Consider the following 214658-nt stretch of genomic DNA (forward strand, 5'->3'; position numbering starts at 1 on the left):
ATCCCCCAAACCTGTCAACTTGATGTTTACAGGAGACACCCTGAAAACCTAGAGATGTGAGAGGGTTAAAAATGAAATAATGGAAAAGACAGATAAGGAAACTAGGTACAAAAAGAAAATCTGATATTTACATATGACAAAGTAGACCTTAAGACAAAAGCATTATTGGGGATGGAGAGTGTATCAGGGTCCCAAATGGAGGCAGATGGCACATTAAAATTAGGACCATTTAAGGAGAGTCCTTTTACAAAAGGATTAACTGCTGATATTAATGAGTTAGAAAACAAAAATACAAACAGGAAGCCCACTGCCAAAAGACAAGTGGGATTAATCATAAAAAAGAGAAGAAACCAGAATAGCGTTAGGAATTAAGGGGTCATCACCTTAGATCATGTAGAGTTTAAAAAGTTATAGGAATATATGAGAGGGGGTGGCTGGGGGGCTCAGTCTGTTGAGCGGCCAACACTTGATTTCGGCTCATGTCATGATCTCATGGGTCCTGAGATGGAGCCAATGTTGGGCTCCATGCTCATCGGGGAGTCTGCTTGAGGATTCTCTCCCTCTGCCCCTCCCCCCCCAATTGCTTACATGTGCATACTTTCTAAAATAAATAAATCTTTAAAAAAAAAGAATATATGACAATTTATACTGGTAGATTTGAAAACTGACAAAATTATAAAAAGTATAACTTAGTAAAATTGTGATTTAGGAAGAAACCAAAAGCCTGAATATTCCTATAACTGTTAAATCAGTAATTTAAAATCTTATGAAGGAAACATCTAATCTAGATAATTTTATAGGTATGTTCTACCAAACTTTTAAAGAATAGATAATTTCAACTTATGCAAATTCCTTCCAGTAAATAAAAAGGAGGGAGAACTCCAAGGCTAGTATAACCTTGAGGGCAAATTCAGAGAAAAAGGGGTCAAGAAAGGCCAACTACAGTCTAATCTCACCCATGAATGTAGTTGCAAAATTGTAAGCAATATATGAGCAAACTGTACCCCTGTGAAATATGTAAAAGATAGCAAGTTGAGTTTATTCCAGGAATGCAAGTTTCATTTAACAAATCTATTAATACAATTCATCTAAAATTTTAAAAAGTATATGATCATCTCAATAGATGCAGAAAATGATTTTGATAAAATGCAACACCCAATTAAAGAAGAAAAAAAGGCAATGTTTTTAGCGAATTGAGAGTAGAAAGGAACTTTCTCAACCTGGTAAGATGTATCTACTAAAAACCTACAACAAACATCATTTTAGTGGTAAAGAGAAAAATTCCCTTTGAATTCAGCGACTCGATTAAAATACCCATAATTCCTACTTTTATTAAATCATATGTGGGAAGTTCTAGCAGTGAAGTAAGAAAAAAAAAAGATTGGGAAACAACGAAAGGAATAGCCATTATCCACAGATAATATAACTTTATATAGAAAACAAATTAACCTAGTAGATTATTAGAAATAGTAAGTGCAACATGGATAGATGTATAATCACAGCTAAAAATCGGATGCAACGCTATTCACCAGGACTAAACAAAAATTAAATATCTTAAAAGGTACTAAAATGGCAAAAACATCAAGTTCCTAGCAATGAGGTGGTAAGCATTTATGCAGCACTGTTATGAAGAACTTCTTTTGTCTATCAGGATTTATGTAGAAAATAGAAGCCACATTATTATTTTAACAGAGATAAGTAAAATAAAGGGAGTCAGTGAACAGTTTTTTGGGGGAAAAAGGAAACCTGAGATAACCCAGAGTCCTTAACAGCAGGAACTCTACCCCCAGGTCTGAAGTAAACCTCGAACGAGGTTAGCGTTGCCAGAACCTAGAAGCATGAAAGAGGAGCCCTCCGGAGTCTGGAAGCTGACTGCTAAGGAGACAGCACCACTGAGCTGCTGTGGCTGTCCCAGGAGCTGGGAGGAGGTCCCCTGTGGTGCTGGGACTCGGATTTGAGGAAGGAGCACCGCCTGGCTGAGGGAGAGGAGCGGAAACTGGACTAATGTTGCCCGTGGTGTGGTAAGCAATTCAGTTTCCCTGTAACCAGAGTTACCTGGCCAGTGCAGTGACCCCCTTGGTTACCTGTTTTTTCAATGACATGAGAAGTCCAAGGTGGCCAGGTGGCAGTCTCAACTACTGGTTCGAAGGAAGCTTTGTTGTGCTCCCTGGAGGAAGCATTCCTCCCTGGGGAGCCTAAAATCTCCAGATGGAAAAGCAGAAATGCTGCAAATGGTTTATTAGTGTAGTCATGATGGGAGCCATGCCCATTTCCCCTCCTTGACTCCTGGGCCCTTGTGTTCTGAATATGGGAGACATGGCCCTGCGAGGTGATCATGGATTCAAAGTATTTAAGATACTAGAAGATAGGGCGCCTGGGTGGCTCAGTCGTTAAGCGTCTGCCTTCAGCTCAGGTCATGATCCCAGGGTCCTGGGATCGAGCCCCGCATCGGGCTCCCTGCTCGGCGGGGAGTCTGCTTCTCCCTCTCCCACTCCCCCTGCTTGTGTTCCCTCTCTCGCTGTGTCTCAGTCAAATGAATAAATAAAATCTTAAAAAAAAAAAAAAAAGACACCAGAAGATAGAAACCCCCAGGTGTGCACATGGAGAAGACCTACCCAGTGGGAGCTCTTGCAAACTGCTGGTGGGGTATAAATTGGAACAAGCTTTTTTGGAAAACGATTTGATACAAGCTTGCAAAGTTGTGCACTTACGTATCCTGAAATCCAGCAATTCTAGCCCTAAAAATCTCTTAGAAGGCAAGTAGCAGCATTGTTTATATTAATTTTAATAGCAAAAAAACGGTGCTGGTGGAAATAATCCAAAAATCAATAGAGGAATCAACAAATGATGTGTTGCATTCCCATGTCGACATACAGAAGTGAAAATGATTGAGCTATAACTATTAGTGCCCCTTTCCAATTATAACATCCATTTTATAGATGGATATAGTATGTCCTAGTATCACCATGAGGATATTAATTCTAGTTTTCTTTTGATATTTTCTTCTGCTCTCTGTCTTGTCTCTGTTTTTCTCAGAATTCCTTTTTTTTTTTTTTTTTTTTTTTTCCTCCTTGTGCTTCTGGAGGTTTTCCTGTAAAGACTGGCGATCATCTATGTAAGGGTGGGTATCCCCCAGAAGATCACTGGGACAGTTGTGTGCACAGGTGGGATTTGTTGGCTGGTGGGCACTGAAGGAGGAAGTTGCTTTTTACTAGGGTGCTTCCAACTGTCTGGATCTGCAGGTGTTTTCTCTGGGTCTGAACATTGTTGATTGTCAGTGATAATGGTGTGGTAGGGATAGTTGTGCTGTTTTTGGTTTAAGGAGAGGTTTCAGAGACTTCAAGTTGGAGGTGGAGTCAAGGTTTTATTAACCATTCTCTTCCGTCCTGTGCCTTATCCTGCCTGAGCCTTTCTGACTCAGTTTCTCCTTACATCCTAGCTGGATGAGGAAGAGGTGTGATTTGGGGGAGTCAGTGCTCTTTATAATGAACTCTATTTTCTGTTGGACTCCCCTTTATCTGCTCTGAAAAGCCACCTGCCCATCCCAACCATCTGCCTTCCATCTTCATGTGCTGTGGTCTGGTTATAAACCTCACTTCTTTTTGTCGGTGATTATGTTTCTCATTCTCCTTGTGGTTTTTAGCGGGTGGTTGCCAAGAGGAGAAGGGCAGAATGTTCTTTAACTTTTTAAAACCAGAAATTCTCCCAGCCTCATTATATTTTGTTTATTCCCTTAGGGTCAAGGAACTCCATCCTCATAGGAAACCACGGTGGTGGTGGGTGTATAATTTTTAGTATTTTAAAGGAGCCCTGAGACCAAAATGTTTGAGAGCTGCTGACCTCGACTATTCCAACTGTGACAACGATTAGGGATATACACATATTTTAAAATCACCATCAGCCATGGCCTATATAATTGTTTACAATTTTTATATTATTTTTAGGAAGCTTTCTAAGTCACAGTTTTTTTCCAATTAAGACACAATTCGCTTTTGCCATGATAAATTGGAAAATGCAGACAAAAATGAGGAAGACAATGTCAACCATAATTTCACTGCCCAGAGATAAACACTGGGAACTTTTTGGTGTGTTTCTTTGCTGCACTTTTTCCGACTTACTCAACACAGAAACACAGACACATGGGCATAGGTAAACACCTGGAACAATCAGGAACCACCCTCTACATGAAACCTGGTCTCTTGCTTTTTCTATTTCACATTACCTAGTTAGAATTTTTTTATCTACCAAATGTTTTCTGAAAATGTATACTTTTCATGCCAAAGTTTCCACATCGATATACAGCATCGTTAGTTAAGTAAATTGTCTCTTTTTAAAAAGATTTTATTTATTTATTTGAGAGAAAGAGAAAGAGAGGACATGAGGTGGGGAAGGGCAGGGGGAGAAGCAGATATCCCGCTGAGCAGGGAGCTGGATGCTGGGCTCAATCCCAGGACCCCAGGATAATGATCTGAGTCGAAGGCAGATGCTCAACGGACTAAGCCACCCAAGTGCCCCAGTTAAGTAAATTGTCTTAAAAAATCGTGAGGATTGGGGCGCCTGGGTGGCTCAGCTGGTTGAGCATCTACCTTCCGCTCAGATCATGATCCCAGGGTCTTGGGATCGAGCCCTATATTGGGCTCCCTGCTCAGTGGAGAGCCTGCTTCTCCCTCTCCCTCTGCCTGCTGCTCCCCCTGCTTGTGCTCTCTCTCTCCCTCTCTCTGTCAAATAAATAAATAAAATAAAATAAAAAATCATGAGGATCAAAAACCTAGGTGATTCCTTAAGGCCAACTGAATAAAATGAAAGTTACACTTATTTAAAATAAAGTCCACCAACGACTAGCCCATTTTCTCAATCCAAAAATCTCCCAATGAGAGCACAGTGAACGTCAGTCCTGAATAAATCCTAAGAGGCCCCTTCTTAGGCCCAAATTATCAAGAGTGTGATTTTTCTCTCTGTGTGGGAGGAAAAGGACAGAGCTTTGGAAAATGCCGAGTTGGCTCTAAACTGTTTTGGTGTTTTTGTATGTTTCACCCATGAGAGAAAACAACGGACACTTTCCACTCCCCAAGCAGACACCTGCTTCATCCCAGGCAGGATCGTCCGGCAGAAATTTGTCTTTAGACCATTCCTGCTGTCATTTGAGCAACAACACTGAAAATCCAGAATGCCCAAAGGGCACAGTTGCCCGATTAAACCTTTCTTTTAAAGTGATCTCTTGGTGATTTTCTTGCTGGTGTTTGCAAAGTCACTGTCCACGCTGCTGGAGTGCGGGCAAAGCACGGATAGTTCTGTTTAAAGCCCTTCAGCTGCTGGGGTCTGAATGGCTGGAGTAGCTCCAGTCCCCTCTGCAGGCTTTTCCCTTCCAGTGGGTGGCAGTGTTTCACTTTTTAATCCTCCTTGCTCTTCGGGAATTCTCAACTTGAGGACAGCACAGATTTTCTTTTCAGAAGAGTAAGTGGGAGCCGGTGATCGTCCCCCTCCTTTGCCCACCTCCCCAGTCCTGTGAACTGTTCTTCGCAGAAGTACTCTGAGCACGTCAGGTCTTACTACTCTAGGTTGATATGAATATATTTCCGAGGGAAAGTTCCTCGTGCTGGGGGTGTCTGTGTGTAGGATGACACAGAAACATTGCCAAAAAGCCACTGGACTCTATCTGGGTCGCCAAGGTCGAGGTGGGTGCCCATGGGCCCTTCTTCCTGACTTTGTTCTAGGAATCACCCCTTCCCCAGCAGGCCACGTAGGAGCATCTGATCCAGCCCGGCCTCACAGAAGGGCACAGAGGGTGGGTTCGCAGTGGAGGGATGTTATTGAGTCTGAAAAGCTGACCCTTGATCAATTTTTGCATTTAATGAAATGTTCCATGTGTGTTGGGTTTCCATGGCTGTGTAATAAACTACCACAAACTTAGTGGCTTAAAACAACATCCAGTTCTGCGGGTCTGAAGTCCGTGCACGGCCTAACTGGGTTCTCTCCTCAGAGTCCCCTAAGGCTCGAATCAAGGAGTCTGGAAGGCTGCTTCTCATCCAGAGCTCATAGGGTCGTGGCGGAACTCAGAATTCAGAGCCTTGTAGTCCTGGTTTCCCTGTTGACCATCTTGCCTGGAGCTCTTTTCGCTCCTAAAGATTGCCTGCATTCCCTGACACCTGTCCTCTTCTGTCTCCAGAGCCATGGAGGATCTTCCTGGTGTTGAATCCTCGCACAGTGACTCTCCCTGATTTCTCCATAGCTGATCTCTAGACTCAGCTGTAAGGGCTCGGGTGCTTAGGTCAGGCCCACCTGCACATACTCCTTATTTTACCTTAATTACATCTACAAAACCGCTTCACAGCAGCACCTAAGTAAGTGTTTGATCAAAGAACTAAGAGAATATATGTGACACCGGGGGCGGGGAATCTCGGGGGCCAGGAATTCTGTCACCACACCAGCTAACAGTTCAGGTGCCAGAAATAAGATATGCAAGCTCCCTGCTCTGACGGTGTTTCCATTCTTGACCAGGAAGTTGGGCTGGGGACATACAATAAAAGAAGAAAAGAAGCAACATGGTACCTTCAGGTGGTGATAAGTGCTTGTGAAGAAAGTTAACAGGGAGGTGTTGGAATGGCGGGCGGCTGAAACCCCTGACCCGGGCTCTTTAGCCAAGGCCTCTCTGGAGAGGGGACATGGAGCTGAGCTACAAAGGGATGAGGTGAACCAACGATGCAAAGAGCTGGAGGAAAAGTCTTCCAGGTGGACGGAAGGGTAAGTGCAAAGGTGGGATTTTGGAGAAAGGGAGAGCGAGGTGGCACGTGTGTGTCCCATTTTCTCGGGGGCTCTGTGCAGGTGGGTGGGCAGTGCAGTCTCCTCAGGCCAACCCAGGTGAGCCTCCCTGTTCTAGCGCCTCAGCGCCTGGTCTGCACATAACAGAGGGCTGGTTCTGTACAGGAGGCTGGTTGGTTTCATGGAGGAAGAAGCAGAGGGTTTCCCGAAGGCCCTTAAGGCCAGTGAGATCCTCGGCTCCACTGGACCAGGGAGTCTACGCTGCGGGGGGGAGGGGCGTGGTGGAGGGCCATGACCGTGTGCTTGCCCCGAAATCAATGAATGGCGCACGTTATGCTCACTGCTTGGACAGTTCGGAGTGCTTTTTCCCCCCAAAGAGAGCTTAGAGGAGTTTAAAAGGATTTGAGCAAGTCATGACCAATGTAGGAAACACCGGAGAAAAGAGACTTAATCTGCACCCCACACCCCTGTACCCCGGCTTCACCACACCCACAGGCTCCCCCAGTGGCACCCAGTGGCCCCGGGGTTAAGCATCAAGCATTGAGGGCTGCCTTTCCTTTTGTACTTGAACTTGTACATTTGTGTGAAGCCGAGTAGTAGTGACACCTCTATTGGATGTCTTGATTTGGGGCACAAATCAAAGGTTTGCTTCTGGGGGGAGTTACGTCAAAATGAGACAGATTTTTATGCAAATAGCCTGTATGAGAGTTGACCCCTGGAATCACATTGGGGGTGGGGGGAGGGAAGGGAGAAACGCCATTAAGGGTCTGTCAGTGAGAGGGTTAAGGCTCTCGACAATCAGGGTCCATTCCCAAGGGGACCCTGTGGGAAACTGGATGAGACACGTGAGCAATGTGCCCTGTGGGTCAAGCACTCTGGAGATTGCTTCTCTGACCCCGTCCCTCATTGGTTGAGGGCTGCCCCTGTGGGCGTTAACTTCCTGGCACCTTTGACCTGCCCAACCAGGGGGCTGAGCACACTTCGCAGGTCAGTGTGACCCTTTGGGGCAGAGAGACACCTGTATGGGGGGCAGGAAGGCAGCAACATACTCAGGAGCTGAAGCTGCAGGTGACCTCTGGCGTGGAGTGAGGGGATATGGGCGGGGCTCACGACCCTGGGTATGTTGCTGGGGAAAGTGAGCTGTAGTTTCGCTTGGCCCTTGCACGGAGCCCCCTTGGTGGAGAGCCGCATGAGAGGGCCGTATACTAGGCTCTGGCTGCAAGCTGGCTCTCTTCTTGGCAGCCCTGCAGGGCTCTCTCTGTGATACCAATCCAACCATTCCCTTACAGTGTGGCCGGGACAAGTTCCGCCACTTGTCGGAACTTTGACTTCCTTGTCTGTAAAGTGGGGATGGACCTCTCCCTCTCCGTGATGCATTAAAGATTTAAAGAAATAGTGTGAATAGAAAAGTCAGCCTGAAGATGCCTTGTAGGCTTCTTCCTTTCCTGCCTCCTTTGTGCTTTTATTCTTAGGAATATTCATTTACTCTTTACTGTGGGAGGAGATGAACAGTCCTCTCATTTTACAAAGGGTTGGAGTATTATAAGGACTCACAGAAGATAGTAAAGTTTCTTGTTCCATGGAGTGAATCAGACCTGGGGGTGTCCCACCGTTCATCTGACTTGGTGAAGCTGGTCAGCTCCGTGAGGTCTGCTTACTGTGGGGGTCAGTTACAGTTCCGTCTTCAGGCTGGAGTGTTTCCTTCTGTCTTGTGACAGTTCTGCAGGCTGGCCATCACCCATTCCTGATGGTCACACTGTGGATGATAGTCACAGAGGGGCAGTCCCCACCAGTCCCCACCAGCAGCCTAGGAGTGACAGTTCTCAGAGCTACGCTTTCTAAAAACCAGGCAAGAAATCGGTTTCGAGAATACTGGCTAAGTGACCTTGGGCAGGCTGCAGGATCATTCTGAACTCCACTTTCCTTATCAGGAAAATAAGGACAGATAAGACTTGAACCTTGCAGACTGAGGCAAGCATTAAATGATGTGAAGTGAGAGCTCCTGGTGCCTCATCACCCTCCGTGAGTCCTGCCAAACACGCTCGGCTTAACACCCTGGTAACATCAGCCCTGCAGTGGCAGGGTCACCTACCAAAGCATTCCCTTTTATGAACAAAATAGATCCACCAAGTTTCAGCCTTTCTGACCTCACCGCCCTGCAGGGGCATGAGTTGCTCACAGCCCCATCAGAGCCCCCACCAGGTTGCCAGCACCCAGCCAGCCACCGTCTTTGGTTTGAATATAAGTGGGATAACCGGTGGGACTCTCAGAAGAGTCTGGGGTCTGTGTAACCTGAAACCTGGGCAGATGGTTACACTCCCTCTCATGCTGCCCTTTCAATTAACTTGTGCCAAATGACATCATTCAATCCATCTCAAAGGTTAAGAAAAACAGTGAAATAGTTTCTCTTGGGATCAAAATAAAAATCTGTTTCTCATGAAAGGTTACAGAGAAGATAGACTAGAAGGATCCAGGCTGGTCACTCAGCCTATACTGTCCACCTTTACATCACTGTTCCCGCGGGGCTGTGTTTATGGAACTACCTCTCAGCCCTTCCTTCTCTCTGACCTCATTACAAAATTGGAGGACTCAGATATGGGTGTGTGTGTGTGTGTATGTGTGTGCACGTGCACTTACAGATATCTGAAAGGAGCATTTCCAACACTCCAGGAAACTCTCTTGTGCTCCTTCCTAACTCACGCCCCCTCCAGACGTCACTACTGTGCTGACCTCTAGCACCTTACTTTTGAACTTCATATACATGGGATCATACGGTTTGCATTGTTTTGTGTCTGGGCTTCTTTTGCTCATCAATATGTCTGTTAGACTGATTTATATTGTTGCTTGGAACAGGAAGCAAAAGTTTTGCTTGTGGCTAATAATGAGTGGTACAACTCTCGTTTCTGTTCCTTGAGCTTGGCTAAGGCAGAAACAGCGCCATATGTTGGATGCTGATTCGGACTATGTACAGCGCCCTGAAGAGCCTTGCCCCAGCCCTGCAAGGGATTGCCAGCCAGCTAACACTGTGACTTAGTCTTCCACTGTTCTGTGAAGCCAGCTTCTTCAGGATGGTGGTCAGACCGGTGAATTCCGTGATCCTGGCCCCACTGCGTGCTCTTTACTCGCCGTGTTCGTGAGGGCAGTGCTAGCCGCTGTAACAGAGCAGACCCACCCTGGAACCTCAGTGGCAAACATGCCAGATGCTTCTTTCCTGCTGACTTGCAGTTCAGTCACCAGTGGAGTGAGCTTGGGTCCCAGACTGATGGGCATGATGCCATCCTCAACACCTGCCAGCAGATGAGGGGACAGAGAGAGAGCAGAGAGAGAGAGAGAGAGAAGCTTGCAAGCATGGGAGCTGGCGTAGATCACTTCTCTTCGTGTACTTGGGCCACAACTCAGGTACATGCTCACAACCAACTGCAAGTGAGGATGGAAATACAACCAACCGTGTGCACGTCCAGGGGACGTGTGAGGTGGGCTGAGAAACAGCTGTCCCGTCTCTGTCACAGATTTGCACAGTAGACCTTCAGAGTTCAAGCTGTAGAACGCTGGCTCTGGAAGGGATCGTAGAGGTCATGTAGCCCATGGGTTTTCAACCAGGGCTGTGCCGCCCTCTTAGGGGCCACACGACTGGAAATGTGTGGTGCTGTCTTAATTGCGACAATCAGTGACAATCACTCACTACTGGCGGTGGCTAGGGGCCGGGAATGGTAGACTTCCTGCAACGTGTGGTGCGGTCCCAGGCAGGGAACAACGAGCTCAACCTGTTCATTTTACAGGGGAGGGAAAGCCCAAGGTGGGAAGATGCCTGTCTGTGGTCACAGTGTGACCTGGGACAACAATTCAGGTGCCCCACTCTGGATCCAGCATCTGCTCTCCTCTGACACAAGATGCAGTGGTTAACGGTGCAGGCTTGGGAGCCAGACAACCTGAATTCAGGTTGACTCCAGTATGTTCTATCTGTGTGACACTGGGCAGATGATTTACTAAGCTTCATTTTCTTCATCTGTAAAATGGGGATAACCTTAGTACTTGCCTCATAGACTAGTTTTTCCTTTTCTTTTTCTTTTTTTGAGAATAAAAATGAGTTAATTGTTAACTGAGCAAAGAGCTCAGAACAGTGCCTAGTACATGGGGACTGCTCCTTAAATGTTGGGTGTTAATATTTCCCACAGTATTTGCGTATAGTTGTTTTCATGAAGATGAATGGTATTTCCCTTCTTAAAAAGAGTTTTAATGAGGTATAATGTATTTATAGAAAAGTTGACATAAGTGTGCAAATTAATGAATTTCCACCAACTGGACCGACCCTCATAATCAGCATCCAGATCAGTATCAGAAGCATCACCAGTACCCCCAAAGCTCCCTTTTGCTCCCTACCAGTCACATTCCCCCCAAAGGGTAAATCATTATTCTAAATTCTAACAGTGTGGATTCTTTTATGCCAGCTTTTGTACTCTATATGCACGGAAACACATAGCATGCACTTGGTGTGTCTGACTTGTTTCGCTCAACATTATATTTGTGAGTTCCGTACCTCTCAACTCCTCCCCTCTCTCCTTGTTTATTGGGAGGGACTAAAGTGCTGGTACGGAGGACAATATATGGGTGGTGACTAAACAGGAAGGAAAACATGCTATTTAGATTAATTAAGAGGATTTGGTGAACTTTTCTGCCTTATTTAAAATCCTGACATTTAAGAATTCCAAGTGCGGTAAGAAGTTTTGAATTAGTGATTTGGGCTCTGTGGAAGGAATCGAAGAATGAGAGTAATGAAAACTAAAAAAACAAAAACAAAAACAAAAACAAAAAAACCCCAACCAAAAAACCAAACCATACTTAGCATCTTTTGTAGGCTGTCACTAGATAAGATGCTGGTTCAATAGAACTATTTCATCTCCTTCTACGACTTTTTCCTGATAATTCTATTTGTCATAACCAAAGGTTCATTTCTTTATATAATGAAAACACACTCTAAGTATAGCATGTTTTCCACTCCCAGAAAAATGATCTCTGCCGCCTGTACACTTTGTGAGGTGGCCCTAAGTGACCCCTCTGCTTCTTTCCCCTAGCATACCTCCCTGTAGGCCTGTTGGTATATATGTGTGAATAATAAATAAAAGTCTGTTGACTTGAATTGATATTCATCTTTATACTCCAGTAGGAGTCATTGTCTGCTTAATTTCAGGACGTAGATGTAATAATTTCTCTCTCTCTCACCAGAGCTGCAAAATCAATTCTGAGCTAATGCTTCAACAAGGCAGGAAGTCACCAAAGATTTGCCAGACATTTCAAGAGAGGTATAATATAAAGTAAAGAGCATAGTTCCCAGAGAGATCCATAAATAACTCAACAATTCAGCCAGGGAGGGAGAGTTGTGGGTTATAACCTGCAGCTACAACGGCATCCAGTTTGTGGCTGAATCTGGGATTGCTGCCAGGTGAGATTGAATCATTGTTCGAGGTGATTAAGACAGAGTAATGGGCAGGAATATTTTTCCTAAAGAGATAGTGAAGGAAGTTGCTGTTGGATGAGGAAGTGAAGTGGATAAGGTCTGAGGATAGAAAAAGCAAAGGATTGGACTAGTTTCTTTTCATCTTTGCAAGAATTAACTTTTGGGGTGCCTGGGTGGCTCAGTCGTTGGGCGTCTGCCTTCGGCTCAGGTCATGATCTCAGGGTCCTGGGATCGAGCCCCGCATCGGGCTCCCTGCTCAGTGGGAGGCCTGCTTCTCCCTCTCCCACTCCCCCTGCTTGTGTTCCTGCTGTTGCTGTCTCTCTTTCTCTGTCAAATAAGGAAATAAAAAAATCTTAAAAAAAAAAAAAAGAATTAACTTTTTACTTTCACATGTCATTGTAGAGTTGGACGTTTTGAGAATTCTTAATATTGCCCATATATGATCTCCCTGTTTCCTTGTACACCCCCATGGCTTCAATCATTACCTTGCACGGGTGACTCCCAAATCTGTATCTTGAGCACATCCCATCTCCTATGCTCTGAATCTATAGATCCAAATGCTGGCTGGGCATCTCTATCTGATGTCCTGTCATCATCTCCACAGGTAATATTCCCAGAGGTAAGCCCAGAATTTCTATCCCTTTCCTGTCGAATCCATTCCATACTGTGTTATGTGACTTGGTAAATGGCACTACCCACTTGCTCAAGCTACAGATCTGGAAGTCAACTTACTCTCCTCTCTCTATTTCTTCTCACATATTCCATTATTGCCAAATCTTCCAATTCCACCTTCTAAATACTGCTTAAGTCCAACTGGTCATTCTTTCAATTCTCATCACCTCTAGGGAATTTGATTCCTTTCTATTTCTTAACCAAATTATTCCAGTGGTCTTCCAAGTAGTCATCTGGTCTCTAGTCTGACCAGACAGGTCTTGTCAGTCTACCTTGAACACTGATGCCATAATGATCAATGTCAAAAGCGTATCTGAGTCTAACAATGTACACAAAAAGCTATACACAACAACAAAGTGACATTTATTCCAGGTATGCAAAATTGGCTCATGAATCAAACATCAGTCAATGTAATCTACCATATCAACAGGATAAAAGAAGAAAAATCATATGATCATATCAAATTGATGCAGAGGAAGAATTTGACAAAATTCAACACCCATTCATGACAAAAACTTAGAATAGAGGGTGACATCCTCTACTTGATACAGAACTTCTACAAAAACCTGACACCTAACAACATACTCGATGATGAGAGACTGGATGCTTCTAAGATTGACAGTGATGCAAGGAATGTCCTCTCTCCCCATTCTTATTCAACATCCTAGTGGAACTCATAGCCAGTGGAATACAAGAAAAAGGAATAAACCTATACAGTTTGGAAAACTTTATTTCATGTAATATGCAAAACTTCTAGAAGAAAACATAGAAGATATAGAAGAAAACCTATGTGACTTTGGCTTTGGTAATGAACTTTTAGATACAACAACAAAAGTGTGATCTGTGAAAGAAAAATTGATAGGTTGAACTTGATTAAAGTTAAAAACTTTTGTCCTGGGAAAGATACTGTTAAGAGAATAAAAATACATGCCACAGACTGGGGAAAATATTTGCAAAACATATCTGATAAAAGCCTTGCATCCAAATTATACAAAGAACTTTTACAACTCAGCAATAAGAAAACAAACAACCCAATTTAAAAACTGGGCAAAAGATCTGCACAGCGTCTCACCGAAGGAGACATGGATGGCAGGTAAGCCTAAGAAAAAATGCTCAAAGTCATTTTTCATTAGTGAAATGCAAGGTAAAACAAAAATGAGATTCCAGTAGGTATCTATTAGAATGGCTAAAATTGAAAAACTGACAAAACCAATTGCTGACAAAGATGTGGAGCAAAAGGGATTCTCATTCATTACTGGTGGGAATGCAAGATGGTACAGTCATTTTGGAAGACAGTGTGGCAATTTCTCACAAACTAAATATCATCTTCACAGGTCATCTAGCAATCATGCTTCTAGGTAGTTACTCAACAGATCTGAAAACTGATGTGCACACAAAAACCAGCACATGAATGTTTATAACAGTTTTACCAAATTATCAGAAACTATAAGCCTTCAATGTGTCCTTAAATAGGGGAATGGATAAACAAGGTGTGCTACATCCAAATAATGGAATATTATTCAGCACTAAGAAAGAATGAGCTATTAAGCTATGCAAAGACATGGATACATCTCAAATGCATTTTTCTAAGTAAAATAATAATAAAAACACATACTATATTATTCCATTGAGGTGACAGTCTAGAAAAAGCAAAACTATGAAGGTGATAAATCATTCAGGGCTGCCAGGGGTTTGGGTGGGGTAGCATTAACTAGATGAGACACAGGAATTGTTTTAAGGTGGTGAAACTATTCTGTATAGTACTTCAGTGCTGACTACATGAGAGTACATATTTGTCAAAACCCATAAAACTTCACAGCAGAGTGGACCTTAATATATGCAAGCATTAAAAAATTATGTAAGAGGTTGGAGGATCCCAGGATGGAATGCAGAACATGACAAAATAACTCACCTGTATTAAAATGTATAGAACCACCTCACTGAAAGGGTGGGGGTAAAGGTAGTGGCCTAAGTGACTTAGGAAATGAGTGGAGTCTGTAAGACTGAAGGCAAAAGCAGCTACATACACAGTGTACTTTAGTTGCTAATGTTGTTTCTCACAGCGTATGCATTAGTGGTTCTAAAACTACTATACGTGCATATGAGAATTTAGCAATTAAGGAAATGGATGGTTGGTGGTGGGGGCCGTTTTTTCTCACTTTTGGAGTAAACCTTGGTCATTGGAATCTCTCCCACTTGGATCTTTTTTCCTATTGACATACCCTTCAATAGTGTGGGTATTTTTTCTTTTTTTTTGGAGCACTTTCTAACTTTCTGGCACTACAAAGTGTTCCAGACTCATCTTGTACACTTTCTGCACCAGTCCTAGAATCTGCCATCTCCCCAAAGAACCCTGGCTCCTCTCATTGGAGGAGATGTGTTTGTCCCTACCAGGGTGTTATTGTTTCTAACAGGTCCTTTCTGCTGACAGAATATATTTATGTGTACTAATCCATGCATATACACTTATTTTAAAATATTTCTGTATGGATCCATCTGTATCTACATTAAGCTAAACATGAGTACGTTCTGATGTTTCCAGCTCTAATCCATTACCACATGAGCAACTATCACAGCCAAGAGGAGCCTAAGGAGACATGACAACTAAATGACACGCAGTATCCTGGATGGGATCCTGGGACAGAAGAAAGACACTTCAAAAAACCTAAGAAGATCTGAATAAAGTATGGATTTCAGTTGAAAATAATTATCAATATTGGTTCATTGATTGTGACAAGTGACAAGATGCAAATAAGAGATTTTGGGTATGGGAACTATAGGAACTCTCTGTACTATCTTTGCAAGTTTTCTATAAGTCTAAACTATTCTACAATTTAAAATTTTTAAAAATTAAAAAAAAGAGGGTGCCTGGGTGGCTCAGTTGGTTAAGCGACTGCCTTCGGCTCAGGTCATGATCCTGGAGTCCCTGGATCGAGTCCCGTATCGGGCTCCCTGCTCGGCAGGGAGTCTGCTTCTCCCTCTGACCCTCCCCCCTCTCATGTGCTCTCTCTCATTCTCTCTCTCTCAGATAAATAAATAAAATCTTTAAAAAAAAATTAAAAAAAAGAAAATTCTAATTCACAAAGCATATGTGATAGGGTCATTCCCCTGTTTGGTATCCTTCAATGGTTCCCCATATCTACCGGGTAGGATGAACTCCTTACATGGTGTACAAGGTGGCCCCTGATGAGAACCCTGTGTACCTTGTAACTCTTGTCTCTCAGTAGTGCCCATGTAAATTCTGTGCACCATCCATATCAACCCACACGGGGCTCCCCATACACGCTGTGCTTGTTCACACTTGCATGTTGTTGGACACGATGTTCTCTCTGCATAGAACTCATTTCCCTCATTGTCTTGCAGAGATCCACAACATCATGTGAAGAGCTCCTATTGCCTAGCTTTCATGCTGTTTTCATGAAGACATGACTTTAGAGCTTTGTGTGATCCTGGAAAAAAACACATCCCTCCCTTTTCTCCCCACTATCACTTACAACCTGAGAACCGTTATTTGTCTTGAGGGTGGTCAAGATCCACCGTGTCCTTCTCCCTGGCTCTATTGGCCACTTCCAGCAGATTGAGACACTCACATCCTTCCTCCTCACCGGCACTCTCCTCTCCTATGGCTCTACACTGCCTCTAATCTGACACTACCTCGCCTTCCTCCCAAATCCTAAAATCCATCCACCGTGCTCTTGGAACTCATCACAATCCCCTCCATCTTCACTCTCTTCTCTCAGGTTCCATGCCTGATGGGAACCTGTTTCACATTCAAGTCACTGTTTCTCCTACAGACCCCATTAGTGACAGCTTTTTCCTACCCATAATATCTTCCATAGCACTGGGCTATGAGATGGGCTATTCTCCTCTCTTCTCACCAATGTTCTATACCACTATTTCTCTCTCCTTCCTGAAATCTTCCGGCTTGAACCTTAGGTCATCAGATTTAAAGTACCTGCTAGCACTCTTTGTTGAAATAATTTACAGGCCACCTGAACTCCAGGACATTTCTCTTCATTCCTTGAAGATTTAGATCCTGGCTCACCACCGTTCTCTCCAACCCTGCTTCTCCTAATGTCTGGTGATATCAATGTCTGCATGGATGGCTCTGCAGAATCCTGAATTCTCAGCCTCTCACCCTTGTCTTGTCCAGTGACCTTGTCCCCTGCTCTACCTCAGCTTCCCATTCCCAAGGCCATACCCTGAACTCATCAATATCTGTACTTGCATCCCCTCTGTGTCTCATTCCATTCAGACCATAATCTCTGATCTTTATTTTTTTGTCCTCACGTGCCCTGACTCCAACAATTATTCAAGCCATGAGGACCTACAATACCTTGGCCTGATCATCTTTTCACTGCTCCTCTTGCCCCTCATATCATCACTTTCCTTTCCATCAGTTTCAGTTCTGTAGAGACCATCTTATCATTGCTACCTTGCATACACCCTTGGTTCTTTTCCTCTTATTTCTTTTTGTTGCATTCACCTGGCCAACTTTCAGCCATGGCTACTGACAACTTTCCATCTTTCTGCATACCATATCCAATCTATGAGCAAACCCTGCAGTCTCTTCCTTCCAAATATATCCAGAAGCTAACCATGTTCCCCACCTCTGTCACTACCATTCTGGCGTAAGCCACTCTTGTTCTTTGTATGTATTAATAGATTTCATGGCTGTCCCTATACTTTCTCCTCTACAGTCTATTCTCCATTCAGAATCTAGAGTGATCTTTGAAAAATGTAGGTCAAATCATATCACTCTGCTGAAAGCCCTCCAGCAGCTCTCTACTTTACTCAGAGTAAAAACCAAAATCTGTTCAATGGTCTACAAGGCCCTCCTCAGTCTGGCCCCCATCAGCTCTCTGACTCCATGTCATGCCACCCTTACCTCTCTCTCTGCATTTTAGCCACACTCCCCTCTTGCTGTTTATTGAACATACCAAGTAAGCTCCTACCTCAGGGCCTTTGCACTTACTGGTTCATCTTCCTGGGATATCTTTGTCCCTATTTCCTAGATATCTGTATGGCTTGCTTCTTCCCTTCCTCAGGTTTATTCAAATGTCACTCTTTCAGATAGCCTTTCCTTAAGCACCTTGCAGAAAATAATGACCATCACTCTCCAGTCCCTTTACCCTGATTTTCCCCATAGTGCTTATCAGCACCTGACATATGATACAGATGTGTGTTTTTTTTTTAAATTTTATTTTATAATGTTATGTTAATCACCATACATTACATCATTAGTTTTTGTTGTAGTGTTCCATGATTCATTGTTTGCGTATAACACCCAGTGCTCCATTCAGTACGTGCCCTCTTTAATACCCATCACCGGGCTAACCAATCCCCCCACCCCTCTCCCCTCTAGAACCCTCCGTTTTTTTCTCAGAGCCCATAGTCTCTCATGGTTCGTCTCCTCCTCTGATTTCCCCCCCTTCATTTTTCCCTTCCTACTATCTTCTTTTTCTTTGATACAGGTGTGTGTTTTTGCTATCTTTCCACCAATTAGAATATAAGCTGCATGAGGACAGGGATGTTATTTTTTTCACTAATATACCCTTAGAATCTAGAAGAGTCTTTGTCAATATTTGTATGGACAAAAGTTCTAGGTATCCTTCAAGACTTAGATTACTTCCTAAGGAAAGCCTTACCTGACTCTATGTGCCTTAGGACCCCAAGATAAGCTGGCCATTCCCTCCTCTGTGCTCCCCAGCACCCTGCACTTAGAGCTTTATAATTGCTTGTGGGTCTCTCTGTCCCAGCCCTCACCCCACACTGGTCTATAAGACTCTTAGACATGGACCAGGTCTTTCTTCTCCTCCTCAGAGCCCTGGTGCCAACCACAACACTTGGCACATAGAAATGGTTACTGATAGGCTGGCTCAGTTGGTGGAGCATGTGACTCTTGATCTTGGGGTTGTGAGTTCAAGCCCCACGTTGGGTGCAGAGATTACTTAAAAATAAAAAAATCTTAAAAAAATGGTTACTGATAGGACAAAATTATATAACTTATGTGAAAGCACTTGACAAACATCCACCTGAGTCATTCTTTTTTTTTTTTTTTAAAGATTTTATTTATTTATTTGACAGAGAGAGCAGGAACACAAGCAGGGGAAGCGGGAGAGGGAGAAGCAGGCTTCCTGCTGAGCAGGGAGCCCGATGTGGGACTCGATCCCAGGACCCTGGGATCATGACCTGAGCTGAAGGCAGACGCTTAACGACTGAGCCGCCCAGGCACCCCACCTGAGTCATTCTTTTATTTATTTTTTAATCATTTATTTTTAAAAATATTTTATTGGACTTGTCTGGAACTGGTCGCCTTCTTTTTATTCACCGTCATGGTTTTATCCAACCCTTGTCTATTTTGCATATTTTTTCACATCCCATTTCCTCTCTGCTCCCAAAATAGCAGTACAATTTTCTCTGATTGATGCTACTTCTCTGCACAAAATAGCAGAGGTTCTGAGCTCACACACCTGAGTTCTCTGGGCTCAGGTGGGGTTCACAAGGATACTTGGGAGCTCAGCTGCCAGCAGATGAATGTGCTTGGCATCAAATGAAGTGTGGGGAAATGGCAAAGCATTTTAGAATGGCAGGCATGATGAGGGCCATTTCCACTCTGCTGCTCTGATAAGCAGTTTCTGGACCTGTTCTGTGAGTAGCCTTACCAGCAACCTCATCTTGTTTGAACTTATATCTCTCAGGATTTGAATTAGCATTTTTATAAGATATCTCCAGTGACAGGAAACTCCATCACATAGTATGCAAATAATCCTCTAGAATACACATGTGAAATAAGCTTCCTTTAATTTTGTTTGCTCTACCTGCCCCTGCAAAGAAAATGAAATTATCTCCAATGAGATTGATTCTTTCCCAACAAAGCTTTTACCATTATGAAAAAGGATTACCAGGAGTAGTAGAAATTGACAAGTTATTTTGGTTCTTTGCTTAAGCAGATTTATCTAGGCAGAGACATTTTTCACCTCTTTTTTTTGGTCATATCTTATATTCTAGTAGGTGGAGAGTACAACAAAGGGAGAAAATAAGAGAGAGAGAGATCTACAGAAATCTTTTTGTATCATGAAGAATCTAACACTCTAGTTGTTTTAACATATTTTATTGTTATTATTTTTAGTAAAATGGAGGGAGTCCTTTAAGAAATCAGCCTTAAAATCCTTGAGCCATCTTGTGTCACTCTCTCAGGGAGAGCAAGTCTCCGAGAGAATTAAAAACAGCTGGGGGTGTGGGGGCACAGCCAGCTACATGGAATGTTCCAACACAGCAAAGAGGAGAGGCAGGAAGAGTGCTGAGAATTATAGCAAGGAACTTGGGGGATTCACCGGAAGCATTTTGCCCCTAAATATGCTTTTTAACCCTTTAATGGCCCAGCAGAAGCTGGAATTCATAGAGTCAAAGTCATAAGGACAGTCTGGATCCGTCTTTGGATGGGAGCAAGTTAAATGGAGGGCAATGATGGAGATCTGGATCTCATCATGATAACCCAAGCCTCAACCCAGCACCTCCCCACGGCCCCAGAGAGCTACTCCCACCCCCCCGCCCCCCCAGTGCCTGTTCCAGGCCCCGCCAGGCACCAGCTCTGTGGCCTTGAATAAATTTCATCATCCATCAGGTTTATCCCTAGGATAGACGAGTTAATGTTTGTGAAGAATTTGGAATAGTGCTTGGCACATGGCAAGAACTATGTGTACATTAAATGAAATGCTTGTTTTTTTGCCTTCTCCAAGAACTGTTTTTTCTATTCCTTTTCTATAAACCTTTCCATTTCACTTTATTTATCTTAGAAGAAAGCTTTATGTCATTCTTGAAAATGAAGAACCTTGTTATAAAAAGAAGGTACCTAAAAATAAAAACAAAGCGATGTTATTAAATTCTAGCTATAGTCTGTGCCCTGAGTCAGGCTCTGAGCTTGAGGCCTCCTTTTCTTTGTTAGAAGATGAGATTAGCTAATGCTTGGGCATTAAAGGTACAGTAGCACCAAAATGAAACTTGCCTTTGGTGTAATCACATGGACGAGGGAGACAGAGAGTTATGATAATTGTATTATAAGTTTTAATAATATTTAATCTCACCTAAAATAATCTCAGGATCATCAATATCTTGTGGGCATGTGTCTCTTACTATGGGAAACATTCTAACACACACACGCACATACATCTTGTTGCTCAGAAAGAGGAAATGGAATGTCAAGCACACAGCACTGTCTCTGTTTCTTTGCACTGGTTTGTTTAAAGACTTACTTACTTTGGAGATAGAGAGCGTGTAATTGAGGGGGGTGAGTTGGGGTATGGGGGAGAGGCAGAGGGGGAGAGAGAGAGAGAATCTCAAGCAGACTCCACGCTGAGCACCAAGTCCTCGTGGCCTGATCTCACGCCTCTGAGATCATGACCTGATCTGAAACCAAGAGTTGGACGCCTAGTGGACTGAGCCACCCCAGGCGTCTCTGTACTGGTTTGTTTAAAAGCAGGAGATGGTTCTGCTCCTGCTATTGAAATAGGAACCCTAGATTCCCTGCTTGACAAATCCGATGGTTAATTATGATACCGTTCTGGGGGCTTTGCCTAACACATGTAGAGGCCAGGGAGTTGGGGATAAAAGGCAGGAATGCAGAATTAGCCTGATTCACTTAGGGCCAAAACTGGGAACACGTTCTCTGTATTTTGATGTTACAAATCAACTAGTTCGCTTTTCTTTCAAGATTCTGAGTGTAGATTTACGTGATGTTGTCTACGTAAAGAGTAAGTTCCTATTTCCAAAGGTGAAACTCAGAAAAGATTCTCTCTGAAGAGTGGGTCTTTCATTCAGAGAACACAGACTTGCCAGGGATGCCTAAAAGGAAAGCGAGCATTCGTGACACCTCCCAGCCCCCCACGGCCGCGAGGGGCAAAGTAAAGGGCTATAGCTCTCAATGTCCCAGCCCCAGGGTGATCTTCCTTGACGGTGGGCCTTGAGGGTGTGAGGGTCCTGGGACGCTGGCTCAGCCTCATTCTGGGGAAAAGGTACAATTCCTCCCACAGGTCCTGCACCACTTGCCAGCAATGATGTGAACTATGTGTCACTACCTCAACTGCATATTAGAAGAGAGTCATCATGGAGGGCGCCTGGGTGGCTCAGTTGGTTAAGCGACTGCCTTCGGCTCAGGTCATGATCCTGGAGTCCCTGGATTGAGTCCCGCATCGGGCTCCCTGCTCAGCAAGGAGCCTGCTTCTCCCTCTGACCTTCCCCCCTCTCATATGCTCTCTCTCTCTCATTCTCTTTGTCTCAAATAAATAAATAAAATCTTTTTTTAAAAAAAAAAAAGAAGAGAGTCATCATGGGTCCCCTTCTCTGTGGGTCCTGTTGACCAAATTGGTGGATCTTCTCTGCAGCTGCCAGGCACTTTAGGGGCTGGGCTGCTCCAGTGTCACCAACCGGCCATTTCCTTTGCATCCTGTGCTAAAAGCCAATCATGTTTCACACCTTTTCAATCACTGCCTTTGTATTGAAATTCAAACAACTACATTATAACCAAATTGCATCATCCTTCTTTTAATTTAAGGCCTATAGATTTCAAGTAATTTAAGCAATCCTTTGAAGAGCAAAAGAAGACAATCTCCTACAAATGTGATATTTACTCAAAGGGCATTGGGTTCCTAATGGGATTGTCTTAAAACCCTGCCGAGAATAAACACACTCTGTATTTTTTTTCCAAAGCCAAGAGTGTTTTTTTTTTTTTAACTTTATTTTTGAGAGCAGTTTTAGGTTTATAACAAAATTGAACAAAAGGTGCAGAGTTCCCATATGCTTCCAGCCCCCACACATACACAGCCCCCCTCCCTATTATCAACATCCCCCACCCTAGTGGTCCATTTGTTACAACTGATGAACCAACAGAAACACATCATTATCACCCAGAGTCCATAGCTTACATTAGGGTTCACGTTTGGTGTTGTATGTTCAACGGGGTTTGGACAAATGACTAATGACATGAATCTCACATTATAGTATCTTACAGAGTAGTTTCACTGCCCTGAAAATCCTCTGTGCTCTGCCAAGAGTGTTTTGAAATATATTCTAGTAGATTTGTTTACTCTAGTTTAGAGCAAAGGAATGAGGCAAGAGACCCCACCTGCATGAGACCCCTCGGCTGCCTGTCTCCCCTGTGACTGCCTTGGAAGCCCTTGAGAGGACAAATGGGTGTGGTTAGTGAAGAATATGGACAGGGTGGGGACGGGCTGAAGATACACTTACAGGGCTGGGTGCAGAGGTTCTGATCTCTCCTTAGGAATAGTGTCGTGTCCGGTTCATTCATCCGTTCATGCATTCACTCCACAAATGTTTATGGAGCACTCACTACATGCTAGGTGAATGCAGTCATTAAACAAGACAGACAAAGTGTCTTCCCAGAGCTTATGACGTTGGGGTGGTGAGGGGACCAAACCATAAATACATAAATAAGGAAATTTCTGATGGTGCCAGGTGTTACAAATATGACAAAAATGACAGGGAGGGAGAAGAGGGCTCTTGGGGATAAGGGGATTAAAGAAGCACTCTCTAAAAAGATGTTCAAACTGGTCTAGGAGCAAAGAAAGTGCTTTCCTGGCCCAAGGATCCAGGATCAGCAAACACAGGAGCAAGGAGGTGGGAGCCGCCAGTCACATTTGCATGCCCGGGGTCCAGCTCAGGACTGGCTCTCAGGAGGTGCTCTGGGAATGCTGAACTCTATCACGCTTTTAGAGGCTGCCTCTGAGGAAGGAAACAGGGCAAACAAGCATTGTCCCGCAGGTGTGACAGGACCGATGGTGGGTGACCAGGGGATCAGCTGGAGCACATCGTGACTTTTAAGTGGTCTCTGAGGCATACAGGCACGAGACATAGAAATACCCGATGGTATTTGTTGACTAAAAGAAGGCCAGCCAGAGATTTGGCGACAGTTGATGGCACAAAATGATGGTGATTCAGATTCAGGTTGATGTCTTTTCAGGTCCTTTTACACATCAAGTAGTGTTTTGAACACACAGTTATTGAGCTCCCATGAGATACCTGCTGTGGGCAAGACCAGTGCCTGCCCTGGGAGCCCGTGGAGAAGCCCCGGGGAGAGCTGTGTGATTTACTTGACCTCGAATCACGACAGCACGTTCTGAGCGTTATGATGCCCGCCTGGGGGCTCCGGGTCACAGAGAACACGCGTGTGCTCAGGAGGTCAGCAGGGCTGTGCCCCTTGGGGGGTGTCTCAGGGAGGGCAAGACTTCTCATCCCTTAAATGGTCCTCCAATCTTGGGATGGAGGTATGATTATCCACACTGCAGATTAGGAAATGGAGGTGGTAAGTGACCATGAAGGTAGCAGGGACACATGCAAGATGCACACGCAGGCCCTCTGCCCCAAGGCCAGAGCCCCTCCCTGGGCCACGCAACTTGTCTGGGGTGGTGGCCAGGAAAGGACAGAGAGAAGGAAATGGCTGGGATCCACAGCGTGGGCTGTTCCAGCTCTGTGGAGGGTTCTGGAATTCCTCCACAGCAGTTTGCTTTGGTTTTTCTTGACCAGAGGATCCTTGATGTTGCAATTACTTATGTGTGTATCAGTCAGGGTCCCAGTACGAATAGATGGTACGCTCAGAATGAAGAGAAGTTCAGTGGAGGGACTATTTGTAAAGATGCAGGCAGGGTATAGGGAAACTCCGAGAGTTAGCTCACACCTTCTCGTGCTAGTGAGGGCTCTGGACAGATTTGGGGAGGGAGCCATAACCACTTAGAGACGGAGAGGGGCTCCTGACTGGAGCTGTGGCCCTTGGAACAAGGACAGGGCAGCATCTGCTGACCACCCCCCAGGGAGGCAGCTGGGGAAATACGTGCCCTGGCCTTTCTGTCCTTCTCGCCCACATCTTCTGCTCCCCTGTCCCAACTGCTGTGCCCACGTTCCCTGAGTCCCAAGTTTGGGCAGTGCAGCAGATTGAATAGCATCCTCCAAAAATTCATGTCCCCTGGAAGCTCAGGATATGACTTTATTTGAAAATAGTCTTGCAGATGTAATGAGTTAGGGTTAGGGTATCCCCTAAATCCTCTGAGAATCTCCTTATAAGAGACAGAAAAGAACAGAGAGACCCAGAGGAGAAGGCCAGGTAGAGATGGAGGCAGAGATTGGAGTGACGCATCCCTAAGCCAAGGACCGACAAGGACTGTCAGATCGTCAGGAGCTAAGAAGAGGCAAGGAAGGATTCTGCCCTTGAACCCTTTGGAGAGGGCAGGGCCCTGCTGACACCCTGATTTTAGGCTTCAGCCTCCAGAACCGTGAGAGAATACATTTCTGTTGTTTTAAGCTATCAGCTTAAAACATTTTGCTATCAGCTGATATGGCAGCCCTGGGAAACAAGCACAAAGCAGTACCGTTTTCTCCTTTTTGCTCTCCTCTTGATCCTCTGTTCCTTCTCTAATAATAACAAGCAACATTTTATATAGTTTGGATCTAGTGATAGACACAGTTATAATTACTCCACATGTGGACTAACTCATTGCTATTCTCACAACAACTCTATGAGGTAAGTCCTACCATTATAGCCTATTTCTGGCCAAGGTACTAAGACACAGAGTGGTTAAGGAACTTGTCCAAGGTCACACAGCAAGTAAGAGGCAGTAATGGGATGAATCGAATTGTATGCCACCTGATAAGATCAAATGAGATTATGTTATCCCTTCTGTGATATTTCTGCCAAAGATGCATGACCCTAATCGAATAGGAGGAAATGTCAGACGAACCAAAACCGAGGGGCTTTCTACAACATAGGTGACCCATAATCTTAGAAAATGTCTGGAAACCCTGACAGTCAAAGACAGAACAAGGAACTGTCCTGACTGAAGGAGAATTGAGAGACTTGACAAGAAAATGCAGAATGTGACTCTGGCCCGGGTCCTTTGGCTGTCAAGGACAAGAGTGGTACTGTTGGTGAAACTTGAATAGGGTCTAAGGATTAGGTGATGGAGATTCCCTTTCTGTATGTCTTACACATATTAACTCTTTTAATCTTCACACCCACCCCATGAGGTTTTGATTTACAGATGAGACAGCTGAGGCCCAGAGAGGTTAAATAACTTGCCCAAGATCACACAGCTAGGGGTAGCAGAGCTGGGATTGCCCAGACAGAGGTGGGATCCTATCACTGCTCTCAACTGCCTCTCAATATGGGAACAAGCAATAAACACTCAAATAAGCTAAACAAATTGTGAACCAGAGGGTGAACTGATGCTAACGGGGAAGACAAAAGCAGGGAGAGCTGGGTGCTGACTTCCAACTGAAACATGGTGGTCAGGGATGACCTAACTGAGCAAGAGAGGGTTAGAGCAGAGACCTGAGGGGCTGGGAGAGGAGCCTTAAAAAACCATTGAGCTGCTCATCAATTCAACCTTAGAGAAATTATAGGATGCATTAGCTCTGATGCATGAGCCCATTGCTGAGCTCAATGTAATAAGATGCAGAGTCAAGTTACAAAGAACATACTGATGCTGAGTGCTGGGAAATGGAAATGAGAAAATCAAGACAAACAGGATGAAGAATAAGGGAGGCCCCTTAGCCTTCTCGATGCCTAGTTCCAAGTGAGGGCAGGATCCCAGCACACACAGCCCAGGCTGCCTGCAGGGACAGCTCACGGATGGGCTTCCTGGGGCCCAATAGAAAGAGGGCTTGATCTGGAAGAGCAGCTCTAGGAAGACCAAGTGCTGTCCTGGAAGGAGGAGGCAAGGAGGGCCTGCGGGAGGTGGCGGCCAGTGAAGCCAACAAGCAGAGGTGTGACAAACAGCCTTGGGGGCTGTGGGTGGTGGAGGAGAGCCCACTCAGCTCAAAGGCTTCCACATTCCAGTGCTAACAACACACTCACCTTCACGCACTGTTCACTGCAAGTAGAACTGTAAGTCCTCCCCTGAGGAAGGGCACCTACGTGTCCTATTTGCAACTAGTTTGTACATCGAAGAAAGCCTGGCTTCCTCCTTGCTTCTGCTCGGACAGCACAATAAAATCAGGCCGAGCACATGGAATTTGTTTTCATTATAGTGTTTCATTATGCGCTGTTAGGGGAAACCTGAAACTGTTCTGATTTGGCTCTTTTGCAAGGACTCTGCCTCTCCGCTTTGAATCTAGAAAGATTTTCGGAAGGATGTGTCTTGGCAGTGCTTTGTTTCTTTTCTTTTTGCCTGAAAAGTTATGAGTCTCTCATTTTTTTCTTTCATCTTGATGTTCCCTCCACTGCTCCAGTTTTGCTTTTGAGTGTTGCCCTATTTGTTTATTCGTCTTTCTTAAAGACTCATACACCATGTTTGTGGTTCTTCTCACTGTGTAAAAATAGTATCTGTTCTAGGTAGAAAACCATGGTTTTAAACACCCGCTGTACGTTGACAACCCCATTGCACCCTCTGCCTGAACTCCGTGCTCATATATCCACGTGGCTGCTCTACCAAGGGGTCCTCCGTCTTGGAGACTGGCATCTCCATTCAGTCCATTACTCAGACCGAAAATCCACCTGAGCATCCTCGATTGGACTCTGTCTCCACATCTCACAGGGGATCCATTAACAAATTCCACCCCTTCCCACCACCTTCACTGCCGCCACACGGTCCAGGTGCCTTTCGTCTCTTACCTGGAACAACGCAGTAGCCTCCCTCCCCGTCCTTTGTTCTGTCCTTATCCTCTTCAAATACCAACCAGAATGTTCTTTCAAAACATGAGTTCAATCACGCCACCTTCTGACAGTCTAAAGCTCCCAAACATTTATTTCTTTTCTCTTCAGACTGTTGGAGTTTCCCCATCTGTAAAATGGGGCCAATCTTGTTCGCCTCATGGGTCTGTTAATGAAATGAGACACTTTGGAAAGTTCTAGACCTGCCGGTAATATATGTGGGGTCTGGGATCAGTTGGCAAATGGACACCTGCATCCCACATGTCTCAAGATTTAAGAGTTACAAATCAAGCCATCAGCTGTTTAGTGAAACATATGAAATCTTTATATCTTGACACATTTGCTTTCATCACGATCACAGCAAAATATATGGGTAAAACAGTTGTTTTTGTAGTACTGAAACTGGTACAATATCAAGGATGGCTGAATTTAATGATGATTTTACATGTTTAGCAGGCCAGCCACATTAGGGTAAGTAATCTATGTAAGAATATATAACTTATAGCAAACAATTTATTTGTTCAATAACAGTTGGTTTTCTTGACTTTGTGTCAGCAACTCACTAGCTTTATTGTTATAATCAAGATTTTCACCTAACTTGTGTTCTATTGGCAGTAAAGTGGGAATTGGTAAACTTTCTATAAAGGATCAGACAATAAATGTTTTAGACTATGTGTTTCTGTCTCAACTATCCAACTCTGCTATAGGAGCAAGAAAGGAGCATGGGCAAAACATAAACAAATAGATGGACTCTGTTCTAATAAAACTTTATTTATAAAAACAGGCAGGAGGAGCACCTGGGTGGCTCAGTGGGTTAAACATCTGCCTTTAGCTCAGGTCCTGGGAGCAAGCCTCGTATTGGGCTCCCTGCTCATTGGAGAGCCTGCTTCTCCCCTCCTTCTGCTACTCCCCCTGCTTATGCTCTCTCTCTCTGTCAAATAAATAAATAAAATCTTTTTAAAAATTGTTTAAAAAACAGGCAGGAGGCTGATTTGGCCTGCAGGTTGTAAGTTGTGCTGCCTGACCTAAAAGATTAAAAAAACAAAATGCAGTTGTATTCAAAATATACAAATCTGAATATATTTTAATCAAAATGTAGTTTAAAGTAAATGTAAAAATTTAAAAAACTTGTTTTCTATATGTTTTAATAGTAATTTTCTTATAAAATATCCTAAACTATCAAAATTACAAAGCAGAACACAAGTATAATTGACTATCCAAATTTTAAGTCAAAACTATTTAAATAAAGTTGAAAATTTTAATTTAGTTTTTTGAGACTATAATTATGTCTCATTATTAAATATTTGTATAAGAAGGGAACTGTTGGCAATTTTCGCATTCAGTGTCCATCTGGTTGCCAGTGTAAAGAATTAGCATAATGTGTCGGGTATATTGACTCTACACTTAGATATATACACATTTAAGGGCATTTGGATTATTTCATGTTGCAGAATGTTCTCTAGGAGCCATGTGCTGCTGTAGGTAATATTGCACTAATCAGCAAGTACTTCTGACTGAGGATGCTGGGTATCGCTGGGAAAAGATACTGATTGATGCAAGAACCTCATGTTCTCTGGGGGCAGGGATTTGACAACTTATTAATTTACCTTTTCTCTTACCTAAGCACTTCTGCCACTCAAATGCTCTCCACACTCCAAAGCAGTGGATGCGGTCACCTTTGGTTTCAAGAATGTAGGTAGTAGATGTGAAGAAGTGTTGCCCCGAGGCCTGAAATGATGCGAGTGGCATGAGAAAGGGTATGGTATTTGAGAATATGTGTCTCGTTGTGCCAGCACTGGGTGCTGGTCTTGAATGACAGAGGCATTCATATAATCTTTAAAACTCTGTGTGTGTGTGTGTTCGTGCACATGCATGTGTGTTTGAGGTGTGTGGGGCTAAGCACACGTCCTTTCTTTCTTGAGTCTCCAGGCAAGGTGGGAAAACACTTAGTACCTGTGTGAAATATAATCCTCTCACAGTAGATCCAGCCTACACTGCATGCCCATGAGCTTCCACACCTGAAACCCCTTCCACTACGGTGCAGGAGAGTGGAGCCGGGGCCAGCGACTGCTTACAGGAGCCATATTCAGCAGGTGGTGTGGATCAAGCACTCCTAGGTAGAGAGGGAAAGCCTACCTCTAAAATGTGGAGTGCAGCAGGTGCTTCATGAAACTAGGGCTGTTGTTTGGAGAAACAATGATGGTTTCAACATAAAACAAGGAACCCTGGAAGCTGGGGAGCTCCCAGACACCACAGTGTTGAGCCGAAGATGGATACCAAGGTAGGGATGGCTTGGAGGGGTCTTCCATGGGTATGTGGTGACTCTAAACACCTTCTGAGATCTCACCCCACTCTGAGATTCCAAGAGAATAAGATTAAGTGTTTGGGGTAGCAAACAATAAGCAGAAAGAAGAAACACACAGGAAATAGGTATAATGGTGTGTTAGAGCCTGCTCCTCTTGGTTTGCAAGAGCCAACTGTTAGGTATTCAGGAAGTTTGAGAAGAGATGGTTAAACCATTGCAATCAGCCATGGTGGGAGTATGTACACCATGGAAATTAGCAGACACTTTAATTCAGGGCTTTCTTTTTCTCTGAGTGTTGGTTTACTGGTACACTCCTTAACACATTATTGGTCCAGCCATTAAATTTTATTTTATCTGGGATCTATAAAACTAACACAGCATCACTTCTTCTAGCAGAAGAATACAGTAACATGGAGGATTCGAGTGGTTAAGCCCCCTGGCTTTGTGCACAGACAGACCTGGTACTAACCAGCTGTGTGGCTTTGGACAAATTACTTGGCCTCTCTAAGCCTTGGTTTCTTCATCTATAAAATGGGGATAATAATGGTATTTAATAGGACTGTTGTGAGAATTACATGTGATAATTCATAAACATGGTTAACATGGTTCCTGGCACATTATGATCTCAACAAATTAATGAGCTGTTACGATCATTTTTCTAAGTTGTACATTGTTAAAAGCTGCAGTGTTGGGTTTAAACAGCAGAAATGATTCCTAAAACTATTCCTGTTTACATGAAGCAATAGGGGCGATTGAGAAGGTGTTGCATTACATGACGGATGGAAATGAAGAAGAACCAGGATCAGATAATAAGCAGGAACCGAGAGAAGTGAGGAGGCTGGAAATTCAGGCAGGATTGTGTCACAGGGACAGTCCTGGGTGACTGGCCTCACTGCTGGCCCTGTGGTTACCAATACTGAGTGTTTCTGCTTTTCCCAAGCCCAACCATTGGAATGCATTATCTGTCCCTGTTTCTTTGTAGTCTAAGTATCAGATTCACAGCCATGGGCAGATATGTTCAATTGGTCAATCCTTATCAGGTACCAGCCCCTTAATTTGAGCAAGCATCTGATGTTTTCGGGATCTGTTCTAGGGGATGGGCTCTATCTCCCACCAAAACCCACATTGTGGATTATTTCCAAACATAGGAAAAATCTGGGCAAGTGACCCATGTCCAGTATGGTGTTCCATTTAGATGCCCTACCTTCTTCCCCCCGTATTTAGTGTTCAAAAATAACAACAAACCAAAAACAAATATAAAACGTGGTTCCATTTAATGTAATAAGACAATCCCTGGCACATCTGAAAACACTTTAACTCCCTCTGCAACCCGTCTTCTGAGCTAATGTCCTGCTCCAAGTTTTGGAGCTCTGATTCAGGCTAATTCTTCCTTTCATTTTTGGGGATCCCGACTAATACTCTGTAGCCTGTGCACTAGACCAGGGGCTGGCAAACTTTTCCATAAAGGATCATATAATACACATTTTAGGCTTTGCTCTTGTGATACAGTGATTTATAATAAGAAATATGTATTTGATCTTTGTCCCTGTTCCTGGCACAGAGCCTCTAAAATCCTTGGAATGTCCTAAGTGATGGGAGAGATGAAGGTGTCTTTTGTTGTGTTAACGAGGTGACTAGGGAGGGGGGACCCCCTGATTGCCAGGGGAACCAACTGTGGGACTTGAGGTTTGGAACTTTCATTTCCCCATACCCCAACCTCCAGGGAGGGGAGACGGGCTGGAGATTTTCAATCATCTATAGCCTATGATTTAATCCATCATGCCTATGTAACGAAGCCTCCATAAAATCCCAAAAGGAGGGGGTTTGAAGAGCCTACAGGTTGGTGAACAAGTGGAGATTCAGGGAGAGTGGCATGCCTGCAGAAGGCATGAAGTTCTGTGCCCTTTCCCCATACCTTGCCCTGTGCATCTCTTCCATTTGGATATCCAGCTGTATCCTTTATCATATCCTTTAACTATATCCTGGTAAGCAGTAAGTAAACTGTTTTTCTGAGTTCTGTGAGCGGCTCTAGTAAATTAATGGAACCCAAGGAGGAGGTCATGGGAACCTCTGATTTACATCCAGTCTGTCAGAAGCTCAGGGAACAACCTGGACCTGCAACTGACATCTGATGGGGGGCAGGGTTCAGTCTTATAGGACTAAGCCCTTAACCGGTGGGATCGGGTGCTCTTTCCAGGAGATAGTGTCAGAGTTGAATTGTGGGACATCTAGCTGGTGTCGGAAACTTGCTTGGTGGTGCAGAAAAAACAGACACAGAGGAATTGGTGTCAGAATTGTAGCGATCCACAGTGTTTGTCTAGGTTATTCTCTGCCACCGTGGCATGACAGCAGCCTTGGCAGATATGTAAATGAGTGGGTGTGGCTGTGTGCCAAGAAAACTTTATTCATGAAAATCCGCAGTGGGCTGGATTTGGCCTGCCGTCTGAAGTTTGCTGGCCCCTGGATTAGATTATAAAGTTTGCTATCACCACTACACTCTGTGTATAATGGGCAGGCCACATAAGGGGGACGGGGCTGTTTCTGTATACACATACTCACACACATAGTACGTAATGCAGGAAGGAAGGACGTAGAGGTGCAGGGAAGGGCTATGGGCCTCACTTCATCAAGAGACCACAAGGTCATAGGTGCTGGTATCTCTTCCCTCCTTTAGGGCCCATGCTGTGTCCCCTTGGCAGTCAGCAACTCAACTGGTTGTGGCTCATGATCTGATGGGGTGGCCCAAGTCTGTATTGTGCATGAACTTTCCATCATTCTGCCTGTGTGGGGCTGGAGTGGTCATCCAGTGACTTTCTCACAGGGCATGATTATAGGAGAGGCAGTCAAAGGAGTTCCCGAGTCTTAAGCATGCTCTTCCTACTCTGTCTGGGAAGCGGCAGCCCCTATTTCTTCTTGATAATCAAAGCTTAGGGAAGAAGTTCAGGTTGTTGTCGGGTGAACTGAGGAGACCTTGGGCCATGGGGCCTAGACCCAGCCAGGCCAGAAGGTTCTTGGTCTTGGCATGAGGATGAATTCAAGGACAGACACACAGCACAGAGGATGAGTGACACAAGCAGGAATGTTTATTAAATCGGAAAGTGCACTCTGGAGATATGAGAGGGGGGCGAGCAGGAGGGTGAGAGCTGCACTCTCTGGGGGTTGGATTTCTATATTTTATTGATAGTTGTTAACTAGGGGGTGGAATATTGATTACTTAAGGAGGTGAAGCAGTTTTCCCACTTTTTCTTACTAATTGGGCCAGGGGTTTCCTGGCCATCTTGGGCCTGTTTCGACCTGGCTGGCTTCTTATCGTGTGCTGCCAGGACAGGCTTCTGACCTTCCTAATAGCTGGCCATGAGTTCCTCGTTGCTGACCTCCTGGTCTCCTGTTAGAACCTAAGTAACTGCCTCCTCTAACAAGACTGCAGGCAGAGAAATCAGTTATAAATGTTCACTATGTGAGCTGAATGTCAGAACAGCAGTATGCACGCAAAGACTGCACCACACAAACACATCATACACAACAAATGTGGTGGCAAGGATCTGCTCTTGCTCTGTTCATGTATAGCTCTTGATAAAATGTCCCTAAATGATTTGTTTGTTTCCCCCACGAAGCTGTGAGCCTCCCAGGAGCAGAGAACAAAACATACGTGTTTTTGTCAGAACAGGGTATAACTGTTTTGTCCAGAACCAAGCACAGTGCCTGATAAATTGTTAGATGCTTGGTTGAATGAAAGGGTAAAGTTATTTAAAAAGTCAACATCCAAAAATAAGAGGAATTAGCTCCTAAGAATGTAACTTGGATGAAATAAGAGGACAGTAGGTTCTCATGGGCAAATGTGTGTAAGAAATGTATGTACTATTTGAGGAAACTGAAGTTTGTGGTTTCTGTTTCGTTTGGTTTTTTAAGATTTTATTTTTAAGGAATCTCTACACCCAACGTGGGGCTCAAACTCATGACCCTGAGATCAAGAGCCACATGCTCCACTGACTGAGCCAGCCAGGCACCCCTGAAGTTTGCGAGTAGAACATGATACAGGGTGATTGCCGTGCTCACCTGAGGGTAGAGATTGGGTATTTCTCTCTTCTCTTGCGAAGACCTTGCAAAATACTCTGCAGTGGGGAGTAGTACTGGGGCTCAAGGCGAAAGCAAATTTCCCACTCTTGCTTTTCCTTAGAAGATGATTTATTTAAGAGCTTAAACTTTTAAATCAATAGAACTTTGAAAAATAGTTTCCTCAGTAGATAAGACGTGTGGTGAGAAGCAGGTGTTATTGGCACTAATAAAAGAAATCTAGATGAGGAATGGGAAAATATGATCACAGAAGACTTGACTTCTACTACTGGAAAGTTTAAATGCCAATTGAACTAAATTAAACTAAGTTCAAGTCAACAGATATTTTTTGAACATTTATAAAGAGTAAGATACAGTATAAGGCAGCATGAGGGTACATGATAAATAAGAATTAGTTCTTGCCCCCAAATCTGTTATAATCTAGTGAAGTTCTTTAGGTGCTGGAGGTATCAATTAACACCTTTAAGGAGGAAGAGATTAATTCCCACTCAGAGCATCAATATAAACTTCATGGAAGAATTACTTGAGAGATTACTAATATTTTGATAGAAGTGTATGGGGAAGAACGTTTCTGGTGGTGAGCACATATAGTAAAGGTTGCAAACTGAAATATCTAAGGGGTGAAGCACATCACAATCATGAGTGAAGCCAGTTGGGTGTAAGACAATAGGGATTGTGGCCAGTTGGAGAGGGTGTGCCCCATTTGAAGTGATTAACCACTTCTCAGGTTCAGTTGCCTGTTACCTTGACCTATTACTTTTCCAAGAGAAGCTGGGAATTTTCTTGATGTTGCCAATGGATTAGATAAAACAACAACCACTACAACATCATGTGATCCAAATGCATCTAAATCCAGTGTGTGGACAGTGATTTACATAAAGATGCAGAGGGGGAGATTTGCAAGCCATGCTTGGGAACTAGCACTGCTGGATGTGTGTGAACCTGAGTGGTGATGAGCAGGGGCAGTAAGACCAAGAGGTAGAAGAGCTGGACCTCCCAAGACACTGAATTCACTTTGAGGGAATCCAGATCTTATTCTGTGGGCAGCAAGGAGCCTGTCATCCTGGAGGTGATTTGTTGAACACTCTCGTTTAGAAAGACTTCTCTGGCTGCCTGTGGAGGAATGAATTGAAAAGGTTGTTGATGAGGGCAGGGAGATGGGTTAAAAGAATGCTGCAGGAATCCAGCATGAGAATGGATGAGCTTCTGAATGTAGACCAAAGGAGACCAGTGAGACACAGTAACCATCAAAACCTAATCATGACTAGCTAAAAATAAAGGTTGTTTTCTATTTCTTCAGAGGTTGATTTAGGAAACTGAGGTCTAAGTTCCAGATAAACCATGAGCTGGTTTTACAGCCTAAGGTCTATCATTTCTCTTAAACTTTAGCTTTTCTTCCAGCAGACAGTGACAATAATAACTGTCCTATCAACTCGGGATGCTGTAGCAATCAAGAGAAGCAGAGCACATGAAAGAACAGCCACCTCTATAAAGGACTGTATCCACAGAGGTGATTTTTATTGGTGTTATTATAGTCAGCTCTGGGATTCCTCATCAGTTAGGGCTTTGTAAACATATGGAGGCATGAAAAGTTATTCTCTGAAAGTGACAATTTGTTTTAAGATTTATATGAAACCAGGGCATCTGGAGAGGGAAATTTTACTCTGTTGATATTAGCAGTGGTAATCATGGCACCTGCTGTGCCTTACAGCCCCTTCTAAGTAAAATGGATCCAACCACTACCCAAGCTGAGGGCCCAACCCAAGGCAGCCATGTTTGACACCTCAAGCCATGCCTGACCCAAGGGCGGTAGATTCATTTGTTGATTAATGGTCTAAGATGTGCCCTTGTGTCAAAAAACCTCTTCCAAATGGGAGTAATGGTAATTAGTTGAGCCAGGAATATAATTTTTGTAGGGAATTTCAGTGGGGGAACTAAAGAGTAAGGCACCCAGTCTATGGTGTTAGAACAATGGGATAGATGAGTAATAGGCCAGACCACTCCACAGTAAGATAGTAGATGGAAGATGGTAAGATGGTAAGACGGAAGATCACTGGAGAGAAGATCCAGTGCCTTTTGCATGCAGCACTGCTGGGGTTTCCTTAGGTCAAGAACCACCTTTTAGTCCCAGCCTCCCTGAGGCCATGCCAGTTTTTATTATTTTGTTCAATAGAATTCCATTCAGTGGGGATCCCTAAAATAATCTTCACCCCCCACTTGAGTTAGTTCTTTCTTGCAACCAAAAGACTCTCCCAAAACACTGTTCCTATTCACCAAAAATAAGAATAACATTTTCTGAGGTGTTTGAATTTAAGAAAAAAGGTCATCTAAATTTTGCTTTATGTCTTCTAGTGGGAAAAAACAGAAGTGGTTAAATTAGATGGTATGTGACTGGGTAAATTCAGGATTTAGTGTCAATCAAACACTTAAGAAATGCAGAAGGACCGCTGCTTTAAAAAAGGAAGATGTCCTACCACTAGTCCAAGCAATGACTGGGGGGAAAGTTGAATTAATTCATAAAGTTGATGGAGTGGAATAATCATGGACTTTAGAGTTAGGAGCCTTACCTGGAAGTCTAAGCCCAGTGACTTCCTGGCTGGGTGGGCATTGAGATCTCAGGTAAGTTGCTCAGCCCTGCAGGTCCCCAGGTGTTGATGAATGGAGATGTCATGGTTATGGTGGAAATGATGATGGTGGTGCAGGAATCCATGAGAAAATGCATGTGAAATTCCTCATGAACTAAGCTATATGGTTTGTTGTTATTAAGGAACTAAAGTTAAAGGGTTGAAAATGAAAAGGGTTAAGGTGACAACATTGAAAAGCAATAGCAGTTATACACTGGAGAAGGAAATGGACTAATTTCAGACAAATTACTAGTGAAGAGTTGATATTCCTATCGGACTCCACACGATGGTTATGCAGTAAGATGTTTTCGGGCCTTCGCCTTTTATTTTATTTTATTTTTTATTTTTTTTAAAGATTTTATTTATTTATTTGACAGAGAGAGACACAGCGAGAGAGGGAACACAAGCAGGGCGAGTGGGAGAGGGAGGAGCAGGCTTCCCGCTGAGCAGGGAGCCCGATGCGGGGTTCCATCCCAGGACCCCAAGATCATGACCTGAGCCGAAGGCAGACGCTTAACGACGACTGAGCCACCCAGGCACCCCATGGGCCTTCACCTTTTAAAAGAAAGGTAGTATTAATAATGATGATGACCACGATAATGATGCTAATAATAATCACAGCAGCCAGCACTTCCTGAATATTTCCAATGGCCCAGTACTTGATATTCACTATCTCCAACCCTCCAACAGCCAGGTTATTATCCCCATTCTACCCATGAGAAAACCAAGGTCAGAGAGATTAAGAAGCTTGATCAGAGTCAACCAGCTAGGGGTTTGAACCTGGTCTTTCTGGCTCTGCATTCTGTGTTCATCTTGCTAATTAGCTCATTTTAGAACAGCAAAACAGAGGGGCTGCAGTGATCCGTGGAGAATGCCTAGTGTAGGCCCTTCTTTTGAGACAAAGGGAAAGAGGCCCAGAGCAGCGAAATGGCCCGTCCAAGGGTACACAGCTAGTTACTGGTGAGATCAGATTCTCAGACTCAGGTCTTCGGACTCTCAGATCAGTAGCCTGATGTCTGCACTAGGCTGCCTCTCTGGTGTGCAGTTATTTTGAATAACCGTGCACCCTGGCAAACAGACTATTGGTTTTATTCCAGAGAATTGCAGGTCAAATGTCCCCTTCCTGGGGGAACAGCTGGTATGTGTGCCGTGATGTCTGTTATTGCAAACACCCTGGGTTTATGGTGGCTTGCCTCTGGCTTCTATTGGCAGTGGGGAAGCTCTTTGTCATGGAGTGAGCAAATAAGGGAGTTCACTGAAAATCACTCCCTAGGTCCTTGTTTATTAGCTACCTCTAGCATAAGTGTTACATGGTGCCTTCCTTAGGTGGGAGCAGGGATGACACATGAATATCCTGAAAAGATCCGGCCTTTATGAGTGTTCATTACCTCCCAGGGTCCTTTAATTCTCACGATTAAGCTACAAGTTAATGGATTAAGCCCATTTAACAGATGAGAAAATTGAGACCCAGAGATATCAAGAAACTTGTCAATGTTAAAAACAAAATGAATCGTGGGTCACTACATCAAAAACTAATGGTGTATTGTATGGTGACTAACATAACATAATAAAATGTAATTAAATAAAAGAAAAACAACCCAGTAAGTCCCGGAGCCAGGTTAGAGCCTTCCTTCCCGGGGAAGTTTGATGCCAAAGCTGATATTTGTAACAAACACACACACCTCCACACGCACACCTGCACTGCACCTTAGAGCTTTGCACCTATGGGGGTTGGGGGTGGCTGGGAAATAAAGGCAAAGTCTTTACCTTCTCAAAGTTTATAGTCTAACATGGGACACAAGCATGATTAATTCTAATACTCTGTCTCAGAGAGAGCATTGACTTTTTTCGGCCAGGCACTCTGCTAAGAAATGTATGAGCATCATCTTTAATTAATTAATTAGAGAGAGAGAGAGCATGCATGAGTGGGGGTGGGGTGGGGAGGGGCAGAGAGAGAGGGAGAGAGAGAATCTTAAGCAAGTTCCACGCCCAGCACGAGCCCGACACAGGGCTCTATCTCAGAACCCTGAGATCATGACCTGAGTCAAAATCAAGAGTTGGACGCTTAACTGACTGAGCCACTCAGGTGCTCTGAGAATCATCTTTAATTTCTCAGCATGACTATGCAATGAATTTTTATCCCCATTTTACAGATAAGAAAACTGAGAGTAAGAGACGTGCCACAAATTACAAAGCTCTCTGTAGTTAATAAGGATTAGAGTCTTGATTCAGTCCAGGGTCTTAGTCACTGTGGTCAAGTTTAAAATAAATAAATAAATAAATAAAATGCTATGGGACTCCAAAGAGAGAAGGCTGTAAAGTTGAGAGCTAATTACACTAAATCCTTAGAACTGACTTCAATAAACTTTCCTGCCAGCCCCAGTGATCCTGAAAAACAGGGCAGTGCGTGAAATTGGAGACAGCATGGTGTAATTAAAATAGAGAATGGGAGTCAGAGTTCTGGGTTTGAGACCCTCTCTTCCTCCCAGTGAACTTGGTAGCCACTGTAACTGAAGAGAACTCCTTGGCTCTTTCTTCTGCGCCATGCTTGCCGTCACCGAAAGGGGCTTTCAAACATGGTTTATTTTTAAGAGGTGATTTTTGTTTTATTGCTTATCTCTGGAAGGATGCCCACAGATGCTAACAAAGACTGGGGAAGCTATAAAAGATTCAGAAAAATCTCAAAGTTATTGAATTTCACCGAAATAAAAAGGGCTAATTCTGTTTCCCTCACAGCTCCTTCATAGGCATATTTACGTAATTATTCATCAGTAAATTTATTTTTGATATTGCAAAAGTCTGCTCCTTCTAGTCTTCCAAGTTCTCAAGAGAAAGAAGAGCAGAGAGGTATTTTCAATTTAGCCAGCTGTGTGTTCCTTATGAGTTTCCAGCTCTGTTTCTTTTCTTTGAGCTTTGTGGCAGAGTGAAAAGAGCATAGACTGGGCTCTCAGGCTGACTCTACTCTTTCTTAGCTATGTGATTTGGACAGGTCTTCTCCTTTCCTGGGCTCCGTTTTCTCTCTCAAACCAGGGGGTTGAACTTAGCCATTGGTTTTCACATCGAGCTGTGCATTCTTGGAAATGGCAGTGAGGGGCTGTGAGTTATTGGAGAGAAACTAAGAACAGTATGTTGGACAAATCTCAGGGCTGGACAAAATCATACCTCATACACATCCATTACATATGTATATGAGGATGCTGTTGTAAGTAATGAAATGTAATTTAAAGTGTTGTTGAATTTTTACTAATTTTGGTCACTATGCTTTTCTTAATTAAAATGCAATTAAAACTGTTTTTGAATCACTAATTTTGATTTTCATGATTTTCTTAATTAAAATGTAACTTAAAATGTTAGTGAAGTTTTGCTAATTTTGGTCATTATGATGTTCTTAATCAACAGATACTGAATGTTCTGTTAATATGAGAAAGGTCTGAATATGTCTTTGATATTAAGAATGGGTCTTATAATTGTAAAGTTTGAGAATTACAGGTCCAGTTGATTTCTTGGGTTCTTTCTAGGTCTGACATTTTGGGATTCTAAACTAAAGCGTCCCAAACAGTAGCCATTAGTCACATGTGGTTAAAAAAAATCCATTCAGTTGCACTAACTACATTTCAAAGGTTCAGTAGTAGTTACATGGGTTAGTGGCTAAATATTGATCAGTGTAGATCATGGAACATTTCATCATCACAGAAAGTTCTGTTAGACAGCCAAACGAACTAAATGATTTTATTAATGTGTTTTCCTTGAGATGAGATAGTCTTACCATATAATTCTCAGAAGAACAGGAGTTTGAAGCTTGAAGGCATTTAGCCCTTAGTCCTGTCACTGAAGGGAGCGGGAGGGGGCGTGGCTAGGAACGCTGACAGATTGATCTCTCTTCTTGGGACAGTTTGCCTTTGCACCTTTGATTGTAATAGGTAACATGATGCTCAGAACAGTGGTGCACACCAATGAGTGTTGATTCAGCCACACCCCCAAATAGTCTCACATCAGATCACTCTGAAACTCAGAAGCTTATATCCAGGATCTAGATACAGCCAGACACCAGGATTTTGCTGGGTCCCAGCCCAGACAAGCCACTAAGAAGAGGAAGAATGGAGAAACCATCCAAAGCCAAGTAACATATTTCCTTCTCCTAATAGGAAGGCTTCTCTGGGTGTGGCTAGAGCCAAAGGGCTGAGAGCTGGGGACGAGGGTCTCCCTTCAAAAATCCTCAAGGGTTGTTAACTAAGACTTAAGGTTTAGTAGGCGAAGGTCATGGGCCAGGAGGGATGGTGTGTTTAAAAGAAATACTTTCCCCTTCTGATGAGAAAATATATTATTCATTGTAGAGAATTTAGAAAATACAGAAGCTATGAGGATTTAAAGAATCCCTCATAATACAACTGGAAATAACCATTGTTAACATTAAGACAATTTCCTTAATTCCTCGAGCTGGACTATAAGGGGTTAATATTAAATGCTTTCATTTTCTGAAACCAGGGCCTTTCCTTACTTAATTGCACTAACCTATTAAGCCAGCTGAAGTCTGGTTTCATTTTTCTCTCTGGCCATCTCCTTCTGCTTCAGACGCTCTTCTCTTGGTTTGTAAACTACGGACAAGGTCTTTCCAGTTGTTTTGCAAGAATGACGTCCATTGGCCTCATTCATAGACTTGCTGAGGGAGCTCCTCTGGGGCTCAAATTGTACCCTTGTGACCATGGTGGCCTTGGAGGTTAGTCGTGTGGTTCAGAGCAGACCTTGGCTTTTCATTTTGTTTGGGGCTGGATAAATGGGGTCTGGGCACATTTGTATTTTTCATCTGCAAAGTGATTTGGTAGAATTACATGGGTATGTCATCAGCTCAGACTGGGGATGGGTTTGGGGTTCTGGTACAGGATTGCTGCTGAATCATTTTTAAAAATTCAATCATTGGATAACTATTTCTGAGGATAGTGCTTTATTAGGCACTGGGCTCACAAAAATGCATCTAAACAGATTATTTTCTCAGTGTGCTTACAGATAAGTATTGATCAATAACAACATAGGTGATTATGATTTGGGTGTTATAGGTATTGGGATAGGGGTCTGCTCAGGGTACTGGGAGAGCCCAGGTAGCGAGAGATATTTCATCCACATTTGGGGAGATCAAGGAAGGCTTCTTAGAAAAAGTATGTCTAAGCTGAGAAATGAAGGATGAATAGGAAAGAACATGCTTGAATGTGGAAGTAGAAGTGAAGGTGAGGGAGAATCTTCCAGATAAAAGGAACAGCTCAAGTAAAGGCCGGGACGTGAGAAAGCATGACGCATTTGGAAATGACATAGTCAGTAAAGTGTCTACAATGTCCATTTTGCATATTTTGCAAGCAAATGTCTTGGACAATAATGTTTGCTTCAAGACTGACCTGTGTTGATCTCTGGTGGCACATTTCCCTTCCTCCCCAAGTACAAGTGCCACTGGTATTCTGAAGAGGATCAGGATCAAGGCCACCTTTCTCAGGAAGTCTTCCTGGATTTCCTCTGGTGGATATAAACTCTGCTTCCTCTGAATTCCACAGAATTCTTGTCCTCTCTGAACTTTACACTTTATATAACAGCTCCTTACAGATGCTTCTCCTGCCTTAACTATGAACAGATTGAAGCCAGGGACAGTCTTCTTGCCTTTCAGAATCTTACCTAGTGCCGAGAGCAAAAATGCACTTAAAACAACATGTGTATATTCAGAGAATTCTGGGTTCATGACTAGAACTGGTCTTTTGTGTTGTGTTATTGTGTCTCATGCATTTTTTTTTTTGTTGAGATTTTAGCACATTTTTTTTCCCTCGTTGCAATTATCTTTTTTTCCCTCCAGATGTCTGCCCTGATATCCTACCACAGTTAGGCTCAGGATAATTTTCAGAAGAAAAGAGTAGCATTTGATTTTGTTAATTCATGTAGATTGGATTCATTAGGATGAAGGTTTTAAGTGGCAGTACAAACAGTGCCCGGAGTGGGGGCTCTGCTAGGAGCGGACAGAGAGCAGAATTTCTCACATGGGTAGCAACCCATCTAGTGTTGCGGAGGGTCTATAGCAAGGCTTATAGCCAACCATTATGCACTTGTATGACTGCATTCATTGTTAAAATAATGAAATAGTTTCATACCTATAGTTGAGGAGCTCTTATCCTGAGCCCACCGAGTGCCCTTCTGACACCTGGGATCCACTCACATCCAGTGATTAATGGGTTACTGCCTGGCAGAGTGGGAGGTCTCCAGGATCCTACACCAGTGCCATGATGGATGGTATTTGAAAGGTCAATTCCCAAGCCATCGATATTTTGACTATAACTCCTGATGATCAAGTATATATCAGTGATTTTGGAGTATTTCCTCCTGAAGAAAACAGGGTTTAGGGTGCATTTTGGATAAAAGAAAGCTGATGAGGAAACCATACAGGGTCCAACCACTGACTTCATCGTTCACCCACTATATCACATTAGGCACGTCACTTCACGTCTGCTTCTCTGTTTTCTTGTCTGTAAAAGAGGGAAAAGAATATATTCTTATATCCATCCACCCATCCATCCATCCACTCACTTATCTATCCAACAAACAATGGTGCCAACCCTAACCAGGAAGTGTTGCCTAATGGGGACCAGACAGACATTTGGGGAGTTCTGTTTGGGAGACTAGTCACACGTCTAGTTTTGAAGGCCAAACAAGACACTGAAAGTGAAAGCCTTTAGAAACTGTACAGGACTTCACTAATGTGTATTGTTACATCAGTAGCAGCATCAATTCCTTGGTGTGTACTCAGAGAACAGGCTAGAGCATTTTTGTGCAATATAACATTTAGTAAGGCCTGTTGGCTCTTCCTTTATTCATGGCATTTGTATAAATCCTGCAGAGTTCAAAAAGGACTGTGCATCAGTTTCCATTTACTGGTATTTGTTGAGAGCCTCTTTGTTCCACATGCTAGTTTTTTCCAAAACAAAAAGAGCTTTACAGTTTGGGCTGAATGAAAAATAATATACAGCCTTTATAAAAATGTAAATCAATATAGGAAAGGATATAAACAAAAGTAAAATTAATGCCAAATCCCACCTGACTATCTTTTTGATGAAAAATTCCTTTGGGAATCTTTCTGTGCATTTTTTTTTTACATAAACTGCATCATATTATACTTGCTGTTCTGCATCCTACTTCGCTATGAACATTACCAGCATACACGGAAAGCGCTCTTATCAGGTGTGATTGAAAAGAAGTATTTAGCATTAAAAAGTGCTGTGGTCCCTGAGGTTTGTTTCATCACAGCATTCTAGAATCCTGTGTGTTGAATTCTTTTCTTGCTTTTTCTCCCTGACCTACTAAAGTTTATGTTTAGGTCTTGTCTGGTGGTATTTTCTCAATTCAATAAGTGCATACTTGCACTGTCGTTGTTGATGAGCACATGGGATCCCATTGTATGCATACAATTTATTTGTTTAGTTAGTTCCCAGTTAATGGATTTTTGAGTTATTTCCCATTTTTGACTAAAAATTCCATAATAAACATCCTTTTACATTCAACTTTGCCCGTTTGCAAACTTTTGCAATCCCACCTTAGGATAAATTCCTAGAAATGCGAAGGCTGAGGTCAAATCTCTCTAAGTTTTAATTCATATTTGTTTCGGGGGCTATTAAGGGACAAGAGGAGTGTTTGTTGTGGAAGCTGGAGGTTCAGCTGGGGTGGTGGCATTTAAAACTCATGGCATAACCCAAGAACAGAGCAGAAAGTGTTTAGCAGAGAGCTGAAGAGTGAACACTGTTGAGTGAAGGGGTCACTTACTATTGGAAGCAGTTTCTGAGAAAGTGAAGTGACCTTGCTTTGGAGTCCCTGAAAATAGCCTATACCCTCATCAACGAGTGTATCTCTTAGAGAGAGCCCAGCCTAAAAGCAGAGTGGGGGACTAGCTTCTTTTCAGTTCAATAGATATTTCATGAGTACCCCTTGGGTGCCAGGCATGGGATAAGGCTCGGGCATCAAGGGGCTCTCATTCAGGGAGAGACACACGGTGACCAACAGGAGTGGCAGTTCAGAGTGGATGTGCTCTTGTGGAATTCCGCTCAAGAGGTGGCACAATGACCCTGGCTGGACCGAGGGGGTGTGCAGGTGGAGAGAACACTTCTCATGAGGTGGTGGTTGAAACATGAGGACGCAACTAGGGAGCAGCCCTGGAAGCCTCAGCTATACAGAGGCTGGGGGCTGGGAGAGTGGGGCGCTGTGGTCCAGCCCGACAGGAGCACAAAGCACAGAAAGGGAGGTTGGTCCTTAGAGGCTATTTCCCACACCTGGCACCATCTACCTTGTCTTATCCTCTGGACTTCCTTCCTTCCTTTGCTGGGCCAGGCTGGGCTTCCTTGTGGAGAGGATTTGTTTTGCATCTACTCTTCATGTAAAATAAAAATGTCCAGGCAGCATATGGTAACTGTCAATTGTAGAACCTGGTTTGCTTCAAGAGCAGTTGAGCAGTTGCCATTTGAATAGGTCAAATACAATTGAATACAGGCAACTTCATATGCTTCAGCTTAATACCAGGCTTCCCTAAGGTCTGGCAAAATTCTGAAAGTACTCCTCAGTGCAGAAAAAGATGAATTATGATTAGGAGAAGCCTAATCTACTATTTTATATTCTTTTTACAATCAGATATCCAGGCATAGTGATGATGATGGTGGTGGTGATAATGATGTTGGTGGTGATGGTGATGATGATGATGGTGGTGATGATGATGGTGGTGATGATGATGATGGTGGTGATGATGGTGGTGATGATGATGATGGTGGTGGTGGTGATGATGATGGTGGTGGTGATGATGGTGGTGATGATGGTGGTGATGGTGGTGGTGATGATGATGGTGGTGGTGGTGATGATGGTGGTGATGATGATGGTGGTGTGGTGATGATGATGGTGGTGATGATGGTGGTGGTGATGATGGTGATGATGATGGTGGTGATGGTGGTGGTGGTGGTGATGATGATGATGAGAGCTTAACTCTTGTGGAACACTTAACACATGCCAGATCCTATGCTAAGCACTGCCCATGCATTATTTCATTTAATCCTCCCAACTATAAGGTACGAACTAGTATGATCCCCATTTTACAGATTAGAAAACTTAAATTTGAGATTAAGAAAATGAAAACATTCAGTTAATCAAAATGTTAAGTTAATCAAGACACTCAACCAGACTACCATGAAAGGATGAAGTCCTGGTGCTCAGAGGCAGCCATCATGTATGAAGTAATTTTTTTGCTAGGCAACTAAAATGGTACTAGTTATATACCACTCCTGGGAGAATTGGGAAAGTCGCACAGGTCATTTTATGTGTCTCATGGTTTTGATGAGGAACACTGGACAAGAAAGGCAGCTAGATCATGCAGGCACCTGTTCTTTCCTCTCACTTCCGTGTCCCATTCTTCTAACTGTTCTCTCACAGCCATTGTCAAAACTGAATGACTGTGTGATATGGTGCTTTTTAGTTGTTTTTTTTTTTTTTTGTATGCCTATTTGTTTATATAAGATAAACTTTTGACTTTGATCTAAAATTCAGTGGAATGTCTAAGGTTCAATTCTCTAGAAGTGAAATCTTTAGGTTGTTTTAGTTATATGCTCCATTGCTGTTATTTGTTATTAATAAGTTATATTCCTCTTTTAAGGTATTAATATATTTGTTAGGATATTGGTTTGGCTGTATGTAATAGACACTAAGAATGGTGGCTTATACAGATAGAAATGGACTTCTCTTTCATGGAATAGTTAGGAGAGAGGCAGTGCAGGGCTGGGATGGCAGCTCTGCTCCATGAGGGTGCCCAGGGACCCTGTTTCTGTCTCCCTTGGAGCTCTGACATCCTGACAGTGTTTCACTCATCTGCAGGGTCTGCTGAATTATTCATGTTCCAAGTGCAGAATGGGGGAAAAGACCCTTGTCTTTAAGGATGGAGCTGGGTTACAACATTACATTCATGACCCTCCTTTTGACTAAAGTTAATACATAGCCACACTCAGCTTCAAGGCACCAGGCTGCCAGGGGTGCTGGGAAATGTAATTTTGTAATATCTGTGGCTATAAGCCTAGCTAAAAATTGATTCTATCACTATGAAATAGAAGGAAAAAAGGATAGCAGGGACAGTATTCAAAAATAAAGCTGAACAATGATGAGAAAAAAATATATAAATAGAAGTTTTAGTATTTCTTTCTGCACTGCAATGGATGGTTTTGCCCAAACCCTGGAGTGTATGTCTTCTTCCTTGGAAAACATTGCCCTGTAGGGTTGTCTGATTTTCCAACACATTGGAACGCCCCCTCTGAAAATAATAGAATGCTGTTCTTAGAAACATAAACTCCAGGACCGGGTACATTATTTGTGGGGTCTAGTGCAAAAGAAAATATAGGATCCCTTGTTCAAAAATGATTAAGAATTTCAAGATGGCAAAACCAGAGCAAAGAAGTCAGCATGGGACTTATCTAAGAGTGTGGCGCCCAGTGCAACTACATAGGTCACATATCCGTGATAAAGCTGGCTCTGGTCAGTAACTACTGAGGGGTGGCAGGAAAGGTGTTAAAGTTCCCACTGACTTCTTGCCATTGCTACGTAAGTTCTAGCAGTCAGCAGTTATAACACACAATACAGTGTAAATCAACACCTGAAGTAGGACTTCAACAGCTAAGTGTTAGAGTTTGCTGGAGTGGTGGGTGACCAGTGGTGGAGGCTTTGGGAATGTTCTCAGACTTGGGATACCAGTCATATATTTCTGCAAGTTAGAATCTGTCCCGTGACTTCATTAAATGTTCTTTGCATGACTTCCCCCTGAAGGTAGGTTAGGACTATGTTTAGTAATCTGGATGACCTACTTTCCTCTGGGTTCTGGGACAAAGGCTATGTCCATATGTCTTGGAAATTGTCAGCCCATTCATTTTGCCTGCTTCTGTGCATGGTGACCAGAGTGTACACTGCAGGAATGTTGAGCTGGGGCCAGCTCTGGGAGGTCATCACAAGGAGGGCTAGACTGGTGGGATGTAAGTTCAGGTTATGATTGGGGAGGGAAATCTTGCCAACTATTAGGTCAAGGCTGTAAATAGGCAATATGGGGTTGGATCAGAAACCCAAGAGATCTGGATGACTGTAGGCAGCAGAACAGAAATGGAATAAGACAAATTGTACAGAATATAAGCTGTAAATAGTCACAACCTGGCCCACAATCCTGTATTCACAATTCCTAAATCCATACAGCTCTGAAATCTGACAGTTTTCTCTAGGTTTGGCACAGAATCTTTTGTTGTAGAAGCTGACACGAGTCTGCTTATTGTCTTTATCCCAGTTAATATGAACAGTGACAAGTTTTGCTATAGAAATATTAATACATTTGATTATGGAATGCTGGCCCAGACTCTCATGGGAAATTATTTAACACTTTCTCTCCTTCTAAAATCAGAAATATTTTGAATTTATGGGGGATAAATCCCCCCACACTGGGATCCCAAGATTTGGGGCTTATAATATATAACATTTGTTGAACATATTTTAAGTGCCAGACACTATTCTGAGCACTTTATCTGTCTTAATTTCTTTAATCCTCATGGTGCTCTATGAGATAGATACCAATATTTCCCCTTTTGATTGGTAAGAAATTTGGAACCCAGAGAAGTTTTGTAATTTGCCTATGGTCATAGATAATTGGCAAATGGCAGGCAGTGAAAAAGGTGAGTGTCTGGGGGGCCTAGTTCTATATCATGGAGGGGAGTCAGCTCAAGAGGCATCAAAAACCAATCTCATTTTGGGGCACAATGGCTTGGCTGAATGATTGGGCAAATCAGTCCCAATAATGAATCTATTTGTTGGGTGAGGTGTGAGGCCTAATGAAAAAGTGTTCTTTCTACTATCTCAGCGACAGTCAGAACTGTACTAATCCTTTGGGAAAATCAAGTGACCTTTGAGTGATAAGGCTTCATTAATAGAAATAAAACTTCTTTATTTAAATATCCAAAGGGCAACAGAAGTTTTATTTGTTAAATTGGATTTTTGGCTTTGATTGTAATAGATATACTGTATTTAAAAAATCTTTACATTGGCTTTTGTGAAAGCACTATTTGTCTTAGTAGAATGTACTTTAATCCTTTTCTCAAAAATTGTACTTCTGGTTAAGAGCTGGGTGGGCTGACTGATAGTATCTTACTTTACCGATGCCCACATTATTCAAAGCAGAATCCCAAACCCTGACAAAATAAAGATAGATGACATTTATTGCTTCTTCTAGATGTTCCACACTTGTCTTGGTAAGAGAGCTGAATTAGATTCATTTGACAGGATTTGTTCGTTATGTAGCTTTACTGACTGTTGTCTTATACCTCTATACATCATTGTGTTTCTACCCAAAGTTTTTGTCTGATAATTTCTTTTCACTGTTTTTTTTTTTAATCTGGAAATAGATGCAATGTGTGTATCATGAATAATGAATGGTTTTATTTATATAATTGCTACAAATGGTGAAAGGGGTTAGACAGGAGTATTAATTCCTCCATCAACACTTGAATATGAATCAAGGATTTTGTTGATTTGTAAATTACCTTTTAATGAAATTTGGAAAAAAATTCTCTCATCATAGTTTCTCAACAGATTCTTAATAAATGCTTACTTTTGCATACAAAAGCATGAATATTCCAAAATGTTTAATTTTTTGGAGCAAAAATGATTCTTGGATCAACTAATACCAGAGAAGCCTGGTGGTGATTCATCGAAGTTTTTTTATTGCTGGTAGAATGAACTTTGTTTTTCTTTTTGACTGCTCTGCATCTTTAAACTTCCTTTCCCATCTGTAAATTCTTCCCAAGTAAAAACTGTAAACTTGTCTTTCCAGCTTCTCTTGCAGCAAGGATGCAGGCATGTGCCCAAGCTGCACCAGTCAGATGCTTGTATTTGAGGTTCTGAATTGAAGGTCAGTGATACAATTAAGCAGGTGCAGCACAGAACCATTTTGGTGAGGAAAAGGGCAAACAGACCTGCTTTCTTAGGGAGGGCAGTGTTAGAAGTTCTGGCCGTGTTCTCTTGTTTCCAGTGTGGTGGATAAGCTAAAGTGTCTGTGTCTAGAAGCAGGGTCTCTTAGGGGCTCTCTGTGGTGTAAGATAAGCATAGCTCCTTGCTTTCTTCTCTTCAAATCTGGTCCTCTGGGCATCCCTGAAAATCTGGAAACTGTCGTTCCTTTTCTGTTTAATCTGTAATTTGCAACTAAGAAATGTAATTTGATATAGCTGGGATATGAGGGTAATGACAAGGAAATGGGATTCTTTTATGTGTATCTCCTTTCACCTATTGAACAAGACTGTTTGCTGGGTCATTCTTACCGCAGTCATCATTCACTTGAACTGACTCACCGTTGAGAACAGCAAGCTGGAGAGAGTGACGCATATGCAGGCAGGGTGTTTCTGAGGAAAATGGAGGATGACTCAATGCCAGTGCAATGACTGGCTATGAGTTCGGAATTTACCGGTGACCTTAGGAAAGGGAGTTAAAAGATGAGCCATGAAGAAATCCTGGATAGAGATCTTCTGGAAGGTTCCAGGGTCTTGGCTTGAGAAGCATTAAGAGCTGGTTGAAACAAATAACACACTTGACTAGAGGCCCATTATTTAATTCTTCCATTCACTTATTCAACACAGATTTAATAAGTACTCTGCACCATGTACATGCAAAGTACTGGGGAGACAGTGGTGAACTGGGCAGGGCCGGACAGATCTTTGTTTGGTGCGCTGGGGGTTCCATGTTCTCCCACACAGACATGAGGAAGGATAACAAGTTTTATCATTATTTGTAACTGAAGACACTGGACACTGGAGAGCTTAAGGGATTTATCTACAACCACACACAGCGAGTAGTGGAACTAAGAATTGAACTCAATTCTTCTGGTTCCAGATCCTGTGATGCCAGGTACTTCCTACCTGCCAGAGCTCATATCAACTCTGAGAGACAGGTGTCAAAAGATGACTATTTCTTCCCATTTCTAGAAAGGAAGCCTGAGTCAAAGAGGGCTTAAACTAGTAAATAAAAAGGGCTTGTAGTCCCTTTACTGTCCCTCATTTCTACTGCCCCAGGCTGCCTCTGTCATTTATATGTGGATTGGGAACATGGTATTGAGAGCTGCACTTGTTGGATGATATGCAGGGAAGGGAATATATCAAGAGTACATCATACATCTGAGACAGAGAGTCGGGTACCATCTTGAGATGAGGCTTGGGTACCATCTTGAGATGGGGGGTCAGGTACCATAGAATATAGTCAAGTGTGAGAACTGGGGAGCAGGGATACAAGAAAAGGAACTCTACCTACTTGGCCAGTTTTTCCCTACAGCTGTGGTATTATAAAAGACACGGTTCCCACCCCTACCTGATACCACAATCTAGTGGGCAAGATAAGTATGTACACAGCTGAGTCATCTCTACCATTAGACCTGTACCTCTTCTATTACATTTATCCTACTAGATGGCATGAGTTTCTTTCCTTTTTTAATTGAATATTTTGAGATAATTGTAGACTGTGGAGAAATGTAGAGAACACACAGTTGTAAGAGATAATACAGAGATCTCCTGTACCTTTTGCCCAGTTTCCCCTGATGGCAACATTTTGCAAAACCACAGTATAATATCACAACCAGAGTATGGACATGGATACAATCCATTGATCTTATTCAGATTCCCCAAGTTTTACTTGCACTCATTGTAGGTGTGCGTATGTGTATATGTACATGTGTGTATTTAGTTCTATAAAGTCTTATCACCAGTGTTGGTTTGTGAACCCAACATCACTGTCAAGATACATACAGAACCCAAGGATCCCATGTGTTGTCCTTTTATGTTTTTATGACCACACCTCCATCCCTCCCTGGTTTTATTTATTTTTGTCTCATGTGCCCTTGGTATCTGTAAAGTCACTTAATAAATTTGTATTATATGAATAAATCAACTAACAGTACCATAAGAGATTAACATATATAAATAAAGCCCCCTGGAGGGCAGGGGAAGGAGCCATTCATTTGACCTGGGCCTTAGAGGTAAAGAGGAGAGGCAGAGCGTAACAGTGAGTGGGAACTTTTGACGTGGGCTGGACAGCACTGTGACTAATCTCGAGAGGGACTGACTGGGTTGGAATGTCCCTTCCACCACTTACTGTCCCACATAAGCCTCCTCAGTTTTCTTATCTTTTTTTTTTTTTTTAAGAGAGGGAGGTGGGGGAAGAGCAGAGGGAGAGAGAGAATCTTAAGCAGTCTCCACACCCAGCATGGAGCCCAATGCCAGACTCAATCTCACGACCCTGAGATCATGACCTGAGCTGAAATCAAGTGTCAGACGCTTAACCGACTGAGCCACCCAGGCGCCCCAATTTTCTTATCTTTAAAATAGGGATGCCACCTGCCCACTTCAGGGGTTGCCTTGGGATGAAGGCAGTGGTGGTTGTACCATCCTTGCCAGGGTCTGGCACATGGTGAGACCTACCTCAGTAAACATGCTGCTTTGAACAGTCTTGGTTCTAGTTGCTTGAGAGGGGTCTCCAAATACCTAGAGGGGAAGTCCTGTCAAACTCCGCCTTTGTGAGGAGGCAGGGACTGAACCTTCTCCTTGAGGCTTCTATGGCAGAGGGGTCACTCAGTTGATGGTTGAGCATGGCTGATATCCAGCCACCACCCCACTGTGGTTCTGTCATCCTTGCCCTGCTGGTCGTTCCCATGGAGGCTCCAGAGACACTTCTTGCACTTTTCACATCCTTTATTATGTTCTGTGGGCAAAATGATAGGTCAACTGGCCTTTATGAATCGGGGGATTAGTGAAGGTTCTGGGAGGCTGCTCTCCTGAATAACCAGAGTCTTGTGTACCACAAGCCCCATGAAAACTTTGCACAGTTAGTGGATGAGTTTTACCGCAGCCTGAGCTCTTCCTAAGAGGCGTGTAGGAAATCATTTACAAGAGCTAGCTCCCCTTTCCCACAACTTCCTCTTTGTGAGATTGAGGAGGGGTGTTTACTGTGGGTCAGATTTGCATTGTGTTTGGACCTCCCTTGGTTCCACTGAAATTCCCTCACTCTGTACACACCTGTTGTGAGAAAATAAATCCCTGGGGGTTACAAGGACGAAGGCAGTTAGAGCAGGATCCAAGTTAAGAAACCCTCACAAATTCCCCTGCCAACCATCAGACCCCCTGCAATAGGGCCACCACAGCAAAGACCTGTCGAGAGAGCTGCAGAGACTATATAGTCTTTTCTTTTTTAAGGCTGAGGTTGAGCAGAGCCTGGCAAAATTCCTTCTATCCACAGATTCCTTTTCAAGTAGTGTCATCATCAGAATTTATTGTGTGCCATCAATTATTACTATCGCCGTCTTTCTTTGGAGCCTTTTACTAATCTCAACAGTCTAGAGATTTAACACATTAAGTATGGGGAGTGCAGGGTCGGGTGGATAGTGAACTGTTTCCCAATTAGTGGACTCAAGTCTTAACACTGCTGTTCGCATCGGCGATGATTTTACAGGGCATGGGGACAAGACACTAAATAATACTGGGTCATGAAGAAGGCTGTTCTCTTTAAAATTATCTTCCATTTCCACTTTTGTCAAAGAAAATGTCTTTGACAGCTCTCTAAAGTTTTCCAAGTCTTTTTTTGAATAAGAATAAGCCTCATACTCAGAATCAGTTACAGCTATGGTTTAACAATAGTGTTCCAATTTATTTTTTATTTTATTTATTTATTATTTATTTTAATTTTTATAACATATACTGTGTTATTGGTTTCAGAGATAGAATTTAGTGATTCACCAGTTGCAGATGACACCCAGTGCTCATTACTTCAAGTGCCCTTCTTAATGTCCCCATCCACCTCCCCTCCAGCAATCCTCAGTTTGTTTGCTAGAGTCTCTTGTGGTTTGCCTCCTTCTCTGTTTTCATCTTATTTCATTTTTCCTTCCCTTCCCTTATGTTCATCTGTAGAAATTATCAAACTTAACACCCCAAAACCAAAAAATGCAGTCAAGAAATTGGCAGAAGACATGAACAGACATTTTTCCAAAGAAGACATCCAAATGGCCAACAGGCGCATGAGAAAATGCTCAACATCACTTGGCATCAGGGAAATACAAATCAAAACCACAGTGAGATACCACCTTACACCAGTCAGAGTGACTAAAATCAACAACTCAGGAAACAACGGATGTTGGCAAAGATATGGAGAAAGGGGAGCCCTCTTATACTGTTGGTGGGAATGCCAGCTGGTGCAGCCACTCTGGAAAACAGTATGGAGGGTCCTCAAAAAGTTAAAAATAGAGGTACCCTATGACCCAGCAATTGCACTACTAGGTATTTATTCAAAGGATGCAAACATAGTGATTCCAAGGGGCATCTGCACCCCAATGTTTATAAAAGCAATGCCCACAATAGCCAAAATAATGGAAAGAGCCCACCCAGTTTATTTTTAAAATTACTTTCTGTGAAGTCATCTGTTACTAGTTTACCATTTAAAATAAAACATACAATTGCTTCTCGGACTTTTGGCTAAGATCAAGTGTAGTAAAATAAAACATACAGTTTTATTTATTTATTTATTAAAGATTTTACTTATTTTATTTATTTGATAGAGACACAGCGAGAGAGGGAACACAAGCAGGGGGCGTGGGAGAGGGAGAAGTAGACTCCCTGCTGAGCAGGGAGACTGACTCGGGGCTCGATCCCAGGACCCTGGTATCATGACCTGAGCCGAAGGCAAACACTTAACGACTGAGCTACCCAGGCACCTCACAGTTTTATTTTATTATAAATTTATTTGACTAATAAATGGTGAGCTAATTTTAAAAAACTCAGTTAATGATAAAGGAGAGATGTGGTTTTGGCATTGTCTGAAGGTGGTATTCAAATAGCTAAAGTGGGAAAGCATTGGTGTAATGGAAGCACTAGGGTGAGAGGAGAACTGGCTTTTAGAATTAGATCCTTCAGCAGGTATAATAGGACCCTGGGCAATTTAGAGCTTCACTGGGCTTCCATTCCTTTATCTGTAAAATCAGTGGGTTAGAGTCTCTGAAACATTCCTCAAACACCTGTTGTCTGCAAAATGTTGTGCTTATGAGTGTGAAGCTACTATGATGAAAATGGGATGAATCTTGCCCCCAAGAAGTTTACAGACTAAAACAAAACACAAGTTGATTTATTAGTGGAGGAAGCAAAGAGCCAACTACCAAAGAAAGAGGGATATGGCTGAGTTCTGGCCCTGGATCTGTCACTTATGACCTGATTTTCACCCATCATTCAACTTCTCTGAGCCCCCGGTTCTCACTCAGTTGGGTGCAAGTGTATGAGATGTCACAGTATTCTTATTTTGCCTTAAAGAACTCACTGCTGTTTATTTGAAAGGTCAGTCTGAAACCATCTTTTATCTAAAAATATCAATGCACTTCCCAGACTCAGAGGGCAATGTCTTAATTAACTCAGTAAAAAATACTGAAGGACCTGGAAAATCTATGGTGAAAAAGTAGGGCAACGCACTGTGGGATGGAAATCAGCTGCTCCTCGTATCTTCCCCAGGATGTGGCCTTCTCATTGAACTTGCCCTGTAAGGAGTGTGGGCTCTCTTCTGGGGTTCTGTACTTAAAACAACTGGGTGAGTGCAGAGCAATTTTAAAGCATGAGGACCATTCACTGGGGACATCCCTAATGGCATTTATCCTACTGTGATATCAGGTTCCTGGTGGCACGGCCAGTGGCCACCTCTGACCAAGAGGTTATTTTTTTCCCCATCCTAATACACAGGTATATTTATTTCTTTTCACATACTCATCTGGCATTGCACAGTTGTTTGAGGGACACTTGCCAAGTGAAATGCGAACTATCTAGACGTCCCTGACCCTAAGTGTCTGCTTTGGTGGATCATTTTCACATTTGACTTTTTTTTTTTTTTGCAACAACCAATTTGGGGGATTTTTAACCTCATGATCTTCTCTGTTTGACTTTTATTGGCCCCTTTTGCTGAGCACCCTCATGCTCAGCGGATGAGAGGGCAGGTGAAATTAAAATTGATGCAGAGCAAATAGATAATTTCATAATTGGTTTGCTGCTCTCATATTGTTCATGAAGCAAGAGTTAAAATTACTTGTGGTTTTAATTACCATATGCTTCTTATCTTCCATTACCATGGATACACTCAAGGAGACGTGTTGACCGGGGTGTTAATGAAACTACACTTGGCTGAGCCTGTGGGCCTGCCCATGACCAGCAGGGTCTGTTCCCAGCAGCCTCTCACAGACAACTGCCTTTCCCATAACCTATTTCTGGGGCTTCAAAGATCAGTAAGACCAATATAGAACCTACTGATCTTTGTCAAAATTCAGGGCTGTATTTGCCAGTGTTGAGATTGAGCACTGATTTTCACCTTCCTGTTTTTTCTAACATTATAATTATAAGATGTTAGATAGGCATCTTATAATAATAATACAAAAAAGATGTTAGGCCATTCAATTCCTCTCTTATAATGAACCTGGAAAGCCTTACTATGCCAGAAAGGAAGAAAGTATTTAAAAGCTGATGGGGATGTGTCAAAGGGACACAGGAGCCTACCCGAAGGGGCTCCCTCCAGCAAAATATGGGACAATTTGAGTATCAAAATAAATAACCCAGGAATGGATTATAACCAATTAAATAAGTAACCCATAAACCCATACTGATGCTAAAGAGGGGGAGGGGGTTGGAAGAGAAAAAGAAGAAGGAAATCTCTTTTTTATACACAGAGGTAATAATAGAAAAAAAGAACATAAATCATCATTTTGCAATCCTTATAGTGATCATTAATTAGCTAAGAATCATCCATGGAGGCTAAAACCATTGGATGAGAGGCTGTTGGGAGGAATCGTAGATACCACTTAACCAACCAATTGCACTTACCAACAATAATGAGCCAATGGATATCACATGCCTTCCCCAGTGATGCACTGAAGCCACATCATCTGTGTGCCTCTCTGAAAAAAGAAAGTTCAGCCCGCATCTAATCATGAAGAAGTAATCAAACAAGTATAAACTGAGAAAAATATGTAAAATAATTGGTCTTTAAGAATATCAATTTCATAAAGACAAAACAAAAAGGTCAGGAAACCACCCAATACTAGAGGAGATTGGAAATTTCATGACTAAGTGCAATGTGTGAGACTCCCTGCTTGGATTCTGGGCCCCCCAAAAGGCTTTTAATAGATATAAAGGGCATTGTTGGGACAACTGGAGAAATCTGAACTTGTGCCATATTGGATAATAGTATTATTTCAATAGTATTAATAGTACTGTATCAATTTCCTGAGTGTAGTGGTTGTATTGTGGTTGAATAAAAGAGTACCTTTGATCTTAAGAAACTATGAATGATAAATTATTTGATGGTTATGTATCATGATGTCCATGACTAACTCCCAAATGGTTCCACGGGGAAAAAGGCGGAAACTACAACAACAAAAAAAGATAAAGATAGAGAAAACAGATGGCAAAATGTCAACTACCCTATCAAGGTAAAGTGTCTGTGTTTATTACATTGTTCTTGAAACTCTTCTGTAGAGTTGAAAATTTTTGAAATAAAAATTCACAGGAAAAAAAAACTGAAAAAAAGAAGAAGTGAAGAAAGCAGGTTCTTTGGACAAGATTGAGAGAAAGGGAGGTGTGCAGAGCACACAATGTTCTAGCTCTAGATCTGAGTGGTGTTTACATGACTTTGTGATCATTTATTGGGTTGCTATTTTTGTTTTGTGTACTTTTCCTCATGTTGTTCTATAAAAAGTTGATTTAAAAAACTTCTTTATTCAACTATCTTCCAAATTTTATGACTCTCTTTCTTACCACCAACACATTCATGCACACACACACACATGCACACACACAAATATGATACAATGTGATGTAATATGACATGACATGTTATGATAGAGTGATCAAGTAATCAGAATAAACACAGAGGAGAAAGCACGCTTCTCCAAGGTCATGGAAATTCATATCATTTTCTGGTCTCCTGCTTGCTAAGAGAAGAGGGTGACTAATAATAAAACAGATATGTAGTATTCAAGCTTTAAAAAGTCAACTTCTAGGGGATAGTCAGGCGTTGAGTCAGTAAATACACACACCACTGTTCTCTACCTTGCCTGTTGCAGGTAATCTACCACAGCTTCAAAACCTTCTGAACCGCTTCTCCAGGGAGCCACTGCAATTGATGAGAGCTTACATTTATTGTAACCCAGATCAGAGATCAACTCCAATGTACTCTCTTACCCTTTCTTATATCTGCTCATTGTTGGTTAAAATGATGACCCTGGCACAAGATACTTAACTGTCAAAGAACATTTGATAATATTCACTCTATCCTAATGGACTGAACCAAGAAGTAGTCTAATCCAAATAATTCTTTTTTTAATCACTGTTCCATTCAAGAAGACAGGCCACATGTTTAGGTAGATGCAGAGCTAGATTGACAGGCAGAAGTCTCGGGTTCCACTCCAAATCTGACCTAAGTTTGATCTGTGTGACCGGGGGCTGATCTGGCCCTCAGTTTTCCTGCAGAAGGAAGGCATTGGACTGAATTAATAATAAGCTTTCTTCAGTGTACGTTGTGCATTTTAAAAATTTTTGAGTGCATGCTGTATATTATTAACTGGATACCTACACCGAATGGGATGCTGAGGGCAAGAAGAGTGAACTGTATCTTGTCTGTCTCCAGGAGCTTTCTGGGTGCCTGGGAAAACATTGAGGGTGGTGGTGATGGTAATCACTTTCAGATGTGCCCTCAGTCTGTCAGAATATTATAGCCACGTGGAATCAAAATCATCCACTTTTTACTGTGCAGCAATAGTTGCATGAGGATGTCCTGTTTCTCCTGGATCTTTCACAAGATGATAGTACTTTCCAGAAAGAAACTTGTCCTATAGCCAGTTTTGGTGATGATTCCCCTGTGTGGTTCAGTGTTAGTATGATTTGGGTTCCTTGAGATTGCACAGAACAAAATAACATGCAGGTTACCCCTAGTAAGGGAAGCTTGTTCTACGGATACATTGAATATGGGAGAATGAAACAAGGAAGTATAGAAGTTAAGAGTGAAGGTGTCGGAGGCACATCTTGGCTGCACCACCCATAGGGCCGTTGATTCTGGACCAATCACTTAACTTCTCTGTATCTGTTTCCTTGTCTGTAAAATAGGGATAACAGTAGCTACCTTACAGAGTTGTTTTGAGGTTGAAATGAGATAAGAATATAAAAGTGTTGCAGTTCCTGGCATGTCATTAATGCTCAAATTAATAATTGTCATTATGGGGCGCCTGGGTGACTCAGTTGGTTAAGCGTCTGCCTTAGGCTCAGGTCATGATCTCAGGGTCCTGGGATCGAGCCCCGCATCGGGCTCCCTGCTCTGCGGGAAGCCTGCTTCTCCCTCTCCCACTCCCCCTGCTTGTGTTCCCTCTCTCGCTGTGTCTCTCTCTGTCAAATAAATAAATAAAATCTTTAAAAAAAAATAATTGTCATTATGATTATGATTATAATTATTGTTATACATGGAACGGATTCCGGCAGGCAGCCTTATGGATGAGCAGAAACCTCAGTATAGCCCCCCTCTTAGAGATGGGAGCATCGCTCAGGAACTGGCATTACTGTTCTGGGTTCACATCAGCTCAGGAGATCTGATTATCCCAGAATCCCCCTGGGCACCAGGCTTCCTTTGACTCTTTCTTGTTTGATCGTAGGCAGACTCACCCCCTCTGTCTCTGCATCAACTGCTGCTACCACCACCAATTGATTTCTTTCTACTCCTTCTCTACATCGTGACTTCTGTTGACTCAGAGCTTTTGAAACCCAGTTGCTGTTCCCTCCTTGGGGCCTCAGCAGGCTGTCTTTCCCTGTGTGAGTTTGGGCTTCTGCCTCTGCTACCAGCATCTCAACTCTGTCCGACTTGAATTTAAATCCTTCCATCTATCACTTTTATGATGGCCACCTCCCAGACTGCTGAGCGACCAATGATTGAGGTCACATAGTTCCAGAATGGCCTCCTGACCTCTGAGAAGGGGCCTGTGAGGGTCACAGGGAAGCTCAGCCCAGTCTTTCCAATCCTGTGAGCACAAGGATGAGCAGAGACCACCAAAGCTCACAGTGTCCTTGACACCCAAGTTGGGAAAGAGATAGGAGGCAGTATTATATATGTGAATAGGTGTTAATAATGTTATACTTATTAACATATATAATATTGTATATAATATAATGTAGCTTTATTAATGCTTTTCATTTTCCCTTCTAGAATATTAGCAACTTTAGGAAAGGAATTTAATTCTTTCTGGTTCTTTTGTGTCTGTTTGTGGCCGAATACAGATAACTGGTCAGTAATACAAGACTAATATAACTGCTCTTTCAACAAATATTTAGTAAAAACAAATTTGTCTCACTTTTACTATTGTAGAAAAATATTTTTCTACTATCATAGTAATTTAACGGTCTTGTTGAAATGTTACAAAGAAGTATGGAAAAGAAGAAAAGAACCAAGAGATGACAGAGGACAGAAGCAAACATAATTCTAAGAGATGTTAAGAAATGTCACTTGCAATGTCTACGATCTTGTGCCAGTAGCTTGCCTTCTCTGGGCCTCTGTTTCTTCATCTAAAAAGAAATTAGGGTGATAGTCCTACTTACCTCCCAGATTAGGAGGGCTAAATGACACATTCGTAAGGTGCTTGCTACGGTATTTGCCTATTACCTAGCGGGTGACCAAAAAGCAACTGGTTCCTCCCATTGCATCTTACCAAGAACATCTTCTCTTCATTACTGTACCTCTCAAGGAGGGAGAAGAAGGAAAACTGGTGAAGTTTAAGAAGGCTGAATCCCATATAGATTTATCTGTAGGTCTCTTGCCCCCGAAATGACCCGGATTTACTCTTTCAGGTGACTCTCACCTAACTGTTTACACAAGGAACACCTCCTTGGTACACAGAAAAGCATTTTCCCACTAAGCTCCAAACACGCTGAGCTTTGGCTTTGCCAGGAATTTTGCCAAAAAGCTATAGAACAATTTGTGTCACGGATTGTTCCCTTTCCATTCAAGTGTTGAATCACGAAGAGTTGTTGAGGTCCAATCCTTGACTTTTGACATTGAGTGGAACCCTTTTTAATGTGAATTCACTGAGAAATGCCTGCAGGAATAACAGGTCCAATATTAAAACCTGTAGACAATTTAGGATCCATTGCTTATGTTTGAAAGCTTTTCAGTTTACCCATCTCTTGAAGATGACCCTATTTTAAATAATTAAAATCAAACCATTTTCTAAAAATAGGAATAAAGCTTTAATGTAAAGGATAATTAATTTCCTATTCTTCCAGGGAAGATTACATTGTTTGAGGGTTGCCTGGCTTGCTTGCTTTTTCTGCCTATTTTTTCAATATTATTGCACATATATTTGAGAATAGCAAAAGAAGAGAGTATCAAACCATCTTTTTGAGGCTCTTTAGCAATGCCAAACAAAGAATAGGTATTTATTTGTTGGAGAGTGGAGCTTTACAGCATTCCCCAAATTGTGGTCTGTGGAAAGCCAACATTCTAGTCTTGAATTCGGGAGAACTGAATAAAAGTTCTTATTGTCAACTCAATTTGGGAGCCACTAGATTCTGTGGTAGTTTTATACTTTTGAGGAATCAGTTATGCATTAGCATCTTGTTGAATCTAGAAAGTCCGGTAACACTGGATTTACCCCAGCACTTTTCAAATGTATTTTAAAATGGCATCTCTTTATTGGTGGAAGATCCCTTTGTGAATGACAAGGTCTGGATTCTAGTTCTGTTAGGGTGGGTCCTCCAGAAAGCAGATTCCAAGCTGGCATTGATCTGTTCAAGATTTATTTGGAGGAATACCTGGGAAGGATCAAGAGGTAGGAGCAGGAGGAAGCAAGGAGAGTCTTTAGACCATGATGCAGGACAGACATCTGTGACAGAGAGCAGAAAGGAAGGGGAATTGGGTTGGGAGAGTCTTCTAAGAAAGCCTCCTCCAAGTCGACAAGGATTCTTGTGGCCCACGCCATCCACTGGAGGAGTTCTGAGTCTTGCAGGAAGGGCCTGAATTAGTTTTCTGGCTGTGAGTAGTCATTAGCTGGGAGAAGTCCATGGGCAGAGTGGGCTTAGTGAGGTATGGTAGTGGGTAGGGAGGTGTAACAGCTGGGGCTGTCAGTTACCAGTGCTTTCTGCATCTGGAGATCTGAGTGGCACTTTTCATGACTGCCACAATTTCTAGTTGTGTCCTTTGTTAGCCAAGCAACCTTGAGTAAGTCAGTCAAGGCTTCTGGGACCTAAGCATTTAATTTACTACTAATTTACTAAACGAGAGTGGGGCAGATCTGTCCCTTCTGCCTCACATAGCTTCTGTGATGCAAAGCCACATAGGAAAGCTGTTTGTATTCTATGAAGCTTTCTAGAAATAGAGAAGATTTTTATTACGGGGTAGCTGTAGGCTTTTCAAGTGTATTAGTTGCTAGAATGCTGTTGTCTGGCCATCACAGCTCTGAATTTCCCACAAGCCTACTACTGTGCTGGGCATCTAATAGGTACTGAGTAAATGTTTGTTGAAGCATGATAACGAGTGTTGTGAGTTCTCCAAGGAAACAGTCCATGACTCTGGCTGTACGTGGGATAATGATTGCAGACGCTGTGATATATTTCCTCTGGCAGGAGACCACATGGCAGAAGGCAGAGCATGTGGGAGGGTGGGGGATGATTCCTGTTGATCTGATCTGTATTTGTATCTGGAACCAATGTAGCAGCTTCCTGGTAAGGGGACTATTCTTCCCAGAGTGGAGAGGGCTGGAGGAGAGTTGCTAAACCCTCTCACTTGGCAACATATTCTTCCTTTTGCATTTCTAAAATAATTCTGAGGCTAATTGAATTGTAAAGACAATTCCCAAATTTCATTCTAGATAATTGTACAGCATCACTCCCCTTAAGTTCATTTTCCAGAGTTGTTTACCAGTTACATTTGTGACTGCTTTGAGTTTTTGCCAGTTCAACCTTGGGGAAATACTGGTCAGGGCTAAAAGGGTTCAGAGGCAAGTGCAGGAAAGAGGGTAAGTGAGGTAGCAAAGGTGATTTCTTGCTGGGTAATTTCTTAGAGTCGACCATAGCTCATCTATTTGACTTTCCTCTCCCGAGGGGTGGTGGTTTTGTCTATTCCTTCTTTGTACATTTCTTTTCCCCGGCTCAGCATTTTGTTCAATAAATGTTTGCAAAATGAACCAATGAATGAATTACATGTGTGGTCTACGTACTGGGTCCTGGGGAGACAATGATGAGTCAGCTAGACTGAGTTCCTACCTTAATGGAACTTTTTGTTTAATGCAGTGGTGAACACTAATGAAAAAAATCACATAAAAATAAAATTACGAACTAGGATCAGCAATGAAAAGAAAAAGCACTGAGGATCTGGGGGATCTGCTTGAACCTGGGGAAAGCCTCTGACAAAATGATATTGTGACCCTGGAGGAGAGGACAGCATGAACTCGGCAGAGGTGTGTGAAGGCATGTGGATTCCAGGCACAGAGAGGAGCCGGTGCAGAGACCTGGAGGAAGGGACATGGTCCCATCAAGTCACTGAAGGAAGGTGGTGTGGCCGGGGCAGACAGCAAGCAGCAGGAGATGCACAGAGAAACGAGGCTGTGAGCGGGGTCGTTCATGGGGGGCTTCCCTGCAACGAGCAAGCAGCCGACATGTGCTGTGGAGTGTCTACCGTACAGCCAGATGCTGTCTGCTCTCAGGATGTGTACTGGTATCTGAGTCAGACTCAGCAGGCTCGTGGGGAGGGTATCACTCTGCAAACAAGGGGAAAGAAGTTTAAATTTTAGGAGGAGGGATGGGAACTTCAGCTGGAGAATGCTTTGGGCTCAGGGCTGCTCAGCGCTGATAAGGGTTACCGCAGGATCTCTGTGAAGAGGAGATCAGATGAGGGGAGGAGGTTTGGTTCCTTTGAAAGGATCAGGGGTCTGGAGACGGGTTCCAGCTCTGACGCGGCCGTGACGAGCTGTGCCACCTCGGACGATGTTAGCTGTGCGGTCATGACTTTCCCCACCTGTGACACGTGAGGCTGGGACTCACTGGCTTCTGACAACCTCTGCTTCTGATGGGGAGCAAATCTCCCACGATCCAGAATGGAAGGAGGGATGCACCGGAGACCTGCTCTCTGCCTGTGAATCCCTGAGCTGAGGCTCCTTTCTCTGGGGACAATGAGCACTCAGCTGCAGATTTTGAGTGAGGCTGCTTTGGGAAACTCCTGTTTAACTTGCTCAGTCCTTACCTGCAAAACCTGCCTCCCAGCCGTCTGCCCCACACTGGGGACTGACTGCCTTCCTCCCTCGCTGTCTGCACCACGGAGGCTCTTACACTACCAGCGGGCCGACGGGCACTAACCTCCCAGCCTCCCCCATGACGTGCTCAGTGGAGTGAAGCCAACATTCCTTCCTTTCCCGCGGTGCCGAATGTGCAAGAGGAAGTGACCGAGAGCAGGGTGCCGGGGTCCTGGGGCTGCCTTAACAAATGGCCACAAACTTGGAGGCCAAAAGCTACAGAAATCTATCCTCTCACGGTTCTGGAGGCCAGAGGTCCAAAATCAAGGAGCTGACAGGACCGTGCTCCCTCTGAAGGCTCCAGGGGAGGATCCTTCCTTGTCTCTCTGGCTTCTGGTGGCTCCAGGTGCTCCTTGGCCCGTGTCCACAGGGTTCCAATCTCCGCCTCAGTTTCCACATGGTCTTGTCCGGGTCTTCTTCTTTTCTGCTCCTTGTGAGGACAGTTATTGGATTTAGGGACCACTCAGATAATCCAAAATGATCTCCTCTTGAGATCTTTTTTTTTTTTTTTTAAGATTTTATTTATTTATTTGACAGAGAGAGACACAGCGAGAGAGGGAACACAAGCAGGGGGAGCAGGAGAGGGAGAAGCAGGCTTCCCGCCGAGCAGGGAGCCCGACGCGGGGCTTGATCCCAGGACCCCGGGATCATGACCTGAGCCGAAGGCAGTCGCTCAACCGACTGAGCCACCCAGGCGCCCTCCTCTTGAGATCTTTAACTTAATTTACATCTGCAGAGATTCTTTTTTTGCAAATAAGGGCATATTCACATTTTCCACCACGTGGACATATCTTTTGGGGCGCCACCATTCAACCCACTGTAGGGAGAGTTTCTGAGGCATTTGACACCAAAATGTCCTCTTTTATGTTTTATTCATTTTTCTCCTTATAAACTTGACCTCTCTGAGACAGCATCAGGATAAAAGCCACAGAGGCAGCAGGCCAGAGGGCCTGAGAGGGCAGCCTCTGAGATCGGGTGGCTTCAGTCCAAATCCCAGCACCTACCAAGCACTCCGTGGCTCAGTTTTGCCATCCATACATTGGGTACAATAACAGTTCCTACCTCTGAGGGCTGTTGTGGGTCTTAAATAGGTTAATATTTGTAAAGGAATCTAGAACTGGCCCTAAGTAAATAAGTGAGCAGGGGATGGTGTGAAGGATTAAAAGGCCAGGCTGGATGGCTGGATAGTGGCTGGAAAGCACCCAGGGCTTTGGCACTGTCTGGAGCTAGGGTTCTTCCGAGTCCTGATCTACCCAGGGCTACCTGACTTGGAGAGAAACCCGTCAATGGCCCTTCCTCTCAGGACCTTCTCTGAGCTGCTGCGTTTGCTGATCAGAGTCTTGGGCTCTGGCAGCCAAGCCATGAGGAGGGCCTGAAGTTCAAACAGAGATAGGGTGTTGGCGGCAGACATACATGGAAAGGCATTTCCTGGGAGGCACCTGCCGCTCGCGATGGAGCAGCCTTATGCCTGACACCTACTCCGCTGGGCCACTGCGTTCTAGAGAGAAGCTTCCCTCTTCCCAAGACCAGTGCTGGACGCTGTCCCTCCTGCCCCGCTGAGCTGCCTCCGGTCCAAGAAGTTAGCGAGTGCGATTGCGTCTGGGCACTGTTAGGAGCCCCCACTGGTCAAGGTGAGGCTCGGGTTCTTATTGCTGAGCTTCACTGCACCGTCTGCTTGAGTCAGGGAGCTGGAAGCCCACAGGGCTGCTGCAGCGGTTATCGCTCCTTTACTTGTTCTTAGACAGCTGAGCCGCTGGGGGCGGGGGGCAAACAGAGCACAGAGCCTAGGCTTCGGTGACAGACTGCTGTGTGGCTATAGGCAAGTTACCAAACCTCTCTGAGCTGCAGTGTTCAGCATCTGGGAAGTGAGGATTGCACAATATTTGGCTTCTCTAGGTGCTTAAAAAACTGTGGCTCTGACTGATATTTGGGAGGTAGCGTAGAGTAGAGGTCTGCCAGGCCAGAATTAGGTTGCAGCTTATGGCTGTGGGATCTAAGGCAGGTTACTTAACCTTTTAGACTTCAATCTCTACATCCCGAAGGGAGATTGAACCCTTCTATCAGATGGTTGTTGGGATGACTAAATTTTAAAAAAACTATGGAGAACCTTAACCCAGTGTCTGGCTTATCCTACATGTCTAAGGGACTGTGGCTATTAAGACTGTTCCAGAACACTTGGAATAATGATAATAAAGGGGATGAATATATTGAATAAATTATACACTGTACAATGGATAACCAAATTTTGGCTCAATCCCAGTGTGGTCTGGAAAGAAAAGCATTCAGCTAGCCATGAGGAGACAGTCTTGGAATGGCCTTAACTCCTTTCTGTTCAATGTGATACATTTTTGAAGACAGCCAAAGAACTGCCGGTGAAATCTTGTGGAGCTTTCTATGCGTAGGCTCTCTCGGTCCATCTGTCCATCCGTGTGTCCAATAGTCATTGAGCCCTACTCTGTACCAGGCATTGTGCCAGACACTGAAAGTACAGACATAAACCTGACATGGTTACTGGCCTCAAAACCTCAGCATGTAATAAAAGAGAATGACCTTTTCAAGTAACTATTATGACCCATGTGATAAAGGCTATAATAAGGATAAGAACAAAGTGCTAGGAATCTGGAGCACTGAGTGACTTGTTCCTCCTTGCAAAACTGGAGAACCCAGAAATAATATTATTTATTACAATAAATAATAATCTCCAAATCAAGTTGGAAAAGTTTGACATCTTTCCAGTATTGCATTTTCCAATCCATGGGCATGGGCTATCCTTCAATTTATCTTTTTTTTTGGTAATTTTCAGTGTAGAGGTCAATTTTTTATTTTATTAAAAAAAATTTTAACTTTATTTTATTTTTAATTTTTTTAACATACACTATTTGTTTCAGGTTTACAATATAGTGATTCAACAATTCCACACAGAGGTCAAGTTTTTAGAATGATTCCTAAGTTTTAAATTTTTGATCTTATTATCGTATTTTTTATTTATAGTTTTAGCTTATAATTCTTTGTTTTTGGTACAGAGAGGTACACTTGATTTTTGTATATTGGCCTTGTTTCTAGATACCCTGCTAAATTCACTTAGTGATTGAAATAGTCAAACTTTATGGACCTGGTAAGGGCCTCCAGGACAGTGCTGAATAGAAGGGGTGTTCATAAACATCCTTGTCTCATTTTTCAAAAAATCTTAGGGAGAAGTTTTTCAATATTTACCATTGAAGGGTATGAACTCTAGGGAGTTTTATAGATATTCTTTATCATGTTAAGAAAGCTCTCTGCTCTTCTATTTTGTGAAGGTGGCTACAGGATGGAGACTAGTTTGCAGGAAGGAAAGCGAATGGAGAGGCAGGAAGACCGGTTAGGTGCTTCTCTGCAACAGGATCAGCATGGATGGATGCAGAAAAGGGATGTGCTGGGCTCTCTGTTTCCTCAGTGGTTCTTACTTAATCACCGCTCCCCTCATAAAAGTTTCAAAAGAAGAAAGAGCACCAAAAGTTGCCAGGACTGTTTCTCTGGGTGTCCCACGCAGTGTTCTTTAAGACATTATCAGGTGTTTTGTGATAAGGGTGTGGTCAAGTCAATTTAGAAAAATCTGAATGCTGTGTTATCCCCTTGGAGAATTACAATACATCAGCATTATTAAAGGCTCTGAGGCTCTACAGCAGAGATAGCTATTTAATTTAATTTAGCACCCATCCTTCTGTCTTCAATGTCCATGACACCAAAAAATGAGGTTCAGAAGGAACTTCTTAGGTCCTTTCTTTACCCATCATGGAATTAATGACTCTCACTTACGACAATATTTTTATATGTTAGTGTATTTGCATCCCTGATGTTATAACCAAGCCCTTCTGTTTCTCCGTTATGTTCAAAACCCACTGAAACATAGACCTACTCATCAAATAGGGATCAAAATATCACATCTATTGCTGGTAAAGCTAGGTTGGAGGAAGCTATATGGATTGGAGTCCAAATTGGTTTTCAGATCTTTTCCTGAGAATTGGGTGAGGTCAGTGCCCAGCTGCAGGGAGGAGAAGCCCTGCCTCAGTGACTTCTTCTACCTGACATGAGGTGGAATAAAATATTCTGGGACAAGGTAGACCCAAAGAAGGGAAGACCACATGGGAGTAAGAGCCTCAGACTTTAACCCAACCCAAGGGAGGAAAACTCAAACAATGGATGCCATACTCTTGCCATTCTGCCGCCAAAAGGTAATCAAGGAATATATGGGAAGAGGAAGGTTCTGGAAGTAAAGAAAAGGAGAAAGCCTGGAAAAGGTAGGAGTTTGAAGACTCCTTTATGCTGAGACGCAGGGAGGGAGAGCTCCTGTTCCAAATGTTGGGAAGCTGCCTGGAGTCTATTTTTGGATGAGAGCTTGATTCTTTTGTCTTTAGGAGAACAGAGATCAGGGCTCCAGTTAGTCTGGATATAAAGAGGATGGAATAAGAAAAATGAACATTTTTGTAGGGGCTTAAGCAAGAGAAGGTTTGGGGCTAGGAAGAATTTCACAGCCCTAACTCTACCCCCTGCCCATATGTATTTCTGTATCTTCCTTGAACTCTAATCAAGCCGTCATATGCTGATCTCAGCTATAGATGAGGAGCAAGAGAGGTTGGAGGCCAGTGCCATAGGTTGAAAAGATGTCAGTAGTTGGCCCATCAGCATGCTGCAGGGTGGGCGAGATGCATGTGAGGGGAAAGTCCCCCTTTTCCTGGGGCAGTCCTACAGCACCAGCCTTCTACCACCTTGTCCTTGAACATTGGCAAAGTCTCTGAAGGGCTGTCAGAGGCTGGCTGAAACAGGCCGGCTCTACATGATGTGGCTCCGAAGTATTTCTGAGTCATCCTTGGTTCAGAGAAACCACAGGAGGAGGGATTCATTAGCATCCTCGGAGGTGCATTTCCTTGACTCAGCTGACTCTTGCAGGTGCAATATCGAGGTTCTCAGTGACTGTCTGTGAAGTTGATGTCTGAATCTGCTTATGATGGCCACTGAGCTGGAATGAACAAAATGAGAGCCTAACAGGGAAACATTCCTTTACTGCTGCAATGAGGGAGGAGATGGCAAATCGTAGTAGCCCGGAGCGAACTGGTTCTCATGAAATTGGGAGTCAGTGCTCAGTCTATTCAGGCCATTGTCTGGGACACTTTGGACCCAAATAGAGGATTGATCCTGCTCTTTCAAATTGGAGGAGTCAGGTCCTCCAAGGTTGGGTTGATCCTGTGCATAGTAGAGAAGGTGACCAATTCTGTGGGCTAATTGCCAGGATGGGGGTTGAGTGGAAGAGGAACTGGGGTAGGATGATAAAGTCCAGCCTACAAATATATTCACCAAGTGCTCCGAATTTCCTAAATTTCACAGCCCCCCACTTTGGTTGAAAATTTGTCTTTGAATTTCCCTTAAAAACCATACACCTTCTCTTTGGGAAGAGAGCTCTCTGGCACTAATTACTTATTCACAGGGATTTGCAACACTGCTGCACATTAGAACAACCTTGGGAATCTGAAAAGTACTGAGCATTGGCCTCACTGCTGATCAGGGACATCAGACTCTCTGGGATGGGATCTGGCTGCAGTGTGGGAGACTGTTTAGAAAGTGCCCCATATGAGTCCAATGCATAACCAAAGTTGGGCATCATTGCCTAAAGAAATAGGATATAGAGCAGGCAAGCTGTTATAGGAAGATGATGGGGAGAGAGGAAGAAACATTTCAGTCTTGGCAAGGCAGGAGGTCCCATGGATTTATATTTTAACTATCTTTTTTTTTTAAATATTTATTTATTTGACAGAGAGAGACACAGCGAGAGAGGGAACACAAGCAGGGGGAGTGGGAGAGGCAGAAGCAGGCTTCCTGCAGAGCAGAGAGCCCAAGGCGGGGCTCAATCCCAGGATCCTGGAACCATGACCTGAGCCGAAGGCAGACGCTTAATGACTGAGCCACCCAGGCGCCCCTATTTTAACTATCTTTAGTCAAAATCCACATTATGGCTATTTCTATATTTGGTGGTTTTCCTTTAATGAATATAACCCAGTTTTAAAAGTAAGATGAGTACACAGAGCAGATTCCTCAGTAGGCAGCAGGGAATCTATCCAAGGCTCTCTGGATAACCTCAGAATGGTGGTAGATCTTGGTTTTGCTTTATTTTTAAGGTAGTCCTGATTACATAAAAATCCCTTCTTTTAATAAGGAATTTTAAAGTTTATAAGTGTTTACCATATAAATAAATCCACAAATCAAAGTGGGTTTTTTTTGTTTTTGTTTTTGTTTTTTTTCACACTGGATGTTGTGACTCTGGGTTTGGAGGGTCAGGTGCACAGATGACCTGCAATCTGCATCCTCTTAGCTGGGAGGAGAACAGCAGGGGCTAGTCCTGGTCACACCCATTGACTCAATTAGCTTAGTGTTTGGCTGCTTGGCCTGAGCTGCTTCTACTCCATATTGAAGGTAGAAAAGGTGATTCCAGAAGGGGAATTTTGTAAGGCAAGTGGAAAACCACATGGAGACCCTAATTGTGAGCCATTTCCCGATCCTGGCTCCAGTGAGCCATGGATATGAGTTGACATTAATTATTTGTAGAGCTCCTAACAATGCAGCATGAGCACTCAGTGAGGTCATATACATAATATCCCATGAGAAGAGCAGAGTTAACTTTATTGCCACTTCCTGCAGAAGTGGAACCTGAAGCTCAAAGAGGTCCCGTGGCCAGCCCCACCGGCATAGTTAGAAATGGTAGAGATGAGACCCAAACTCTGGTTGTCGAGCCCCTCTTTCTGTGTGCCAGGTTGGCTGCCTTCCCTATGGGGCCACCTGGAGTGACATCACCTGGAACAGAGGTGCTGAAGGGAGCCTAACACGCACACTGTTTAACACTCTCATTGTTTGGATACAGATATTGGAGTCATGGTAGCTTTCACCCTGAGGAGACCAGGTTGGTACGGGGGTTTCTGTGTGTCTTGACTTACCTTGGGGTGGCCCTGGGAGGGAATTCAGTAGATGTGAAGCCAGAGAGCCCCATCCTTTTTTGTGAAGTGGGAGGGTTCCCATGCTGGAATCCGTGGCACACTGAGAAGGAGAAAGGGGTTTGATGGCTCCTGCCCTGGGGACTTGCTTCCTGACTTACTGGCTGACCCCAGTACACTGGCTGGAAACCCCTGACAGCCTCTCATTTGTAAAAATGGGAAATAATAGCATCTGTCTTGCGATCTGTTGTGAGAGTACTAGGAGATAGTGTGTGTCAGATGGTGCTCCTGGCCCAAAGTGAGTGTTAATACATGTTTCAAAAATATTGGACTCACTCAGGGGAGTATTGTAGCACATTTCCTTGTCATCAGTGTTGTAACACAGCATTTTGTAGCACGTTGTACACTTTACCAGCCTTGTTTCCTGTTTTTTTTTTTCTTTTTTTCTTTTTTTTTTTTAAAGATTTTATTTATTTATTTGAGACAGAGAGAATGAGAGAGAGAGAGCACATGAGAGGGGGCAGGGTCAGAGGGAGAAGCAGGCTCCCTGCCGAGCAGGGAGCCCGATGCGGGACTCGATCCAGGGACTCCAGGATCATGACCTGAGCCGAAGGCAGTCGCTTAACCAACTGAGCCACCCAGGTGCCCCTTGTTTCCTGTTTTGATGCCCCTGTATGAACTGGGTAAGAAATGCCCCGTGGGAATGAAGCGTGCTCATCTGGGTTAAGTGTCTGGTCCTACATTGGAGAGCTAACAGGTGATGCAAGCAGGCCCGTGAGCTGTATTCTGTCTCCAGTTTGCTTTCTGCTGCCCAGTCTCCCAGCAGCCTGATTATTCTGGGCTGGTGAGCCATGCCTTCTCTCTACTGCAGATGTCATGGGGCTGAGGAGGAAAAAATCAATTTTCATCAAGAAGCCTTTCGTGCTGGGAGTCTCGCTGGGAGTGCCCTTGATGACTGACTCAGGGTTTCAGGCAAACAACCTTGTGTGTTTGCGGACCCAATATCAACCCATCCAGGAGAGCTGAGCTGGTTGTAAATCCATTGGGCGTTACTGCGAAAGGCTCTCTGGCTTCCTCGGTAGCTGGGTCTGAGCTGTGCCAGGGCTTCTCAGCACTCGTTTTTCTCCAAAGCAATTACAGATCTCTGAAAATGGTTCCAAACATTGGTATCCTTTAAACGTCCTGAGGTGCCCCTAATGGTCAACAGGGCCAAGAGCTCCTGGTTTCAGAGGGACAGGGGTACCCATTTTTCTCTCTGCCTCTGCCTCTGCCCTCGCCAGTCACCTCAGGCATGCTTCAATGCCTCAGTCACCGGCTGCCCGACGGGACATTCAGAATGCTGAAGCCATCTGTGATGAGGATGTCAGCTTCCTCCAGGAGCATCGAGTCTCCCTGTGGTAGATACTGTCATTTATTAGTAAGTAGTGACTTCCTGTTTGTTGATGGAAGAAACTCAGCCTTTTCAAATCGTCTGCAGAACCCATTGGCCAAGTTCCAAGGGACATCAGATTCTGCCTCCATGAAATGATCATGGCATTGAGCCCTTGGAGACCACAATGGCAAGTCAGGGTTTGGAAGATACTGACCTTGGCCCTCTGCTTGGTAACTCTCTTTTGAAAACAGAAAAGTTATTGGAAGTTGCCTTCAAGAAATTTCAGAGGAGGAAAATCCTCCTTGTGTATGTTCTCCTGAGATTCTTGGGAGACTTTAGAATGATTTGCATCACAGATGATGGCAAATCAAAGAGGGGAAAATGCTACCTCCAAAAAGGGCACATCCCAGCACTTTCTATATACCAGGAACTGCCCTCAGTACTTTGCTTACTTCACCTCATTTTATTCTCACAATTCTGTAAAGTTAGGTACCTTATTATTTGTTTCCATAAATTTGTACCCACAGGGAAACTGAGGCTCAGAGATGTACCGTGGTTTGCCCAATCCATCCATGTCTGGGGGCTTCCAGAGCCCATTTTTTCCATTCTACTGTATCTCAAGGTCTTAAAGGACCCCCAGAATCCCATAGGCCAGTCCCCCTCTTCTGATGTTTGTCCTCTCTACAACATCCTTTTCCAGTGGTTGCTGGCCTTTGTTTGTACACCTCCAGGAACAGGGAACTCACTCCCACTCAATGCAGTCCATTTCACTGTTCAGACAACACCAATGTGGAGGGCTCCTTAATTCCTCAGTTGAATTAAGGCAGGATATAAAAAGAAAGTAAACAAATAAGTAAGTAAGTAAGTAAATGAATACATAAATAAATGGAGTGAACTTCTTCACCTAGTAGCTTCCACTCATTGGTCCTAATCTTACCCATTACAATAATAACAAGCATAACTAACATTTATTGAGCAACAGGTATGTTCCAGGCACTGTGCTAAACGCTTTACATTTCTCATCTCATCTTATGCATGAAGACCCTAAAGTGCAGAGAGGCTCAGTCCGCCCATAGTTCTGGGACCAGAACCCAGACAGCCTGATGTGGAGTCCCTGGTCTTAGCCCCTCATGAGTCCTATATTCCCAAGCACACCAGACAACTTTGATGGCCCTCCACTTCCCTCACATCGCTCTGGGACCGCAGGGTGTTCCTGGGAGGGTTTGCTGCTCTCTCCTCCTTCTCCTCTGTTCTGTCTTTGTTATTCCTTCTCCAGCCTCCAAGGGTCAGCTCACCAGCCTGCCTGACTCAAGGCCAGGACTTTCTTCTGAACTGGGTCCATCCATCCTTCCATCCAGTGTTCAGTCCCTCAACTCTAGAAAAGGATTCTCTCAGGAGTGTGTGGAATGCTTCTGTTGTCGGTTAAGACAGAGGAGCAAGCCCTTTCCTGGGATAGAAGGAGACCCCAAGTGGCTTCTGCTCACAGCTAATAATTACAAAAATAATAGTAGCTGATATTCCAGGCACAGACCATGCACTAGTGGTGGGACCCCAGTGAGTCCCAGGGTCTCTTGACCTTGAAATGGCCTGGGACCCTGGCTCTGGAAAGGGTGTTCACTCTGCACAGGGTAACCTGCTCAGGTCATCCAACGGTTAGAACCTGGCTTCCTGTGGTCCTGATGCTCAGAGCTGTGTGACCTCAGAAACACTACCTACCCTCTCTGGGCCTTGCCTTCTCATCTATAAGATGGGCAAGAGAGGGTTGCCATGATGATTAAATGATGTCATTTATTTTTAGTACCTGGTACAAGTAAGTGAGGAGAAACAGCAAAATACTGGCTGGGGCTCTTTGTATTCATATTCTGCCCATTTAAGTTCTAGGTGGAACCCATAATTTCTGGGGGGCTTCATGGTTTCTGCAAATGTAGAGCTGTCTGAAGAGCTTGTTGGGTCATCCTGACACTGGTCTTTTGATCCCCATCCAGGGTGGAAGAGGAGGCTGGTCAGCTTCCAGGAGAACTCAGTGTGTGTGTGTGTGTGTATTTCCTCCTTATATGTCTGGATTCCTCGAAGTTACTATTACAGTGTTATTTAGTTTTTCTTCTTCTTTTCAGAAAGGGGATGTTTGGGCTCAAGCTGAAGAAGAAGAAGAAGAAAGCAGAAAAGGGGTTAATCCTAGCCAATAAGGCTGCCCAAGGTGAGGCTTTTGGGGGTGGGGAAAATGCACTACCCTGGTGCCTACAGGTCTCACAGAGCTGAGCCCTCCTTGGCTGAGAATGGAGCTCTCCCTCCGTGGGAGTGAGGTGGGAAGTGTGGTGCCTGCTGGGTCTTCGGGCCCTGCCGGTCACAGGTATGGTGTCCGCCCCAGTGCTGCTGGTCATCTGGTCACTGGACCCAACAGGGGTGGGGCGGACACCTGCTGGGCTGTGGAAGGGGACCCCAGGGGGCGAGAGTAGCAAGGTTCAAGCTCCTGTTTCTGTCCTGATTTGCTCCGTGGTCCAGGAATCACAACACAGCTGTGATTCTCGGCTTTTCCCTCTGGCAAGTGGGCACGATGGGGGTTGCTGGGCCGACCTCACACGCCTTGGGGAGGATCCAGTGAGATTTTAAAAATACGAGTGAGGACAGCAGCTGCTACAGGGGAAGCTTTACATTTATTGTCTCATTCGACCCCGCCATCATCCGACCAGTGGGTGTTGCTATCCCAGGAGGTTGTAGAGATGCAGAGAGAGTAAGTCAAGTGTGGGAAGGACAGCTACTGAATTTGCAGGGCACCATGGAAAACGAAAATGCAAAGCCATAGTTAAGAAATTATTAAGTTTCTGGATGGCAATAGCAGAGTATTGAGCCAAGTGCGATGAGATCCTTCAGATCACAGGACCCTGTGTGGCTGCACGAAGCTCAGAATCGGCCTTGAGACCCAGAGCACAGGCCAGGAAGCAGTGAGCAGCACTGGGATGTCAGTCCCGGCTGTCTGACTTTGTGTCCTCAGAATGGGCTACTTGCATCTTCAAAAGAGCAAATGAATCCCCAAGTTACAGTGTGAACTGTGCCAGTGGGGATGGGCCTGGCGTCAGGTAGACACACATGTTTGTTGAGTCAGATAGGATTAACCACTTCCGATGGACAGTTCTGCGGTGGTCTCCTAGAGTCCACTGCCCAGCGGCCCTGACAACAGCGAATTCAAGGCCAGCTCTCTGGACCATTTCTAAACCAAAATGGTGCAGTGGGTCTGCTTTATCTTCACCCCTCTTGTCTCCTTGGGGGGCCTCCCTCACCCTTCACTGCTGCCCCCTGCGGGTGCTCTGTCGCTTCATGTCCCTCTCTCCCAACTCCATTTCCTGCCCTCACATATAACCTATAGTGGAAATCTATGGACCCTTATTCATACTAAAGTGTTGGTAATAACGATAAAGTCATCCTTGGATGGGATGAGAGAGGCATTTTAAGTGGAGACAGGGCTTAAAGCTACCTACTCAGGGAAAAAGGCTTTTAGGTCCTATCTGGTGTCCTTGAAATTAGGACCCTGCAGTGGGTCCCGGGGCATAAGGTTGAATGAGACAGTCCTTTACTTTCAGGACCTTATGAAAAACAATATTTAGGACACATTTAGTAAGTCCCTGCTGCTTTTTAGTTGACATGCATCATTCATGACTCTGAAATGTAGGTTCCTTTGCTCCTGTACAATAGAGGTACAGAGAGGTTGAGTGCTTACCCAAAGTTGCACAGCTAAGAAGTAGAGAAGCTGGCTTCTGAGCAGAGGTCAATCTCATACAAGAGCCTGGGTTTCCCTACTCCATGGGTCAGCCTCCAGTTAGGAGCCTCTACTGACTGCACCAGGGAGGAAAGAACAAGCTGGTGGAGATTTAGGGCAGTCAACCTGAGGCATTTCAGAGAAGCTGACTCCCCAGGCTCATTCTAATTAGAGTCTTTAGCCCACAAAGCAAACAGGGCAGAGTGGAATCAGGCCCCTCCTAGAAAGTAAATAGCATTTATGCTGATGGCCAGGGGCTTGCCCCGTAGGAGACTGACAAAACAAAGTCCATAGTACGCTCTCTCCTTTTTGGCCTGGCCTGGGAAGTTAGGGTTTTACTGGATGAAGTATTTGGAGATTCTCAAAGTCAGTGGCTCTCATATCCGTGTATTTGAGGCATAGTGGCTATGTCTTAAATTTCATAAAATTCCAATGATCCTAACCCATCCATTAATTAGTTACCCAAAGTTATTGAGTCCCTCCCATGATCAGCCATTCATTCATTTACTCAACAAATGCTAATGGACTGTAAACTGAGTGCTGGGTTCTGCGCTAGATTCTGGTATAGAACAGTGCCCTCGGGTAGTTTAGAGGGAGGATCACCCTGTGTAGGACTTTTCTGTTTGCCTTTCCCAAATCAATTCTCCACCCTTTTCCACCTGTTCTCGGTCCCAGGAGGCTGACCTGTATTGATGCAGAACCCAGGTCCCTTCCCCAGTGGGGTGCCTCAGCAGGAAGGATGAGGGAGGGAGGAGCATGAGCTCAGATCCAGTGATTGGATGTGTCCCTCAACTGAAGGGTTGTAGGGAGCTGACTGGACCTGACTTCCTCTCCTTCCAGGTTCTGGTAACTGCTCTCTTGCCTCATTTTTGGGGCCTCCAAACAGAAACAGCTTGGCAACTGTGAGCCCCAGATAGCTGCACAACTCTTTGTGATTTTCCTGTACCCACACCTTTGTATAAAGTCCTCAAATCATCCTGTTCTGGGGGGGGGATGGGGAGCCTCTTTTATCTATTGAGACTTGAGTAGGTAACTGCATTACAGGTTGAGAAGAGTACTATAAAGAAAATAGACAATAAAAAATAACACCTCTGTGAGGTAGGTAACATTGGCCTTGCCTGGCTTTATAGATGAGGATGACAGGGCTGAGAGAAGTGAAGTAACTTGCCCCAAAACATAAAGTTAGAACCTTTGGAGTCAGGGTTTTGAACTTCACCATGCAGTCTCTTAGTGCCTGAGAGAATTCCACACACTCTTTGGTTTTTGTCAAAAATCTGTCTGAGAAGTGGTTCCTAAGCTTTGCTATACATTAGAATCACCTGGGGGGATTAAAAAAAAATGGACATCTGGGCGACATCCCAGATCAATTAAATCAGAAGCCCTCAGTGGGGGAAGAGGAGGTCTAAAGAATATGTTTACTATCCATTCATTTAAATTTTCTAGGCACTCGTGCATTCATTTCCTGTGGCCGTTGTAACAAATGACCACAGACTGGGTGGCTTAAAATAACCCACATTAATTTTCTCATAGTAACGGAGGCGGGAAATTCACAATCAGTATCATGGGGCCGAAATCACAATATTGGCAGGGCCTCACCCCCTCGGGAGTATCTGATTCCTCCCTCTTCCATCTTCCAATGGCTAGGGTGGCAGTGTCTGGCCCATCTCTGCCTTGTGATCACATTGCATTCTTCTGTTCTCCCTCTGCCTCCCTCTTGTAACGATACATATGATTGCAACTAGGACCCACCTGTATAGTCCTGGATAATCTCCCCATTGGAAAATCCTTAATTGAATCAAAGACCCTTTTTCCAAGTAACATTTACAGGTTCTGGGGACTAGGACTTGAGGTCTTTGGGAAATATAATTCAACCTAGGACACCTTTCTACTCAAAATTGGCCCTCAGACAGCAGGAACAGACTTACATGGACCATTGTTGTTAGAAATGCAGAATCTTGGCCTCCACCCCAGCCCTACTGAATCAGAATCTGCATTTCAACAGTTTCCCAGGTGATTCTTACGCACATTACCTTTTACTGAGGAGGTTCAGAGGGAATAAATGACTTGTCTGAAGGTCCACTGTGGCAAGGTCATGACTTGAAAGCATGTCTTTAAGTTCATAATCCAGTTGTCTTTCCACAATACCATGCATATACATCTACTCTTTTTTTTGGAAACAGAAGATGAATATTTTTTTTAGAAAAATTAAGGTACATGCCTTTCTTTTCTGCCAGTGAGATATTAAGTTTCATGCTGGCAGGGAATGTCTTATAGGCTCCTTGTACTCCTTATGATGATTGGCATAGTGCTGGACAGTTGAGGCTCAGGTCACCTCTGTGTATATCATAACTGACAGTTTTCTTCCTTTGTTTGCTCCTCTAGATGGCCAGAGTGAAGCAGAGGCACCACAGGAGGGGTCTTCTCATCAGGAAGGACCAGGAGGAGATTTTATTTATGATCATGAATCTGTCACTCCTATCCCTTCAACTCCTCCAAAGAGAAGGTACAGTGTTGGTGCAGGCAGTCGGCACACATTACTGGGTACCTCCCATGTGGAGGCACCTCTGCAGGTTCTGGGGAATAGAGAATAATACCTGATCACTGTCTGCAAGGAGCCGGATGTCTAAGACAGGAAGACAGACGTCTGTATCTACTTCATATCCTCTATGGCAGTGCTGGCCTCTTGATACCGGTCAGCCTTCAGCAGGCCAGGGGCCCAGCTCTACCAGCTTCTGGTCTTCAGTCCCCTGAGTTAAGGTCCTGCTGTGCCTCATAATTCAGGAATGACAGGAACAACAGGAGACAGACTCAGGACCTGAGTCCCTCACCTGCTCTTTAATTCATCAAGGTGCCAGATATCTTAGCTTTGTGTTTGTCCCAAGTGTTTATCCTACCCAACAAAAAGTCAGAACAAACTGTCCTTTTGCATGTGATTTGCTATTATCAGTTAGCACTTCATGTGTAACAACCCCAAGCTCAGAGGCTTAATACAAGAATTTATTATTGCTTATGAATCTATGAATTAGTTGGTTAGCTTTACTGGTTCCAGATAGTTATACATCCATCACTCATGTGTGTGTGGTCATTGATAACTCTGCTGATTTTAGTTTGAGCGTTGGCTGGTGGTAGGCTGGTCTAGGACTGTTTCACCCAGGACCACTGAGCTCTCCTCCATATGGTGTTAGATCCTCTAGCAGGCTAGTCCAAGCTTATTCCAATAGTGGTGATGGCAGAGTTTCAAGAGAAGGAAGGCAGAGTGGAAGTACACAAAGTTTCTTGAGTCTAGGCTTGGAATTAGCAAAAATCATTTCTGCTGCATTCTATTGGCTAATGCAAGTCACAAGTCCAGCCCATGTCAGAATGAGAGACTACAAGTTATAAGGCAAAGAGCATAGATCCAAGGTAACTAATACTTGGGGCTATTGATGTCTTCAGTCTACCGTATTTGTTTATGTCATTTTCTTACTCATGGTAATTCCTCACGCCCTCCCTTCTATTTCTGCTCAGAATTCTTACTATCAATAAAGCATATTAGTCCTTCCCTGTGTGGCAGAACCTGAATTGTAACTGGGCCATAGCAGGATAGCACATAGTAGATATGTGTAAGAGGTAGAGGGTTGTTGGGAAAGAGCTAGAAATCTGAGATGGTGAGAGCTGAAAGGTTGACTCTTAAAAGGAGACATGAAATTTGTATGCATATACTCACTGCAGTATCTCCTTCTCCCTATATGGCACCATGACAATCATGGCCCCCCAAGTCCCCTGAATCAGGATTGCAATTATTTTTAAATATCCTTGAAGGGATCCCTTGTGATTTACTTCACCAGAATAACAATACTGAATGAGGAAGGCAGGGGGAAAAGAAGTAAGGAGGAGAAGACTTTTTCGTTTTCCCTGGTTAGTGCATTCTGCATCAATCAAAATTCTACCCACCAACTAATGCTCAAGTGACATCTGATCTCTGCAGTAAAGTCTTTGTTTCTCACCTGGACTCTCAGGAATGTCTCTCTTCTTTGAACTTGTATCACATTTTTTTTTCCCTACAACACATTTTACACTTACTAGTTCTTTCTTGATATGCTTTGGTCCTCTCTCCCTGGGATAGATTGCTAGCTCTGCAAGGGCCAGGTTGCTAGCTCATTCACCTGTTTATCCTCTGAGACCAGGAAAGCACTTTCGCACAGTAAATGGTCAGTATGAATTTGCCATTTTATGAATGAACGTATATACCTTTTGATATCTACCCTTCCCTACATGCATTATCTCCTTTAATCCTTAGAGCAACCCTATGTGGTCAGAATTATTATTTCCACTTTCAGATGAGGAAATTAAGCGTAACATCACAAAATTGGGAAAAACAAATATTTTAATTCAGATCAGTCTGACTCCAAAGCTTTGAGATTTTTTACTAGCTTACTCTGTTCTCTATTAGACTCAATTATAATCAGCAGAAAAGGGATGAAGTCAAATGCAAGATGGTATTTTCAGAAGGCAAGAGAATAAAATTCAATAGGAACTCAAACTCATTCATTTCCCACTCATTGCTGCCTTGGTGACGACAGGGATTCTTCACCTCTTTCTACTATTATCAGTTTCTAAATACCCAGGTGTTGCACATCTGTTTCCAATTACTTATGATAGTCCAGATAAATGAAATCCCCTGGAATGTGAAATCTCACTGAGATGGCATCTAGGTTGTTCCTTCCAATTTTCTCTTTTACTAATTCTTTCAAAAGCAATCACAAAACTCCGGGTTGTTATATTTACTAGAAATGGCAAAGGGGCGCCTGGGTGGCTCAGTCGGTTAAGCGACTGCGTTTGGCTCAGGTCATGATCCCAGAGTCCTGGGATCGAGTCCCACATCGGGCCCCCTGCTCATCGGGGGCTTCTCCCTCTGACCCTCTCCCCGTCATGCTATTTCTCTCTCTCTCAAATAAATAAATAAAATCTTAAAGAAAAAAAAAAGAAATGGCAAAGAAGTCTTGTGGATAGGATCAGACAGGAGATAAGGGAGATCTTTATGTAGACCCAGCTCTGCCACTGACTTGCTAGGCATCTCAGTTTCTCATTCTGTATAAAAAATAAATGATACTGATAATCATACTCACAATAAGAGATGACATTTATTCTTGCCAAGCACTGGGTTAAACCTTTACATGCATTATATCATTCACTTGTAACAATTACCTCATGTGGTAAGTGCTATTATTAGTTCCACTTTTAGGATGGAGAAACTGAGTCATAGAGAGGTTAAGTCACTTGTTTATTTACATTTATCTCCTCCAGAGATGGAGAGAGAATATGTGATACAGTATTAATAAAACTACTTAGATATACCTGGGAAAATGTTATCATGGCTTATGGATCTAAAGTATGTTCTTACTTAAACAAATACATTAAACTTTCTTTTAATAGATCAAAACTGTTGACTAAGATACATGATGGGGAGGTCAGGTCCCAAAACTATCAAGTAAGTGAATGACTCCTCCTGCCCAGCCTCCCCCAGTTCTTCTTGTGTGAACAAACAGCAAGGTCCAAAGTGCATACATGATGCTTTGTGTTGTAGATTGCCATCACCATCACTGAGGCCCGCCAGCTGGTGGGTGAGAACATTGATCCAGTTGTGATCATTGAAGTCGGGGACGAGAAGAAGCAAAGCACAGTGAAGGAAGGAACCAACAGCCCATTTTACAATGAAGTAAGTCGTGGAGGTCACCAACATCTTCCCCACCAATTCTCCCTCCACTCCCATCTGTGGGAAAGCTGTGCCCCTCCTCACTGCTTCCCACGACTCGTCTAAGCCTTGGCAAACCCTCTGAGCCTCCTTACAAACAACCCCGTAGAGTTTCACAAAAAGATGATGAAAAGGAGAGGGGAGGAATTCCTACTGATTTTAAATTCATTGCTGTTTTCAATATACCCATTTTCTTATTTCTCATATGCTCATCTTCACCCATTATAAGCTCTGGTTTTAAGTTCAATAAATGTATTGAGTGTTGGTGATGAAGAAGATAAACATCTTTTTCATGAAAGAGACACTAGAAATTTAATTATTAATTTTGAAATAGGCATGTTGCTTTGGAAAGTAAAGCAGACGGGTTTTTCTAAGCAGTGTAAAAATTGTGAACATCAAAGAGAAAAACATCAGAGAGAGACAGGAAGCTTCTAAATGTTATACAAAAAATGCAGCAAACTCTTAACTATTTCCCTAATGGGAGTAGTAATTGAAAAGGGAGACCATGGAAAATGAAATCAACAGAAAATAACCAAATCCCACTTGAGCTGTTAACTCCTTTCCTCGTTATCCATCACTCCTGCCTCTGAGCTTTCACCATGAGGTTTTTCCTTCCCATCCTACCTTCACCTCCATAACAACTTTGGCATGGATGAGACATGAAATAATGTGTATGAAGATGCTTTAAAACTGCAAAGCTCTACAGATTTGTTAAATGTTATAATTAGTATTTTCTTTATGCATACAAGTCCTGGATCTAAATGACATGAAACTGGGCCTACATGTCATCAGTAGACATACAAGTAGAAACATAGAAGTTGAACTGAAAACCTTAATTACAGCTTTTGACCCTAATTTTCAAGCCCAAGGGCCATCAGATGTTGAAGGAACCAATTAATAGGGGCTGGGGAATATTTTCCAGCTAGAAAAATGTGTGTGGCTCAAAGGTCTAGGGAACCTGTGTGAGGCAATTGAGTTTGAAATGTGAAACTCAGCAGAAAACAATAAACATTGGAACTAATTTATTGGTCCAAGGAACTCACAACGTTTCATATATCCGAACGAGGAATTTCATGTGAGTTTTCCACATAAAAGAAATTCTGAACAACACAACTCTTTAAAAGTTTGAACATATATATGAAAAGCTTCCTGAAATATCATGTGTATTTTCCCATTTTCTTAAACAGAGGTCATTGAATGTAATGTGGCCTGTCATTGATATCTAGGGACTGCCATTTTGAAGGTTTCTTATTATGATGTATAATGGCATCTTTCAATTTCCACATTTTGGTTTTTCTGTTCTGCCCTTTAAAACCAGGCTGTGAGCAGTCAGTTCTCCCTTTCCTACTGCTGTCCTGTTCATCTCTAAGGTCCTTGCATTATTCCTCCACCCTAAAGGTCAAAAACAACAACCCACGAAGCAACTTCCTGGTCCTGCCTCCCCCACCCCTACCAGTCCCCAAAAGACGCAACCTACAACAAAACACCACCCCAGTGTTCTACATCTTAGGAGAATATTACCTCACATTTGGGAGGTACTGGGTAAAGTTCAAAGGGTGAAACATCTATACTTGAATGCTTGTGTGATAATTTCTGGAGAACTGAGCCGTGCTCTCAGGCTCAGCAATAACCAGCTGTCTGAATCCAGATATGTCTTTTAAATCCTTTGGTCTTCAGTCCTCTTATCTGTAGAATAGAGAGACTGGTCTAGAGAATTTCTTCAACTCTAAAATTCAATCACTTTCTTAAAATTAGAAGTCCTCCTTGTCCATAATTTCTTTTCATTCTCTTCCTGGTCAATCTTGGGAATGGCCACAAAGATGTTTGAAACTGAAAAATCCTGAGACAATTAGATTTTAATCAAATTCACCCCAAATTAAAACCACACTCTGATTTTCACCCATCATTATTTATAGGCCAACAAATTAAGAGAATTGACAATATCAAGGGTTGGCAGGGGATGGGGAAATGGCTTTTTCGTATGCTGCCAGTGAGCATGTAAAATGGCTTGGCCCCTTTGGAAAGAAATTTCATATTATCTATTAGATATTTACATGCACATAAGCCATGACCCAATAATTGCACATTTTATGTCCATTTTAGAGGAAAATTCACGTATATCCTGTGCAAAGATGGAGGTGACAGCATTTTTTTTTTGCATTTGAAAAAAAAATTGGAAAGAATTTAGGTGACCCTAAATAGGGGATGGCCAGTTGATTTATGGTGTATCCATGCTACTGAGGACCATGCAGCAAGTGGTTAAAATGGTAGAAATCTACGACTAGTCCAGTAATAAAGTTCTTAAATGCAAGCCCTGAATTTATGGTCAGAATGAACTTTATGTTTTTTAGTACTTTGTCTTTGACCTCATTGGACCCCAACTGCATCTTTTTGACAAGATCATCAAAATCTCAGTAAGTATATCATTGGTGATGGAAGTGGGAGGGTGATGGGAGAGATTCTAGGTATTGGGAACTCTCTAGAACAGCTCAGCCTGCTTAGGGGTGAATAGGTTTGGGAGGGTGAGTGTGGGATGGTAAGTGCAAAACCAACAGAATGGAACATGAAATAACTAATGTGGAGGAATTTGAGAAGGAAAACCTCCTCAAGGAAATCTGTGCTTCTTGGAAACAAGTTATAAGCTACTCTCAAGCGATCATGAATTGAATTGTGGAGTTTACTAATGTGGGAATTTGCAACACATGCTTCAAATGTCATCTTGACAGATTGCCATTTTGAGTCAATTTCTTTCTTTCTTTTTTTTTTTTTTAAAGATTTTATTTATTTATCTGACAGAGAGACACAGCAAGAGAGGGAACACAAGCAGGGGGAGTGGGAGAGGGAGAAGCAGGCTCCCCGCAGAGCAGGGAGCCCGATGCGGGACTCGATCCCAGGACCCTGGGATCATGACCTGAGCTGAAGGCAGCCGCCCAACCAACTGAGCCACCCAGGCGCCCCAATTTATTTCTTTTTATGAGATGAAATGTTAGTGTTTCTCTCTTGGGATGATATCCACACTAATGATAATTAATCACACTGCTCCCCCCTCCTAGTTGGTAATAAATAGAGAAGTAGGAAAAGGCATCAGGAAGGAACCAAATATATCAGTAATGCTGGATCAGAGGACATGATTTGGAGCAAGTGGTTGCCATTTGGCCTCTTCCTAGCTGCCTCTGAGTGTAGACCTTAGGACCTGTTCATGGGGGGTTGTGTCTGCTGCACATACCCTTCTTCAGCTCCGTGGGTGAATTCCTGTCTCCACAGATCATGTCTGAACAGTAGAGACAGAGAAGCTTCTTGGTCTAGCCAGGTACCTTATCCAGGTGGTCCACCACGTGGAGGACAGGAACGGGAAGGGAGAGTGCCCATGCTGAAGGGCTAGTACTTCAGAGAAAATGGGGGCCAGACAAGATTGATACCAACCTCACATCACTCAGCAAAGGGACAGAGAGACCAGTGGGTGACAGACTGCATTTATCTCACCAGTCTGGGAAATCACTGCTTCTCCCATGAAGAGGTTAGCATGGCTATGCATGCCTGAGAGAGGCGGAGTGGGTCATGGAAGGGTAAGTGCTCTCCTCCTAATGGTTCTGAAAGGACAGACTCCATACTTTATGTACCAGTGCAAGACATATAGAGAGTGAGGAAATGTTTTCCTCCACAGTGACAGCAACTCTAGTTAGAATTTTGAAGATGGCAAAACTTGTCTTGGAGACTTCCTTGCCTGTCCTTATCATCCACCCATCTCTGTAATTTATATTATATTATATTTATTATGTATTTTATATATGCACATAGTCTTATATATATATATATAAACATATATAACATATATAGGTCCTGCTTTAAGTCTTAGGTAATAGTGGAATTATTATATTCTCTTTCTCAGGGACACTTGAAGAATGTGACTCTTGAAGAATGAAAAGTTATCAAGAATCAAACATTCTTAAAAAATAAGAGCCAAACATTACTTATTTATTTTAATTTTTTAAGAGAGGGAGAGCATGAGCGGGGAGGGGCAGCAGGAGAGGGAGGGAATCTTAAGTAGACTCCACACTCAATGTGGAGCCCATTGCGGGGCTCGATCTCACAACCCTGAGATCATGACCTGAGCCGAAATCAAGAGTTGGATGCTTGACCGAGGGAGCCACCCAGGCGCCCAAGCCAAATATTCTTAATTTGAATTTTAGGCATGATGACAAGTGGTACAGAATATATTTTGGGACCTGGGGCATTGCCTCAGACTTTGTTACATTGCATAGCTCTGGCAACCACCTGTTTGTGAGATTGGCAGTGTAGCTGGGCCCTAAGGAACTGTCTAGATTTCAGACAAACAATTAATAGCTAGATTTTTATACCATAGCATAGACAAGGGTCATGGCTTTCTGTGGGACCGTGGATTTTTAGACTGAGGACCAAAGCTGGTATTGCCTTTCTTTCTTTCCCTAACTTGGAAGAAGAGAATACTTTGGGATCCCCAAATGACCCTTAGGGAAAGAGACCAAAGATTTTAAAGGGAAAACTCCCCTTGGAGGGGAGTATTTAATACAAGTTTTCTGGTAGTTCATGAACTAAAAGTCAACATGCCCAAAATAAATTCAACATGGGACAAGAAGGGGGTGGAGTGCAGTAGGCAGATACTATTGGGATAGACAGGCTGTAGCAGACCATGGTGATGTCAAAGACCATCTTCCTTTGACAGCGACCACAGGCATGCAGGGCCCCCAGCACTCTGTGTGTGATACTCCCTGAAGTCCCTGCAATCTCATGCTTGCCCACACCTTGCGCTCAGACTGGGTGGATGGATAATTTGAGGAGGCCTCCTGTGTTATTTAAAGACCCATGTGGGCTCTTATGTCCCATTGTGCCCACAGGGACCCAGATGCCTTGGGCCTAAGAGAGCCTGAATCAGGCTTATGTTCTTGCTGGGGCCTTTGGGAAGCCAGATTAGCAACTGCAAGCATGGGGAGGTTTGGAGTGAGCTTTATATATGTGGCCCTAAATAACTCCTCCCCTCGAGCCAAGCTGTCCTTACTTGCCCTCAGTTCTCTTAACTCCCCTACAGAGTTTGGGCAAGGTAGTAAGGGTAGAAAGGGAGATTGGAAGGGCTGTCATTTCTTCATTTCCTAAAGTCAATTGAATTTATTTTTATTAGTTGCCTCCACCAAAAGGAGCTGTTTAGAAACCACATAAGTCTTCCACTCATCCATCATTCGATCAGTCAATCATTCATGAATTCAGTGAATGTTTACTGAACACCTATTCTGAACAAGGCCATGCATGTGGTGGGTGGAAGAAAGTAGGAAACTGTTTCTGATTCAAGGAACTCATAGAATGTCATAGAAGGGAGCCCAGAGACCCTCTAGTCTAACACAGCTGGTGCAGGAACCCCTGTCACCACCTTTCTGACATGGGGTTTTGGCACACTGCTTGGTTATATCCAGTGATGGACGGGTCACTATCTCTAGAAAAGCCTGTTCATTACTGGGAAGTTCCATTATAAAACCTATCCTTACAGTGAGCTGAGTCTCTCTATGTGTGACTTGGATCCACATGGGGAACCTACTCCTTCTTGTACATGGCAGTGTTTCCAAGATTGGAAAACACTTCAGTTACCATTACCCCACCTCCACACCCCCAGTTTTCTTTTTTCTGAGTTAAAGGTTAAACTACTCCTGTTTCTTCAGCAGTCTCTTATGCAGTGTGCCTTCTGGACCCCGTGCCAGGTCTGCTGCTTTCCTTTAGAGCTTCCTCATCCTGATAGCACTGCATTAAAGTGTGTTGCTTTCACCAGCCAGGCAATCTGCTGCTGACTTCTGATCAGACAAAACATTGAGGATGACCACTTCCTTTGTTCTTACTATTGTACATGTCCCAAACTTCTCAAAGCAATATGCGATGAGTTCTCTGAGTAAGTTGTGAGCAGAGTGTGGTGGAAGTTTAGGAGAGAAAGGGGACTTTCAGCTGTGGGGGATCAGGGAAGGCTGCTTGGAGGAGGCAACATTTGCTCTAGGCATTGAAGGATAGGTAGAGTTTCAATAGGGAGAGATGGCTGTTGAAGGGTGGGCTGTACCAGAGCTCACTTTGGTTTAAAAAGATACTTTTCAGAGAGTGAGATTTGTTAGGTGTCCTTCAATAGCTGAAAACCTGCTAGGAGGAAGAGGTCCAGGTGAGATACTTCTGGATGCCCTTTTCACTTGATGACCAAATGTCACTGTGCTCCAGACAAGAGTGAAGGCCAGACAAGCGTCATGGTCTAGAATCCTTGCTGAGGGGTCATGAACCCATTTCACAGATTTATCCTCAAAAAGAAATCTAGTGCAGCCAACTCACTGCTCCATCTCTCCTCAGGTGTTTCACCACAAGCTGATAGGCAGCATATTGATCGGCTCCTTCAAAGTAGACCTGGGGACTGTGTACAACCAGCCTGGTAAGGAAGCATCACTTCCCAATCTCTCCCTTACTCATCTCCAGTTTGCCACACCTGGAGGTCAACTCATTCATGTACCCATCCACTGACCCACTCATTCAATCAGATGAGCACCAATTACACAATTGGAGCAAACCCGGCTCTTTTCCTCAACATGGACCATCTAATGACAACATTATCTTTCATGTCCATACTCCTGAGCAGTTTTCTTCCCCCAACAAATTCCGTCTGTAAGTTCGTGCTGTGATGCTGTGTGACACGGCAGAAACGGTGGCATAGGAGTTACACATATGGACTCCAGAGCCAGATTGCCTGGCTTCACATTCCACCCTGCTCTTCCATGGTTGTGCAACTGACTTGACTTCTCTGCACCTCAGCTTCTTCATCTGAGAAAATGAAGATAAGATAGTACCTCCTTTCCAGGGTTGTTGGAAGATTAAGTTGATACATAAAGTGCTTCATATAGAACCTAGCTCAGAGTAATGGCTGTGGATGCCATATAAGGGTTTGCTATGATAATTCTTATTATCTCTGATTTATAGGAAAGTGAAACTCAGAGAAGGCAGGTAATTTGTCCAAGGTCAGGAGCTGATAAGTGAGAGGGCCATCAACAAATCTAGATCTTCTCATGAAAGCTCCCTTCTCTTCAAAGCAATTCCAACTCTCATGAGTTGGGGGCCAGGAGTGCAGTGGTTGGGGTTAATACCTTAAGGGGTGCTACAGACTGTGGGGAACAGGAGAGCTCACAACCCACATGAAAGGAGCAGTGGCTTCTTAGCTCCCTTACCACCTGCGAACACGTGGAACTGTACATTCTGTATTGGCAGATCTAACAATTTTTTTTAGATAAGCCAGAGGTCTAGATTTTGTAAGAGCTTTTAAAGTTTGGACTGACAGTGTAGGCCAAACAAAAAGATCCATGAGCCCCATTTACAGCCTGTGAAAGAGTATGTGACTTCTTTACCCCATTGATGTCCTCCTAGCCTGTCCAAGCTAGGAACCTATCTAGGTGATTAGCGCTGGGTGGAAGGCTTTCCAAATACCTGTGGCAGGTTGGAGAAGAGAGAGAAGAGGGTGGGAACAAAAGGAGAGGAGGGAAGGAGGGGAGGGAGGCAGCACGAGGCTGGGGATACTGACAAGAGCTGCTGCCTCCCAGGGAGCAGATCCAGGGAGGCCTGGGGTGTGGGACAGACCTGCTGGGTCCAGCTGTGTGGGGAATCAGAGCTGTCAGGACGCTTTTACAGGTCATCAGTTCTGTGACAAGTGGGCCCTGCTCACAGACCCTGGCGACATCAGGACTGGCACGAAGGGGTACCTGAAGTGTGACATCAGTGTGACTGGGAAAGGCGACGTCTTGAAGACCAACCCCAAAACCTCTGATGCCGAGGAGCAAATAGAAAAGTGAGACAGGCCCATCCAGGGTCATGCAAGAGAAATGATATGTCCCAGGTTCCATCTCTCTTTCCTCCCTCTCCCTCCCTTTCCTTGTGGGCACATGAGAACTGCCAAGTTCATGGCTTGTCTACCTGGGATTCTGCTCTATCAGAGGCACCAAGATGTGTCTTATCAAAGGTGTCACTAGTCTTTGGGAGGTCAGCTTCTAGGACAAGGACTGCCTGTCTCCCTATAATAACCCAAAATAGATAAGCTGTTCCTGAGCTTATCCTATTTATCTGAATTTGGCTGATTTTTCTTTGAAGGAATTACCATTTCATCCAGTGGTTTGTGAAATGGGAGGACTTAATGCACTTCTTTTAAGATGCAGAGTGGGAGACGGTGTTTATGCTATAATTCAAGGATTTGAAGGAGTTTGCATTCACTCTATTCATACCCTTCGCTGCCAAGTACACCACAAAAAAAACTCATTTCATTTTTTTAAATTTTATTTTATTATGTTATGTTAGTCACCATACAGTACATTATTAAGAAAACTCATTTTAGCGATGAATCCTGATCTTTTCAGTTTTTTCTCCTATATCAGGATCCTTCTTTCTGTCTCCAAATTGCTTCTACCTTTTCTCTCTTCTTCCAAGTGAGAGAGCTTTTTTTATTTTTTGTTTTTTGTTCCCCCTCAAGGAACCTTTTGATCCCTCAAGGGTTTCCATCAGAGAGACCCTGGGCCAGATTCTATGTGAGACTCTTCAAAGCAGAGGGCTTGCCCAAAATGAACTCCAGCATCATGGCGAATGTCACTAAAGCATTTGTGGGTGACAATAAGGACCTCGTGGACCCCTTTGTGGAGGTCTCCTTTGCTGGGCAGATGGTAAGGAATGTTGTCACCACCAACAGCAAACCAGGGCCAGAACTCTGCTCTTTACCTAGGACATTACTAATCAAATGAAATCAAGTTAAAATAAAAATTAGGAAGTGCCTTAAGAGAGAAAGCTTTCACAAAAGGCGTTGAGTCACATGGCAGGAAAGTGGGGGTGGTGGTGACCCACTCACTGTCCATTTGAGATCATGGAGAGGGGATGTGGAGTATTGCAATTTAGGACCCAGGCAGACAGGCCTCCTTCCTTACCTCTGGCTACTTCTCTGAGCTGTTACTCAGTCCCCAGGCTCCATAGCCTCGCCACCTGCCTCCCAACCTACTCCCCAGGCTCTCCAGGTAGTCCTCGTCCTGTGTAAGCCTGGACATCTCTGTTTCCTGTTATTCCCTGCTCAAGAGCCATTGGAAGTACCAGCACCTGGGCACGTGGTCACAGCTCAATCCTGGTTGGTTGGACTTTGAAGCTTCAGCTGACACACATGTTGTCTCTGCCCTTACAATATATGCTACTCTAACCCCTCATCTTGGCAGGGTGAACATTGGAGTATTTTTTACTTGGATCCCTTGAGTCATATAGGACATCATCTCCATTTTATGACAAGGAAACTGAGGTCCAGAAGGGGGAAGTGACTTGCACAAGGCCTTACTTTTATAAGACACAAACTCAGGGTCTAACTATATCTGCTGCATGGAACAGATGCATGGAACAATTCATGTTCAGAACATGCATGTTGGCCTTTTTCCAGCCCCCATGTGATTATGAGAACTTTCTGAGGGCAGGACCCATCAATTACTCCCTTTGTTCCTGATGCCTGGCATGGTGTCTGGTGCAGAGTAGGATGTTAATACAGTATTCCTCCCTTATCTGTGGTTTTGCTTGCCATGGTTTCAGTTACTCATGGTCTTCATGGCCTGAAATTATTAAATGGGAAATTCCAGAAAGAAATAATCAATGAGTTCTAAATTGCACGCCGTTCCAAATAGCGGGATAAAATCTCACGCTATCCTGCTCCATCCTACCCAGATGTAAATCATCCCTTTATCCAGCAAGTCAGCCCTGCCTACAGTTAGTCACTCAGCCACCTCGGTTATCGGGTACACTGTGGCGCTATGGCAGTGCTTATGTTCAAATCACCCTTATTTTACTTAATAATGTCCCCTAGATGCAGGAGGAGTGGTCCTGGCAATTCAGATACACCAAAGAGAAGCTATAAGAGCTTCCTTTAAGTGAAAAGGTGATAGTTCTCAATAAGAAAGGGAAAGAAATTGTACGCTGAGGTTGCTAAGATCTATGATAATGTTTATTACAATATATTGTTTTAATTGTTCTATTTTATTATTAGTTATTTTTGGTAATCTCTTACTGTGCCTTATTTATAAATTACACTTTATCATAGGTATGTATGTATAGGAAAAAAACTTAGTATATATAAGGTTCAGCATTATCTACGGGTTCAGGCATCCACTAGTGTCTTGGGATGCGTTCCCTGTGGATAAGGGGGGGCCACTGTAATGTTCCTGGGTGCAACGGATTTCCATGGGTGTTGGGTGGAAGCAGGTTCATTATTTCTGGCAACTTACTTTATATTTCCTGCTGGTTTGAAGAGTTTTCTTTAGTCAGTTCAGGGGGCCTCTTTCCTTTCTTTTGACGGCTTACATCTTGCTGGCTTTGTTTTTAGGGGCGAACCACAGTGCAGAAGAGCTGTGCCAATCCTGTGTGGCACGAACAGGTGGTCTTCAAGGAAATGTTCCCTCCTTTGTGTCGGAGGGTGAAAATCCAGGTGTGGGACGAAGGCAGTGTGAATGATGTAGCCCTGGCCACCCATTTCATCGACCTGAAGAAAATCTCCAACGAACAGGATGGAGATAAAGGTAAATCTTCATCTGTCTCACTTGGGAATGGGGTCACAAAATGATTGATTTTAAGCCCTCATTTTCATAATGAGAGGATTGGAGCAGGCAGTGTGTTAGGCATTTCCATGCTCTGTGTGGTTTCTGGTTTGGGTTGATTCAGGGCAATAGGTGGAGCCTGGCTGTGGGATCCAGGAGGCTTGATCGTGGTCCCAGGTCTTCCATGAACATTGCTGTGTGTCCTTGAGGTAGTCATTCCCCCTCTCTGGGCCTTGGGTTTCTTAAATGAAAAATGAAGAGTTTAGATTAGATCAGACATTGATAGGCTATGGCCCATGGGCTACATCCAGCTGGCCAAATACGTTTGTATGGTTCATAAGCTAAGAATGATTTTTACATGTTTAGCCCAGAAGATACTGTGCCCCCAGCTCACTGTTAGGAGCACATGGTCCTGAGTGTTGCAGGAAGGTGCTGTGACTGCACACTCAGAGAGCCAGAGAGGGAATGAGGAGGCGCAGCTAATCCACCAGTCAGGGGAAAGAGCTTTTACTCTTTCTTTATTTGCAAAACCTAAATTAGCAGGTGATAACTTTCTAAATATCCCAACAAACTCTCCCTCCTTAAAATCCCAAGGCAATCTTTCTCTGCACTACAAATTGGTGTTAATTGATGAATATATTTATGCATATATATATGTGTGTGTACATATAACGTATATACCAAAGGCTTCACTTAAGCAGAGGACAAGATTTACATATTTTTATACCTCTCACAGCGTGACACCACAGAAAGACCTCGATAAACACCTACTGTTTAAGTCTTCCTATCTTGGAAGGGTTTGCCACAGGATTGCTTTACGCAGAATGCGCACCACCCTCAGAATATCTCAACTTGGTGTAAACATGTTTTATCCCAAATTTTCAGGAACATCTTGATGGTGTTCAAAGAAATGTATAAAATAGTTTTAAAAATTAGACATCAGGGGCCATAAAATCTTTTTATCCCCTTTACCACAGTATCTCTGCTCCTTAAAATCGACCCTCCTTTGGGACAGAATCTCTCTCTTTCTGCCTGACCCCTCTCCATGCCTCTTCAGCCTGTTATTTGTTCTTGCTGCATAAGGCAAATCTCCTGCTTAGCACTTATAATGTAAATATTTACTTGTTTAATGTTCGTTTCTGCTTCATTCTCCACTGGGCTCTGTGTTTAGTATCTAGCGTGGTGCCCGGCACATGTCAGGACTCAATAAACATGAGTTGAATGAATGAACAGACAAGGGATGCACGTCAGCACTGGTAGTAACATTCCAGCTGTGAAGAAGTGTACACGTGTGCATGCAAGGAGGACTAGAAAGAAAGAAATACAGCAAATATATCAAAGTGGCAATGGTGGCTCTTTGGGGGATGGGATATTCTGTAAATATTTTCTCTTGTCTTTTCTGTATATTTTACATTTTAAATGAATGTGCACAATTTTTATAAAGCAAGAAATAATCAACTTGGAAACATTACCGGGCAACTAAAGCTTGGGGCTTTTGCAGGCTTTCTACCAACTTTCGGACCTGCCTGGATTAACCTGTATGGTTCACCCAGGAACCACAGCCTGATGGATGACTACCAGGAACTGAATGAAGGTTTTGGAGAAGGCGTGTCATTCAGGGGCAGAATCTTGGTGGAAATTGCTGTGGAGATCCTCTCGGGAGGGGCGCAGGAATCTAAATTTTCCAAGGCACTCAAGGAGCTCAAGGTGTCTTCAAAGGACAAGGACTCCAAAGCTTCCAAAGTCTCCAGTAAAGACAAGGGTGACAAAACCAATGATGGAAAGTCCCAGCAGGTGTCAGACAAGACCAACTCAACAGAGGTAGAGGTGGAATCTTTAGATGTGCCCCCCCAGGTAGGTCTGAGCACTGCTCCACTGCCCCTGCGAGGTGAGCCCAGAGTGGAGGCAGCACCTGCCACCCCAGCTCCCACAGGTTCCCAAAGGCATGCACAGGTCTCACTCCTCCTGCTAAATGTGTTTTGGCCCAGCCTTGTATTCTGCGCCAATCCGCTGCCTCTTCCTGACACATTACAGCCATCTGCTCATGATAAATCCCTCCAGTGTTCCCCCAAAACATGGAATCCCATGAGAACCAAAGTGAAAGGGAAATAAAAGTGTTCTGGGAGAGCTGGTGAAAGCAGGTTGGTGGGGGGATGGACTGAGCTCTATCTGTGGGCTAATTTTGTTTAGCTTTGTTAGCCTAGCCTATGCTCTGGATGTGAGGTAATGTGGGATGAGGGATGAAGAGGAAGAAGAGTGAGTGACACGCTAGGATGAAAGAATTTGAGAAACCTATTCCCCTGGCTAAGACTGGGGGGAAATCACAATTCAAAGGAATGCCCATTACGCAACATAAAACACATTAGCATTTTTTCTGTATCATGGGAAAGAGATCTGGGTCTCCAAGATGCATACAAACTGTGAATATCCCCTAACTGTTTGTTAGTTTGTTTGTTTATTTGAGAGAGAGAGAGAGAGAGAGCAAGAGAGCAAGTAAGTTTAAGTGGGGGAGGGGCGGAGAGAGAGGGAGAGAGAATTCCAAGCAGGTTTCATGCTCAGTGCCCGATGTGGGACTTGATCTCATGACTCCGAGATCATGACCTGAGCCGAAATCAGGAGTTAGAAGCTCAACTGACTGAGCCACCCAAACACCCCCCATCAACTGTTTAGATTAGCAAGACTGCTCTGTAGTTAAGCAAATGAAGGAACTTGTGTTTTGTTAGTAGCAGAGGTGAGTGGACTCCAGCTCTCAACTTGGATGATTCTGCCTCTGGGAGTATGTTTCTCAGGTCAACCAGACAATCATTTTGGGTGGGGAAGGAAGGTAATGGCTGGTCTGGGTCACCTTGGCTTTGGTAGAGCCACTTATTTTTACTGCTGGGACCTAATACATCTTAAGAATCAGTGTGGGGGAGAGGTTGGAGCCCAGGGTTGGTTCTATTCATGGCTCTGATAGTAACACCTCTCCATGTTTTAGTTTACTCATTAACAAAATGAGGTAGTAATAATCTCTTTGTCATAGGCATCTCCTGGGGGTAAATGAGGGAATGCCTGTACGACAGTTGACAGTGTTCTTTACATGCTTATGGTAGGCTGGCAGTACATTTACCATTGCTGTGACCGGTGTTTATGATTTGTTCAGAGCTCTCCACCCTGTTTTTTGGACCTATTTTGGATATTTTGTGGACCTCCCCAGCTCTCCCCTATGGACTTGTATATTGGGAAATATTCTCTGGAAATGTGTACTGTCAGTTTCTTGTGGTTAGAATTGACATTGCTTTGATGTGATTGTATTTATGTATATTTTTTCAGAATATATGCCGACTTTGGAAATGACATTTTTTGGACTTTGCCAGAAACTGCGGGTACCTTAAGTAGCCACCTATGCTGATACCTGACTGTATCTGATTCTGCAGCAATCTTTCCTACTGTTGAGACTGGCCATTCTCTTCTAGACAGGAATTACCGAGTAGAAAGGGCCTAATAGAAGATTTTCTTAACCCATGTCAGTATCTTCAAGATATTTTGCTAAGGCCATCTAAAAAAAAATTTCTAGCAGAAAGCAAGTGTAGCTGGGAATTTACATAGAGTGTACATTTTCTACAAGGCCAATAGCCCATCTTGGCTCTTGGATAGAAGGTGGTAGGAGAGGGGAAATTCAGGTCTCATTCAAACCCTTATTTCTCCTTCTTTCTCTCTTCATCTTGGCTTCTTGTTTGTGGTCAGTTTCCTGCTGGGCTTATTAGTTATCTATTGCTATATAACTATTATCCCCAAGTTTAGCAACTTAAAACAACAAACATTTATTTTTTCTGTGGATGAGGAATTTGGGAATACCTAGCTTGGTGGTTCTGGCTCGAAATTTTTGACTGGAACTGTGGGATCCACTTCCAAGATGGCACACTCTCATGGCTGTTGGCAGGACTTGGTTCCTCACCACATGGACCCTTCCATAGGCTTCTTAGTATCTTCATGGCAGTAGGCCTCCCCCCTGAGTGGAGTGGGTGATCCAAGAGAGAACAAGGCAAAAATGTCAATGTCTTTTATGACCAAACCCATAGAAGTCACACACTGGTATTTAGGCCACGTTCTACTTGTTAGAAATGAGTCACTAAGTCCAGTCCACACCAAAAGGGGGGAGGAATTAGGCTTCATCTTTTGAGTGGGGGGTTTCCAAGGATGTGTGGACATATTTTCTACCTTCCCCAGAGCCTCAACAGCCTCAGAGCTCACCCTTACCAACATGGTGATATTCCTTCTTGAAGCAGTTTGTTTTTTAGCTGTCCAGGGTCCTGAGCTCCTATCTCCCTTGCTGCAGCCATGCTCTCATTGCATACCTGGACAAATGAGATCCCATGATGCTGGCTTTTCCAGTTCACCCTCATCACCACCATCAAAGGTTATCTCCCTATGCCAAGCTTTCACAGAGCATAGCTAATCTAATAGATATGTTCATTTTCAAATTCTGTGAACATGTACTGACTAGTTTCTTTTTTTAGACATCATCCTCAATATTGGTAGGAATACAAAGAGAGTTTGACTCCATGGAAATTATGATATAGAAGGGGAGGTAAGACATACAAAATAAGTGTACAGGAAGTAGAAGGTGATACATGCAATAAGGAGCTACAGATAAAGTGCTAATATTTCCTGGAGTAAGTGAAGTATGATAATTAAAATGTTGGGCTCTCAAGTAAGAGAGCTGGATTTCAGATGTGGCAGTGGTTATTGCCCAGCCTCTGGAGAAACATTGCCTCTGAATCTTTGGGCAAGTGATTTAAGCTCCTTATGCTTATTTCCAATAATAATCTCTACTTCATGGGCTCACAGTGAGGATTTAATGAATTAACACATACAAAGTGCTAAGAATAGAGCCTGGCACATAGTAAGTGCTCAATAAATATTAGGCATGTTTAATAATTTTGGACAGATATTTTAATCTTTCACAAGCTGCATTGTCTTCATCTTTAAACAGGTAGAATAAAAGCATCTTCCTCCTAGGGTGGTTATGAGAATTACATGAGATAATGTAGGTAAAATTCTTAATACTACATCTGACACATTATAAGAACTCAGTAAACATTGCCATCATCATTTCTCAAACTCAGGAAGTCAAAGGATGCTTCCAAAAGAATGGGCCATTTGAGTTAGACCTGAAGGATGGGAGGATTAAGAGATGAATTCTATCTGTTGAAATACTTGCCAAGACTACCATTCTTGTGGCATTTGTATGTGTAGGCTTTATACAAGATGCTCTGTGTAGATGATCTCATTATTCCCCCCTGTAGGCCCTATGACAATGTTTATTTCACAGACAGGGAAAGTGACACGCAGGGAGTAGATATGACTTGCCTAAAGTCAACCAGCTAGGAAGTAGCAGAGCTGGGATTTGAAGAAGGGCTGATCTGGTTAAGGAGTCCGTCATCCCTCTTCTAGGCTACATGGCCTATAGTCCCATCAGGTCTTCAGATACTTTTTAACCTCCTCCCCGAGAGTAAACTTGGCCCCAGAAAGGCAAGATAAGTGGCTCATTTGCAGCTGGTGTATACAGTGGCAGCAGGTGGGAGGGGTGTGTGCTCTGTGACTAAGATCCAGCACTGGGCCCCCACCCTGTCCAACTTTTTCTGGTCGATAGAAACATTTCCTGCTGAGGCCAACAGCAAGGAGGCTCCTGTGTAAAGGAAAGGTCACTTTTTTGAGACCTGTTGGCTCTCAGAGGGACAGGGTTCAGGGCTCTTGATTGAATGGGGCTCTTCAGCTCTAAAGCCATAACTGTTTATTTTCCTTAGATGAACCTTATTGCTTTTTCCATGTAATGCAATCAATCCAACTCTGATTGCTCCAGGAAACACGGACTGTATGGCAACTCATTCAGCCTCTTCACTCAGAAATGTGATGCTGTGTTGGTGTCTCAGCTACATCTGCTCCCTGAACCATCAACCTGTTCCACATCAATAGGAGTCATCTACAAACAGTTATGGTTACCTCGGGATGGCTCCTGTCTTGTGACCTCTCAGGGTCCTGTGTTCCACAATGTAGGATTCCTTGAGAGGGAAGGCTTGGTGGAGCCCAAGCTTCAAATCTTGGCTGACTTTAACTTGCTGTGTGACCTGGGGAAGCCCCTTAGTCTCTCTGAGCTTTAGTTTATTCAGATAGGAGGAAGCTGGAGCAGATGAACTCCAAGGCCCTTTTCAGTATAAAAGCCGATGTGATCCTGAGACCCTCCGCATGCTTATAGCTTGTCCTGGATGCATTGGATTGGCTGATGCTCATGCAAGTGCTTAGCCTTCCTGTCTCTTTTATCCAGGCTTATGTTATTTCGGGGAGTAAGGTCTGTCTTTGAACAGCACCAAAGTGTTGGGTTAGCACATGATAGAGCTCAAAGAGCACTGGTCTGTGGTCAGAATACTTGGGAAAGTTACTAAGCTCAACCTTAAGTTTAGTTTCCTCAACTTCTTCGCCTGTAAAATGGGAATGATCCAGATTTTGACCTCTTGAGGTTGTTGAGAAACAAACGTAATGTATGTGATCTCCTATATAATCTATAAAACAATGCTCCAATGTAAGGGTTTGATTCTGTTACTGTCTGTTTTCTAAATGGCTGCTCACCCGAAGGTGATTCCAGACCTGTGTTTTACCAATAGCACTGACTGTAGAAAGATACACATGCCAACCTTTGTCTTTAAAAAAAAAAAAAAAAAAGATTTTAATTGCAGGGCAGAAGCTCAGAAGGTTGAGATTATATCATTCTAGATAGATGGCTGAATTTGGATTTGTAATTTGTAGGTCCTGGTTCCTGCCCTGCCTGCTTAGCAGAGAAATGATGTGCCCTTTCAGGCTGACACTGAAATTCAAATGCCTACAAATCACTCTGGACACATTAACATCACTAATTCAACTTCCGGGTAATAAAAAAAAATAAAGCCAGACCTGTCTAAATTTTTTTTCTTTCTACAGATTATACCAGAAAAATATGAGAAATTTTTACTTTTTGGAGCATTTTTTGAAGCTACCATGATTGACCGGAAGATTGGAGATAAGCCCATTAGCTTTGAAGTTTCTATCGGTAAGTGCAAACAAGCACAGTGCTTGGCACGTGGCACTGGCTTTATGCTTGTTTCTTGAATGAGTGAGTTAGTGTCTTACATAGAAATGATAGCATTCTGGCAGAGGTTTGCACCTCAGAAAGAAATGAATAATTCTTTGTTCACCCTAGTGTCGATATGTAAGGGATAGATTTATTTTCATATTTAAAAAAAGGATTAAGAGTATCATTTGGATTCAGGACTTGGATTACTAATCCTAGTTCTATTACTCCTAGGCTCACTTAATTTCTCTGGGTCTCAGTTTCTTCATCTATGAAATGGGAATAGCGATAACTCTTCATAAAGCTATTGCAAGAGTGTAATGAGTTAATGCTTGTGAAGTCCTGTGCATATTGTAGGTGCAGTTATTATAACTCCCAGTGATCTTCCTGGGCTGATGTACAGCTGGGAAAATCTTTCCAAGGAAGAGCATTCCATTAGAGAAGGTCTTGATTCCCATCAGGAGGGTGCCCTTCCAAGGAGCAGAAGGAAGTGGAGATGGAATCCAGTTAATTTGTGACTTAAGTAGTTTTTACAAAAGAGAACATGAGATGGATGCAGATGATGACTCACCATCACTGTCAATCTTATTTCTTTGGTCTGACCATCACACTTCCCACCTTCATACTGAGATCTTATTTCTCTGTCCTGGTAGGATATGACCTTGGTAGCCTGATTCTGCTTGTTGACACCTGACCTCTCTCCCCTTGCTGCTGTCTCTATAGGTAATTTTGGGAATCTGCTTGATGGAGGGTCTCATCATGGGAGTAAGAAGCCAGCTGAATCAGCTGAAGAAGACAGCCTCCCACTCCTTCATGAAGGAGAAGGGGATGCAGCCCACAATGTTGCCATCCCTATGGTCTCCACCACTCACCCAGAGAAGCCACTCGTGACAGAAGGAAACAGGTAGGAGACACAGTAAGGGAGAACAGCCAGGGTTCTGACAATAGGAGTCTGACCTGTTTCTGGGACTGTTTGATTCAGTTCTTCCCTAAAACCAGAAACATCATTTTTTAATCTTAGTCATGGGAGCAAGGCATGAACAGGGGCAACATGGTCATTGCCACTCTACTGAATCTTTAGTGAAATGTTGACAACTCTCCAAATGTCACATCCAGGTAATTCATCTAAGGGCAGGACAATGATGACGGCTCTTGTTACCATATCTATAACTTCGAAGCATAACAAGGTGGGAAGGTCAGAATTTAACATTTCAATCCAAACCCTATTAATAGTACTATGTTCATCTGAGTTCTGTGCTATTATGTAAATAGGATTATTGGATACATCATTTCTTATCTTGTTTTTGCCACAGTCAGACTAAAGAACTCAAAAACAAAAACTGTCAGCCACCAGAAAAGACCATTTCAGAAAACATCTGGGGTACCTCCATGCATACTCACTGATCTTAAACCCACATAACCTTTCAACATGCAAAGAGAAGTAAAATTCTAGAATTTTGTTGTAAGAAAGTGGTGTTGAGCATCAACCACATGATTTACAAGAAGGGAAAGCCATATCCAGCAAGAGTCTTCTGAGTTCTGAGGCTTGTGCCCTGAGAAAAGCTTTATCCTCTCATTGGGTTCTCATAAGAGAACATAGTTTTCCCCCTTTGTATGTGAGGAGATTGGAACCACATTGCTGGTGCTCTTCACTTTCTCTGCTCTTCCCAATCTAGACACTCTCTGGGCACAGACCCATGGCTTACTGAGCATTGTCAGGATAACAAGGACTCCCAAAAGCATTTCCCCAGACAGCCCTCTTCCCTGAGCAGCAAATCCAAACACCCCCACTTGGGTGTCCCAAAGTTGTAGCGGGTTCATTGTCTCCATACACAACATTGTTCCTCTTCCTGTCTTTCCCATCTCATGGACTAGTCCTACCATTCCCTGTGTCCTCTGAACCACAAATCAAAAAGCTGTCAGCTGCCCTCTGTTCCCTTCCTTCCCACATCCAGTCAGCAATGAAGTCTGGTCAATTCTGGTTCTCAAGAATTTCTCATATAGATGGTCATTTCTTTAATTCTGGCCATTGGCATCTTTGTCCTGGATTATTCTAGAAACTTCCTACCTGGCTCGGATCTTCAGGAAATTCACCAAACTATCTATCAGACCCAGTTACTCTGACAGCATTCATTGGCTGCTTTTGGCTTTCAGGATTATTTTCAGAAGCCACACCTTGTTATTTCCATCCCTATCTACTTCTCTACCATCATCTCTAGTCCGTAAACTCTGCCATTCCTCCAGCCATGCAGTGTCTCTGATGGTTCTTCAAATGTGTCCTGCTATTTGCTGCTTCTGGGCCTTTGAGTATGCTCTGCCCTCTGCCAGGCAACAAGCCCCCTTGTCACAACTGCTGGTTCCCATTACCCTTCAAGGCTAAGCCCACATTCCCTTCCCTAAATCCCAAGTCTGATGTCTCCACCAAGCACCAATCATACTTGATTAAGATGTTTTTACTTGTTTGCCTCCCTATGAGACTGTGAGCACTCTGAGGACATGGACCATGTCTTATTCACCTGTGTATCTGCTCCTCTCTAAGCCTGGAATGTAGTAGATCCTCATAAATGTTTCTGAATGAGTTAAGGAATTACCATAACTGAGTTGCGCACAGGGTACTAAGGGGGCAGAGAGAGGAGGCGGATAACTTACTTTCCCTGGGGAGGAGGTGAGGAGTTGATAAAGGTCACAGAAAAGGCAACATCTTAAAGAATGGGAAGGGCCTTAAGCAGTGGAAAGAGAGTGTTTGGGACAAAGTATGAAGGAGTGAGTGAAAATAATCTGAGCTGCTTATCTGCTCATTTTTTAGTGTTTCCTATACTTTCTAAATCCTGTCCCTCCCATGGACCACCTACCTTGGCATGTTTTTTTGGCTCCCTGGCAGCCATAGTTGTTGGTTTCCACATACCCAACAAGGAACCCAAACTTCCCAGTCCTTTGATGGCTTCTCTGTCTATTCTCAGAACTGAGTTGATCAATAAGTGGATCCTATGCCTGGATCTGCAACTCAGGGAGACTTTTCTGAGACTACTCAGAGGTACTGTGCATCCTTTCATGGGGACCAGGCAGTAAAAACCTCTCCACTTGTTGGACTAGCCCCATTGTTGACAATGGGTGAGAATGTCAGGAGGTCTAGTGTGGGAACGGTTTGGGAGGAAGAGAAGTCTCAAAGCACCCTTGGATGGATCTCATATTAGTGCTGGCCAACTGGCTCAAGGAGACCCAAACGAATCATGCTATGTTTCTTGGACTTTCTGTCTCTCAGAAATATTCCTCAGTCACTGTATTGAGGCTCTGTCCACATAGTGGAAAACTGGGGTGGCAGCAGCTGAATTGGAAGATCCTATGTCTATAATAGGCACACATGTGCACGCACACAGGCACAGACACATGGTCACTTGATTTGTGTGTTACCTTCATTAAAATACCTCCTTGCGTTTCTTCTGGGCTTTCCTGTTTTACAAAGCACATGCATTTACATATGATTTCTGTACTGGACTGGAGTTCAGGAATGAGATCAGAGCACAGGACATCCCGTGGCAGTTCATCATTTCCTTCTCAGGACTCTAGGGCTACCCTTACCCAAAGTCACAAGGCTGGTCTTGTGTCAGGGCAGCCATTCCAACTGGCAGGCTTCTCTTCCCACTTGGCTTTATGGTGCCCTTGTGGTGTCCTCCCATCCGCCATGCTCCATCTGTACTGAGTTTGCCTGAGACCCACAGCATCGCAGTCCCAGGCCCAGTGAGACTAGGAGGACTCTGGGAATCCAAGAGACAAAGGCCCCGAACATCATTAGCCCAAAATAATCTGAACCATAGAAACCTTGGAACAAAGGACAATATTGGGTGAGAATGTATCTTTTTTTTTTTTTAAGATTTTATTTATTTATTCATGAGAGACAGAGAGAGAGAGAGAGGCAGAGGGAGAAGCAGGCTCCCAAGGAGCAGGAAGCCCGATGCGGGACTCGATCCCAGGACCCTGAGATCATGACCTGAGCCGAAGGCAGACGCTTAACCATCTGAGCCACCCAGGCGCCCCGGGTGAGAATGTATCTTATAGGATTCTTGGCGCAATAGTTTTAAAAGAAGTGAAAGAACAGTTTGATTTCTAACTTATTTATTTATTTATTTTTTGTTCTCCTGTTACAATAACAATCTCAGGCTCTGCCAAGAATTTATTTGGCTTCTCTTCTAAATTGATGCCTGCTGATTTATTTTCTGCAGAACAGACTGTAGGACACCTTTGCTAATTTTATGGTATCCAGAAGAAATTTGGTTTGTAGATCTAAAAAGAACAGCCATCCATTCTTTCAGGACGAAGTTCTCTTCAGTTTTTTGGAATGGAAACAAAGCCTTCTCTCCCTCTGTGTCTCCTCTCTCAGCCTTTGTAGGTGTGTGACTCCAAAGACTGCCCATGTTTATAGGGCCATATGTCTCACCCTGCCCATTCCAAGAACTTTGCCTTGCCCTTCCTTCCACGTTTGTCTTCTCATAGTCCCAGCTGTTAGTGGGAAAATTACAGGGGCTTTGGGGAAAACTTAGTCAAGGATATAGCTGTCATTAGACAGGAACTTCAACTTTTTGCCACAATTCTCCCACCTTACCTGCCTCACCCCATCCCTTTCTTTCCTGGGGACCCAAACTGACAAGTTAGTTCCTTCTTTTGTGTCTTCAGTCTCACCCTGTTAACTGTCTTTTTCTCATCAGCATTTAAACATATCCAACCATCATCCTCAAAAATTTCCTTTGGCTCCACATCTCCCCTTCTAGCTATGTTGCACCCTCTTGTCCCTTCTTAACCAAGCAGGTTACCTGCATTATCAACACCAATGCCTGGCAGCAATAAATATTGGATGCATGGAGAGATGGATGGATGGAGAGATGGATGGATGGATGGATAGATGCATGGATGGACAGATGAATGAACGGATGGATGGATGGATGGATGGATGGATGGGTGGATGGACGAGTGGATGGATGCATGGATGCCTAGATGGATGGATGGATGCATGGATGGTGACATGGTTGCTGCAGTTTAGATTGAGGCACATGCTTCATCCTCATTAATAATATATTACGCTCTTACAGTTCTCTAGCAATTTCATTCACATCTGTTATCTTGGTTGATTTTCACATAGTGCGTAGCTTATAGACATTAAAGGGAACATGTAAGTTTTTCTCCCTTCTTTCCTCTCTCAACTGGAAAGGAAAGTTTCTCCTTGCAGAAGGCTTGCCTGATAAACCCCGCCCCCTGGTGCTCAGCTCTAGGCTTTGCCCTGGGTCTGATGGCTGTAGCTGTTAGTACCTCTCCATTGTCTCCACATATCTCTTCACTGTTTATTGTTCATGGGTCCCCGATCAGAATAGAGTTAATTGTTGGATTGTTTTGTCACCACTCCTCCCCACCCCACTCAGAATGTATAAAACATGAATATGTGGCTGGAATTGCCTGAATAATACCGATTGCCAACTAACATCCAGACCTAACTTGTTTTCACAGGAATTACAACTATTTGCCTTTTGAGGCCAAGAAGCCCTGTGTCTATTTCATCAGTTCTTGGGAAGACCAGACATTTAGGCTGCACTGGTCCAACATGCTGGAGAAAATGGCGGACCTGCTGGTAGGTGACATTCACAGGTGATGGATTTGAACATTGGGCAGCTGGAGGCAAAAGGAATCTTTTTATTCATCCAGGAGAGGGTCTTGACCTCAATTTAAATACAAATAAATTGCAGCCGCTGCTTTGGAGGGCACGTAGTTCCTACCATGTGGATCCAGGGGAATGAGAATACATTTTGACTTTAAATAGAACTACCTGGATTAGAATCCTCGCTCTGCTTCTTAATGTTACAGGATCTAGGGATAGGCTGTTTTCCTAATCTCCAAAGGGCAGGAGATTGACAACTTTCTCACAAAATTGATAGATTCTGGCTTCAACTCATATAAAATTCTAAGTCCTTAACATGGTAGAGAATCCTACAAGATGAAGTCCTGCCACCTCTCCAGTCCTGCCTCTCACATGCTTTCTCCTTTGTTCCAAGCACACTGGACTTCTGGTTTTTTGAAGAAACAAAGCTTCTTTAATGCCTCATAGCCACCTCTGGGCTGTTCCCTCATCCTGAGCTACTTCTCCCCTCCACGCTTCTCCTGTGTCACGCATCAACTTCCACAGCTCAGTTTCAACTACTTCTCAGAGAAGCCTTCTGGCTTCTCCCCATTATCCTCTCTCGTAATACCCTGTGCTTTACCTTCAGAGCTTTCTGCATTTTACAATTGATTTGTGTGCTTATTTATTCAATAACCATTTCCCACTGTTCTGTGGCATCTGGCGTAAGACCTGGCCCCTGAAAGGGGCCAAGAGTTATTTGAGGGATTGAACATGTGGAAGTACTTATGACTGTGCCAATATGCAGTGACTGCTGGCTTGCTCCACCCAACCCTGGGGAGGAAGGCAGCCCTGGGATCTCTGCTTCTTTGGGCTCCTGAGCCTGCCCTTTGATGTCTGTGCCTGCTCTTTTTTTTTTTTTTAAGATTTTCTTTATTTATTTGACAGAGAGAAAGACAGTGAGAGAGGGAACACAAGCAGGGAGAGTGGGAGAGGGAGAAACAGGCTTCCTGCTGAGCAGAGAGCCCGATGCGGGGCTTGATCCCAGGACCCTGGGATCATGACCTGAGCCAAATGCAGACGCTTAACAACTGAGCCACCCAGGCGCCCCTGTGCCTGCTCTTATATTTCTCTTCACGCCCTCTACTTTCTGTCCCACCATGCCTCACCAGGTGACCCTCTCATTCCATGAAAACCTATGTTAGGGAAAGAACAAATTTCTCTCTCTCTCTCGTTTGCTTTATCATTCGGTCTCTAGTTGTGTGAAACAAAGTTTCCCCTCTGGCCTTGGGGATTCCAGGCATCATGGAGGTAGAGTCTGAAGGTGGTAGAGGATGCTTGGTCTGATGTCACAGTATGTGGAAGCCATAGACTCGCTTTGTAAGGCTGGTGTTGCTTCTCCTTCAGGCCAAAGAGATAGTTTATTTCTAAAAGGCTTGACAAATAAGAATGTTTCCCTAGAGGCCATAGCTGCCTTTACCATTCATCTCTAATTCCTTTCTCAGTGCCAGGATCCCTGCCATGCTTGGCATATCACAGCTAACATGATTGAATATTTACTAAGCACTAAGCTGTGTTTGAAGAAGTCCACACCTCCCTATGGTGCTATAGGTGGGCACTTTTATTACCTGATTTTATAGGAAACTGGGCATAAGGGGGTTAGTTCACTTATAAGGATAGAGGCTGGATTTGAACAGAGGTAGTTTGACCCTATGCCTAAATTTTTAACCACTCCACAATTTGCCTGTTCTTACAGTGAAGGGGAAAGAGGGAAACATATGTCTCCAGACATCAAACTTTGATGTGTAGTAGAGAATGTAGTTTTTGTAAGTTCCAGCAAAGCAGTGATAACATGTATATTTTGAGTGCTGTATCCCTCCAAGCCACTGAATGGAATACTAGAATTTAGATCTAAAAAGAAAAGTATGATTATTAAATATACAAGCATATAGCCATTGTCATATGCAACCTGTCCTCCCCCATATAACACCTCACCCCCTGCCCAAACCCCTATAATCAGAAGAATTGATAACCCTTGAAATTTAGGATTATTCAGTATTACTGTATTCCCATATAACAAAATGACTTTAACATTGCTTTTGAAGTTTTAAAAAATTATATCTTATTTACTCTACTTTGTTAGGTATTTCTTGACGTTAGGTTTCCCCACAGCGTAGACTCTAAATAAATGGTTCCCCATTCAGAAATGGTTTGGGATAGAAATGATGAGTTTGAACAATGCAGGAGAAGATTTGTATTTAGACTGAGTCCAGTTAAGAAAAACAAGGTTCAAAGTTAGAATGCAGTAGCATTTCCCAGATCAGACACAAGAAAATGGAGGAAATCTTCCTTCATTTCTAAAACACAAAATCAGCAAAATATGATATCTGAGATATCAGTGTCTCCACTACAGTGTCTCCTTCCCCTCATGCCTCCACCTCTGTGGTTTGTTTCCAGGAAGAAAGTATAGAAGAAGTGAGAGAATTGATCAAGATTTCAGAGAAAGCATCAGAAGATAAAATAAAGACGGTGCTCAGTGACTTCATCAGTCAAAGCAGGTACTGGGAGAGACAGCTGGTATATGGGTTACTGAGCTATATGGAATCAGCTTTTAATTACCTTAGAAAATAGTTAATTTTCCATGAATTCAGATGGGCATTTTATAGTGTTCTATCCACTTTTATTTTGTTCAGTAACTGAGCTGGCACTTCTGGGCTCACTGTTGCTTCCTGACACTTAACTAAAGCATAAAGCAAAGGGGAAAAAAAGAAAGAGAAGAAAGGAAAGACTCACTGCAGAGACTTTTAAATGAAACAAGAAAAATGCTAGTAACATTAAGCCCAGCACACTTCTTTGCATTTGGTAGCTACTCAACAACTATTTAACAATTAGATGGATAAGTTATATCAAATACCATTTAATGGAATTTTTTATATAACACAATAAGCACCAACTAAGGACTCTGATTCCAGGTAGCAAAAAATATAATGGAAGATTTAAAAATAGAGTATACTAGTTGCTTATTATGGAGTAACAAATGACTTCCCAATTTAGTGGCTTAACACAGTATTGATGATCTCAGTTTATGTGGGTCAGGAGTCCAGGTGTGGTTTAGTCAGGTCTTTTGCCAAGAGCCTCTCAGAGACTACGGTCAAGGCATTGACTGAGGCTGCAGTTACCTTGAGGCTCCCAGTCGGCAGGATTCACTGCCAAGACCACTCACGTGGTTATTTGTGGAACTCAGTTCTTCACGGGCTGTTGGATTGAGGACTTTCAGTTCCCTGCTGGCTCTTGGTTGGAAGTCAGCCTCAATTCTTTACCATGTGGGCTACCTCTCACGACATGGCAGCTGACTTCATCAGAATGAGCAAGCTAGAAGAGTCAGAGAGAACATGCCAGCAAGGTGGAAGTCATGGTCTTTTATAATCTAATCTTGGAAGTGATATTCCATCACTCTTTCTTTTTTTCCATTATGTTATGTTATCCACCATACAGTACACCATTAGTTTTTGATGTAGTGTTCCATGATTCAGTGTTTGCATCACTCTTGACATACTCTACTATGAGCAAGTTACTAGGTCTACTGTACATTCAAAGGGAGGGAATTACCCAATGGCAAGAAGAGCAGGAGAAGGAGGTCACTGGGGGCCATTGTAGGGGCTGCCTATCACATAAGGAAGTAACCTGGACTAATGCTTGAAATTAATTAGTTCAAGACTTGAACAAAAATGAGAATTTGTCATAAAGGAAGCAATGATGAAGGGGCAGAGATTTATTTGATGTAAGGCAAAAATTAGACAGGGGTAGCTAAGTAGCTAAATTCTGGTGTTCTGCTTTGTAAGTTCTCTTTCCTAATCTCTCAATTACCCCACATTTTTGCTTTAAAAAAGGGAAGCAAACAAATAAATATATATATTTATTTCTATCTTTCTTTCTCATTTCTCATTATAGAAGCAGTATGTGTCAGTGCCACTCTTGCTGCGAGCTAAGTGCCACCTGCAATTTTCTTTAAGCATCTTTGAAAAGCTTCATGATCTCATATTTTTAGAAACTGTTTGTGGGCAAATTATAGCTCAGTAATATTTTATATTAGGGGGTTACTTGGAGTGATAATCATTCCCCTTTCTCTTCAAGTTACAAGCAACTGAGCACATATTTATGAGGGTCAGATGGAGTTCAAATTGTTAGTTTTATATTTGGTAATCTTGCATTTGAGAAAGCACCTGAGGTCAAGGTGGGCTTCCTGTTTCCCCCACACACACCCATTTGTGGTTAAGCAGCTGGACTTCCGGGTCTCCCCTGCTCCCCTGGAGAAGAGACAGGCCACTTGCCACGTTAAGGTGAGGAGGCCATCCACAGGCCACAGCAGGTTGGGTCTGAAAGATGAAGAATGAACAGAAACAGGTGCCATGGTAATTTACTCTGATTCTGATGAGGAAATTAATGGTTTCTCCTGCTGTGAGAAAGGGAGAGAGAACTCAGAAGTCAGAAGTGTCCATCATGTCTCCTTGAGCTGGTCCGTCCTGGGAGTGGAATGGAATTTCTTGTGGCTCGCAGAAAGGTAGACATGTAGCAACAAGATGCCTTCCTCAAAACAGAATCCTTTTTAAAACTTAAGAGAACATTTAACTTGACTAGCACGTCCACAGAGAATTTCTGGTGAGGTTTCTAATTGCGCTGACATAGGACCCCTCACTGAGAGGTGTGGCATCTTAGACTTCCCCTTTTGTTTCCTTGTTTCCTTTTGTTTCTCCTTGATTTTCTAAATCATAGTGTTACTGCTCATCTTACCAAAAAAAGTATAGAAATGTATGAAGAAAAAGTGTTCTCAATTCTCTCTCCAATCCCACTCTCCAGAGACAAGTGTGATTTGTCCTCCTAGATTTTTTTCCTGTGCGTTTGCAAACCCACACGTTCCTAAAAATACTGTATTTTTTCACAAATGATGCACACTTTGTTTAGCACATTGTTTTTTTCACTCTACAACCGATTGCTGGCATATTTCTATAGTAGTATTACGATAGTCCTCAATATTTAACTGTGTGATATATATCACATATTTCATTGGTCCCTGATATATTAGTTGTTTCTACTTATTTTCCTGCTATAAACAATGTTATGATAAGCATTACTGTGTGAACATCTTGCACAATTTTTTAGTTGTTTTTGAAGAACAGAATTCTAGTTTAATTTTTGGATCAAATTATACGGACATTTCAATTTTGACAAGTGCTATCAAATTTTCTCTTAAACATTATAACAATTATTGGAGAAGAGTGACTACTTCCCCCACCATCCTGGAATATTATCCAATTTTTAGTAAGTGAAGATGGTATTGATTTTCATTTGCATTTGTTATCGCTAATGAGGACAATATCTTATTTCCCCAAGTTTTAAAGCCATTTTATTTCTTCTTCAATTGCATTTATAACCTCTACCATTTTATTGAGCACATTTTTAACATCATCCCTCAAAATGTTACTATTCAGTCTTTTGTATAGTTTTTAACATGTGAGGACATATCCCAGTATTGAGTCTAAAATATTTTTTACATACAACTTTTCAGGAAACTCTTGGTATGTGTTAAATGTGTAAGATGATGGAAAACGGCATTATTTTGTGTTTGTTATGACCTTGGATAGCAATCATAATGGATATATACATGAAAGAAAGTAGGAAAACAAGCATCTATTCCCCCAAACTAATGTGAGGTCTGGGCATCATTTCCAATCCTCATTTTGTCTCTTAGAAAAGTTAGCATACCACTGCTTAATTCTAAATGAGAAATCTTGGGTCTGTGCCTTCATCAACTTTCCTATTGTATTGCAGAAAGTATTTTTGCAAATCTCTGGAATTACATAAATGGATTTTCACTAAGTAGGTTTCAAAATTGTTATTCTTCTCTTATAGTGTCTTTATCTCTGAAGCAGAGAAGAAACCCAAGATGTTGAACCAAACCACCTTAGATAAGAAACGACTTACGCTCTGTTGGCAGGAGCTGGTATGTGAAAATCTATACTTTGAACAGAATTAAAACATGTGCTTTAAAAATAAACCTCACAGATGAGGCATAGGTCGTAGACCAGATGAGGATAAGGTTCTAAAGGTTATACATTTGCATGATGTAGAAGCATGAGTGAGAAGTGCATAAGTTGGAAGGGAACTAGCATTTATTGACCATTTATAAGAATGATTTAGAAGCCCACCAGTCCTACATCCTATTCTGATGGATTTCTCCCTTGCCTTGACATCTGTATTTTGTCAAAGGCTCTTTGACTTGACCTTTTGTCTTACAAATGGAGGAAACCCCTCCCACCCACCCCCAAAAAACCTGTTCTTCCCCTCTTCGGTTTCCTTCCATTAAGAATCATGTGAAGAGTTGTAAGCCTTCTTGACAACAGGGCAGGAGCGCTATGTCCGTAATGCTGCATGCCTCACAGATCCTCAGTCCCTGTCGCATGAGTGATGGCTGAGAAATGCCAGACCAAGTCAGACCCTGGATTATCTCACCTTGAAACTTCAGTTCCAGCAGTGGTACCAAGGGGCGTTTTGAACGAGGCCATGATAATCCTGTAAAGAAAAATTACTCAGTGTTTGACTGGTCAGGGACATATATAAGATGTGAGGGGGTCCCAGAGAGATTAAATGATTTTTTAAAGGTCACAGCTAATTAATCGTAGTCTATACACTAAAACCCAAGTCTCTAAATTGGTTTACCTTTCTTTCCAGAATAATAAACAAAGGTTTGTGTACTCCTCCTCTGGACTCCAAGGGAGGCCAAATTTTCACTATATAGAAGATCTTCCTCCTACCCCATTTCTTCTTTAGCACCTCTGACTGCTCTTCCCTGTCTCTGCAATGTCCATCCTCTACACATACTGCCCACAGAGCTCTATTTTCTTCTTATCATCCAATAGTCCTTGGCCTGAACGAGTCCATGAGTTTGATATCTTGTAGTGGCCCACCTCTCCCTCCTCATCTCTGGACCTCTATTTCCACCTTCCTAGGGGACACATCACCTGCTTGTCTCAAAGCACCTCCAACTCAACCCATCCTATTAAACCCATCAGCTTCCAATCTAACCTTGTCCCACATTCTGTATTAGCACCACCAGCTACACTTGTTGCTCCAACCAGAAGCCTGGACTCAACTTTGAATCTTTATTCCTAACCCTCGACAATCAATTCGACTGTAGGCCCATTGATTCCTCCCCTTAAAGACTCTGGAACATGCTCCACCTCTTCATCTGCAGAATCGCTGTCTAAACTGACTTCCTTAGCCCAGTCTATTGCAGTAGGCTTTCTTCAACCCATCTTCCATACCACAACCAGAATGGTCTTTCTAAAACACAAACCTGATTAAATTGCCATTGCTTCAAAAATCGCTGACATCTGTCAGTCCTACATACCCTGCATCTGCAATTGGTTCCTTTGTCTGGACTATCCTTTTTCTTCTTCTTCTTCTTCTTCTTCTTCTTCTTCTTCTTCTTCTTTCTTCTTTCTTCTTTCTTCTTTCTTCTTTCTTTCTTCTTCTTCTTCCTCTTCCTCCTCCTCCTCTTCTTCTTTTTTAAGATTTTATTTATTTTATTTTATTTTTCAAACTCAATTAGCCAAGGTATAGTACATCATTAGTTTTTGATATAATGTTCAATGATTGATTAGTTGAGTATATCACCTAGTGCTCAACATATCACATGCCTTCTTTAATGCCCATCACCCAGTTACCCCATCCCCCCACCCACCTCCCTTTCTGCAACCCTCAGTTTGTTTCCCGGAGTCAAGAGTCTCATATGGTTTGTCTCCCTCTCTGATTTCTTCCCATTCAGTTTCCACCCCCAACCCCTAGTGTCCTCTGCACTATTCCTTATGTTCCACATATGAGTGAAACCATATGACATCACCTGATGAATTCTGTTCATTGTTTAAAACTCAGCTCAAATGTCATATCATCTGTAAAACCTAGCTCTGTCTCTCTCTGGCCCCCTGATATTTTGCACATATATTGCTTTCAGCTCACCAAACTGTCAGAGTCTCAGGAAGAGGAAGCCTGTGTTTTCTTCCCCTGTCCTAGGCCTTGGCTCCTAGAATAGTACCTGGTCCATAGCAGGTATTCAGTCCCCCCTGTCAGCACGAACATAAGGCTTTCTATGGCCCAGGCCCTGTGCTAGGTGCTGGGAACACAAAGCTATAAGGACTTGGTACCCGCCCCTGAGGAATTTATTGATTGACTGGCTTATTCATTCTACAAACATTTATTTATTTATTTTTTTAAAGATTTTATTTATTTATTTGACAGACATAGCGAGAGAGGGAACACAAGCAGGGGGAGTAGGAGAGGGAGAAGCAGGCTTCCCCGCAATGCAGGGAGCCCGATGTGGGGCTCGATCCCAGGACCCTGGGATCACAACCTGAGCCGAAGGCAGACGCTTAACGACTGAGCCACCCAGGCGCCCCTCTACAAACATTTATTTAACACCTGCTATGTGCCAGGAACTCTGCCAGACACTGAGAATAAGTAAGAACAAAGTAAAAACAAGCCAGAGGAGGTCCCTGACCAGTGGAAGTTTATATTTTAGTGCAGTAGACAGAAGATAGAAAGGTAAACAACAAATAAACAAAAATGATTATAGGTTATGATTATGAAGGAAACTTTGTAAGGCCACGGTGATCAGGAGAACGTGGGGGACATGAGGCAGTGGTGATGTTTAAGCTGAGGCTTCAGAAGAAATGAGCCATGCAGAGTCCAAGAAGGACATTTGAGCAAGAGGAAAGCCCCCCCACACTGGTCTTGAGGATGGACTGAGCATGGCGTATTTTGGACCCCCTTGAGGACCCGTGTGCAGGGGGCCCAGCGTATGAAGCAATACAAGATGAAACAGAGAAGAGGCCAGGCGCACTTAGGCAGTGTCTCAGAAATCACTGGAAAGTGTTTGGGGATTTCCTGAGCACAAAAATGTGGCTGAATGAATGAATTCAAATAAACAGTTTTGGATGTTCCAAACACTCAGGCTGAGCTCCCTGGCAGCATTTCTCAAATAATGCTGGTTTGGTCTGGAAGCATCCCCCAAGCCTCTAGGAGAGGTAGTGAGAGCAGTGACGAAGGACGTGGGTTCTGGACTCCACTGGGGCTCCGCTCCAGCTCGGCCTCTCTGTCCAGCATTACTCTCCCTCCTCGGCTATGGTACCCACCCTGTAAAGCTGCTGTGAGGAGCAATGAGGACTCATTCCACAGCTAGAATGTTGCCTGGCACAGAGTAAGAACTCAATGCATTTTAGTTACTTTTGTATGAGAGGGCCTGGATTTGGGTCCTGGCTAATAGAGTTCTGGGACCTTGACAGACCTCTGACTTCTCTGGGCCTTGACTTCTCTTCTGTCAAACAAAGGTGAGATGATATTCGCTGCCTCCATATGCCTATGAAACTTTTATTAAATGGGCAGCATGCACACTGGCAGGCCCTGAACCAGCCTCATGACTGGCTCAGTGTGGAACTTACAAGCACCTTCAGGATTCTCCAGCAACAGGATAGTACTTGTTGTCCAGATATCTAGAAAGATCTACACTGACTCTTGTCTTGTTTCAGGAAGCAATGGCCAGGGAGGCCAAGGGGATCATTCAGCAGCAGAAGAAAAAGTTATCTCTTGATGAAATGATCCATGAAGCAGAAAACTTTGTGGAAAAAATCCGCTTCCTTGTCGATGAGGTAATAACTCTAAAGGCAAACTTCCTTTGGGAGATTAGACCAATTGTATTCCTAGTGAGGTTTGAATGTTTGGTGAGGATGCAAGATGGAGACCAGTGCTTTCTTCCAAGCCCTGCTGAGCTGAGCAGGCACAATTAGTTTAGGGGTGAGAACAGAGATTTTTATACTAAGCCAAAAATGTACAGCTTCATTGATTTTTAAATGAAGCCTGGGTATTCAGCAGAAATAAAAAGCATGTTCCTTAATGGAATCAAGAAAAGTCAAAAGAAGTATGGGACCTTTGATAAGTTTTCAACTGTAAGAGGGTTTAAACTCATATCCAGCAAAAGTCAAAACAGCATCTCATTTTAAAGTTGAAATCTTTTGTGACTTCTAGAATGATCTAAAAAGCTCCTCATATTTGCTTTGGTCAGATACCAGGTTTTGTGAGTGAAGATTTCAAGGAGAGGTACAGACCTACTCCTTCTGTCAATCTCAAAAGTTGTATTTCTTGTTGCAAATCTATCATTCCCTGGGGACAAAATAAGCAGTGAGACAGGAAGTTAGGTTAGTAAATGCAGGAATTTTATTAAGCACCCAGAAGGTTTAAACCAAGCATCAGGACTTCAGGTCTGTGACTGACTGACCCTCTGGCTAGGAAAACCTCCTTACTGATACTTCTGTTTCCATATCAAGAGAGAGGGGATGCTCTCTTTGGGAACAAATGACACCAGAGGATTATAGGGTTGGAAAGACAGAACACCGAGCCCAAGAAAGCCAAAGCATAGTTTATGACAGTGTACCTCCCTTTTGATTTGGTAGCTACTTTGGCTCAGAAATGTGCATTTCAAACACTCACAACATAATGGGCCTCTTGGCAGGGAATTCTGCAATTCCTATCTCGATGAGCTCAATTTTAAAGTAAAATTTTATGTGCAATTTAGTCGAGTTTCTCCTGAGAAACCACCTAAAATGGAGCTAAAATACTTAGCAACCATATTTTAGGTCAAAAGTCCCTTGTAGAATTGTTTTTCCTTCCTTAAGAGCAAATAGAAAGACTTTCAAAGACATTCATGGATTTTTGTTTTTGCTTTTTCATTTGAATATTCTGGAATGTTACCTGGCTTTTAGGGGGACCAATGATTGAGGATGAATTGTTATTACATGATTACAAAAAAGCAAAAACAAAGGGGAAGATGTTTTATTCCTTAGACGTAGATAAGTAGACCACCAGAGATGCCAAATCATGGGTCCAACTTGCACATCCTTAAAGCACAAGAGCACAGTTGGGCATATGGGGTTTACCTGTACTTGTAAGTCAGGACATAGGTTTTCTCAAAGAAGCTGCACTTAACTTGCTTGCTTGCATAGATGTTTAAGTGGCTAGACGGTTTAAGTCACAGAATTTGTTTTACAGAGGGGGACTGTTTCAGGATAGGAGAACTCTGGAAGGGTATCTGTTAAGCACCAACCCACCAAAGCCATTCCCCTCCATTCCCACAGCCACAGCATACCATCCCCGACGTCTTCATCTGGATGCTTAGCAACAACAGGAAAGTGGCATATGTCCGCATTGCCTCCAAAGACCTGCTCTATTCCCCCATCAGGGAGCAGATGGGCAAACACTGTGGGAAGATCAAAACTCATTTCCTCAAAGTAAGTCTGCACTATTTGTGACTCAAACACAGGACACCTCTGTTTTTCCCGAGTCTCTCAGCATTTCTAGCATGTGTCCATATCTCTGACTCTTCCCCAAAACTTTCAAAGATCTGAGGACAGGCAGCTGAAACACCTAGCCCCCTCTTGATTCAAACTGTGATTTGGTAGACCATCCTGAGGCTGAATATTTTCCAGTTTTCCAATTGCTATGTCAACAGACACATAATCTAGGGGGTGTACCTCAAGATTGCTTTAATTTTTATTTCTTTGATTACTAGGAGAAAGAAACATTTTTCTATTAGTTTTCTCTCTACCTTTTCTCTTGTGTAATTTGTTCATGGCACTTTTTCATGTGAGTTCATCCATATTTTAAAAATAAATTACAAGAGAAAAGGTTTGTATTTCACAGAACTGGTAGCTTAGGATTCCCTGGTGGCCTTCAACTGTGAAATTTCATCTTGGGTCCATGGACCCTTCATGAGGACAGGTCACCTGATGCCTCCCCTAATGCCTCACGAATGGACAATCATAGATACAATCTCCAGATGGATGCTGCTGCTGACTCTAAATCAAAATTTGAGCCTTTCTTGGAGACCCTGGGTATTTTACCTCTACTACAAATTTGTATCTCAGAAGTAGACTCGAGCAAATCTGGAGAAGGAGTGGTCCAGAAGCTCACCACTCACCAGTACCTGACAAGAAAGTGTAATTTGACTGATTAACTCTTCCCAACTCATTGTCGACTTTCCTGGCAATTGTAGTTCTGATTTCTTGCTGTAACATAATTATGTTCTACTGCCTCAGGGTGGGGTGCGGTGAGAAGCCGCATTAACCATGCCATATGAAGAATGGGTGAAGAGATAACAATGCTTAACTGAGAAGGCTTGACAGCATGATAGAGATTTTAAGTGTTTGTAGGGCTAACACATGGATGATGAGTGTGTGTGTGTGTGTGTGTGTGTGTGTTTCCAGAGGATAGAACCAGGCTCCATGATAGCTATGACAGGGAAATAGCTCCCTATATGGAGGTCCATATTTGTTCTCTGTCCCCTTGATATAAATATGGCAGTGGGCAGCTAGATTAGATAGCCTCTAAGTGCCATCCAAATATTAGAGTCTACATTAGATGTGATCACTAAATGTTGGACACAGAAGAGGCAGTAGGGGATATTGGTTTAATGCTTGGGCTTTGAAACGAGGTGAATCTGGGTGGGAATTTGTATTGGTTTATCAGGGCTGCTATAACAAAGGGCCACCAAGTGGCTTAAACAACAGAAATGTATTATCTTATAATTCTGAGATTAAGGTATTGGCAGAGCCACTCTCTCTCGAAGGTGCTAGGGAAGCACCTGTTCTAGCTTCTGGTAGTTCCTTGGCTTGTGGGAGCATAACTCCAAACTCTACACTGTGTTCTCCCTAGGGTGTGTCTCTTCACATGAAGTCCTTTTTGTAAGAACCATACTCCAGTTTGACTTCATGTTAACTGTATCTGCCATGACCCTATTTCCAAACAAGGTCATATTCTAAGGTAGTGGGGGTTAGGACTTCAATGTGTGAATTTTAGGGGAACACAGTTTAACCTATTACAGAATTCTGGGACTAATATTTACAAGCTGTGTGACCTTGGGCAAGTTACTTAACATCTCTGTGTTTCCTATTCTTCCTCCATCAAATGGCGATGATGCTGAGGGTTAAGCGCGTAACTGCCCATAAAGCAAACAGAGCGGACATCATCCAGAGTAATCACTCAATAAATATTGGTATTCAAACAAATGGGCATCCAACATCTAGAGGCCATTTCTGGAATTGTGTGCCCCTTCATATCTGGTGAAGTGTCTGTGGCTCTGTCTATTGTTTTCTACCATGTGTGTAATGTGATTCTTAAACTGATCCCTGTAAAGCTGTAACTGAAAAGAAAAAAAAGGAAAAAAATTCCCTCTAGCTATTTACCACAAATGTCAGGGTTTCTCTTCAGCTTTCTCCATCCAAGGAATTCTGGGGTCACGAGAAATATTTGTCTTAAAAATGGCAAATCATTTCAGAAGGCTCTGCACTAAAAATACTAGAAACTCAGTGTAAAGTTCCTCTCTGCTAAATATTTGGATGTATGCTGACTTTATTTAAAATTAGAACAAAGAACAGCTGTAACGTGAAGCCCGAGGACGGACATAACTGAGAATTCAGGACCTCTGCCCCTGGCCTTGGCTTATGTCTGTCTGTATTTTCCTTTTGCCATCAGGATTACTTTGGGTGATAGCTTTTTAAATTTTGTTGAATTCAATTGCACTGACTTGATGAAACATCTTAATTAGATGATTCAGCAAAACTGTTTTCAGTCCAGTTTTGATTGTTACCCTTGCTTTTCCTTCCCTCTCTCCACCTCTCTTTATGTCCCTTTCCCTTCACTGAAATGGTGAGTCTGAAAAAAGCAGGAGTGGCACCGGGGAGACAAAATGTTCACCCACCTACCACTCGCTCTGGTTTCTTAGCTGAAAATTAAAAGTGCAGGAAGACAGAGCAGAGAATGCAAACCTCCCAAATCTCCAGGCTGGAGTTTCCTCAAAGTTTATGCTGTGGGACAGCTGGGCTTTCAGTGGCCCTGTGAGCTTCCATGTTCAAACCCATCTGGGAGGTTGCAGGTGCCCCCTCCCGCAGGGTCTCAAGGTGCCCATTAGCCAGTAGAGGGCTCCCAGAAGTTCTGCAGTCAGGAAACATCTCCAACCTTTACAAACCACGCTTGCCAACGTTATTCATCTAGAATAGTTATTTACAAATTTAGGAAACTCCTTTTACTAGGGGCCCGGTTTGGGGAATATTAATCTAGAGGAAATCAAAGTGCCTCATCTGAAGCCACATGGCCAAATAAATAGTAAATTGTAATAGTAAATCATGGTCCCTGGTTCCATGATCTTTCTTGTTTTCTAATTTTAATATACTCATAATGCTAGAGTGAACAGGAAGGAATCACTGGAACAAAATTTGCTGAGCTCAGCCCAGTCCACCCTCCAAAAGAACAGAGCTCTCCTGCTTGGGTCTCATCCCCACCATATCCTTAGTGGCCATAGGGTGGGAAAGGACATTCATGGCCAAAAGGAAAGTATGTGTGGAAGGAGCTGGATGCACTCAGAGCCCAGCGGGGAGGTGGTACTCCACCTTCATTTCTCTCCACTCCTGTGAAGTCCCCCACTCAGCTCCCTGTGAGTCCACCCCAGCTGGACTCCAGGGAGCCCCTCCTCTTGAGTCCAGTCACTTCTCTGGACCCCAACTTTCAATCCAGCTTTCCCTAGGATGCAGCACAAAGTGGTGGCTGGGTCCCGCCACAGACTGAAACCTCTACAAGGCAAGCACATCCTCTCTTTCTAGTACCTGCTGACCAAGTTCAGCACAGTATGTGTGAATTACCATCTCTTGTCCACATAATGAGCAGGATTCCTCATCCTTGTCTGTGTCATTCTCTTTCTTCTCTGAAAGCTTTTGGCAAATCCCTTCGTGGCACGGAATAAGCACTCACTCAGTGTGAGTCTCTGTTAGCACTGTTAGTTCCTGCCCCTGTGTCTCCGTTCAAGCCTTCCCTCTTCCTGGGATGCCTTCTCCACTGGTCCAACTCTTGAAGTGCCCATTTAAAGCCCAGCGAAATATTTGACTCATAAAGAAAAGATGGAAACCCCTGCTACTACTTCTCTGCTCCCTTAGCCTTTTCTCTCTTACCCTTGACTTTGCACTTGAATAAATGAATTAAAGTCAGCCTCCTTGTCTAGATGTGAGCTAATGAAGGGGGTAATGCCCTCCTGACCCCACTGCCTCAGTAAGGCCTAATGGCACTTCAGGCAGGTGCTGAACTGAGTGGCTGAAAATCCATTTAAAGGACCCACAGTGCAAGATAGAAAGGTAAATAACCATGCTCAATTTTGGATTTAGATGCTCTCCACGGGTGCCTTGGGAAGCATCAGAGCAAGCTGTAGCCTTTCATGTAGGATTTTGTGATTCTCTCTGGAAAAGAAGGGGCGTGGAAGGAAGGGGAAAATATTGACGGGAAATCCGTAAAAAAACACTAAGAGACACTTAGCCGCGTCAACAAATTCTGGAGAGGTAACTATTCTCAGAATGAAGGTCTTGCCAGCAATCCTGAACACAGCCAAGTCTGGGGTTTGGGATTCCTTAGCTGGGGGAAGGAGTCCTCTAATCCTGGTGACTAAGAAATAAAGAAGCCACACTGCATTGAGTTATATCGTCCGTATCTTGAGAACGCTTGCATCTATATATGCACACACTCATACCACTTACACTAAGACGTACATAAACACACCGATTCTAACAAACATAAATAGAAATCCAAATCCAAATACATTCAAAGGAGAGAATGGGGGCGGCCTGGGTGGCTCAGTCATTAAGCGTCTGTCTTCAGCTCAGGTCATGATCCTGGGGTCCTGGGATCGAGCCCCGCATCAGGAGCCTGCTTCTCCCTCTGCCCTGCAGGTCATGATCCTGGGGTCCTGGGATCGAGCCCCGCATCAGGCTCCCAGCTCAGCAAGGAGTCTGCTTCTCCCTCTGCCTGCTGCTACGCGTGCTTGTGCTCTCTCTCTCTCTCACACACACACTTTCTCTCTCTCTCTCAAATAAATAAATAAAATCTGTAAAGAAAACAAAACCAAAAAATCAAAGGAGAGGAGGCAGGGTAGAAAGGGAACTTGAAACCATGCTGCGTGAGGAAGGGATGAAGGGACTAGAGATGCTTAGCCAGGAGGGAAGGGCACAGTAGGGCAGGTGGGTCCCTTCAAGCACATGGAGGCCTGACCTATGGAAGAAGCACTCGAGTCCTTCTGAATGAAGCAAAGAGGTGGGAGCTGTGGTTGGGCTTCCAGGTGCTTGGCAGTTCTGGAAAGGGAGGTTTAACTCAGCGTGGGAAGAGGCAGGCTGTGGGGGTACAGAGCCCGGCATCTAGCTCTGCAACTATCTCCCCTGGGTTTTGGTGCCGGCTCTGTCACTTGAAAGCTGAGTGATCTTAGGGAACTTCTTGAACCCCTCTGAGCCTGAGTTTCCTCTACATAAAACAGGGGCAATAATCATACCTTTCCGGTAGATTTAAATGATCCAGGGCTCAGAATTGCCTATTTAAGCTTCAGGCCCCGCTAAACCTGGATACTCCTCTGGAATGGTGCAGGGTGGCAAGTGGGGGGTCGTTAGTCTCATTTTGATATAAGATTAGGTCCTGAGAGCTGTTCCCCGAATACCTGCCCTGGATGTGTCCCCAGATCCGCAGAGGACCTCTTTTCTCAAAGAGTGAGGCTCCTACTAATGAAGTGGTCTTCCTTGTAACCTTTCCCCAGCTTCCTGGAAAACAGCCGGCTGGTTGGTCAGTGCAAGCGAAAGTTGATGTGTACCTGTGGCTGGGCTCCACCAGACACTCCAGTGCCATGTTGGACAACTTGCCAGTAGGCTATGAAGCAGAAATGTCCTCCGAAGTGGCCTGCGCCGATCAACCCCCAGCCAACCTGCTCTACCAAGGTATGAGGCCCACTGGGCAAAGAGGGTCATTAGGTGTCTCCAGTGGACTTCTGATAAAACAGTGAGGAGGGTGGCATGCATGAGTTGTTTGCACATTATTTTAGGATCAACTTATAAGCCTTTTAAAAATATAGTTTCTTGGGGCGCCTGGGTGGCTCAGTCATTAAGCGTCTGCCTTTGGCTCAGGTCATGATCCCAGGGTCCTGGGATTGAGCCCCGCATCGGGCTCCTGTTCAGTGGGAAGCCTGCTTCTCCCTCTCCCAGTCCCCCTGCTTGTGTTCCCTCTCTTGCTGTCTCTCTCTCTGTCAAATAAATACATAAAATCTTTAAAAAAAATACATATAGTTTTCTAAATTTTCTTCCTTACTTTCCAATGTCCCATCTCAACAAAACAAAGTGAAATTGTTAAATACATTTGGAGTAAAGGTTTATATTTTTCTGCTAATGGAGAGGATGCAGTTTGAGTTTCTTTGTAGGCAGATTATATAGACTGAGTTTGCATTAGAAGCAGAAGATGCTTTTTAAAAACACATCAGTAAGTTCTTGCTCTGATATGACATGTGGCGCTAGGGTTTTGACCTGTACATGGCAGGCATTTACATTTACCAGTAACGACCCAGTGGGAACTGGGTATCGTTGGGGTCACTTGTGTTTCCTCAGCTTGGTTCTTGACATGGTCGCTTTTAGGAATTCAGCATGCATTATGTAATCCTCTCTTCTATATAGATATTTTCTCTGAGTGCCATTATTGACATGTTCATATAACTTAGGATTTTATTAAAAATATTAATGGCTTACGGTTGCAATTTGCATTCTGTTTCCAAATGGCTTCAATTTGCAGGATCTTCGCTGCCGAATTCAGACAGACTGCAGTTTTACCTTTGTTTCAGCTGAAGATAAGTTTTGCACTGAGCCAGTGTTAGAAGCACAGGAGAACTGTCCACAAATCCAGGTTTTCTGTGTTACACAACGCTCCTCTGATGTGGGTTAACCTTGACTACCAGTGGAATCTAAGTGGCTCAATAGTTAGAGAAGACAAGGTTCTGGGGATATTTATCCAGTGGTTCAGCTCATGGTTGCTGTGCCCAGTGGTAATGCACAAGAGTGAGGAAAGTTCAGCCCTGTCTTTTTGGAAAATGCATAGCCCCTACCAGGAGCCAAGCATGGTGCCCTCTACTTTAAACATTAGATTGTATTTATATTGTCACATCAGCCCCGGGTAGTTTCTTCATTTTACAGAGGGAGAAAGGATGTATCAGAAATGCTTAGAAATTTCCCAAGATCCCATAGCTAGTGAACGCTGAAGTCAACTTCTCCAAACCCTGCTTTATTTTCCCAGCTTTCCATCCTGCCTTTAAAGAGTTTTCATCTTTGAGTGAAAGACACCCACATCGAGTTATCTTGTTATTTCTGTAGATACTATCTCTAGAGATCTGAGATACCTGGACATATTTGCTGGCCCAGCTACTAACAATTCAAAGGAGAGGGAAGATTTTTTCCCAAAGCTTTCTGATCCTCTGCAGTGTGTTATTTTCATGGAATGACCTAATAAACTTTCTCTGCTATGCACTGACTTTGATGGCTTTGGCTGCCTTCCACACCCACTGGAAAATTTTGTTTCTTCACCCATTTTGTGCTTCAGAAAATATCCATCCAACCAGTAATGAATTTGCACCTACATATGGCAGGCATGGTGGGAAAACTAGTGGGGGATGCAGAGATGAGAGAGGGGTCATCTGGCTCTCCAGTGGGGGCAATCAGACTTGTCTCTACTAACCACAAGTGGAAAGTGATCTTTAGCACAAGAGGTGGGCCACCAAATTGTGAGAGCGAAGAGGAAGCTGACTTTATTAGTCTAGGGACGGAGCTGCTAAGGGGTTTCAGAAAAAGAAAAACCTTGACTAAATAAATGGCGCCCCCTAGAGTTGTGTGGTGTACTGCCTACACGGCCGTAGTTAGGGGCTCTAAGGGATGCCCAGGTGGCCCCCAGCTGCCACCATCACAGGTCACATTACAATGAGCAGTAGTAACAGCCACACCAGCATTTTCACACCACTTCTTCCCATGTGTCAGGCACCATTCTTAGTCCTTAGATCTCCTACGTCAACTCTATGAAGAACTATTATTGCCCCCATTTTATAGGCAAGTAAACAAAGGCACAGAGAGGGGTAGTGACTTTGTATGAGTCCACGTAGAGACCTGTGTGACCTAAGCCTAGGAGTGGCATGGCAGGGGTCGGGGGGCAGTATTTGCACCCTTAATTGAACTAAGTAGAGCTAGTCAAACTGGTATGTGAGAGTTCCTGTCTGCCAGTCCACACATCAGTGCAAAACACGGGTACCCTGAATGTGGTGTAGTGTAGCCTCTGGGGGAGACAGGGAACAGGAATGGGGAAAGGGATAAAGAGGAGCAAGCGGACATAAAAAATAAGAGGGGCCTTACAAAGTCCCACGAACCCAGGAATATGTAAGTCACCTCTTACTTGGGATCTCCCCCCCCCCCCACTGAACCCTGGTTTGCCCTCACCTGCAGCCCTCTCTCTGCTCCCGTCCTGTCAACAGATGTGCTCACCCCTGCCTTTCACGTCCATGTCCTCTGCCTGTATTTCTCACAGGCTGCTGGTCCCTGGCCTCCTGTCACTGGGGTGCAGGTGCTTGTCTTATCTTCTGCCCCCTCCCTGGAGTTCCCAAAGGGCAGAGGCTGTCCTAGCCACTTCAGAATCCTTAGACCAGACGACCTGGTACACGGTAGGCACTCAAGGTGACACTGGCTGGCTGAATGGAAGAATGGCTGAGTGGCTGACTCAAGAGCTTACCGAAGCAGAAGCTATTAGTGGGGCGGCCCCTTTCTTACACACACACACACACACACACACACACGTGAGTGTATGTGCCAGTGGAAACAAGGAAAATTACAAAAACATAAAACGTGGTATTTTGGAAAGAGAAGGTGAGTTGGGAATCTGACAGGAGTAAAAATCCAGGCTCTGGCATTTGATAGCTCTGCAAACTTGGGAGACTTCTGTAGCCATTTGCCTCATACATATATGGGGATAATTAGATCTATAATCACAGGGTTGTTATGAAGATTAAAACCCACGGTGTGGTAAGGGCGCCAAGGAGAATGCATGGCTCCGAAGTATCCCCCCACCTTCTTAACTGCTTCCCCTTCAGTCTCAGAGGCTGGCGATTCTCCTCGTCTTTGCCTCCAGCCAGCCACAGATGCACAAGACACACAGACACCTCTTGCCACTCCCTGTTGGGAAAAGCCCACTGATGCCTGTCCCTTTCCACTCTTTGTCCACAGCCCGGCATGTCTTTCAGCTGAGAGCACACATGTACCAAGCCCGGGGCCTCCTTGCAGCCGATAGCAGTGGACTCTCAGACCCCTTTGCCAAGGTCACGTTCCTTTCTCACTGCCAGACCACAAAGGTAACCAGGGAAGCCCGCCTGCCTTCTTCCCGCAGCCCATGACTGATGTGCAGCAGAACCCAGCACAGGAAAAAACAGGGGCTTGTTGCAAATACCCGTGTCTCTGGGGATGCAGGTGTTCAGACTTCAAAGCACGTGTGCAAGGAAAGATTGACACGGGGCAGCTCTCTTGTTCCAAGGTGACCCATGGTCCCGCAGCCAAGAGAGCAAGTCCCCAAGGTGAAGGAAGGGTGTGAGGAAAGAGGGATGAGGAGGAGAAGTGAAATCTGGCACATCTGGAGTGACTGCCGAAGCGCTGGGCACAAGGCCAACTTGGGTGGGGAACAAACACACGAGAAAACAGCACACAGGCATGGCTGTGTGAGGCTCATGATCTAACCTTTGTGAGGGGTGTCAGTGGGGAGGAACGTTTTCCAGCTTTGTGGTCAGGAAGCCCTAGACTTTGCACCAATGCTTTCTACTTACAAGTTGGGGGAAGGGCTTTCCTTCCAGAGCTCTAGAAAATACTACTTCCTAGTGGATGTTGTGAGGATTAAAGCAGGTGGGTCTACACTGGTTTCCTCTGGGCTCTCCTGCTTTCCTAGACACTGAGTGCTGAAAAGAGGAAGGGTCTCAAATCAGCGGGCATCCAATAGGACACTTTTCCCATTAGATCGTAATATCCGAGGATTGACTCTGTTCTCTGAGGATTCAGTGTTCTGAGAGAGAGTTCACAAGGGATTCACCCATCTCCGGGAGTTAAGACAAACACAGAGGACCCAACGAGACCTGAGTAGCTCATCTACTTTCTGGCCGAGTTTACTCACTAAAACTCCATCTGTCATCTAAAAATAGGGCTGCTATGAAGAAGCACAGAGTTAAGCGGATAAAGTGATTGATGAATGGTGTCCACTACATTGGCTGGTAGTACATGGGCTGACATGTCTCTCCAAAGTGAGGCCTGTGACCAGGGAGATCGAGTTTGATTTGTGAAACGCAGACCTGGATCATAATGTGAATCATCATCTTGTCCATTTCTCCAGCACCTGCCGAGTGCTTGCTCCGTGACAGGTCCCATGCTGGGCTCAGGGGCTGCACCATGGAAAACCCCATAGTGCGGGGCTAGACAAAGTCTTCCAAGAGCTGTGGGGAGAGAGGTTAGTTCTGTCTGAGGGGGGAGGCGAGAAAGACCTTGGAAGGAAGGTGACTGCATCCTCACTTAGTGAAGGAGCATGAAAACCCATGATGCATGAAGACTTCCGACTACTTTCTCTTCCCTGTGTTTTGAGAGGTAGTACATAGCTCAGTGATTAATCAGAGTATAGACGCTGGAGCCACATTGTTTGGGTTCAGATCCAAGCTCTTGAAGCAAAGCCCTCACGATGATGACCCTGTATACACTTCCCAGAAGGTAAACCACCCAGGACAGTGCCTTGCTTCTAACAGTTTCTGTGTGACTCCTTATTATTGTCATTGAGGCTTCCCACCAGAAGTAAGGATGATTCTCAAAGGGTGGACCCCTGGGGCCTTCCTCCACCTGCCACAAAACCATGAAATTCCAGGCCCTGGTGATCTCAGGGCCCTGGATGGGGAAGAGGTTTGAGTGAGCCCACTGGGCTGTGATTATCTTCCTATTTTGCATCCCTATCTACTACCTTCATTTGATTTGGACTCATATCTCAAAGGAACAAATGGCATTTATCAAATAATCATTTGAAAGGGAAAACAGCTCCTGTTGAGCCCTGGACTTTGCCTCCATAGTTTTGAACCAAGTACCTAGTTTTTGTTAGTAATAATAGCTGCCAGTTATTAAAAGCTCCTTATCTGCCAGGCATCATGCTAAGCATTTTATATGCTTTGTTTACTACATCTCACTACAGCCTAAAGGTGGATGTTATTAGTGTCCCCGTTCTGCAGATGAGAAGGTAAGGCTTAGGGACCATATAGGTAGAAGGTGGCAGAGCCAAAATGGAAACCCACATTGGCCATTTCCAAACCCACTTTGCTTAACCACTCTGGTTTCTGTTTTGGTAAGCAAAGGTTCTGGTTTCCCTCTGCTGTTTCAGTGTCACGCCCCACTCTTGTACGCTTCTTGATGGGGAAAGCTGAGCCTGGGGCCCCTGCAATCCTATCCACGCTCCACCATTCACCTGGTAGCACATGCCTGAACTGACCCTATGGAGCTCAGCGAGAGCAGTCTCAGCAGGGCTGGTCCTGCAGCCAGTCCTCTCTAAAGTGATGTCATGATCTGAAAGATATCAGAAGGGGAACCCTGTTATTCCAGAGGTCACTGATGATGTGGGACTTAGAATTCTTATAGTGGTCAAAGGATAAAGGGAAAGGGAGACAGCACCCCCAAGAGAAAGGCTTTGAAGACAGTAGGGGAGAGGGACTAAGTGGCGGAGAGGAGCTTTAGAGGAGAGGAGAGGACATCGCGGAGAGGGGGGCAGTGCGGAACCTGAGATTTCAAGCAATCAGAGTCCCGAGGACTCAGACGGTCTCTTGTTAGACACCAGTGCCCAGTCCACCAAGACTGGCACGTGGTAGGTGTTCAGTAACTGCTTACTCATTCATAAATAGCTTGGCAGGATGGAGTTGGGTGGGCAACAAGCACTTACTGAGCACCTACTGTGTGCCAGGCACTTAACACGCTTTATCTCAGACAATGGCCATCACAATTCTACAAGGTCAGCACTAATCCCAATTACATCAGGGGAATGATGGTTCACAGGGGTTAAATCACCTGCCCAAGTTGAGGCAGTCGATGGAACCTGGGTTCTATTCCAGGGATATCTGACTCAAAAGCCATGCTCCATCCATAGTACCTCACTCCTTCTTCAAAATGTCAGCTAAGTGCTACCAAAATCTCCCAGATGGCATCAAACACAGTCATAATGCATAACTCCTTAAGGAAGCCCTGAAGGAGAGAAGCTAGTCACGGGCACCTTGGCGGAGAAGTGGGAGAATGTATTTTTGTTTGGGTGAGCCTTTTAGTACCTCTTGAAGGTGGCCACATGGCCCTTATACTCATGGGAACAACTCTGAGGACAGGCCACTATCCATTCATTTATTCGTGCAGATTACGATTGAGCACCTGCTGTACGCAAGATGCCATGTTGGTGCCCAATACTGAGCCTAGCACACTGGGTATTGAATGTGCTAAGAAATATATGTTGAGTGAACAAATGCTGGCCTCTGAAATCTTATCAAGTGGTAACCACAAGGGCCAAGGAAGCCAACAAAATATTTCTATAGGAAAGATGCTGTGAGGATCATAAATAGCTTTGGTATCACATTTTTGTGTGCATACTGCGAAAGAGTTCACATTTCTATTTTTAAAAAAGCAACACAAACACTCATGTTTCTTTGTGATGTCATACACCCACATGGGGTAACTTTTCATTGCAACGACGTAACTGCTGTTCGTGGATTGGTTGAAGCCATTCTTCCCTTGTCCAAAAAGTTAAGATTTTTTTCTGAGATTTATGTCAAAAACATCACTGTGTCTGAAGCTTAAAATACTCTAAAAGCAAAAAGTGAGAAGGGAAGGAAATGGTGGAATGCATGGTATTTTTGCGACTCCCATAAAGAAGAACAGTAAAAAATTCTCTCCTGACCACAGTGCCAATGGTTTAGTGTCCTAACTAGAGATGCCTCCTGATGTAGAACTCTTGAGATGCCAGTTTGATTTGTTCTTTGGAGTCTGGGAAGTTAATCCAGGCTGGATCCCCCTGGGACCCCTCTGGCATGCATAGTGAGAAGTAAAGGTATAGTTCAGAGAGGGTGTGGAAATTCCCCAGGACCCAGCAGCCTTGGTTCTGTGTCCACCTGTGACATCACCCATCAGCCTGGGAGAGAGGGAGATGTGACACCGTGGCCTCTTTCCAGGACCAGCCTCGCACATTAACAGAACAGTTTCTGCCCAGGAACAGAGTCCACCTGTCCTGCAGACAACCCCAGTCTTCAGCTCGGTGAAACTGGCAGGTGTCCAAACATCCAATTAAACTAGAGTAGGAGAGGCAAAGACCAATGACACACCGGCTTCTGAGGGTAGCAGGTGAATGGCCTGGCAGGGGGTCTGTGAGCCAATTTCAGGTGAGACACTCATGGTTCTAAAGCAGTAATGCAGACTGTTGTCCTCTGTTCTTTGGTCTCTCCATCTGTAGGATGGACACAGCCAATGACCTATGTCACATTTTGCTATCTCAGAAAAAAGATGCCATGCAAAACGGTGAAGGTTATTTTGAAGACTTTGGTTAGTTCAACACAAGTCAAATAAATATCCACAGAACAGTGGAATTCCAAAAAAGGAATATTAGAGTTAAACCCCACTTTTGAGTATTTAATGACAAAATTTCATTTGCTCACAAGTGAAGCATCACTAGATCTTCCTCATCCACGAAGTACCCTTCCATAAAATGGAGATAAGGTTAGCATCGACGTGGTGAGGGTGGATGAGGTTAGCAGGCTGGGCTTTGGCGCCAGAGGAGTGAATCCCAGTTCTGCCACTTGCCGGCTCCAGACAAAGTGAGCCCTGGTTTCCTGATCTGCAAAATGTGAGCAGATAACCATCCACCTCTCAGGGTGGTTGTCAAGTTTGAATGAGACTGCGCATCTGAAATGTAACAACTGGCACATAATGCTCAACCGAGGGTAGCTCGTGTTACCAGCACAGCACGACCGGGAGGCTTGAGTTGAAATTATGGGTGCCAACACGGTGTTCATCATTGCAGGGGCCCTACTCATGAACTTCTGTAAGCTCTCTGGGACCAGGGATCTGCATCCGCTTGCATCTAGTGGCAGAGTACATCGGTCTATGTTGTGGCTTGGATGTTAAGTGACTGACCGAGAATGAAGAGGATGGTTCTCTCTGCCCTCCACCACGAACTGTGGAATGAATGCATCCCTCCCCCTCCAGCCCTACTAAATGATCTTTTGCTTTTCTTTTGGCCCCACCTTCCAGGTCATTTCCCAGACCCTCTCCCCCACCTGGAACCAGATGCTGTTATTCAATGACCTGGTGCTGCACGGAGACCAGAAAGAGCTGATGGAGTCCCCACCTTCGGTGGTGGTGGAACTATATGACAGCGACGCCGTGGTGAGTGTCCCAGGAGGTGCCCACTGGGCCGAAGTCCACTGACGTACTTGGTCTAACCAGCCTGTGACTGCTCAGGCCCCGACAGGTGCCCAGAGCCATTCTGACCTGGGAAAACAATGATTTGAAATGGGAAAATGGGTAATGGTCATTTGCTTTACTAAGGGGCTTTTCACTTAGATTTCCCACGAGATTGCAATTAGAATAGGATCCGGGTCACAAAACTTCGGTCTGCACATGCTTCTTCAGGAACAGGATCCTTGTATGAAGTCACCTGCTGTTGCACCCAGCCTTCTGCTACGTCCTATTGCTGCTCAGTAAAAATGTCCAGGCCTCAGGAACCTGGGTGGCTCTGTAGGTTGAGCGTCTGCCTTTGGCTCAGGTCATGATCCCAGGGTCCTTGGATTGAGCCTTGGATCCAGCCCTACATGGTCAGGGCTCCCCACTCAGTGGGGAGTCTGCTTCTCAGTCTGCCCTCCCTCCACTCATGCATTTCCGCTCTCTCTCTCAAATAAATAAATAAAATCTTTTTTAAAATGTCCAGGCCTCTTGAAAACTGGAGGTGTTTACTGACCTCACTTGCCTGGAGGGAACGGGGTGGGTACCATCAGCAATTCAGCCCTCATAGCTGGGTCTTGTTTTCTCTTGGTTTTGTTCCCAAGCCCTGCAACAACACATTCATCTCCATCCCATTTCTGCTGATGTTAACCAAAACTTTTCCTCTCCAAAGATGTCTGTGTTCCATATTAAGTAGATTCAAAAGCTTACTGGAGGATTTTTTTTGATTACTAAGACAAACCTTCTTTTTAATTTTATTTTTCTTCTCCTTTTTTAAATGAAATAAGTCTAAGATAAAAGTCAAAGGCCGATTTATTTTCTTTGATGTCTGCCCCCTTGGGAAGTTGAAGAAGCACAAATATATTAAGTACAATAGTTGTTCCAAGAAGCCTCCCTACAGCCTCCCCACCTCCTCAAGCATGCTGGCAGCTCTGACCTGGATGCAAGGTCAGAAGGAAATTAGGATGGGAGAATTACCGATGAGCAGGGACCTTGGAGAGCATGCCCTCTGGCTTCCTGGAGAAGGAACCAGAGACCCTGGAAAGTCAAATGCCTTGTTCAAGGTCACAGGTAGCTGGAAGCAGAGCCGGAACTTGAACCTAGCGTCCTGTGTCCATCCTTTCTTGCACATGTGGGAGTAGCTGGTGTGGCCATATCCCTTTACGCACACACATTCTGCTTCTCCAGGTCTCTCTCTCTGCACCCTGTTGCCCCAGCTGTAAATCGGAGTTCTGTAAATTGTATATGAGTTCTACCATTGTGCATATTGTATAGATTTTCTGTAGAGACAGCCACAAAATAGATGCCTTTTTTTTTTTTAAGATTCCATCTATTTATTTGAGAGAGAGAGTGAGAGAGAGAGAGAGAGTACAAGAGGGGGGAGAGGGAGAAGCAGACTCCCCACTGAGCAGGGAATCCGATGTGGGACTCGATCCCGGGACTCCAGGATCATGACCTGAGCCAAAGGCAGTCGCCCAACCAGCTGAACCACCCAGATGCCCAATAAATGCCTTTTAAATTGTGTTGCTTACAACATGATTCCCATCCTAAGTATTTTTGTATTTGAAAACCAGTAACAATGATCAAGCATCTTTGCGAACTCCTAAACCAACCTGCTGCCCTTTGTGGATTTCCCTTTGCTTTCAGACCCCTCCCAGATCCCCGTTCGACGACTGCCCTCCTGGGCCCCACCCAAGCCAGATCCTTCACAGAAAAACAATCAAAGGGAAACGTAGGAGAGAAAAAAATATATGAAAACTTTGTATTTTCTTCCTGGAGAGATACATGTAGACATGCAGAAGGTTCTGTTTATATTCGGGAGGCTGCAGCTATGTCGGGCCCGCCGCCCCAGGCTGGTGATCGGATGATTACATTCTGATTCTGCCAGAATGTGGCTCCAGTCTAGGACTTTCTCTCATTACCCAGTGGCTTGTACCCGCATTAGGGCCTGCTGCCTCTCTAAGCAATGAGTTTATATTTGGCAAATTAGCTCAGGTTTAAGTTTATACTCTTTTGTGCCCAGGGCAATTTTACTTAATTATTCCCAGCTTGGATCATGGACGACATAGACAGCAGACCACTTGCGTCATGTCCAGCGTCACATCCATCCCGCAAAGGACAGTTCTGACCCCACCAGCTTTGTTTGTTTTAAAGTCAAACTAATCATCTAAAATAATTATAAAATCATCAAATAATCATTCATTGAAACGAAACCCCATTTCCACCTCAACCAAGGTTCTTTCTACAGCCAGGAGCACGAGTGCTGGTTTGAGTCCCAAGGCAATGAAGCAGAGGGGCTGCGAAAACCTGGCAGAAGCCGGGCACTGACTGCCAGCGCCGTCCTTGTACCTTGGAAGTCATTAATCCAACAGCTTTCACTCAATAAAATGTAATGAGTGCCTGCCCTGGGCTGGGGGACACAGCAGTGAGTAAAGCAGGCAGTGCAGCCATTCCTGAGATAAAGAGCGAGGCAGCCCCATGCTCCAGCCCCACCCTGCTCCTGGGGGAAGGCAGACCCACACTCCGGGGAGCAGGTGTGGTGAGAAGCAGGAGATGGCGCGATCTCATAGTTCTTAAGGAAATTTGAGGTCCATAGGCAAACATACATACAAAAATATTTTAATGGCCTCTTTTTTATTTTTTTAAGATTTTATTTATTTATTTGACAGAGAGAGACACAGCGAGAGAGGGAACACAAGCAGAGGGAGTGGGAGAGGGAGAAGCAGGCTTCCTGCAGAGCAGGGAGCCGATGCGGGGCTCGATCCCAGGATCCTGGGATCATGACCTGAGCCGAAGGCAGACGCTTAACGACTGAGCCACCCAGGCGCCCCTAATGGCCTCTTTTATTACCAAGAAAATTGGGGCAGAACTGCTCTATCCCTTGAATATACTGATCATCATCATCATCATCATATCATCATATTACCATGTATTGAGCGCTCATTGTATACCAGTCACTGTGCAAAGCACATACATCACTAAGTCATTCCCCATGGCCCCATTAACAGGTATTCTTTTTTCTTTTTTTTTATTATGTTGTGTTAGTCACCGTACATTTCATCATTAGTTTTTGATGCAGTGTTCCATGATTCATTGTTTGCATATAACACCCAGTGCTCCATTCAAGACGTGCCCTCGTTAATACTCATCACCAGGCTAACACATCCTCCCACCCCAACAGGTATTATTTTTAATCCCTTTTAAGACATGAGGCTCAAAAAAGTTGAGTAAATGGGCCAAGGCCATAGAGCTAGAATGTAGTAGATTTGGGAGCAGGGACACTGGTTTACCTGAACTCCAAAGCTTTTGCATTCCATGACCACAGTGGTGTCCTGTCCTGCAGAGATTTTGGAAGGTTTGGTGCCATGTTATTTCTTCTTTTCCCCTTCGAAGCCTACCCTAGGTGATTATTTTAACTTAATTCCACTGAGCTCTACACGTCGAGAAGAGATAACCCCTAAGAGCCTTGGGCCCAGGGGCGCCTGGGTGGCTCAGTTGGTTAAGCGACTGCCTTCGGCTCAGGTCATGATCCTGGAGTCCCGGGATCGAGTCCCGCATCGGGCTCCCTGCTCGGCAGGGAGTCTGCTGCTCCCTCTGACCCTCTTCCCTGCTCTCTGTCTCTCATTCTCTCTCTCAAATAAATAAATAAAATCTTTAAAAAAAAAAAAAAAAAAGAGCCTTGGGCCCAGAAGTTTTCCCTGGGACCCCAAACGGATTCCCCTGCACGCTCCCCACTGCCCCCAGCCTTGGTCAGGGATGAAAGACGCTTGGCAGAAGAAGAGAATGAGTTAGTAGCAAGAGGGACACACTGAGGCTGACAGTTTTAAAGGTGCACCGACGCAGGTCAGATCCAGGTTGGTATTGACGGGGGACAAATGCCTTTCTTTTCTGCCTTAGGGGAAGCCAGAATATTTGGGTGCCACCGTGGCTGCTCCTGTTGTGAAGCTAGCTGACCAGGACTATGAGCCGCCCGGGCTGTGCTATCACCCCATCTTTTGTGGGAGCCTCTCTGGAGGGGACCTCCTCGCTGTATTTGAACTGCTGCAGGTAAGCGAGCTGGAAGTGTCATCTGCACTCGAATCCACCTCATCTTCCTGGCCAGAGACGGGCCCTCGCTGGAAGTACACTCCATAAAGCTGTCCTTGGTCGCTCCCTGCTGCCCTGGGTCTGGAGGTGTCTCCTTCTTGGGATCTGGGAACCGCCACTTAACAGTTCAGGTAACATAGGCTATTTCCAGAGCCCCTGTGCTGGAGGTCAGAGTCGCAGGGTGAAAGCCTCATGGGTTTGGCCAGCAAGGCTTGCGTAGCCCTGTGTGCACGTCCTGGAGCTCACGTGGACCATGAGAGGATACGGGGGAAGAAGGGAACAAACTGGTGGGCACTGACCACACGTGATGTTTGCTGCCTCACATAACTTTCATCACGTAGACCTCCCTCAACCCTGTTGAGGTATTATGATTCCCATTTTCCAGATCATAAACTGAGGCTTGGTGCAATTGACTGACCTACCTCATCATGCAGCTAAGAGCTGAACTGAGACCTTTAAAGCCTTTTGCTTCTTACACTGCATCACATAGTTGCCCCGAAGACAGTTGCCCCATCTTAATCAGTCCTATTAAAACATAGGGGAATTTCAGGGGCACCTGGGTGGTTTAGTCGTTAAGCGTCTGCCTTCAGCTCAGGTCATGATCCCAGGGTCCTGGGATCGAGCCCTGCATCGGGCTCCCCGCTCGGCGGGAAGCCTGCTTCTCCCTCTCCCACTCCCCCTGCTTGTGTTCCCTCTCTCGCTGTGTCTCTCTCTGTTAAATAAGTAAATAAAATCTTTAAAAAAAAATAGGGGAATTTCTGAACGTGTGTCTCAGAAGACTTTTCCAGGAAGCAGAGGCAGGATACTGGGGAGGGAAGCTGAGACTCTCAGGTCTGACTGGTCAGTGGAAAACCAAATGGGACATGGAAAAGACCTGGAAAAGAAGTGAGCAGAAGAGACCACTGCATTCACTGAGGCAGGCGGCACTTTACCTTTGGGTCACACCCTAGGTAACCCTGTTTTTCAGAAATCCTATTTTTAAAAAATTCACTTAATAGAGAAACTAAAAGGCAAGCACTCCTAAAACATAGAGACAAGGGAGAGGGAAGGTGACAAAGTTGGATCCCAAGGGTATGGATCTCATTTCCACCACTTAGTAGTATGTGACCTTGGGTAAGCTACTTAATTTCTGTTTCACCTGCAAAATGGGGATGATGATCAGTCTACTGAAAGTGCCTGGCATGGAATAACACTCAACAAATACCACCTATTTTATTAGTAGTGGTAGTATGTCACAGAATATTGAAGCAAAATGTCTAGTCCCGCCTATTTATTTCAGGTGAAGAAATTGACTGGGTAATAGAGAGGTAATGACTTGCTTAACATGGCAGGTCAGGGCCTAGAATCCAACTATACTGATCGATTCCCCTGATGGCTGAGAGCCTGGAAAGTGTAATGGGGCAGGGAACAGCTGAGAGCGCCTTTAAAAAAGATCAATGTTGCCAGTAGGAACACTTCCCAAAGTGTGCTTCTTGGAACATCAGTTCAAAGATAGTGAAAAGAAAGTTTAAGAAATGCTTCACATTCCATATTCCCATAACCTGTTTTGTTTTCATTGGTTTTCTTTTTAAAGTCGCTTTTCCTTTATGCAAGTGTTACTTTTTTGCTTAACAGCATAAAGTTCCCTTTTTAAAAACAAAGCATTACCTAATGAAAATGTTCACTGGATAATAGTACAGGGCGATATATGTGGTAGAGGAACGGCTGGAAAACCAGATCTAGTGCAAGGCTCCCGTTTCACATGTCAGGAAGCTGAGGCTCAGGGTTAACTGACAGGGATTCAGTCAGCTGTTCTTTAACCACAGGAAGCTGCCTGCCCTGCTCTGAGCCTGAGTCCCCTAGTCCCTCAGTGAGGGGCTGGGTGACTGGTCCCTACAGGCTTACCAAGGGATGGCTCTCAGGGTTCCTTGTCTTCCCTCCCTCCATGCTGAGGGTCCCCCCTCCCCATCCCTTCCTCTCTTCCTCCACACTGAGGGTCTCCCCTCACCCCCTCCCTCCACAGCTGAGGGCACCCCCTTCCCCCTCTATGTGGAGGGTCCCCCTCCCTCTCCCTCCCTCTCTCCCTCCACTCTGAGGGTCCCCCTCCCCCATCCCTTCCCTCAGGTACCCTCAGTATGAAGGGTTCTCCCTCCCTTCAAGCCGAGAATACCCCTGCCCACCTCCCTTCATGCTGAGGGGCTCTGCTCCCCTCTCCCTCCCTCTTTCCTCCACACTAAGGGTCCCCCCTCAGCACCCCCTCCACTGCTGAGGGTACCTCCTCCCACCTCTCTTCATGCTGAGGGCACTCCCTCCCTCCCTCTCTCTCTCCCTCCATGCTGAGGGACCCCAACCACCTCCCTTCAAGCTAAGGGTCCCCCCTCCATCCCTTCAAGCTGAGAGTACCCCTCTCCACCTCCCTTAATGCCGAGGGCCCCCCTCTCCTCTCCCTCCCTCTCTCCCTCCACACTGAGGGTCCCCACTCATGCCCTCCCTCCACTGCTGAAGGCACCCCCTCCCCTGTCCCTCCACACTGAGAGGCCCCCTCCCCCCTTTTCCTCCCTCTACTGCTGAGGGTACCCAGAGATCCTGCTGCTTCCCCCCAGCTGCGTTAATTGTCAGAGGTGAGCAGCCTAGGAGATATAATTCATTAGGATTTCATTAGGACTTCTCATTTGATTGCTTGTTCAAAAAGTAATTTGATCATCAGCATGACAGACTTAGTATGTGGATCTTGTACGTGCTGAGAAGACAAGAGCTGGAAAATGCCTTCATTTGTCACCAGCTGCTCGCTCTCAGTTTTCATCTGTGGGTGGTTTGCTTCAGCCTCTCCACCTCCATTACTGAAATGCTTCCGTGTCTCAGAAGAAGGATTTGGTAACTCGGCTCTTCCGTGTCCAGACTGAATGCATTGTCTCCACTTCCCTCCCCGACCCCCTGACCGCCCAGTCCTGGCACATGGCCCCACTGTTCTCCACTGTTCTCTGCCTTGAAAACTCAGACTCAGATTTAATTCTTCTCTCTGTGTCTGCACCCTTAGCCAGGCCAAGCCTGTCTTCGAATGGTTTCCATTTTCCTGCTGCCATATATCTCTTCAGGATCCTTGCATTGGCCTGTTTCCTGGTCTTCTAGCTTCTTACTCTTCTTGTTTATGTCATCCTCCACATTCCTTCCAGAAGACAAGTTGGTTCATTCCACTCTCTTCTTCAGAAATCATCAATGGCTCCCCACTTCTTACCTCCAGAAACATTTCTCAAAGTCTATTTTGTGGAACACCAAATACAGTCCCTCTAGTTACACTGAAGAGAAATTTTGGGAAATGTTTCAAATTATATCCCTTCTGGGGATTTGGAATGCCCATTACCATGGTCAACACTCTGAGGGGATCCAAAATTTCCCAAATGTTGTGACTGTGACATTTTTTTTTTTTTTGGCGTGATTTTCATATCTCATGAAAAGAAAGCCTGGCCCATAGAGAATGTCAGATTTCCACAGCTTAGCACTCAAGCTCTCCTAAAACTTATCTTCAAACTTCTTCTTCAGCCTCATATTTCCTCATATTACTTTATACACACTCTGGCCTCTTTATGTCAGGCTACTCCAGGTTCCCTGACCTCACCACACAGATGCGCTCCTCTGCTTTTAGTCATGCTGTTAGCCCATCTGAAATGTCTTCCCCACTCCACCCACCCCAACATTAACCTAAACCACCTGTTTATGATAATGGTCATCAAAGTTCAAAACAAGAGATGCCTCCTCCAGGAAGCTCTCCCCACCCTCACCTTGGTCAAATTAAATGTTTTCTCTTCTTCCATCCTATAGCACATTGCCTCTTTTTCTTTTTAACTCTGGCTACAGTAAGGTAAATTGTTTACAGGCTTGTGTCCATTAATTTGTAAGTTTTTTGAAGGCAGGACTATTTCACTCATTCATGCAGTCAAACAAATATTATTGAGCGTCCACTGTGTGTCAGGCATGTTCTTAAGAATTCATCAGTGAGGGGTGCCTGGGTGGCTCAGTCAGTTAAACATCTGCCTCCAGCTCAGTCATGATCCCGGGGTCCTGGGATCGAGTCCCAAGTTGGGCTCCCTACTTAGTGGGGAGCCTGCTTCTCCCTCTCCCTTGACCCCTCCCACCCACTCGTGCCCTTTCTCTCTCTCAAATAAATAAATAAAATCATAAAAAAAGAAAAAGAAAAAGAATTCATCAGTGAATAAAACAGGCAAAACTCCCTGCCCTCCTGAGACTTATATTCTAGTGAAGGGAAGATAATAGAGGATACTATGTAAATTATAATGTAACAGCAGTGTGACACATGCTAAGAAGAAAAGGTAATGCACCGGGAGATGTGGAGTGGACATGGGTGTGTGGGGGAGGGGGCAGTTCGACATTTTGGCATCCAGGGAGGCCTCACTGAGAAAGCGGTATGTAAGTCAAGACCTGAAGGGGAGAAGTGAGTCGGCCATGCTGGTATCTGGGCAAAGAGCATTCGATGCAGCAGGAGCAGCAAATGCCAGACTGTGAAGCCTAAGTGTGCCTGGCATGTTCAAGGACAAGCAAGGACACCAGTGCTTCTGGAGCAGGGTGTAGATCAAGTCAGAGGGAAAAGATCATGTGGAGCACTGTGAGGAGTTTGGCTTTTATTCTATAAAAGATGAGAAGCCAAGAGAGGATTTTGTTGAATTTTGTTAAATTTGTCTGGTTTATGTTGAAAACTATGGATGCTAGATTGGGTATATGCTGAAGGGGCCCAGGGGGAAGCAAGGAGGCCAACTGGGAGGCTCTTCAGGTAATCCAGATTGGAGAACTGGAGACTTGGATCAAGAGTGTAGCCATGAGGGCGCCTGGGTGGCTCAGTTGGTTAAGCGACTGCCTTTGGCTCAGGTCATGATCCTGGAGTCCCAGGATCGAGTCCCGCATCGGGCTTCCTGCTCGGCAGGGAGTCTGCTTCTCCCTCTGACCCTCCTCCCTCTCATGCTCTCTGTCTCTCATTCTCTCTCTCGCAAACAAATAAAATCTTTAAAAAAAAAAAAAAGAGTGTAGCCATGAAAAAGGATTCTGGTAGAGTCCACGGGATTAGCTGATGGGTTAGAAGCAGGGTGTGAGATTCATCTCCACGTCACACATGGAAGCCAACAATAATAGACACACATAGTAGACTCTCAATACAATATCTTCAAACATGTCTCACTCATTCACAAAAATACGTAGACAAAATCTGAGCGTAGGGTGATAATGTTTTCCTTGCGAGAGGATTTAAATTTGCTTCTGAGGTAGTTTGGGGCACTAGCAATCCTAGCTCACCTGAGTCCAAGATGGCATGAAGTCAAGCTTCCACCTTTGCTGTCTCCAGTAGACCCTTACTCCTAGGGAATTTACATGTGCCAGAAAATGTGCCAGGCACCTTGCATGCCGTGTCAGCCATTCTTCACAGCAACCCATGAATTAGATATCATTATCTTCACTTTGCAAATGACAGAACCGAGACTCAGAAACACTGAGCAACTTTTCCAAGTTTGCACAGCTAGCAAGCGCTGGAGCCCTGGGCTGTGCTACCCATGGCACCAAAGAAGAGGGGTATCGCAAATGTAAATGATGGGCTGAGGGACACAGAGGACGCAGAAGGGCTTCTGAGCAGCAGCGGTTTTCAGATGAGCAGGACTGGGATTAAGGTCATGCATGACCCCGAGAGTGGCACCTGTCTAAATTTTGCACCCTAGGTCCTTGTCCTGGCCCTGCATCTGGATCTCCTTTGAGGTCCCGATATATTGTCTCCACTGGGCTATTAGAGCAATTGGCTTTTGGACCAACCTATTCAACCCACCTCTGATGGTTACCCTCTTGCATTTATAACCGTTCTTTATCTTCCTCTGGCCCCATGTGCTGAGTAACTACACACCACGCAGATTCGTAAGCCAGTAGCCAACCCATTTCCCTGTGAAAATGTCTACCCATGGCTGGGAGCAGCCACACAGCCTACACCATGATGCAGAGCCCTTCAGAGTTGGTGTTGAGTTCAAGGGCATCTGTCAGGCACTGTGGGACAAAGCTTCTTCAGAACATTTCCTGGCGGCCCCGGAATGAGGAAACATGTGGGACTTTTATCAAAGCCCAGCCAGGGGCACCAGACTATGCCACCACCACAGCTGTTCTGTGGCTTTCCCTCCAGAGCTAGAGAAGCAGTCAGCTTTCTCAGGGAGGCGAGGTCTTGCAGGCTCAGTCGCTCAGGCCGGGCGGTACTGGGCATGCGTCCTCACAGCTTCCAGCGCCTTTATCTCGTCTGGTTCTGCGGCTTCACTGCCTCCAGCCTCTTTGGCGTCCACGGTGTCTGCTGTCTTCTTTGTCTGAGCTTTCTTGTAATTAGCTTAAGCGCATCTGTCGTTGCCAGCTAGAATATGTCTGTGAAGAAGAAATGGTGATATGTTTGTGCTTTGCCTGTTTTGAGGAGCAATTAAGCTTTTTTGAGCATATGGAGCTGATGTGTCAGTCAACCAATAAACATTTATCAAGAGTCCACTGGGTGTGGAGCACTGCTTAAGGGGCTTAGAGAATGAAATGAAGTAAATAGAGGCTTCCTCTTGGTCAAGTCAGAAAAACATACCCAGTGCATCTGGCTCTCAAAGGGTTTGAAGGGTCATCGGGCCCACTATCTGGGGCCCCAGAGAGGGGAAGGGACTCATACAGGGTCACACAGTGGGGCCTGGTTTCTGGGCTCAGGCCACTAATTTCTGCACTAAGCTTCCATAGAGAACACACTGCATTCCAAGGACCGAAGGGTAGGAGAACCACCACAGTGACTGGGGTCAAATCAGTGACGGCTTTTTGGAAGAAGTACCCATTGAGCCAAGCCTTGCAGTGTGGGGTGGCCTTTGTAGACTTGCCAAACTCTTTGTGTGAGATTTCAGTGAAGCACGGGGATTATCCTCCTGCAGTTTCTGTATCTTCAAATGCACAGGAAATGATAACCTTTTCATTCTGGAGGTCTGTCTTCAGAAAGCTTCATTTCTGTTTCACTGATGAAGATGTAGTCTCTATTTGACTAAACACAAATCTCTTGGGGCTCCTGGGTGGCTCGGTCAGTTAAGCGTCTGCCTTCAGCTCAGGTCATGATCTCAGGGTCCTGGGGTAGAGCCCTGCATTGGGCTCTGTGCTCAGCATGGAGTCTGCTTGTCCCTCTCCCTCAGTCCTGCCCCCCACCCCACTCGAGCTTTTTCTATCTCAAATAAATAAATAAAATCTTTACAAAAATAAATAAATATGAAGCTCTTTTGTACTGGTATGTAATGAGGGCGTAGCTAAGTCTCAGAGCTCAGAACCGGACTAGAGCCCTTCTCCACACCTCTGCTGTCGTTCCAATGTGATCTCATCAGCTTGTGAGGACCCACTTGTCTTTTCTTCTCCCCTCTGTATTGTGAGCTTACCAAAAGCTTATTAACCTATTAACTTTGTGGCACATTCTAAGTGCTCACTAAATGTTGGTCACCCTCGTGAAGGTGTCAATGAATAAATATTTGTCAATGAATAAATCATTAAGTGTGGTAAAATGCACTGTCTTGGCTACACTTTAAGCTGGAAACATTTGTTTTGTTAAGTGAGTGTCATATGGATGAGGTGGTTGCTTGGCAGTGCTGGTCTTCCTCATCTCTCCCCCACCTTCCAACCAGCGCTTGTTCTGTGTGGTAGGTCCCTTCATCCGGGCTACAGGGGCTCCCTCCCATTGACTCACCGGATGTTGCCCAGATCTACCCAGTTCCCGCCAACATTCGGCCAGTGCTGAGTAAATACCGAGTGGAGGTATGGTGCAGGGGAGGACTGACTTGTTCTTTGGGGCTACGGGCAGTGGTGCATTGTCATACCTGCCTGTGTTGTCTGAGGGGATTGCGGGGTGGAAACGAGCCATAGCTGCCAGAACGGGGCTCTCAGGGAGCTGCTCGGTCCTGTCCCAGAAGAACATACTTTAGTTCCCGGGCTGCACACCTGACTTCCCACACCCACACCTGCATGCCGGCTCCTCCCGGGGTCTCTGAGTGACAGCTCTGCTGGGCCTCTCGTCAGGTCCTCTTCTGGGGAGTCCGAGAAATGAAGAAGGTGCAGCTGCTCTCCGTGGATCGCCCTCAGGTCCTCATCGAGTGTGGGGGACGAGGAGTCAAGTCCTGTGTGATCCAGAGCTACAAGAACAACCCGAACTTCAGCGTCCAGGCAGACGTTTTCGAAGTGGTACAGCCTCTCCTTCTCCTGCCCGCTCACTCCCTTCATTTCCACAGATGGGACCCCCTCCTTCATTCACTTGGCTTGGGGAGATGCTTCAGAGTTTTGGGTGTCCACTACCTACAAGGAAGAACAGTCTGAGTAAAGAGCAAGAATCTCAGACCGGGATAAAATGGACTTTTGTTATTGCTGTTGCATTTGTCTTGTTTTTAAAGGTTCAGCAAATCCAAGCAGGTGGACAGTGGTTCCCAAAGTGTGGCCCCCAATTCATCAGCATCAGCATCCCCTGGGAACTTGTTAGAAATGCAGATTCTCAGGCCCTGCCCCAGTTCTGCTGAATCAGAAACTGCTGGGGGTTGGGGCCCAGAAGCCTCTGGCTTAACAAACTCTCCAGTGATTCTGATGCATGCTAAAGTTTGCAGACCACTGGCCTAGAAGGTTCCTTAACGAAACTTATTTTAGTGGTTAGATTTTTAAAAAATTATTTGTATGTACCATGTCAGTGGCTTGCATGTGAACTTACGTTTCTACAGTGATGTTTTTTGACACCTGAGCTTCTATTTCAATATTTCAACACACGTATTTGTGTTCTGATCTGGAACTAACTGTGAAGAACGTTTGCTTTGTGTGACACAGCTCCAGTGGACCCATTTCTAAATCAGCAGAGAGTGGAATTAGAGAATGTGCACAGTGTTTGCAAACCTGTCACACTGGGCGTTGTTGAGCCTCTGGGGCCACCGGGAGACAGGAGAGGGAGGGCACTGGCCCCTTACCCTCAGTTCCATTTTTAATGTGTCCACTTTCATCTGTTTTCTATCTTGGGTCTGGCTCAGCGTTCAGTTGAATTGGCAGTCTGTGATTTTTGCATTTTACACCTGGGATGACTTGTCAGTGCCATCCCTCAGATTATGGATAATTGTTCCCTGGCTTGGAAGGCAATGCTCCAGACTTCTGGTCAGCTGCAGGGGTGACCCGGAGGGCAGAACAAAAAGGCAGGGACAGAGGGAGGATGGGTGCCTGGCTTGCTTTGATCCTGCCCCTAAAGAGGTCAGCAGGGCACCAGCAGCTGGGCTCAGCCCAGGCAGTGCTCCCCACTTCACCCTGGCCTCTCTTCCCAGGAGCTGCCTGAGAATGAGCTTCTGCACCCGCCCCTGAGCATCTGCGTGGTGGACTGGCGAGCTTTTGGGAGGAGCACCCTGGTGGGCACCTACACCATCAACTGCTTGAAACAGTTTTTGTGTAAATCCAAGGAGTCCCCGGCCCTCACCTCCCAGGTGGACGGAACCCAAGCTGAGCAAGGTAGGAAGCACCTTCTAGATTCTGGAGCTTCAGACTACAAAGCCGTCGTGCCTGCAGAGGCCTGCTAGGGGACACCACAGGAAGTGGGAGCCCCACCATCAAGTCGAGCTTTCTGAAGAATTTGCTCCTGCAGTCCCCTCAGCTCCTTTAGCTGCCAGGTTCTGACTCTAAGACTGACATCAGGGTCAGCTCCTCTAAGAAGGCTTCCACGAATATGAGTCCAGCTCCCTTCCGCCTCCACTCCCTGACATTTTTCTTTGCTTGATGTTACTTTGATTTGTTCCCTTTTGGATCTCAGGTGCAGAGTGGAGTTAACTGCACTTCTCTGCTCGTGCTGTGTAGTCATCACTGGTCTGGTCAAGGCTTCTGTCTCATACCCACTGCCCTCCTGGACCTTATGCCCCATCCCCACTCCCGCCCCCTCCCACTGCAGGCCCCACACTGCCCCTCTTTGTAAAATTTCAGTCAATTTAAATGACATATATAACACGATGCTGTAATCTTCATTTGGTTTCCTACTCTTGTGCTCAAAGCAATGCTTTAAGATCTATCCATATTGCTGTGTGTACATTAGTTTGTTACCACTACCTGCTGATCCACCCCACTTTGCTTTTCCTTTCCCCTCATATTGGACCCCTAGGCTGCCTCCAACTCTCCACTTCCACAAATGATGCTGTTATGAATATCCTTGTGAGCGCTGCCCAAGGGAGGATCCTGTGTGGGATTTTCTTTGCAATATACACCCAGGAGTGAGATTACTGGTTCCCAGAGAATGTGCACATGTAATTCCACTGAGTACTACTACCAGAGGGCACTCTAGAGAGCTGTGCTGGTTTACACCAGTCTACACCAGTTTACGTTCCTACCATTACTGCGTCTGGAGTACCATTTGCTTCTTTCTCAATACCACCTGCTATTATCCACCTTTCTGAGCGTTTGTTTTGGTTTGGTTTGGTTTTTGTCATTCTGCTGTGTATAAAGTGGTATCTCATTTTTATTTCAGCTTGGTTGTCTCTGATTACTCCTGAATTTACACATCTCTTTACATGCTTGCGCCACCTTGATTTCCCTCCTGTGATTTGCTCACATCCCTTGCCCAAGTTTTATGTGTTTTTTTTAATTTTCTTTTTGGTATATTCTAGATGTTTATATCCTGTAGATCATATCTTCTCCTACTCTGATAACTGCTAAGCTAACCTGCCTGTGATCCCCATCTTTGAAGAGAAATTCTTAATTTTAATGTAATCATATCCATCTGAATTTTAAACTTTATGGCTTGTTCTTTCAGAATTTTGTTTGAAAACGCTTTCTCAATTGTTGGTGACAAAAATGTTTTATATTTTCTTCTATTAGTGTTATGTTTTTAAGTTTCACATTTAGATCTGCAGTTCTGTGTTTGTATATGGTTTAAGATAGGGAGCTTGCTACATTTTTCTCCATAGAGTACATCATTTTCCCCCAAAAGAGTCTACTTGCCCCATTGTTTTGTGCTGTCAGCTTTTTCATAAATCAAGTAGCCATATATCCCTAGTCTATTTCTGAGCTTTCTATTCTGACCCACTGATCTCTCCATCTCTGTGCCCAGCACAGAGTAGATGCCTATCAAGTGTTTATGGAGTTGAATTTTCTGTTGAAAAATCAGCAGCTGGGGAACAGAAACTCCGGAGGCTCCCAACTGGGAAATGTTTCTGAGTACTGGATTCTACAGCACAAAATGGAGAGAAGAGGACCCTTGGCAAGAAAGGACAGTGTTATGATCTTTTCACTGGATCAACAATCCAGTTAAAAATCTCACAAAGTCCAGGAACCTACCCCTGCTCCCTGATGAGCACATGTAATCACATGTCCAGAGTCTAGCCTGCAGTTGGGAGCTCACAGACCTCTGGAACCTCCAAAGTTTCCCTGAGTTAACTGGGACTGGGAAAAGAAAACCCACACAGAGGACCTGTGCCCTAAACCTTGATATGCACTTTCCTTATGACCACAGTTATTTAAAATAGCTCTGCAGGATCAATAATAAGTACAAGCATTTATTGAATCCTGATTATCCCCCAGTGAAATGGGTTTTTTCACCATCATTTTGTAAATAAGGAAAATGAGGGTCAGAGATATAAGAACTTGCCATATTTGAATCCAGATCTGTCTGACTCTCAGTACTGGATCTCTGAAATGACCACCCTGCTTTGCAACCCGGTTGACCTGATATACTTCCAATTTTAGCTCTTTCAGATTTGTCAATAGCCACTGAGCCCTCTGGATCCCTTGGCTTCTCACAGGAGCTTCCAACAGATCACATCTATGTGGATATTGAGCCGCCTCCCACAGTGGTACCCGACTCTGCCCAGATTCAACCAAGCAGCGTGGTTGATATCCCTGACTCATCTCCTATGCTTGAGCCTGAACCCAAATCGGCAGCCCAGGAGCCACCCAAAGATGGTAAAGCTAAGGTCAGAATGTAACCCCTTTTCATATTTACAAAGCTTTGCTTTGGAGGCTCTAGATACTAATCCTCCCACCTATTAGCTCTGTGACTGTGAGCAAGCCACTTCACGTTTCTGAGCATCAGTTTCCTCATTTGTAGAATGAACATACTGATATCCACTTCACAGATAAGCCAATGTATATGAAATTCAAGTGCTAGCCAGCTGTGACAGTCATATTTAATTGAACAGAAACTCTTCTAAATTAATTAGCTTGGAAAAACAATAGTTTCTGTATCTAGACCCATTCCACAAATATTTAGAACCTACTTCGTACAAGGACAAGTAAGAAAAAAAAAAAAAGACATATTCTCTGGAGTCTAAAGCAAAATGCTTAGCTGAGATTCTGGAAGGCAAGAGGGATAAGTACACAAAGAACCATAAAACATGAATGTGATGAATCTTTCTAAGTCATAAATTTGCGTGCACAATGCTGGTATGTCAACTGATGAAGCAGCAGCCAGTTTTTAAAAAGTCCAGAGGGATTGCCTGCCCAGCTCATGGTAAAGGCTGAAATAAAAAGCAGAGTAGGACAGATTAATGGATATTTGCTCAGGCTGTTCCTATTGTATCAATGCTCGGTATGACCCTCCTTGGCCCCCAAGGGCTTCTCTGCATCCTACCAGCAGTGCACCCGCCACTTCCTGTTAGAATTCTGGCTTAAGTGTGCATTGCCACCATAAAATTGTGGGCCCCGCCAGGTCACAGATGATTTTCTTAAAGATATCAGTATCCCCTGCTCTTGATAGAGTACCTGGCACATCACAGCTACTCCAGAGATGTCTGAGAGCAGAGAGATGATGAGTACATGATGAGTCTGTCATGGGACCACTGTCCTCTCCCAAAATGCCTCCTCTCTCCTATTCATGCATCACCGCCTCTCCTGTCCCTCCGTCTCCTCCTGCATATGGTTGCTGGTGTCATTGATTTGGACCCATTCACATCAGAAATGACACTAACAGGAAATTGTCTACATTACATCGCTTAATCTTCCCAACAGTGAAGTAGGCAGGTATGATTGTCCTCAACAGAGGAAACTGAGAATCACAAAACTTATATTGATTGCTTGTCAACTAATGCCTTTCTTTTTTTTTTTTTTTTTAAGATTTTATTTATTTATTTGACAGAGAGAGAGACAGGGAGAGAGGGAACACAAGCAGGGGAGTGGGGGAAGGAGAAGCAGCCTTCCTGCAGAGCACGAGCCCGATGCGGGGCTCGATCCCAGGACCCTGGGATCAGGACCTGAGCCGAAGGCAGACACTTAATGACTGAGCCACCCAGGCACCCCAACTAATGCCTTTCTGCCATAGCGCACTGTATCATGCCACCTGCCTGTCTCCTCTACTGAATGAAGCTTCCCTGATGCGGGGATTGTTTCTCATTCCCCTTTCATCCCCAGTGTCAGGCACCATATCTCACATCTGTGTGTTTAAGTAATAGTAAATGTTCGCCGAATAAATGAGTGAATGCATGGGTGGATGGTTAAAGTATCATTTATGGAAATGTTACAGAGAGCTACAGCCTCAAAAGCTGCTCACACCCTCATCTGCTTCCAAGGGGACCTGTGTGTTCCCTTCCTCAGGAAACCAGCCAGCCACCAGCAGGTAGATCCATGAGGCCTCCCTAATAATCCATCCCTCATCCCTTGCCAGGATGCCAGGAAACTTTCTCGAAGGTCGACCAAGAGGAGAAAGAGGACCATAGCGGATGAATCTGCTGAAAACGTCATTGACTGGTGGTCCAAATATTATGCCTCCCTGAAGAAAGCACAGAAGGTAGAGTGTCTCCTGGCTGTGACAGTCAAGGGATTGGATAAGAAAACACAGTGCCCTCCACAACACCCTCCCACACCCCTGCAAACCCATATTATCCCCTTCTAGATTCTACTATAGGTTAGGCCCCACTCAGGTGCAGTTCTTTTAACTACAGAAAGGGTCAAAGCCTGGAAGCATCCAGAATTGTAAAATCCTCACCCTCTGGCTGGAGCTGACCCTAGGACACAGGCTCTGTTGTAAATGCTGGAAGGATGTTCAGTCCGGCATAGCATCTAGAGATCTAGCCCCTGTCAGACTCTGAAAGGTCCAGCCATGAGAAAGGGGGTCTCTGGATACATGGGTATAGCAATAGGGGCTTCAGGTGCACCTGGAGATAGCCAGATCAAAGGGCCCCAGGTCTCCAGCAGGATTCTAAGTTCGTATGGGAAGCTACCAATGTAAAGGCAGAGGAGTTAGCCTTAGCAAATGCAAATAATGAACAGGTTGCCAGAGCAGAGCTTTGTGTATATGGAACAAGAAAGATATTAAGTTACAAAACTGGAGAACCACTGGAAAGTGGGTCAAGAGATTCAGGCAAAATCTCAGGGGCTGAATTTGGTAAAACGTCTCATCCTTAAGTAAACAAGGAAAGGAAAATTAGTCCTATGTTATCACATTCAGTTGCATAGAAACTCTTCTGATTCTTTCGTTTGTTAAGACCATAGCTTCTTCATCTAGGGCTACCCATGAGTATTGATATATAGTTAAATAAACAAGCCAAACGGTGGCCCCTGCCTCCAAACTCCCTCCTGTTGTTGCAGTGGACACTACCAATCCCAGGGGGGGCTCAGCCCTTTTTCCTTACCCTGCTAACCTCCCCAACCCCTGGGACAAACCCAAAGACCCAACAGCCTGGCGTGCCAGCAGATGGAACTCATGGTGCCAACTGGGTGATGCTCCAGGGAGGTGGGAAAAGAGGGGGGAGAGGTAGTAGCCGAGAGGGGGCTATGCACACAGGGCAGGGAAGTCTGCTGCTTGCTGGTGCTTTTTTCGGACACATGGGCGCCTCTTCTGTAGGGACAGGTATCTTGCTGCGGGAGGGTCCTGGTCTATCAGCGAAGCTTCGCTTGGGGGCTTCTTGGACACAGTTTGCATAGTCTTTTAAAATGGCGTCTCCAAGAATGCAGAAGGCTGAGATGATGGAATTGGAACTGTTGGCCATCAGGACTCATAAATGAGTCATGGTAGGGTCAATAATCTAATCTCCCTCTTTTCTCAAAGGAAAAGGAGAGCAATCCCAAGGAGAAAAGAGGCAATGCAGGTAAGTTATTTGAGCATGGAATCTGGCCATTGGGGTTAGATAATACTAAAAGGAAGCAGTGGGAGGCATGCTCGTGCTCCACTCCCTCATTTCCCACGTGAGGAACAAGCTCACGAACATGACAACACTCTAAAAATGTAGCTGATTTGAGCTGGACTGGGACCAGATCTCAGGTCTCCTGAACCCAGTTCAGTGCTGGCTCCTGTCTTGGTGTAGAAACAGCAAAGCAAAAGCAGGAGGAAGCTGGCATGATGGGCCAGATTCAGCGTGGTGAACTTTAATAGAGGTGACCCGGGTTTTAGGTTCCCAATTCAGTTAAGGATCCGATAGATCTGGTTTGGCAGAATTTCAAATGAAAGAGGGCAGGGATTTGAAATGACCACAAACTCGATTCAGGCCATCGGTAGGTCTTGACCTAAAATTAACAGTGATAGCAAGTGGTGGTGCTTTTTCAGGTGACACTGAAAGAAGTAGGAGAACCAGAACCAGGCTCACTCAGTTCCTCAACCACTCCTAATTGGCAGATTTAATTCCAAGACCAGCCTCATGACATTAGCCACAGCATCTTCACTTTGCAGATGGTAAAACAGAGGTACAAAGAGATTGAGTAGCTAGCTCAAATTTATACGCTGGAAAAGAGCAGAGCCAGAGGTCTGTTCCAGATGGTGTTTTCCTAGAGACTGCTCCTGGAAAATTCCTGAGTAATCTCTCTAATGACATTTGTGACTTGGTGCAAGACCCTTAACATAGCTGAGCCTCAGGTTGCTGAACTAGATGAATCTCAAGTCCCTAAGCAGATCTGAGAGGAAATGTAACTAAATGTACATTTAGTTACATGTATATTTTCTAAGTATATGTAACTTCACACTTAGAAAAGTCAATTTTCTAAGTATATGTAACTTCACACTTAGAAAATTCATGTCTATATGCATGATGATAAAAAGTTACCAACTTCTTAGCCAGTTGGATGACTGGGCAACATCCTTCCTTCCTTCCTTCCTTCCATCTCTGGGCCTAATTTAATGAATTCTTACCTACACCAGGACAGGCCAGAACATTGCCTGGCCCTGGGGATCTGTTGTCACTGCATTGCTCCGTGAGTGGTGTCACCTTCCATCCTGCAACACACAGACTTTAGGCCGTATGTAGCAACTCTGCAGTGACATGTTACTATTTCTTTTTGAAAACAAAAGTCCTGACACCTGCAGGAACAAAGGGAAAGAGGGAGCTTGACTCTGTTTCTTCTCATCTCATTAGCACTGAGAAGTCTAACAATTTCCACTAAATATCCACAGAGGCAAAACCAGACGAGGTGGTGGTAAATATAGAAAATGGGCCAAAGAAGAAGAAGGACAAGATGCTCAAGAAGAAACCCAAAGAAGACGAAATCCCCAACCTGGCTGTCTTGCAGGTGTGTGGACACGGCCATCTTCACCAGGGGTGGGAAGCTCCAGATGGGAGTTCTGTTAGTGTTTCAGTCAACCCTAGTAATGCCTTTGTCTGAACTAACTTACTTTGTCTTCATTATAATCACTGATGCAGAGAAATGAACCTTAACAAGCATGCAAGCAAGACAATGGAGCTTGCTAATTTTCTATTTTCTGTGTCCTCATATTGAGAAGGGGCATAACTTACATTGGTTAGCCTGGATCCAGCAAGGTAACTTGCAGTGGATGAGTTCCCCTTGGCTCACCTCTCAGAGCTTGACATCATCATGCTCAAAATATGATCAAAATAGCAGGAGTTTTTTTTTAAAGATTAATTAATTAATTAATTAATTAATTTGAGAGAGAGAGAGAGAGCATGAGTTGGGGGGAGGGGCAGAGGGAAAGAGAATCCTCAGGCAAACTCCCCACTGAGCATGAAGCCCAAAGCAGGGCTCCATCCCAGGACCCTGAGATCATGACCTGAACCAAAATCAAGAGTTGGTTGCTTAACTAACTTAGCCATCCCGATGCCCCCAAACAGCAGGAGTTTTAACTCTCACTAAAGTCAGCTCCATCAGACCAATCTTAACATTAGTCAGAGGCTATTAGCTAGAGGCATATTTATGGATATGAAAATTAGGAGTATGAAAATTACATGTAAGAAATTTAGATAAGTAATTTTGATAGGAAATTTGCATAAGTGATTTAATTATATTACCAAACCTAAAACTCAATTCAATTTTGCATTTCTAAAGTACATATATATATGTAACTTCACACTTAGAAAATTCATGTCTATATGCATGATGATAAAAAATATTCCATTATTTCATATGTGTTAAGAATTAGATGCTTAATGGACATTTATTGATTTGAATGTCCTCAAAATATTATAGTCTAGATACAATAACCAGATGATATCAATTTGCTATAAAAAGCTTTATCATATTTATCATAATATATATTTTTTAAAAATTTTGGTTTAGCTATACTTCTTGGAACTTCAAAGTTTAGCCAAAAGATTTTATAAGTTTCAGAGTGGTAGCTAGTTCTAGGAATGCTCAGTCAATCATATTCCTTTTTTTGCTAAAAATAAATGAACTGTGGCCTCTTAGATTTTTCGAATGGGCATATATCAAGGCTAGTTTTGGAGAATCTTGACATTTCTCATTAAATCAATCCTGGGCCTTCCTTCCTCTGAGCACTCTCTTCTCCCTTCTCCCTAAAGATATATGAGGGTGATCTCGAGAGTGAATTCAACCATTTTGAAGACTGGGTGAAAACCTTTGAGCTCTTCAGAGGCAAGTCTACGGAGGATGACCATGGCCTGGATGGGGACCGAGTCATAGGGAAGTTTAAGGCAAGTTCCAAAGTTAACCCTTTTATTTGGCTCTCCTGTCTGTAAATGACTGATGTGACTCAATTCTGTTAATGAGATTGTGGTGCGGGATGTGTGTAAGAAAATTCCCTAGTCTTTATGCAAGAGCTTCTCTAGAACCCCACAAGCTCTAGCCCTGGTCTTTTGAAATATTTGGCTTGTGGTCAGTGAAGTGAGTCGGAACTCAGTCTGATGGGATATAAGGAGACAGAGTTGTTACCTAAAAGGATCACTGAATTTTATTTTGCTTCTCCCACCCCTGACCTACCAAATAGATGATCTATGCAGATGTACTAATTGGATGATTAATCAAACACTAACTGTTCATCCTGGCAGACTCTCGGTGTCAGCATCACAAAGAAGTGGTTGGCATTTACTATGACCTGCTGTGCGCTGGGCCATTTGGTGCAGGGCCGTGTGCTGGAAATAGCACAGAGACTGCAGTTGGCCCCTCTCTGATATTGTAGTACTAACTCGCTTCGTGATCTTGGACTTGACCTCCATGGGACTCATTGGCAGCATCGGAAAATAGGAATACTGCAGTAAGGCTCGAAGGACCTAGTGGGGGAAAGCACCAGCTCAGCTCCCTGTGTGTTAACGGTCCTCAGTATCCCATCTGATGCTCCTATCCACATTCCTCACCGAACAGCCCTATGAGGAGGCTGTTATTGTACCAACACCGATTCACTGACATACCGAGAAGCACCTCAGACACAAGCAGTTTACGTGGACTGCCTGAGGACCCCCAGACACAAGGGTAACGCCAGCCCAGGTCCTGCTGGGTCCCAGACTCCACTCATTTTCCCAGCACTATGCCCTCTAGGGCTTTGGTGGGACATATGACCATCTCGTTTCACTGGGTCATGCTTTACTGTTCCAGGGCTCCTTCTGCATTTACAAGAGCCCCAAGGATTCCAGCATCGAGGACAGTGGGCAGCTGAGAATCCAGCAAGGCATTCCACCCAACCACCCTGTCAAAGTCCTGATCAGGGTGTATGTTATTGCGGTAAGCCGTTCTTGTTTACTCTGAGGGATCGTCTTAATCTGCTCAGGCTGCCATAACCCAGTACCACAGACGGTGGTGAGGTAAATGACAGACATTTATTTCTCACCATTCTGGAGGCTGGAAGTCCATGATCAAGTTGCCAGCAGAGTTGGTTTCTGGGAAGGCCTCTCTTCATGGCTTGTCAGTGGCTGCCTTCTTACTGTGTCCTCACATGGCCTTTCCTCTGTAAGCATGTAAGCACGTGCACGCTCACACACATACACATAATGAGAGTTCAAGCAGGAGAGTGAGAAAGAGAGAGAGCCAGGGAGAAGGAGACCTGGTGTCTCTTCCTCTTCTTATAAGGCCACCAGTCCTTTTGGATTAGGGCCCCACCCTTATGACCTCATTTAACCTTAATTAGCTCCCTAAAGACCCTGTCTCCAAATATAGTCACATCAAGGGTTAGGGCTTGGACACAGAATGTTGAGAACACACACGGCAGTCCATAACGGGGGGTATGAAGTTTGGTTGGTAATGTGCACATTTGCTGGCTTTTCACTCAGGGAAAATACTTCGCAAGCATGTAGGGTAGCTTCATTTGCTCTCTGTGGTTGCCTGATAGCTGGAAAGAAGACCAAATAGGCCTGGAGCAGGAAGCTCACAGGCAAGAGAGCAAAACCAGGGCAAAGCAGAACAGCTATCCCTGTGAAATCCTCCCCCAGGCTCGGGCTCTGCATTGTCGCAGTCAGAAATTTCATTTCAAATATATTTCCAGGGTGCCTGGGTGGCTCAGTTGGTTGGGCGGCTGCCTTCGGCTCAGGTCATGATCCTGGAGTCCCTGGATCGAGTCCCGCATCGAGCTCCCTGCTCGGCAGGGAGTCTGCTTCTCCCTCTGACCCTCCCCCCTCTCATGTGCTGTCTCTCTCACTCTCTCTCTCTCTCAAATAAATAAATAAAATCTTTAAAAATATATATATATATATATTTCCAAGAAAAGTATCTTTTCTGCTTTAGGCTTCCTACTTTCTGATAATGAGAGCACTACACTTTTTTTTTCCTTTTTTAAGTTTTTATTTAAATTCCTGTTAGTTACCATACGTTGTAATATTGTTTCAGTTGTACATCATAGGGATTCAGTACTTCTATACATCACGGGTGCTCATCATGACAGGTACCCTCCTTAATCCCCATCACTTATTTCCCCATCCCCCACCCTCCTCCTCTGGTGATCACCTGTTTGTTCTCTGTACTTAAGAGTCTGCTTCTTGGTTGAGAGCACTACACTTTAATTATGAAACTTTTTGACCTGATTGCCCGGAAGCTTGGGGCCGCATTTGATGTTCAATCAAAGCAAATCTCTGCTGAACCTTTATGGTTCATGTATTTGTTTTCATATCCTGCCCTTGGAGTTGATTTTTATAATCCTATTTGATTGCAGTAGGCTTATTTTATTCTAACTTCCTTCTTCAAATTGCCTATATCCTTTTTTAGAAACATAAATGAGGCATAAAACAAAGATGAATTATTCTTTACTACTTAGGGAAAATATAAATAGTAAGTTAATTTAAAAATCTTACAGGGGCACTTGGGTGGCTCAGTTGGTTAAGCATTTGCCTTCGGCTCGGGTCATGATCCTGGGGTGCTGGGATCGAGCCCCGAGACGGGCTCCCAGCTAAGCAGGGAGCCTGCCTCTCCCTCTCCCTCTGCCTGCCGCTCCACCTGCTTCTGCTCTCTCTCTCTCTCTGTCAAATAAATAAATAACATCTTTAAAAAAATCTTTTAATTTAATAAAATATCCAAAAATGTAAAAAATACTACTACTTAAAAGTTGGTCCAAGAAAGAAATCAAATCTCCCCACCTCTGCAATTCTATCCCTGGAAATAACTCACTTTTCTTATGACTATGTAAACACATCCATATCTATAGTTGAACAATGTGGGGGTGAGGGGTGCTGACCCCCCTCTCAGTTGAAAATCCACATATAACTTTTGACTCCCCACAAACTTAACTACTAATAAGGCTACTCTTGACCTGAAGCTTACTGATAACATAGCCAGTTGGTTAACACATATTTTGTGTATTCTATGTATTATATGCTGTATTCTTTTTTTTTTTTTTAAAGATTTTATTTATTTATTTGAGACAGAGAGAATGAGAGACAGAGAGCATGAGAGGGAGGAGGGTCAGAGGGAGAAGCAGACTCCCTGCCGAGCAGGGAGCCCGATGCGGGACTCGATCCCGGGACTCCAGGATCATGACCTGAGCCGAAGGCAGTCGCTTAACCAACTGAGCCACCCAGGTGCCCCTATATGCTGTATTCTTACAGTAAAGTAAGCTAGAGACCAGAAAAATATTATTAAGAAAATCATAAGAGAAAATACATTTACAGTACTGTACCGTATTTATTGAAAAAAACCCACATGTAAGTGGGCCTGCACAGTTCAAACCCATGTTTTCAAGAGTCAACTGTATTTACACTTGTCTACAGCTACATCTAAGTACTTATTTAATAGACTCTTGCTTCATGCATTACATATTGATCTCTTTTTCTCTTATACAGTATAACTTGGTCATTTTCCAGATCAGTACATATAGGTGTTCCTCTTCTTTGTAGTAGACACCTAGTGTTTTCTTGAATTAATGTAGTTCCCATTTATTCATTCGTTCAACAAATATTAAGACCCTGCTCTAGGTCCTAGAGATAATGTAATGAACAAGATAGACAGCACCCTTGCTCTGATGGAGATCACACACTAGCGGGGCGCGGGGGGTGTGGGGATTAAGAAAGGACAAAAATAAACAGAGGAGCAGGTAAATGAGATAAATGTCAGAGATAACTGCTACGTGAGGAATTAAAACTGGGTGATGTGATGAGAGCAAATGGGGAAAGGGTATTTTGGATTTCTCTATATTGAATTTCTCCCTAAGTAATTAACATACAGGCTATTTACAAATCTGGCTAGAAAACAATGCTCTGATGAGCATCCTTGAAAACAGAGCTTTGTGTGCTTGTGTATTCCATCTGTAGGTCAGAGTCCTAAAAATGGGATCATTTCTCACTCAGCTCTCATTTCTACAGAGTTTCTCACCAGCCCCCTATCTGGGCCTTCGCTTAGAAAGCGTTTCCTCGGGATGGGTTAAGGCCCAGCTTGTCTAGAAGCAGACCTCACTCTGAGAAACAGACCACTACTCAGCTGGCCCGTGCTAAATGCAGGCCTGACGGAGTCATGGATTCAGAGCCCATCAGTTGTGGGATGGGCCTTCACGTCCCCCTCCCCATGATTTTACAGATAGATCTTGGAGAGGGGCCTGCCCAAGATCATACAAGAAATAGGACTAGAACTCAAAGTCATGCCTTCTGGCTCGTGTCCAGCATAGTGCTCATTACTCTGTGCCAAGCATTGCTTTCCACTGGGGAGATGGCTCCAGAGAAAGTTCAACTTGAGAAAAGCCAATAACTTTTCTTTCAGCAGCAAAATGGAGAGGCTAAAGCAGTGGTTCTTAACCTTGGATGCACACTGGAATCATCTAGGGAGCTTCTAAAAGTCCCAAAGCTCAGGGTCAATTAAATTAGAATCTGGGGAGGGAACTCAGGCATCCATATTTTTTAAAAATCCCAGGTGATCTGAGTGTGCAGCCAATGTTGGGAACCACTGGACCAACAGAATTTCTTTCTCTCCAGGCATTTAATCTCAGCCCCGCTGATTCGGATGGCAAAGCGGATCCCTACATTGTGGTCAAGCTTGGCCAAACAGAAATCAAAGACCGGGACAAATACATCCCCAAACAACTGAACCCAGTATTTGGAAGGTCAGTGGCCACCTGGGTCATGACATACTGTCCTGTGTGTGTTTGTTCCTGCTGTGTCTCGGGGGGGGGGGCGGGGAGGGGCTGGTGCGTATGTGTGTGTGTCTGAGTGAACGTGGCAGGAAGTTAAGCTGACCTCTTGGTAATCGCCAAACTAACCTTCACCAAGCTAACCTTCGTGGAGAAGAACTAAATTCTTTTGTGGCCCCTTCAGGAATTTGGTGGTACCTGGTGATTTTCATGCCCATAGTTTTCCAACAATGATCTTCTTAGATCTTAAATACAAGAAGCATCTGAATGGTCATCAGAATCAGCCTTCTGCCTTTGGACAGAGAGATTTCCTTTTTATAAACAAGCCAAGGGCAGCAACAGAGAGATTAAAAACTTATTCAAGTTCCCATAGCTCATGAGTAGGGGAGAAGGGGCCATACCTTTGGTCTTTTGTCTCCTATCAAAGGGATTTTTCCATCAGATCATTTTGCAGCTCATCTGGGGTGACCCCTGAAGCAAACAAATTGAATTGCATCCTCTGCTTGTGTTTTACGTTCCTGCAAAGTGTTTCAGCACACATTGCATTTGTTCGTGTTTGGGGGAATGAGATGTTTTCCAGTTCACAGCAACCCTACTGCCCCCATTTGTCTTCTAACAGTTTATGGCACACATTTGTATTCCCCGCTTGGATGTGTGCACCTGATTGCTGTTAACTTTGGAGTTAGATAAATGTGGGTTACATTCTGCCACATACAGGCTGTGTAACTTTATGCAGGTGGCTTAACCTCTCTGATCCCAGTTTTTCTAACAAACAATCGTGACACTTGACTCTCAGTGGCCTTTAAAAGATTAAATATACAGCACTTAGCACATTATCTACACGAGCATGTAGTTGACGCTCAGAACACATCTGTTTCCTCCTTCTCCCCCCGTGATAATCATTTTAGCAATGGCTACGTCCTAACTGTATTTAACTTCTTTTTTTCTGGAGTAGCAAGGAGCGTGAGAGGAACTCTCCATTAGCCTCATTTAAATTCATTTACACTTTTGTGATTGCTGTGGACCCTCTGACATTTGATCAGAATGAACCTCTTAACACTTTATTGCTCTGGAGGAAATGAGGCGATACATGATCTTGCCTGTTCAGATTAATGAGAATGATTAAAACAATGGTGCCAGGGAGGTTTACCCTTGCTTCCCTGACCCAGACATGACCTTTATTATTACTTGCTGTTTATGTAACCAGCACTTCATTTTGCCAAGTGCTTTGTAGTCACTTTTTATAAGGTACTTCCAGCACAGTGCATGAATTAGACTGGTTTTATTACCCTGTTGATGGCTATGGTAAACAAAAGAAGAGGATGATGAAATATTCCCACCAGCCTCTGGCATTGTGGAGCCTCTGCCAGAAGCCCTCCATATGTAGATGCTTTCTTCAGTGTGTTTTTAATTGTTACTCGGGGATAGAATTTGCTGGCTCAATCCTGCATGTTCCAGCAGGCAAAGTAGAGGGCTCCTGTCCCTGACCTGGAGTCTGGGGAATCCCTCTTTGCGACCTCACAGTATGAGGAAGTCACAGGCTCCATCCCCTGATGCCTGGCACCTTGCCTGCTTTCCTTTCCTTCATAGCTTCTGACATAACTTGACACGTTTCTGTGTTTATTGGCCATCTCTCATCTTCCCATGAGAAGGTAAGCTCCCTTGGAGCAGGGATTTGGTCTAGTCCATCCAATGCTGCATCCCTAGAACCTACAACAGGGTCTCGCACAGAGCAGACAGATGCTCAGCAAGTATTTGGAGAGTGAATGAATGAATAGATGGAGGGACAACCTTCAGTCAGTTTCCAATCAGAATTAATGGGCCCCTGTCACTCTGCATCATCCTGAGGTGGTTTCCTTTGGCGTGTCCTCATTTTCTTCACGGTGCCTGGCATACAGGTATACAACGTATAATAAATGTCATATGAACAAATGAATAAATAAAAGAATGAATGAATGAACAACTTTGCTCTGAAGCATAGAGGTACTGAATGTTTCAACAAGGCTCAGTTTTACCCATTTCATATGCTTTCACTCTTTTTTAAAGTAATCTCTATGCCCAGTGTGGGTCTCAAACCCACAACCCTGAGATCAAGAGTCACACCCTCTGCTAAGCCAGCCAGGCGCCCCAGTGCTTTCTCTTTTCTCATCCCCCATTGTATTTAGAGGTAGTATCTCCGTGTGGAAGCCTAGTGGAAGCCTAGTCTTTCCCTGGGTGACTGGAAGTGCAACCACGGTGAGCTGTTTCTGGTAGTTCTTTTAATGACAGTTCCAGTGAATAGTCAACAGAGGTTAATCTGTGACACTCCGCTTGGGAAGATGGACCAAAGCAACTGGGTCTTCTGTCGCCCTTGGCAGGGTAGTTAAGCACTTAACAAGTCCTTCCTTGGTGGCAGCAACCATGGGATGGCCAGCCTCAGAGACTGTGGCTGGAGGCTTCCTGGTGAGACACCTCCAGAATATCAAGCACAGTCTAGAATCTACATCTTGGCGCCCAGGCAATGCTATGACTACTGATGGAAGACATATGGATTTCTTCCCCGCACAGCCACATCTCTGGCCTATTAGAGCTGCCTCAGTCAGTTCCAGTCCATGGAGCTGCGGCATCTCTCTTGCTTTCTCTCAAGAAGGCTTCATTGGTGGGGGGGGCTGGTGTTGGAATTGTAGTTGCTGCCACTGGAGACTGAGGGCCGGGGCTGAGTGGGTCTGACCCCAAGGGCAGCAGCCCAGACAGGCCAGTGGACACGGAGGGAAATCTTGGGCCTTCCATCCTCCCTTTCTCCCCACCTCCTCTTGGTCCCTCGCTCACAGGCCAGCCCACAGCACCTGTCCCAGGGCAGCCGGAGTTGGGAAGGGCAGGAGAACGCTGGTGTGTTTTTTATTTTCTTCTCAAGAAGACCCTTCCCTAAATGGACTCAGGATTTACTTCTTTTTTTTTTTTCCTCTCCAAGTTTTTATTTAAAGTCCGGTGAGTTGATATACAGTGCAATATTAGTTTCAGGTGTAGAATTTAGTGATTCATCCCTTACATACAACACCCAGTGCTCATCTGTACAAGTGCCCTCCTTAATTATCTTCTCTAATGCTCAGCAACACGGATAATGCATTATCCCAGGAAATCCCACGGCACTGCTTTTCAACACCTTGCGCTAGTGAGGTATCATGGAAAGAGCTCAGAACTAGGGGGGTCAGGGAACTGGTACTTACCCTAGCTTGACCTGATTTATGGTCCAGGCAAGTCACTTCTGTGCTCTGGATTTCAATTTCCTTATCTGTAAAATGAAGGGGTTGGGATATGGTGATTCCCGAGATCCCTTCCGGTTCAGGGAGACATTCATTGCTTACTCTCTGCAGGTGAAGCCAGGGCTCCAGCAAAGCAGAGGTGAAGGAGGCAGGTCTCATGGTCGAGGGGCTCAGAAGTTTGCAGAGACGGCATTGCAGTCCTGCAATTCTGTTTTCGGGATTTTCCATCCTCAAAAGCCTTTTCATGTAAAACAAACTCAGCTGACACCCCACCCCCCCATGAAGCAACCAGGGAGGGGGAAGGGAATGGCAGTTTATTGGACACCAGTTGCATACCTGCAAGCTAAATGTGTGCTTTGTATAAACAATATCACAGTTAACGACCGTGCTATATTATAAAGAAGATATACTGATCCCCATTTACACCTAAGGAGGCTAAGAGGGATGGAATAACTTTCCCAAAGTTTTACACCCAAGAAGTTGCAGATTCAAATCCAAAATTGGAAATCAGTTCTGTTGAAGACCGAACCCCCAGGTGTTTCATACCCATCTTGCTGTCACCCTAGATGAAGACTGTGGGATGTGACCCACGGAAGTGGAGATCATTGGCTCCTGGAAATTGACAGCAGAATTGGAAATTGAATCTCAATGAAACATTAAATCAAATAAATATCTACTAAGTATTCACGGAGTTTAGTGAGTTCCTATGAACCGCAGGCTAGCTCAAAACAGACCGGGGAGACATTCCCTGTGTAGCCAGATGTAGATTCCTAATGCCTTTACTTGGACCACAGGTCATTTGAGATCCAGGCCACATTCCCAAAGGACTCCCTGCTCTCCATCCTGATCTACGACCATGACCTGATTGGGACAGATGACCTCATTGGGGAGACCAGGATCGACCTGGAGAACCGTTTCTACAGTAGACACCGAGCCATCTGTGGCTTGCAGAGCCAGTATGAGATGTAAGTTATTCTCGGGGCGGGGGATGGGGGGGACTGCTGCGCCAGCCAAGGCTCAGCTTGAATGTCTTAGAGGGGTTCCAGGTCAGCGGGGCTGGTGGGAGAAACTGTTCGCTGCACTGGAGGGTGGTTGGGACTGGGGAGGCAGCACGGATTTAGAACCCAGGGCAAGTTCTTCAAGAGTCAAGAGCTGAATTAACATGTTCACTCAATCGGCTGGGCCCGGTGGGCAGAGTTTCCTGGTGAAGAATGATGTTAGAAGAAGAATGATTAATAGTACACAAATGCCAATATCCTAGTTAATTATAACAAACACTCAGGAGGGCTTATGATATACCAGACACTGTACCTCATTCAGTTCTCTCAAAACCCATTGAGGTGTTATCCGCACCTTACAAAGAGGGAGGAATGGACCAGCTCTCACTCTTTACAATGATTTTGAATTCTGCTTCATCAGAAAAAATTTTTGAAAGATTTTATTTATGTATTTGAGAGAGAGAGCACACATGAGCAGGGGGAAAGGCAGAGGGAGGAGAAGTAGACTCCCCGCTGAGCAAGGAGCCTGATGCGGGGCTCAATCCCAGAACCCTGAGATCATGACCTAAACCCAAAGGCAGAGGTTTAGCCGACTAAGCCACCTAGGCACCCCTCTGCTTCATTTTAAAATATAGACTACCAGCTTTATTTTTTTTAGGTGTGTTTTATCTGATATCTTAAGAAAAAATAAAAATCTTCCGAATTTCAGCCGGGAAAAATAGAAAAGCACTCATTAGATTTCCATGGTGTAATTTTAGACATGCTTTTCTTGAATATAAAATAATATATATTCATTGCAGAAAATTGAGGAAATGTAGAAAGTACAAAATTATGCTCAAATTATTCCACCCAGACATAACTTGTATAAAAAATTCTTACCTATTTCCTTTTAGCATTTTTTCTATGCTGTTTTTCCCTGAAGTGGCCTCACATTAGCCATGTCATTTTGCAAGGGGCTACTTGCATCTATCCCTATATCCTAAGCATTAAGTAGTGTCATTAAGTATTTTTTGAAATCATTGTTTTCATAGCATGGAAATCCAGTTCGGGGGCGCCTGGGTGGCTCAGTTGGTTAAGCGACTGCCTTCGGCTCAGGTCATGATCCTGGAGTCCCAGGATCGAGTCCCGCATCGGGCTCCCTGCTCGGTGGGGAGTCTGCTTCTCCCTCTGACCCTCCCCCCTCTCATGTGCTCTCTCTCTCTCTCAAATAAATAAATAAAATCTTTAAAAAAAAAAAAAAAGAAATCCAGTTCGGTTTGGGGGACTCTTGTGAATGTATAAGCCCCATGAGGTGTTTACCTGAGAAGGTACCATTCAGAGAACAATGCGTTCTTCTCACTCTGAAGTCAGGGAAGGAGGCCACAGGTAAAGATGGTGCCTCTTCTGTTCAGAAGAATTTCCTGACGGTGGAACCACCAGGGAGCAGAATAGTTTAGTCAAGGGGGTTGTAAACTTTGTTTAGTAAATTTTTAAAAATAGGTGAGAACAAACAAACAAACAAGAAAGCAACCAAAACCAAAACCAAAACCAGAGCACCTATTTCTGGGGAAGCCTGTGTACGTATGGCTCTGGGCATGGCTTGGATGAACTTTTCAGGATCCTCGTGTCTTTGGCACAAGGTAGGAACACTGCTTTATAGTTATGTTTTGATTTATTTAAATACTTAAATAAGTTAAATTCTGATGAATCCTGTGTCCCAGGGAACAGAGAAATCCAAACTTGTCTTGGTCATGGCTCATAGGGAGCATTTCATTGCAACTTAATATTTTTTAACCAAACAGCTAGTGTTTAAGGGAAGAAGGGGTTGGAAAGATTTAGAAACTAAGCACCAGGAAAATCACAGATTAGAGAAACCGCACATCTAGACTCTCCACCTGTGACGTGAGTCTCCAATACGATTTTGGTGGGGGAGGAGAGGGGAAGAAAGAAGCAGAGTAATTGAAAGGCTGAGCTAAGCTTTCCTCTTAGAAGCAGTAGCAGTCAGATGGCTCTTCTGCAAGGGACAGAACAAAACTAAACAGGAACTGCATGCAAAGAAATCCAGACCACAGAAAGCAGATGGCTGACTGCCAAAGGCTGAGCGGGGCAGGGAGGCAAGGAGCAACCACTTAAAGGGTACAGGGTTTTCTTTTGGGGTGATGAACAATTTTTGGAACTAAGTAGAGGTAATGATTATACAACATTATGAATGTATTACATGCCACTGAATTGGTCCATTTTATGTTATATGAATGTCACTTCAATTTTTGTTTTAAGGTACATTTCTTGAAAAACACACACACATACACAAAAACAACTACCGGCAAAGGATTTTTATGTCCAGCTACTCAGAAGTCTTGACTTTCATTTAAGCCTGCAGATGCAGAGGAATTAACCAGAAAAGAGAGAAAACAAAACAAAAAACATTAGCCCCAAGTGTATAGAATGACAAGAAATCTAAAGGAAACCACTGATCATACTTAGGTGGTGCTTTTAACAGCTACTTTAAGTGTGTCCTCCCAGGGGAAGGCAGGCCTCACCCCATCCATCCTTTCCCCCTGTTTCTAGAGAAGGATACAATGCCTGGAGAGACACATCCAAACCCACTGAAATCCTCACAAAGCTCTGCAAAGACAACAAGCTGGATGGACCCTACTTTCACCCTGGGAAAATACAGATAGGAAATCAGGTCTTTTCTGGAAAAACAGTCTTCACGGAGGAGGACACAGGTAACTCCCCCAGTGTATCCTGCTGACGTTGCTCTTCTTTTGAAAAGCCTGCTTCTGGTGGTATTTGTGGCTGGGAGAGCAGCTATTTATTGTAAAGTAATCATGCTCCTGGTAGAAAATTTGGAAAAGAAAAGAGGATAATGAAAATCACTCAGAATCCCCAAATTCAGAGATAAGCATGCTGCTTGTTGGTGTATTTCCTTACAGTGTGTGTGTGTGTGTGTGTGACATTTTTACAGAATTGGAAGTGTACCATATATAGTATCGTATCCTGCTTTTTCTATTTCCAATAGATTATGATGATTTTCCTTTGTTCTTTGAGAGTGTCATTGACAATATTCCTTTTTATGGCTGTGTCATTTATTTACATTGTGTCTTGTTTTTTGTACATTTCTGTACAGAAGAAACATGTTTCTTATACATATTTTTGCACATTTCTGATATTTCTATAGTGTAGATCACACAAATAGGGTTGTTGTGTTGGAAGGTAGGCAGTAACCTTAAAATGAATATGATATAAAACAAATCATTGGACACATCCCAAATTACCCTACAAATGTTATACCAACAGCTCTCTTATTTCAGTACCAAGAAGCAGATTTTCCATATAAGCACATGGGACATACCAGGAAGATTCCAGAGGGGCTTTCATAAATTGAGGATGAGAAAAAAAAGCCACCTTTACTTTACTTTCATGATACAGAACAATTCTTGTAATGCCATTCCCATCCACTTGATGCAAATCAATAGGTGTAGAGTTACATATGGGCAAAACACAGGTTCAGAGCTTCTGATGCAAAGCACCCAATTAAGGACATATCACTGGATGTGTTCACAATGTTATGTTGATCCCGCCACTTTGACACCAGAATTTCTTCTCACCTTGTTATTTTGACCCCAAGAACCTCTTGAAAGTTTTTTCATGCAGAGTAATTGACATTTAAATTGTGTATTAATGACATCTTAATGAATTTCTCTTGAGAAAAATATTTTTTCACAATATACTCTATTAGGCCAATTAATTCCTTTGTCAATATTCTACATTTCATGATGAAACCATTTTTTTTGGCCACCAAAAATCTGAAATGATATTCATTTCAGTCAGTCAAGAACTGATTAAACTTTATGACAAAAGATTTAGTTCACTGATTATGTGTTCATCCCCATCAACTTCTACTGATTGTAATTATTGCTATTGGGAGATTGTGTGTGTGTGTGTGTTGTTGTGTGTGTGTGTGTGTGTGTGGCCTTTTTAAAACTGAACTCAACATCCCTATGTCAAATTTGGCCATTCTAAACTTTATCAAAAATTTTGATTTTTTTCCAGCAATTTTTGTGTTATTTTTGCAAGTACTTTTTCTGCCAGTAGTTTTTATTATGTATTGCCTTCTTTGGTAAGATGACAGATGTGAGAACCTTCCCTATGAGCAAGTATGTTAGTGGGAAGGAACAACGAGAAAAGATAAGACTTCCATGAACACATACTGTGTGGATTTTACCACCTGTTCAGGACCACCCAGATCTACTAGGCCCTCTCACACTATGGTGTTAACAAATAGTCTTATATCTCCAGGAAATATACCCTTTCCAGTACCTCAAAGCCAAGCTTGCAGTTCACAGGCTCTAGAGGAATCTGATTCAAGGGGCAAATGGAGCCACAGACTCTGAGACCTTGACTGCACTCTGGTCATCTTGTCAACCCATCTCACTTCCTGCTCTCTAAACCTCCTGTCTTTTTCCCTCCCCTCCACTCCACCCCCACTTCTTTCTATTCTCTTTTTGTCCTTTTTCTCTTTTGCAGTTTTACTCTCTCCCCGTGCCTCAGTACATTTAAATTTAACCTTTAAGGGAGTGTTTAAAAGTGCACCTGACAGCCCATCATTGTTCCATTATGGGAAAATATATCGGACAAATGTCTTTATTCTTCTTTCTTCCATGCAGATGAGACAGTAGAGTCTTACGAGCACCTGGCCCTCAGGGTTTTACAGTCATGGGAGGATATACCAGAGGTTGGGTGTAAGCTGGTTCCTGAGCACATAGAAACTCGGCCACTGTACCACAAGGATAAGCCAGGAATGGAGCAGGTAATGGCCAAGACGGTTCTGGCCCCAATAGGTGTGTTCCTTCCCAAGGAATAGGACTTTGTCCCTAAAAGTTATTCTTGTGTTCCCTATGGTAATGGTTCTCAACCAGAGACAGTTTTGCCTCCCTGCCCCAGACTTTAGCAATACCTAGAAATATTTTTGTTTGTCTCAGGTAGGTGGGGATGCTACTGGCATCTAGTGGGTAGAAGTCAGAGATGCAACAAAACATCCTGTACGGCATAGCCAGCCTCCCACAACGGAGAATTATTCAGCCCCAAATGTCAACAATGTTGAGGCTGAGAAATTCTGCCCTCAAGTCAGAGTCGGATTTAGTGCTTTTTGCCTTTTTAATGAATTTGAGTTATCACACTCTGTTGAAAGAATGCTGATATTTGAGAAACCTCAGAATCCATCTGACATGCCCAAGACCTGTCCAAAATCTATCAGTAACCCCACAGGCCATTAGTTTTCCCAGGGAAGCAATAGATGGTGGCTTATTCTGAAGAACTGGCAAGAGGAAACTGTTTGGAAAAAATAACCAGAGATCTGGGTTAGGAATGAGAAATGAAAAGAAGATCAACTTTATTAGGAGCCTTCTTGATATGTACTTATTAATTATATGTACGTAATTAATATGTACTTATATACTAGGCCCTTTATGTAAATTATCTCAGTTAGGATGATCATAGATTTGTTTGTCCAAATGATGGCCATTTTGAGAGTAAAAGAGGCTGCTGTTAATAATTAAGCTGGTACAAGGGACACCACCAGGATTTTCCTAGACAAATAGGGGTGTGTGAGTCACCTTACCTTATTCCCTAATACAGCCTCATGGTGTACTTATTATGATCCTTGCTTTTAAGATGAAGAAATTGAAGTTCATAGAGTTTAACTAACTTGCTCAAAGTTACTCATGTGGTAAGTAGTAGAGCGGGATTTCACCCAGGCAGTTTGAGTTTCCTGTCCCAGCGCTGGACTCACTCACTGTGTCACTTGGGCAAAACACATAAGCTTGACTCCAATGGGGCAGTTTCCAATGGCCACACTGCCATCTCAGTGGTGTTGGGAGAGTGCCTTTTATCAGATGTAGAAGCCTATGATTAGTTCCTAAAATTCACTGCCAGATGTTTAAAACCTTTTGGTTATTGGTATACTTCATTTTACCATGTGGCTTTTTGGTTACAAGTGAATGTTAATATCTCTTTAGAGACTCTAGGATTGTAATCCTCCATTCATTGGTTCTTCTCTTCCCCAAAGCTAAACTCATTGCTTAAATTGTCCCTTCCCTAGGAAAGCCCTTTTATTTTCTAGCCAAAGCCCCTCCTTCCCCTAAATCCTACAGATCCTCCCTGTTCTGGTTGGGAACCCCACTTCCTTCATATAAAATCTCCCCTGACCATCCCAGGCCTTGTTGATCATTCACCTTCTTGTCTGAGCTGATGGAGTACTTAGAATGTATACCACAGAACTGAGCATTGAATCCACTGGGACTTCTCCCCACATGGGCACTCAGATCCCTTGCAGCAGGGTAAATTCTGTTGTATGGAGTCCAAAGCAATGGATGGGAGGCCTTATTCTGCCACTAATTAGCCACAGGACTCCTATCATTTCTTTGGCTGCTCTAAGCCTTGGTTTCTTTAAATGTGTAACACAGAAATATAACTGGGCTAAGCAGTTATGGAGATAAAGATGTTAAAGCACATTGGAAACAATGAAGCATGATACCTCTGACAGATAGTATTATTATCTTTTTAATCCTTAGGAGTTTATAGAAAAAGCAGTCTCTGGAGTCAACAGACAAGGATTGAATCCAGACTCTGCTACATATTGTCTGTGTAAGCATGGGCAAGTTGTTTTCTCATCTGGCAAGTAGGAATAATAACATCCATCCTTTGGGGATAGTGGGGGAATTGACATAATGTTTTGTCAAGTGCATAGTACTGTGTCTACCACATAGTAGGTGCTCAATAAGGGTTTGCTTGCCTTTCACCTGCTCTTAACATATGTTCTGACTAATTCTTAATAAAAATGTAAGTTCTGTCTTTGTCAACAAATATCCTAAGCATGTATAATATGAATAATATCCATATGATAAGATATGATATGATATATAGCTAATATCCATGACTAGTCAAGGGATCTGTTAACACCATGAATGATCAGTTGCCCATGTGATACCCCATCAAAGTTAAAGGAGATCTTCTTTTCTTGACCAGGGCCGCCTGCAGATGTGGGTGGACATGTTTCCCAAAGATATGCCTCCACCTGGACCTCCTGTTGACATTTCACCAAGGCAGCCGAAAGGGTAAGTCAGCTAGCTGCAGCCCTACCTTCAGGGGAAGAGACCGTGGTAGCCAACTAAAAGATCATGACATTTGATCAATTACAATGATTGTTGCACTGTAACTTGAGTTACATTGATCAGTTGACACCTGATAATCATATCTCACTTTCCATCTGGCCATTTACCACAAGGGTGAGTGAGAGTAACGGTAGCAGTGGTTATGGTTGAAATGCTGGCTCGTGTTATATGTAGGGGCCATTGTGCTTCAGCATTCTGCAACATTCTGGAAAATGTCAGCTAATGGAAGAAAATACTGCTCAGAGAACTTCATGTCCTTGGTGATTCCAGCTGGGACACTTGGTTTTGAAGGAACCAAGACCTTAAGGGTTGATTATTTTGAACGTAAAGTTGAAGAAGCCCACTGACGCACAGCAATACCAGAAACCCATACACACCAGCTGACTCAACTTTCAAGGTCTTCAGCCTAATGCTGCCTTCTCTTATCCCAGGTATGAATTGAGAGTAACCATCTGGAACACTGAAGATGTCATTTTAGAGGATGAGAATATCTTCACAGGACAAAAATCAAGTGATATTTACGTTAAAGGGTAAGGTCATCAACAAACTCCATGCCCCCTTTTCTTCCCCTCCTCCTCTCTTTAACCCCTAACTGAAGCTATACCTCATGGAAGGTACTCCACCCACCTCATACAGAAGGAGTCCATCTTACTCACCTTTTTAGATAAGGTCACTTCCTTTGTCAAATATTATTTTGTCATTATGCTAAGAATTATCTTATGAAAATATTTTTGTGAGAAAATTTTATTATATAAACATCTCTTTCAGTTAAATGTTGGGTACCTAAGCTTTTTGAGTGGCATTCAAAATACCTTTACACCTGAAGCAGGTAGAGAGATGTAATGTAGCTGATGAGAGATTCAGTGTTAGGAAGGTTGTAAGACTAATACAGAAGCTAAAAGTTGCACCTTACCCTTTGCTAGTTCTACTGATAGGAACGACACCAACCTAGGACTCAGGAAACTACCCTCTTCCTCCCTCCCTCTCTCCCTCCCTCCCTCCCTCCCTCCCTCCCTCTCTCTCTCTCTCTCTCTCATCTTGGCTGTGACACAAATGCTTCCTTTGAGCCCCTAGTCATGGAGACAGATGAGGTGGTAGAGAATCAGAAGCAAAAGTGATTCAAACATGTCCCCTTGGATAAAACCCATCTCAGAAGTAGTGAACTCATCTCAGCCTCCTTTTGGCATCTCTTTGCCTTCCCCAAACAAGGAAACTTCTTCTTCATTGGCTCTATTTCTAGTACGCCATTAAATCCTCTCCATTTAGCTTCCCTAATGGCCATCAGCACCGCCCACTTCCATCTTCACCACACCACCATCATAGTCTTTCCTTCCATCATTTCTTGCTGAGGCCACTGAAGTACCATGTGGGTTGGTCTGTCTGTACTCACTCTTGCCTCCTATCGCTTATTCTCTATGTTGAAACATGGGTTATCTTCTCAAAACACAATCTGATCAAATCAGATTTAATAACATCCTATTTTCTCTGGATGAAGATTCAGATCCCTAATATGTTCTAAAATATCCCATCTGACTAGATCCTCCTATCTCTCCAGGCCCATCTCATTCTTCCTTGCTTTGTGCTCTCTAGTCATGCTGAGCTTCTTTCCCTCATTGGAATGTGCACCACCACACCACAGGGCCCTTGCACATCTCTCGCTGGTGACTTCTGCCAACCTCCCCTCCATCTCTCCATCCCCTTCCCTCTGTGGCTGTAGCTCTATTAAGGCAAGGACCATCTCTGTGTGCTCCCATCACTCCTCTAGCAACTAGCTCACCCCTTGCCTCATAACAGATACCACATATATGTTGGTTGAGTGAGCACCATCTGTACTTAAATAATTGCATCCATACTCTGAGTGGTACCACTCCTCTGGGACAAGGAAGGTCTTTATCTTTCCCTGACCTGTGGGGAAGGGGTGTCTGCTTTCAGAAAGCAAGTGGTTTGGAGTTATCAGTTGAAGTTAAAAGCACCTATTTTCTCAGTAATTCACCAGGGATAAAGTACTAGAGGAAAATGTATTAATGGTAGCTTACTCTACACTGGGGATGGAGGAGGAAGACCAGATAAGAGGAAACAACATTCTATATAACTTGGGGTACCCAAAGCACCTCACAGCTCTTACCTCTTATAATTCTTCAGGGCAACACTATGAACTAGGTACTGCCATTGCTTCCATCTTCCAGATGAAACAGAGGTACAGGGGGTTTGAGACCTTCTCCAGGGCTTTCCAGTTAGTAATGGCAGAGCCAGGACTAGAATGCAGGTGGGTGCAGACAGGCTTCTACCCTCCATGCCATGATGATACAGGCCTGCTGGGCTTTTGAGGCCCAGAACCGGAGAGGAGGGAGCTGATCACAGGCCCTGATACCATGAGTCTAAACCAGGCCAATTGTGCAGGCCCACCAGGGTAGTGGGTGCAGAGGTGGGACCCTCACAGGAAGCCCCAGGGGGAGAGGAGACTCCAGTTACACTTGCCCTTCACACTTCCTGAGTCTTCCCTCTTTACTGCATGGGGCTTCAGTGCCGCTCCAGAACAACCAAAGACATCTCCCAAACCTGCCTTAGAATGAGAGTCTCACCTCTCTTTAGGATGCTTTGACTCCTATTTCTCTCTTTCAGATTCAATGGAAACTTCCATCTGAATCTAACTATATCATAATTTAAAAACTATGATCTGTGACCACATTGAAACTAGTTAATCACTCTTGATTTTACGGATGCCTGAATAATGTACTCAGGGACTCAGGGTGTGTAATTCTTTTTCTGGCTTTATTTAGGTGGATAAAGGGTCTGGAGGATGACAAGCAGGAGACCGATGTGCACTACAACTCCCTGACTGGCGAGGGGAACTTCAACTGGCGCTTCCTGTTTCCATTTCAGTATCTCCCAGCTGAGAAGCAAATGGTCATCATCAAGAGGGAGAACATCTTTTCCTTAGAGAAGATGGAGTGTAAGACACCAGCCGTGTTGGTGCTCCAGGTTTGGGATTTTGAAAGGCTGTCTTCGGATGACTTTCTGGGTAAGCTGGTGGCTTCGTAAAGTTCACATTAACGTTAAGGGCTCCGTCCCAGTTTTTGGAGAGCTTGGTTTGATTTAGCTACAAGGATAACAATTTCAGTGCTATTTATGATAGCAAAAGATTAGAAACACTCCAAATAGGCATTAGTAGGGGATTGGCTGAATAAGTTATGGCACATCCTTATGGTGGAAGATACGTTTTCAAACAGACTTAAACTCATCTTTGCTCTACCAATAAGAAGCTGTTAAATTTTGAGCTAGTTACTAGTCTCCTCTGTACCTCAGTTTCCTTCAGTTATAAAATGGGGATGGTAATGTTACATACCTGAGAGAGTGTTTGCAGCTCTAAATTTGAAGTACAGCTTCAAATCTAATATAATTAAAAATATAACTTAATTCAATATAATTAAGTATAAACTTAATATAGAATTATTACAATTAATATAATTTAATGTGATTTAGTGTAAAATTAATGTAATTTAATATAAAAATATAATTGATTGAATACATTTACAATATAATTTAAAAACACACATGGTAAGCACTCAGTAAGTGATAGTCCCACAGCCATTAAAAATATTTGAATATTTAATGAGTCGGATAGTTGTACAAGATGCATTAAGTGAAAAAAGAAGGTAGAAAAAAATCCCCTTTATGCAAAGTACATGTTTATATGTATCAGAGACAGAGAGAGTCAGAGACAGGCAAAGAAACAATGACTAACATAGGATAAAAACTAATGTGTAGAGCAGTGATCAACTTTTGGGGGATGGAATTATGGAATATTTTTCTATGAATTTCTGGTTTATGTACATGCTCTAAATGCTCACAATTAGCAAATATTCTGTAGTAGGGAAAGGTTATTAAAGAGAGAGAGATAAAATACTCTCGTACTAGTATCTTATTTTCCATAATATTCACTCATTGAAAATACTTTGTTGAGAGCCCACTAAGGTCTTGGACAGTAGCTACAAAGACAGGAAGACTTAGTCCCCTACCTGGAGGAGTTTAGTGGACTCAGAGGAAGGTGAGTTGGGGGAGGAGGTTCTCTTCGGCAGACCCACGCTAAGGCAGAGGAAAGCTCAGAGGACAGGCACATAGTCCCCAAGCACTCAGGGAGTAGACAAGATGTCCAGCAGCGACAACACCCGAAACTGAGGCTTGGAAGTTATCTACTGTAGCTGTGCCCTGTCTTCTACCTGCTACTACATTGGGTGCCTTGAGGGCGCCAAACATGTCTTGGTAATATTTGTATCCCCCAAACCTAGTACATGCTAGTGATCCAATGTGGTGCTGGTTGAACAACTAGTGAGTAAATGAATGAATGAATGAATGGTGGGTGGGTGAATGATGCATGGTGATGGATACTAAAGCCCTTCCATAACTATCAAGGGCATCTCTTCACAGGCTCCCTGGAAATGAACCTCAATAGTTTCCCCCGAGCAGCCAAGTCTGCCAAAGCCTGCGATCTCACCAAGTTTGAAAATGCAAGTGAGGAGAACAAGATCTCCATATTCCAGCAAAAGCGTGTGCGGGGCTGGTGGCCTTTTGCCAAAAGCAAGGAACTCACAGTAAGTGGCAGCTGTAGGAGACAGGGTTGGGGGGCAGACAGGGGCCATCATGCTCTTTAAGTGAATCACTTTGTAAATGTCAAGTGCCTTGAAGTGACACGGAACACTTTAAGGCAAAGCTTCTGCTGAGAGGCAAGAATTTTGAAAACTATAAATGCATTAAGCTTCTGTATTTCAGCATACTTGATTAAATAGCTATGTCAGGGTGGTTTTCTAACCTCTTAGCTTGAATTTATGCCCCTGGCATTATTTTTTTTCCCAACATTTCTTGAAATCATGCATTAAGTCTTGACTAATGTACAGTTTTAATGCAACAACCTCATCCCCTCACCCTCAAATGCAGGACTCCATTTTAAAAGTGATGCAGACTTTTAAAACTTCCTTGAGAGGGTGGCAGCAGAGAGAGCCATTTCCCCTTTTCCCCGCATTGCCAGCCTGGTCCGTGTGGCACATGCTGTGGGCGCTTAGTCCTTTCACAGATATTGGGAAGGAAGTTCTGCAGCCTTCTTAGTGCCCCTCCATAAGGGAGGGCGGATAACCCACATGACGGGCAGGGTTGAGAGAAGGGAGTTCATTGATGACCCCTTTCCATGCTGCCTCCTCCTCTTGGTAGAGAGAATGTTCTTCCTTCTGCTCCTGTGCTTAGTGGCAGAAGCATACCCGGTCGGAACCTTCTGGTCACACCTGGTTCTCTCTCGCTGCTGTAGGGGCCCAGGGTGTGTGTGGCAAGGATTCCCTTTGCACCTGCCTGGCCTGACTCCATGGCATCTAGTTTTATTATATTTTCTGGAAGGTTTTCTCTTCCTGCCATTTTCAGCTGAACCTCCAGTGGGTAAGGTTGGGTCAAGAGAATGAGGCCACAGTCCTCACGGGCTTAGCACATAACAGATGCTCAATCAGTGAATTGATTGATGAATGGGTGAATTCAGCAATGCAGTCAGCGTGGCCTCTACCCTCAACCAGCTCAGAGTCCAGTGAGAGAGACAGATGTGTCTAGTCGTGCATGCAATAGTCAGTGTATAAATGACACAGAGAAGGAAATGAGAGGAGAGAGGGACCTAATTCTCTCCGAGGATGTTGAGGAGTCAAGCAGAGTATCAGTTTTTCAAGAGCAAAGGCTCTTGAAAAGGCATTTTCTAGATGAAGAAGAGGGTGGATATCTACCTTGAGTAGAGGAACCATGGGGAGCATAGCATGGAGTCATGAAGCATCCCTGTGTGGAAGGCTGGCTGCCCACTGGTCAGAGTTGCCAGAGTGCAGCATGAGGTCAGGACATGGGGGACTGCCAAGCCCCAAAATCCAAATTCATGTCTTTTGATATAATTCCTGTTTCTATAAAATCATCAAGAGTAATTATGTATGCATGATTATGTAATGACCGTCGTCATTTATTACACTTGTATAGCCCTTTAGAGTTTGCCAAATATGTTCAGACTTCTGTTATTTCATTTGAGCCTAGTTGACTATTTTCTGTCACTTATTTCTTTCTTCATTTCATGCAACAAATATTTCTTGAGCATCTGTTAAGTGATAGGTCCTGGGAATAAAATAGGAGTAATAACAGACATGGGTCTCTGCCAGCATGGAGCTTACTCACAGTCCAGGATCAAGGACAGACACACACATGTTGAAGAGTTTGGATTTTATCCTCAGAGCAATGGGGAATCACTGAATGATCTCCAGCAGAGAGGTGAGGGGATCTGGCTCACACAGGAAAAGTAATCCCTCATTGCTTATGTGGACAATGAGTCGGAGAGGGTCACAACTGGAGAAGGAGAAGAACTGAGGCAGAACTGTAGGAAGAAAATGATAAAAATGTGCCTGAAACAAACCCAGAGAAGAGTCTCTTTTGAGAAGGACAGTTGGGCCACTGTGTCAGATGCCCCTGAGTGGTCATATAAGAAGCAGAGAAGTGTCCGGTGGATTTAGCAACATGGAGGTCACTGGTGACCTTTTGGAAAGCCTGGGTGGCTCAGTTGTTAAGCATCTGCCTTCGGCTCAGGTCATGATCCCAGGGTCCTGGGATAGAGCCCCACATTGGGCTCCCTGCCCTGCAGAAAGCCTACTTCTCCCTCTCCCACCCCCCTGCTTGTGTTCCCTCTTTTGCTGTGTCTCTCTCTGTCAAATAAATAAATAAAATCTTAAAAAAGAAAAAAGAAAGAAAAGTAGTGTTGTAAAGGCTCATAGCAGCACTGTTCATAATAGCTCTGAAGTGGAAACATCCACATGTCCATCAACTGATAAATGGATAAACAAAAGATGTTATATCCATACAACGGAATATAATTCAGCCATAAGAAGGAATAAAGTGCTGATACAGGCTCCAACATGGATGGACCTTGAAAACATTCAAGTGAAAGAAGCCAGTCTCAAAAGACCACATACTTTTGATTCCATTGATAGGAAATGTCTAGAATAGGCAACTCCATAGAATGTAGATTGGTGGTTGCCAGGGCTGGAGGGACGGGGAATGGGGAGTGACTGCTAACCAGTACAGGACTTGTTTTTTGGAGTGATAAAAATGTTCCAGAATTAGTGCTGCTGACTGTACAACTTCGTGAATATACCAAATTCTACTTTATTGTGCACTTTCAAAGGATGAACTTCATGGTATGGGAATTATATCTCAATATTTAAAAAGCATTGTCCGGGGGAACGGTGAAGACAGACATAGACTAGCATGCACTATGGAGCAAGTGGGGAGTAAGTTAGCAGAGACAACATGTGTAAACTCTGAAAGCCTTCACAATTCCATCTTTCCCTCCTCCCCCCAAACCGCACCAGCTGTCCTCATATGCTAGTCCCCAGCCACTCCCTGTTCCTTCCCACACCCCTCCTTTTCTAGGGCCTGGTACTTCTGCCTGGAATGCCTTGATTCCCTTCTTCTCTGCGAAATCTCCTCCTCCTTAAGGATTCTGAGACTCTTTTCGGCAGTCACCTCCTCTGGGAAGCCTCCCTGATGCCCTAGGCAGGGATAGGCTTGCTTGCCTTTCTGTTTCCATTGTTCTTGTGACACTGATTTGTAATTGTCTGTATACAGCATGGTTCTGCTGTGAGTGGCTTGAGTCCAGACAGTGTGCTTTCTCTTTCTGTCCCTTTTTGGAATTTGCAGTGTCTCATGTGGTGTCTGGCACATGGTATGTGCCCAGTAAATTTTCATTGCATGAGTCAACAATTAAGACATTGACCCTACCATCAAAGATATTTTATGATTTCCTTCTCTTTTTATTCAGTGTACTGAACACTCGGGAAGGGTTCAACAAATAGTTTTTGAGAACAAACACATCTGCACACATTTCTTTTTAAGGCTAAGTGTCACAGTAGAAACCAGAGAAAAACGTGCCAAAGAAATGAGAGAGAAGACAGGTAGATTTTAATGGTGGGAGGTCCCCAGGATCCAGAAGACAGGTTGTTTGGGGACATGTGGAGAAGGGATGAAGGGGTGTTTAGGCTGAGACAGTATGTTCTCCTAGATTGCATTAAGTATTACAAAATGGTTAAGGCTAAAGAATGTAGAAGCAGACAGCTTGGGTTTGAATCCTGTCCTCTCCTGACTAGCTGTGTGACATGAGGCAAGTTACTTAACCTCTCTGTGCCTCAACTTCCATTATCTATAAAATGGGGATTGATAATACATACACAATTCATGGGGTTTTAACAGATAAATGAGTTAATATACATGAAGTGTTTAGAACCAGGAAAAGAATGAAGACTACTCAAATGTGAACGGGCTGTTTATTCAGAGCGGGCTATGACAAGAGAGTCAGCCACCGTCACTCTGGTTTGGTAGAGATTCAAAGGCAGGGGAGTAGGGAAGCTTTATAATGAAAAAAAGGGAAGATTTCAGGTTCGTTCTGATTGGAGATTGTTGGCAGGCAGAGTAACTACAAGGGGGGCATCCTATGTGACTGGTTAAGGGAGAATACGGGGGCGTGGCACACAAATTAGGGAATCCGCCTCAAATAGGCAACTTGGAACCAGGCAGCCACAGAAACTGGGAGAGAGGGGTGATGGATGTTTCCATTGCAAAGAGATGGCTCCCTGGTCTTTGGGAAAGGTGGGTCCTGGGTATTAAAGACAAAGGGCCTATCTAGTATCCCAAAGGATTTATACGCATTTCAAAGAGAAACGAAAGGGCTTCCAATTACATTTTCTAAAGTGAAGGCTCTTAGAAAAAGGAGAGGGAAATCTCTTCCTTTATTTTCCACAGGAAAATTTAAGCTCCTTGTTTTTAATTTGGTTTTATCCTTACACATCCTAGAGGGAAAATGAGACTTGACTTCCTAGAGGGAAAGTGAGACTTGACTTCATCCCCACCCACCCGGCAGCCCCCCACTCCCTGGTTTGGCCTGCAGCAGGAGGATGCCTCACGTCCATCCTCTTTCCCCCCAACGAACCAGTAACCACAACGAGGAAGCCAGACCGGCAGCCTTCTCTCAGGGTGGCAGTGAGTTGGATGAGCTGGGAGTCAAGTGGCGTCATGGAAAACCTCAGTCAGGGTCTGCCACCTCCTGAGGTCCTGCCATCTCCAAGGCTCAGTTTCCACGTCTGTAAAAAGAGTGGGTTGGACCGGGTGCCCCCAAGGTGCCTTTCCGGTACGGACACCCGCTGCTACCGAGCTCCCCCACCCCCCACCCCCGAAGCCAGCACTCAGGGGGTCACAGTCCTGTTCCAGGCACCAGGCAGCCAGCAGGGATTTGCTTACTGCCACTGCCACGTGCCCAGGCTTATTTTTTATTTATTTATTTTTTTATTCTTATGTTAATCCCCATACATTACATCATTAGTTTTAGATGGAGTGTTCCATGATTCATTGTTTGTGCACAACACCCAGTGCTCCATGCAGAACGTGCCCTCCTCAATACCCATCACCAGGCTAGCCCATCCTCCCACCCCCCTCCCCTCTAGAACCCTGTTTGTTTTTCAGAGTCCATCGTCTCTCATGGTTCGTCTACCCCTCCGATTTCCCCCGCTTCATTCTTCCCCTCCCGCTACCTTCTTCTTCTTCTTCTTTTTTTTTTTCTTAACATATATTGCATTATTTGTTTCAGAGGTACAGATCTGAGATTCAACAGTCTTGCACAATTCACAGCGCTTACCAGAGCACATACCCTCCCCAGTGTCTATCACCCAGTCACCCCATCCCTCCCACCCCACCCCCCACTCCAGCAACCCTCAGTTTGTTTCCTGCGATTAAGAATTCCTCATATCAGTGAGATCATATGATACATGTCTTTCTCTTTTTGACTTATTTCACTCAAGCTGCTTATCTGTACACCCAGGCAGTGCAGTTTAGACATCTGCATCACAAAGCTCCTAGTGTGGAATGTGGCCATGCTTATGGTCAGTGAAAAACAGCTCCAGGTGGGATTAGCAAAGAACAGGTACCCTTGGGACAAAAGGAATACGTATTGAACAGCTGCTTTATGAGACACATTGCAGTATGCATTTTATATGTGTTATCCTACTAAAAGCAACCTTTAAAGAAATCACTACTTTAGAAGATGAAGATCAAGAAGTTTCTTGTACAGGTGAATCCCATTAATTGACAGTTAAAGAGCCCAGCTAAGTCTCAAGAACATCAACAACTAAAATTAAAAGGGATGTTTCTGTGCTTCTGGTTTTGGGTGAAAACCCCTCGTCAGTAGCCACTGTGGGTACACGCTCATAGACCAGGCGGTAAAAGTTCAACAGCGAAGGAGACAAATTCCTGGCATCGAGAAGCTCACAGCTTAGCTGAGGAGGTGGTAGACACACAGATCATCTAAATAGTATGTGGCAAACTCAGAATCTCTAGGAGCAGAGTGGGTATTTTCATGTGAAGATTATCTTAAGACAGAGTAGGTAATATACTTTTATAGGAAATTTAAAAGACACGAGAGTATAAAAGGAAAGAAATAGCACCCACATGTGCACCACCCAAAGAAAGCTATTGCTAATGTTTTGGTTGAGCCCAGTTTATGTAGATTTTGGTTAATTTTACATGGTAGTGATCATGCCATATTAAAAATAGTGCCTTTTTTTGTTTGGCTTGGTGTTCTAACGAGCATTCCCCTATGTTATGTTATCAATGTTATTATCAACTTTTTGTATTCTCAAAATAGAAATGCCAGTTTAATCATTGTGTTTTTCCTCAACATTTATTCATTTAAAAAAGTTAAAATGTGGAGAAGTTGAAAGAATAGGACAATGATCAACCATTTATCCACCACCTAGATTCAACACCTGTTACTATTTTGCTGTACTGATTTTGTCTATATACGTGAGTATATAGTCTCTCACCTCCCCCACCCCCCACACACATACTTATTAGCCGACCATTTAAGAGTAAATTGTAGACATCCCGACACTATTCCCTATTAAAAAAAAAAGTAACTTTGAAGATCCAGTTGGCTTTATTAAATAATTCATGAATAGGGCAGCATCCCATCTACCAAGTAAAGGGGAACTCCCCCAAGTTAAACAAAAGGAAGGTTTTTAAAGGCAAAGAGAGGGCATAAAGAAAGGAATTTATTAGCAAAAAATGCATTATGTGGGACAGGTGCCCTCCTTAGAGGAATGAAAGGGTGTCTATCAGTAAATTTCCAGGTTGAAATTCCATATTGGCTGACTAAAGTTTAAATTCCTGGGTGTGGCAGGGGGAGACTGCAATTAGAGTAGGTATTAAGTCTTGGATTGTTCACATGGGGTCTTAATCTAAGTAACTCCATCATGGGCCTGTGGTTTTCTTTTTAACAATTCCTGAATACTTCAGCATGCATCTCCTAAGAATATGGACATTCTTATACATAACCACAATGCCATCATCACATATAAGAAGTTGATAATGATCACCTAATCTGATATCCACACCATATTCATTTCTCTATCTACAAGAAGGATACCCTATTACTCTCAAAATGTCTTTTATAGCTGTTTCTTTTTTCAAAACAAGATTTAGTCATAGTTCATGTGTTGCTTTTGGTTGTTTTGTCTCTTTGGCCTATTTTGTTTTAGTATGGTTCCCCACCATTTTTTCCCCCATGACAATACCTATTTGATGAAACTGGCCTCACTTGTCCAGTTGTTTTCTCAGGATGTAACTTATCTTATTCTCTAGACCCTGTATTTCTTGCGAACTAGAAGTTAGGTGTAACAGCATTAGCAGGATCAGGTTAAACATTTTTGTTAAGAATACTTAAGACCTGGTACTGTTTATTTCATACTGAATTATGCCAGGAGGTACATGCCCTCAGATGGCCTCACTAATGGTGATGCTGTGTTTACTCACGTGATCGTGCTGGTGACCACGAGATCTCTTCATTGTAAAAGTACATTTTCCTCTTTGCAATTAGCAAGTAACCAGTGGGTGAGACTTTGGCACTGTGGGAAATCCCTGTCCTGCCACCACCTTTCACATAATGATGATTGTAATTAAGTATTTCATTGGTGTTGCAAAATGATTTCTCTAATCCTTTCTTCCTTCTTTACCCATTCCTTCTTTCCTTCCATCCATCCATCTCTATCCATCTATCTTTCTATTATCTAGCTATCTAACTATCTATCCACCCATCCATCCATCCATCTATATATCCCTATCATCTATCTGTGTATCTATCATTCTTTTTTCATTTATTAGTAAGGAAGAGATTTCTCTCAACAAATGGAAATCAATTATAGTTACCACCTCCTCAAAAAAAAAAAAAAAAGACAGGATAAATGTTTAATTCTATCAATTACCACACTGTAGAATCAAGAATTGGTACAAGAGGTACCTCCAAGGGTGGTAAATGAGATTTTTTTTTCTCTTGCATTATTCCCAGTATCACTATGGACTTCTGGATTTAAAAATATTTTTTCTAGCTCTATTCACTGAAAGGACCTAGAAGTAAAATCACCAAGTAGCAAGAAGACTCCTAGCATCTGGATCCTGGTTTCTAAGTACCGATCTCTACTGAAAGAACCGGGCAGGCATATTTGGCTGACTCCAGGTCTAGGACAGGTAGAACACAAGATGGGCCTGGGACATATCATTGTGACAAATAGGACAATTTGAAAATCTGACAGAATAATGACTGTGCTTTGCATATTAAGCTTTTTCTGAGTTTTGAATTATTTCCTTAATTTATCTGCCCAGAAATGGCATGTCTCAGTCCAGAGTATGACCGTATAAGGTAATAGACACACTTACGTGGACATTATATGTATGCATGCATATATGTGTGTATGTATACGTGTGTGTCCCTCTTCCTAAGAGACTTTGCCAGGACACATCCCCACCATTAATGTGTGAGAATGCCTTATACCAGCGAGAGTTGTTTTAATAAGCAATAATTATCACTGAAGAAGGCATATCTGACCTAAAGCACCCGCATCCCTCCCCAGGGCATCCACTCTCTGGGCTCAGTGAAGTTCGAAGCCCATAAATAACACACTCAGTGCAACAAATCCAGTCTTTTCAGGACCTTTCCTGGTCATTTTCTTCCATCCATAGATGTCAGTAGGTTAATAGATAGTCTCTCAAACTGTCCATTTATCTTTCCTAGCTCTGATTTAAAATTACATTTGGAGGATATTATTAGTGTAAGACCTCGACTTGGTGCTTGGTTGAATACTGATGATTAAAATAAAACTGGGAACACTCTGTGTGGAGAGATATAGAATGAGGAGTGGTATTTATCCAAATATGTCAATAAACCCTTTCCTCCTGGGGCCTGTGTGATAGAAAAATGCTTTGTGGCGACTCAAGCAGGACAGTGAAATGGGTGGTGAGGCCCTTCATGGTAATAACCAATGACATGGTAATAACCGTGTCTAGGGCGGAATTCATTTCTCATGCTCTGCTTCCCATTTCTTTGCATTGTCTTCCCTGGGTGTTTTCTATATGGGCAGATGTTTCCTATCGAATTATGTGTTTCCATCCATGAAATAGTGTTGAAGGTAGCAACTATAGTCTCTTTAAGAGTTTACTGTTTACCAGGCACTAGGTTGAGCACTGTATATATGTTATTTCATTTATTTGTCAAAGCAAATCTGTGGGGTACATGCTATTAACATCTCCAGGACAGTGAGACTGAAGCAGGTAACACAGCCAAAGCCACACTGCTAGTAAGTGGTAGAGCCCAGTTTAAAATGCAGATCTGTCTGCACCAAATCCTATTCACTCAACTCTTACGCTATGCTATGCTACGTGGTAATAATCCTTAAACTACCCAAGGTCATCCGTTAGATGGAAGCCAGAAACATATCATAAAGCCATGTTATAAGGGCCATGGCAAGGATAATGGAGCTTCTCTTGATCATTTCAAAAACACATTTCCTCACTGTTAAATATATACCTTGCTTCTTTTCTTCCACAAAGAAGGGCCTCTTGGGCACAGTTAATAGCAGGGGATGGGGTTTGGTGTCATAGTATCTTGGCGCAAATCCTGGTTTTGTAACACAAGTTAGCAAACATCATCAAGCCCTTGGTTTCCTCAGCTGTAAAATGGGAATAAGAATGTCTACTTTGCCAGTTGTCAGAAGGTTGAAATGGAATGACGTATGTGTGAAGCACCATGCAAATTCTATAGCACTGTGACTGAGCTTATTAGCAAGCAGTGGACAGCAAAGAGGCAGCTGTGATCCCCTTACTCTGGTCCTAACTTACCCACTGTTGATTATTGTCCTCTCTTCCAAACATTCGGGAGCCCAGCAATTGGTTAGCAACTCTTAAGCTGACTCTCTTTCAAACACAGAGGATTTAGATGAGGCTCCTAGCGTATAAATATACTGCTCAGTAGAGCTTAGGTCACCTCTGGAAGACCTCTGGGAATCAGCCCTTTTTGCTTATTGGAAACCCTTCTGCCTTGAGTTGTAGGCTGGCCTCTTGGGTTTCTTCCAGCCCTCAAGCTTTACAGGGTCTCCTGCCTTTCATGAAACCTAGAAGTAGAGACAGAAGTTGCCTTAAAGCACATCTGGCCATTTGACAGGTATGGAATCTGAGGCGCAAGAAGACAAATGCCTTCAAGTGGTAATTATGATGACAAGGCAATCATCTCATGTTAGGGTTAGGAAGGTCCTTGCAAATCTTCTAGTCCAACTATCTGGCAAATGCATGAATAAGTTGGGAGGCAGCCCACTATCATGGAAAGAGCATGAGCTTTGGCATCATACGGCCCTCAGTTCAAGTTCTAGTTGGTTGGCTTATTGCCTGTGTGACCTTGGGAAAGTTATTTGACCTCCACTGCTTCATTTGTCCATTGATAAAAAGGAGACCTATCTTGCTTGTTGCTGTGATTTTTTGACAGATGAATTGAAGGAACATAGGCAAAGTGGGCATTCCAATAAAGCATCGCAATTATAGTTAGAGTAATAGTACTATGACTCCACTGTTGATAGAGGTGGAGTGGAGTGGAGTGACTAGACGGGACAGAAGCTTTGTATTCCTTCTTTCCTGGTTTTCAAATATTCCCCGAGTACCTATATATGCAAGTCATTACCTATAGGGCAAGATTTGTCAATAGGAAGGAGAGACTATATATATACATGTTTTTAAGGAATATTTCTGGATCGTAGGACATGTAATGTGTTCTGAGTTGGGCCAGGGTTGTAGTCTAAAGAATGGATGAGACCCCCTAGATTTGAACTCATGACTTCACTTGTAATATGCCCACTGCATTTCTTTACCAATTCAGACAACCATGCCACTGCCTCTTGTCTCTGGCTTCAACCCCACTCTAGATACACGACTCCTCTCTAATTTCTCCCATGATTAAATTTTCATGGTTGCCAGCAACCATCCTGGCTGCTAAGAAGTCCTAGCTTTTGGTGGGGGTGGGGGGAATAGGTAAGTTAACACAGCCTCACTGGTTCATCAGAAACTTTAATCTTTTTACTGGGGTAGGAAATCAGGTTATGCCCCAACCACATGTAATTCCAAAATGATAATCATGGGTCTAAAATATTTCCATGATGCTCTAGTCCCCCTCCAGTTCTGTGTCCCTCCTATTACCTTGAATCTCAATCCACAAAACCAAAGAAGCAGAGAGAAGGTCTTCTTCACCGAGAACTGGAGCTCCAGGAGATCAAGGATCCTATTTTTCTTAATCATTAAGTCCCCAGTGTCTAGAACAGTACCTGGCATACAGAGGGTCCCTAAAAGTAGTGAATGACTGAACGAACAAGAAAGAGCGACCCTTACCTTCTGCAGCCATCCTGTCTCACCCTTTGACAACCCAAGACTTACATCAGTGCTAATAACGCACAGAGCTCTGAAGAAGCACATGACACAATTTTCAAACCAGAAAGGCTGCTTCTTATTGAAGGAGAAGGAAAGAGAAAGTGCAAGAAGAGAAGGATAATTCTGAAACCATGTGTGGAGACAATAGAAACAATGAAGGGTGACAGAAAAGCCATTTGGCAAATGTAGGGCGCCACCCACCAATTTCCTCTGGAGAACCATTGGCAGAGAAGAAAGACTGTAGCTGATTCAAAAGGGTTCTGTCACTCAGGGAATTTGTCCCCTTTCCAACTGCTATTGAGTTTCTATAATCAGATATTGATTGAACGATTATAAGTGAAGGAACACAGGCAGCCAAGGATATGTGTGTCTGTGTGTACAGGTGGGACTTCTCCTTTCACAAAACTCAACAGCGACGTCATTTCAGAGCTTTTACTGTTCATCATACAAATGGCTTCTCCCAGAACCAAAAAGATAACATTTTTTTCTCAAAATAGAGCAGCAGGATAGTCAAAATACTTCCTGGCATTCCCCCACGCTGGATACTTCTAGAAGGTTGGCATTGCTCCCAGCAGGTCTTTGTGACTAGAAACTGAAACGTTTGTCTTTGTGCAGGGCAAGGTTGAAGCCGAGTTCCACTTAGTGACAGCAGAGGAAGCAGAGAAAAACCCTGTCGGAAAAGCCCGGAAGGAGCCAGAGCCCCTGGCCAAGCCCAAGTGAGTGGGGTTGGGGGTAAGAGCATGGGAAAGGCCCTTTGTAGTCCCCAAAGCAGGGGACTGGGCATTTCTCTAGAGGGCCCCTCTGGGAGGACTGAGCCACGAGGAGGCAGCCAATAGGTGCTGTCCAATCCAGCTAGCTTTTTATTGCTAAAATTGAGAAATATTCTAAAAACAAGATAGACTGTTTGGAAAGTAGAGAGGGTACTTTTCTGTAATATTGATGCATAAGCATTTCTAGAATAATTCCGTATATTTTTTCTACTCTTTTTATGTGAATATGAATGCCACATGAATCTTTTTCTACTTGTTTTTGAATCAGGCATACACAATTGTCTTAATGTTTCATTTATCCTGTGCTGCAAAGTTTTGCTTTGTTGCCATAGTGGTCAGAATTAGAATTTTTTAATGCCTGTGGAATATTCCATACATTTGGTGCCCATAATTGACTTGGTCATCACCCCGTAATTGGATATTTAATTTACTTCTCCCTTTTTCCATTATTGTAATATGATGAAAATATTTCCCTTTTATAAATTATCACTTTAAAATAAATTCCCGGAAGTAGAATTACTAGAAGTGTTGCCCTGTTCAATTTAATCCATGGTTACATATCAATTAAAAAGTAAACATATGTGGATATGAAATATGTATAAAAATTACTCTTTCAAATCGTATTTCTCCTATTCTTCCTGAGATCTCCAGTGTCTCAAGATGAGTGGTCCCTTCTCTGTACTTACTTTTCATCTATCATAGTGTTAGAAACATAATGGATACTTACTTATTCATTAATTAAAAATTATTTGCTGAGCTCCTGCAATGTGTACCTACTTTAAAAAAAAAAACAACAACACTTTGAAGAACATCGAAGAAATCTAAGACATAGGTTCTATCTTCTAAGAGCTTCCAATCTGTTTAGGGAGAACACAGACTCATAAAAGAGTTAACGGAGTATAGAAGACCAATATGTTAGGTCCAAAAAGGAGCTAAAGTCAAGTGATAGATGAGATAGGAATTTGGAAGGAGGGGGATCTTTATGGACCATGGTGGTCAAGGAGGACCTCATGGAAGAGGTGGCGTTTGGGGAGCTGATCAGGGTTGGACGGATGGAGTCAGACTTTCTCCAGACCAAGCTTTAAAATGATGCAGGAATCATCACCCAGAATGTTGGATTGCTCCTGCTTCAAGGCAACATGGACTTCTCCCATTCCCAGGCATCTCCTTGTGGACCTCTAGAAAGCGGGAGTCAGAAATACTTCCTGAGGTCTGGAGAATCCCATGTGTTGACATCATGGCCCCTTTCCTGATTTTTCTCTTGCTTCCCTTGCAGCCGCCCAGACACCTCCTTCTCCTGGTTTGTGAGCCCCTTCAAATGCCTATACCACTTCATCTGGAAGAATTACAAAAAATACATCATCATCGGTTTCATTCTGATCATCCTCATCATCTTCCTGGTCCTCTTCATCTATACCTTGCCTGGAGCCATTAGCCAAAAGATCGTCAGGGGCTCCTAGAGAAGCATGAAGGACCGGGCCCCTCCTGTTCCACTAATCCTCTCTTCTTCCTCATCTCTAATATGGAAGAGCATTTGCTCTGTGTAGGCACTGTGTTGGGTGCTAAGAGGATGAACACAAAGGGCCCAAGAACCAGTCCCTTTGTCTAAGGACAGATCAGCTCTTCTTGGAGGAAATGGGAAAGGAGCCTCCCCTCCCTGCTCCAACCCCTGCCACCACCTTTCAAACTCACAAGCTTTAAGCCATGTTTTCGCCCGTGGACAGCATGAAATGATGACTCCTTTGCCTCAGAGTAATCAATGGTGACCTCAGATTGATTTAGGTGAATGTTTTCTTTATGTAATTGGTTTTATTCTTAGAAGTCTAATTCTGGGTCTGAGATTTATTGGAAGTGCTTTCTTTTAAATAAAAATTTTACAGCAAATAAACTGAAAGCATTTTTAGCAAATTACTAGACATTCAACCTGTCCCATATATCTTAACCTTGTTTAATCCTTACAGTTTATAGAACACATTCACTTATTCAGGCTGTGAAACTGTCTTGGAGAAAACTTTTTATCACCTAAAATACTTTGTTGTTGAAATTCCCATCTAGAGATGAGATGTTGCTGGTTTTCCATCACAGTCAACACTTACAGAACATGTTCAATAGAAGTAATGAGTTCTGGGGCAATCCACTGGGGTTGATGCTCTATGGCAATTTCTAAGTGGGAATTTTATAAATATGAAATATTTTGTGTATGTGTATTGGGGGGGTGTACCTCCATAATACCAGTAGGAATTCTCTTTAGCCAGATATATAAGCCCCACCAAATATGGTGTTCCCATAGACCATGCTATGAATGACCATGCTTGGCACTATTCAGCACTTAGTCTTACCACCATATGTAGTAGGTACTATCATGACTCTCAAGCATGCATTATTTTCAAAAGTAGTCCCAGAAATAATATCCTATGTACTTGTCAGGTGGGGTCAAGTTTTTGTTTTTTTTTTTGTTTGTTTTTTTTTTAAAGAAAACCTTTGATTTTCTACACTGTCTAGATCTGCCACCCCGCCTAAAGCAGGGAGTGGAAATGAGCAGCTGGTGTTCTCAGTTAAAATAAGGAAACAAAGGAATTAGAGTGTTTGGCCTCATACACAAATAAATATGGCAACCATTTCTTCTTCCAAGCATGAGGGGCCATTTGGTAGCATTGAGGAGGCTGGATTGGGAATCCCCTCTCAACACCAGAAGCACCTGGGCTACTGTTTTCTTTATATCTTCTTGCACATATGTAACTCTTCTAAAATGAAGGATATTTACTTCCACATGGAAAGTCATTCTAGAATATTCCTGGTTGATCAAAATAAGATTGAAGCATGGGCTGTGTGATTTTAGACTTAGTGTTGTTCATTGAATTCTGGCCCTAGGTGCTCACTGCCTAGTAACTATAATGCCCTATTTTCCTGAAGTGATGAAAAATAGAGCATTTATGGCATTGGTGATGTTTCCTGGTGGTATTAGTTACATAAACTGTGCTTTTCCTTGCTGTGGAATCACACGGGCACCAGAAATCGTGGAGTGAAAAATACTTGAGGACATGGAATGCATACATTGAATACATTGTAAGTGAAAAAAAAAACCAAACATACAAGTTAGAAAACTGTATGTACAGCATGATATAAAAAGAAAACATGTATACATGCATAGAGATAAAGCCTGGGGGAATATGCCAAAAGGTGAATAGTGATTATCTTTAGGTAGTGGTATCTTTTTTTTTTTCTTCTTGTTTTTCTATTTTTCCTAGAACTTCTAAAATAAATATGTATTATTTTTAATGTAAAAATTCAGTAAATAAATATAGATTTAAGTGTGTTCATTTAAAAATATTTATTGAGTGTCTCTTATGTGCTGGGCAGAGGGATGCAGGAGAGACAAGACAAACGTAGCCCCTTCTCCATTGATTTTACATTCTGGTAGCTCCTCAAGGTCTGCTTTAACTTCAAATTATGGGGCATCCAAGAAGAGCACTGAGCAAGGGATGGGTTTCATGGATGAGGTTTAAGAGAAAGGACAACATACGTCAGTGGTGTCATTCAAAAGGAAAAGAACACCATTATTTTAGGTTAGAATTAGAAATAAGGTATACTTTCTGCTACATTTTGGACAGTAAAATGATGTTAACTTTTGACAAAATAATGCACATTGTTCAAATTCACCAAAAAAAAAAAAAAGCTAAAAATTGAAAATCCTTCAAAGTTAAATAGAATTCATCAACTTGGCTTTGATGCCAAAAGATGTCCAAACACTGAAAAGCCTTTAGCAGAAGTATTTGAAACACTTTCAGATCAGATGGCATCATAAGAAATGTGTGAGAAGAAGTGGCAAGCAAGGATAATTTTGGAATCAGCTATGTCTGCTGTTCTATATATAGGTTATCACTTATGGCCTGTCCTGCATGTAAAGAAATAAATAAAATAATATTCTAGGCTTAATTTTGCAGCCCTGGCCCTAAAGACATTACAGATTAAAAATTTTAAAAATTAAAAAGCAAACAACCCATTTCCCAAGAAGTTGCCACGAGTCCCTACTTATGGTCTTAAAAAAGACTAAATTTATTCATTTGACAGATTAGAGTTTTCTTTCAGCTTAAATCTGTTTCACAGCAGTTCTATTTATTTATTTTCCACAGTATTTGAATCCTTTTCTCCAAACTAAGCAAAACAAAATCAATACCAGCGACACCACCACCACCAAACAACCCACAGGAGGCTATCCAATTCTGTGTTTCCAGTAGTTGAAACATTTGGTACCTTCCTTGCTCTTTCCCTTAAGACACACATAAGTGGAAATTACAGGATTGACTTCACAGCTGGGGCTAGTTGGTATTTATTCATTTAAAAGATAATTATTGAGCTCCATCCTTGTTCCTGGTGCTGTGACCAACAGTGGGTACACAAAAGTACACCATCATATAAAGTAAGTCTCTGCTCTAGTGGAGCATAGAGTTTGGTGGAGAGAAGACACTGATGAAATAATCACACACATGGATAATTACCGACTGAGGGACTGAACAGGGACAAAGTATTGGGAATGGAAAGAGCATCTCATGGAGGGCCCCCACTCAGTCTGGCAGTCAGGAGGACCTCCTGGGGAAGGAATGGCTGGAGGGGGAAGAAGAATAATGAAGATAGGAAGAAGAGCACTCCAGACAGCGAAGATAGCATGTGCAAAGGCCCTGAGGTGGCAGGGAGTGAGGCACATGAAGGAGTCTGAAAGAGGTTGGGTATTATAGTGAGAGACAGAGGGTGCTGAGGTGGAGTGGGAAAGTCATGTAAGGGTCACATCCTTAAGAGTCTGGGTCTTTGTTTTAAAAGCAATGGATGACAAAGGATTTTTAAGCAGTGGAGAGGCACGATTAGATTTTTATTCCACGTGGAGAGTAGATTGGAGGTACTATAGTCCTCCTCACAAGACAGAATGGTTGTTTTCACTCAGTAATGATGGCAGAGGAGGGAAGTGGAGGGATCAGAGATTATCTCTTTAAAGCTCCAGGTGGTCTACTGGGGAATTTGGAGTCTAGTATTGACTCTGCATCATGCAAATTGTGTGACCTAAGGCAGATAACTTTCCATCTCTGAGCTATATTTTCCTTGTTTGTCATATAATGGCATTTGTATATGTGGTGATGAAAAGTCCATGGCATATTCTGGTGCAAAATTAACGTGTTAGTGGATCTGTTCTGTAGAGAGTTTGAAGGGATGGACTGACCTCAGAGCCAGATTGTGAGGGTCTTTGAATGCCATGCCAGAAAGTTGAACTTTATGCAGCACAAAATGGGGTCCCCTGGGAGGGTTTGAGCAGAGAACTGAAAAGAACAGTTCTGTGTATTAGAGAAGTTGTTCTGTCTATATATAGCGCATGATGGATTGATAAGGATGAGATCCAGGGGCAGGGGGATGCCTTAGGAAACAGTGGCTAAAACCCTGGAGGGAGATAAGAACCCACGCCAGAGCCAAGGCCATGGGGCTGGAGAGGAAGAGCCAGGTTCCAGTGTGTGGGTGAGGTTCCCTCCCCACTGCCCAGGCACCTGCCAGAGAGGACAGGGAAGTCTGAATCCTAGCCGCATCATTTCTATCTGGGCAGTTCGCTTAACCTCTGAGTCCCAATTTTCTCACCTGATACAAAGGAATTACTACTATTTGACGAGAATGGTGAAGATTACAGGAAAGGCATGTAAAATGTTTCACATGTGCCTGGCATGAAGCCGGTTTTCAAAGGTTAGCAGCTCATGGCACAAGCATTTCTATGGGCAGAATCAAGAGGACGTGGAGGCTAATTGGATAAGAGAAGTGATGAGGGAAGAGGATCAGGCTTAGGCTTTAGAAATGTTCTGGCACATGGACTAAGACACTTTTCAGCCAGTGATACTGCTGAGTGTATGTGTCCCATTGCCGCTGTAACCGATTACAACAAACTCTGCGGATTGAATTGATCATAGAGGCCAGAAGCCCACCACGGAGCTCACTGAACAAATAAATATCAAGGCGTTGGCAGAGCTGCCTTCCCTCCTGGAGGCTCTGGGGGAACATCTGTCTCCTTGCCTCCTCCAGCTTTTAGAGGCTGCCTGCATTCCTTGGCTCGTGGCTCCTTCCTCCACCTTCAAAGCAGCAATGTTATTTCTCTCTGTGCCTTTCTTCCATAGTCATGCCCCCCCCCCCCAAATATAACTGGACAAGTTCTTGCCTTTAAGGATGCATGAGATTACATTGGCCTCACCCAGGTAATCCAGGAAGATCTCCCCATCTCAAGGTCCTTAACCACATCCACACAGACACTTTCACCTTGTAAAGTAACATGCACAGATCCTGGGGATGAGGACGTGGACATTGTTTTGGGAGCGGGAGGCCTCACACAGGCATTGTGATTCGGCCCAATTTGGAAGCCCATTTAGCAGAGCTTTGAAAGCCAGGATGATTACTGTGCATGAAAGAAGGAGGCTCCACAAACACTTTTCTCTCTGGAACAAGATTTTCCCATTTGTTATTCAGCCTCTCAAGTGACAAGTGTCTCAGGAGAAAGGAAGGACCACGCTCCATCCTTCCCCGACTCCTTAAAATCCTCTCGAGCACAGCAGATGAGGCACATTCAGAGCTGGTAAGGGAAGGACACCCAGTCCTCCCCCACCTCTGCCCCCAGGAGTTTCCAGACCAGCCCCTAAAGTTCAGCTTTCCTTTAAGGGAGCACGAGCTCCTCCCAAATCAAGAGAGAACACATGTCTCTGCTCTCCCTCATTCAGAAAGGGCCATTTGAGAAAAGAGCACTCTATTTTTCTCTGCATCTTAGCAGGAGAAAGAAAATGGGCTTTGGAGGCTGAGATGGTGGCATGAAGCCTGAGCATAGACAATAGCTGTGTGACCTTGACCGGGTTACTCAACAACTCTGAACCTCTCTGATTTATAAGGTGAAGATGACGTCCATCTTGTAGGATTGTGGGAGTCTGGGCGTGCGGGCTGGTGGCTGATGGCTCTCTACTGCGGATGGAGGGAGAGGAACATTTTTTAAGTGTCTAGTATTGTCTTCTATATCATAGTATCCAAATGAATGATCACTTACTATCTGAGTAACAAACAATTAAAGCTCGCTGAATGCTATTATAGATTACAAAGTAATACATCTATTTCCTCGCTCATTCTCCCAAAGGTCCCACTGTGCAGACAAGAAAACAGCTCTAGGGGCTTCCAAGATGTCCAAGCTCCTTTGTAGCAGATCTAAATTCCAAGCGCTTCCCCCCACCTCCTGCCCCTCTGCTCGGTGCTTTCCTGGAGGGGCTGCCTAATGATTGACTTAAGGTGGGTGAGCCTGCCCCCAGTCAGAATATTCCCTGATGATTTTTTTAAGGTTCATCCATGCCCCGGGGGTTCAACCACAACCCCCCAAATATTTACACAACATCATGGATGCAGGTTGGAGTCTCTTCTCCTATTTACCTGAAGCACTGCGTTTGATGATGGTAAGAGAATGTAAAGGCAGTTCTCGTTCATGCTACACCCGATCTTTTTGATGTTCTTTTCTCATCTTGCCACTTCTTGTGGTGAGGATCCCCACACCCACAGTGCAGAAAACAATGCAGACATTTAACTGAGCTCTTTCTAAGTCAGGCATAGGACTTAGATTTGGAAGTTAGGGTTGTAAAGAAACAGGCAGGGTAGAAACTGCTAGCTGCATACCCAATATCCATTTTCTCCTTCCTTCTTGGTAGCAGAAGACAAACTGTAGGAGGGCAGCAATGTGCTGAGCTCAAGCAGCACGTCTGTCCATGTCTTGCTATTGGGGGTAGCAGAAACTTTGTGAGCATAGCTCCGTGGGTAGGGCTTACAGGAAATCTCACTAAAGGGAGTTGTTTCAGCTGACAGACCCTTTGCACCTTTTCTTCCTCCTTCATCGCCCCTGAACTGTGGGTGTGATGGTTGGAGCTCCATCAGTTATCTTGGATCTTGAGGCAACCTTGACTATGGAAGCCGCCATAAGTAGTGGGGCAGAAAGATAAAAGGGGCACAGATCCCTGCTAATTGTGGAGTCACCAAACCAGTCCTGCAGGGACTATCTCCAGACTTTTCTACATGAAAGCAAAACAAACCTGTATCTTTCTAAAGCCACAGTTATTTGGGAGTGGTAGTTGTTGCTTTCATTGTTAGATGCAGCTGAACAAATCCTAATTGATACAGAGACCCTTTTCTGGACCTTACAGAATTGGCAACAGTTTATTCCAGTAGCTTATCTGAATTTCTTCACCTCTGGCCAGTGAGGGACCGGGCATCACTAGTCCCTTTGTGAAGACATATTATCTTCCTTCAAGTTGGAGCTGAAACCCAGGGAGAACTTCATGCCTTGAGGCACCTCTGCATTTGAGAACCAAATCAGTTAGAATTTCCAAGTGAAAGTTCTCTCTTTTCCTTCCTGAGCTTCTCTGAAGTCTCACCTTTTATTTATTTTTATTTTTTTAAAAGATTTTATTTATTTGACAGAGAGAGAGAGACAGCGAGAGAGGGAACACAAGCAGGGGGAGTGGGAGAGGGAGAAGCAGGCTTCCCGCTGAGCAGGGAGCCCAATGCGGGGCTCGATCCCAGGACCCCAGGGTCATGACCTGAGCCGACAGCAGATGCTTAACGACTGAGCCACCCAGGTGCCCCAAATTTCACCTTTTAAAAAAATTTACTTATTTTTAACTTTAGCAAAACATACATAACATAGGGCGCCTGGGTGGCTCAGTCGGTTAAGCGACTGCCTTCGGCTCAGGTCATGATCCTGGAGTCCCGGGATCGAGTCCTGCATTGGGCTCCCTGCTCAGCAGGGAGTCTGCTTCTCCCTCTGACCCTCCCCCCTCTCATGTGCTCTCTCTCTCACAAATAAATAAATAAAATCTTAAAAAAAAAAAACATACATAACATAAAATTTACCATTTTAACCATTTCTAAGTGCACAGTTGTGTGGCATTAAGTATATTCACATTGTTCTACAACCATCACCGTCCTCGATCTTCAGAACATCTTTCATCTTGCAAAACTAAAACTCTGTCCCCATTACCGATGGCTTCCCATGCCCCCTCCCCTGCCCCTGGCAACCACGGTTCTGCTCTCTGTCTCTATGAGTTTGACGACTCTGAGTATGGCATGTGGGTGGAATCATATGGTATTTGCCTTTTGTGACTGGCTTATTTCACTTAGTCTAATGTCTGCAAGGTTCATCTGTGTTGTGGCTTTTGTCAGGATTTCCTTCCTCTGTAAGGCTGAATAATATTCCATTGTATGTGTGCACCACCTTTTGTTTATTCATTCACGGACACTCAGATTGCTTTCACCTTTGAGCTATTGTAATTGCTGCTCTAAGTGAGTGTACAAATATCTCTTTGAGACTTCTTCTGCGAGACCATACTTTCAATTTTTGGAGGGGGTGGGAATAGACTCAGTAGTGGAACTGCTGGATCATATAGTGCTGCTATGTTTAATTTTTTGAGGAATTACCCTACTGTTTTCCGTAATGACGGTCCCATTTTATGCTCCCACCAGCTGTGCACAAAGGCTCTAATATCTCCATATCCTCAACAGTACTTGTTACTTTTCTAGGGTTTTTTTCCTTCATAATCACCATCCTAGTGGGTGTGAAGTGATAGCTCACAGTTTTGATTTGCATTTCCTTAATGATTAGTGATGTTGAATATCTTGTTGTTGCAGGCAGGCCCGGTCCGAGGACCCAGAGTGGGGGACCCAGAGCGAGGGTCCTTGGTTTCACGCAGGACAGAAATCAAACACAAGCCAGAGAAAGTGAAAGCAGAGTTTACTGAGTAGCGTGAGTGACAGAAAATAGCAGACGGAATGTCTGGGAGACTCCGAAAGGAAAGGAGAATGAGTCTCGTCATCGCTTGGGGTTAGGGGCTTATGCTGGAAAGGAGTCAGGGAACGTGTTCCTTCAGGAATCCAAGGTAGGGTGCACTGAAATGTGAGTGGAAGGTGAGTAACAGGTGTGATTTCAGAAATCACTGAAGGTAGGGGATGCTGATGACAGTGTCTGCCAAGGTTTGTTCGAAGCTAATGACCTGGAAACAGGTTTGGGATCCAGCTCTTCGTAGATGTGATCAGGTGCTTGGGGGCCTAGGAGAAACTCAGAGAATGATCAACCCTCTTGCCTCCCCATTGGAGTGAGAACATAGCTTCTTTGGTTTTTACTCCAAGGTAAATATAGGATGTGAGTAAATGGGGGCTTGCAGAGAAACTGCAGAGACAGAGCCTTTCTAACCTGGGGTCCCTCTGGCTTCTCCACCTCATTTTCATATGCTTATTGGTCGTCTGTGGATCTTCTCTGGAGAAACGTCTGCTCACGTCCTGTGCTCGTTTTTTTGTTTGTTCGTTTTGTTTTTTTATTATGTTATGTTAATCCCCATACATTACATCATTAGTTTCTGATGTAGTGTTCCATGATTCATTGTTTGCGTATAACACCCAGTGCTCCATGCAGCACGTGCCCTCTTTAATACCCATCACCAGGCCAACCCATCCTCCCACCCCCGTCCCCTCTAGAACCCTCAGTTTGTTTTTCAGAGTCCACAGTCTCTTATGGTTCATCTCCTGTTTGGCTTCTGTTGTTGTTGGGTTTTCCAAGTTCTCTATGCATTCTGGGTATTAATCCTTCATCAGATGCATGGTTTGCAAATATTTTCTCTCATTCTGCGGCTTGTCTTTTCACTGTTGGTGGTGTCCTTTGCTACACAGTTTTTAACATTTTGATGGAGTCCAACTTGCCTTGATTTTCTTTTTTTTTTTTAAGATTTTATTTATTTATTTGAGAGAGGGCGCACCAGCAGGGAGAGAGGGAGAAGCAGACTTCCCGCTGAGCAGGGAGCCCGATGCAGGGCCCGATCCCAGGACCCTGGGATCATGACCTGAGCCAAAAGTAAACATTTAACTGACAGCCACCCAGGTGCCCCCAGCTTACCTTGTTTTTCTTTTGTGGCCTATGTCTTTGGTGTCATATCCAAGAAATCATGATCGTATCCAGTGTCCTGAAGCTTTTCCTCTGCATTCCCTTCTAGTTTTATAGTTGCAGCTCTTATATTTAGGGCTCTGGTACACGTGGAGTTAATTTTTGTATTTGGTGTTAGGTAAGGGACTAGTGTCGTTCTTTTGTGTGTGGATGTCCAGTTTCCCCAGCACCGTGTGTTGAAAACCTCACCTGGTAAATGTTTTCCCGTACTTCCTTCATACATACCAACCTTAGTAGTTGCTCTTACTGTAGCCAGTGTGCTAGATATTTTCATAATCTTCTTGAGTCCCTGTGATGACTCCAAGAAGAGTCTACGGTCAGCATAGGCTAGAATATATTATAGTAACGCACACACCCTCCAGATCTCAGAGTTTTATCTGAATAGTTTCTCTCACTCACAGACTTGGCTTTGGGTCCGAGCAACACCCCACATGTTGGCCCAGGATTCCATATGGACCCTTCCATATCAATGTTAATTCCACAACTTCTGGGTCCAGGAAAATAGAGTAATGAGACTCCAACATTGACTAGTAAATGCTTCTTCCTCTTGGAAATAGCACAGGATACTTCCACTCATGGCTCATTGGCCAAAACAAGTCACGTGGACACACCCAACTTCAAGAGAGCAGAGAACTACAATCCCCCCGGGTGCTCAGTAGAGGAGAACCCGATAATGGTGAGTCATAGTAACGCTTTCTACATGTGGGTATGATTACTCCCAATTCACAGATCAGAAATTGGGGTGTCATGGCTAATTACCAGGCAGTTTTCTCTTTGGCTTTAAAACCATCTTCTCTTCCTGTTCCCAGCACTGTAGCTATTACAATAGAATGTACTGGATATAGACTATTTTCTTGCTAGGGAATTATCCAATTTTCTGCCTGCACCAGTCTTTGGGATGTTTATGATGATTTAAGGAAACTGCTCGCTAACTGTAAGCCAACTGATTGTCAATAAAGCAACAAGTTTCAGATTGTGGTGAATCATTTCTATGGCTTTCCTGAGCTCCTTCATCAGAATCACTTAGGGCTCCTAAGAGTCCACCCGTGGCTTTTAGGAGACACCCAGGGGCCCTTTTCTTCCTCTGCCATTCAGGAAGCTCGGCTGGATCAGTCAGGATCCATGCACATATACGCAGCAGTGGTGGCCACGAAGCAGAAGTAAATTTGCATCGATGCCAATGTTCAATGCACTAATGTCAGTTTTAAAAATAAGTCTTAGGAGTCCATGACCCTCATCCCCTCCACCCCTTCCCTCCTGCAACCACCAGGTTGTTCTCTGTATTTATGAGGCTGTTTCTGTCTTTGTTCTTCTTTCTTCTGTTCTGTTTTTCAGATTCCACATATATGTGAAATTGAACTCATTTCACTTAGCATAATACCCTCTAGGTCCGTCCCCACGGTCATGAAATAGCTGAAGGGGATTAAAAGATATAAATCTCTAGTTACAAAATAAATAAGTCACAGAAATGAAAAGTACGGCATAGAGAGTATCGTGAATACTATTGTAATAACATTGTATGGTGACAGATAGTAACTATACTCCTTGTGGTAGACACTGAGTAATGTATAGAACTGTTGGATCACTATGTTGTACGCATGAAACTAACAGAAGTTGTATGTCAACTGTACTTCCAAAAAGAAACAAAACAAAACAAAAAAACCATCAAGAGGTACGTGATGCTCAGCGCCTCCCCACCGGGGGCGAGGGCTGTTCCTTTCTTTCTGCCAAGCCCCAGTGTACTTTTACTTACCTCTCCCATGATCCACATGTATATTCTCTGGCTCTAGAATCAGTATGTCCTTGTCACCATGCCGTTTTTATCCCTGCAGACTGAATTTCCTCAGGTCCTATCAACTGATGGGTAGAAAGGGGATTGCAGTCATAGTAATTACCCCAAAGTCACAACTCTCTTGATCCAATGTAATCTATAGGAACCCGACCTCCTAAAAAAGTCTTGTTCCCTCACTCAGCCCCAGAACCTTTTAAATAAAACCTTCACCCAGGCCTAGGACAGTTCACCCACCATATTTCACCTCTAGCTACAGGGGCAGGATCAGATAAGTGGGCAGAGACTGGGGTGGCCATGTGACAAGTGTTGGCCAATGATGGATATTAATAAGTGGCTGGAGCCTGAGGCACAGCTTGTTTCCTTTATCCTGTCCCCTGATCCCATCTTGGAATGTAAATGTGATACTTGGAGGTACAGCAGCCATTTCTTCACATGAGGTCTGAAGCCGAGGCCACTGCCGTGAAAACGCATCAAGAAGCCTTAGCGCCGCACTGCTCCCCTTCAGACTCCCCTGCTTCCAGGGGAGAAAACAACCCCTAACCTGTTAGGTTTTCTGTAGTTTGCAGTCATAGCAATCCTAACTGATACAGAATGGCGAGGCGCATGTCTCCAAAACTACAGATGATATTCAATTGCTTTTAAGGGAAAACATACCCATTTGAGTCAAAATGGTAGAAGAAGGGCAGGGCAAGAGGCAGGGACTGGCCAGATTCAGGAGCAGAGTCAGCACAGGAGTCCACAAAAAGATAGACCGTGGTGGCCCACGTTGAAGAACAATCCCTCTCCCTGTCCTCACCACCAGTACCGCTCACATAGAAGCTGAGACCCGGGCAGGGGCGGGAGCGAGAGAGAAAAGAATACTTCATAAAAACTCAGGAATTCAGTGACTTGGTCATTTGGTAAATTGGCTTTTAGTAAATTAGCTTTCAGAGAATTGATTTTCAGCAAAGGGACTTAATGCCTGTGTTTTCAGCTAGAACGACTGTCATTCCCAGGGCTATGGCCGGGCTGAGAGGCATGAGGCCCTCCCCCCACCGACTGTGTGCTCTGGATGGGCCTGGCCCAGGGCGGCTCTGTCCCACAGCCCTCCAGGTTTCTCAGTCCAGCAGCTCCTTTCCCTCCCTGCCCTCTCTGGAGCGTTCAGGCATCAGCCCCGGGGTGGGGCATAGAGGCAAACCCCTGGGGAGCCCTGGGCTTCACTCACACCCAGCCTCCCCTCGGAAGACTAGAGTTTTTGATGCTGGCCAAGCTCTTGACGTCTGCCCTTCCTCATCCAGTGTTTGTTCTCTCCCAGGAGCCTCCTAAGTTCTCTTAGGAAGAACCCTGTGCAGGTGCGAGCCATGACTTTCCAGACAGGCCTCATAGGACTGACCCCTAGCTGAGGCTCGAGCTGAGAATACAAATCCCAAGTTCCCCAGGCGTGTCTTGCATGTCAGGTCAGTAGGTCAGTAGACACTTGTCCAATAAATGACTATAATAATTACTGCCCTCTATGGAGGGTCTACCGTGTGCTTTGCACTGTGCCAGATTCTTCATTTACATATACCTCAGTTCCCTGAGGCTAACGGTGTGCCCTCCTTCTAGAAAAACCAGGAATAAGGGAAATAAAATTGACTTTCAAGAACTACACTAGGAGACTGTCCACTGGAGGTAACTGGTCAGTGTGAGAAGCAGGTCAGCCTCAGCTAAGCTTAGAAATAGGTGGGATCTCTGGGCTGAAACATAATAAAGTCAATCTTTACCCAGGGCATGGTGGAATGTGGTCATAATCACCCGCTGTTGTTTTTATCTGCTCAGGATCCCTTGCTTTGGGGGGAACCATCTCTTTCCCACCTTCAGTCCAAGGGGTTTTAGGTGGAGATAAATTTACCTCCCTTCCCTCAGACATGTATTCCGACTCAGCCTGTGAGTGTTCCAGCCCAAGGGCACAGCAATTCAGTGAGTCATTCAGGGTTGTTCATGTGACCCAAGCCACGTGAATAACAGTCATTCCTGAGACTACCACTGCCCCTCACTCTTTTGTGTGTGGTGGGAGGAAAATTTATGGTAAGTGCCTGCCTGAGGATAACATCAGCCCAGAAGAAAGCATCTCAGAGAAGAGAGAGAAAGAGGGAGAGAAAAGCAAACTGGATCCAGCCATGCCTGAAGCACATACCTACCCCTGAGCTTCCCAGTTACTTTAGCCAATATATTTTGTGTTAAGCTAGTTTGAGTTGGATGGATCTAACACCTGGTCTGAGTACCCAGAGAGCTCTTCAGGGAGATGACTTGTTCACTGACTTCACGTATTCTGGTCCCACTGGCAAAGTCACTTGTATGCTTAATAGATATGCATAGAACCTCTGATCCACCATCTCCCAGGTTCCTCAGCTAGATAAATGCAACTGCCGTGGACACATCTGCCAAAATCCTGAGAGCTGTCATTGATTCTACTCTTTCCCATACCCTCCAAGTTCCATTGATCAGTGCCTGTCAATATGGGGTAGACCCCCAAAATATCGACATCCTTCTAGTCTTCTCCAGTTCTTCTGCCACCATCGTGGCTGGCCTAACTGCTGCAAAAACCTCTCACCTGGTGTCCCTGTGGCAGCCAGGGTGATCTTCTAAACGTGGAGACCAGGTTGTATTGTGGCCCTGCTTGCAAAGGTTCAGTTACTGCTCACTGCCCTGAGGAGAAAGGTTCAGCTCTGTAGCCTGGCTCATGAGCTCTGTACACTCTGGCCCTGCAGCTTCGGTGATCTCCCCTGGCCCCTCGTGCCCCTGCTCATCTGCTTAGGCTCCCCTGCTTCCTTCGTGTTCCCTGACCTTGCCCAGGGTCCTGCAGCCCCAGGGCCTTTGCCCCTGCAAGTCTGTCCTCCTGGGATATTTGTCTCCTGGCTCCCCCATGCCTGGCTCATTCTCATTTCTCTGGTCTCAGCTCCTGTGTCATGTCTCTCCTCAGAGAGACTCTTTGGCTTCCTTGCTTTGGACTCAAGTCTCCCTCGAGGGAACGGCAGCTCCAGGAGGGTAAATGTTACCCCGCCCCCACAGTCTCTACACCAGTGTCTGGCATTGTGTGAGTCAGTTCCAGCTCCACCACAAATACCACAGACCGGGCAAGCTAACAAACAGGCATTAATTTTCTTGCAGTTCTAGAAGCTGGACCCCTGAGAGCACAATGTCAGCAGGCCGGCAGGGCTGATTTCTTCTGAGGCTGCTCTCCTTGGCTTGCAGATGGCTGTCTCTTCCCTGTGTCCTCATGTGGTCTTCCCTCTGCTTCCATCGGTGTCCTAATCTCCTCCTAAATACACAGGTCACATTGGATGAGGGCCACCCTAATGGCCTCATATTAATTTAATTACCTCTTGAAAGGCTCTATCTCCAAATACAGTCCCACTCTCAGGTCCTGGGGGTTAGGACTTCAACATATGAATTTTTGGGGAAAATGATTCAGCCCATAGCAAGCATAAAGTCGGCCCTCAGACATACTTATTACATTAGCACAACGTCTGCCTTCTCTGCTTTATACTTGCTCCGGTAATCTCCTGTTGGAGATTTGGCTTCCTGAGTGACTTGCTGATCCTGCTAATGGGAAAGTTCTAGTCCATGTGACAGATCTATTTCTCACTATAAATGAATACATCAGAATTCTGGTGTTTGCCTCGGTCTACCGTGCACTTTAATCAGCATCGGACAGTCTGCAAGGCCTCTTTACTAATCCGGCACTGACGACGACACCCCAGCCTTCCAAACCAACACTCAGGTCCTGGGATGCAGTGGATGAGAGTGACACCACTGGTGTGGCCTTCCCTGGCTTCAGCCCCACACCCCCTCCCCGGATTTCTCCTATTTTACAGATGGTCGGAGAGGTCAGGTAAATTGTACAGTCACCCAGCTAGTCAGTCGTGCTAGAATCCAAATTCACACCTGGTCTTCTCTGGCCGCAAAGCTCCTGTGTTGTCATGGTTCTGCAGTTCTTGCTTCTGCAAATGAATATGCAAAAACAGGTCGCAACTGACCACCCAGTTCCCCCGGGGTCACTGATGTCATTCCTCAAAACACTGGCTGCTTTGGAAACAAGAGAGCGGGGATGGCCACGGTGAGCAGCCTGACAGAATCAAGGAGCAGGGGCGTTGTGGAAGGGTCTGGTGGGGCTTCACCTGCAGTCCCCCTCCTCACATCTGGAACCTGAGCCACAGGGCCCCGGCCTGGGCAGCCGTATTTGGGCACTTTCCCCAGGCCTGGATCTTGTCAGCCAGGGATTCCAGAAAAGACTGCGTAAAGAGCAAGTGAATGTCAGGACTATGTCCTCCATAGGGTCAAATCCTTCCAAAGCAGCTCTTCCCACTTCCCCAGGCCTCCAGCTCCATGGCTGGCCCAGGCTTCTGTCTCCTCCCACGTTTCGTCTCACTTTGCTGTTTTGCCTCATAGCCCTGCCGGGACTGGACCCTGTCCCTGTGCCCGTGAGGAGGGGCCAGGCAGCCCAGGGATGAAGAACCAGCCTGAGCATTGACATCACAGAAATCTGATCTAAATCCAGATTTAAGCACTTGCCTTCCCTGTGAGATGTAAGATGGGGACAATAGTCCCAATCGTGCAGCCAGTTACGAAGATAAATGTGATAAGAAAGTCAAATTCTTGGCATAGTGTGAGCACTCAATAGAAGAATATTAAAACCTAAACCTGTGGCTGAGGTTCCTCAGCTAGTGCAGAGCTCAGCCAGGATTTGGATCCTGAACTTCCAGGCTTCAAAACCCCTGCTCTTTCTCCCGTGCCTCCCTCCTCCCCAGGAGGCTGACCACGCTGTCCCTCCCGCGCGGCACTGGTGGGAACACAGAGACAGGGGAGGTAGAACTGCTCTCTGCATTGTAGAAAAGCAAGGAAAATGTCAGTGGTTCTGCCTCTCACAGGCTGGCTCCACATCCGTCCTCCCTTTGGGACCTGTCTCTTAACCCATGACGTCTCCAGTGGGAGGAAATTGCCAGCAAACCTACTGCTCTGTCCCTCGACACCTTCCTCCTCTGGACCAGGGGATGGTTGCCTTGGGAACCAAGCGATTTCCTTGCTGTCTGCCCTGAAGACAGGCATGCCGAGAAAGCCACCAGAGGTGGGCTTCTGCCGGATTATTTGGTGCCAGGGCTATTGGCTTGAGTGGTCTAAGACACCTGCTGCTTGGGCAGAAACCAGGAGGTGTGGGGGCGGGAGGGAAGACTCGTAGAAATGTGGGTAGGGACCAAAACTGAAGTCAGGAAGATCATCCAGCGGAACCCTGAATCTGAAGGGTTCCCAGACAGAAAAGGAGATGAGAGGATGGAATGTGGGGAGACCAGAAAGAGGAAGAAGGGTCGAAGTGTAGGGTGGGAGTCAGAATCCAGGGAAATCACTACTACTTGGAAAATGTCAGTGTGAAGGCTCTGAGCGGAGGGTGGGAACCCTGGGTATAGGCAGAAGGAGCTGTCAAGATACTGACCCTATCCAGATTGGCAGGTTCAATCCATCCCTGCCCTTTGTCTCACAACCCTGAGAGAAGGACCTTTGGGATGGATCAGTTTTGCTTGTTTTGTTTTTTTTTTAAGATTTTATTTATTTGACAGAGAGAGACACAGTGAGAGGGGGATCATAAGCAGGGGGAGTGGGAGAGGAAGAAGCAGGCTTCCCGCGGAGCAGGGAGCCCGATGCGGGGCTCGATCCCAGGACCCTGGGACCATGACCTGAGCCGAAGGCAGACGCTTAACGACTGAGCCACCCAGGCGCCCCAGAATCAAAGTAGTCTTAAGATGGAGGGGACTTTACAAGGTACTGGTCTAACCCCCTCGCTTTACAGTTATAAAAGCTGTCTCTTCCCACGCAGGCACCCCTTGCTTGTTTTTTATAACTTTATTTTTTAGAGCAATTTTATGTTCATAGCACAATCGAGTGGGAAATAGAGTTCTCATGTACCCCTGACTCCACACATGAACAGCCTCCCCTAAGATCAACACCCCCAATCACATTTATTACAACCAACGAACCCTCACTGACATATCAGTATTACTCAGAGTCCTTAGGGTACAGTAGTGTTTGTTCTTGGTGTTGTACATTCTACAGGTTTGGACAAATATATAGTGACCTGTCTCCATCATTGTAGTATCATATGGAATAGCTTCAGGGCCCTGAAAACCCTCTGTGCTCCACTAGTCATCCTGTAGAGCCACTGTTTGTTTTTTACCATCTCCATGATGTTGCCTTTTCCAGAATATCATATGGCTGTAATTACATAGTATGTAAACTTTTCAGCCTTTCCTTTCATTTAGCAACATGTTTTTAAGGTTCCTCCATGTCTTTTCATTGCTTAATAGCTCATTTCTTTTTTTTTTTTTAAAGATTTTATTTATTTATTTGAGAGAGAGAGAATGAGAGAGAGCACATGAGAGGGGGGAGGGTCAGAGGGAGAAGCAGACTCCCTGCCGAACAGGGAGCCCGATGCGGGACTCGATCCTGGGACTCCAGGATCATGACCTGAGCCGAAGGCAGTCGCTTAACCGACTGAGCCACCCAGGGGCCCAATAGCTCGTTTCTTTTTAGCACTGAATAATATTCCATTATCTGGATGTACCACAATTTATTTAACCATTCACCTACTAAAGGACATCTTGGTTGCTTCCAAGCTTTGGCAATTACAAATAAAGCTCTATAAATATCTGTGTGTAGGTTTTTGTATGGACAGGAGCAAATACCAAGGAACATGATTGCTGAATCATATGGTAAGGGTATGTTTAGTTTTGTAAAAAAACTGCCAGAAGTGAGTCAACTTTGATGGTAAGAGTTGCTCAGACATGAAGGAGCTCTGCAAAAGGCAGTGAGAAAGAGTAGGGTAGAGGGAGGAGGTGGAACCAGAGATGCAAAAGAAGGGCAGGTAGAAGGCAAAGACAGGAAAGGTTGACACACCTGCTTCACGGCTGCCAAGGCTGGGTCTAGTTGGAGACTTCACCTTTGCTTGACCTTGATTCAGCCTTCACTGAGCCAGAACTGCCAACTTGAGTTACACCTGCCCGTAGGAAATTCACCAACTGGTTGTAAGAATCACAAATCATTAATCTAATTCATGGCTTTTCCAACTGGCTTCCTCTATAAAGAAAAATATTTCTCATAATTCCCATTTCACGATGAACAAAACACCCTGTTCACACTCAGGAATACCAGCTGTGGGTAATAATACAATGAGCCAAATTATGCTAAAGCCCCTCCTAGCATCCACACCAAAAACCCTGGACTTTTCCTTACTTTAAAGGGGTCTCTCTGTCAAAGCACTGGTGTGTTGGAGATTGGGACTATAAATTAGTCATTTGCCTTCCTTCCGGGCTATAGCCAGTTGACAGTAGACACAAGGAGCCAAACAGACCAAAGAATCAGTTTTATCAATGGCAGCAATGTCCCCTTAACTTGCTTTCGGTCATGGTCACCATCCCCTGCCCCTGCCCTGCATGGAAGGTCTGTGGGCCAGCAGAGCAGGATGAACTTATTAACCAGTCCGCCACTTTGCTTTAAGTTCTGCTAAGGAAGATGGAGAATGATGAGATCATGAGGCTCACTGTGCCTGGGCACAGATCCAACAAGAAACAAGAGCCCTGCCATGAATGAGCAGTGGCTTGAACACATTAACCTTGCCCAACAGAGCAATGGGCTGCTGAGTGTCAGCCTCTCACCAGCTCTCCGGTGGATGAGTCAGCGCTCTTCCTTTCTGCTACTGGGGTGGGAGAGATAAATCCACCATCCCGATTTGCCTGGGACCGAAGCATTGCCATGATGTGGGATTTTTAATGCTAAAACCTGGAAGTCCCTGGCAAATTGGGACCAGTCGGTCCCCTTCTATCCTCCTCAAGCCTTAGCACGTGTGTTGTCTCTACGGAGGGACAACAATGTGGAGAGAGGAAGAAGAGGGTTTCTCCCTACAGTGGCTCCAGCAGCCCCTCCAGGCTGATGAGAACCAGGGTCATTAGTGGATTGGTATGCGTGTGGGGATGAAATTTGGGATGTAAATACAACACCCCCTTACCGGCACTGCTCTCTGTGTGGTAAGACTGAGGGTGATTTTTATGTTCTTTATGCTTTTCTATTTTTTCCAAACTTTCTGCAATAACCATTGGTAGCATGGGAATCAGAAAAAAGAACTAAATTATTGTTAAGCAATAGGAATAAAAAGAGAAAGCCAGTAATTTAAATTGATCAAAAGTTACATTGATCAACTGGAACAGAACAATGAGTAGGGAAAATGGGAAATGTGTTCCAAATTTACCCTGGATGATCTTAGATTATCCAGTGGTCGTATCACAATTTTTAGGAGGTATCTGCTCCTCTACTCGCCCCTTCACAATCATAATCAACTATAAGTACGGGATTCTCCCAAAACACAAACTGTATTACCCTATTCCTCTCCAAATACCTTCTCTGAACTGAAACTGTGATTCAACGTTATGCTCTCTGTTTAAACAGCATTTCCCACCTTGTAAGCAAGCATGGCTGAAGTTACAAATTTATTCTATTACCAGCCTAACTGAGAGGAAAATCTGAAGAGGTGAATTTTTGGTCTCAATTCAGCTCCTTCCTGAATGTATGGCCTTACACGTCCCCAAGACTCGCGTTCTTCATCCAAAGAGTGTGGCTGGGAGGCACTTTTCTCCCAAGCTTCAGTGCCCCTGGAGGGCTCCATCAAAATCAGTGAGCACGGAACTGTTCTATACCCTGCAGAATATTGTCCAAAGATTCACAACTACGTATCAAGGGATTGACCTTTTTGCCTTAGGAACCAGGAAACATAGAAACCAATTCAAATGGAAAATAAAACCATTCAGTCATTCGTTCATTCATTTATCCAAACAGCATTTCCTAATCACCTCTGTACTTAGAACTGGAGACCCAAAGATGGATAAGTTCATCTCTAACCAGGGACCGAATCTGGGAAGTATAGTATTCAGTGTTCTGCAAGCTCCCAGACCACCTTCCACCCACTCCTCTTAGTTCTGGCCTCTGTGACCATAATGAGACCTTAATGGGACCATAAGGAGACAAATCTCATTGAAAAGCAAGCTTCCAACCATTTCTCCACTGGTGACTGATAGAAACTCTTGTTTTTCTCTCCTTTTACCCAAAGGGAAAGATAAACACTTTAAAAATGATGAAAGTCCTTTGGTCAGGAGCCTGGACTCAGACCTAGAAAAACCAGACAGTAAACACTTAAATTAGCAGAGAGAAAAGATCTTCCCTAAAGAGCTTCCACGGGGCATGCACCGGGGAGGCTGAAAATAAACCCTTTGAAAAACAGAACAGGTGGGTCTCAGCCCCTTCATGACAGTTGATTGCAAACTCTATTTCAAGCTCTATCTTGGAGCAAAGAACTAATTAAACACACAAAGGCAGACGAACTCAGACAGAGGAACGCCCACTCCCAGAGGACTGGGGCTGAGGGAAGACAAGGATGGCTTGCTTTCCCTGGAAGAGAACCGCTTCACAGGTAGGCAACACCCCATGTAATATGGTGGCTGCTGGAAGCCACCCAGTTCCCCAAATACCAGGTCCCACTCCATCCTGCCTTATGGGTATCTGGAACTCCACCTCATTGTAACTGCATCCTCTTAGGTTAAGATAGTGTCCCTGTTACACAACCCACACCAGGTGTTGGTAAAAGTGGGCAAAATCAGGCCAGTCAAGTTCTAGGTATTTGCAGGAAGAAAGGAGGTAGTTGTGAGCTGTTCAGAATGGAGAAGCTTTCTCCAGGATGCCTATAAAGAAAATGCTCAAGTCTGGAGGTTCTCAAACTTCCAGTGTGCCTCAGAACTGCCTGGAAGCTTGTTAAAACCGATTGTTCCCCCATCCCCATGTATACTTGGCACAATAAAGAATTCCATGTTCAAAGGCGCATACACTTGACACTTTGAGGCTGATGCTCTAATGTCTGCTGGGATCTGATGTGGCTGAGATTTCTTTTCCTTTAGTATGCTGTTCCATAATTTTACTTTTTTATTTTTATTAATTCTCTGTGATTGTGGCTATTTTTAAAATATTTTTTTTTATTATTTCTATGTCTTTTGAAATGAGGGCATTTTTTTTTTCCATGCTCGATCTATCAACTTGAGTGAGAAGTCTGAGCACGTGTTCTCAATCCTTTCCAATTCCAGGAAGCCGGCCCCAGAACATCTCCAAAAGCCCAGAGATCAATTTGTAAAACTCACATCACTCATTTTTAGAGAAACAGTTACCATTTCTGTTATCTCTCTGTATTCAGGAAGCATCGTGTATATATGGCTTGTCTAGATGCTTCCTTATTCCCTTGGCTCAATTTAATGTTTATTTATTTATTTATTTAGCATTTTTAAAATAATTTTTCTATTATGTTATGTTAGTCACCGTACATTACATCATTAGTTTTCGATGTAGTGATCCATGATTCGTTGTTTGCGTATAACACCCAGTGGTCCACTCAATACGTGCCCTCCTTAATACCCACCACCAGGCTAGCCCATCCCCCCATACCCCTCTAAAAAGAAGAAAAGAAGGGGAAACCAAGCCACTTGTTCTGGTTCTGATCTGAGGTGAATCACAGTGTATATTTCCCGCTCCTCAACCCTGCTGCAGCATATGCACCCCAGGAAAATCAAATCCATAGCTTACCAGCTAGTCTGTCCCTCCATGGGAGCAGGTTGTCAGTGTCATCCCAACTGTACCCCTTGTACCTAGCACAGTGCCTGACATAGAGGGCCACGTTGCTCCATCAACTGAATGAATAACCGGAAGGAGTAAGCGGGAGGTATGTGACGCAAGCTATATCTTGCTTGAGAAAACTGGGGGTCAGAGTCACAGCCAGGCACCAGAGTTGGGACTAGAACCCCAAATTTCTGACATTAACCCAATTCAACACATCCCAGGAGAAACAACACAACTCTGTTGATGATTTATTGACTGGACATTTCTCCAAAATGTGTCTTATTCATCTGTGTGCTCATATGAACCCATAAAAGATACTCAATAAGATAGATGCTTGTTCGATTATGATGATGAAATGAATTAATACAATTAAGCTAAGTATTCACTTGTTTCCTAATACTTTTGCGCTTATAGAACATCCTAGAATTGAGTAACAGCATTAAGAACCCTCTCCCCAGAAAAATGCATACCTGTACATGCACACAAACACACGACATTTTGCATCAATTTCGAAAGGTTCCCCAGAGCCCCTAAAGTTGAGTTAGACCTAAAAAATCCCTTTCAAAATCTTGAAACATTAGGGCTTAGAAGGGGCTTACAGATGATTGATTTCAGTGTCCTCACTTCACAGACACAGAACTGAAGACTAGAGATAAGGAGTTACTGGTAGATTGACTTCAGAGTGCCTACCGGGAACGAGTGGGGTGTCAGCTGTGTGGAAGTGCCCCTGGGAGCTAGCTGGGGAAAGAGCGATACCACTTCCCTCACCTTCCTGAGCTTCCTGGAGGCAGAAGTGACCTATCCCAAGCTTCATAGCTAGTTAGGAGAAGCCCTGAGACCAAAATTTCTAGCCCATTGCCCTTTCCATGACCAGTACTGCCCCACAGAGGCTCTTGTGTTTTCCTCTTCATTTTCTTTTTCTAAAAAATATTCTATTTATTTATTTATTTATTTATTTATTTATTTATTTAAGAGAGAGAGAGCTTGAGCAGGGTTGGGGGGAGGGGCAGAGGGCCGAGGGAGAAGGAGAGAGAGAATCGCAAGCAGACTCCCTGCTGAGGGCAGGGCTGGATGCCAGGACCCTGAGACCCTGAGCCGAAATCAAGAGTCAGACCTTGATTCAACCAATCTGCGACTCTACCGAAAAAGAGGAGGAGGAAAAAAGTGGAGGAGGAAGGGGAAGAGGAGGAGCCACCCAGGGGCCCCTCCTCTTCTTTTTCTTTTAATTGAGGTCTAATTGATACACCATATTGTATTAGTTTCAGGGGTATAATAGAATGGTTCAGTATTTGTATATATCGGGGGGGGGTGATCCCCATGAAGTCTAGTTAACATCCATCACCATACATAATTACAAAGTTCTTTTTTTTTTTTCCTGTGATGAGAACTTGTAAGATGTGCTCTCTTAGCAACAGCAGAGCCCCTTCCAACCTCTCCTTCCACCCTCCCAGCCTGCTGTTGTCCCCTCCTTCCCTCTGGGCTACCTTCTCATTGACTGCTTTCTCCTATGAAATTCTTCTTCTTCTTCTTTTTTTAATTAAAAAGGAATAAAAATTTCAGCCCATAAAGTGATACATAGTTAGCATAGGATGATTGAAACCAAAAATTACTTGTGTATGTCCAGTGTGAGGTTCCCCAACCAAACTATTTAAAACTCAACCAATTAATCAATTAACCATGAATGTCCCTCCTTCTGACACTAGGAAAATAACAACATAAATATAACAAGTGGATGGGACAAAAGAAAAGGTGACATTTAAAATTGTGTCCTGAAATGTCACAAGAGGCTTGAGTAAATCTTTATTATGCTAAAATAAATGAAAATAAAAATAAATGGAAGCTACCAAGTCACAGAGAATTTAGGGCCAATATCTGGCCAAGCCAAAGGAAGTGAGGTCAGGAAATGGAGCTCCTTCACTACTCAGTTCAACTGTCAATTCCAAAAATAAAAGCTGTGCCTAAGAGGCTGAGTAGAGATTTTGGGATTCTCATAGGACTAGAGGGAAATAAAATGGCATTCACAGTGCTTTAAAAAGGAGGGGCTTTGAAAAACATGCAAGGCTTTTCATTGGACAAGGGGAAGGGCTGCCCCCTGGGAGTCACATTAAATGGGAAATAGAATATCCCTCCCAAGGACAGAGGCTTCTCAATCATCTCAACCTCTGATTTGTTAACGTGATCTGCCCTCAGTTTAGATCAGTTTAGGAAAGTTCTAACTGAGGAACAACAAACAAATGTGACAAAGAGAAAACAAATAGGGGCGCCTGGGTGGCTCAGTTGTTAAGCGTCTGCCTTTGGCTCAGGTCACGATCCCAGGGTCCTGGGATCCAGCCCCGCATCAGGCTCCCTGCTCGGCGGGAAGCCTGCTTCTCCCTCTCCCACTCTCCCTGCTTGTGTTCCCTCTCTCGCTGTCTCTCTGTCAAAAAATAAATAAAATCTTTTTTTTTTTAAAAAGAGAAAACAAATAGCAAAATGTCAGACTTAAATGAAGCCATATAAATAATTATATTCAATAAAAATGGACTGAATACTGCAAGTTCTAAAAGCAAGATCCTATGTACTGTCTATAAGAGTAGGACACTTAACTGATTGCACCACCCAGGTGTCCCAGGATGTTTTTTATTCTTAAAATGTATATGTCAAAGTTGAAGTTTTATATATATAATATATATGTATATATATAAAATTTCAACTAACATGCAAATTTTTTTCTATTTTGTTTTATTTTTTAAATTCAAGTATAATTAACATATATTCATTTCAGGCCTGTATTATGATTCAACAGTCTCATATGTTATTCAGTACAATATGAACACACTTGTAAATGATAAAAAATACTACATATCAAAATGTGTGAGATGCAGCTAAAACAGTATGTAGGGGGAAATATACAGCTTTAATAACTTGTATTAGGAAAAAGGAGGAGGAAATTAGCTCAAAATGTTTTACAGATCTAAGTCTAAGACCTGATACATAAAACTCCTAGAAGAAAACACAGGGAAGAAGCTCCTTGACATTAGTCTTGGCAATGATCTTTTGGATGTGACACCAAAAACACAAACAATAGAAGCAAAAGTCAACAAGTGGGACCACATCAAGCTAAAAATCTTCTGCACAGCAAAAGAAAAGATCCACAAATGAAAAGGCAATCTACGAAATGGAAGAAAATATTTGAAAACATAAACTGGATAAGTGGTTAATATCTAAAGATCTCATGCAACTCAATAACAACAACAAAAGCACACAACTGTAAGTAAATCTACTAGTATCTAAAATAAATTTTAATTTGGGGCACCCGGGTGGCTCAGTGCATTAAGCGTCTGACTTCGGCTCAGGTCATGATCTCAGGGTCCTGGGATTGAGCCCTGCGTTGGCTCCACACTCAGTGGGGAGTCTGCTTGAGATTCTCTCTCTCTCCCCCTTTGCCCCTCCCCCCACACTCTCTCAAATAAATAAATAAATCTTTAATAAATAAATAATAAAATCAATAACAAAATACATTTTAATTTAAAAAATAAAAATATCTGAATAAACAATGGGCAGAGGAACTAAATACATTTTTCCAAGAAAGACATCCAAATGGCCAGCAGGTTCGTGAAAAGATGCTCACCATCACTAATCATCAGGAAAATGTAAATCAAAGCTGCAGTGAGATATCCCCTCACACCTGTTAGAATGACTATCATGAAGAAGACAAGAGACAAATGTTGGCAAGGATGTGGAGAAGAGAGAACCCCAGTACACGGCTGGTGGGAATGCAAATTGGTACAGCCACTATGGGAAACAGTATGGAAATTCCTCAAAAAGTTAAAAATATAGCTACCATATGATCCAGCAATCCCACTTCTGGGTATATATTCAAAGGATATATATAGGATAAAAACAGAATATTAAAAAGATATCTGCATTCTCAGGCGCCTGGGTGGCTCAGATAATTAAGTATCTGCCTTCGGCTCAGGTCATGATCTCAGGGTCCTGGGATCAAGTCCCACATCAGGCTGCTTGCTCAACGGGGAGCCTGCTTCTCTCTCTCTCTCTCTGGCAAATAAATAAATTAAAATCTAAAAAAAAGGATATCTGCATTCTCATGTTTATTGCAGCATTATTAGTGATAGCCAAGATATCAACACAACTTAAGTGTCCATCAACAGATGAATGGAGATAGATATATGTCTACATCTATATCTATATCTATCTATCTATCTATCTATCTATCTATCTATCTATCTATCTATATACCACAGGATATTCCATGAGGAAAAAGGAAATCCTGCAGTTGGTGATAACATGGATGGCCCTTGAGGGCTTTATGTTAAGAGAGCTAAGTCAGACTGAGAAAGAAAAATACTGTATAATATCACCTATAGGTGGAATATAAAAAAGCCAAATTTGTAAAACCACCACAATGGTGGTTACCAGGGCTGGAGGGATGAGAGAATTGGGGAGATGTTGTTTAAGGGTACAAACTTGCAACAAGTAGATAAATAAGTCTTGGGAGACCTAAACCACAATAGCAATAACCATATTATACTAACTGTAAAGTTGCTAAGAGACTAGAACTTAATTGTTCACATAAAAAAAGGAAATAATAATTATGTAATGTGATAGAAGTGTTAGCTAATGCTATGGTGGTAATCAGACTGCAATGTATAAATGTATCAATCAAAATGTTGTATACCTTAAATTTATATAATGTTATACATCAATTATATCTCAATAAAAAAAGGAGAGGTGTTTAAAGTAAATCATCCCAATTCCACCTTAAAAAGTAAAAAGAAATAAAAGCAATTAAATCCAAGGTACAAGGAAAGAAAATAAAAGATCAGAAATCAATGAAATAGTTAACAACAAGGAAAACAAATAATAGAAGAGTTAACAAAGCCAAAAATAGTAAAGAAAAAACAGGGAAAACAAAGTTGCTGATATTAGCAATAAAAAAGGGGCTATAAGTACATAACCTGCAGATATTAGGATAATAAGTCAATTATCATAAATAACTTTACCAATAACTTTGGCAACTGGACAAATTCTTTGGACAACACAACTGCCAGAAACTAACAAGAGAGGAATGACTCGAATACTGCTATATCTATTTTTAAAATTGAATTCATCATAAAAAGAAATGTCTCCACAAAGCCAGATGGGTCACTGGTAAATTCCATCAAACACTTAAGAAAAAACAGCAGAGTGTGTCAACGGCTGACTGGCCTTCATTGCTGGTGCTGCCAGGCATGCGAATCCCAGACTCTGTCCCTTTCCTCCAAATTCCAAATTCCAGGGAAGAAATTTAATTAGCGCAGCATGGGCCAGGTAGACACCTCTAGAAAAATCGAATTGTCCATGGCCAGTAGGGGTGGGGAGGATGGGCACTTACACAGTACTGACCAGGGCACAGGAACCGACTCTAAGGTCTGAGCATGCTCTTGGAGAAGAGGGGGTCGCCCCAGGCAATCACCCCAGAGCACCTACTGCACCCACTGGAGCCTAGCCTGAGAAATACCCAACTCCTGCAACTGGATGAACATGGTCTCGGAAAGAACGGTAGCATCCAAACGCCCTACATTCACAGTCTTGTCATCTGAAAACGAGTCCCAATCACCATGCGGTTTCAGGCACAACGAAAAATGTAGTGTTGATCTAGTAACACATGAGATCAACCGGTGAATAGGCGCAGGGAGTATAACCCATAAGAGAGCCCACCAGATTTTCTTAACCAGCCCCCAAGCTTACGCAGTCCTAAAACAAGCAAACAATCCCCTCCCCAACCCCACCACCACCAAAACAAAAACAAGAAACAAGAACCAAAAAACAACCCAAAAAAACCAAAACAAAAAACAATGATCCTGGGGCGCCTGGGTGGCTCAGTTGGTTGAGCGACTGCCTTCGGCTCAGGTCATGATCCTGGAGTCCCTGGATCAAGTCCCGCATCGGGCTCCCTGCTCGGCGGGGAGTCTGCTTCTCCCTCTGACCCTCCCCTCTCTCATGTGCTCTCTTTCATTCTCTCTGTCTCAAATAAATAAATAAAATCTTTAAAAAAAAAACAATGATCCTCTGAGATCAATACAGCAGGTTCCGTAGTACAGTCCCCACTTTCCAGGTGGGAAAGGTCACATTTAGAAAG

The 214658-nt window shown here is 43.9% G+C and overlaps 1 protein-coding gene and 1 long non-coding RNA gene across 2 annotated transcripts; one reads left to right on the forward strand and one right to left on the reverse strand.

The window, feature by feature from the left end:
• The first annotated feature begins 74341 nt into the window (after nt 1–74341).
• On the forward strand, nt 74342–186987 carry FER1L6 (fer-1 like family member 6). The gene is made up of 40 exons (XM_035011880.1): nt 74342–74419; nt 78359–78479; nt 81392–81446; nt 81543–81674; nt 84062–84124; nt 88062–88140; nt 89385–89541; nt 90217–90403; nt 92089–92281; nt 93801–94153; nt 99257–99365; nt 100110–100290; nt 104883–105003; nt 107446–107546; nt 110899–110989; nt 114570–114689; nt 116172–116324; nt 121655–121832; nt 125139–125263; nt 130206–130340; nt 134292–134441; nt 142140–142250; nt 142512–142673; nt 143783–143963; nt 146184–146410; nt 148096–148218; nt 149479–149518; nt 150814–150929; nt 152174–152305; nt 153204–153329; nt 156995–157122; nt 161186–161356; nt 163937–164097; nt 166039–166181; nt 168398–168486; nt 168975–169073; nt 171324–171565; nt 172972–173135; nt 184951–185051; nt 186382–186987. The coding sequence occupies exons 1-40, from the start codon at nt 74344–74346 to the stop codon at nt 186563–186565; spliced, it is 5580 nt and encodes a 1859-aa protein (XP_034867771.1). The 5' UTR covers nt 74342–74343; the 3' UTR covers nt 186566–186987.
• A 10931-nt stretch (nt 186988–197918) lies between these two features.
• LOC118015190 lies at nt 197919–208605 on the reverse strand. Its single transcript, XR_004680556.1, has 2 exons — nt 204785–208605; nt 197919–201840 (listed from the first exon to the last, which is right to left on the reverse strand). It is a non-coding gene; the product is annotated as an uncharacterized LOC118015190 (long non-coding RNA).
• Nucleotides 208606–214658: the final 6053 nt, after the last annotated feature.

Source organism: Mirounga leonina, unplaced genomic scaffold, assembly GCF_011800145.1.
Source record: "Mirounga leonina isolate KUSES-001 unplaced genomic scaffold, KU_Mleo_1.0 Mir_165, whole genome shotgun sequence".
In the NCBI taxonomy this organism is placed as follows: Eukaryota; Metazoa; Chordata; class Mammalia; order Carnivora; family Phocidae; genus Mirounga; species Mirounga leonina.

Excerpts from the sequence above, each read along its gene's own strand:
- FER1L6 (XM_035011880.1), top strand. The coding sequence starts at position 74,344 with ATGTTTGGGCTCAAGCTGAAGAAGAAGAAGAAGAAAGCAGAAAAGGGG. Across the intron at positions 81,675-84,061 it reads ACAGCCCATTTTACAATGAA|TACTTTGTCTTTGACCTCAT; the intron begins GTAAGTCGTGGA and ends TATGTTTTTTAG. Across the intron at positions 84,125-88,061 it reads ACAAGATCATCAAAATCTCA|GTGTTTCACCACAAGCTGAT; the intron begins GTAAGTATATCA and ends ATCTCTCCTCAG.